General features: G+C 66.6%; 19 protein-coding genes and 1 pseudogene across 23 annotated transcripts; 8 read left to right on the forward strand and 12 right to left on the reverse strand.

The window, feature by feature from the left end:
- The first annotated feature begins 694 nt into the window (after positions 1-694).
- Positions 695-6,642, forward strand: PFN1 (profilin 1). Its single transcript, XM_039499867.1, has 3 exons — positions 695-970; positions 5,168-5,360; positions 6,304-6,642. The coding sequence occupies exons 1-3, from the start codon at positions 839-841 to the stop codon at positions 6,399-6,401; spliced, it is 423 nt and encodes a 140-aa protein (XP_039355801.1). The 5' UTR covers positions 695-838; the 3' UTR covers positions 6,402-6,642.
- Positions 6,643-9,494: 2,852 nt separating this feature from the next.
- Positions 9,495-26,303, reverse strand: RNF167 (ring finger protein 167). 3 transcript variants are annotated; one of them, XM_039499861.1, is made up of 10 exons: positions 26,126-26,303; positions 19,281-19,392; positions 19,073-19,153; positions 18,298-18,420; positions 17,469-17,556; positions 17,039-17,129; positions 16,392-16,497; positions 15,689-15,782; positions 11,654-11,734; positions 9,497-10,076 (listed from the first exon to the last, which is right to left on the reverse strand). In XM_039499861.1, exons 2-10 carry the CDS (start codon positions 19,371-19,373, stop codon positions 9,766-9,768), a joined length of 1,068 nt encoding a protein of 355 aa, XP_039355795.1. In that variant the 5' UTR covers positions 19,374-19,392; positions 26,126-26,303; the 3' UTR covers positions 9,497-9,765. The 3 variants fall into 3 exon arrangements, with proteins under 3 accessions (XP_039355796.1, XP_039355795.1, XP_039355794.1); XM_039499860.1 differs by lacking the exon at positions 26,126-26,303 and adding an exon at positions 22,686-22,836; XM_039499862.1 differs by lacking the exons at positions 19,073-19,153; positions 26,126-26,303 and adding an exon at positions 22,686-22,836 and having other exon boundaries at positions 9,495-10,076.
- Positions 19,469-35,909, forward strand: SLC25A11 (solute carrier family 25 member 11). Of its 2 annotated transcripts, none has more exons than XM_039499865.1 (8): positions 19,469-19,755; positions 29,873-30,025; positions 30,646-30,852; positions 31,038-31,128; positions 32,521-32,611; positions 33,481-33,580; positions 34,006-34,057; positions 35,353-35,909. In XM_039499865.1, the coding sequence occupies exons 2-8, from the start codon at positions 29,874-29,876 to the stop codon at positions 35,506-35,508; spliced, it is 849 nt and encodes a 282-aa protein (XP_039355799.1). In that variant the 5' UTR covers positions 19,469-19,755; position 29,873; the 3' UTR covers positions 35,509-35,909. The 2 variants fall into 2 exon arrangements, with proteins under 2 accessions (XP_039355799.1, XP_039355798.1); XM_039499864.1 differs by lacking the exon at positions 19,469-19,755 and adding an exon at positions 28,002-28,172.
- Positions 35,910-37,495: 1,586 nt separating this feature from the next.
- Positions 37,496-55,797, reverse strand: CHRNE (cholinergic receptor nicotinic epsilon subunit). Its single transcript, XM_039499704.1, has 12 exons — positions 55,746-55,797; positions 55,380-55,519; positions 55,016-55,060; positions 54,690-54,799; positions 51,450-51,605; positions 50,854-50,957; positions 50,487-50,687; positions 49,301-49,415; positions 48,428-48,542; positions 39,106-39,307; positions 38,850-38,980; positions 37,496-38,207 (listed from the first exon to the last, which is right to left on the reverse strand). The coding sequence occupies exons 1-12, from the start codon at positions 55,795-55,797 to the stop codon at positions 38,064-38,066; spliced, it is 1,515 nt and encodes a 504-aa protein (XP_039355638.1). The 3' UTR covers positions 37,496-38,063.
- A 2,787-nt stretch (positions 55,798-58,584) lies between these two features.
- MINK1 (misshapen like kinase 1) lies at positions 58,585-115,626 on the reverse strand. The gene is given in 33 exon segments (XM_039499868.1): positions 58,585-59,885; positions 60,571-60,710; positions 62,190-62,349; positions 63,861-64,010; positions 65,143-65,243; positions 68,020-68,154; positions 68,613-68,756; positions 69,134-69,301; positions 70,605-70,713; positions 70,873-71,007; positions 71,537-71,660; positions 71,741-71,901; positions 72,719-72,742; positions 72,993-73,081; positions 73,715-73,827; positions 75,107-75,195; positions 75,278-75,306; positions 75,309-75,519; positions 75,608-75,787; positions 76,519-76,728; positions 79,057-79,170; positions 80,174-80,384; positions 81,229-81,298; positions 82,040-82,215; positions 83,213-83,291; positions 83,800-83,854; positions 84,969-85,099; positions 86,048-86,138; positions 86,744-86,854; positions 87,135-87,260; positions 90,645-90,701; positions 97,979-98,044; positions 115,486-115,626. Coding segments are annotated over 33 exon segments (3,900 nt in total). The 5' UTR covers positions 115,543-115,626; the 3' UTR covers positions 58,585-59,801.
- A 6,115-nt stretch (positions 115,627-121,741) lies between these two features.
- On the reverse strand, positions 121,742-140,835 carry PLD2 (phospholipase D2). The gene is made up of 24 exons (XM_039499705.1): positions 140,631-140,835; positions 139,001-139,132; positions 138,607-138,737; positions 137,216-137,358; positions 136,878-136,977; positions 134,665-134,792; positions 133,182-133,274; positions 132,956-133,108; positions 131,824-131,973; positions 131,599-131,682; positions 131,075-131,153; positions 130,895-131,005; positions 129,560-129,727; positions 129,333-129,456; positions 127,839-127,957; positions 127,608-127,721; positions 127,051-127,155; positions 126,881-126,969; positions 125,938-126,051; positions 125,795-125,844; positions 124,874-125,008; positions 123,599-123,752; positions 123,348-123,465; positions 121,742-122,258 (listed from the first exon to the last, which is right to left on the reverse strand). The coding sequence occupies exons 1-24, from the start codon at positions 140,824-140,826 to the stop codon at positions 122,034-122,036; spliced, it is 3,015 nt and encodes a 1,004-aa protein (XP_039355639.1). The 5' UTR covers positions 140,827-140,835; the 3' UTR covers positions 121,742-122,033.
- Positions 140,836-145,482: 4,647 nt separating this feature from the next.
- Positions 145,483-150,135, reverse strand: PSMB6 (proteasome 20S subunit beta 6). Its single transcript, XM_039499866.1, has 6 exons — positions 149,624-150,135; positions 149,026-149,093; positions 147,709-147,840; positions 146,633-146,762; positions 145,789-145,933; positions 145,483-145,663 (listed from the first exon to the last, which is right to left on the reverse strand). Exons 1-6 carry the CDS (start codon positions 149,711-149,713, stop codon positions 145,536-145,538), a joined length of 693 nt encoding a protein of 230 aa, XP_039355800.1. The 5' UTR covers positions 149,714-150,135; the 3' UTR covers positions 145,483-145,535.
- A 1,088-nt stretch (positions 150,136-151,223) lies between these two features.
- Positions 151,224-153,786, reverse strand: GLTPD2 (glycolipid transfer protein domain containing 2). Its single transcript, XM_039500102.1, has 4 exons — positions 153,680-153,786; positions 153,012-153,103; positions 152,636-152,832; positions 151,224-151,830 (listed from the first exon to the last, which is right to left on the reverse strand). The coding sequence occupies exons 1-4, from the start codon at positions 153,759-153,761 to the stop codon at positions 151,305-151,307; spliced, it is 897 nt and encodes a 298-aa protein (XP_039356036.1). The 5' UTR covers positions 153,762-153,786; the 3' UTR covers positions 151,224-151,304.
- A 1,020-nt stretch (positions 153,787-154,806) lies between these two features.
- LOC120381528 (immunoglobulin lambda-1 light chain-like) lies at positions 154,807-158,291 on the reverse strand. The gene is made up of 5 exons (XM_039499707.1): positions 158,175-158,291; positions 156,799-157,158; positions 155,446-155,757; positions 155,098-155,195; positions 154,807-154,812 (listed from the first exon to the last, which is right to left on the reverse strand). Exons 1-5 carry the CDS (start codon positions 158,218-158,220, stop codon positions 154,807-154,809), a joined length of 822 nt encoding a protein of 273 aa, XP_039355641.1. The 5' UTR covers positions 158,221-158,291.
- A 2,233-nt stretch (positions 158,292-160,524) lies between these two features.
- LOC120381402 (vitelline membrane outer layer protein 1-like) lies at positions 160,525-164,262 on the forward strand. The gene is made up of 3 exons (XM_039499592.1): positions 160,525-160,732; positions 161,584-161,672; positions 163,904-164,262. Exons 1-3 carry the CDS (start codon positions 160,547-160,549, stop codon positions 164,205-164,207), a joined length of 579 nt encoding a protein of 192 aa, XP_039355526.1. The 5' UTR covers positions 160,525-160,546; the 3' UTR covers positions 164,208-164,262.
- Positions 164,263-169,854: 5,592 nt separating this feature from the next.
- LOC120381529 (vitelline membrane outer layer protein 1-like) lies at positions 169,855-182,874 on the forward strand. Its single transcript, XM_039499708.1, has 3 exons — positions 169,855-170,510; positions 180,716-180,810; positions 182,505-182,874. Exons 1-3 carry the CDS (start codon positions 170,442-170,444, stop codon positions 182,872-182,874), a joined length of 534 nt encoding a protein of 177 aa, XP_039355642.1. The 5' UTR covers positions 169,855-170,441.
- A 5,801-nt stretch (positions 182,875-188,675) lies between these two features.
- On the forward strand, positions 188,676-190,515 carry LOC120381531 (vitelline membrane outer layer protein 1-like). The gene is made up of 3 exons (XM_039499709.1): positions 188,676-188,840; positions 189,255-189,349; positions 190,104-190,515. The coding sequence occupies exons 1-3, from the start codon at positions 188,676-188,678 to the stop codon at positions 190,513-190,515; spliced, it is 672 nt and encodes a 223-aa protein (XP_039355643.1).
- An 11,909-nt stretch (positions 190,516-202,424) lies between these two features.
- LOC120381532 (vitelline membrane outer layer protein 1 homolog) lies at positions 202,425-205,526 on the forward strand. The gene is made up of 3 exons (XM_039499710.1): positions 202,425-202,589; positions 202,943-203,037; positions 204,770-205,526. Exons 1-3 carry the CDS (start codon positions 202,425-202,427, stop codon positions 205,524-205,526), a joined length of 1,017 nt encoding a protein of 338 aa, XP_039355644.1.
- A 1,009-nt stretch (positions 205,527-206,535) lies between these two features.
- On the reverse strand, positions 206,536-212,356 carry TM4SF5 (transmembrane 4 L six family member 5). Its single transcript, XM_039499772.1, has 5 exons — positions 211,715-212,356; positions 210,127-210,207; positions 209,839-209,978; positions 208,211-208,403; positions 206,536-206,756 (listed from the first exon to the last, which is right to left on the reverse strand). The coding sequence occupies exons 1-5, from the start codon at positions 212,315-212,317 to the stop codon at positions 206,742-206,744; spliced, it is 1,032 nt and encodes a 343-aa protein (XP_039355706.1). The 5' UTR covers positions 212,318-212,356; the 3' UTR covers positions 206,536-206,741.
- Positions 212,357-212,475: 119 nt separating this feature from the next.
- Positions 212,476-220,050, reverse strand: ZMYND15 (zinc finger MYND-type containing 15). Of its 2 annotated transcripts, XM_039499770.1 has the most exons (12): positions 219,621-220,043; positions 219,008-219,236; positions 218,774-218,929; positions 218,520-218,680; positions 217,175-217,330; positions 217,004-217,090; positions 215,480-215,568; positions 214,901-215,002; positions 214,682-214,811; positions 214,308-214,366; positions 213,310-213,470; positions 212,476-212,656 (listed from the first exon to the last, which is right to left on the reverse strand). In XM_039499770.1, the coding sequence occupies exons 1-12, from the start codon at positions 219,946-219,948 to the stop codon at positions 212,476-212,478; spliced, it is 1,839 nt and encodes a 612-aa protein (XP_039355704.1). In that variant the 5' UTR covers positions 219,949-220,043. The 2 variants fall into 2 exon arrangements, with proteins under 2 accessions (XP_039355704.1, XP_039355705.1); XM_039499771.1 differs by lacking the exons at positions 212,476-212,656; positions 214,682-214,811 and adding an exon at positions 215,748-215,864 and having other exon boundaries at positions 213,339-213,470; positions 215,444-215,568; positions 219,621-220,050.
- Positions 220,051-221,889: 1,839 nt separating this feature from the next.
- Positions 221,890-226,641, reverse strand: LOC120381864 (annotated as a pseudogene).
- Positions 226,642-233,537: 6,896 nt separating this feature from the next.
- On the forward strand, positions 233,538-239,250 carry CXCL16 (C-X-C motif chemokine ligand 16). The gene is made up of 6 exons (XM_039499711.1): positions 233,538-233,678; positions 236,543-236,739; positions 237,478-237,560; positions 237,857-238,138; positions 238,250-238,435; positions 238,893-239,250. The coding sequence occupies exons 1-6, from the start codon at positions 233,538-233,540 to the stop codon at positions 238,928-238,930; spliced, it is 927 nt and encodes a 308-aa protein (XP_039355645.1). The 3' UTR covers positions 238,931-239,250.
- Positions 239,251-239,699: 449 nt separating this feature from the next.
- Positions 239,700-241,793, reverse strand: MED11 (mediator complex subunit 11). Its single transcript, XM_039499777.1, has 3 exons — positions 241,638-241,793; positions 240,247-240,377; positions 239,700-240,153 (listed from the first exon to the last, which is right to left on the reverse strand). The coding sequence occupies exons 1-3, from the start codon at positions 241,762-241,764 to the stop codon at positions 240,016-240,018; spliced, it is 396 nt and encodes a 131-aa protein (XP_039355711.1). The 5' UTR covers positions 241,765-241,793; the 3' UTR covers positions 239,700-240,015.
- A 40-nt stretch (positions 241,794-241,833) lies between these two features.
- LOC120381620 (autophagy-related protein 16-like) lies at positions 241,834-248,255 on the forward strand. Its single transcript, XM_039499775.1, has 9 exons — positions 241,834-241,939; positions 244,048-244,129; positions 244,298-244,373; positions 244,451-244,524; positions 245,647-245,856; positions 246,029-246,094; positions 246,366-246,423; positions 247,482-247,554; positions 247,641-248,255. The coding sequence occupies exons 1-9, from the start codon at positions 241,837-241,839 to the stop codon at positions 247,685-247,687; spliced, it is 789 nt and encodes a 262-aa protein (XP_039355709.1). The 5' UTR covers positions 241,834-241,836; the 3' UTR covers positions 247,688-248,255.
- Positions 248,256-249,615: 1,360 nt separating this feature from the next.
- Positions 249,616-262,322, reverse strand: ARRB2 (arrestin beta 2). The gene is given in 16 exon segments (XM_039500097.1): positions 249,616-249,900; positions 250,261-250,315; positions 250,993-251,072; positions 251,160-251,243; positions 251,749-251,886; positions 252,181-252,199; positions 252,202-252,252; positions 252,519-252,603; positions 252,790-252,922; positions 254,219-254,286; positions 254,495-254,554; positions 255,827-256,023; positions 257,799-257,843; positions 258,115-258,175; positions 259,009-259,039; positions 262,193-262,322. Coding segments are annotated over 16 exon segments (1,224 nt in total). The 5' UTR covers positions 262,216-262,322; the 3' UTR covers positions 249,616-249,806.
- Between the last annotated feature and the right edge of the window lie 3,641 nt (positions 262,323-265,963).

Here is a 265,963-nt window from a genome sequence, read left to right on the forward strand (position 1 = left end):
GGGCTGCAGTGTGAAAAGGGGACCTCTGGGGGTGCATGGGGAAAGGGGGTGCACTGTGAAAAGGGGACCTCTGTGGGTGCATGGGGAAGGGGGTGCACGGGGAAAAGGGGACCTCTGGGGGGCGCATGGAGGAAGGGGGGTGCACTGTGAAAAGGGGATCTCTGGGGGGTGCAGGGGGGACGGGGTTGCACTGTGAAAAGGGAACCTCTGGGGGGTTCATGGGGGGGAAGGGGGGTGCACGGGGGAAAGGGGACCTCTGGGGGGTGCATGGGGGTGCATGGGGGTGCACGGGGGAAAGGGGACCTCTGGGTGGGGGCGCACTGCAGCGCGGGGTGCACGGAACGAGGCGAACGAGTCCCGGCTGGGGGCGGGGGGGGGGGCCGCGCGGATGGATCCCGGGGCGCGCGTGGCCCCGCCCCATGGAGCAGGCGGGGTTTGGGGGCTGCGGCCCCATGTAAAAGCCGCGCGCCCGGCCCGGGGGGCCCCCCACGCGTCTCGGATTTTGCACCCCGCGAGGTCTCGCTGCGGCTCCCCGGCCCCCCCCACCCTCCCCTCCCGCGTGGGTGCAGCAGCAGCAGCATCAGCTGCGGCGGCGGCGCGAGCCGCCCTCCTCCCCGCCCCGCCCGCGCGCGCCCGCTGCACGCGCCGCCCTCCCGCGCGCGCCGGCCTCCACCTTCCAGGGCGAGGTTGATTCGGTCGCGTCCGGCGTCTCGCGCCCTTTTTTTTTTTTTTTTTTTTCTCCCCCGGGGGATTCTAAAGCCTCGCGCGCGCCCCTGTCTGCACCGGCCGCCCCGGCTCCTCCCCAGCACCAGCAGCCGCCGCAGCAGCAGCAGCAGCCATGAGCGGCTGGAACTCCTACATCGACAACCTCATGGCGGACGGCACCTGCCAGGACGCGGCCATCGTGGGCTACAAGGACGCCCCGTCCGTCTGGGCCGCCACCCCGGGCAAGATCCTGGCCAGCATCACGGTGAGGGGCGGCGTGTGTGTGTGCATTGCCTTGCAAAGAGGGGGAGGGGTGCATTGCAAAAGGACGGGGGGGGGTTGCATTGCAAAAGACGCGGGGGACAGGGGGAGAGTGGGGGCTGGATTCCAAAGAAGGGGCCGGATTGGAGGAGAGGGGGCCGGCTGTGCCAGGGCGGGGACTGCATTGGAAGAGAGGGCGGCCGGAAGTGCCATATGAGGGGGGGGGGTGCTGGATTGGAAGAGAGGGAAGGGCGGGAAGGGTCATGGAGGGGGCTGCATTCCAAAGAGGAGGGCCTGCATGGAGGGGGGGGGTTCTTTCAACAAAAAAAAAGGGATGGGGGTGCATGGTTGGCTGTACTGCAAAAGAGGGGGGGAGGGATGGGGGTGCATTGAAAAATGAGGGGCTGGGATGGAGGGCTGGTGCATTGCAAAAAGGCAGGGGACGCCCGGGGGGGGGCTCCTTTCAGAAAGGGAGGGACCCCTGGGGGGTGCATCGGAGGGGGATTATGGGGTGTAAGGTGAGGGGTGTATTGGCGAGAAGGGGATCTGGGGGGGAACAGAGGCCCTTATGGGGTGCCGCACCCGTGGAGGCCTGGGGGGTGTCTGAGCGTAAAGGGGAGCACGTGGGAGGCAGAAATGGGGTGCTCGGGGCAAAGGGGGGGGTTAGATCGGCCATGGCGAAGAAGAGGAACTGGGCGGGGGGGGCATGTGATGGGAGCACATGGAGCAGGGGGTGGGGGAGACTTTCTGATACTCTGTCCTGGAAGCCACAAAAAAGTTTGCAAAGTGGAGGGGGGGAAAGAACCCAGCCCCAGGCGACTACTTCCTGCTCTCTGGCTGCCCCCCCCGCCAGCCCCCTCCCCCAACACCCCTGCTGGGATCTCTGCTTGCACACCAAAAAAAAGCCACTTCCTCTTGCAAAGCATCAGACTGTGTGTGTGTGGGGGGGGGTGACCTCCTCCCGCCCCCCCTGCCCTGCTGCCCTCCAAACGGGGGTTCCCCCCCGCTCCCTGGGGATGGCAGGGGACGGCTCCCTGCTCCCCACACACCCTGGGCGGCTGTGGGTCGGGCCCAGCTGGCACCTCCTGGCCCGGCCCCACCCTGAAAGGCCCAGGCGGCTACCAGCAGGAAATGACTCAAGGCCCAGGGGGAGGGAGCGGAGGGCTGGTGGGCGGGGGAATGCGGCCTAAATCTGCCCTTGGTTCTGCAAAGCAAACTGGATCCAGGGTCCAAATTCCTGGATCTTTGAGGCCTTTTAATAGTCCACCCCCCAAGGCCAGGGAACTCCACAGTGGGGCGTGAAAGTTTGGAGCTTAATTGTTTTTTTTACTGCGCTGTGGGGACGAATTGGATCCCCTGGTTCTGCGCGGCGGTTCGGTGGCTGCCGCTGTACCCCAGAGGCGGCTGCATCTCAGGGCCAGGGCCTGGGATCAGCAGGGCCGCGTACCCCCAGAGGCGGCTGCAACTCGGGGCCGGGGGATCCCTGTGAGGGGAGTGGCCCCACCCCAGAGATGGCTGCAGCTGGCCTCTCCATCCCTGTAACAGAGTTTAAAATGGCCAACTTGGTGTGGCCTCCCTCCCAATAGAGACCCCCCCCCTCTGAAAAACCAGGATATGGGGGGGGGGGGCTGCCAGTCTGAGCTCTGGGACTCAGGAGGCAAATTCAGCATTTGCTGTGTGTGCAAAAAAAAAAAACACCCAAACCCAGCGAGCGAAACTTTTGCGAACTTCTCGAAAGCAAAGCCGCCTTCCCACCCCCCCTCGGTTAATAAAATGGGTGGGGGCGGGAAGCCGCCTGTCTGTGTTTAATCTAGCCTTTTACTGCCACGTCTCTGCCTCTGCGGCCTCCAGCTGTCTCCCTCCTAATCTTCCAGATCTTTTCTTTTTCCCCCCCAGCTTTGCAACAATCATTCTTTAGCCTCTCTCTTGCCTGGGGGGGGCTGGTCTAAATCTCTGGCTTACCCAGTTCTGTTTAAAAGCCGAAGTCGGTTTCGGGCCCGACTTTCTCACTCTTTGCAGAAAGTTTTGTGTGTGTTTTGTTGGGAGTCCAAAAACGGTTTCCCTCTTCAAACCGGCCTTGTTCGGTGTGGTGGGGGGCTGGATTCCTGTCTAAACCCACCCAGAATTGGGGGCCTCCCGCCTGGGAGAGCATCTGGGTCCCCGTCTCCTGGCCAGAAAGGGGATGGAGTCGGGTCTCCCGGATCTCCACATCCTGGTGGTGCATGTGATAGTCAGGTCCCTTGAGTGGCTCCGGTCCTGGGGGGTGCCCCCCCCCCAAGTGACATGATTATGGGTCAGCACAGAGCTGGTACAAACCCGTCCCCCCCTCCGCTTCCTGCAATTGTGCAACTGATTCGGGGTGTGAGGCTGCCCCCGGATTTTGTCGGGGTGGCGAAAAAGCGCCGGGTTGGAGAATATGGGGGGGACGGACGCTTCCCCCCTTCTCCATTCCCTCCCCAGGACCCCCAGTCTCTGCGCCCCCCCCAGGGTGGGCCGGGGACCTGCTGCTCCTGTACTGGGATCCCTCTGCACCCCCTCTTTTCTGTGGTGTCTGCAGAACTTTGTACTGGTAGGGGAGGGAGGGGCGGATTCTGGCGCCGGGCCAGGCCCAGGTGCCGTGGGGCGCGGTGCCGGGTTGTATCCGGGCAGGGGCTGTTACAAGTAGGGCTGGGGTTTGCCAAAGCCCGTAACATCCATGGGGAAACCCCCCCCCCATATCCTGTCTCCTCCCGGCCTCCTGGGTTCTCTCCCCGGCTCTGGGAGGAGGGGGGAGCTGGTGGGTTAGAGCAGGGGGGGCTGGGAGCCAGGACTCCCGGCTCTGGGAGGAGTGGGGCTGGTGGTTACAGCAGGGGCCTGGAGCCAGGACTCCTGGGTTCTCTCCCCGGCTCTGGGAGGGGAGTGGGGGCTGGTGGGTTAGAGCAGGGGGGCCTGGGAGCCAGGACTCCTGGGTTCTCTCCCCGGCTCTGGGAGGAGGGGGGAGCTGGTGGTTAGAGCAGGGGGGCTGGGAGCCAGGACTCCTGGGTTCTCTCCCCGGCTCTGGGAGGGGAGTGGGTTATGCTCTGTGCCCTCCCCCAGTTTGCAAGGTGGGGCTGCCCCCCATATCTATTCTTGGGGGTGATTGGGACATCCAAGGAGCCCCCCCCCTTATTCTTGGGCTCAGTAACCCCCGTCCCCCTCCCCAAACTCCACCCGGTTCTGCCATGGGGGTGTGGGGGTCTCTCTCTATCCCCTGGGCTTAGGGACAGAGGTTGGGGAAGGAAGAGGTTTCAACCCCCCCCCCCTTACGTTGGTGTCAGTTTCCTATGGAAACTGAGGGGGGAGGGGGGCAGAGCAGTGGGGGGAGCTTGGTGCGGCGGGGGGCGGGGCGGGGAGGCCGATAGAGGAAATCAGTCGAGAATGCGGAAGGGCCAGGCCTGTCCCAGCCCCTGAAAATAAGGATCTTCGTGGGGGGGCGGAGGGGGGGCTGCTGAGTCAGGAAGCTCTTAATAAGGGGAAGTTTGGGGGGGGGTAACACAGCTCAGCCCATCTGTCCCCTAGAGGAAAAGGGTGAATTTGGGGAGCCAATTCTCTCCCCCCCCAACAAACTGCCTCTGGTTCTCCCCCCCCAAAGGCTGCCCCTTTATGACAAGTGTGGATCCAGACTCTGACCCCGGGGGGGCCAATTCCCCCCCCCCCCGGCATGGGTGGATTGTGCCCAGATGAGGTACTGGGGGCAGGTGTTTTCTGGTGGAGAATAGATATGGGGTTGTTCGGGCCGACCGCTGTTCTGGGCCCCGCTGCTTCCCCCCCCCCCCCCCAGCCACCCCAGGGAAAGCAGGTGCTGGGAGGCGAGTGGGGGCTGGTGGGTTAGAGCTGGGGGGGGGGCTGGGAGCCAGGACTCCTGGGTTCTCTCCTGGCTCTGGGAGGGGAATGGGGCTGGTGGGTCAGAGCAGGGGCTGGGAGCCAGGACTCCTGGGTTCTCTCCTGGCTCTGGGAGTGGGGCTGGTGGTTGGAGCAGGGGGGCTGGGAGCCAGGACTCCTGGGTTCTCCCCCCCAGCTCTGGGAGGCGAGTGGGGGCTGGTGGGTTAGAGCTGGGGGGGGGGGGGGGCTGGGAGCCCGGACTCCTGGGTTCTCTCCCTGGTGCCAGAAGAGGCATGGGGTTTGTGGGGGGTAGGGCTCCCCTAGCTTGTCCAGCGTGACCCCTGACCTCTCCCCCCCCCAGCCGGCGGAGGTAAACGTGCTGATGTCCAAGGACCGTAGCGGCCTGTTCGTCAACGGGGTGACGCTGGGGGGCCAGAAGTGCTCGGTGATCCGGGACAGCCTGCACGTGGACGGGGAGAATACCATGGACTTGCGCACCAAGAGCACGGGCGGGGCCCCCACCTTCAACATTACAGCCTGCATGACCAACAAGAGTGAGTGCCGGACGCCTGGGTCCTCGCCCTGCCCCTGGCGGGGGGTGCTGGGAAAGGGGGCCAGGACTCCTGGGTTCTCTCCCCGGCTCTGGGAGGGGAGTGGGGGCTGGTGGGTTAGAGCAGGGGGGCTGGGAGCCAGGACTCCTGGGTTCTCTCCCTGGCTCTGGGAAGGGAGTGGGGGCTGGTGGGTTAGAGCAGGGGGGGCTGGGAGCCAGGACTCCTGGGTTCTCTCCCTGGCTCTGGGAGGGGAGTGGGGGCTGGTGGATCAGAGCAGGGGGGCTGGGAGCCAGGACTCCTGGGTTCTCTCCCTGGCTCTGGGAGGGGAGTGGGGGCTGGTGGTTAGAGCAGGGGGGCTGGGAGCCAGGACTGTCTGGCCCTCGCTTCCCCCCCCCCTCCCCACCCCAAAGCCAGCATGGCTTCGTTCCCTCCCAGCAGCTGCTGCCTGCACGGCTGGAGGCCTGACCCCTTTCCCTGCGGCGGGGCCCACAGCAGCTGGCCCCGGATCCCTGGATAACTGGCCTGGCTTCATGAACAGCTGCGGGGGTGGGGGGTGACAGCAGGACTCCTGGGTTCTCTCCCTGGCTCTGGGAGGGGAGTGGGGGCTGGGAGCCAGGACTCCTGGGTTCTCTCCCCGGCTCTGGGAGGGGAGTGGGGGTTGGTGGGTCAGAGCAGGGGGGGCTGGGAGCCAGGACTCCTGGGTTCTCTCCCTGGCTCTGGGAGGGGAGTGGGGGCTGGTGGGTCAGAGCAGGGGGGGCTGGGAGCCAGGACTCCTGGGTTCCCTGTAGATGCTGGGGTAGGGGTTACCTGACTGGATCAGATCCCAGGGGCCCATCTGGCCTCTGCCATGAGACCAGTGTCTTCCTCCATCCCCGGCGTGTGGTGGGGAGGGGGCAGCGGGTAGCCTGGGGGGCCCCTCACCCCTCTTTTCTCTCCCCCCCTGCAGCGATAGTGCTGGTCATGGGCAAAGAGGGCATTCACGGGGGCTGCGTGAACAAGAAATGCTTCGAGATGGCCAGTCACTTGCGACGTTCGCAGTATTGACGCCGGCCCGGCACTCCGCTGCGGTACTACTGATGCCCACGCTGCCTGGGACCACCCGCCCCCCCCTGCCGGGGCGCGCCCCGCCCTGGGGCCTGGAGCAGCCCCCCCATTCCTCGCTTTCGGATCGCGACTCCGGCCCACCCCGTCTCTCCGCCACTTTTTCTATCACAAAAATCCTCTTCGTTGCTGCCAAATTTTTTTCTGGTTTTAAAAAAGAAAAAAAAAGTTGTAGGTTTTTTTTTGGGGGGGGGGGAGGGTAAGGGGGGAAAAAACTATATTGGAACAAAAGAAATAAAAAGGAAATTTGAATAATTCTCAAGGCGCATCTGTGTCTAGTGTCCACTCAGGGAGTGCTCAGGACTCCTGGGTTCTCTCCTGGGCTCTGGGAGGGGAGTGGGGGCTGGTGGGTTAGAGCAGGGGGGCTGGGAGCCAGGACTCCTGGGTTCTCTCCCCGGCTCTGGGAGGGGAGTTGGGGCTGGTGGGTTAGAGCAGGGGGGGCTGGGAGCCAGGACTCCTGGGTTCTCTCCTGGGCTCTGGGAGGGGAGTGGGGGCTGGTGGGTTAGAGCAGGGGGGGCTGGGAGCCAGGACTCCTGGGTTCTCTCCCCGGCTCTGGGAGGGGAGTGGGGGCTGGTGGTTAGAGCAGGGGGGGCTGGGAGCCAGGACTCCTGGGTTCTCTCCCCTGCTGGGGAAGGGAGTGGAGGCTGGTGGGTTAGAGTGGGGATGTGGAGAGCCAGGACTCCTGGGTTCTCTCCCCTGCTGGGGAAGGGTTGCTGAGTCAGAGCTCAGCTGGGGGCAGGGCGCAGCCTGGGAGAGAGACACACACACACACAACCCCCTGCACACACACTCCTGGCTGGCTGGAGAGACGCACACAGTCGCACACCCTTAGTACACAGCAGTGCCTGAGTCATGGTGCAGGGAGGGGTGTGAACAGCTGGCCAGGGATCTGCCAGAGCTCTGGCCCCAGGGATCCTGCTTGGGGTGGGGAGGCTCCCACCTGTGCTCCTGTCTGGGTTTTGGGGGGGGGGGGGGTCTGAGCCCTGGCCCCAGTGCAATGGGGCACCCAGGACTGGCTTCCAGCCCATCCCTGGAGGGAGATGGAGGGGATCTCTAGGGCAGGCAGGCCTTGGGGTGGGGTTGGGCTGGGGGGGGTCAGGACACCTGGGTTCTATTCCTGGTCCTTGCACACCCTGAGGGGAAGGCCTGGGGGGCTGGTTTCCCCCTCCCAGCTGTACTTGAGGCAGGGGGTGATCTGCAAAGCGGCAGATGTGGGGTGGGTGGGGGTCTGTGCTGTGCCTGGCATGGGGGGCAGCCCGGAGCTGAGCAGCTCCAGACCTTCCAGGGAAGAACCTCGGGCCCCCCCCAGCACCAGCCCTGCGCCCGCTGCCGCCTGCCCTCGGCCCACGTGAGTCCTTCCCCCCTCATCCCACCCGGTGCCCCCCAAGTCTGGGGGAACAGGGGTTACGTACGGCGCACACCCCACCATGTCCCTGCCCCCGCCCCCTGCCCAGCGCACGCCCCCCCAAAGAGTCACTGGTCCATTCAGGGCAAGTCTCTTTTAATCAAAGCTCTGCCCTGACCCGCCAGGCCTCCCCTGGGTGCTGCGGACCCCTGGGCGACCCACAGCTCCCCCCACAGCCCCACCCCACCATGGGTTAAAAAAAAAGCAGCCTAGGAATGAGCTCCAGGAACCCACCCCACCCCAGGGGTTATGGGTCGTAGTGTGACTGGGGCAGGGACAGACAAGGCGTTAGTGGGCCCCGGGGGGGCTGAAAGCACAGACATGAGGTGGGCAGTGGCGCCCCCCCATTTTGGTCCAGGAGGGTGTACAGCAAAGGGGGGGGCATGCTGCACCCCCAGTTTTTAAGCAGGAGCCGGGGTCGGGCTGGCCACCAGGGCAAGGGAGGAACAGCTGGACCGGCTCTCAGGTTAAAGGGGGGTACGGGTGGAGGAGATGGGGAGCCCCTGCCCCCCGCTAGCCTCCGAACTGGGGGGTAGCCACTGGGGGCAAGGAGGGGTCTGCCTTCGGGCAGGACAGACAGGGGACTCAGGCTGAGTCAATACCCTACGGGGTTAGGGGTGAACCCCCCCGAGGTGGGAGCCACGGGCAGGAATCAGGTAGCCACTGCTCCCAGGTCGCAGCCACAGGCTTCTAGCCGGGGCGACAAGCGGGCAAGTCAGCCTCACTTCTCTGGCGGAGCCCAGAGAGCGAGGGGCCCCCGGCTTCACGGCGTGACTCAGCTGAGCCAGAGGGGCTGGGGGACCCACGGGGCTGGGACAGCACCGGCCCAGGAGCCGGCTGGGGGGGTTCAGGGGAACATGCAATGAAGAGCCCTTAATGTCACTAACCTGGCACAGGGCAGGGGCACTCAGGCCTGCCCCCACGTCCTGCTACAGGGCCATGAAATGGGGTGAGGGGGCAGGAGCTGGTGGAAGCCCCTCTCCCAAATCCCCCCAGCTGGGGCAAAGTGGGGCAGGCAGGCTGGGGGCAGGGCCCAGGCACAGGCAGGAATGTCGCCTGGCCACGGTGTTTACACCCAGCTGCCCCGAAGGCACCGGCCCCAGGCTGAGCCCAGGATGGGGAAGGGGGGCGGCTTTGCTTCAGTCTCCCCCAGCCCTGCTGAGAACCCAGGAGTCCTGGCTCCCAGCCCCTCCTGCCCTAACCCACCAGCCCCCACTCCCCTCCCAGTGCCAGGGAGAGAACCCAGCCATCCTGGCTCCCAGCCCCCTGCTCTGACCCACCAGCCCCCATTCCCCTCCCCCCGCCCGGGAGAGAACCCAGGCGTCCCTGCACCCAGCCCCCCTGCTCTGCCCCACCAGCCCCCACTCCCCTCCCCGCCCAGAGCCAGGGAGAGAACCCAGGAGTCCTGGCTCCCAGCCCCTGCTCTGACCCACCAGCCCCACTCCCCTCCCAGAGCCGGGGAGAGAACCCAGGAGTCCTGGCTCCCAGCCCCCCGGCTCTAACCCACCAGCCCCACTCCCCTCCCAGAGCCGGGGAGAGAACCCAGGAGTCCTGGCTCCCAGCCCCCCCTGCTCTAACCCACCAGCCCCCGCTCCCCTCTGGGACTGGGGAGAGAATCTGTCTCCCCCCACCATGCCCCTCCCACCCTGAGCTGTGCAAAAGTCCCATCCCCCCCCAAGGCCCTGACACCCCAAGTCCCACAGCCCTGGAGCCTTGGCACATAATCACTGCCCTGGGGCAGGGCCTGCAGGGGAGCTGGGGGGGGTCACCCCACACCACAGGAAGGGGGTCCAAGGCCAGATCCCCGCCGGGGGGCCCTGTTTTGTGCATGGGTTAAAATACCAAGAAAGCTCGGGGGGGTAGAGGCCCCCGGGGAGTCCAACCAGCCGCCTCACCCGGGGGTCAGACAAGGATGCTGCCCCCCTGGCCCTCAGGGGGCCGCCCCTCCTGCTCCTCCTCGGAGCCTTCCTCGCCGGAGGGGGGGCCCCGCGCCTCGGCCATGCTGCCGAAGGAGGGGGTGCCGGCGGCGGAGGAGGGGCCCAGCAGTGGGGTTCGCTCCGAGTGGCTCTGCTCTTCCTCCTCCGCCTCGCCCGGCGGGTGCCCCTCGCCCTCCGAGTCCGAGTCCTCCGCCGTCCGCAGCACCCGCTGCTTACACACGGGGCAGGTCTTCTTGGTGCGCGTCAGCCAGGGGTCCACACACCGGCAGTGATAGGCTGGGGGAGCGGGAGAGAGTTACACCCCGCCACTCGGAGCGGAACCCAGGCGTCCGGGCGGCTCCCTGCCCCCCACAACCACCAGAACCCACTCCCCTCCAGCAGTCCTGGCTCCCAGCCCCCCTGCTCTAACCACCAGCCCCCACTCCCCTCCCAGAGCTGGGGGGAGAACCCAGGAGTCCTGGCTCCCAGCCCGCCCTGCTCTGACCCACCAGCCTCCACTCCCCTCCCAGAGCTGGAAGAGAACCCAGGAGTCCTGGCTCCCAGGCCCCCCTGCTCTGACCCACCAGCCCCCCCTCCCCTCCCAGAGCCGGGGAGAGAACCCAGGAGTCCTGGCTCCCAGCCACCCTGCTCTAAGCACCAGCCCCCACTCCCCTCCCAGAGCTGGGAGAGAACCCAGGAGTCCTGGCTCCCAGCCCCCCCTGCACTAACCACCAGCCCCCACTCCCCTCCCAGAGCCGGGGAGAGAACCCAGGAGTCCTGGCACCCAGCCCCCCCGGCTCGAACCACCAGCCCCCCCACCCCGCCCAGAGCCGGGAGAGAACCCAGGAGTCCTGGCTCCCAGCCCCCCTGCGCTAACCACCAGCCCCCACTCCTCCCAGAGCCGGGAGAGAACCCAGGAGTCCTGGCTTCCACCCCTGCTCTGACCCACCAGCCCCCACTCCTCCCAGAGCCGGGAGAGAACCCAGGAGTCCTGGCTCCCAGGCCCCTGCTCTGACCCACCAGCCCCACTCCTCCCAGAGCCGGGAGAGAACCCAGGAGTCCTGGCTCCCAGGCCCCTGCTCTAACCACCAGCCCCACTCCTCCCAGAGCCGGGAGAGAACCCAGGAGTCCTGACTCCCAGCCCCCTGCTCTAACCACCAGCCTCCACTCCCCTCCCAGAGCTGGAAGAGAACCCAGGAGTCCTGGCTCCCAGCCCCCAGGGCTCTAACCACGAGCCCCCACTCCCCTCCCAGAGCCGGGGAGAGAACCCAGGAGTCCTGCTCCCAGCCCCTGCTCTAACCCACCAGCCCACTCCTCCCAGAGCTGGAAGAGAACCCAGGAGTCCTGGCTCCCAGGCCCCCCTGCTCTGACCCACCAGCCCCCACTCCCCTCCCAGAGCCGGGGAGAGAACCCAGGAGTCCTGGCTCCCAGCCCCCCCTGCACTAACCACCAGCCTTCACTCCCCTCCCAGAGCCGGGGAGAGAACCCAGGAGTCCTGGCACCCAGCCCCCCCTGCTCTAACCACCAGCCTCCACTCCCCTCCCAGAGCCGGGGAGAGAACCCAGGAGTCCTGGCTCCCAGCCCCCTGAGCTCTAACCACTAGCCCCCACTCCCCTCCCAGAGCCGGGGAGAGAACCCAGGAGTCCTGACTCCCAGCCCCCCTGCTCTAACCCACCAGCCCCCACTCCCCTCCCAGAGCTGGGGAGAGAACCCAGGAGTCCTGGCTCCCAACCCCCCCTGCTCTAACCACCAGCCCCACTCCCCTCCCAGCGCCGAGGAGAGAACCCAGGAGTCCTGGCTCCCGCTCCCCCTGCTCTGACGCACCAGCCCCCACTCCCCTCCCAGAGCCAGGGAGAGAACCCAGGAGTCCTCACCGTGGGCACAGGGCAGGATCCGCAGCCGGTCGCCCTCCTCGTACTCATCCAGACAGATGGCGCAGACGTCATACTCGTCCCCTGGCAGAGAGACGGAATGGGGTCATTAGCCCTGACATATGGGGGAAACTGAGGCACACAGAAGGGGTGGGACCAGGGCAAGCTCATACAGTGAGAGGATAAAATCCCAGCACCCCCCCTGCTCTGACCCACCAGACCCCACGGCCCTCCCGGAGCCCGGGAGAGAACCCAGGAGTCCTGGCTCCCAGCCCCCCTGCTCTAACCCACCAGCCCCCACTCCCCTCCCAGAGCCGGGGAGAGAACCCAGGAGTCCTGGCTCCCAGCCCCCCTGCTCTAACCCACCAGCCCCCACTCCCCTCCCAGAGCTGGGGAGAGAACCCAGGAGTCCTGGCTCTCAGCCCCCCCTGCTCTGACCCACCAGCCCCCACTCCCCTCCCAGAGCCGGGGAGAGAACCCAGGAGTCCTGGCTCCCAGCCCCTATTGCTCTAACCACCAGCCCCCAGCCCCCTCCCAGAGCCGGGGAGAGAACCCAGGAGTCCTGGCTCCCAGCCCCCCCTGCTCTAACCACCAGCCCCCACTCCCCTCCCAGAGCCGGGGAGAGAACCCAGGAGTCCTGGCTCCCAGCCCCTATTGCTCTAACCACCAGCCCCCACCCCCCTGCCAGAGCTGGGGAGAGAACCTGGGAGTCCTGGGGCCAGGCCTAGCAGTGTACATAGGAGCAACGATATGCACGGGACAACGTCTCCCTAGGGTCATGTGTTCACAGGAAGGTGTCTTAGGCCAAAATTCTCCTTTGCAGCCACATCCCCGCCCCAGAGGTGGCCGCATCTCAGCGCCGGGCGAGGGGTCCCTGGGTAACCGGCCGCCCCGCCCCAGAGGTGGGCGCATCTCAGCGCCGGGCGAGGGGTCCCTGGGTAACCGGCCGCCCCGCCCCAGAGGTGGGCGCATCTCAGCGCCGGGCGAGGGGTCCCTGGGTAACCGGCCGCCCCGCCCCAGAGGTGGCTGCGTTTGAGGACACTGGGCCAGGGCTGGGACCCGAGGCCCGGTTCAGCTCCTGCCTGCTCAGCTCCAGGGCTCGAGCGTCTCAGCGACGAAAACAGGAAGCTCCGGCTCCCCCCCCCAGCGCCGGCCCGGGAGGGGAAGCGGTCAGAGGGGGCTGCGGAGAGAACCCAGCCGCTCCGGCTCAAGCCCTTATAAGGTAAATGCGAGCGCTCCCCTGCCGCTTCCTCCCCAGGCGCTTACTCAACCCGAGAGCGCCCGCTCAGCGCCCGCCCGGCGGGGAAACGGCTGCTAGGGCTCCCTGGGAGCCGGACGCCTGGGTTCTACTGGCAGCTCGAGGGGGAGGGGGAGACCGAGGGCTAGAACCTGGGAGCCAGCCCCCACTCCCCTCCCAGAGCTGGGGAGAGAACCCAGGAGTCCTGGCTCCCAGCCCCCCCTGCTCTGACCCACCAGCCCCCACTCCCCTCCCAGAGCTGGGGAGAGAACCCAGGAGTCCTGGCTCCCAGCCCCCCCTGCTCGGACCCACCAGCCCCCACTCCCCTCCCAGAGCTGGGGAGAGAACCCAGGAGTCCTGGCTCCCAGCCCCCCTGCTCTGACCCGCCAGCCCCCACTGCCCTCCCCGAGCCGGGGAGCGAACCCAGGAGTCCTGGCTCCCAGCCCCTGCTCTGACCCACCAGCCCCACTCCTCCCAGAGCTGGGGAGAGAACCCAGGAGTCCTGGCTCCCAGCCCCCTGCTCGGACCCACCAGCCCCACTCCTCCCAGAGCTGGGAGAGAACCCAGGAGTCCTGGCTCCCAGCCCCCTGCTCTGACACACACCAGCCCCCACTCCTCCCAGAGCCGGGGGAGAGAACCCAGGAGTCCTGGCTCCCAGCCCCGCCTGCTCTGACCCGCCAGCCCCCACTGCCCTCCCAGAGCCGGGGAGAGAACCCAGGAGTCCTGGCTCCCAGCCCCCCTGCTCTGACCCGCCAGCCCGCACACTGAGCCTGCAGGGGGCTGGGCAGCTGCACACTGCTGGGAAGGGGTCAGGAAGGGGGTGGAAGTGTGGGGCGCCGTGGCCCAGCTCCCAGCATGCACTGCTCCAGCAGCCTTGCCTCTCCCTGCCCCCCCCCCCGTTCCCTGCACGAGCGACCCCCCCAGGGGCTGGGCAAGGGCTGGCAGGAAGCCAGAGCCACAAGCACCAGCCAGGGAAGCCCCCCGCCCCGTTCCCCGCACCACAGAGCCCCACAGCAGCTGGATCCGGGGGGCCCCCAGAGACTGCGTGGGGAGCTCGGACAGGTCCATGGGGACTGGGGGCTCCCACAGCCCGGGGAGGGGGTGGGCGTCTCAGCACAGGGGACTGGAGGCTGGCAGGGCCGGCTGACCCCACACTGCCCCCCCTGCCCCTCCCGGCAGGCCGGTCAGTCTCCCCCCAGCTGCCGGCCTGCGGCTCCTGTCGAAACACTTCACAGCCGTGAGGTGACAACTCCTCGGATCACTGCGGTTTGCACCGCCCCCCCCCCCCCCCCAGCGCTCGGACAGGTCTGAACGGGCTGCTGCCGCGGGGGAGAGAACCCAGGCGTCCTGGCTCCCAGCCCCCCCCTGCTCTAACCCCCAGCCCCACTCCTCCCAGAGCCGGGAGAGAACCCAGGAGTCCTGGCCCCAGCCCCCGCCTCTGACCCACCAGCCCCCACTCCTCCCAGTGCTGGGGAGAGAACCCAGGAGTCCTGGCCCCAGCCCCGCTCTAACCCACCAGCCCCCACTCCTCCCAGTGCTGGGGAGAGAACCCAGGAGTCCTGGCCCCAGCCCCGCTCTAACCCACCAGCCCCACTCCTCCCAGTGCTGGGGAGAGAACCCAGGAGTCCTGGCCCCAGCCCCGCTCTAACCCACCAGCCCCCACTCCCCTCCCAGTGCTGGGGAGAGAACCCAGGAGTCCTGGCTCCCAGCCCCCCCTGCTCCGACCCCCCAGCCCCCACTGCCGTCCCAGAGCCGGGGAGAGAACCCAGGCGTCCTGGCTCCCAGCCCCCCTGCTCTGACCCACCAGCCCCCACTCCCCTCCCAGAGCCAGGGAGAGAACCCAGGAGTCCTGGCTCCCAGCCCTGCTGCTCTGACCCACCAGCCCCCACTCCCCTCCCAGAGCCGGGGAGAGAACCCAGGAGTCCTGGCTCCCACCGTGTTAGCCTGCGGTGAGCATGCAAGCAGCCAGCCCGGTTCTGACAGAGGGGAAAGGGGGTGACTCGGGGGTCCCCCAAAACAGGCAGTGGATGAGTGAGCCCCGGGGCTGCAAAGGGGGCTGGGAGCCGAGGCGGGGTGGGGGGGGCAGCGCTCAGAGCCGGTCTCACACCCTCAGGCACAGCCGCTCGCTCCCCGGCCTGACACCTCCGCTTGGGGTTTGGCGACTCGGGGCAGGTGGAGGCGTCGGGGTGCAACCGATCGCACCCGGGACTTCCCAGCGTCTCGTGCTGGGGCTCAGCCAGGCCCCCCATAGCCCCCCCTTCCCCTCCCCTGCACCCCGAAGGGGGCTCCTGAGATCCCTCCCGGCTGCCTCCCAGCTGCAGGGATTGTTCCTTTGATCTGCCCCCCGCCCAAGGTGTGGGGGGATGGGAGCTGCCCCCCCCCACCCCCATCCAAAAGGGGCTGCGGAGGGACAGATGTGGGGCAGGGGGGCCCCCTGCTGGCGAGAGGCTGCACTGCAGGCTGGATGGGTGAGGGGCAGTTCTGGGCTGGATGGGGGGCCTCCCAGCATGCAGTGCTCTGCCTCCATCATGCCCACTGCATGCTGGGAAGGCCCCGCCCTGACACCCCAGAGGCCGTCCTGGGGTGGGAGGTGCCCCCCTGCTCCCCTGAGGACCCCCCCACACACACTGCACCTGCGGACAGCTCTGGGGACCAGTATCACGTTGGGGTGCAGGGGAACCCCGCCCCCTACAGCACAGCGCCCCCTAGTGCCACCCCGGGGCATTGGGGGAGCCCTGACGCCCAGAGGGGCAGCAGCCTGGGGGGGTGGCCGGTGGCAGCGCCCCCTGGTGGCCAGTTACCTTTCTTGTACTTGTGCACAGGGATTTTCTTCAGCTGCTCCTTGGAGAGCCGGTTACGCCGCAGCCTCTTCCGGTGCTGCACACAGCGAACGACCTGCCAGCACAGACGGGGGGGGGGGGGCTTTCAGGGGGGCGCCAAGACTTCCCAGCCCCCTGCTCTGACCCACCAGCCCCCACTCCCCTCCCAGAGCCGGGGAGAGAACCCAGGAGTCCTGGCTCCCAGCACACACACCCCCCGCGCTCTAACCCACCAGCCCCCACTCTCCTCCCACAGCCGGGGAGAGAACCCAGGAGTCCTGCTCTAACCCACCAGCCCCCACTCCCCTCCCAGAGCCGGGGAGAGAACCCAGGAGTCCTGGATCCCAGCCCCCCCCTGCTCTAACCCACCAGCCCCCACTCGCCTCCCAGAGCCGGGGAGAGAACCCAGGAGTCCTGGCTCCCAGCCCCCCTGCTCTAACCCACCCGCCCCCACTCCCCTCCCAGAGCCGGGGAGAGAACCCAGGAGTCCTGGCTCCAGCCCCCCTGCTCCAACCACCAGCCCCCACGGCCCTCCCGGAGCCAGGGAGAGAACCCAGGTGTCCTGGCTCCCAGCCCCCCCTGCTCCAACCCACCAGCCCCCACTCCCCTCCCAGAGCCAGGGAGAGAACCCAGGAGTCCTGGCTGCCAGCCCGTGCGCCGCCCAGTGCGATGGGGCGTCACTCACCAGGATGGTGCACATCACGGCGATGATGATGCCGACCACGCCGGTGAAGGGGATGAGGTAATACCCCAGCGGGAAGATGTACTCGGGGATCAGGATAATGTGGGCGCTGGGGGACCGGAGACAGTGGGGTCAGTCAGGGCGGAGACGCTGGCCGCTAGCCCCCACTGCACCTCCAGAGCAGAACCCAGGAGTCCTGGCTCCCGGCCCCACTGCTCTAACCCACCAGCCCCCACTCCCCTCCCAGAGCCGGGGAGAGAACCCAGGAGTCCTGGCTCCCGGCCCCACTGCTCTAACCCACCAGCCCCCGCTCCCCTCCCAGAGCCGGGGAGAGAACCCAGGAGTCCTGGCTCCCAGCCCACCCTGCTCTGACCCACCAGCCCCCACTCCCCTCCCAGCACCGGGGAGAGAACCCAGGAGTCCTGGCTCCCAGCCCCCGCTGCTCTAACCCACCAGACCCCAGTCCCTTCCCTACTGACGGAGCACCCAGGGAGAGCAAGGCAGGTGGGTCCAGGTGGGCGACACACCAAATGTGCCCCGAGAGGGGGCGCCTGGCCCCCGCTGGGGTTCCTTTGGGCTTGGGGGATGCAGGGGGACGGGAGGAAGAAGGGGGGCCCCATGGCTTAAGGCGTTTCCCTGCAGGTGCCTACCCCTTCTCATAGCTGAAGAGGGAGCGCAGGTAGTCGGAGGCTGTCTCCCCCACGAAGACCGACGGGATGGCGATCTGCTCCCGGATCCTCTCTGTGGGGCAGAGAGACGGCAGAGGGGCTCAGCCCGCCCCACACCCGGGGACGTTTGCCCTTCGGACAGTGGGTTCAGCTCAGCCCAAGGCTCTCCCTGGGGGAGGCGGGCGGCGTGGGGAGCACAGGCTGGGGAGGGAGGCAGACTGGGGGGATCCTGGCAGTGGGGGGAGACAATTGGAGGTGGAAGGGGGGGGTCTCACTCCTGCCCCATTGCTGCGAGGAGCTGCCACAATCCAGCCTGCAAAGGGGGGGCGGGAGCCCCAGAGTAACCCCTACCCATGGCAGAACTCGGGGGCGGAGCCTAGGGAAAGCCCCTCCCCTCCCCTTCCCCACTCACCATCATTCCAGTCCATGCTGAGCAGTGTGTCGGATCCCGTGTTATGGACGATGGCGGCGTCGAACCCGGCCTGCTGCGCGTGCCACACCTACAGCGAGGGGGGGGGGGACGGGTTGGGGCCAGAGAGAGAACCCAGGAGTCCTGACTCCCGGCCCCCACTGCTCTGACCCACCAGCCCCCACTCCCCTCCCGGAGCCGGGGAGAGAACCCAGGAGTCCTGGCTCCCAGCCCCCACCCCTGCTCTAACCCACCAGCCCCGACTCCCCTCCCGGAGCCGGGGAGAGAACCCAGGAGTCCTGGCTCCCAGCCCTCGCCTGCTCTAACCCACCCGCCCCCACTCCCCTCCCCGAGCTGGGGAGAGAACCCAGGAGTCCTGGCTCCCAGCCCCCCCTGCTCTGACCCCCCAGCGCCCACTCCCCTCCCAGAGCCGGGGAGAGAACCCAGGAGTCCTGGCTCCCAGCCCCCACCCCTGCTCTAACCCACCAGCCCCGACTCCCCTCCCGGAGCCGGGGAGAGAACCCAGGAGTCCTGGCTCCCAGCCCTCCCCTGCTCTAACCCACCAGCCCCCACTCCCCTCCCAGAGCCGGGGAGAGAACCCAGGAGTCCTGGCTCCCAGCCCCCACCCCTGCTCTAACCCCCCAGCGCCCACTCCCCTCCCAGAGCCGGGGAGAGAACCCAGGAGTCCTGGCTCCCAGCCGCTCTAACCCACCAGCCCCCACTCCCCTCCCAGAGCCGGGGAGAGAACCCAGGCGTCCTGGCTCCCAGCCCCCCTGCTCTGACCCCCCAGGGCCCACTGCCCTTCCATCCCTGCCCCCGAGGCCCCCCCCACCTTGATGTCGAAGTTGCATTCGAATCTGCGGATGAGGGCGATGAACCGGGTGACGTTGCTGGAGTCCGGGGGGCCCCCGATGGGCTGACAGGCGTTGCTCGGCTTGGCCTCCACCAGGTAGCCCTGGAGCAAAGCAGGACACCAGAGTCAATACCCCACAGGCCTGCAGCCGGGAGAGAACCCAGGAGTCCGGGCTCTAGCCCCCCTGCTCTGACCCACCAGCCCCCACTCCCCTCCCAGAGCCGTGGAGAGATCGCAGGAGTCCTGCCTCCCAGCCCCCCTGCTCTGACCCACCAGCCCCCATTCCCTTCCCAGAGCTGGGGAGAGAACCCAGGAGTCCTGGCTCCCAGCCCCCCTGCTCTGACCCACCAGCCCCCACTCCCCTCCCAGAGCCGGGGAGAGAACCCAGGAGTCCTGGGTCCCAGCCCCCCTGCTCTAACCACCAGCCCCCACTCCCTTCCCAGAGCTGGGGAGAGAACCCAGGAGTCCTGGCTCCCAGCCCGCCCTGCTCTAACCCACCAGCCCCCTCTCCCCTCCCAGAGCCCTGGGGGAGAACCCAGGAGTCCTGGCTCCCAGCCCCCCCTGCTCTGACCCACCAGCCCCCACTCCCGTCCCAGAGCCGGGGAGAGAACCCAGGAGTCCTGGCTCCCAGCCCCCCCTGCTCTAACCCACCGGCCCCCACTCCCCTCCGAGCGCCGGGGAGAGAACCCAGGCGTCCGGGCTGCCAGCCCCCCCTGCTCTAACCCCCCAGCCCGCCCGAGCGCCAGCTACGCACCACGAGCCCCTCCCGGGGCAGCATGGCCCCGAAGCGGGCCGGCAGGTCCGAGAAGTCCATGCTGGAGTTGTGATCCGTCACCTGCGGGGTTGGGGGGAGAAGGCTCAGGCTGGCCTGAGGGAGGCTCCGGTCCCCGCCCCCCCCATCTGACCGCTCCCTGGGTCCCTGCCCCCACAATCGCCCCCCTTGCCCCCCCAGGGCCACTCACCGCGTGGATGTAGGCGGCCGCCGGGGGGAGCAGCAGGCAGGCCCGGAGCAGGAGGGCGGCGACGGGACTGGGGAAGGCGCGCTCGGGTCGCATCCTGGCGGCCAGCGGAGCCCTGGAAGGGGGAGAGGGGGGAGCCCAGCGTGAGCCCAGCGTGCACCCCCCCGTCAGAACTCCCACAGCCCGGGGCGGGAGGGGAAACCGAGGCACAGTCAGTGCCAGAGCTGGGAGCAGAGCCTGTCCCTCCAAAGCGCCAGAGGGGCTGGCCCCCAGCCCGGCCCCGTCGGAGTCCCGGAGCTGCCCCCCGCGGCGCGTCCCCGGAGAGCGGCCGCCGGCTCGACAGCAGCCTGATCGCACGGAGAGACGGCCCCGGGGCTCGCAGCCGGGACAAAGGGCCCATTGACCGCCCACGAGGCCGCGCTGCGGCAGGCGGACGTGAGACGGGCACCGGCGGTGAACCCCTGACAACAGCACCGGGGTAAGGGGGGGCCCAGATCCCGGCTGGGGTCCGTGGGCCGTCGCTCTGTGGGGTCAACGGGGCCGGATCCCAGCTGGGGTCCATGGGCCGTCACTCTGTGGGGTCAACGGGGCCGGATCCCAGCTGGGGTCCGTGGGCCGTCACTCTGTGGGGTGAAGGGGGCCGGATCCCAGCTGGGGTCCGTGGGCCGTCACTCTGTGGGGTGAATGGGGCCGGATCCCGGCTGGGGTCCGTGGGCCGTCGCTCTGTGGGGTCAACGGGGCCGGATCCCAGCTGGGGTCCGTGGGCCGTCGCTCTGTGGGGTGAAGGGGGCCGGATCCCGGCTGGGGTCCATGGGCCGTCGCTCTGTGGGGTCAACGGGGCCAGATCCCAGCTGGGGTCCATGGGCCGTCACTCTGTGGGGTCAATGGGGCCGGATCCCAGCTGGGGTCCGTGGGCCGTCGCTCTGTGGGGTCAACGGGGCCGGATCCCAGCTGCGGTCCATGGGCCATTGCCCCGTGGGGTGAATGGGGCCGGATCCCAGCTGGGGTCCATTGGCCGTTGTTCCTCCTCTAACCCACTAGATCCGACTCTCTTCTGGGACAGAACCCAGGAGTCCTGGCTCCCAGCCCCCCTGCTCCAACCCACCAGCCCCTGCTCCCCTCCCAGAGCCAGGGACAGAACCCAGGAGTCCTGGCTCCCAGCCCCCCTGCTCCAACCCACGAGTCCCTGCTCCCCTCCCAGAGCCGGGGAGAGAACCCAGGAGTCCTGGCTCCCAGCCCCCCCTGCTCTACCCACCAGCCCCCACTCCCCTCCCAGAGCCGGGGAGAGAACCCAGGAGTCCTGGCTCCCAGCCCCCCTACTCTAACCCACCAGCCCCCACTGCCCTCCCAGAGCCGGGGAGAGAACCCAGGAGTCCTGGCTCCCAGCCCCCCTGCTCCCCTCCCAGAGCCAGCGACAGAACCCAGGAGTCGCTCATGGTTTTCTGGCCCAGGCCGGGAGGCGCTTGGCACAGGCTGACGGAGGGTGCAGCGGCCTGGCTGCCAGGAGGTCCCCGTGCCACGGGGCAAAGTTCAGGGGCGGGAGTGAAGAGCTGGCACCAGACTGGCTGGGAAGTGGGCAGGTCCCGGTGTAAGATCGGGGTCCCCCATGGGGCCGGGCACAGCAGACACACGGGGCTGTCCCCGCTCTGAAAGCCTCCGGTGGACTGCGGGTGGGGAAGGGAAACTGAGGCACGGAGGTGCCGGGCCTTGCCTAGCAGGTCAGTGGCCAAGCTGGGACCAGGCCGTGCCGCTAGCCCACGCTGCCGGCCCGAGGGCTGAAGGGGTCACACAAAGTGAGCCCCCTTCTCCCTACGCTAGGGCAGGGGTGTGAGGGGAGCTGTGTGGGGGGGAGCTCCTTGGGCTGCTGTCTCAGCACTGCTCACGTTAGGGGGACAGAGGGGACGTGTACACGGCACTCGGGAGCGCCATTGGCTCACCAACGCGGCGCTGAGATGCGCCCACCTCTGGGGCGGGGCGGCTGGTTACACGGGGACCCCTCACCCGGCGCTGAGATGCGCCCACCTCTGGGGCGGGGCGGCTGGTTACACGGGGACCCCTCGCCCGGCGCTGAGATGCAGCCACCTCTGGGGCGGGGCGGCCAGTTACCCGGGGACCCCTCGCCCGGCGCTGAGATGCGCCCACCTCTGGGGCGGGGCGGCTGGTTACCCAGGGACCCCTCGCCCGGCGCTGAGATGCAGCCACCTCTGGGGCGGGGCGGGGGGTTACACGTGGACCCCTCGCCCGGCGCTGAGATGCAGCCACCTCTGGGGCGGGGTGGCCGGTTACCCGGGGACCCCTCGCCCGGCGCTGAGATGCGCCCACCTCTGGGGTGGGGGGCTGCTTACACGGGGACCCCTCGCCCGGCGCTGAGATGCGCCCACCTCTGGGGCGGGGCGGCCGGTTACCCGGGACCTCGCCCGGCGCTGAGATGCAGCCACCTCTGGGGGGGGGCGGCCGGTTACCCGGGACCTCGCCGGCGCTGAGATGCGCCCACCTCTGGGGCGGGCGGCCGGTTACCCCGGGACCCCTCGCCCGGCGCTGAGATGCAGCCACCTCTGGGGCGGGGCGGCAGGTTACCCAGGGACCCCTGGCCCGGTGCTGAGATGCGCCCACCTCTGGGGTTGGGGGGCCGGTTACATGGGGACCCCCCACCCGGGCGCTGAGGTGTAGCCACCTCTGGGGCGGGGCGGCCGGTTACCCAGGGACCCCTGGCCCGGTGCTGAGATGCGCCCACCTTTGGGGTGGGGCGGCCGGTTACCCAGGGACCCCTCGCCCGGCGCTGAGATGCAGCCACCTCTGGGATGGGGGGGCCGGTTACATGGGGACCCCCCACCCGGGCGCTGAGGTGCACGCTTGGCATTGTCCTGGCTGGGCTGGGTATGGTCCCCTCTGTTTGAGCCCCCATTCCCTACAGAACCCTCTCCCCAAATGGGGGAATCCCTTCTCTAACCCCCCTTCCCAGCAGCCCCCTCCCCTCTCAGCCCCCCTCACCAGCTGTACCCCCTCCCCTCCAGTACCCCTCCTCCCAACCCCTAGCAGCCCCTGCCCTCTCAGCCCCTGCCCAGCTGCACCCCCTCCTCCAGCCCCCAGCAGCCCCCTCCCTCTCAGCCCCTCCCCAGCTGCACCCCTCCTCCAGTACCCCCAGCAGCCCCCTCCCCTCTCAGCCCCCTCCCCAGCTGCACCCTCCCTCCAGTACCCCAGCAGCCCCCTCCCCTCTCAGCCCCCTCCCCAGCTGCACCCTCCCCGCCCAGCCCCCAGCAGCCCCCTCCTCTCAGCCCCCTCCCCAGCTGCACCCCTCCCGCCCAGCCCCCAGCAGCCCTCCCTCTCAGCCCCCCTCACCAGCTGCACCCCCTCCCCTCCCAGCCCCCCCTTATCCAGCCAGTGTACAAGTGGGGACCCCCCACTGACCTGCTCTGGCCGGCGGGGGCTGCTCCCCTGGTCGGGGCTGGCTCGGGAGCGGGGTCCCCCTCGCGCTGCAGGAAGCTGGGGGGGGGTCTCCCCTCTGGCTCCTCCTGTTTACAAACCTCCTCCCGGGAACATGGGAGCTACAAGCTCTCGCGAGAGGAGGAGGAGCAACACTTCCTCTCCCAGGAACTCGGACTCCTGGGTTCTCTCCTGGCTCTGGGAGGAGTGGGGCTGGTGGGTCAGAGCAGTGGGGCTGGGAGCCAGGACTCCTGGGTTCTCTCCCAGCTCTGGGAGGGGAGTGGGGGCTGGTGGGTCAGAGCAGGGGGGCTGAGAGCCAGGACTCCTGGGTTCTTTCCCCGGCTCTGGGAGGGCAGTGGGGCTGGTGGGTTAGAGCCGGGGCTTGGGAGCCAGGACTCCTGGGTTCTCTCCCTGGCTCTGGGAGGGGAGTGGGGGCTGGTGGGTCAGAGCAGGGGGGGCTGGGAGCCCGGACTCCTGGGTTCTCTCCTGGCTCCGGGAGAGGAGTGGGGGCTGGGGGGTTAGCGCTGGGGGGGCTGGGAGCCAGGACTCCTGGGTTCTCTCCCCGGCTCTGGGAGGGGAGTGGGGGCTGGTGGTTAGAGCAGGGGGGGCCGGGAGCCAGGACTCCTGGGTTCTCTCCCCGGCTCTGGGAGGGAGTGGGAGCTGGTGGGTCAGAGCAGGGGGGCTGGGAGCCAGGACTCCTGGGTTCTCTCCCCGGCTCTGGGAGGGGAGTGGGAGCTGGTGGGTTAGAGTGTGGGGTCTGGGAGCCAGGACTCCTGGGTTCTCTCCCCGGCTCTGGGAGGGGAGTAGGGGCTGGTGGGTCAGAGCAGGGAGGCTGGGAGCCAGGACTCCTGGGTTCTCTCCCCGGCTCTGGGAGGGGAGTGGGGGCTGGTGGGTTAGAGCAGGGGGGACTGGGAGCCAGGACTCCTGGGTTCTCTCCCCGGCTCTGGGAGGGGAGTGGGGGCTGGTGGTTAGAGCTGGGGGGGCTGGGAGCCAGGACTCCTGGGTTCTCTCCCCGGCTCTGGGAGGGCAGTGGGGGCTGGTGGGTTAGAGCAGGGGGGCCGGGAGCCAGGATTCCTGGGTTCCATCTTGAGCTGTGCAAACTAACTTGCTGTGTCCCCACCTGGTGCCTCAGTTTCCCCCCCCAGCCCTGGGCCGGGCGAGGCTGCATCCCTCTGTGGCTGAGATGCTCCTGGTCTCAGGGGTCCGGGCAGCACCCAGCACAGTGGGGCGCCCCCGAGCTCAGTTCTGGGGGGCCGTGTGCAGGGCCTGGCACCCCAATCTCGGATGGAGGCTCCGTGCTGTGCCTGGCACAACAGCGGCACGTTTTCCGTTTGGTGTCTTTTTCTTGTGCGTGTGTGTCGTGGTCGGAGTTGCTGGGCATGGACCCCGCCGACACCCGTCCTTCCCGACCTGGCCTCCTCCGTTCTCAGGAGCTCAGCCCCGGCCCGCTGCCTCCTCCAACCCCTGCCGATCTCCCGATGCGCTGGGTACCGGCCGCGCGAACGGCGGCCGGGATTTCTGGGCTGCTGCGTGGTCGTTTGTTTTAAACCCAGTCTGCCCGAGCCCTGCGGTTTGCAGGGCCGCGTAGAGAAACGTGGCCAGCTTATTGGGCAGGGCATGGCAAATATAGAGGCCACGGACGCCTGCGAAAAACTCGAGCAGCGTGGGGCTGCTGGTGCGCTGAGATCACTTCCCGTCTGGTATTGTCTCATTGTTTCCCCTGCCTGTCTGAAGCCGTCTCTCGTCTGAGACGTAGGTTGGGAGCTCTTTCAGACAGGGTGTATTTGTACAGCACCTAGCGCTGCGGGGTGCTGGCCCGTGACGGGGGCTCCCGAGCGCTACAATAAACCACCTAGTCAATAAGATGACGTGATTAGTCAAAAGAGGGTTGGGTCGGGTTGCTCTAAGTAAATAACCCCAGGGTGCTGTTGGGAGGTGGAATTGGTGATTCAGTCAGGGGTGCTGTCACCCCCAAGGTCTCACATTTCCAGGGGGCACCCCTCTGCAGGGTGGGGGGCTCTGCAGAGGGCATGTTACCCCCCAGCCCAGTCTGGTCTCCCCTTCCAACCAGCTCACGGAAAGAAGGACAGAAGTTGGTGCGAAACCAAACGGAAGGCATGGGACTCCGGGAGCTTGTAGCAGCATGCAGCGCGCTTCGGCCCGAGGTGCAAAACCTGCTTTGCCAAGACTGCCACCCACGGGTGCTGGCGCCCCTCCCAGGAGTCCTAGCAGAGAGTTAGTGGGTGTCTTCTGCCTAGACAGTTGGGCCTTTTTTATTTGCACGGGCCGTGCTGCCATCTAGTGAGCGACGCCCTTCCAGCAGTTCGTGCCCCACCTAGGAACAGGAGAGCACTTTCCCTCCCTCCGGGAGACTGTCCTGTCTCCGCTGCAAAGCCACATTTCGCAGTGTGGACGCAGCTCAAGCCACGGTCCCCGGTCAGAAGTGTGGCCGCGTTAGCCCGGCCGTGCGACCCGGCTCCCGCCGTTGTACAGCCAGGTTGACAGGACAGTGTGGACGCTCCGGCATGGGGCCCACGGCTCTGGGCTCCATGTAGACGTACTCCTGGAAGCGCTGGGCAATTCAGGAGCACAAGGCCCTGCATCTTGTCCCTGGAAGCTTTGCTGGTGGGGGGGAGGGGGGTGTCTCCTTGGCAGGTACCTGGAGCTGGGGATCCCCTATTCTGACTCCACCCAAGTCTCCCCCCAGCGAGCCGCTCCGCCCCACGGAGGCGGAGGAAGCGGTGCGACGCCTGGGGGCGAGGGGGGGCACAAAGCACTGCAGGATCCTGACGGGCTTGCTGGCATGGGAATAATTTCCAGAGTTTGCTTTGAGCCTATACCGGGCAGAGCAGAGGGGCTGCAGCTCAGCGTCCCCCCCTCCCCATTTTCTTTTTCTTATTTCGCGGTGGTCAGCCCCAAAACACTGAGGGGAGTTGCTCCAGCTGCTGTTTCTAATTGCTGTCCGACGGGGTAGCAGGCCAGAGCCCTGAGCGACGGCAGGGAAGCAGCTGCTGGGGGGACGCAGGAAGCTGGTAACGGGGGGGCTGGAACAGTTTGTACAGTGGGGGTGCTGAGACCCATTGAACCACGCTGGAAAGCCTGTATGCGATGGGAACCACGTCAAGCCAGGGGGTGCGGTAACCATGCTGAGTCGCTGTTTTGAAGCTGGTATGGAAACACTGATGTCCCTGCATGGGGCACCCCGTACCCTCGTAGGTAGAAGCTGGAAGCTCGTTGGGAGTGAGCGGTAGCTACCGGGGCGCAAAACTGGCAGCCCTCTCTGAAGCACCCGTCCGATCCAGCCCGGCCCTGCAGGGAGCAGATCGAGGTGCCAGGGGTAAGCCAGATCGGAGCCGTAGCGGTTTATCCTTGGCGTGTCATTTGCACGCAGGCGTTTGGCACGACGGATTGCGTGCGTGGCTCACCAGCTGGTAACTGGAGGGCTCGGAAGTGAATCCTAGGATCATGTCCACGTGTAGCATCGAGAAGGGGCCTACGTCGAGCTGTAGTCTCTTGGCAAGGATAGGGGAATTCCTGGTCTGTGCAAATACTGTCGGAAAGTGGAAAAATGGTAGCACAGAACTGGTCGATATTGCCTCACCTCCATGCTACATACACAGGACTCCTGGGTTCTCTCCCTGGCCCTGGGAGGGGAGTGGGGTCTGTGGGGTTAAAGCAGGGGGGCTGGGAGCCAGGACTCCTGGGTTCTCTCCCCAGCTTGGGGTTGGGGGGTCTAGTGGTTAAATCAGGGATGTTGAGGCATTAGGAGTATTAATTCCTTGAGTATTATTTCTGGTGTTTGAGCATTGATTGCCAAGTACTGTTTCATAAGGAGCACCATTAGCTATTGCAGATTAATCCCGAGTGTGACGTTGCACTCCATATGATTTTATGAAAATATGCTAGAGTGTGACTATAACGTAACTGGAATATGCTTCATGCAAAAGGTCTCTTGTAAGGTATCAGTACGGAGCTTGTAATCTGCTGAGTGTGGTCATGCTATTTGTACAAATGTATCATTCTTGCATCTGAAACTAGAAATATGAAATATAATTCTGAGGTCCTATTGTAATTATGCAAAGTGTGAGCCAAGAATTATACATGTGTACAAATAGGTTGACCTCCCTCAGTAGATTACAAGCTTTGTAATGAGACTTTTGCATGAAGCATATTCCAGTTACATTATATTCACACTCATTAGCTTATTTTCATAAAATTATACGTAGTACGTCACACCAAGTATTATTGCTGGGGGGGGGCATTGACAGTTGAAGATCAACTCCCCCAAGTATTATTTCCGAAGGAAGCAATGTTGGCAGTTGATTGTTAATGCCGAGTCTGCAGAGGTGGTATTGGTTGAGTAGTAATCAACAATGATTGAGGCTCAACCGCCAAGGATTATTTTTGAGGAGGGCGATGGTGGCGGTTGACTATTAATCTCCCATTAGGTCTGAGGGGGCAGCATTGGTTATTGAGTATTAATCTCCTGGTATTTCTAAGTGCCAGCATTGGCCATTTTAAGATTGACCTTGACCCCTAAGTGTTATTTCTCAAGAGACGTTAGTGGTTGAAGAGTGTTTCCTGAGTATTATTTCTGGGGCGCGTATGGAGTATTTATTCCCTCCCTGGGTATTTGTAGAGGACACGGTGCTGAAGATTGATCCTAGAGTATTATTTATGGGTGGTACTGTCCTCTGAGTATTTACCTCCTGGGGTATTATTTGTAAGGGACATTGGGTGTCTAGTATTGATCCCCAAGTATTACCGGGGGGGGAGTACTTTTGGGTCCAGCACATTATTTCTGGAGGCCACCGAGCTGAGCCTGTCATGAGGACTTTGTTACCCGAGTATTATTGGGGGTGTGGGTATGTGTGTCTTTGTATGTACCCTCACACCTGAGTATTGCCCCAGGGTGGAGTATCCCCTGGAGTATACCAGTATCACTGGTAGGGGCCGAGTATCAGTACTCGAGTATTGTTGGGGGGGGCGGGGAGTACTGCCCCGGGGTGTTCTGCGCAGGTGTCCCTGCAAGGGCGCCCCCCCCCAGTATTAGTTCTGGGGGGTGGAGTATTTATCCTCCCCCCTCCCCGTCCCGCGTAGTATTTATTGCTGGCCCCTCCCCCTCCTCAGGAGCCCCGCGCGCCCCCAACGGCAACGGCAACCGCCGTTCCCGCCAAAAGCGGCTGCCCCGCCGCCACGCGCGCAAACCCCTCAGGGGGAGAGGGAGGGTCTGGCTGCGCGCGCATCGTCCCCCTCTCCGGGAGCGCTGGTGGCTGCGCGCGCATCTCCCCCCCCCCCGGGAGCGCTGGTGGCTGCGCGCGCAGCCGGGCTCGCTCGCGCCAGACCCGGCGCCGGAGTCACCTTGGTCCCGGCCCGGCCGGACCCGGCGATGGCGGCGGCGGCGGCGGCGGGGCCCGAGCGGCCCAAAACCTCCCCCAAGGCCGTGAAGTTCCTGTTCGGGGGCCTGGCCGGGTTAGCGCGCGCGCCCCTCCCCCACCCACCCCCTCAGCGACCCCCCCAGCGTGACCCCTGACCCCGCCCCTCCCCACTGACCCCTCCCCGCCCACCCCCAGCGCCCCTCCCCCCCTCCCCAGTGACCCCTCCCCGCCCACCCTCAGCGCGACCCCTCCCCTCTGACCCCTCAGCGGCCCCTCCCCGCCCCCTCTGACCCCTCCCCTGACCCTCCCCACCCACCCCAGCGCGACCCCTGACCCCTCCCCACCCCCACCGGCCCCTCCCCACCCACCCCCTCAGCGTGACCCCTGACCCCTCCCCACCCCCACCGACCCTCCCCACCCACCCCTCAGCGCGACCCCTGACCCACTGACCCTCCCCAGCGCGACCCCTGACCTGCTGACCCTCCCCACCCCCTCAGCGCGACCCCTGCCCCACTCCTCCCCACCCCAGCGTGACCCTCCCCACCCCCTGTGCCCCTCCCTGACCCCTCCCCACCCCGTGTGACCCCACCCCCACGTGGCCCCTCCCCTCTGACCTCTCCCCACCCCACAGCGTGACCCCTGCCCCACTGACCTCTCCCCCATCCCCACGTGACCCCTCCCCCAGTGACCCCTTCCCCACCCACCCTCAGCGCCCTCCCTTGTGACCCCTCCCCACAGCCTCATCTCCACCCCCCAGAGCTTCCCCCATGGCCCATCCCTTACACCATCAGAGACCCCTCTGGGGCAGGTGGTTAGAGCAGGGGGGGCTGGGAGCCAGGACTCCTGGGTTCTCTCCCCGGCTCTGGGAGGGGAGTGGGGGCTGGTGGGTCAGAGCAGGGGGGCTGGGAGCCAGGATTTGGCACACTGGCGCAGTGTGGGGATTATGTGTGTAGCAAAGCCTGGTGTTGCCTCTTTGCGTGGCCAAAAATGTTAATCCACTTGTTGCAGCCTGAGGGTTTCCTTGGGCAGGAGGGGCAGGGATTTTGCCTGAGTAGGGGGTTTGAGAGGGACAATGTGCCCCCCTCCCCCCATGAGCTGTTTCTCTCACTCTTAATCCTCATCAGCACGTGCCTAGCAAATGTCCTCCTAGCATCTGGCCCCCTGGGATCCTTGCACCTCTAGGGAGCAGCTTCCGGGGGCACTGGCTGGCTGCAGGAGGATACAGGGTCTCTTCCCTCTCGGGCCCAGGGGAATCAGAGAACAGGCTAAAGTCTTTCATCCTCCGTGGTGAGAGTTTTCTAACCCGCGCGTCCAAGGGGCCCGGTAAATCGGTGCCACCTCTTGCTTGTCCAGAGCAAGCGAGACGAGTGTTTCCACTGATGTTCGTAACTTCCTAAATCTCCTCTCGAAATGGGGGGTTGTGGCGTCGATAAACAAGCACCGTCTTCCGCGTGGGTCAGAGTCCGAAGCGGAGTGCGTGTCCGAGAGTTGTCTGACTTTTGGCCCTGATGCTTTGAAGGCTGGGGCCGGCTGGCCAGCTGTGGCAGTCGCTTCTTGGCCAGCTGGCTAGTCCCACTTATGGATAAACCGCCCAGTGTTTGTAGTGGGTACAGCTAGAGGAGCGGGCGCCTGGCTCCCCTGTGAGCAATGGAGGAGAATATCCCCCCAAAGCTTCAGTGGGGTCCTGAGCCGGGATCCCAACACAGATGGTCGCTTCAGACCCTCGTGAACGGCGCCGGGTAGGCCGGTCTCCTCCGTTCCGTCCTTGGTGAAATACTCTCTGTGGCTCTGCAGCATGGGGGCGACCGTCTTCGTGCAGCCCCTGGACCTGGTGAAGAACCGCATGCAGCTGAGCGGGGAAGGAGCCAAGACCAAGGAGTACAAAACCAGCTTTCACGCCGTCAGGAGCATCCTCAGGAAGGAAGGCGTCCGCGGCATCTACACCGGGTACGAGGGGGCGGGGAGGGGTGATTGGCGAGGCCTCCTTTGTTCTGACACGGGGCATGGGGCCATTCCCCTCTAGGGGGGCATCAGCCCCAGGGTGGGAGGTTGGCTGGCTCAGGGAGGTAGGGAATGGGAGGCAGGGCCTCTCCTCTGTAGGGGGCGCTGGCTCGGATCCGGCCCCATCGTGGTGGTGGGAACACGGGGCCTTTGCCCACCAGGGGCTGCCAGCTCTGATCCGTCCCCAAGGCAGGGGACAGGCTGCTTTGTGTGTGTGGGGGGGGGGCTGGGAATGGGACACATTGTACCACAGCCCCAGCTCCGTAGTGACCAGGATCGTTGCCCGCGGCGGGCGCTGACTGGCCCTGTGAGAAACGGGTTGAGCCCGGCGCGGGTACAGTGTTAACGTCTGTCAGTTCTGCTCCCCTGCGGTAAAGCCGGGTGCTCGCGAGGGCAGGGGCACGCGTGGTGCTGGCGGGACCCGTGTCCTGTGTCGCGGGAGTGCCCGGCCTCGGGCCCTGTGAGCAAACGCACCGAATTCTCATGGTTGCTGCAGAGCTGGACCCGGGCCGAGGACCCAGGTGTCCAGCAGCCACGCAGGCCCATAACCCTCCCCCCTTTGCCAGGCTGTCGGCAGGGCTTCTGAGACAGGCCACCTACACCACCACCCGGCTGGGCATCTACACCATCCTCTTCGAGAAGCTCACCAAGGCGGACGGCACGCCGCCCAACTTCTTCATGAAGGCGGGGATCGGCATGACGGCGGGGGCCACCGGGGCCTTTGTGGGCACGCCGGCCGAGGTGGCGCTCATCAGGATGACGGCGGACGGCAGGTGAGCGGGGTTGAACTGCGGGTGATGCGGTCATGCCGCTGTGTCCTCGCCGGGCGGCCGTGCCGCTAGCGCCCGTGAGAAACCTGGGGCCCCCAGGCTGCTGCTGCAACCCACTAGGCCATGCTCCGAGGGGGTCTATGCCTCTGAACTGCCCCCTCGCTCCCCTCCTCTGTTCCTGTCCCCAGGCTGCCCCCCGACCAGAGGAGAGGCTACACCAACGTCTTCAACGCGCTGCTGAGGATAACCCGCGAGGAGGGCGTGCTGACACTCTGGCGGGTACGGCGCTCGTTAGAGGCTAGGCCCGGCGGCACATGCACCCAGGAGAATTTGTTTGGGAGGTGGGGGGCGGCTGGGTTTGTGGGATCAGCCTGTGACGGCTCCCCCCCGGGGTACCACTGAGCCCGCCTGACCCACCAGCCTGGGCTCCCACTCACCCTGTAATGCTGTGACAAGCTGCAGACGTGCTCCTGGTCTCACACTTTCACCCGCATTCACCCAGCTGCAAAAGCAGCCGCAGACGCTGAGATCAGGTCTGCGGGGGAAGGCTTCAGCTAAGGGACTGCCCAGATACTCAAACGATAGCGGCTCCTGGAATTCGCCCCCTTCCTCACTGGGGAGGGGAACATACCCAGCTTCTTGCCTCCTGGTGTGACTTCCACACGCTGGTTTTAGACCACACAAAAATAAGTTTATTAACTACAGAGGATGGAGTTTAAGTGATTATAAGGGATAGCAAACAGATCACAGCAGATTACCTAGTAAATAAACGAAAACAATCTTAACTTAAAGAAATCGGGTATGTTATTTACCTAGTAAATAAACGAAAACAATCTTAACTTAAAGAAATCGGGTATGTCTAGCAAACGCAGTTTTAGGCAGATTGCAGAGATTCTTGAAGGCAAGCTGCACTTGCTTGCAGCTGAAAACTCCAGGTATTTCTTTCACAGGCTAGAAATCCCTCTCGCCTGGGTCCATCCCTTCTCCCCAGTCCAGTCCTTGTTTCTCAGGTGTTTCCAAGCGTCTCCTTTGGATGGGGAGTCAGTGAAGAAGAACCAGGATGATGCCACTCTCCTGCCTTAAATAGCTTGTGCTTATGGCGGGAACCCCTTTGTTTTCAAGCTTGGTTCCCACGCCCCGCAGTGGAAAAATACTGGCGTTCCAAGATGGAGTCCAGTACCATAACCCTGAGCCTCCCCAGGGGGAGATTAGCATCTTCTAAGCCCTTTTCTTGACCCTAATGGTCCGTTGCCTTGTTCCCAGCCAGCCATTGCACCTGACTGCATTCTGTCAAGTGGGCGTTCCCCAGGTGCAAACACATTTGTAATAGATGCATTAACAACATTCTTAACTTCAGATACCCAAATGATACATGCATTGCAAATAGGATAATCGTATTCAGTGAATCAGAACCGTTTCAATGACATCTTACAGGGCGTATCTTGCACAAAATACATCGTAGTTATGCCATAATCCTATCATTACTGTGGGGCGTAATGCCACACAGCCTATGGGCAAACACGTTCAGGGGGCCGACGGGGTGTTAGTCTGTGGCAGGCCTCTGCTTCTCAGGCAAGGCATGCGCTTAGATTCCCCATCCTCGGGTCTGCATGGTGTTCCCTGCGTCCCCTCCCACCCCCGTTAACTGCCTCTCCTCTCTCTGCCTCCCAGGGCTGTGTCCCCACCATGGCCAGAGCGGTGGTCGTGAACGCTGCCCAGTTAGCCTCCTACTCGCAGTCCAAGCAGTTCTTGCTGGGCTCCGGTAAGTCCCGGTCCCGCTGTGTCTGACGTAGAATGCAGGGCTGAGGGAGAGCACCGCACTCCAGCCGGGTTCCAGTTACTCGGGCCGACCAACGTGCCAGTGTTAGGATTGGGGCAGCTCCCGTGCTACCCAGTCCTGACTGCCCCCCAGGAGGTAGTGAAGTGTTACTCACGTTGGACAGAACCACAGAGAGGGGGCAGGGCGGCTTCCCACTATCTCAGTGGAAGAGCCGGGGAGAGAACCCAGGAGTCCTGGCTCCCAGCCCCTGCTGCTCTGACCCACCAGCCCCCACTCCCCTCCCAGAGCTGAGCAGAGAACCCAGGAGTCCTGGCTCCCAGCCCCCCCTGCTCTAACCCACCAGTCCCCACTCCCCTCCCAGAGCCGGGGAGAGAACCCAGGAGTCCTGGCTCCCAGCCCCCGACTCCCCTCCCAGAGCCGGGGAGAGAACCCAGGAGTCCTGGCTCCCAGCCCCCCTGCACTAAGCCACCAGTCCCCACTCCCCTCCCAGAGCCGGGGTGAGAACCCAGGAGTCCTGGCTCCCAGCCCCTCCTGCTCTAACCCACCAGCCCCCACTCCCCTCCCAGCACCGGGGAGAGAACCCAGGAGTCCTGGCTCCCAGCCCCCCCTGCTCTAACCCACCAGCCCCCACTCCCCTCCCAGAGCCGGGGAGAGAACCCAGGAGTCCTGGCTCCCAGCCCCCCCTGCTCTAACCCACCAGCTCCCACTCCCCTCCCAGAGCCGGGAGAGAACCCAGGAGTCCTGGCTCCCAGCCCCCCTGCTCTGACCCTCAGTGACATGGGTGCTTGATTGGCTAAGCTCTGACCCTCGGGGGGGGGCTGTAAAACCCTCCCCCTCTCTCTCCCCTGCAGGTTACTTCCGAGACAACATCTTCTGCCATTTCTGTGCCAGCATGATCAGCGGGCTGGTGACCACTGCTGCTTCCATGCCGGTGGATATCGCCAAGACCAGGCGAGTGGCAGGAGCGCTGGGTGTGCCCGCGGCAGGGGGCACGGAGATGGGTCAGGAATAGGGAGCGGAGGGTTGTGGGGCCGGTGGAATCCACCCCTGCTCCGTCATTCGTGAGCTGAGCTGGTGAGTTCTGCCCATCGCCACGGGAGGGAATCACCCCATGTCAGCAGCGAACAGGCCACGGGATTTGAACCCTTCCCCACCCCCCCAGGGGCAGGGAGCATTACCCAGAGTGCACCTGTTCGGGGGGCCGCTTGCAAGGATCCCAGGGCAAAGCTGGTCTGGGCTGCAGGCTTCCCTGTGTCCCAGATCCACCCTTGACCTCCTAGCTACGTGGAAACTGATCTCGCTGTCTAAATAAGTGGCTTTAAATACACGCCTGCTGCTGGCTAAAGCTTCCTCCCCCCTCTCCTCCCGGCACGCAGGATTCAGAACATGCGGATGATCGACGGGAAGCCGGAGTACAAGAACGGGCTGGTAAGCGACAGCTGGAGCCGGGGGGCCTGCTGGGATCCGCCGCCTTGTGCCCTTGGGGGTGTTGGGTTCCTGCCCCCTGTGTCCAGAGGGCGGGTTCGCGCCGCCGCGCCGTGGGGCAGGTTTCTATCGACAGCGCGGCTGTGCTTCCCTCCCGGCCGTGGGGAAATGGACGGGAGCTGCCAGTTGGGGGGCGGGGTGGATGATCAGCGGAACGTGAGCTCCCGGGGCGACGCTGTGACCAACAGGGCGAATGCCATCCCGGGCTGCGTAAGCGGGACTCTTGCGTAGGGGCAGGGAGGCGATTTCACTGCCGGATCAGGCCCTGCCGGGGGGTGACTCAACCGGAGAGGGGGCAAAGAGCCAGGAGAAGTGAGAGACTCCAGGAGCTCAGGGAAGAGGCAGCGAAGGGGTGACTGACCCCGGTCCGGAAGTACCGACGTGGGGAACAGATCTTTAGTAAGGTCTAACCCGGCCCGAGGGCTGGAAGCTGGAGAAATTCAGGGTAAATGTTCGGTGGTGAGAGTGGGCCCGTGGAGTCCTAGGGTGCCCAGTGTGGGGCACCGCCTCAGCCCACATACAGGGGGCTCTGAGCCCCTACGGCGCGGCTAGGAAAGTGACCTCGACAGGCAGGTTATTTCCCTCCGAGAACGCCCGCTCTGTGCTGGTCAGTTCAGGAATCCTCACTGCTGCCGAGTCTCCCGCTGGGCAGGGAGCCCCCCCAGTCGCGTCGCCTCCGGAGGAACGTTGTGATCAGGCTTTGAACTCGGAGCCACTCGCCCGGCACCACCCAGGGTGTGAACCGGTGGCGCTGGGGCAGGGGAGAAAACACTTCTCCCCATGCCCGTGTCTAGGGAAAGCCGAGGGGACGCAGGCTGGCAGTCCAGCGAAGACCTTCGATGGTCACGGTCAGCGTGGCGGCCTCCTTCAATCTACGCAGGCTGCGCTGTGCGAGAGGGGGACGGGAGTCTCTCCCCCCGGCCTGAATGCATCTGGCCACTGGGGGGCAGTGGTCTGTCAGATATGGGGCTGGACTGACAGTGCTCCGCCGATATTCATTAAAGGAGGCTCAGCCCCCGCTCCGGGAGCTCAGGAAACTGAGGCAGAGAGCGCGAGATTGAGAAGTGGCTTTCTGGAGGCTACACAGGCAGTGACAGAACCCAGCACCCCACCGCCTGCCCGAGCGACTAGCCAGCGCAGGGGCGTTCGCCGGCCGGGGCCAGCGCGGGGCGTCGGGCGTGGCGGCCCCGCAGCGCCGCCTGCCCCCCCCGTACTCACCTCTGCTTTCTGAATTCCAGGATGTGCTGCTGAAAGTCGTCCGCCACGAGGGGTTCTTCAGCCTCTGGAAGGGCTTCACCCCCTACTACGCCCGCCTGGGCCCCCACACCGTCCTGACCTTCATCTTCCTCGAGCAGATGAACACATTCTACAAGACGTTCTTCCTCAGTGCCTAAGAGGAGGCCCTGCCCTGCCCTGGCTGGGCGCCCCCTCCCCAGGCCGCAGCACCTCCGCCGGGCCTGCCGCTGGGGAACCGGCCCCGGCTCTCCCCGGGCTCCGAAGCAAGGATCTGGCTGGAGCCCCTCCCCTTCCCGTGTGTTTGCTGTCAGTCACGTCACCCTTCGTCCCTGTTCCCCGAATCACGTGAAAGGAGCGGTGGGGAGGCTGGCACAGCTTGTCTGGACTGGGGTGGGGTGCTCCAGACGTCTCTGGATTATTTCTTGGGGGGGGGCCAAGACTGGGCCGGTACCTGCCAACGCAAGCCCTCGGGTAGCAATGGCCGACCCGCGTGCGAGCTGTAGGTCTTATCTCTCCCCCGTCTCTTTGCTTTGAACTCAGTAAACAGATCATGGTCCTACGGGCATGTTTGCTTTGGGGTTCCTGCGGGGGGGCGGGGAGGAAAGACACCTGGGTAACGCTCTGCAGCAGCACCTAAGTTACACCCCAGCTTTTAAACAGACCCTCCGAGGAACCCCCAAGCGCTCCCACGATGCCTAAGGGTCGGCTGCACCTCGGGGCTCCAGCCTGCTCCACCTGGCGAGCTCTGCCCTGCGAGAGCTGTGTCCGCTCGGCAGGGACCCAGGCGCCCAGCCACCTTCTCAGAGCAGAGCCGAGGCCGGACGTTAGCGCAGAGACGCGCCGGTTCGGACACGGTGCGTCTTGGCCACGCCGTCTTGGTTCTCTCATTCTGGCCTGTCCCTCTCCAGAGGCTGAGCTGCTGAGCTCACGTCTTCCGCCTGATGGCGGAATTTCTTCTCGGTAGGTGTCAATGGTTCGGGTCTCGCCTCCGGGTTGGTTTCAGCCAGGCCTTTTCCGGACCCGGCCACCCAGCCCCAGAGCGTTTGGAGAGAGACGCAGCTCCTGGCTCCATCGGCCAGCAGTCCCTGCCCCGCCTAGCAATCAGAAACGCAGGCCTGGAAAGGCCTCCTGGGTTAAAAGCGGGACTTTATTTGCTGGCGTGGCCAAAAGGGAAGTGAAAGTGCTGCCCGGTCTTCCCAGGACCGAGCGATCTCAGCGCGCTCTGTTCACACCTCTGCCCGCTGAAGCGGTTCTTGGTGATTCGAAGAAGCTGCTGGGCAGGGCGAGGAGCCGGTTCGCTGACAGCTGCAGCAGCAGCTCCCCCAGGGCATTGTGGGACAGGATCAGCTCCGGGAGGGCTCAGGGAGGAGGCGGTAGGGACAGACACCAGGTGGTTGGCACCAAGCCGGAGACTGCGGGTGACCCCAGGTGGCAGGCAGTGTCAGCCCCCGGCCCGGAGTAGCCGACTTCGAGCTGGTGTGTGATCACAGGGTGCAAGGCTGGGAGTAGGTGTGGGGCGCCCTGCTCTGGAGGTGCCAAAGCCACAGGGCCCATCTACACTCGCCCCGCAGGTACTGTGACAAGGTCCAGACCCCCCCCATGCTTTGACTAGAGCTACTGCCAAAGAGCTGTATGTCCCCAGAATCTCCTCACTGGTCTGGAGGGGAGAGGCACGGGGCTGAGATGCACCTGCCTCTGGGGTGGGATGTGGGGGGCTGGTCATAGAAGAATCCCTCACGTGGTGCCGAGATGCGTCTGTGTTTGGGGTGGGGGACGGCTGTTTATCTGGTGCCGAGATGCGTCTGTGTCTGGGGTGGGGGGCGGCTGTTTATACAGGTCTCTGGTGCTGAGCTGTGTCTTGTGCGGGGCGGCTGTTCATACAGGGATCCCTCGCCCGGTGCCGAGATGCGTCTGTGTCTGGGGTGGGGGGCGGCTGTTTATACAGGTCTGTAGTGCTGAGATGCGTCTGTGTCTGGGGTGGGGGGCGGCTGTTTATACAGGTCTTTGGTGCTGAGATGCGTCTGTGTCTGGGGTGGGGGGCGGCTGTTTATACAGGTCTCTGGTGCTGAGATGCGTCTGTGTCTGGGGTGGGGGGCGGCTGTTTATACAGGTCTTTGGTGCTGAGATGCGTCTGTGTCTGGGGCGGCTGTTTATACAGGTCTCTGGTGCTGAGATGCGTCTGTGTCTGGGGTGGGGGGCGGCTGTTTATACAGGTCTTTGGTGCTGAGATGCGTCCGTGTCTGCGGTGGGGGGCGGCTGTTTATACAGGTCTCTGGTGCTGAGATGCGTCTGTGTCTGGGGTGGGGGGCGGCTGTTTATACAGGTCTCTGGTGCTGAGCTGTGTCTTGTGCGGGGCGGCTGTTCATACAGGGATCCCTCGCCCGGTGCCGAGATGCATCTGTGTCTGGGGCGGGGCGTCCCTCCCCAGTACCAGCAGCATTTCTGAGCCCAGCGCTGTAGCGGTGCCTGCAGCTGCTTGGGACAGGGGAGTGTGGACAAAAGTTGAGTGACTCCCCCAGGGTACGTCTGGCCCTGGGCCAAGGCTCCTAGATTGGGGGGTCAGGGCTGGCCCCGGTGCAGCGCTAGGAGGTGCTGTGCTGCGGGGCGGGGGGCTCCCATCCCGACATCACCCTCGCCCGCATGGCTACCTCATCGTGTGTCGATACCCTGGCAGCCGGGGGAACGGCCCCTGCGGGTGAGGGCGGGGTCCCGGCTACAGGGGGAAGGGGTCGTCAGGCACCTGGTTGAAATGCCCCATGAGGAAAATGGCGAGGGTGCCGATGGTGAAGAGCAGGATGGCAGCACAGAAGCAGAGCTTGTCAATCACCTTCCCGATCAGCACCCAGTTCTCCATGTCCTGCGCGGCAGAGAGAGGGGCGTCAGGACGCCTGGGTCCCCTGCGTTTGGAGGGGAGGGGGTTAGAGCCGTCGGGGGAGGAGAGGCAGGGCCTGGGAGCCTGGACTGCTGAGTTCTCTCCCTGGCTCTGGGAGGGGAGTGGGGGCTGGTGGGTTAGCACAGGGGCTGGGAGCCAGGACTCCTGGGTTCTCTCCCCGGCGCTGGGAGGAGTGGGGCTGGTGGGTCAGGGCAGGGGGCTGGGAGGCAGGACTCCTGGGTTCTCTCCCGGCTCTGGGAGGGGCAGGGGGGCTGGTGGGTTAGCACAGGGGCTGGGAGCCAGGACTCCTGGGTTCTCTCCCCGGCTCTGGGAGGAGTGGGGCTGGTGGGTGAGAGCAGGGGGCTGGGAGCCAGGACTCCTGGGTTCTCTCCGGCTCTGGGAGGAGTGGGGCTGGTGGGTTAGAGCAGGGGGGGCTGGGAGCCAGGACTCCTGGGTTCTCTCCCCGGCTCTGGGAGGGGAGTGGGGGCTGGTGGGTTAGAGCTGGGGGAAGCTGGGAGCCCGGACTCCTGGGTTCTCTCCCCGGCGCTGGGAGGGGAGAGGGGGCGGGTGGAATGGAGGACCCAGGGATTGTCCCCGGGGGGCTGGGCGGGCCGGCGTGGGGCTCACCGCGTGGCTGGCATTCTGCTGTCTCGTGGTCTCGGTGATGAAGTTGCAGGCCTCCACGCACGCCCGGATCTCGGGGGCTGCGCTGGCCAGGTTCTTGTACAAGGTGCTGGTGACGCCCACGTCCACCCCGTCTGCAGAGAGAGGGGGCGGGGCGAAGTCAGGGCCCCAGGAGTCCTGCCTCCAGGCCTGCCACCCCCTTCCCCTGGCAGTGGGGTGTGGGTAGCCAGCATGCCGGGGGCGGGGGGGTGCCTCTCACCGCAGGCGGGGGTCCTGCGGAGCCCATGCCGCTCCCCCTGCCGCTCAAAGAGGATCTCGCTGCGCGGCTTCTTGAGGATGTACTCCTCGGCTTTCAGCATGAGGCCGAAGGAGCTGCGCCGCCGGGCGGGGGGCGCGGCCCAGGGCTCCCCTGTGGGCTCCAGGGCCGAGCCCAGGTACCGCGGCAGCACCTCTAGGAACGCCTGCGGGGGAGAGATCACAGGACTGGAAGGGACCTCGTGAGGTCCCCTGCACTGAGGCAGGACTAAGTATCATCTAGACCATCCCTGACAGGTGTGTGTCCAGCCTGCTCTTAAAAATCCCCAACAATGGAGATTCCCTGGGCCATTTATCCCAGGGCTTCGCCGCCCCGACAGCCAGGAAGGGTTTCCTGATGTCTGACCTCAACCGCCCCTGGTCCTTGTCCTGTCCTGAGAGATTAAGAACAACGTTTCTCCCTCCTCCTTGAAAACTGTTCTCACGTCCCCTCTGAGTCTTCTCTTCTCCAGCCTAAACCAGCCCAAGTGCTTCAATCCTCCCTCCCAGCTCATGGTTTCTAGACCTTTCAACATTTTTGTTGCTTTTCTCCGAACTCTCTCCAGTTTGTCCACATCTTTCCTGCACGGCGGCCCCCAGATCTGGACACAATACTCCAGCTGAGGCCGAATCAGCACCGAGCAGAGCGGGAGAATGACTCCTCGTGTCTTGCTCACAACACGCCTGCTCATACAGCCCAGAAGGACGTTGGGTTTCTTTGCAACGGCGTCACACTGTTGACTCATATTTAGCTTGTGGTCCACTCTGACCCCCAGATCCGTTCCTGCCTTGCGCCTTCCTAGGCAGCCATTGCCCAACTGATTGTTCCTTCCTAAATGGAGAACTTTGCGTTTGTCCTTATTGAATTTCATCCTATTTACTTCAGACCATTTCTCCAGTTTGTCCAGATCATTTTGAATTTTAACCCTGTCCTCCAAAGCCCTCGCAGCCCCTCCCAGCTTGGTATCATCCACAAACTTTATCAGGGTCCTCTCTATGCCATGATCGAAATCATTGGTGAAGATATTGAACAGAACCGATCCCCGCGGGACCCCACTCGTGATGTCCTTCCAGCATGAACGTGAACCACTGATAACGACGCTCTGGGAACAGTTTTCCAACCAGTTTTGCACCCACCTTCTAGTAGCTCCATCTAGGTTGCATTTCCCTAGTTTGTTTATGAGAAGGTCACGTGAGACAGTATCAAAAGCTTTACTAAAGTCAAGATTTACCACGTCTACCCCTTTCCCCCCTAGCCACAACATAAGAACGGCCGTACCGGGTCAGACCAAAGGTCCATCTAGCCCGGTATCTGTCTACCGACAGTGGCCAATGCCAGGTGCCCCTGAGGGAGTGAACCTGACAGGCAATGATCAAGTGATCTCTCTCCTGCCATCCATCTCCATCCTCTGACGAACAGAGGCTAGGGACACCATTCTTACCCATCCTGGCTAATAGCCATTTATGGACTTAGCCACCATGAATTTATCCAGTCCCCTTTTAAACACTGTTATAGTCCTAGCCTTCACAACCTCCTCAGGTAAGGAGTTCCACAAGTTGACTGTGCGCTGCGTGAAGAAGAACTTCCTTTTATTTGTTTTAAACCTGCTGCCTATTAATTTCATTTGGTGACCCCTAGTTCTTGTATTATGGGAATAAGTAAATAACTTTTCCTTATCCACTTTCTCCACATCACTCATGATTTTATATACCTCTATCATATCCCCCCTTAGTCTTCTCTTTTCCAAGCTGAAGAGTCCTAGCCTCTTTAATCTTTCCTCGTATGGGACCCTCTCCAAACCCCTAATCATTTTAGTTGCCCTTTTCTGAACCTTTTCTAGTGCTAGAATATCTTTTTTGAGGTGAGGAGACCACATCTGTACACAGTATTCGAGATGTGGGAGTACCATGGATTTATATAAGGGCAATAATATATTCTCAGTCTTATTCTCTATCCCCTTTTTAATGATTCCTAACATCCCATTTGCTTTTTTGACCGCCTCTGCACACTGCTTGGGCATCTTCAGAGAACTATCCACGATGACTCCAAGATCTTTTTCCTGACTCGTTGTAGCTAAATTAGCCCCCATCATGTTGTATGTATAGTTGGGGTTATTTTTTCCAATGTGCATTACTTTACATTTATCCACATTAAATTTCATTTGCCATTTTGTTGCCCAATCACTTAGTTTTGTGAGATCTTTTTGAAGTTCTTCACAATCTGCTTTGGTCTTAACTATCTTGAGTAGTTTAGTATCATCTGCAAACTTTGCTACCTCACTGTTTACCCCTTTCTCCAGATCATTTATGAATAAATTGAATAGGATTGGTCCTAGGACTGACCCTTGGGGAACACCACTAGTTCCCCTCTCCATTCTGAGAATTTACCATTAATTCCTACCCTTTGTTCCCTGTCCTTTAACCAGTTCTCAGTCCATGAAAGGACCTTCCTTTATCCCATGACAGCTTAATTTACGTAAGAGCCTTTGGTGAGGGACCTTGTCAAAGGCTTTCTGGAAATCTAAGTACACTATGTCCACCGGATCCCCCTTGTCCACATGTTTGTTGACCCCTTCAAAGAACTCTAATAGATTAGTAAGAGACGATTTCCCTTTACAGAAACCATGTTGACTGTTGCTCAACAGTTTGTTTTTCTATGTGTCTGACAATTTTATTCTTAACTATTGTTTCAACTAATCTGCCCGGTACCGACGTTAGACTTACCGGTCTGTAATTGCCGGGATCACCCCTAGAGCCCTTTTTAAATATTGGCGTTACATTAGCTAACTTCCAGTCATTGGGTACCGAAGCCGATTTAAAGGACAGGTTACAAACCTTAGTTAATAGTTCCGCAACTTCACATTTGAGTTCTTTCAGAACTCTTGGGTGAATGCCATCTGGTCCCAGTGACTTGTTAATGTTAAGTTTATCAATTAATTCCAAAACCTCCTCTAGTGACACTTCAATCTGTGACAGTTCCTCAGATTTGTCACCTACAAAAGCCAGCTCAGGTTTGGGAATCTCCCTAACATCCTCAGCCGTGAAGACTGAAGCAAAGAATCCGTTTAGTTAATCCGCAATGACTTTATCGTCTTTAAGCGCTCCTTTTGTATTTCGATCGTCAAGGGGCCCCACTGGTTGTTTAGCAGGCTTCCTGCTTCTGATGTACTTAAAAAACATTTTGTTATTACCTTTGGAGTTTTTGGCTAGCCGTTCTTCAAACTCCTCTTTGGCTTTTCTTATTACACTCTTGCACTTAAGTTGGCAGTGTTTGTGCTCCTTTCTATTTGCCTCACTAGGATCTGACTTCCACTTTTTAAAGGAAGTCTTTTTATCTCTCACTGCTTCTTTTACATGGTTGTTAAGCCACGGTAGCTCTTTTTTAGTTCTTTTACTGTGTTTCTTAATTTGGGGTATACATTGAAGTTGGGCCTCTATTATGGTGTCTTTAAAAAGGGCCCATGCAGCTCGCAGGGATTTCACTTTAGTCACTGTACCTTTTAACTTTTGTCTAACTAACCCCCTCATTTTTGTGTAGTTCCCCCTTTTGAAATTAAATGCCCCAGTGTTGGGCAGTTGAGATGTTCTTCCCACCACAGGGATGTTGAATGCTATTGTATTATGGTCACTATTTCCCAGCGGTCCTGCTATAGTTACCTCTTGGACCAGCTCCTGCGCTCCACTCAGGATTAAATCTAGAGTCGCCTCACCCCTTGTGGGTTCCCGTACCAGCTGCTCCATGAAGCAGTCATTTAAAGTATCGAGAAATTTTATCTGCATTTCATCCTGAAGTGAAATGTTCCCAGTCAATATGGGGATAATTGAAATCCCCCACTATTATTGGGTTCTTAATTTTGATAGCCTCTCTAATTTCCCTTAGCATTTCATCATCACTATTACTGTCCTGGTCAGGAGGTCGATAATAGATCCCTACTGTTATATTTTTACTAGAGCATGAAATTTCTATCCATAGAGACTCTATGGAACATGTGGATTCGCTTAAGATTTTTACTTCATTTGAATCTACACTTTCTTTCACATATAGTGCCACTCCTCCCCCCCGCACGGCCTGTTCTGTCCTTCCGATATATTTTGTACCCCGGAATGATTGTGTCCCATTAGTTGCTCTCAGTCCGCCAGGTTTCTGTGATGCCTATTATATCTATATCCTCCTTTATCACAAGGCACTCTAGTTCACCCATCTTATTATTTAGACTTCTGGCATTTGTGTACAAGCACTTTAAAAACTTGTCCCTGTTTATTAGCCTGCCTTTTTCTGATGTGCCAGATTCTTTTTTATGTGACTGTTTATCATCTGATCCTGCCCTTACATTATACTTCTCATTCCTCTGCTCCTGACTATAACCTGGAGATTCTCTATCATCAGACTCTCCCCTAAGAGAAGTCCGTGTCCGATCCACACGCTCCTCTGCAGCAGTCGGCTTTCCCCCATCTCCTAGTTTAAAAACTGCTCTACAACCTTTTTAATGTTTAGTGCCAGCAGTCTGGTTCCACTTTGGTTTAGGTGGAGCCCATCTCTCCTGTATAGGCTCCTCCCATCCCAGAAGTTTCCCCAGTTCCTAATGAACGCAAACCCCTCCTCTCTACACCCTCGTCTCATCCACGCATTGAGACTCTGAAGCTCTGCCTGCCTACCCGGCCCTGCGCGTGGAACTGGGAGCATTTCTGAGAATGCCACCATAGAGGTCCTGGATTTCAGTCTCTTCCCTAGCAGCCTAAATTTGGCTTCCAGGACATCTCTCCTACCCTTCCCTATGTCATTGGTACCTACATGTACCACGACCACCGGCTCCTCCCCAGCACTACACATAAGTCTGTCTAGATGCCTCGAGAGATCCGCAACCTTCGCACCAGGCAGGCAAGTCACCATACGGTTCTCCCGGTCATCACAGACCCAGCTATCTACGTTTCTAATGATCGAATCTCCCATTACTAACACCTGCCTTTTGCTAGAAACTGGAGTTCCCTCCCCCGGAGAGGTAACCTCAGTGCGAGAGGCAACCTCAGCACCATCTGGAAGGAGGGTCCCAACTACGGGAAGGTTTCCCTCTGCTCCCATTGCCTGCTCTGCTTCCCTGGGCCTTTCATCCTCCTCAACAGCGCAGGGGCTGTCTGAGCGGAGGTGGGACACCTCTACAGTGTCCCGGAAAGCCTCATCAACATACCTCTCTGCCTCTCCTAGCTCCTCCAGTTCCGCCACCCTGGCCTCCAAAGCCCGTACATGGTCTCTGAGGGCCAGGAGCTCCTTGCACGGACTGCACACTGTCACGGAGTGTGGGGGAGTCAGGGTCCGGCAACCCCGGCTCCCTGCCGATTCACCAGGACTCTCAGCCGGCCAGTAAAGCAGAAGGTTTATTTAGACGACAGGAACACAGTCCAGGACAGGTCTTGCAGGCACAGATAACAGGATCCCCCCTTGTTAGGTCCATCTTGGGGCCCCAGGAGCCCCACAGCCCCCATTGGGGACTCAGAGCCCTGTCTGTGCTTCCCTTCTTTTCCCCAGCCAGCTCCAGTCTGCCCAGCCCCCTCCAGCCCCTCCTCTCTGCTCAGACCCTTTCCCGGGCCAGGAGGTCACCTGACCAGCTCTCTGGGGAAAGAAGTCGTTCGGGGCTATTTAGGAAAGCTGGATGAGCACAAGTCCATGGGGCCGGATGCGCTGCATCCGAGGGTGCTAAAGGAGTTGGCCGATGAGATTGCAGAACCATTGGCCATTATCTCTGAAAACTCATGGCGATCGGGGGAGGTCCCGGATGACTGGAAAAAGGCTAATGTGGTGCCCATCTTTAAAAAAGGGAAGGAGGAAGATCCAGGGAACTACAGGCCAGTCAGCCTCACCTCAGTCCCTGGAAAAATGGAGCAGGTCCTCAAGGAATCAATTCTGAACCACTTAAAGGAGGGGAAAGTGATCAGGAACAGTCAGCATGGATTCACCAAGGGCAAGTCATGTCTGACTAACCTAATTGCCTTCTATGAGGAGATAACCGGCTCTGTGGATGAGGGGAAAGCAGTGGATGTGCAATTTCTGGACTTTAGCAAAGCTTTTGATACAGTCTCCCACAGTATCTTGCCAGCAAGTTACAGAAGTCTGGGCTGGATGAATGGACGGTAAGGTGGATAGAAAACTGGCTAGATGGTTGGACTCAACGGGTAGTGATCAACGGCTCCATGTCTAGTTGGCGGCCGGTATCAAGCGGGGTGCCCCAAGGGTCGGAGCTGGGGCCGGTTTTGTTCAATATCTTCAGTAACGATCTGGAGGATGGTGTGGACTGCACCCTCAGCAAGTTTGCAGATGACACTAAACTGGGAGGAGTGGTTGATACGCTGGAGAGTAGGGATAGGATACAGAGGGACCTAGACAAATTAGAGGATTGGGCCAAAAGAAACCTGATGAGGTTCAACAAGGACAAGTGCAGAGTCCTGCCCTTGGGATGGAAGAATCCCATGCACGGCTACAGGCTGGGGACCGAGTGGCTGGGCAGCAGTTCTGCAGAAAAGGACCTAGGGGTTATGGTGGACGAGAAGCTGGATAGGAGTCAGCAGTGGCCCTTGTTGCCAAGAAGGCTAACGGCATTGTGGGCTGTATAAGTAGGGGCATTTCCAGCAGATCGAGGGACGTGATCATTCCCCTCTATTCAGCACTGGTGAGGCCTCATCTGGAGACTGTGTCCAGTTTTGGGCCCCACACTACAAGAAGGACGTGGATAAATTGGAGAGAGTCCAGCGGAGGGCAACAAAAATGCTGAGGGGGCTGGAGCACATGACTTATGAGGAGAGGCTGAGGGAACTGGGATTGTTTAGCCTGCAGAAGAGAAGAATGAGGGGGGATTTGATAGCTGCTTTCAACTACCTGAAAGGGGGTTCCAAGGAGGATGGATCTAGACTGTTCTCAGTGGTGGCAGATGACAGAACAAGGAGCAATGGGCTCAGGTTGCAGGGGGGGAGGTTTAGATTGGATATTAGGAAAAACTGTTTCCCTAGGCGGGTGGTGAAGCACTGGGATGGGTTCCCTAGGGAGGGGGTGGGATCTCCACCCTTAGAGGTGTTTCAGGCCCGGCTTGACACAGCCCTGGCTGGGATGATTGAGTTGAGTTTGGTCCTGCTCTGAGCAGGGGGTTGGACTGGATCCCTCCTGAGATTCGATGATTCTATGACCCCTTTGTCTCCAACACCATCAGTTGCACCTTTGCAGGGGAGGGGCCCAGGCCCTCAGTTGCCAGGAGACAGACTGTCAGGCATTTGGGTGCACGGGCCTTTTGCTTTGCTAGATACTTGAGGACTGCACCCAGCATTCCCAGTAAGACCAGTCCCACGTCGTCACACGCACACGCCACCCGCCCGCAGGGCAGGTAACCGTACAGGCAGCACTCAGCGCACTACACTGGAGAGCCCCCACTCTGCCTGCATTGCCTCCTCGTTACAGGATGGGCGGTTTACAGACAGGGGTTTTGCGGTGTGGTTTGGTTTCTAGGTTGTAGGGGACTCCAGGGAGGGGGTTGGGGCCGGCGAGGGCCTCCTGCTCCCTTCCCACTCCCCTTCTGAACTCCCGTGCGAAACTCCCCTGTTAGCAAGCCCTGTTCGCCAAGCTCCCTGGTCGCTTGGGCGCGGCTGGATAAAGCCCCGGCCCGAGTGACCTCCCCGCCCACCGATTAAGGCTCAGCCAATTACCTGAGGCTTCGAGCTTTCACACCTGCCTCCAACCACCAGCCAGAGCACACAGTCCCTCAAACAACCAACCAAACAGACTGACAAAAACAAGGCTCGTTACCCTGTCAAAGAAAGCGATCCCTTTGGTTCGACACGATTTGTTCTTGACAAATCCATGTGACCGTTATTTATCACCTTATTATCTATCCCATTCAAGTACGTCGTGTACTGGCAGACAGCTAAAAGGAGACAAGGTTTTAAAGAGCTGATCTGCCAGTGCTAGAAGTGAACTGGAGTGCCTCGGCTTAAAGGAGGATATTGATATAAGAGGCATCACAGAAACTCGGTGGAATGAGGATAATCAATGGGACACAGTAATACCAGGGTACAAAACATCTCAGACGGGCAGACCGGGTGCTGGTGGGGGAGTGGCATTATATGTGAAAGAAAGCGTAGAATCAAATGAGGTAAAAATCGTAAATGAATCAAGCTGTACCATACAATATGGATAGCGAGTCCATGCTCTAAGAAGACGACTATAGCGGCAGGGATATATTACCGACCACCTGACCGGGATGGTGATAGCGACTGTGAAATGCTCAGGGAGTTTAGAGATGCTATTAAAATAAAAGACTCAATAATAATTAAGAATGGGGGATTTCAATTATCCCCATATTGACTGGGTACATGTCACTTCAGGACGGGATGCAGAGATAAAGTTTCCTTCCTCCCCTCGTTGAGTAACGGGCCTACCCCGTCCTCGGTCTCCCTCCTGCTTCCAACGTACTTGTAGAATGTTTTCTTGTTTCCTGTTATGTCCCTAGCGAGTTTGGCCTCGTGTGCCGCGGCCTTTCTAATTTTGTCCCTACACACTTGTGTTATTTGTTTATATTCATCCTTTGTCATTTGACCGAGGTTTCACTTTTTGCAGGACTCTCTTTTTGAGTTCTAGATCATTGACGATCTCCTGGTTAAGCCAGGGTGGTCCCTTCCCAGACTTTCTGACTTTCCTACGCGGTGGGATAGTTTCCTCTTGTGCCCTTAATAACGTCTCTTTGAAAAACGGCCAACTGTCTTCAGCTGTTTCCTCCCCTAGACTTGCTTCCCATGGGATCCGACCTACCAACTCCCTGAGTTGGCTAACGTCTGCCTTCTCCTGTGTTGTTTTCCCAAGCGATGGCTGGGGAGCGGGAAGTCCCCCATCACCACCAAGGCCTGTGCTGTGGATGATTTCATGAGTTAAAAAAAACAACCTCGTCCGCCTCTTCGTCCTGGTCAGGTGGGCTGGAGCAGACCCCTGCCATGACCCCTCCCTTGGGTTTTACCCCCTTTATTCTTACCCAGAGATTTTCAACAAGTCTGTCTCCTATTTCCAGCTCAGATCTAAGGGTCAAGGCTTTGGCCTCTTCCCCGGCCCAGCCAGGATCGCTCCCCCTATTCCCCCTTTGGTTGGTTCTCGGTTCTCCAGTTCCCCTCCAAGGCTGGTGCCCCTCACCCCACGTTCCCCTGGCACTGCTCCCCAGGTCTCGGAGCACTCCCTGCACCCCCAGCCCCCTGGCACTTCCCCCCTGCCCCGATCCCCCTCATCTCCCTGCTGTGCTCTGCTCCCCACTGACGCTCACGTGCTTGAGTTGCTCAGACATGCAGTGGGTGTTCGGCGTTCGCAGGGAAACGTTCAGCACGATGACACAGTTCATCACGATCAGCGTCGCCACCCCCATGACGAACATCAGGTACCTGCCGGGGAGACATCGCAGGAGTCCTGGCTCCCAGCCCCCCCTGCTCTAACCCACCAGCCCCCACTCCTCTCCCAGAGCCGGGGAGAGAACCCAGGAGTCCTGGCTCCCAGCCCCCCTGCTCTAACCCAGCAGCCCCCACTCCCCTCCCAGAGCCGGGCAGAGAACCCAGGAGTCCTGCCTCCCAGCCCCCCTGCTCTAACCCACCAGCCCCCACTCCTCTCCCAGAGCCGGGGAGAGAACCCAGGAGTCCTGGCTCCCAGCCCCCCTGCTCTAACCCAGCAGCCCCCACTCCCCTCCCAGAGCCGGGGAGAGAACCCAGGAGTCCTGGCTCCCAGCCCCCCTGCTCTAACCCACCAGCCCCCACTCCCCTCCCAGAGCCAGGGAGAGAACCCAGGAGTCCTGGCTCCCAGCCCCGCCCTGCTCTAACCCACCAGCCCCCACTCCCCTCCCAGAGCCGGGGAGAGAACCCAGGAGTCCTGGCTCCCAGCCCCCCTGCTCTGACCCACCAGCCCCCACTGCCCTCCCAGAGCCGGGGAGAGAACCCAGGAGTCCAGGCTCCCAGCCCCCCCCGCGCTAACCACCAGACCCCACTCCCCTCCCAGAGCCGGGCAGAGAACCCAGGAGTCCTGGCCCAGCAGCCCCCACTGACTTCCCAGAGCCCTGCTCTAACCCACCAGCCCCCACTCCTCTCCCACAGCTGGGGAGAGAACCCAGGAGTCCTGGTCCCCAGGGAAGCGGGATGGGGGTGTCACTCACTTGCCGATGATGGGGACGCTGAGCGAGGTCTCTGGGATTTTTTGGGCGATGAGGAAGAGGAAGACGGTCTGAGCCAGCAGCACCGAAATGGAGAGGGTGCATTTCTGGCCGCCAGCTGCCGGGGCAGAGAACAGGGGTGACATGGGACCCTTTGGCTTTCCTCCGCCATCCTGCTATGCCCCCTCCTGCCCAGGGCCTGGGGCTTTCTGCCCTGGGGCCCCCCAGAGAGGGACGGTCAGGAGAGAGTGGGGTTCATGCCCCTACCGTTCGCTCCTAGTGCCCGCAAACGTGTCCCCCGCGTGGGTGTGGGAGGGAGCATCTCTCCTTGCCCTGTGGCTGGGTGGGGTTTCCCGTGGCTGGCAGGGCATCCCCGTGGCCGGGCAGGGTTTCCAGTGGCTGGCAGTGCGTCCCCGTGGCTGGCAGGGCGTCCCCGTGGCCGGGCAGGGTTTCCAGTGGCTGGCAGTGCGTCCCCGTGGCTGGGCGGGGCGTCCCCGTGGCCGGACAGGGTTTCCCATGGCCGGCAGGGTGTCCCTGTGGCTGGGCGGGGCGTTCCCCGTGGCCGGGTGGGGTTTCCAGTGGCTGGCAGTGCGTTCTCATGGCTAAGCAGGGTGTCCCTGTGGCCGGGTGGGGCGTTTCCCGGGGCCGGGGGGGGGGTGCATCCCTGTGGTTAGGCCTGGGCGTCCCTGTGGCTGGGCGGGGTTTCCCGTGGCCGGCAGGGCATCCCCGTGGCTGGCCGGGCGGGGTTTCCTGTGGCCGGGCGGGGTTTCCAGTGGCTGGCAGTGCATTGTCATGGCTAGGCTGGGCGTCCCCGAGGCCGGGCAGGGCGTCCCCGTGGCCGGCCGAGCGGGGTTTCCTGGGGCCGGCAGGGCGTCCCGGGGCTGGGCGGGGTTTCCTGGGGCTGGCAGTGCGTTGTCGTGGCTAGGTTGGGTGTCCCCGTGGCCGGCAGGGCGTCCCCGTGGCCGGCCGAGCGGGGTTTCCTGGGGCCGGCAGGGCGTCCCGGGGCTGGGCGGGGTTTCCCGGGGCTGGCTGGGGCGTTTCCTAGGCCGGGCAGGGCATCCCCGTGGCTGGCCGGGCAGGGTTTCCCGTGGCCGGCAGGGTGTCCCCGTGGCTGGCCGGGCAGGGTTTCCCGTGGCCGGCAGGGCGTCCCCGTGGCCGGCAGGGCGTCCCCGTGGCCGGCAGGGCTCACCTTGGGCGGGCAGGAAGTAGACCAGCACCACGAGGGAGGAGATGAGCACGCAGGGCACGATGATGTTGATGACGTAGAAGAGGGGCTTGCGCTGGATGATGAGCGAGAAGCGGATCTCCTGGAAGCCCAGCGCCTCCCGGCCCAGCTCCGGGTGCAGCACCTTCCAGGCCGGCCGGTGCCGGATCGCCCACTCCCCGTTCTCTGCGGGGCGACAGGCGCGGGAGGCGGCGGGTTCGGGGGGGGCACCACCCGCCCCTTGGGGGAGACCCACCTACCCCCTGGCGTGGACCTGCTAGGGGGCTGCGGCAGACACCCCCTGCCTCCTGGGGGGTCTGGCAGACACCCTCTGTCCCAGGCCCCCCCATACCTGTGAAGGCGGCGGGGTCTATATCGATCTCGTCAAAGGGGCGGGCCGTCTCCTCATTGATTGAGAGCTGCAGTTCAACCTCGTTAGCGCTGTACGTCTGGGACCTGGGGCCAGGGGGCGGGGGGTCAGCAGGGGGCGCCCTCTCCTTAGCGTCAGCCCTGGGACTGGGCGAGGGGTCCCCGGGTAACCGGCCGCCCCGCCCCAGAGGTCGGCGCATCTCAGCGCCGTGCGAGGGGTCCCTGTGTCACCGGCCGCCCCACTCCAGAGGTGGGCGAATCTCAGCGCCGAGCGAGGGGTCCCCGGGTCACCGGCCGCCCCACCCCGGAGGTGGGCGCATCTCAGCGCCGGGCGAGGGGTCCCTGGGTCACCGGCCGCCCCGCCCCGCCCCAGAGGTGGCTGCATCTCAGCGCTGGGCGAGGGGTCCCTGGGTAACCGGCCGCCCCGCCCCAGAGGTGGGCGCATCTCAGCGCCAGGCGAGGGGTCCCTGGGTAACCGGCCGCCCCGCCCCGCCCCAGAGGTGGGCGCATCTCAGCGCCGGGCGAGGGGTCCCCGGGTCACCGGCCGCCCCACCCCAGAGGTGGGTGCATCTCACTCACTGGAAGACGAGGGAGCAGTTCTGCCAGTCGAAGGGGAAGTAGGTGACCTCAATGGCACAGGTGCTGCGGTAGATGGCGGGGGGTAGCCAGTACATGGCCCCCCCGGGGTACACCAGCACGTTCGCGTAGTAGGCGATCTCAAACTGCCCGTCGATGCTGTTTTGGGGGAAGCAAAAGGGAGTGTCAGCAAGGGGGGGCCCCCAAAATCTCTGCAGCCCAGACCCTCCCCATGCAGCCTGGAAAACAACATCCCTGTGTCCCGAACACAAAACCACCAGCATCCCCTGGTGCCCACGGGACACCCTCGTATATTGACACACCAAAGCCCGTGCACCCCAAAAGCTCGACACCCCCCCCTCCGCAACCTGCCCTGCGGCCTGAAGCCTCTGAGCGTGAAGGAGCAGGAGGCTTCGTCTCAGTGGAGAATCCAGCTAGGGGAGCCCCTGACTTTTGGGGGCTTCTGGGATCCCCTGAAAGGGGCGGACTGGGATTCGTGACCCGCCCGGCGTGAGGCTGAACCACCGAAGCAGGGACAGACCAGAAACGGGCGGGAACGCCAGGGAAGGGGACCACCAGCCCTGCCTCTGCCGAAATAACCGAACCGCAAAAAGGGCCGGGACTCAGAGGCGTAGTCCGGCTTGAACCCAAATCGGCAGAACGCCCCTAAATCCACCTCGTCCGGCCCCCTACGCAGAGGCAGGACACAATAGTGTCTTCTAGACCGTCCGCGACTGGTGTTGGTCCAACCTGGTCTTAAACAGCTCCAACGATGGAGTCATTTGTTCCAGCTTTGCACCACCTTTTTCCTAACGAACCGAAATCATTTCGGGAGGATATTGAACGGAACCGGTCCCAGGACACAGTCCCGGGGGACCCCGCTCGTTATGCTCTTCCCGCTGGACTGTGAACCGCCGATGACACCTCTCTGGGAACGGGTTTCCAAGCAGTCGTGTGCCCACAGGAGGGGTTTGGTCAGCCCCTGCCAACTTGGAGACATCTGGCTTGTCTAAGTGACTTGTTCTGGCCGTAGTTGAGCCTCAGATCCCACCCCCTTTACACTCCCTGTGTTAGTCGCCGGTCACCCGCTAGCTGTTTGCTGAAAACCGGAACAAAAAAGGCCATTTAACACGTCGGCCGCTGCTGCGGTTTGTTTATCGTCTTTCCCTCCTCAGCGAGTAATGGGCCTACCCTGTCCTTGGTCTTCATAGACCCAGAGAAGATCGGGGCCGGAAGGGACCTCAGGAGGGATCCAGTCCAACCCCCTGCTCCAAGCAGGACCAAACCCAACTAAATCATCCCAGCCAGGGCTGTGCCAAGCCGGGCCTGAAACACCTCTAAGGGTGGAGATCCCACCCCCTCCCTAGGGAGCCCATCCCAGTGCTTCACCACCCTCCTAGGGGAGCAGTGTTTCCTAATATCCACCCTAGACCTGCCCCACTGCAACCTGAGCCCATTGCTCCTTGTTCTGTCACCTGCCCCCCCCTGAGACCAGCCGAGCTCCATCCTCCTTGGATCCCCCTTTCAGGTAGTTGAAAGCAGCTATCAAATCCCCCCTCATTCTTCTCTTCTGCAGACTAAACAATCCCAGTTCCCTCAGCCTCTCCTCATAAGTCATGTGCTCCAGCCCCCTAAGCATTTTCGTTGCCCTCCGCTGGACTCTCTCCAATTTATCCACGTCCTTCTTGTAGTGGGGGGCCCACAACTGGACCCAGTCTCCAGATGAGGCCTCACCAATGTCGAATAGAGGGGAATGATCACGTCCCTCGATCTGCTGGCAATGCCCCTACTTATACTGCCCAAAATGCCGTTAGCCTTCTTGGCAACAAGGGCCACTGCTGACTCCTATCCAGCTTCTCGCCCACTGTAACCCCCAGGTCCTTTTCTGCAGAGCTGCTGCCCGGCCACTCGGTCCCCAGCCTGTGTCAGTGCCTAGGATTCTCCCGTCCCAAGGGCAGGTGTCCTTCCCAAGGGAAGTCCTCTTGCCCGTAATGTAGATGTAAAATGCGCTTGTTACCCTTCGTCTCCCTAGCTAGTCGAGTCTCCTTTTGTGCCCTGGCCTTTCGAATGTTGTCCCTACATTTAAATAATCGTCCTTGTTAATTTGGCTGAGTTTCCGCTTGCTGCGGGCCTGTTTTCTGAGTTACACCCCCCCCAGGCCAAGACAGGGCCGGTGTGGTGTCCGATGAAGCAATCTGCTGCCGGGCCCAGTTGATTAAGTGGCGGGAATCCAGATGCATTTGTGAGATGGGATGAATTCCCCGGGGGCGGATGCAGGGAAGTGGGGCCGAAGACGTCTGTGTTGCTTCAGTCCTCAGCCACGGGACAGCTACGTAAGAGGCATCTCCCACAACGCAGCCGCAAAGAGAGACGGGAACACGTCCCCAGCGCCTGAGCCATTGGCAGAGACGGTTCTGCTCGACTTTCGGCGTGGCCGTGGGAATCACGCTGGCAGCCGTGACAAAGGGAGCGGACGGAAAGCCACGGACGCGGCTGTCTGAGATAGTCGACAAGCTGCGACCGAAAGACCGGCAAACCCTGGCACCAGCATCGGCCGCGGGGTCACCTGAAAGCAGCAGGACGTCACCCGACGCTGCAAAGGACGGAGGCCGACCTCTCCGCACCCAGAAAGTGGCCTCGCCTCAACTCGTTTGGGAATCGCAGCGAGAGCGTCGAACGAAAGCCGCGGCAGCCGGCACAAGCACTCAGGAGACAAGCTGCCGGTAGCGCCAGGCCAGAGCTGTGGAGAGCCAGGGGCCGGCCCCCGGCCCCTCTCCAGCTTGGAGGGCTCTCGAAGCCAGACCCGAACGAGCCCCCCACGTCGTCCGGCTTCGAGAGCAGCTGTGCCCTGGGGGCTTTAGCTGAAGGGCTCCAGCCAGGCAGAGAAATCGGTGTTTTATAACCGGAGGGGGCGGGGGAACTTATCCGCCGAACTTCATAAAAGAAACAGAAACATTTTCCCCTCGTCGGGCTCCCCTGCGCCGAGACCACCGACCCGTCAGCAAGCGGGGCTAGACGTAGGTCTGCACCCCAAACCCACCCTGCAGGGCCCACACAGCACCCTAGACCTGCCCCACGGCCCCCCCGAGATCTGCCCCTCTGGAACGGCAACCACCAGGACCCGTCAAAATCCTGCCAGCCTGAACCCTCCCCCCCCCCGAGACCCTGACTCATGCGGCTCCCCCCACAGCCTCCCTCCCCCACACGCCTCGGGGCGTCGGCCAGCCCCCCCCCGGATCTCACTTGTTCTCCAGGACGATGTCCGGCAGCCAGACCATGTCGGAGGGGACCCGCAGGGAGCGGATCCCTTCGAACTCACTGTTGCTATAATTCAGCCGATAGTCCACCCATTCCTGGGGGGCAGAGAGACGGGGTGAGGCTGGGGGACCCCCTGCGCCCCCCCGCAAGAGAGCTGCGTGTGAGGAGCCCAGGGCTGGGGGGGCAGGGCCTGCGGGTCGGGAGTGGGGGGGCACTGCAGGGCTGGGGGGGGCAGGGGATAGTAGCTGCCCCCCCCTGCAGGACAAGGTCGTTCGCCGGAAGCTGGTGAGTGGGGGGGGGTTTCTACTCACAATCTTTAACCAGACATTGGTGGTCAGCGTCTCCTCCTTTTCATTCTGCAACGGGATGGAGGCCGTCAGCGAGGCTTTGGGGGCTGCAGGGTGGGAGCGGGGGCGCCGGGAGCAGGGGGTGCTGGGGCGGTGGGGCATTATTTGGGGGCAACCGCAGGGCTGGGCCAGGGCGCGGGCGGGCACGGGGGGCGTCTCACCAGGGAGATGAGGTTGGTCAGCGTGAGCATGATCTGCACGGGCACCGTGTCGTCGGGGCGTCTCGCCGGCTGGGCCGGGGGTGGCGGGAGCGGGGGGCGGGAGCAGGGGAGGGGGGCGCTGGCCGGGGCGGGAGCAGGAGCCGGGGCGGGCACGGGGGGCGTCTCACCAGGGAGATGAGGTTGGTCAGCGTGAGCATGATCTGCACCGGCACCGTGTCGTCGGGGCGTCTCGCCGGGCGCGTGTTCTTGTCGTAGTTGGCGAAGAGTTTCTCGTACAGCCGCAGCTCCTCGTTCCCGCCTGGGGCCCCTTGTGGGGCAGGCAGGGGTCAGGCCTGGCTGTGTGGGGCGCAGCCGCCCACCACCTTTGTGCCCCCCGCCCTGCCCCAGTCCTGGTTCAACCCCTCCCGATTATCCCCCCATCAGACGCCCCCAAAACACCTCTGCTCCCCCCCGTCAGGGGAACCAGGGCCTGGCACCAGCAGCCCCACACGTCAGGGCCCCCAGAGGGCTCAGGTTTCCGCCCCCCAACTTACCACTGACCCCCCCGCAGAGCAGGGCACAGAGCAGCAGCCCCAGTCCCTGCATTGCGGCCGAATCCCCCTCCCGGCCGCTGCTGATTAAATCGGGGCGAGTTATTTTGAGGTTGATTCCGGCTTCCGGAGTGGGACGGACACTGGATCTCCCCCCCCCCCCATCCACCGGCATCGAGTCACTTTCACTCCCCCCCCCTCGCTGCACCTGTTCCCCCCCCATCCCAGGGCCTGACAGGCCAGAGACTGTGTTAGAGAGACTGACCCACCAGCCCCCACGGCCCTCCCAGAGCCGGGGGGAGAACCCAGGAGTCCTGGCTCCCAGCCCCCCCTGCTCTAACCACTAGCCCCCACTGCCCTCCCAGAGCCAGGGAGAGAACCCAGGAGTCCTGGCTCCCAGCCCCCCTGCTCTACCCACCAGCCCCCACTGCCCTCCCAGAGCTGGGGAGAGAACCCAGGGGTCCGGGCTCCCAGCCCTCCTGCTCTAACCACCAACCCCCACTCCCCTCCCAGAGCCGGGGAGAGAACCCAGGAGTCCTGGCTCCCAGCACCCCCCACCTGCTCTAACCACCAGCCCCACTCCTCCCAGCCCAGGAGAGAACCCAGGAGTCCTGGCTCCCAGCCCCCTGCTGTAACCCACCAGGCCCCACTCCCCTCCCAGCACCGGGGAGAGAACCCAGGAGTCCTGGCTCCCAGCCCCCCCTGCTCTGACCCACCGGCCCCACTCCTCCCAGCACCGGGGAGAGAACCCAGGAGTCCTGGCTCCCCGCCCCCCCTGCTCTAACCACCAGCCCCCACTCCCCTCCCAGAGCCGGGGAGGGAACCCAGGAGAGACCCCCCGGCCCGCGTACGGCTGACGCGCTTCGTTCCGTCGTGTACGGTGACATTTCGCCGCGTTCCAACCACGGCGTTGGGTTGTGATCCACATCGCTCTGAACCGGGGACCCGGCCTCGTCCTTCGTCCCCCAATTGTTGGGTCACCCGCAAGCTTTACCGGGGTGATTTTATGGCTCCCCCCCCCCGGTCATCGGTGCAGGACACCAGCGCAGAGCGCGGCGCTCGCTGACGATGCTGCGTTTCCCGGTACGCTCGAGCCCCGACGGGGAGTTGGTTGAACACGGGCCGCGGGACTCGTCTGTCGGCCGCGTGGTTCAATCCGAGGCCTCGTGGGAGTCCCGGCCTGGCCCGGCCCCCCGAGACCAGCTTGGCTGCCGCAGTCCCACGCCGATGCGTGTTAGTGACACCACCCTTCTCTCGCCCGCCCTCCCCGTCAGGCTGGACATACCCGGGTCGGCCCGTGGGCCCCTTTTAAACATCGGCACCGCGGGGGGTTCTTCCCGGCGCCGGGGCTCAGGAGTGGCTGAAAACGCACCCCAAGGGCTCAGCCGGCTCCCCCACAACTCTCGGGGGAGGGACTGTGGGTTATGGGGGGCAGGGCCGAGCTTTCGCGCCCCCCCCGGGCCTTTCTGCAGGCCGGGGCAGGGACTCAGCCCCACAGCTGCACACACATTTCGAGTGAAGTGGCCATGGGGGCTGGGGGGCACCGTGTCGTTAAACCATTAGAACCCACTCGATGGGGCCCACGTCCCGGAAAAAAACCTTCCCCGAACCTCTCCAGACTCACCCTCGGGCGCCAGCGCCCCGCAGACCAGCACCCACCAACGCCAAGCGGCGCCAGCCCCTGCCGGAACCAGGGGCACAAACCCCCCCCTTTCATTTCCCACGCCCGCCTGGGGTACCGCCTCCAGGGCGCTAAATCCCCCCCCCCGCGGCCATCGCCAACAGGCCACTTCACCCCGAACGCTCCCTCGCAATGTGCGTTAACCCCGGTCTGTTTCCTAGCTCCGCCGGCTGCCCAGGTCTCCCTCCGGCCTTTAGCTTTCCTCATCACTGCCCTACACTCCTCACGACTCCCCCCTGCTTCCCGCGGTCGTACATTCAACGCTGCTTTCACCTCCCCTGAATGCCAGGCTGGCTTCTTAACCTCTTTCCTGGGGGATTTTCTGAAACAACCCCCGCTGATCGCCGGCACCGTTCTGCCGAAACTCTCTGCGGCACCGGCCAGGCTCCCCGGGTGACTGAGCTGGAGGTTACTGGGGGAATGAGGTTCACTCGGGGTCCTGACGTAGTGGCAACACCTGCTGGGACAGTGTGGAGGGGCCCCATGAACCCCACTCCCTGGCCGTCTCACCCCCGCCCGTGCCACACCAGCTGCCCGAGACGAGCCGGCTCCGCCCCGGGGACACCGGCTTCCTGCCGTTCGGTGCCAACCCCCGGCTGCCCCCTGCCCGCCCCGAGGGGTAAAGGACGCCGCACCACGCGGGGAAAGTCAGAATTTGGTTTTTTATTAACAGATGAAATTTCAAGGCCACGGCGCGGGGGGTGTTTGATAGATGCAAGCAACGTACAGAGGAAACTGAATACTGGGGGGGTCCCATGAACTCCATAACCCCCCCCCACTTCATATGGCTCTCGGGGGGCCCAGGCAGCACCCCTCAGCTGCAGGCAGCCTCAGGGGGGCAGGGAGGGGAATCAGCATGCGGGCTCTGCGCCCCCCCATTGACCCCCCCATTGCACTGCCGCTGCAGCCGGGCTCCCATGGGGCCGGGGGGGAGCCGGTGCCCCCCAGAGGGGACAGGCCCCTGCCCCATTCCCGCCCCCCTGAGCCAGCCAGTCCCTGCCCTGGGGCCGGGTGGGAGCTGGTGCCCCCTAGATGGGACAGGCTCCTGCCCCATTCCCCGCTCCCCTGAGCCAGCCAGGCCCCACCCTGGGGCCGGGTGGGAGCCGGTGCCCCCTAGAGGGAACAGGCCCCTGCCCCATTCCCCGCCCCCCTGAGCCAGCCAGTCCCTGCCCTGGGGCCGGGTGGGAGCCGGCGCCCCCCAGAGGGGACAGGCCCCTGCCCCATTCCCCGCCCCCCTGAGCCAGCCAGTCCCTGCCCTGGGACCAACTCTCCTAGGTCAGTTTGAGAATAACCCCAAATCTGCCCTGGGGGGCACTCCCGGCCCCCCATAAGACGCAGTCGGGGCTTTAAAGTGCTTTGTCAATGAATCATTGTTACAAAATAAAAATAATTAAAGCAAAATATACACAGAGCCCAGAGGGACCAGGCCCCCCCGTGTCCCCCTGTACATTCGGCCTCCCCAGACGCCCGGGGCGAGTCGCCCCATCGGCCCGGCCCAGGGGAGGAGTTCTGGGGGCGCACGAGGCAGTTGGGGGGCTGCTCTGGGAGTTCCCCACCCGGGGGGATGAAAAGGCCCCAGCCCCGCCCCACGCCTCCACCCTTAAGCAAAGCGAAATTGGCACAAAGCAATGGGTCTGCGCCCCCCTGCTGTTCCGAGTCCCCTCCACAGGGGCCGTGGCCGGTGCAGCGACCCACAGCGACAACTGGGTGCCCCAGCCTAGGCCTCCGGCCACCTCCCTCCTTGTGTTTCACAGGGGAGTTCGCCTGTCACCCCACACATGCCTGGGACCCCTCGCCAGGCGCCGAGATGCGGCCACCTCTGGGGCGGGGTGGCCGGTGACCCAGGGACACCTGGCCCGGCGCTGAGATGCAGCCACCTCTGGGGCGGGGCGGCCGGTGACCCGGGGACCCCTGGCCCGGCGCTGAGATGCAGCCACCTCTGGGGCGGGGCGGCCGGTTACCCAGGGACCCCTCGCCCAGCGCTGAGATGCGCCCACCTCTGGGGCGGGGCGGCCGGTGACCCGGGGACCCCTGGCCCGGCGTGGAGATTTCGGTCAGGCTATGAACAGAGCAGGTCCCCATGGAGTCAGGGGAGGGGCGAGCGAAGCGGGGGCCGTCAGTCAGTCAGTCTGTCTGTCAGTCAGTCAAAGGGGGAGGGACACTGTCACCATGGAGAGGCCCCCCCCCCAAGCAGCATCAGACACGGGTGAGGGGGAAGGTGATCAAGGCATCGGTTCTGCTGATTGGTCGGTCCTGATCCTCGCTGGCTGTGGGGGCGGAGTCTCTGGCGTAGGGATCCAGTGTCGGAGGCGGCCCCGCCCCTTCCCTCCAGGGGCGGGGCCAGCGCTGGGGGCGGGGCCAGCGCTGGGGGCGGGGCCTTACCAGTTCATGATACAGTTTCTGTTGAGTGTCATGAAGTAAACCTGGCTGCTGCCCCCCGAGCGGACGGAGGCGAAGAAAACCTGGGGAAGGGCAGTCAGAGCAGGAGTAAGTCTGGCATGCGCCCACCTCTGGGGCGGGACCCCCGCCCGGCGCTGAGATGCGGCCACCTCTGGGGCGGGCGGCGGTTACCCGGGACCCCTCGCCTGGTGCTGAGATGCGCCACCTCTGGGGGCGGCGGCGGTGCAGGGACCCCTCGCCCGGCGCTGAGATGCAGCCACCTCTGGGGCGGGACCCCCGCCCGGCGCTGAGACGCGCCCACCTCTGGGGCGGGGCGGCCGGTTACCCGGGGACCCCTCGCCTGGTGCTGAGATGCAGCCACCTCTGGGGCGGGGCGGCCGGTGACCCAGGGACCCCTCGCCCGGCGCTAAGACACGCCCACCTCTGGGGGGGGGACCCCTCGCCCGGCGCTGAGACACGCCCACCTCGGGGGGGGGCCCTCGCCCGGCGCTGAGACACGCCCACCTCTGGGGGGGGACCCCTCGCCCGGCGCTGAGACACGCCCACCTCTGGGGGGGACCCCTCGCCCGGCGCTGAGATGCGCCCACCTCTGGGGCGGGGCGGCCGGTTACCCAGGGACCCCTCGCCCGGCGCTGAGATGCAGCCACCTCTGGGGGGGGACCCCTCGCCCGGCGCCGAGACACGCCCCCTCTGGGGCGGGGCCAGAACTAGCCCCTCCCCCCCAGCCCGGCGCCCCCTAGTGCCCACCTTGTCGTTGCGCTCACACAGGAACTTGAGGCGCTGGGCCCGCTTGTGCATGAAAACCCCGTCCAGGTGCCCCGTCTCCACGGAGCGGATCTCGATGGCCTTCTCGCCCCAGCCCATGATCTGGTTGGAGCAGATGTATGCTGGGGGTGGGGGGGGGAGAGTCAGGGGGGCAGACCTTTCCTCAACGGACCCAGGCGTCCTGGCTCCCAGCCCCCCTGCTCTGACCCACCAGCCCCCACTCCCCTCCCAGAGCCGGGGGGAGAACCCAGGAGTCCTGGCTCCCAGCCTCCCCTGCTCTAACCAACCGGCCCCCACTCCCCTCCCAGAGCCAGGGGGAGAACCCAGGAGTCCTGGCTCCCAGCCCCCCCTACTCTAACCACCAGCCCCACTCCTCCCAGAGCCAGGGGGAGAACCCAGGAGTCCTGGCTCCCAGCCCCCCCTACTCTAACCACCAGCCCCCACTCCCCTCCCAGAGCCGGGGGGAGAACCCAGGAGTCCTGGCTCCCAGCCCCCGCTACTCTAACCACCAGCCCCCACTCCCCTCCCAGAGCCGGGGGGAGAACCCAGGAGTGCTGGCGCCCAGCCCCGCTACTCTAACCACCAGCCCCACTCCTCCCAGAGCCGGGGAGAACCCAGGAGTCCTGGCTCCCAGCCCCCGCTACTCTAACCACCAGCCCCCACTCCTCCCAGAGCCAGGGGAGAACCCAGGAGTCCTGGCTCCCAGCCCCCTACTCTAACCACCAGCCCCACTCCTCCCAGAGCCGGGGGGAGAACCCAGGAGTCCTGGCTCCCAGCCTCCCCTGCTCTAACCAACCGGCCCCCACTCCCCTCCCAGAGCCAGGGGGAGAACCCAGGAGTCCTGGCTCCCAGCCCCCTCTGCTCTAACCACCAGCCCCCACTCCCCTCCCAGCGCCAGGGGGAGAACCCAGGAGTCCTGGCTCCCAGCCCCTGCTCTAACCCACCAGCCCCACTCCTCCCAGAGCCGGGAGAGAACCCAGGAGTCCTGGCTCCCAGCCCCTGCTCTAACCCACCAGCCCCCACTCCTCCCAGAGCCAGGGGGAGAACCCAGGAGTCCTGGCTCCCAGCCCCCACTGCTCTAACCCACCAGCCCCCACTCCCCTCCCAGAGCCGGGGAGAGAACCCAGGAGTCCTGGCTCCCAGCACCCCGTGAAGTACCCCACCAGCCTCCCACTCCCCTTCCAGAGCCGGGGAGAGAACCCAGGAGTCCTGGCTCCCAGCCCCACTGCTCTAACCACCAGCCCCATTCCCCTCCCCGAGCCGGGGAGAGAACCCAGGAGTCCTGGCTCCCAGCCCCACTGCTCTAACCACCAGCCCCCACTCCCCTCCCAGCGCCACGGAGAGAACCCAGGAGTCCTGGCTCCCAGCCCCCCTGCTCTAACCACCAGCCCCCACTCCCCTCCCAGAGCCGGGCAGAGAACCCAGGAGTCCTGGCTCCCAGCCCCCCCTGCTCTAACCCACCAGCCCCCACTCCCCTCTCCAAGCAGAGGACCCAGGCATCCGGGCGCTGCCCCCCCCACCCCCCCGCGCCGGGGAGGACCCAGGCGTCCGGGCGCCCCCCCCCCCCCCGCGCCGGGGAGGACCCAGGCGTCCGGGCTCACCCACGGAGGTGGGCATCTCCCCCCACTGCAGCACCACGTCCTTGATGATGCGCCCGTAGGTGTTGACGTAGACGCCCTCGTCCTCGTAGCAGAGCAGCATCTCCATCCCCTCCGTGTGGGGCAGGAAGATGATGGCGTGGGGCGTGACCTGCGTCTGGATCTGCCGGCAGAGGGCAAAGGTCACCCCGCCCGCCTGCCTGCCTGCCCTATGGCCTGCGACCCCCAGCTCCTCCGCCCCCCAGCGCCCCGCCCCCAGGGGCACCGTGTGCCTCCGCCCCAGCGCCCGCCCCAGGGCACGTGTGCCTCCGCCCCCAGCGCCCCACCCCCAGCGGCCCCGCGTGACTCCCCCCCCCAGCGCCCCGCCCCCAGGGGCTCCGTGTGACTCCACCCCCCAGCCCCCTGTCCCCAGCTCCTCCGTGTGCCTCCGCCCCCACCGCCCCGCCCCCCCGGGCTCCGTGTGACTCCACCCCCCAGCCCCCCACCCCCAGCTCCTCCGTGTGCCTCCGCCCCCAGCACCCCACCCCAGGGCACCGTGTGACTCCACCCCAGCGCCCCACCCCAGGGGCTCCGTGTGACTCCACCCCCCAGCGCCCCGCCCCCAGGGGCACCGTGTGCCTCCGCCCCAGCGCCCGCCCCAGGGCACCGTGTGCCTCCGCCCCAGCGCCCCACCCCAGGGGCACCGTGTGACTCCACCCCAGCGCCCCGCCCCAGGGGCTCGTGTGACTCCACCCCCAGCACCCTGTCCCCAGCTCCTCCGTGTGCCTCCGCCCCAGCACCCCACCCCAGGGCACCGTGTGACTCCACCCCAGCGCCCCACCCCCAGCTCCTCCGTGTGCCTCCGCCCCCCGCACCCCACCCCAGGGGCACCGTGTGACTCCACCCCCCAGCGCCCCGCCCCCAGGGGCACCGTGTGACTCCACCCCCCAGCGCCCCACCCCCAGGGGCGCCGTGTGCCTCCGCCCCAGCGCCCCACCCCAGGGGCACCGTGTGACTCTGCCCCCAGCGCCCCACCCCAGGGGCCACCCCAGCGCCCGCCCCAGGGGCTCCGTGTGACTCCACCCCAGCGCCGCCCCAGGGCACCGTGTGACTCTGCCCCAAACCCCGCCCCAGGCACCGTGTGCCTCCGCCCCAGCGCCGCCCCAGGGGCACCGTGTGCCTCCGCCCCAGCGCCCGCCCCAGGCACCGTGTGACTCCACCCCAGCGCCCGCCCCAGGGCACCGTGTGACTCCGCCCCCCAGCGCCCCACCCCCAGGGGCGCCGTGTGGCCCCGCCCCCCAGCACCCCGTCCCCAGGAGTGCCGTGTGGCCCCACCCCCCAGCACCCCGTCCCCAGGAGTGCCGTGTGGCCCCACCCCCAGCACCCCACCCCCAGGGGCACCATGTGGCCCCGCCCCCCAGCTCCCCGCCCCCAGGAGCGCCGTGTGGCCCCGCCCCCCAGCACCCTGTCCCCAGGAGCGCCGTGTGGCCCCACCCCCAGCACCCCACCCCCAGGGGCACCGTGTGACTCGCCCCAGCTCCCGCCCTCAGGAGCGCCGTGTGGCTCCGCCCCCAGCGCCCCGCCCCCAGCTCCTCCGTGTGGCTCCGCCCCCCAGCGCCCCGCCCCCAGGGGCTCCTTGTGGCTCCGCCCCCCAGCGCCCCGCCCCAGGAGCGCCGTGTGGCCCCGCCCACTCACGTGCACGGGGATGTAGATGTCGTAGTTGTTTCCCGAGTCCACGTCAATGGCGTGGAACCCGGCGCACGACCCGTAAATGACCTTTAACCTCTGACCCTCCTCCACTGTCAGCTCCACCAGTAGCGGCCGGTGCGGCAGGTCTGCGAAGGACTGAAACGGGGGGGGGAGGGGGGGGAAGTCAGTGCTCGGGGTCCCCCGAAACCTGTCAGCCCCCCCGCTCTAACCACTGCACCCCACAGCAGCCCTTCCCTCCCCCAGCTCCAACCACTGCACCCCATAGCCCTCCCCCCTCCAACCACTGCACCCCACAGCCCTCCCCGCCCTAACTGCTGCACCCCCGTCCCCGCTCTAACCACTGCACCCCACAGCAGCCCTTCCCTCCCCCCGCTCTAATCACTGCACCCCACGGCCCTCCCCGCACCCCCTCTAACCACTGCACCCCACGGCCCTCCCCGCACCCCCTCTAACCACTGCACCCCACAGCAGCCCTTCCTCCCCAGCTCCAAGCACTGCACAGCCCTTCCTCCCAGCTCCAACCACTGCACCCCACTCCGCTCCAACCACTGCACCCCATCCCTCCTCCAACCACTGCACCCCACAGCCCTCCCCCTCCAACCACTGCACCCACAGCCCTCCCCGCACTCCTCTAACCACTGCACCCCACAGCAGCCCTTCCTCCCCAGCTCCAACCACTGCACCCCATGGCCAGCCCCGCTCTACCCACTGCACCCCCTCCCCGCTCTAACCACTGCACCCCACAGCAGCCCTTCCCTCCCCGCTCTAATCACTGCACCCCCAGCTCCAACCACTGCACCTCCTGCCCCAACTACTGCACCCCCGCCCCCTGCTCTAACCATTGAACCCCAAAACAGCTCTCCCTGGTCTCCTGCCCCAACCACTGCACCCCAAAACAGCCCTCCCTGCCCCCATGCTCTAACCACTGCACCCCACAACAGCCCTCCCCACCTCCCCCACTCTAACCACTGCACCCCACGGCCCTCCCAGAGCCGGGGAGAGAACCCAGGAGTCCTGGCTGCCAGCCCCCCTGCTCTGACCCACCAGCCCCCACTCCCCTCCCAGAGCCGGGGAGAGAACCGAGGAGTCCTGGCTCCCAGCCCACCCTGCTCTAACCCACCAGCCCCCACTCCCGTCCCAGAGCCGGGGAGAGAACCCAGGAGTCCTGGCTCCCAGCCCCCCCCTGCTCTAACCCACCAGCCCCCACTCCCCTCCCAGAGCCGGGGAGAGAACCCAGGAGTCCTGGCTCCCAGCCCCCGCCAGGTACCTTGAAGGCCATGAACTTGTGGTAGGGTTTGGGGGCCCAGGCGTAGACCTCGACCGAGTTCTTCAGGGCGATCACCAGGAACTTGATGCGCTCGTACTTCACTGCCGGGAGATACGGGGCCTGGTCACTGCCCAGCCGTGGGGCGCAGGGAGCGGAGCTCTGGGGCCAGTGGGGGGAGCGGGGCTGGGATGCAGAGACCAGCGGAGCTGGGTGAGGGGATCTCTTACCCGTGCGGTGCCACCGGGGCGGTGGGGGGTGGCTGCACACTGGGGTACGGGGGGTGGGTGGGTGGCTGTGCCGTGGGGAGGGGGTAACGTCAGGCTGGAGGGAGAGTTCTGGGGACCCATCTCTGTATTACTGGCCTCGGCACAGAAAGTGGGACGGAAGCCAGGTGGTATTGCTAACACCCAGAGGGACCGGGAGATCCTACGGAATCTGGATGCCCGTGTAAACGGGAGCGATGGTAACAGGATGAAATGTCATCGTGAAAAGGGACAGGGTCGGGCATTTAGGGATTAACAACAAGAACTATTGTTAGAAGCTGGGGAGGCATCAGCTGGAAGTAACAGAGGAGGATCGGCTGATCACACTACGAGCCGCCAGTGTGAGGTGGCTGTGGAAAGCTAACGCGGTTTTAGGATGCATCAGGCGAGGTGTTTCCAGCCGAGATAAGGGGTGTTAGTGCCGTGATACGAGGCACTGGGGAGACCTCGTCTGGAATCCCGTGTGCAGATCTGGTGGCCCGTGGTTAAGAAGGATGAATTCAAAGTGGAGCAGGTTCAGAGACGGGTACTAGGACGATCCGAGGACTGGAAAACCTGCCTCACGAGAGAGCTCGGCTCGTTTAACCGAAGCCAGCGAAGGTGGAGGGGGGAGCTGAGCGCTCTCTAGAAATAGATCAGGGGATAAATACCCGGCAGGGAGAGGACTCAGTGAAGCTCAGTACCAACGTGGACACAAGAACAAATGGACGTAAACTGGACACTAGGAAGTTCAGACTTGAAATTAGACGACGGTTTCTAACCATCCGAGGAGTGAAGCTCTGGAGCAGCCTCCCAAGGGGAGCAGTGGGGGGATGTGCTGAAGTGGGGGATTGTCTTGTTTTTCTGTGGTTCCCAGGGGGTTGCAGGCAGAGGGGCTGGGACTCAGTTTCCTAGGGGGCACGGTTTGCACGCCGAGCGGCTGGGACTCAGTTTCCTAGGGGGCACGGTTTGCACGCCGAGGGGCTGGGACTCAGTTTCCTAGGGGGCACGGTTTGCACGCCGAGCGGCTGGGACTCAGTTTCCTAGGGGGCACGGTTTGCATGCCGAGGGGCTGGGACTCAGTTTCCTAGGGGGCACGGTTTGCATGCCGAGGGGCTGGGACTCAGTTTCCTAGGGGGCACGGTTTGCATGCCGAGGGGCTGGGACTCAGTGTCCCCGGGTGTTACGGGATTAACGAGGGGAGGGGAGAGGCAGTTCGTTGGACACAGGACCGGAGAGGGACTCGGGACCCCGATGGCCTGGGCTGGAGGGGGGAGCAGGCAGAGCCCCCCTGGCTGCAGGGGGACTGGGATGTGCTGGGCTGGGGGAGGCCAGGCCTGAGCCCCGGAGAGTTTCCTGTGCTGGGGTCAACGCTCGATAAACCCTCCTGTGTTACGCTGGGGGAGAGTCGCTCCGGGCTAGAGAACAGGGGGGTGGGGGCCCCGGGGGCCCAGGGCGAGGGGACTCCCGGGGGGGGCCCAGGGCGAGGGGACTCCCTGGGGGGGGCCCACAGCAGAGCCAGACGTGCTGAGGCTCAGAGGTGCGGCTCCCGGAGGTGGAGGGGCCTGACCCCAGGAGCAAGTGGCCCCCCGAGAAGGGCTGTCGCAGTGAAGGGGCACCCCCCCCACGGACTGCACGGGGCCACGCGTGGCCGGGCCGTGGGGGGGGGGCTGTCCCTCACCCACACGGTAGTGGGAGTGGCCAGAGGCCGGGATGGGCGTGGCCAGCCCAGGGGCAGTCCCTCACCCACGCAGTAGTGGGAGTGGCCAGGGGCTGGGAGGGGCATGGTCAGCCTGGGGGCAGTCCCTCGCCCACACGGTAGTGGGAGTGGCCAGAGGCCAGGATGGGCGTGGCCAGCCCAGGGGCAGTCCCTCACCCACACGGTAGTGGGAGTGGCCAGGGGCTGGGAGGGGCGTGGTCAGGGGGCGATCCCTCACCCACGCAGTAGTGGGCGTGGCCAGGGGCTTTGAGGGGCGTGGTCAGGGGGCGATCCCTCACCCACACGGTAGTGGGCGTGGCCAGGGGCTGGGAGGGGCGTGGCCAGCCTGGGGGCAGTCCCTCGCCCACACCGTAGTGGGCGTGGCTGTGGGCCCAGAGAGGTGTAGCCAGGCCGGAGGGGATGTGGCCCGGCCGGGGGCGGTCCCTCACCCACATGGTAGTGGGCCTGGCTGTGGGCCCAGCGAGGCGTGGCCAGGCCGGGGGCGGTCCCTCACCCATGCGGTAGTGGGAGTGGCCAGGGGCGTGGGAGGGGCTGGGAGGGGCGTGGCCAGGACAGGGGAGCGGTCCCTCACCCACGTGGTAGTGGGAGTGGCCAGGGGCTGGGAGGGGCGTGGCCAGGCCGGGGTCGGTCCCTCACCCACGCGGTAGTGGGCGTGGCTGTGGGCCCAGAGAGGCGTGGCCAGGCCGGAGTGGGCGTGGCCAGGCCAGGGGGCGGTTCCTCACCCATGCGGTAGTGGGCGTGGCCAGGCCAGAGGGGGCGTGGCCAGCCCAGGGGCGGTCCCTCACCCACACGGTAGGGGGCGTGGCCAGGCCGGAGGGGGCGTGGCAAGCCCAGGGGGCGGTCCCTCACACGCGGTAGTGGGCGTGGCTGTGGGCCCACAGAGGCGTGGCCAGGCCGGAGTGGGCGGTCCCTCACCCACGCGGTAGTGCACGCAGCCCTCCATGTCGCCCACGGTGGTCCAGCCCTGCTTCTTCTCCACCTCGGGGTCGTTGTGCAGGATCTTGTTGCGCAGCCAGGACAGGTAATAGACCCGCAGCTTGTTCCTCTTCCCTGGGCGAGACGGGGGTGAGCGGGGGCGCCCCATGGCCGGGGGGCGCCGGGGGGCCCTCACCCGAGATGGTGGGGAGCAGGCTGAGCCCCGTGGGGTCAGAGGGGCCGTGGGGCAGCCGGGGGGCGCTTACCCGAGATGGTGGGGAGCAGGCTGAGCCCCGTGGGGTCAGAGGGGCCGTGGGGCGGCCGTGGGGCGCTTACCCGAGATGGTGGGGAGCAGGCTGAGCCCCGTGGGGTCAGAGGGGCCGTGGGGCGGCCGTGGGGCGCTTACCCGAGATGGTGGGGAGCAGGCTGAGCCCCGTGGGGTCAGAGGGGCCGTGGGGCGGCCGTGGGGCGCTACCGAGATGGTGGGGAGCAGGCTGAGCCCGTGGGGTCAGAGGGGCCGTGGGGCAGGCCGTGGGGCGCTACCGAGATGGTGGGGGCAGGCTGAGGCCGTGGGGCGGCCGTGGGGCGCTTACCCGAGATGGTGGTGAGCAGGTTGAGCCCCTCCAGCACGTCCATCTGCTGGAAGCGGCGGCGGCTGATGAGCCCGTAGACCCGGCCCTGCCCGCTGCGATCCAGCAGCATCAGCCCGTTCTCCGTCCCCACCAGCAGGTTCACCCCTAGGGCGGGGGGCAGCGTGAGACCCGGCACCCCCTGCCCGCCCCACGGTGCCCCGCCTGGGCCCCACGGCAACCCCTCTCCTCCCTGCCCGCCCCGCCTGGGACCACTGCCCCCTGCTGGGCCCCACGGCAACCCCTCTCCTCCCCACCCGCCCCGCCTGGGACCACCGCCGCCTCCTCCCCGCCTGGCACCTCCCTCTCCTCCCTGCCCGCCCCACCTGGGACCACCGCCGCCTCCTCCCCACCTGGCACCTCCTCGCCCACCTGGGACCCCCACCTGGCACCTCCCTGCCCGCCCCGCCGGGGACCACCCCCCCCGCCTCCCCGCTGGGCCCCACGGCGACCCCTCTCCTCCCCACCGGGCCCCCCCCGCTCACCCCACAGGGCGGCGCACAGGATCTCCGAGTTGAAACGCTTCTTGTACTTGCGGATCTCGGGGGTGTCGCTGTGGGGCCGCGTGTTTGTGGGGTTCACGTTCACCACCGAGCCCTTGCGCACCTCCAGCTGCAGCTGCTCCAGCTGCCTGGGGTCGGCCCCCACCAGCGCTGGGGGGAGATGGGGGTCAGCGGCGGGGTCCTGCCCCCCCACCCGGAGCCCCCCGCAGCCTGGCGCTCCCCCATAACCCCAGCACCCCCCTGTGACGTTATTGATCTAATCTGGGACTCCCCCCAGCCCGGCGCCCCCCCCAGCCCGGCGCCCCGCTCACCGGTGATGGGGATGGTGTCCCCGCTGCCCAGCGCCCCCCCAGCGCCCCCCCCAGCCCGGCGCCCCGCTCACCGGTGATGGGGACGGTGTCCCCGCTGCCCAGCGCCCCCCCAGAACCACCCCCAGCCCGCGCCCCGCTCACCGGTGATGGGGATGGTGTCCCCGCTGCCCAGCGCCCCAGCCCGCGCCCGCTCACGGTGATGGGGATGGTGTCCCCGCTGCCCAGCGCCCCCCCAGCGCCCCCCCCAGCCCGGCGCCCCGCTCACCGGTGATGGGGACGGTGTCCCCTACTGCCCAGCGCCCCAGCACCCCCAGCCCAGCACCCCGCTGCCCAGCGCCCCAGCCCAGCGCCCGCTCACCGGTGATGGGGACGGTGTCCCCGCTGCCCAGCGCGCCCCAGCCCAGCGCCCGCTCACCGGTGATGGGGACGGTGTCCCGCTGCCCAGCACCCCCAGCACCCCCAGCCCGGCGCCCGCTCACCGGTGATGGGGACGGTGACCCGCTGCCCAGCGCCCCCAGCCCGGCGCCCGCTCACACGGTGATGGGGACGGTGTCCCCGCTGCCCAGCGCCCCAGCCCGGCGCCCCGCTCACCGGTGATGGGGAAGGGGTCCCCGCTGCCCAGCGCCCCAGCACCCCCAGCCCGGCGCCCGCTCACGGTGATGGGGACGGTGTCCCGCTGCCCAGCACCCCCAGCACCCCAGCCCGGCGCCCGCTCACCGGTGATGGGGACGGTGTCCCCGCTGCCCAGCGCCCCAGCGCTCCCCAGCCCGGCGCCCGCTCACCGGCGATGGGGACGGTGACCCGCTGCCCAGCGCCCCCCCCAGCCCGGCGTCCCCCTCACCGGTGATGGGGACGGTGTCCCCGCTGCCCAGCACCCCCCCAGCCCGGCGCCCCGCTCTCCGGTGATGGGGACGGTGTCCCCGCTGCCCAGCACCCCCCCAGCCCGGCGCCCCGCTCACCGGTGATGGGGCCGGTGTCCCCGCTGCCCCGCGCCCCAGCCCGGCGCCCGCTCACCGGTGATGGGGACGGTGACCGCTGCCCAGCGCCCCCAGCGCCCCCAGCCCGGCGCCCCGCTCACCGGGGATGGGGACGGTGTCGCCGCTGCCCAGCGCCCCAGCGCCCCAGCCCGGCGTCCCGCTCACCGGTGATGGGGACGGTGTCCCCGCTGCCCGTGGTCTGGTAGATGCCCAGGTCCACGAACATGGTGAAGGAGCTTTTGCCAGGGGCCTTGACCAGCCCCCGCGACTGGTACTGGGGGGGCGAGAAGGACGGGGTGAGAAACGGCCCCTCTGCCCTCCCCCGCGGCCCCACCAGCCCCCATATCCCCTCCCCTCTGCCCCGTCAGCCCCCATCCCCTCCTCCTCCTCCTCCTCCCCAGCCTGGTTAGGGCCCCCGCGCCCGAGGGCTCACGTCGCCGGCGCTGTCCTTGGCGGGGGAGCCCTGGCCCTTGGGCTCGGTGGGCGAGTGGCTGGGCTGCACCACGTCCGGCAGGTTGGTGTAGCCGTTGCTGTCGGCGTGGAGCCGGCTGCGCTCCTCCTCGGGGGTCTAAGGGGGGCGGGGGGGTCAGCGGGGGGCGCAGCGCCAGGCACGCCCCCCAGGGCCATCCCCTCCCCGCCTCCGGCGCCCCCATCCTGCCCCCCAGCACCGGGCACGGCGCTCCCATGCCACGCCCCAGGGCACAGCCCCCCAGGGCCATCCCCTCCCCCCTCCGGCGCCCCCATCCTGCCCCCCAGCACAGGGCATGGCGCTCCCATGCCACGCCCCAGGGCACAGCCCCCCCTCCCCTAGTCTCCGCCCTCCGGGCACAGCCCCCCCCGCTCTCAGCCGCTGCACCAGCACGGTGCCCCCGCCCCTCGGGCACAGCCCCACCGCCCCAGGCCCCCGCATGCTCAGCCGCTGCACCAGCACGGTGCCCCCGCCCCTCCGGGCACCAGCCCCCGCCCCCGCATGCTCAGCCGCTGCACCAGCACGGTGCCCCCGCCCCTCCGGGCACAGCCCCCGCCCCGCATGCTCACCCGCTGCACCAGCATGGTGCCGTCCCCGCCCCCTCCGGGCACAGCCCCCCCACGCTCACCCGCTGCACCAGCACGGTGCCGTCCCCGCCGTAGGAGCCGCTCTCCGACCCGCTGCCCGACGGCTCCTCCACCTCGTGCACCACCATGGTGCTGACGCTGTCCGTGTCGCCGTCCCCGCTCGGCCTGGGGGGCGAGGGGCGCGGGTCAGTCCTGCCCCAGAGCCCCCCACCTGCCCCAGAGCCCCCCGCCCCCCCACACCCTACCTGGCCCCGGCGGGCTCCCCCGCCCCGTCCTGCGGCTCCCCCTCGGCCTCCTCGTCGTCCTCCTCGCTGCTGTCCGGCTCCTCGCTGGAGGAGGAATAGTCCATGGCCTTCTTGGGGGGCTTGGGGGGCTCCTCAGGCCGCTCCTTCAGCAGCACAAAGTTCTGGGGGGCCAGGGGGGGTTAGTGCCACGTCCCCCGCGCCCGGCCGACAGCCACAACACACACAAGCAGCCAGCGGGGCCCGGCCCCCCAAAGCCCAGGTAAGAGCAGGGAGGCTGGGAGCCAGGACTCCTGGGTTCTCCCCGGCTCTGGGAGGGGAGTGGGGGCTGGGGGGTGAGAGCAGGGGGGCTGGGAGCCAGGACTCCTGGGTTCTCTCCTGGCTCTGGGAGGAGTGGGAGGGTGGGGAGGGGGAGCCCGGACTCCTGGGTTCTCTCCCTGGGCGCTGGGAGGGGAGTGGGGGCTGGGGGGTGAGAGCAGGGGGGGGGGGCGCCAGGACTCCTGGGTTCTCTCCCCGGCTCTGGGAGGGGAGTGGGGGCTGGTGGGTCAGAGCAGGGGGGCTGGGAGCCAGGACTCCTGGGTTCTCTCCCCGGCTCTGGGAGGGAAGTGGGGGCTGGTGGGTTAGAGCAGGGGGGCTGGGAGCCAGGACTCCTGGGTTCTCTCCCCGGCTCTGGGAGGGCAGTGGGGGCTGGTGGTTAGAGCAGGGGGGGCTGGGAGCCAGGACTCCTGGGTTCTCTCCCCAGCTCTGGGAGGGGAGTGGGGGCTGCTGGGTTAGAGCAGGGGGGGCTGGGAGCCAGGACTCCTGGGTTCTCTCCCCGGCACTGGGAGGGGAGTGGGAGCCCGGACTCCTGGGTTGTCTCCCCGGCTCTGGGAGGGGAGTGGGGGGGGGCTGGGAGCCCGGACTCCTGGGTTCTCTGACGGGAAGCACGGAGCAGACAGGCCGGGCCGGGCCGGGCGCTGGCACAGACACACGGGCACTAACCTCGCCGATGGCGCGTTTATAGCTCTGGTGGCGCGCGGGGAGCAGAGGGAAGAAGGGCGCAGACGTTAACGCGGTGCCAGCGAGACCCCCCCCCCGCCCTGCCCGCGCCCCCCGGACACCCCACCCGCAGCCAGGGGCCCGGACTCCTGGGTTCTGTCCCCAGGGCACAGGGCTGAAAGCCTCCTCCCCAATGGCCTGGCCCAGGACACCCCCCCACCCTGAGCACGCTCCCACGGGGCGCCCCACGCCCGCCCCCCCACGCCTGGACACTCACCGCGGGCCGGCCGGGGCGCGAGCGGTGATCCTCCACCTTGGGCTTGCTGACCGGGGGCAGGATGGGGGAGGTCTCCCTCTTGGACGCGGCTGGGGGGGGAGAGCGGGTCAGTGCCGGGGGGGGCTCTGTGGGGCTGGGATCGCAGGGGGGGCCCTTGGCATTTCGGGAATAGACCCCTCCCCCTATCTGGGTCTATTTCAGGGAGCCCCCAGTGACCCCCGTGCCCCGCCCCACACCCCCGGTGCCCCCCTGTGCCCTGCCACACCCCCGGTGCCCCCTGTGCCCTGCCACACACACACCCCGGTGCCCCCAAAGCCCTGCCCCAGTTCCCAGTGACCCCGTGCCCTGCCCCACCCCTGGTGCCCCCCAAGCCCAGTCCCAGTTCCCAGTGACCCCCGTGCCCTGCTCCACACCCTCCGGTGCCCCCAAAGCCCTGGCCCAGTTCCCAGTGACCCCTGTGCCCTGCCCCCCCTCCCCGGTGCCCCCAAAGCCCTGCCCCCGGTCCCAGTGACCCCTGTGCCCTGCCCCACCTCCCCGGTGCCCCCAAAGCCCTGCCCCAGTTCCCAGTGACCCCTGTGCCCTGCCCCACCCCCCCGGTGCCCCCAAAGCCCTGCCCCAGTTCCCAGTGACCCCGTGCCTGCCCCACCCCCGGTGCCCCAAAGCCCTGCCCCAGTGCCCCCTCTTCTGCCTGGTTCTGCACCAGCCCCCAGGCCGGTCCCTACCCCCTATGCGGTTGCGCTCCAGGGAGCCGGCTTGGGGCAGGTTGGCGCTGCCCGCCTGCAGCAGGCTGTCGGCTCGCTCCCAGCCGGGGTCGCTGCGCCGCAGGTCCGGGTTGCTGCACGGCATGATGGGAAAGCAAAGCAGAGCAGAGCACGTCAGGCGGTGCCCACACCCCCCCCACCCTGGCCCCCGAGTCCCAGCCCGTCACCAGCGCAGCACCTTGTCCCAAGCAGAGCCACCACCGCCGGCCACGCTCCATTACCTACTGGTGCTTGGCATGGGGGCCGGGGCCCGGCGCTGCCCCCGCCTGGGCGGCTGGGGAGGGGGGCCCGCGGGCAGCACCCTCTGCGGCCGGCTGTGCATGTGGATGTGCCAGGCCGACTTGCTACGGGGTCTGTGGAGCGGAGATGAGGGTCATTGGGGTCTGGAGGGCAGCCGGAGGCAGGGGATCCCTGGGTCACCGGCCGCCCCGCCCCAGAGGTGGGCGCATCTCAGCGCCGGGCGAGGGGTCCCTGGGTAACCGGCCGCCCCGCCCCAGAGGTGGGCGCATCTCAGCGCCGGGCGAGGGGTCCCTGGGTAACTGGCCGCCCCGCCCCAGAGGTGGGCGCATCTCAGCGCCGGGCGAGGGGTCCCTGGGTAACCGGCCGCCCCGCCCCAGAGGTGGCTGCATCTCAGCACCGGGCGAGGGGTCCCTGGGTCACCGGCCGCCCCACCCCAGAGGTGGCTCCATCTCAGCGCCGGGCCAGGGGTCCCTGGGTAACCAGCCGCCCCGACCCAGAGGTGGCTGCATCTCAGCGCCGGGCGAGGGGTCCCTGGGTAACCGGCCGCCCCGCCCCAGAGGTGGGCGCATCTTGGCTCCAGCTAGCGGGACCAGCTGAAGTGGGACCAGCCCTGGGTGGCGGAGGCGAGGTGGGGTGCTGCCCAGATGCAGGGCCAGAACTCCCTGCCCCCCACAGCTCCGGAACGAACTGACAAGAGATGGGAGGGGAAACCGAGGCAGAGCGCAGCAGCGCGAGCTGCTGAAGGTGACCAGAAGGTCATTGGCAGAGTTGGGAATAGAACCCAGGTGTCCTGGCCACTAGAGTCTGTCAGACGCCTGAGGGAAGAGAGGGACGGTGGGGTACTGGGGGGACCCCAGGGGACCTGAGTGCGCTGGACATGGGCTCCAAGGGATTAAGAGGGCTGGAGTCCTGGTGGGGCCGGGCCCGGGGGGGCAGGGTCACTGTGGCGGGCGGGCCCGGGGGTGAAGGGATGCCAGGCCCGGGGCCCGAGCAGTCTGGGTGTCAGGGGCGACGGGCCCGGGGGGGCAGGGTGGCTGGGCCCGGGGGGGCAGGGTGTCGGGGCGCAAGACCCGGGGGGGGGCAGGGTGCCGGGGGGGGGGCCCGGGGCCTTACCTGGCTCTGACAGCGTGGCCCTGCCGGGCGCCGCCCCCGACCCCGCTGGCGTTGAGCGTGGTGGCGATGGACGACGTTCGCTGGGGCACCTGGCGGTGGGGGGGGAGCAGAGCGGTGAGGGGGCGTCGGCCCAGGAACCCCCCCCCCCCGGGCGCCGAGGGGAACCGTTACCGTGGGCGGGGCCTCCAGCTCGGCGCGCCCCAGGCCCCCGGGTCGGGGGGGCCGGGCCGGGCGGGCGGGCCGGGCGTCTCCGAGGTGGGGTCCGAGTTCTGGCGGATCATGGGGGCGCGGGGGGGCGCCGGGTCCTGCACCGGGAAGGCCGCCACGTTCTTGGTGGGCTGGTCCTGCAGGGACTGGGAGCGCGGCACCGGCGCGGCGTAGGGCTTCAGCGGCACGCGGTGCGCCAGGTGGCTCTGCGGGGAGGGGAGGGGAGCCGTCAGCCCCCGCCGGGGCTCCCCACCCCCCCTAGGGACCCGCCCGGGTCCCCCCCCCCACACACACCTTGTGCTGCCCCTCCTGCGGCTCGACGGGGCGCTGCATGGGGGGGCTCTGGGCCGCGGGGCCGGAGCCCAGGGCCACGGACTCCGAGCGCGTCTGCAGGGCCGGGTCGGACGCGGTGCCGCCCAGCTTGGCCTGCGCCGCCGGCGAGTTCTGCTTGTTTAGCCGCGTCCGCTCCTCCACCTGCAGGGGGCAGAGCGCATGGCAGGGAACCCAGGAGTCCTGGCCCCCAGCCCCCACTCCCCTCCCAGAGCCGGGGAGAGGACCCAGGAGTCCTGGCTCTCAGCCCCCCCTGCTCTAACCCCCCAGCCCCCACGCCCCTCCCAGAGCCGGGGAGAGAACCCAGGAGTCCTGGCTCCCAGCCCCCCCTGCTCTGACCCAGCAGCCCCCACGCCCCTCCCAGAGCCGGGGAGAGAACCCAGGAGTCCTGGCTCCCAGCCCCCCAGCGCAGACCCACCCGCCCCCACACCCCACCCCCAGCCCGGGCGAGAACCCAGGAGTCCAGGGTCCCCGCCCCCCCTGCTCTGACCCAGCAGCCCCACTCCTCCCAGAGCCGGGTAGAGAACCCAGGAGTCCTGGCTCCCAGCCCCCCCTGCTCTGACCCACCAGCCCCACTCCCCTCCCAGAGCCGGGGAGAGAACCCAGGAGTCCTGGCTCCCAGCCCCCCTGCTCTGACCCACCAGCCCCCATGCCCCTCCCAGAGCCGGGGAGAGAACCCAGGAGTCCTGGACTCCCCCCATCCTGTCGTCACTCCTGCTTCTGGGACAGTGGGGTGTCTGAGGGACGCTGGGGTGACGGGTGGTTACCCGGGGGGTGAGACCCAACTCCTCTCTGGCTGGCGGGTCTGGTTGGGCTCCGCCCCTCCCGTACCCAGCCCGTGCCCCACGCCTGCCCCCCGTGCCCGCCCCTCGCACCTCCCGGGCCCAGGCGGGCTTGTCGGCGGCGTGGGCGCCGCTCCGGTTGTAGTGGTAGAGCGGTTTCTTCTCGCTCGCCGGCGCCCCCTGCTGCTGCTTCTGGAGCTGCTGCTGCTGCTGCAGGGACTTCAGGTAGGCGTGTTCCTGCTGCAGCTGGCGCTGCAGCCGCTCCGACTGCCGCTGCTCCTCCAGCTGCTTCCGCTTGTACTCCTGGGGGGGCGCAGGGTCAGGGGGCTCCCGGGGGCTGGGCATGGGACCCCGGCGTCCTGCCACGTCCAGACGCCCGCAGGGGGAACCCGGGCGTCCTGACACACGGGCTCACACGCAGGGGGAACCCAGGCGTCCTGACACACGGGCTCACACGCAGGGGGGACCCCGGCGTCCTGCCACGCCCAGACGCCCGCAGGGGGAACCCGGGCGTCCTGACACACGGGCTCACACGCAGGGGGGACCCCGGCGTCCTGCCACGCCCAGACGCCCGCAGGGGGAACTCGGGCATCCTGACACACGGACTCACACGCAAGGGGAACCCAGGCGTCCTGACACACGGGCTCACACGCAGGGGGAACCCAGGCGTCCTGCCACGCCCAGACGCCCGCAGGGGGAACTCGGGCATCCTGACACACGTGCTCACACGCAGGGGGGACCCCGGCGTCCTGCCACGTCCAGACGCCCGCAGGGGGAACCCGGGCGTCCTGACACACGTGCTCACAAGCAGGGGGAACCCGGGCTTCCTGACACACGTGCTCACACGCAGGGGGAACCCGGGCTTCCTGACACACGTGCTCACACGCAGGGGGAACCCAGGCGTCCTGACACACGTGCTCACACGCAGGGGGAACCCAGGCGTCCTGACACACGTGCTCACACGCAGGGGGAACCCAGGCGTCCTGACACACGTGCTCACACGCAGGGGGAACCCAGGCGTCCTGACACACGTGCTCACACGCAGGGGGAACCCAGGCGTCCTGACACACCCAGACGCCCGCACGGGGAACTCGGGTATCCTGACACACGGGCTCACATGCAAGGGGAACCCAGGCGTCCTGACACACGGGCTCACGCGCAGGGGGAACCCAGGCGTCCTGACACACCCAGACACACGCAGGGGGAACCCAGGCGTCCTGACACACGGGCTCACACGCAGGGGGAACCCAGGCGTCCTGACACACGGGCTCCCACGCAGGGGGAACCCAGGCGTCCTGACACACGGGCTCCCACGCAGGGGGAACCCAGGCGTCCTGACACACGGGCTCCCACGCAGGGGGAACCCAGGCGTCCTGACACACGGGCTCCCACGCAGGGGGAACCCAGGCGTCCTGACACACGGGCTCCCACGCAGGGGGAACCCAGGCGTGATGACACACCCAAACGCACAGAGCGGGAATCCAGGCGTCCTGACACACACACACCCTAGCAGGGCTAGGAGGGGTGAATCTCAGACCCTGCCCTCCCTGGGAGGGCCCCCAGCAGCTCTCCCCACCCCCACCGGATGGGGGCAGCTATGGGCTGAGGGGGTACTCTGCCCCCCCCCCCCGGTGGCACAGGCGGTAGGGGGTGGACCCTGCCCCCCCCAGAGCCCCACCCTCGCAGCCTGGCCAACACCATCCCCTGCCCCAGGCCAAACCCCTCCCCGTGGCCTGGCCCGGCCTTGGCGGCGCACTGCATTGTGGGTATCCTCCATGGCCGAGCGCAGCGCGGAGCAGCCCCCAGGCTGCTCCACCAGGGAATGCCCCGCCCCAAGCAGGGCCAGGGGGCGGGGGCGGGGCCGGGGCCCGGTTACCAGAAGCAGGGCCTGTTCCTGCAGTAGCTGCTGCTGGAGGATTTCTAGCTGCCTCTGCTCCTCCTCTAACTTGTGCCTGATATACTCCTGGAGAGGGACGGACAGACAGACAGAGAGACAGTCACAGAGCAGGGGCCCGGGGCCCCGGAGACGAGAGCAGGAGGGGGAGGGAGCCCCGCCAGCCGGGGGGCCAGGGGAGATCTCAACCCGTGTGCTGACCCCGGGGGGGGAGGAGAGAGGCTCCAAGTTCACAAGAGCAGAAGTAGGAATAGAAGAGAACCCAGGCGTCCTGGCTCCCAACCCCCTGCTCTAACCGCTAGACCCCACTCCCCTCCCAGAGCTGGGGAGAGAACCCAGGCGTCCGGGCTCCCAACCCCCTGCTCTAACCGCTAGACCCCACTCCCCTCCCAGAGCCGGGGAGAGAACCCAGGAGTCCTGGCTCCCAGCCCCCCCTGCTCTGACCCACCAGCCCCCACTCCCCTCCCAGAGCCGGGGAGAGAACCCAGGCGTCCGGGCTCCCAGCCCCCCCACTGTAACCACTAGCCCCCGCTCCGCTCCTGAGACTCAGTGCACTGCTAGGCCCCCCCCATGAGCTGGCTCGGACGAGGGGGAAGGTGGGTGCCAGGCAGCCGAGTCCCTGGGGTGACGGGCTCCCCAGGATGCGGCGGCGGCGGCAGGGAGTCCCCAGGGGCGCAGCCCCCTGGCCCCGCCCCCCAAGCCCCATGGCGGGAGCTGGGGCTGAGCAAGGCCGGTACCTGCTCGCGCTCAGCCTGCCTCCGCTCCTCCTCCCGCCGCAGCACCTGCATGTCCTCCAGCCGCCGCTGCTCCTTCTCCTGCAGCTTCCGCTGCTCCCGCTCCCGCCGCTGCTGCTGTGGGGGGAGGGAGCCAGCGGGGCAGGTGGAACCGGGCCTGGGCTGGGGGGTGGGGGGCCTGGCTCCAGCCCCCTGCTCTACCCCCCAGCCCCACACTCCCCTCCCAGAGCCGGGGAGAGAACCCAGGAGTCCTGGCTCCCAGCCCCCCCTGCTCTAACCCCCCAGCCCCACACTCCTCCCAGAGCCGGGGAGAGAACCCAGGAGTCCTGGTTCCCAGCCCCCCCTGCTCTAACCCACCAGCCCCCACTCCCCTCCCAGCGCCGGGGAGAACCCAGGAGTCCTGGCTCCCAGCCCCCTGCTCTAACCCCAGCCCCCTCCCAGCGCGGGAGAGTCCTGGCTCCCAGCCCCTGCTCTAACCCCCAGCCCCACACTCCTCCCAGCGCCGGGCAGGAGTCCTGGCTCCCAGCCCCCTGCTCTAACCCACCAGCCCCACTCCTCCCAGCGCCGGGAGAACCCAGGAGTCCTGGCTCCCAGCCCCCTGCTCTAACCCACCAGCCCCACTCCTCCCAGCGCCGGGGAGAACCCAGGAGTCCTGGCTCCCAGCCCCCTGCTCTAACCCCCAGCCCCACACTCCTCCCAGCGCCGGGAGAGAACCCAGGAGTCCTGGCTCCCAGCCCCCTGCTCTAACCCCCAGCCCCACTCCTCCCAGCGCCGGGGGGTGAACCCCGGAGTCCTGGCTGCCAGCCCCCCTGCTCGTTCCCCCCAGCCCCACACTCCCCTCCCAGCGCCGGGGGGAGAACCCAGGAGTCCTGGCTCCCAGCCCCCCCTGCTCTAACCCACCAGCCCACACTCCCCTCCCAGCGCCGGGGGGAGAACCCAGGAGTCCTGGCTCCCAGCCCCCCTGCTCTAACCCACCAGCCCCCACTCCCCTCCCAGCGCCGGGGGGAGAACCCAGGAGTCCTGGCTCCCAGCTCCCTCGCTCGGACTGGAGCCCCTCCCCTCCGGTTGCGGGGCGCGGCTGGCTGCGGGGAGGGGGGACCCAGGCGTCCGGGCGGCTCACCTCCTCCACGCGCCGGCGCTCCTCCTTCTGCTCCTCGATGCGGCGCTGGCGCTCGTGCAGCAGCTGTTTGATGTGGGCCTCGGAGTCGCGGTGCTGGGCCGCCAGCTGCTGCTGGTGCTTCAGCGCCGCCTCCGAGTGGCTCTTGTTCTCCTGCTGCAGGCGCAGGAACTCGCGCCGCAGCGTCGACTCGCCCGGCACGTTCATGATGGAGCTGGGGGGCGGGGGGGGTGTCACGGCACGGCACGGCACGGCCTCGCCCAACGCAGCCCTGCCAGCCCCCGGCCCGCCCCACCAACGCAGCCCGCCCACAGCCCGCCCCGCCAACACAGCCCGCCCCAGCCTCGGCCCGCCCCGCCAACGCAGCCACGGCCCAGCAAAGCCCCGCCAACGCAGCCCCACCCACAGCCCCTCGGCCCCGCCCCACCAACGCAGCCCCACCCACAGCCCCGCCTGCCAACGCAGCCCGCCCCGCCAACGCAGCCGCGCAGCCCCGCCCCAACGCAGCCCCACCCCAGCCCTCGGCCCCGCCCCACCAACGCAGCCACGCCCACAGCCCTCGGCCCTGCCCCAGCACAGGCCCGCCCCAGCCCAGGCCCCGCCCCACCAATGCAGCCCCGCCCACCACCTCGGCCCCGCCTCCAACGCAGCCCCGCCCACAGACCCTCGGCCCCGCCCCGCAGTCCCACCCCCATGCTCCTTCACAGCCACAGCCCCGCCCCTATATAGTCAGGGCCCCGCCCACAGGCTCCCCAAACACGTGGCCCCGCTGTGGTGCCCCACAGCCTCACCCACACAGCAGTGCCCTGCCAGCCTGGCCCCACTCATCTGCCTCGTGTCCACAGCCCCACACCCAATGCCCAGGCAGTCCTGCCCCATGCCAGCCCACATGGCCCCATCCCATGTATCACCTCCCTGGCAGCCATCAGCCCCCCACAGGAGCCCTTCCCCCATACCCAGCCCATGCGGCTCCACCCCATAGCCCTGAGTTCAGGCCCAACAACCGGGCCGCGCTGCCCCGGCTCATACACCCCAGGCGCCTCCCGCCCGTCCCGTACCTGGGCTCCCCTTCCTCCCCGTGGCTGTCGTCCTCCTCCTCGCTGCCGCTGTACTCGTACTCCGTCTCGTCTGGGGGGCAAGAGACCCCGTTACACGGCGACGGGACGGGGGGGGCTGGCACCCCACTCCCCCCGCTGCTGAGCCGGCCAGGCCCCGCCCCACTGTCCGCCCCCCTGAGCCAGCCAGGCCCAGCCCCACTCCCTGCCCCCCTGAGCGGGCCAGGCCCCGCCCCACTGCCCGCCCCCCGCCAGGCCAGTCCCCACCCTGGGGGCCCCCCTGAGCCAGCCAGTCCCGCCCTGGGGCCGGGGCCCAGAGGACAGGCCCTGCCCCATTCCCTGCCCCTGAGCCAGCCAGTCCCTGCCCTGGGGCCGGGTGGGAGCCGTGCCCCAGAGCGGGGGCCCCCCCCTCTTCCCCCCCCCCAGCCAGCAGCAGCCCCCCTCGCAGCGCCCCAGAGGACAGGCCCCTGCCCCATTCCCTGCCCCCCTGAGCCAGCCAGTCCCCGCCCTGGGGCCGGGAGCCGTGCCCCCAGGCGCCCCAGAGGACAGGCCCCTGCCCCATTCCCAGCCCCTGAGCCAGCCAGTCCCGCCCTGGGGCCGGGGCAGCCGGCGCCCAGAGGACAGGCCCAGCCCCACTCCCTGCCCCCCTGAGCCAGCCAGTCCCCGCCCTGGGGCTGGGTGGGAGCCGGCGCCCCCTAGAGGGGACAGGCCCCTGCCCCATTCCCCGTCCCCCTGAGCCGGCCAGTCCCCGCCCTGGGGCCGGGTGGGAGCCGGCGCCCCCCAGAGGGGCCAGGCCCCGTCCCGCCCCACTCACCCTTCTCTCCTCTCTTCTTGCGGGAGCGGTCGATGTGGTCCTTGAGCTGGATGCGGACCTGGCGCTCCGTGGGCTGGTCGCGGATGAAGGGATATTTCAGCAGCTGCTCCGTGGGTGGGCGGCTCATGTAGGCTTTGATCAGGCAGGTGTCTATGAAGTCGATGAATTTCTTGGACCTGGGGGAAGGGGGCGGACACGGGGTGAGCACCACGCTCGGCGGCTGGGGCCCGAGGGGCCCGCGATGCTCGTCCGCAGCCACAGTCGGAGCCAGGTCCTGGCTACACCCCTCGGGGATCCCGGCCCAGCGACCCCGCGCTGGGGGGGGGGAGGAGAGCCGGGGCCAGCGACCCCGCGCTGGGATCGGGCCCAGCGACCCGCGCTGGGAACCGGGCCCAGCGACCCAGCGCTGGGGATCTGGGCCCAGCGACCGCGCTGGGGATCCGGGCCCAGCGACCCGCGCTGGGAGGGAGCAGGCCAGCGACCCGCTGGGGCGGATCTGGGCCAGCGACCCGCGCTGGGGAACCGGCAGCGCCCCCCGCCGGGCTCTGGCTAGCCGGTGCGGGTGGTAGGACGAGGCGCTGGGGGGGCTCGGGCTGGCGGTGCGGGCGGCAGGACGAGGCGCTGGGAGCGGGCTCTGGCTGGCGGTGCGAGCGGCAGGGCAGGCGCTGGGAGCGGGCTCTGGCTGGCGGTGCGGGCGGCAGGGCGGCGCTGGGGAGCCGGGCTCTGGCTGGCGGTGCGGGCGGCGGGGCGAGCGCTGGGAGCCGGGCTCTGGCTAGGCGGTGCGGGCGGCGGGACGAGGCGCTGGGGGGGGAGCCGGGCTCTGGCTAGGCGGTGTGGGCGGCGGGCAGCGCTGGGAGCCGGGCTCTGGCTGGCGGTGCGGGCGGCGGGACGGCGCTGGGGCGGATCTGGCTAGCGGTGCGGCGGCGCGGGGCAGCGCTGGGAGCCGGGCTCTGGCTAGGCGGTGTGGCGGCGGGGCAGCGCTGGGAGCCGGGCTCTGGCTAGGCGGTGCGGGCGGCGGGACGAGGCGCTGGGGGGGGAGCCGGGCTCTGGCTAGCCGGTGCGGGTGGTAGGACGAGGCGCTGGGGGGCGGATCTGGGCCCAGCGCCCCCCGCCGGGCTCTGGCTAGCCGGTGCGGGTGGTAGGACGAGGCGCTGGGCTTGCTGCGGCACGTACCATTTCTTGGACTTGAGCTTTGGCGGTGGGTTGCGGGGGATGAGGAACAGCGCTCGCATCGGGTGCATGTCGCACAGAGCTGGGGAGAGAGACCCGGTCACACGGGGGCTGCACCCCCCACCAGCCCCAGGGTCCCCTCAGCATGTCCTGCCCCATGCCCACAACGGCCACGGCCCCACGCAGATCCTTATACCCCCCAGCCCTAGTGCGGATCAACCCAGGAGTCCTGGCTCCCAGCCCCCTGCTCTGACCACCAGCCCCCACTCCCCTCCCAGAGCCGGGGAGAGAACCCAGGAGTCCTGGCTCCCAGCCCCCCTGCTCTGACCACCAGCCCCCACTCCCCTCCCAGAGCCGGGGAGAGAACCCAGGAGTCCTGGCTCCCAGCCCCCCTGCTCTAACCCACCAGCCCCCACTCCCCTCCCAGAGCCGGGGAGAGAACCCAGGAGTCCTGTCTCCCAGCCCCCCCTGCCCTCCCAGAGCCGGGGACGGGACCCAGGAGAGCTAGCGGCTCCCCGTCTCCCCCCAGGTTTCAAGCCCCACAAGGGGGGTCCGTGGCTGATCCGGGCGTAGCAGAGCCTGGCACTTACGTGGTGCTCCCTCGGCCATCTCGATAGCTGTGATGCCCAGGGACCAGATGTCGCTCTGCAGAGAGAAAGGGCGGACGGGTTGGGAGTGGGGATCTCCCTGCACCCCCATGGCTCCGAGCTGCGGCTGGGGAGGGGGTGGGCAGCACCTTTGCCCGTGGGGGGACGGGGCTGTGAGGGAGCCAGAGGCCAGAGTCGGGGGTACCCAGGGGCATCGGAGTGTGTCTGTGGGGACCAGGGTGGGGGGAGTCTAGGGAGATTGGGTTGGGAGAGACTGGGTGTGAGTAACCCAGGTGATCAAAGGCTGTGTGTGGGTGGGGATGGGGGTGGGAGTGGGTTGGGACGACTGGGATACAAAGAATCCAGAGGGGGTCGGAACTGGGGGAGAAACCGGGGGATCAGAGTGGGGGGAGGACACTGGGGCGATGGGGGGTCGCAGAGGGGTTCAGATGTGGGGAACAGGGGGATCAGAGTGGGGAAGACACTGGGGATGGGGGTCGCAGAGGGGTTCAGATGTGGGGAACAGGGGGATCGGAGTGGGGGTCCCAGGGGGGCTGGGATGTGGGGAACAGGGGGATCAGAGTGGGGGGAAGACACTGGGGGGATGGGGGGTCGCAGAGGGGTTCAGATGTGGGGAACAGGGGGATCAGAGTGGGGGGAAGACACTGGGGATGGGATCGCAGAGGGGCTGGGATGTGGGGAACCAGGGGGATCAGAGTGGGGGGAAGACACTGGGGGGTTGTCAGGGGTCCCGTGGGTCCCTCCCCTACGCTGTGTCCCCTGCACGCCCTGGCCAAGGGCGGGGCGTAGGGACGGGTGACAGGACTCGCTGGCGCTACAAGGATTCAGTAGGTCCCGGGGGTCACCCCCTGGCTCTGATCTCCCGGGGGTCAGGGGGAATCCCCGGGCCAGCCAGCGGAGGCCCCCCAGGCCCGGCGAGAGGACAGGCGCGCCCCAGGGCCGAGATCTGTCGCTCCACAGCCCCGTCTCCGTGGGGAGCAGGGCAGGGTCAGTGGGGGGCGGGGCGGCGCTGACCCGAATGGGGCTGGATCTCCCCGAAGCCAGGCAGGGCACCCTGGAGCGGCTGGGCCCAGGTGTCCGGGATCCCAAGGCCAGGCCGCCCCTCCTCCCCGTGGGGCAGGGATCCCCCCAAGCCATGGGGCCTGCCCTACCCTGTAGTCGTAGGTGGCGTCGGGGTTCTCGTCACAGGCGATCACCTCGGGGGCCATCCAGTAGGGGGTGCCGATGAAGGTGTTCCTGCGCCCCACCGTCCGGTCCAGCTGGGCGCTCACCCCGAAATCCACTGGGGAGGGAGGAGACGCAGCCGTCAGCACGCGTAGCTCCCCCCACCCCCCAGGGAGGGAGTGGCCTGGCCACCCTTCCTTCCCCAGCCAGACGCTCCCCCCTCGGGGCGCAGGCTCTCTGTAGACTCAGGCAGCGCCCGGCGCCAGTCCCATCCCCCCACCCTCGGGGCGCCCCTGTGCCAGTCCCATCCACCCCCCCGGAGTGCCCCTGTGCCAGTCCCGTCCCCCCCTCGGGGCGCCCCTGTGCCAGTCCCGTCCCCACCCCCGGAGTGCCCCTGTGCCAGTCCCACCCCACCCCCCGCGGGAGCGCCCCTGTGCCAGTCCCATCCCCGCTCGGAGTGCTGGGCTCAGGCTTTCTGCAGACTCAGGCAGTGCCCGGTGCCAGTCCCGTCCCCCCCTCGGAGCGCCGGGCTCAGGCTCTCTGCAGACTCAGGCAGCGCCCGGTGCCAGTCCTGTCCCCCTCGGCGCGCCGGGCTCAGGCTCTCTGCAGACTCAGGCAGCACCCGGTGCCCGTCCCATCCCCCCCCTCGGGGCGCCCCGTGCCAGTCCCATCCCCCCGCTCGGAGCGCGGGGCTCAGGCTCTCTGCAGACTCAGGCAGCGCCCGGCGCCAGTCCCATCCCCCCCCCTCGGGGCGCCCCGGTGCCAGTCCCATCCCCACCCCCGGAGCGCCCCTGTGCCAGTCCCGTCCCCCCCTCGGCGCGCCGGGCTCAGGCTCTCTGCAGACTCAGGCAGGGAGAAGTGGCCCATTATAAACCAGGCCAGGAGATAATCTCTTCCATGGGTAGCTGGTGGAACTCCCTGCCACAGGGAGGATTCGAATCAGGACTGATGCTTCTATGGGCCGCTGGAGAGAGGAGTGAGCGGCAGGGCCGGGGATGGAACCCAGGCGTCCGGGGCGAGGGCCCCTTCAGCAGGAAGGGGGCGTCTGGGCGCTGCCCCCACTTACCCAGCTTGACCTCGGCGTTCTCCGTCAGCAGCACGTTCTGCCCCTTGATGTCCCGGTGGATCACCTTGTGGGCGTGCAGGTGAGCCAGGCCCTAGGGGGCAGGGAAAGGCCGGCTGGGACCCAGTCACAGGAACCCAGGAGTCCTGGCTCCCAGCCCGCCCTGCTCTAACCACCGGCCCCCACTCCCCTCCCAGAGCCAGGGAGAGAACCCAGGAGTCCTGGCTCCCAGCCCCCCCTGCTCTAACCACCAGCCCCCAATCCCCTCCCAGAGCCGGGGAGAGAACCCAGGAGTCCTGGCTCCCAGGCCCCCCTGCTCTGACCCACCAGCCCCACTCCTCCCAGAGACGGGGAGAGAACCCAGGAGTCCTGGCTCCCAGGCCCCCCTGCTCTGACCCACCAGCCCCCACTCCTCTCCCAGAGCTGGGGAGAGAACCCAGGAGTCCTGGCCCCCGGCCCCCCTGCTGTATCCCCCAGCCCCCAGCGGAGAACCCAGGAGTCCTGGCCCCGGCCCCCTGCCGTAACCCCAGCGGAGAACCCAGGAGTCCTGGCCCCCGGCCCCCCAGCCGTAACCCCCAGCCCCCAGCCGAGAACCCAGGAGTCCTGGCCCCCGGCCCCCCTGCCGTATCCCCCAGCCCCCAGCCGAGAACCCAGGAGTCCTGGCCCCCGGCGGTGGGGCGCGGAGGCAGGCCCGCGTACCCGCAGGATCTCCCGGCAGACGTAGGCGATGCAGTCCTCCTTCAGCGCGTTGCCCTTGGTGTTCTTCACCAGGTCCGTGACGGAGCCGGCGCCGCAGAACTCCATCACCAGCTGGGGGGAGCACAGAGTTACCGGCCCGGCCTGGCGGCCCCACGGCGCGTGGAGGGGAGAGGTGGCCACAGGAGCCCAGTGCGGCACAGCGCCCGAGCTCGGGGCCGCGCCGCGCCAGGCGCTGCACGGAGCCACAGAGCTTGTCTGGGAGAGGCCAGCCCCTGCTCTGAGCCCGGGTGCCAGCAGGCCGAGCAGCGGGCCCCGGCAGCCAGGCGAGCCGAGGGGCTGCCCGCCCCGCCCCGCCCCGCGCCCCGCCCCTCGCCCCGCCCGCCCCACGCACCCACAGCTGGTCGTCGTTCCCGGGCGGGCTCTTCTTGATGAAGGCGCCGTAGTAGGTGGCGATGTTGCGGTGGTGGGAGTATTTCTTCAGCATGTTGATCTCCTGCTTGATTTCCTCCTCCTCGTCCTGGCGGGGCGGGACGGACCTGGGTTACGGGGAGCCCCCCACACTGGGCTCCCCCACCCCCAGCTCTGGGGTGCCCTCACTCCCGACCCGCAGCCCCTGCTAGCCCAGCTCGGGAGCGGTGTGCCCAGGTGCAGAGGGGGGGTGCCAGGCCGCTGGGGGGATGGCGAGGAGGCGGGATCAGCGCCCCCGGGTGCAGAGGGGGATGCCAGGCTGTTCGGGGGATGGCGAGGAGGCAGGATTAGCACCCCCGGGTGCAGAGGGGGATGCCAGGCTGTTCGGGGGATGGCGAGGAGGCGGGATTAGCACCCCCGGGGGGAGAGGGGGGATGCCAGGCCGCTGGGGGGATGGCAAGGAGGCGGGATCAGCACCCCCGGGTGCAGAGGGGGATGCCAGGCTGCTGGGGGGGATGGCGAGGAGGCGGGATTAGCGCCCCCCGGAGCAGAGGGGGGTGCAAGGCTGTTCGGGGTTTGGAGAGGGGGGGGGATTAGCGCCCCCGGGGCAGAGGGGGGGTGCCAGGCCGCGGGGGGGATGGCGAGGAGGCGGGAGTAGCGCCCGCGGGGGCGGAGGGGGGTTGCCAGGCCGCTGGGGATGGCGAGGAGGCAGGATCAGCGCCCCCGGGTGCAGAGGGGGGATGCCAGGCCGCTGGGGGGATAGCGAGGAGGCGGGATTAGATCGCCCTGGTGCAGAGGGGGGGTGCCAGGCTGCTGGGGGGATGGCGAGGAGGCGGGATTAGCGCCCCCGGGGGCAGAGGGGGGGTGCCAGGCCGCTGGGGATGGCGAGAGGCGGGATCAGCGCCCGGGTGCAGAGGGGATGCCAGGCCGCTGGGGATGGCGAGAGGCGGGATCAGCGCCCGGGGCAGAGGGGGATGCCAGGCCGCTGGGGATGGCGAGGCGGGATTAGCACCCCGGGGCAGAGGGGATGCCAGGCCGCTGGGGATGGCGAGAGGCGGGATCAGCGCCGGGGCAGAGGGGGTGCCAGGCCGCTGGGGATGGCGGAGGCGGGATCAGCACCCCGGGGGGCAGAGGGGTGCCAGGCCGCTGGGGGGATGGCGAGGAGGCGGGATCAGCCCCGGGGGGCAGAGGGGGGTGCCAGGCCGCTGGGGGGATGGCGAGGAGGCGGGATTAGCACCCCCGGGGGCAGAGGGGGATGCCAGGCCGCTGGGGGGGATGGCGAGGAGGCGGGATCAGCGCCCCTGGGGGCAGAGGGGGGGTGCCAGGCCGCTGGGGGGATGGCGAGGAGGCGGGATCAGCACCCCCGGGTGCAGAGGGGGATGCCAGGCCGCTGGGGGGATGGCGAGAGGCAGGATCAGCGCCCGGGTGCAGAGGGGGATGCCAGGCCGCTGGGGGGATAGCGAGGAGGCGGGATTAGCGCCCCTGGGGCAGAGGGGTGCCAGGCTGCTGGGGATGGCGAGAGGCGGGATTAGCGCCCTGGGGGCAGAGGGGGTGCCAGGCCGCTGGGGATGGCGAGAGGCGGGATCAGCGCCCCGGGTGCAGAGGGGATGCCAGGCCGCTGGGGATGGCGAGAGGCGGGATCAGCGCCCCCGGGTGCAGAGGGGGGATGCCAGGCCGCTGGGGGGATGGCGAGGAGGCGGGATTAGCACCCCCGGGTGCAGAGGGGGGGTGCCAGGCCGCTGGGGGGATGGCGAGGAGGCGGGATCAGCGCCCCCGGGGGCAGAGGGGGATGCCAGGCCGCTGGGGGGGATGGCGAGGAGGCGGGATCAGCGCCCCCGGGGGCAGAGGGGGGGTGCCAGGCCGCTGGGGGGATGGCGAGGAGGCGGGATTAGCACCCCAGGGAGCAGAGGGGGGATGCCAGGCGGCTGGGGATGGCGAGAGGCGGGATCAGCGCCCGGGGCAGAGGGGTGCCAGGCCGCTGGGGATGGCGGAGGCGGGATCAGCACCCCGGGTGCAGAGGGGATGCCAGGCCGCTGGGGATGGCGAGGAGGCGGGATCAGCACCCCTGGGGGCAGAGGGGGGATGCCAAGCTGGTCGGGGGATGGCGAGGAGGCGGGATTAGCGCCCTGGGGGCAGAGGGGGGATGCCAGGCCGCTGGGGGGATGGCGAGGAGGCGGGATTAGCGCCCCCGGGGGCAGAGGGGGGATGCCAGGCTGCTGGGGGGATGGCGAGGAGGCGGGATCAGCGCCCTGGGGCAGAGGGGGTGCCAGGCCGCTGGGGATGGCGAGAGGCGGGATCAGCGCCCCTGGGCAGAGGGGGGATGCCAGGCTGTTCGGGGGATGGCGAGGAGGCGGGATCAGCACCCCTGGGGGCAGAGGGGGGATGCCAGGCCGCTGGGGGGATGGCGAGGAGGCGGGATTAGCGCCCCAGGGGGCAGAGGTGGGGTGGGAGGCCGCTGGGGGGATGGCGAGGAGGCGGGATTAGCGCCCCCGGGGGCAGAGAGGGATGCCAGGCCGCTGGGGGGATGGCGAGGAGGCGGGATTAGCTCCCCCGGGGGCAGAGGGGGATGCCAGGCCGCTGGGGATGGCGAGGAGGCTGGATCAGCGCCCCTGGGGGCAGAGGGGGGGTGCCAGGCCGCTGGGGGGATGGCGAGAGGCGGGATCAGCACCCCGGGGCAGAGGGGGTGCCAGGCCGCTGGGGATGGCGAGAGGCGGGATTAGCACCCCCGGGGGCCGCGGGGGGCTGCCAGGCCGCGGGGGGGATGGCGAGGAGGCGGGATTAGCGCCCCCGGGGGCAGGGGGGATGCCAGGCCGCTGGGGGGATGGCGCGGAGGCGGGATCAGCGCCCCCGGGGGCCGCGGGGGGCGCCCGGCCGCGGGGGGGATGGCGAGGAGGCGGGATCCGCGCCCCCGGGGGCAGAGGGGGATGTCAGGCTGCTGGGGGGATGGCGAGGAGGCGGGATCAGCGCCCCCGGGGGCAGAGGGGGATGCCAGGCTGCTGGGGGGATGGCGAGGAGGCGGGATTAGCACCCCCGGGTGCAGAGGTGGGGTGCCAGGCCGCTGGGGGGATGGCGAGGAGGCGGGATTAGCACCCCCGGGTGCAGAGGGGGATGCCAGGCTGTTCGGGGGATGGCGAGGAGGCGGGATCAGCGCCCCCGGGGGCAGAGGAGCAGGGGGCTCGCTGGAGAGGAGGAGACGGGTTCGACCCAGCAGAGCCCGGCCTGCCCGTGGCAGCAGGGGGCAGATGCCCTCTGGGCCCAGGACTGTCCCCGGCTGGGGACCCACTGGGCCGTGCAGCTGAATCCAGCCACCGCAGCAACGCCCCTCCTGGCTGGCCTGGCAGGAGATGCCCCCCCCCACCCCGTTGGGAGGGCTGCAGAGCCAGTGGGGCGGGGGGGGGGGGAGGCAGGGCACCGCCAGGGCAGCCGCTGCACTGCCAGCCAGGCGAGGTCCCAGGGGCTGACGTTGGGGCGCCCCCACCCCGATCCTCCTCACCTCGGTGACGTCCATGACTTTGATGGCTGCCAGCTGCCCTGTCTTGACATGGCGGCCCTGGGGAGGCAAAGGCGGGGGGGGGCGGGGTCAGCCCGTGAGCACGGTGTGCAGGGGGGTGCAGGGGGGGCTCCGCGGGCGCAGCGCTCGGACCCAGCTCTGGGGGCCTGGCCGGCGGAACTGACCGCCACTGGATCTCCGCGGCAATGGACAGTCCCAGGCTCTGGGGCAGAGCTGACCCTCGGGAGCAGGGGAAATGGCCCCACCCCCCTGCACACCATGGGGCTGGGGTACGGGTGTGATTAACAAGCCCCCTGGAGATTGGGTCCCCGTCCTGCCGGGCGCCGCCCAGGCCGCCCGCCTGCCCCCCGGCTGAGATTGGGCCCGTTGTGCTGGGCTCCACGCACGGTGCTGTACAGTCAGCAGGGGGCGCCAGGCCCTCAGTCACAGGCCCAGCAGAGACGCCCGGCCCCACTCCCCAGAGGGAAGGGAACGTCCTACTCCCCGAGCGAGGGGCGCCAGCACCAGAGACAGACCCCAGGTCTGCCAGCGCCCCCCCCTTCTACTCACCAGCCCCCACTCCCCTCCCGGGTTCCCGAGTCGGGGCTGGTGGGTTAGAGCAGGGGGGGCTGGGAGCCAGGACTCCTGGGTTCTCTCCACGGCTCTGGGAGGGGAGTGGGGGCTGGTGGGTTAGAGCAGGGGGGGCTGGGAGCCAGGACTCCTGGGTTCTCCTCCCGGCTCTGGGAGGGGAGTGGGGGCTGGTGGTTAGAGCAGGGGGGAGCTGGGAGCCCGGACTCCTGGGTTCTCTCCCGGCTCAGGGAGGACGTGGGGGTGGAGAGCCCAGACTCCTGGGTTCTCTCCCGGCTCAGGGAGGACAGGGGGTGGGTGAGCGGCAGCCCGGACTCCTGGGTTCTCTCCCGGCTCAGGGAGGACAGGGAGGGGCAGCCCGGACTCCTGGGTTCTCTCCCGGCTCTGGGAGGGGAGTGGGGGGGCTGGGAGCCAGGACTCCTGGGTTCTCTGCCCGGCTCTGGGAGGGGTGGGGGCTGGGAGCCAGGACTCCTGGGTTCTCTCCCCGGCTCCGGGAGGGGTGGGGGCTGGGAGCCCGGACTCCAGGGTTCTCTCCCCGGCTCCGGGAGGGGTGGGGGCTGGGAGCCCGGACTCCAGGGTTCTCTCCCCGGCTCCGGGAGGGGTGGGGGCTGGGAGCCCGGACTCCTGGGTTCTCTCCCCGGCTCCGGGAGGGGTGGGGGCTGGGAGCCCGGACTCCTGGGTTCTCTGCCCAGCTCCGGGAGGGTAGGGGGGGGCTGGGAGCCAGGCCGGCCGGATGCTAGCGCTGATCTCCCGCAGGATGAATCCCGGAGGAAGGAGGAGCCGGGCTCCAGCCCCAGGCCGGCTGGCTGGCTGAGGACTCCTCACGACCGGCTGCAGGGCCGGCTGGGGGCTCTCGGACGCCCCGGGGGCGAGGGGGATAAAGAGCCCAGGCCTGAGGGGCTGGAGACCCCCTGGGTGGCTCCCCTTGACCCCTGCGCTGCAGAGCCCCCCCCCAGCCCTCTGCCCGCATGGTGCCATGTGCCGGGGGCGTGGGCGGCTGTCGCCTAGCAACCGCCTCCTGCTCCTCTGGGCTGGGGATTGACGGGGTGGGGGGGCGGTGGGAGAAGCCACTTGCCGCTGCCGCGGGGGGGGGGGGGGATCTTCCTTCTCCTGTCTCCAGGGAGCTGCCCCCGCGCCAGCCCGAGCAGGGGAACAGGGGCACTCGCGGCGCAAGGCCGGGGCCGGACGGGCATCTGCCATCCTGGGGGGCCCCGCCCTGCACGCAGGAATCCCACGGCCCGGCCTGGAGCAGCTTTGCTGCAGCACAAGTGGCTGGGCTCGGCGCGCACCCATCCCCCTAGCCTCTGGTCTGCCCCGCGGCAACCAGCCAGGCCCCCGTCGCTCCTTGCGCTGCGTCACGGGCTCCAGATCCGCTGACGAGGCCACCGCGGCGCTGGCAGTGGGGCTGTCCCCTGCCTGGCCCACGGGGAGCCCCTCGAGCTGGCTCAGGGCGCGCGTCTCCCCTTCCCCTGTGCCGTGGGTCACTGCTGGATCAGTGGGGCCCGGGCGCCGGGACCCAGGCCAGCCGAGCCCCCTGCGTCTGACTCAGTGCCCGTCAATGCCAGGCTCCGGTGGGTGCCAGCTCTTCCCGGCCCGTGCTCGGCTGCCCCGGGAGCTCCCTGCACCGGGTTCCTTTCACCGGACGTTGCAGAAAGCAGAGCCGGGGTTTCCATGGGAACGCGGCGCACCGACACAAAGCAGAGCAGGAAGGAAAGCCATTTCCACCCCACATCCAACAGAGGCCCCTGATCTCGGCTGGGGAGTCCACGCGGTGCCCCCAAACCTCCCCAAAGGCCCTTTTTTCCAATCAGTCTCTCAGCGTTTCAGGCCCCGACTGCCGGGTTCTGAACAGACGTCGTTCCCGTGCGACCCCCCGACGCGCCAAGCCCCATTATCACGAGCCGGGCGAGTCGCTTCAAAATCCCTCTGGCAAAGCCCCAAACCAGTTCTGCCGCTTTCGCTTTGCCTCCCGCGCTCTGGGGGGCAGCTGGGCTCTGCAGCCGCAGGGCTCCGAACGGGCGGATCGGGTGTGAATGAAAAGCGGAGCTTCTCCCACCAGCCGCGGCCCCCGGGGAGTGGGAACGGTGAGAAATTAACCCCCCCGCCCTACGAGCCCTGCCCTTTGCTTTTCCCACGGCAGCCTCCACCCCTGTCCTCAGCAGACCCGATCCTTAACCGGGCGGCCCGGCTGCTCCGGGGCGGGGGCGGAAAAGCTGCGCCCCCCTCGCCGACCGGCTCGTACAGCCTGGGCAGGGGAGGACGCTGGGCCTGCCTCTGACGGTGTGGGTAGGGGGACGCCCCGCGGCTCTACCAGCCTGCCAAAGCGGAGAAGGAATCGGCCCTCGTGGGAGATTTTGGGGCAGACCCCAGGCAGAGCCGGGCTGGAGAGACTAGGAGAAAAGGGGGGGTGGTTTGGTTTTTTGTTTTTTAACCAGGTGGCAAAATCCTATTGTGACGAAGTGGGGATTTTAGTAGCGTTTCACATGAAGAGCGTGTGCCTGCCTCAGTTTCCCTGAGTGCTGCGTGTCTAACGAGGTGTGACAACGGCCTGCCTGGAGCTGGGGAACCCCAACAACTGGTGACCTGGAGGCCCACCCCAGCCGGGTCTGGCCAGTGGGAGGACAAAGGGCGGAAGGGAGAGGCCCCAGCGACCCCTTTCCCTGGGACGGGGAGGAGCTGGTGGGGGAAGGAGGCGGCTGCTGGACTGGGAGCTGTCACACTGAGGGGGGGCCCCCCAGGGGTCTGGCCACGTGGTACCCGCCTCCTTTCCCCCTAGTGTGGTGTGAGGAAGTGGGGGGGTTCTTGGGTTTTTTTGTGTTTTCCAGTGGGTTGCGGTTAGAGGGGGGCCGGGGGTATCGGAGGCCCAGCTGGGAAGCAGGGGGGCTCGGGGCTGGAGGGGGGGAGCAGGCAGAGCCCCCCTGGCTGCAGGGGGACTGGGATGTGCTGGGCTGGGGGAGGCCAGGCCTGAGGCCCTGAGAGTTTCCTGTGCTGGGGTCAACGCTCGATAAACCCTCCTGTGTTACGCTGGGGGAGAGTCGCTCCGGGCTAGGGAACAGGGGGGTGGGGGCCCCGGGGGCCCAGAGCGAGGGGACTCCCTGGGGGGGCCCACGGCACAGCCAGACGTGCTGAGGCTCAGAGAGGGGTGGCTCTGGGAGGTGGAGGGGCCTGACCCCGGCAGAGAGTGGCCCCCCGAGAAGGGCTGTCGCGCTGAAGGGGCACACACCCCCCCGGCTGCACGGGGCCCGATCTGTGAGTCCGCGACACGTGGGCACACCCACACCTCACACTCAACACGCTGGGTTCAGTTCGTGCCCTGGCCCCCAACGACGGCTACTTGCAGTACCCGTCTCATGCCGGCCAGCCCAGACGCGACCCAACCCGGCCCGAGGGACCGGCTCAGCACGGGGGGAGCGGCGTGAAACCCTCCGCCCGTGTCCCGCAGGGGTCGGACTAGAGGATCTGGGGATCGGAGAGACACCGCACGCCGGGCAGGTCAGCAGGTGGAAGCAGAGGCCTGGACGCCGGCTGGAGGGTGCGGAGAGGCTGGGGTGCCGCGAGGAAAGGGGGGCAGAGGCGCTTTCAGGCCTGTACCCGGAACCGCAGCGACGGCAGAAGCGCATCTTGTCAGCAGGACCCCTCTGCCGGGAACCAGCGCGGATGGGAACTGACCTACAACGCTGGAGAGATTTCCCGGGGGTTCACCTCATCAGCCTGCAATTAGACCGGCAGGCTCCTCTTGGGGGAAGGGCAGCGGTATAACGCCTCAGCACCCTTCTCACCACAAACTCTGCACTGAAGGGCAGTGAGGACTAGTGGTCAGAGCGGGGGGAGGCGGGGAGCCAGGACGCCTGGGTTCTCTCCCCAGCGATGGAGGGGAGTGGGGGCTGGTGGGGGACAGCAGGGGGGCTGGGAGCCAGGACTCCTGGGTTCTCTCCCCGGCTCTGGGAGGAGAGTGGGGGCTGGTGGTTAGAGCAGGGGGGCTGGGAGCCAGGACTCCTGGGTTCTCTCCCCGGCGCTGGGAGGAGAGTGGGGGCAGGGGGTTACAGCAGAGGGGCTGGAAGCCAGGACTCCTGGGTTCTCTCCCCGGCGCTGGGAGGGGAGTGGGGGCAGGGGGTTACAACAGAGGGGCTGGGAGCCAGGACTCCTGGGTTCTCTCCCTGGCGCTGGGAGGAGTGGGGCTGGTGGGTCAGAGCAGGGGCTGGGAGCCAGGACTCCTGGGTTCTCTCCCAGCTCTGGGAGGGAGTGGGGCTGGTGGGTTAGAGCAGGGGGGGCTGGGAGCCAGGACTCCTGGGTTCTCTCCCTGGCGCTGGGAGGGGAGTGGGGGCTGGTGGTTAGAGCAGGGGGGGCTGGGAGCCAGGACTCCTGGGTTCTCTCCCCGGCTCTGGGAGGGGAGTGGGGGCAGGGGGTTACAGCAGGGGGGCTGGGAGCCAGGACTCCTGGGTTCTCTCCCCGGCGCTGGGAGGGGAGTGGGGGCAGGGGGTTACAGCAGAGGGGCTGGGAGCCAGGACTCCTGGGTTCTCTCCCTGGCGCTGGGAGGGGAGTGGGGCTGGTGGTGAGAGCAGGGGGGGCTGGGAGCCAGGACTCCTGGGTTCTCTCCCCAGCTCTGGGAGGGGAGTGGGGGCTGGTGGGTAGAGCAGGGGGGGCTGGGAGCCAGGACTCCTGGGTTCTCTCCCCGGCGCTGGGAGGGGAGTGGGGGCAGGGGGTTACAGCAGGGGAGCTGGGAGCTACTCCCACCTTTCCATGTTCAGGATGTATATACATCTCCGTTATATATTCCATTGCAAGGAAGAAGGAGGCAGGATTCCCCAGCAATACCATGACTCCAGCAGCTGGGGCTTTAAGGGAGTTGGCAACGCGGCTCTCGGTCTCCCTCGTACCAGGCCCCGTGGCAGAGACTGTCGGAAAACGGGGGTGCCTCCCCCCCACACTAAGTCTCACAATTGTGGTGAAACCGTTGGAAATTTCCATTTGGGGAGGCATCGTTCAGATGCAGCACACGCCCCTTGTTCACCTCCATGGGCCTGGCTCTCAGCCTGGACTACATCTCCCAGGATGCACCGCGGGCGCTCTTTGGCCGAGCCATCGCTCGGCCTCATGGGAGATGTAGTCTCTGTGGTTGGACTACCGGCATGGGGCACCCAAACTACAACTCCCACGAGGCACCGGGGCAGCATTTCCCAATTGCAGGATGACAAACTGGGGAGACTGGATTTGAGTCCTTGCTCGGCCTGACTTCCCGTGTGACCCTGGGGGAGTCATTTAGTTGCGCCGTGACTCAGTTTCCCCATCTGGGTTTGTGACGGGGCCCTGGCCACGGCTGGGGTCCCCTGACACTACCGTAATACACCTAATAACGTACAGCACCCAGCGCCATGGGGCCCTGGCCACGGCTACGCCAACACTACCGTAATACACCTAATAACGTACAGCACCCAGCACCATGGGGCCCTGGCCACGGCTACGCCAACACTACCGTAATACACCTAATAACGTACAGCACCCAGCGCCACGGGGCCCTGGCCACGGCTACGCCGACACTACCGTAATACACCTAATAACGTACAGCACCCAGCGCCACGGGGCCCTGGCCACGGCTATGCCGACACTACCGTAATACACCTAATAACGTACAGCACCCAGCGCCACGGGGCCCTGGCCACGGCTATGCCGACACTACCGTAATACACCTAATAACGTACAGCACCCAGCGCCACGGGGCCCTGGCCACGGCTATGCCGACACTACCGTAATACACCTAATAACGTACAGCACCCAGCGCCATGGGGCCCTGGCCACGGCTATGCCGACACTACCGTAATACACCTAATAACGTACAGCACCCAGCGCCATGGGGCCCTGGCCATGGCTGGGGTCCCCTGACACTACCGTAATACACCTAATAACGTACAGCACCTAGCGCCACAGGGCCCTGGCCACAGCTATGCCGACACTACTGTAATACACCTAATAATGTACAGCACCCAGCGCCACGGGGCCCTGGCCACGGCTGGGGTACCCTGACACTACTGTAATACACCTAGTAATGTGCAGCGCCCAGCGCCACAGGGCCTGGCCACAGCTGGGGTCCCCTGACACTACCGTAATACACGTAATAAATAACACACCCCGCCTAGCACAATGACAGGGCTCTGAGGCAATACCGCCCTACAGCTCACGCCGTTCTCACCACAGGAGCACACGGTGAGCACATGGGACGCCCTGGAGTCCTAGACAACATGTGCTGGGATTGGGCTGGGGGCCCAGGACTCTCCCCTCGGGGGATTTACCGCCCCGCTGTGTGTGTGTGTGTAGAATTCCCATCCTTCAGCTACTGATAGCCTGCCGGCGCTGGGGGCTGGGACCGTCTCTCCCCGGGGGTCTGCGCAGCCCCCAGCCTCAGTTGTGGGGGAGGCGTAAGGCTTCAGAGGGCCCCGACCTCGGCTGTGCAGCTCTCCCCTCCCTGCCCACCTTCCCCAGCAGCCAGAGGGGTGTTTGTCATGGCAATGAACGATCACACACCCAAGACCTCTCCATCTCCAAGGGGGGCCCGCGTTCAAACTCCCCCCAGCCTGGGAACGCGGGACCGTCCCCTAGCAGGTGAGTGGTAGGGCAGGGCAGGGTCCCGTCTCCGGATGCTCAGGGTCACGGTGCGCTGGCCGTGCCGCAGAGGATTGCCCCTGCCGTTGGGTGGGTCTGGCTGGTGCCCGGGGACGGGGCAGATGAATGGCGTGGGCCGGCCGCAAACTCACCTTGTAGACCTGTCCATACGTCCCGTTCCCAACCACCTCCACCAGTTCGAATATGCCGGCAGGGTCCTGGGGGGACAGAGAGACAATGTCAGGGGGGACCGTGCCACAAACAGACCCTCCGCGTGCCAGCCTGCCACGTCCTGCCCCTCCCCCCCACCGGCCTGCCCCGGAGACCCCCCGCCACACACCAGCCCACCCTCCAATCCCACGTGGTGCTGGGCAGGGGCTCTGCAGCGTATCACACCGCAGAGCTATTAATACCATGGCCGGGGCCTGATGCAACGTGGCCCCCTGGGCGCCCAGCACGTGCCAAGTGCTAACCTATATTGGAGGGGGAGGGACGAGCTCCAGACCAGAGGCAGCCGCATCCGTACAGCCTTGCCTGGGCAGCAGCTCCTGGTCAGCCCCAGGCAGCCAGGTTAACAGTGCTGAGCAGGGGGGCCTGACGCCCCACCCCTCTCTCTGCCCTCCTCCCACGTGGCTGTAACCCGTAGCAAGGCAGTATCTACAGAGCCCAGACCAAGATGGGAGACCCCGTCACGCTAGCGCTGGGAAAACCACTCCTGGACGGAGATCAGGGCCCCGCAGCGTCCGGCGCCGCGCAGACCCCTCCCTGGAGACCCCTCCAAGACGGAGATCAGGCCCCCGCAGCGTCCGGCGCCGCGCAGACCCCTCCCTGGAGGAGACCCCTCCAAGACGAGATCAGGGCCCCGCAGCGTCCGGCACCACACAGACCCCTCCCTGGCAGAGACCCCTCCAAGACGAGATCAGGGCCCCCGCAGCGTCCGGCGCCGCGCAGACCCCTCCCTGGAGACCCCTCCAAGACGGAGATCAGGCCCCCGCAGCGTCCGGCGCCGCGCAGACCCCCCCCGGGAGGCGCCCCCCCCAACACGGAGATCAGGCCCACGCCGCGTCCGGCACCCCCCCGACCCCTCCCCGGCAGAGACCCCTCCAAGACGGAGATCAGGGCCCCCGCAGCGTCCGGCGCCGCGCAGACCCCTCCCTGGAGGAGACCCCTCCAAGACGGAGATCAGGCCCCCGCAGCGTCCGGCGCCGCGCAGACCCCTCCCTGGCGGAGACCCCTCCAAGACGGAGATCAGGCCCCCGCAGCGTCCGGCACCGCGCAGACCCCTCCCTGGAGGAGACCCCTCCAAGACGGAGATCAGGCCCCCGCAGCGTCCGGCACCACACAGACCCCTCCCTGGAGGAGGCCCCTCCAAGACGGAGATCAGGCCCCCGCAGCGTCCGGCACCGCGCAGACCCCTCCCTGGAGGAGACCCCTCCCTGGCGGAGATCAGGCCCCCGCAGCGTCCGGCGCCGCGCAGACCCCTCCCTGGCGGAGACCCCTCCTGGACGGAGATCAGGGCCCCGCAGCGTCCGGCGCCGCGCAGACCCCTCCCTGGCGGAGACCCCTCCTGGACGGAGATCAGGCCCCCGCAGCGTCCGGCGCCGCGCAGACCCCTCCCTGGCGGAGACCCCTCCTGGACGGAGATCAGGCCCCCGCAGCGTCCGGCACCGCGCAGACCCCTCCCTGGCGGAGACCCCTCCAAGACGGAGATCAGGCCCCCGCAGCGTCCGGCACCGCGCAGACCCCTCCCTGGCGGAGACCCCTCCAAGACGGAGATCAGGCCCCCGCAGCGTCCGGCGCCGCGCAGACCCCTCCCTGGCGGAGACCCCTCCTGGACGGAGATCAGGCCCCCGCAGCGTCCGGCGCCGCGCAGACCCCTCCCTGGCGGAGACCCCTCCAAGACGGAGATCAGGCCCCCGCAGCGTCCGGCGCCGCGCAGACCCCTCCCTGGAGGAGACCCCTCCAAGACGGAGATCAGGCCCCCGCAGCGTCCGGCGCCGCGCAGACCCCTCCCTGGCGGAGACCCCTCCCTGGAGGAGGCCCCTCCAAGACGGAGATCAGGCCCCCGCAGCATCCGGCGCCGCGCAGACCCCTCCCTGGAGGAGACCCCTCCCTGGCGGAGATCAGGCCCCCGCAGCGTCCGGCGCCGTGCAGACCCCTCCCTGGCGGAGACCCCTCCAAGATGGAGATCAGGCCCCCGCAGCGTCCGGCGCCGTGCAGACCCCTCCCTGGCGGAGACCCCGCCAAGAAGGAGATCAGGCCCCTGCAGCGTCCGGCGCCGCAGACCCTCCTGGAGGAGGCCCCTCCAAGACGGAGATCAGGCCCCGCAGCGTCGGCGCCGTGCAGACCCCTCCCTGGCGGAGACCCTCCTGGAGGAGGCCCCTCCAAGACGGAGATCAGGCCCCTGCAGCGTCCGGCGCCGCGCAGACCCCTCCCTGGAGGAGACCCCTCCCTGGCGGAGATCAGGCCCCCGCAGCGTCTGGCACCGTGCAGACCCCTCCCTGGCGGAGATCAGGCCCCCGCAGCGTCCGGCGCCGTGCAGACCCCTCCGGGCAGAGAGCAGGGCCCCCATAGTGTCTGATGGTGCACTGAACCCACCCGATCCTCTCTGGCGCTGCCGCCCCCCAGCTCCGAGCAGAGCCTCCGGCCTCCATTGCCCACTGGCTCTGTTGTGAGCCCCATGGCGCCTTCCCCCACAGCTCCCCACAGCCGCCTCCTCACATGCTCCTTTGCCACACTGCCTCCGACCCCGCCCACGGTTAGCCCCCCGCCCGGCCTCCCCAGGGCCTGGCACGCTGGCTCTCCTCTTAGACTTTGGGGGAGGAGGGTTTCACCTCCACGCCGCTCTGCGGTCGCAGCTCGGGAGGCTGGTCGGAGAACGCGCCCTGTGCCCCGAGCCCTTCCACGGGCACTGCCGGGGTTATCGGCTCCCACAAGCACTTTGCGGCTGCGTCAGAGCCGGAGAGCGAGGCCATACGAGCCGGCCGGTCCTTCCCCACGGCCCTCCGGCTGCGAGGCACCCGCGGGCTCCTCTGAGCCCCGGCACCGAGCAACTGACGTGACGCCCAGACGCTATCGGTCAAGTTAACGCAAGCCAGCCCGCAAAGATCACCCCAGCTCGGGGGCGGGGGGGTCAGAGAGGCGCCACGGCCGTGGTGCAGGGCCGGAGAAGCTGCCGTGCGGTGAGAATGAAGCTGAAACAGCTCGAGTCCTTAACCAAAAGCTCACGTGGTGGCTTGTCGGCAGCATCGCAGCTCAGCCCCTCCACGGGGAGAAACCCCCAGGGGCTGACGGGCTCTTTGATCTGGCAGGGGGGAAAACCAGGCCCCCCTTTTTCACAGACGGGGGGGATGAGCCATGAGACCCTCCTCCCCAGGGCAGCGGTGGCGCCATGTCTCCTGGCAGGTGCTTTACCGAGGGGGCTCAGCACAGGGGGACGGGGGGAGACCCTCTGTTCTGGGCTCCCCAGACGCTCTAGCGGCCCCATACATTAGACGGGTGTCTCGGCGGAGGAACCGCCGCCGGGTACAAGGAACGACTCGGCGAAGGCAGGGCTCCTGCTGTGCGACGCGCTTTCCTCCTCTTAATTGATTTACTCAAGATTCTCATTAAACTAATTTCTCACAAGGGCACAGGAAGGCGGCTGAAGGTTTCACATATTCAGCAGGGCAGGGAGCAGCCCTCACAATGTCACATTGCAGGAGCGTCCATGAGCGCTCGGCAGTTCACTCTGGGTGGTGCGCCAGGCCGGGGCGCACAACAACCCCCCCCTCGGGGGCTGGGACGGTGTGAGGATCCCCAGGGGAATTCGCGGGCATTGCCCGCAGGTCAGGGGAGCCGATCAGCACGGGGCATCCTGGCTGTCGGCTCTGTGAACCTCTGGGTGTGTCCATGCAGCCCCCTGCACGCTGGAGGGGTCCACGCCGCACTTAGCACCGCAGCGCCCCCCCCCCCAATCTCAGCCTAGGGGTCTGTGCAGTGCCTGGCACAATGGGACCTTTGTGCCAACCTTTCACTGCTCTGACCCACCAGCCCCCACTCCCTTCCCAGGGCCAGGGAGAGAACCCAGGAGTCCTGGCTCCCAGCCCCCCATGCTCTAACCCACCGGCCCCCACTCCCCTCCCAGCGCCGGGGGGGAGAACCCAGGAGTCCTGGCTCCCAGCCCCCCTGCTCTGACCCACCAGCCCCCACTCCCCTCCCAGAGCCGGGGAGAGAACCCAGGAGTCCTGGCTCCCAGCCCCCCCTGCTCTAACCCACCAGCCCCCACTCCCCTCCCAGAGCCGGGGCGAGAACCCAGGAGTCCTGGCTCCCAGCCCCGCCCTGCCCCGGAACGGCTCAGTCGGTTGGAGATGGCGCAGCGCTCTCAGGGCCTGGCATTCGCTGTCGCTCCCTCCTGGCCCTTACGCCACCCAAACAACGCCCCCCCCCCCCGAGAGTGGAGCACAACAGAGCTCTCTGAGCAGCTGAGCCCGAGCCCTGGCACACAAAGGGACGAGCAGAGAAGCCAGGCCGGGATCAGTCACAAGGGGCCCGGGACAGAGGCCAGCGAACAGGGCGTTGTGCTCCCTCTCTGGCCCGGACGCCAGGGTCCCTGCTGGCTGCTCAGCGTACGCCAGGCCCAGCAGAGCCAAGCGACCCAGATTACCCTGTGGGGAAGGCACCCAGGCGCCAGGGGGGAGCCTCTGCCCGGCACCTGGAGAATCCCGAGGGTCCTGGCGGGCTGAGGTGTGCACACAGCACGGCCTAGCGGGCAGGGAGACCTCGGGCCCGTCCCAGCTTGGGACAGGGACGGCCCCGCAGCCCGTCTGGGCCGCGCCCGGGGGCCTCGAGCCCTGTCCGGTGCGACGGGCCCCGATATAGGCCAGGGGGGCTGGGCTGGGCTGCACCCGGCACAGCAGGGTCCCTACATCTGAGGCAGGAACCTGTCCGGTGCCCGGCCCAACGGGCCCCCATTTCAACTGCGCCATGCTGGGCGCCGCAGGGACCCCGGCCTGAGGCTGCGGCTCTGACAGGGAGCGTGGGAGGCAGTGCGGGGCCGAGCCGGGCGGCGGGGGGGGGAGGCAGCGCGGGGCCGAGCCGGGCGGCGGGGCGGGAGGCGCGGGCCGAGCCGGGCGGCGGGGGAGGCGGCGCGGGGCCGAGCCGGGTGGCGGGGAGGCGGCGCAGGGCCGAGCCGGCAGCGGGGGAGGCGGCGCGGGGAAGCCAAGGAACCGGCGTTTATCTTGGAGAAGGGGATTGGAGCTGGGGGATCTCGGGTCCTGCCCCTGCACTGCCGGGCCCAGCAAAAGCCGCCTCCCCACCCCGCCACCTCCTGGCAGGGCAGCCCAGGTCACACCTCCAGAGTCAACAGGACTTTGTACTCGGTGCGGAGCCCTGCCAGCGTCCCGCCCCGCCCCGCCCGCGTTCCCATCTCAGTAGAGAGGAGAGCGGGCAAGGGAAGGGATCCAAGTGCACGGACCCCCACCCCCACAACCCACCTGCTGCCAGAGCTGGGGAGAGAACCCAGGAGTCCTGGCTCCCAGCCCCCCCTGCTCTAACCCACCAGCCCCACTGCCCTCCCAGAGCCGGAGAGAGAGAACCAGTCTGGCTCCCAGCCCCTGCTCCAACCCACCAGCCCCACTCCTCCCAGAGCTGGGAGAGAACCCAGGAGTCCTGGCTCCCAGCCCCCAGCCCCACTGCCCTCCCAGAGCCGGGAGAGAACCCAGGAGTCCTGGCTCCCAGCCCCTGCTCCAACCCACCAGCCCCACTCCTCCCAGAGCCGGGAGAGAACCCAGGAGTCCTGGCTCCCAGCTCCCCTGCTACAACCCACCAGCCCCCACACCCCTCCCAGAGCCGGGGAGAGAACCCAGGAGTCCTGGCTCCCCGCCCCCTGCTCTAACCCACCAGCCCCCACTCCTCCCAGAGCCAGGGAGAGAACCCAGGAGTCCTGGCTCCCAGGCCCCCCTGCTCCAACCCACCAGCCCCCCCTGCCCGCCCAGAGCCAGGGAGAGAACCCAGGAGTCCTGGCTCCCAGCCCCCCTGCTCTAACCCACCAGCTCTCACTCCCCTCCCAGAGCCGGGGAGAGAACCCAGGAGTCCCGGCTCCCAGCCCCCCTGCTCTAACCCACTAAGATAGGGGTGGGCCCATGCCGGGCATCGCACAGACACCCAGCCCCTGAGCTCACACACGGCACCCGAGCTCCGTGGCTGCCCAGCGCTTCCCGTCTAGGAGCCGGAGAAAGGCCCCTGGCCCCCGCTGCGTTCAGCAAGGCCCTGGGAGATGCAGCGCCTGGCGCAGGCTGGATCCCAGCCCCAGTGGCCTTGCCCCCCTCCCAGGCACCTGCCCCAGCACCACGCCGGCTGTGCCAGCCTCCAAAGGGGGCCCTGGGGCTGGCTCCAGCCCGCTGGCGACAGCGCTCCCAGCTGCCATGAGGGGGGCTGAGCACGGGGAGCCTCTCCTGCAGCGGGTGGGGGGGTCCCCAGCTCAGTGCCCTGCTCCCCTCAGTGACACCCCACCTGCACCCCAGGCAGCGCGACACAGCCTGGGGCCGACGCTGAGCCCGAGACAGGCAGGTGGTGACGAGGGACGAGCACTGGGCTGAGTTCACCTCCTGGCCCCGCGCGGCGCCCGCGAGCACGCACGCTCTCTCGCTGCCTGCACCCAGCAAGCCGGGGTGTGAACAAGCGAACAAGCCACACCCACCCACACAAAGGTTTGGTTTGTCGAGCCTGGCCGACAGGAGGACGGAGAACCTTTCCAGCCAGCCTTTGCCCAGAAACCCGTGTGCAAGTGCCGTGGTTGATGGGAGGTTTCTCTTTCCTGTTTTCCTTCTTTCCTGTGCAGCACGGTTTGGGCTGGAGTGTCCCGCCCCGGGTGTTATTGGGGGGAGGGGGGGAGGGGAGAGGGGGGGAGACAGAGAGGGGGACGAGGACGGGGACCTGGAGGGATGCCCTGGACCGATGGGACCCCCCCGACCCCCCAGCCCCAGAGCCCAGAGTCCTGTGCGGCCAGTTCGGGGCCAATGTACTGGAGAGCACTGGGCTGGGGCCAGAGGAGGCCGAGAGGCAATGAGGCCCAGGCCACCGTTTCCAACCGTTTCCCTGGAGAGAAGCCAATGGACGGGGGGGCTTGGGGCCGGGGGTATCGGAGGCCCAGCTGGGAAGCAGGGGGGCTCGGGGCTGGAGGGGGGGAGCAGGCAGAGCCCCCCTGGCTGCAGGGGGACTGGGATGTGCTGGGCTGGGGGAGGCCAGGCCTGAGCCCCGGAGAGTTTCCTGTGCTGGGGTCAACGCTCGATAAACCCTCCTGTGTCACGCTGGGGGAGAGTCGCTCCGGGCTAGGGAACAGGGGGGTGGAGGCCCCGGGGGGGCCCAGCGCGAGGGGACTCCCGGGGGGGGCCCACGGCAGAGCCAGACGTGCTGAGGCTCCAGGAGGTGGAGGGGCCTGACCCTGGGAACGAGTGGCCCCCCGAGAGGGGCTGTCGCACTGAAAGGGGCACCCCCCCACGGGGCCCGATCTGAGAGTCCGTGACACTGCGGAAGTCCCCAGGATGAGGTGGTGAAAGGACGTGGCGCCTGTTTCGGGGTTGGGGGGGGAATGATTTGACCCACGTAATTGATCTGTGGTTCCCACCACAGACTCTCACTCTTCAGTGTATTTGGCATCATAGCTGGCATGGCAGGGAGCCCCACGGTACACATGGGGAGACTGAGGCACGGCGCAGCTGAGCGACTGGCCCAGGGTCGCACAGGAAGTCTGTGGCAGAGCAGGAAATTGAGCTTGGCTCTGGCACCTCCTCAGCTAGTGCCCCATCCACTGGGCCCCGCGAGCCCCCGAATTAGCCTGCGGAACTCATTGCCACCAGAGCGGTAGTGGGCGGCCAGCAGCCATTTCTCCAGCTAGCGGGGCCCCCCGGGGGTGGGAGTGTGAACACAACCAAGGGGGTGGCGGGGGGAACGCAGCCCCCCACAGCCCTACTGCAGGGACGCAGCAAGCCCTGGCTGGCCTGTTAGGGGGACCCAGGCGTCTCCCTTCGCAGAGCCATCACCCAGCCCCGGCTCCACAGGCTGCTGGCACCATGCAGGGCAGAGACCCCGGGGAACGGCCCATCCTGGAACAACACAACCCCTTCCCTGCCCCCCGGCGGTCTCCCCAGACAACGCACCTCCCGTCGGCTCAGGCCTGGCCCGGAGTCTGCGGCGCAGGCAGGTTCAGACAGACCCAGTCAGCCCTACCCCCTGCCAGCTGGCACCACGGCAGTCAGACAGCAGCCGGAGCCTAGGATTCGAGGAAGGGGCCGCTCGGGGGGCTGGGAGCCAGGACTCCTGGGTTCTCTCCCCGGCTCTGGGAGGGAAGTGGGGGCTGGTGGGTTAGAGCGGGGGGGGCTGGGAGCCAGGACTCCTGGGTTCTCTCCCCGGCTCTGGGAGGGGAGTGGGCTGGTGGGTTAGAGCAGGGGGGGCTGGCAGCCAGGACTCCTGGGTTCTCTCCCCGGCTCTGGAGGAGTGCTGGTGGGTTAGAGCAGGGGGGGCTGGGAGCCAGGACTCCTGGGTTCTGCCCGGCGGGCTGGGAGCCAGGACTCCTGTGTTCTCTCCCCGGCTCTGGGAGTTATCTATCACGGTAGCACCCTGGAGGTCCCAGCCTAGATCCGAAGCTGCCGCACAGCACCGCGATCAGGGCGCCCCGCTGTGCTGGAGCCACACAGACCGAGGTCGGGGTCCCCCCCATGCCAGGCCCTGTACAAACAGCCCCTCCCCACAATGATCTTTGAGGCCGTATGAAAATCGAGGGCCAAAATGTCCCCGAGTAGCTTTTCATGCACCCCACAAGTTCCCGTGAGCCGTGTCGTGCTGGGCGGAAGCTGCCTCCAGGTGCGGCGGGTCGCAACCCCCGTTTCTGCAGGGCCTGAGCTGACCGCCCCAAACCGTAACTTCAGCACACCCCGGATGCAACTTTCCAACCAAAATATTCAAAACCCTGTTTTCCAGCCTTAACGATGTTCCAGTCCAGGGGCCTGACCCAGTCCGCTGCCAGGCGCCCCGAGTCCCAGCCTTCACCACGAATCCAGCCTCCTCCAGCAACTTCTTTCAACCCGGGATCACGCACAGGGGGAATATCCAGCGGCCTTGGGTCCTCTGAGCCAAGGTTAACAGGCCAAACGATTCCCCGCTGCCCTGAGTCCCCATGCAGAGTGATCCCCCCCCCAGCCCAAAGACTGACGCTACCGCGCGCTTTCCATCCACAGATCTCACAGCGCTTCACACCGGGGAGCATTGTCCTCACTGGACAGATGGGGGAAACTGAGGCACCCGCCACGTGGCCCCAGAGGAACCTGGCTGAGGGGGCCTGGTTGTACTGACAAGCCCCGCTTGGGACCGGGTTCCTGTCGGCTAATAAACCTTCTGTGTTACCGGCTGGCTGAGAGTCCCGGGGAATCGCAGGGGGGGGGTGTGCCGGGCCTGGACTCCCCCATCCTCCGTGACAGCAGGGCGTCGGAAAGGCCCCGATCCGGCTTTTTGCTGAGCTCCAGATTGATGACTAAGGTTTCCAGCGTCAAAGAAGAACTAGAGAAGATCCCGGAGGACGGATCCGTCGATGGCTGTTAGCCAGGCTGGGCAGGGACGGGGTCCGTAGCCTCTGTTTGCCAGCACCTGGCAATGGGCGACAGGGGCTGGGTCACCTGGGGATTCCCTGTTCTGTTCGTTCCCTCGGGGGCGCCTGGCACTGGCTGCCGTCGGCAGACAGGACCCTGGGCTGGATGGGCCTTTGCTCTGACCCATAGGGCCGTTCCTCTGTTCAGCCAGCCCCCCGGCGCTGCTCTGTACCACAGCCACTGCAGAGCAGGGAGAGAGCCAGCACCGAATCACAGCTCCGCTGCCCATTTCGCAGCAGGTGGCGGGGGGGGGGGAAGGGACATGAAGGGTTGTGCCGGAAGATGGGCTCCGTCAGACCCCACACCACAGAGGGAGGTCTGGGCCCCCCGAAACCAGCCTGAAATCCATCGCGGACACCAGCTCTGCTCCAGACTGCCTGCGCGATCGGGGGGCAGCCCTCTGGCCTGTGATCACAACGGGCCCTGCTGGCCTGAATCTAGGGAAAATCCCGGGGGAGTCCCTGCGTCTCCGGGCCTCAGTTCCCCTGTCTGTACAATGGGGCTAAGACGTCTGCCTGCAGGGCGGGCACTGCTGTACTCTGACTGCGTGGTGCCTGGCGCTGTGGGGGCCACCAGCTGGGGCCCTCCCCTGAGGCAGGGACCTGTCCAGGGCCCCAGCTCAGCGCAGCAGCCACCGTTCTGCACGGAGCCTTTCACTGGCCGGGATCCGGGGGGCACGGAGCAGCCCCCACGGCACGACACGCTGCAGCACGTGCCCCTGGGCCCACGCGCCGAATCCAGCGCTGGGCAGCTCCGAAAAGGGAGACGTTTGCTGAGCCGCTGACTCGGGGCGGGTTGGGACACGCCCAGCCCAGGCAGAGAGCCGAGAAGCACCGCACCCCGTTCGCGCCAGAGAGGCAGGGCGGCCGGCTGGAACTCGCGATACCTCCTGCGCCCCCCCTGCCAACCCCGCCGCGCCCCCGGCTCACAACCCTGGGCGCCCCCTGCCAACCCCGACGCGCCCCCGGCTCACAACCCTGGGCCCCCCCTGCCAACCCCGACGCGCCCCCGGCTCACAACCCTGGGCCCCCTGCGCCCCTCCGCCAACCGCGCGCCGCCCGGCTCACACCCCTGGGCCCCCCCTGCCAAGCCCGACGCGCCGGCTCAACCCTGGGCCCCTGCAACTCCAGCGCGCCCCGGCTCACACCCCGGGGCCCCCCCGCCAACCCCGACGCGCCCCCGGCTCACAACCCTGGGCGCCCCCTGCCAAGCCCGCGCCCCGCCCGCAACCCTGGGTCCCCTGCGGCCCCTCTGCCAACCCGACGCGCCGCCCCACAACCCTGGGTCCCCTGCGGCCTCTCCGCCAAACCCAGCGCGCGCCCGCACCCCTGGGTCCCCTCGCCAACCCCGACGCGCCCCCGCCCCGCAACCCTGGGTCCCCCCTTGCGGCCCCTCTGCCAACCCCCAACACGCTCCTACCACAGCACCCCACTGTGCCAGGCGCTGTACATTAGGGGTATTATGGCAGTCCCCAGTTGCCTCATCAGAACCCAGGACCCCACGGTGCCAGGCGCTGTACGTTAGGGGTATTACGGCAGTCCCCAGGTGCCCCATCAGAACCCAGGACCCCACGGTGCCAGGCGCTGTACATTAGGGGTATTACGGCAGTCCCCAGGTGCCCCATCAGAACCCAGGACCCCACTGTGCCAGGCGTGTACAGCCAGGGCCCCCCCAGTCTCGGTCGTGGAGGGGGGAGGCAGCGGGCAGCCAGGGCCCCCCCAGTCTCAGTCGGGGAGGGGGGAGGCAGCGGGCAGCCAGGGCCCCCCCAGTCTCAGTCGGGGAGGGGGGAGGCAGCGGGCAGCCAGGGCCCCCCCAGTCTCAGTCGGGGAGGGGGGAGGCAGCGGGCAGCCAGGGCCCCCCCAGTCTCAGTCGGGGAGGGGGGAGGCAGCAGGCAGCCAGGGCCCCCCCAGTCTCAGTCGGGGAGGGGGGAGGCAGCAGGCAGCCAGGGCCCCCCCAGTCTCAGTCGGGGGGGGAGGCAGCAGGCAGCCAGGGCCCCAGTCTCAGTCGTGGAGGGGGAGGCAGGCAGCCAGGGCCCCTCTCTCAGTCGAGGTGGGGGTCTCCGGTAGCAGCAGCACAGCCCCCCCCCCCAGTCCGTGGAGGCGGCCGGCAGCGCCCCCAATCTCAGTCGGGGAGGGGGGAGGCAGCAGGCAGCCAGGGCCCCCAGTCTCGGTCGGGAAGAGGAGGCGCCCATCTCAGTTGGGGAGGTGAGGGTCTCCGGGTAGTGCTCAGCACAGCCAGGCCCCCCCAGTCTCAGTCGGGGAGGGGGGAGGCAGCGGGCAGCGCTCCCCCTATCTCAGTCGTGGAGGTGGGGGTCTCCGGGTAGTGCTCAGCACAGCCAGGCCCCCCCAGTCTCGGCCGTGGAGGGGGAAGGCAGCGGGCAGCCAGGGCCCCTCTCAGTCGTCGGGGAGGGGAGGTGTGGGCGCTCCCCCCCCTCTCTCGGGGAGGGGGAAGGCAGCGGGCAGCGCTCCCCCTATCTCAGTCGTGGAGGGGGGAGGCAGCAGGCAGCCAGGGCCCCCCCAGTCTCGGCCGTGGAGGGGGGAGGCGGCCGGCAGCGCTCCCCCAATCTCAGTCGGGGAGGGGGGAGGCAGCAGGCAGCCAGGCCCCCCCCCCGTCTCGGTCGGGGAGGAGGGAGGCGGCCGGCAGCGCTCCCCCCCCATCTCAGTTGGGGAGGGGGGAGGCGGCAGGCAGCCAGGGCCCCCCCCAGTCTCGGCCAGGACAAGGAGAACACAGAAGCTGTTGCTGAAGTGGATTTTTGGCAGCGCTGAGCCGCTGGAGCAGCAGGGGGGCCGGGCGTGTTTTCTGGGGCGCTCGTCAGGAACAGCTGCAGCATCAGCCATGAAAAGCCCTTATTAGCGCCCTCTCCTCCTTCCTAGCAGCCGCGAGCGGGAGCCACGTGACGCCAGCTCAAGGACAGAAGCAACAAGAACACGAAGGTGTCGAACGCACAAGAAAAGAGCCTCCGATTCAAAGCCACACGCTGCAGTCAACAAGTCCTACCTAGCAACCGGCTGCGGGCCGGCCCCCTGCGTCTGCTCCTTGGCTTCGCGTCACACTCGGCCGCCGCTCCCATCGGGGGCGATGCGGCTGCATCGGGGGCGGGGGCCAGTCTTCAAGCCGCCCGCCCGCTGTCCTGGCCTCCGCGCAGAGGCCGTTCTTTCAGAGCGAGCCGGGCATACCAAGGCCCCCCCAAGCCTGCCCCCCTCGTGCCAGGCTCCGGACGGGCCCGCAAAGAGAGACAGCCCGTCTCCAGAAGCTCACAAGCGAAACAGACGTGTTACAGGTGGGCAAGTCACCGCATCTCTCCAGGCCTCAGTTTCCCCACGGCGGACGGGACAGCCTGCCTTACGGGAGACGGCAGGCGCTCGCTCAAAGGGGCGACGGGGTGGCTTGGTCGCAGTCTACGTGGAGCACAAATGCTGACCAGCGGGCTCGGCAGCCTAGCAGCGCACGGTCTAACCCGCCCCAACGCGAGACGAAGGCATTGCTGAGTGCCCCAGCCAGCGCCAGCTTCTGGCCGTCGGCGCATGGGCGGAGGGGGTGGGAAGTTTTCCTAAGAGATCTGCTCCGTTCACACGGGGATCCCTTCAGGAGGCCAGACTTGATGGTCCCTCCATGAATTATAGAAGATCTTATGATGATGATGATGATCACGGGTGGAAGGGACCTCAGGAGCTATCTAGTCCAACCCCCTGCTCAAAGCAGGACCAACCCCCGGACAGATTTTTGCCCCAGATCCCTAAGTGGCCCCCTCAAGGATTGAACTCCCAACCCTGGGTTTCGCAGGCCAATGCCCAAGCCACGGAGCTGTCCCTCCCCCACACTCTGGTCCCACTCAGAGAAGGCCCAGCCCCATGTCTGCACTCCGGCTCCGAACACACCCGTGGGAAGACTTCCTGGTGCGGCTGGGGCAGTCATTCCAGTTGGGGCAGCCAGACGGCTCCCAGCTGGGACTGGGTCATGGGTATCAGTCTGTCCCCCCCCACACCTCCACACCCACCCCTCCAATCCAAAGCTGCAAAGGTCATTGAGTCCAGCCCCCTGCCTTCACTAGCAGGACCAAGTACTGATTGTTGCCTCAGATCTCTAAGCAGCCCCCTCAAGGACTGAACTCCCAACCCTGGGTTTAGCAGGCCAATGCTCAAGCCACGGAGCTATCCCTCCCGCCAGTCACTGCTCAGACCAGTAAGGCAGAACCCAAGGAGCGAAATGAAGACCCCGTCCCCGCTGGTAGGGCGTGAACGTGGCCTTTTGGGAAACCCTGAGCCGTCAGCCATGCGCTCCCAGCGCGTGGCAGTGATACCGTCCAGTGCTCGCATCCGCACGCGACACACAGGCCAGGGTTCGGAGAAGAGCTCCGAGGAGGATTCCCGAACTGGCAACCACAGCTCCCAAAGCAGCTCGAAGTATTCAGCTTACCAAAGACACTAATCACGGTCAGTACCTACCTACATGGGGAGTAAACAGCTGGAGGCGAAAGCCATGCAAATTCCCATTAGAAATAAGGCATGCGCTTCCCACAGCGTGTGAGTGATTAACCATTGAAACAAGGCCCCCAGGGCAGGGGTGGATTTTCCTTCTCTTGCCACCTTCCCACCTCTCTGGAAGACGCTTTAGCTCAATACAGGGGGATCTGGGTGAAATTCCTGTGCCTGTAACGTACTAGATTATCTAACAGTCTCTTCTGGTTTTCCTCTATGAATCTGGGCAAAGCAGATGGGACGAGCAGATCCTGTGCTTCGGTTGCCGTTTAGCAAAGGCTGAGGCATACCAGGGCTTTGCTCCAGAAACGCACCATGCCCAGCCCCTGCACTTCCAATCAGATAAGAAATTCGTCACTTCCTGCCCTAAAACACTGCAATTGTTGCATTCCACCCTGCTGGCTCCGCATAAGAATCGCCAGAACCAGGGTCGGCTCAGCCAGCCTCGTCTCCAACAGCTGTTACAAGAAACCCTGCAGCCATGGGATAACCTGCCTGCTACACAGAGGATGAGTCGAACGAGAGTCTAACTCTTGCTTTTCTTTCTAATCCTTCTGAAAAACGTCTGGTCATTTGTTTAAATCCCACTAAACTCTTGGCCTCTTGTGGCACTGAACTCCGCATGCTTTTAAAATGCAGTCCACAGCGTATTTCCTTTGGCCAGTTTTCAATGCGCTGACTTCCATTTTCATTCCACGTCGCCTCGCTCGAAGGCTGTCTGGAGCACGGCGTGTCTTTTTGTTCGCTGCTTGTGCAGCACCTAGCACCCGTCACAGGCCGGGAGGAACCATCAGCTTGCTAGTCTGACTCCTGGATGGCACAAGCCACGCTTGTGTAACAGCCCATCCAGAAAGGCACGCGGGCTGGATCGGAAGCCATCAAGAGATGGAGAATCTACCCCTGCCGTTGGCAGTTTGGGCCAATGGTTAGTCACCCACATTGTACAAAACCTGGGCCTTATTTCTAGCGTGAACGTGTCTAGCTTTGCCTGCCAGCCACTGCCTTCCGGATAGATTAAAGAGCGCCTTGGTACCAGGTATTTTCTCCCCACGGAGACACAGTGTGATCAGTGGAGTCCATGACTACAACCATCTGAATAAATAACGCAGGGAGGCGTTGGGGATCCTTTGGGAAGGACAGAGAGACTGAAGCAAGCTGGGAACAACTTCCACCCACCCACCAGTAATGACATCTGCACAGAGCCAGTGTTACGAAACCTGCCTCGTTTGTCTGGGAGATAGAGGGTGGTTTGAAAAGAGATGTAATCACATTCCACAGCACTCCGGAGCTTGGCTCCCGGAGCTGTTCTGCTGATGGAGGCGAGAATTCACAGCGCAGGCCAACCTGCAGCAGACATCTCGGGTTTGTGCATATTAAACGCAATTATAAACTATGATTCCTGTACAAAAAAAAAGAAAAGGCTTTGCCAGGGACTTCGGGCCAGCCACTGATTTTATACAGGCACCAGATCGAATTATACTGGTAGAAAAGCAGCGTTGCCTTGGATAGAGCACTGGGAGACCGTCTATTCCCAGCTCTGACACTGATCTGTTAGGTGACCTTTGATAAGCCGCATACCCACTCTCTGCCTCGGTTTCCCCATCTGTAAAATGGGGGTAATGATTGACGGATGAAAAGCCTTAGCCGTCGTTATTATAGGTGATTACGCTGGTATAACTATATCGAGCTCAGGGCTACACTACCTACCCCGCCAGGGCTGGAGCATGAGGCTGCTCTGGGCAGGTGGCATCTCTGTAGTGCAGCGCCCCCGGTTCTCCCGTCGGCGTATGTAACCCCCTTCCCTAAGAGGTGTTAGCAAGGTCGAGGGAAGGAATGCTCCGCTGACGCAGCTCTGCTCTGCACCACTGCATGAAACCCCTGGCACGACGGGCTAATCACTATTCACCAGCTCGCCTCAATCCCAAGCAGAGCCGCCGCTTTGCACTGCCAAGGCTTTGTGGCGATGGCCTAAAGAACGCCTCCTCGTTAGCGCTAACGGAGTCACTGTTCCCCCACGCGGGCGCTGGCAGCGTGGGGGGTTGGTTGAGGGCGGTTTACCACCAGCCCGGCACTGCAGAGGTTAAGACGCCAAGACGGAGCCGGTTATTAAACATTTGAAAATTGGATTTGGGGTCTAGCAGGTTAACGCGGGCCAGGACAGTGACCCCATGATGCATGCCGAAGCGCCACCGGGCACGCTCTGCTGTGAAGCACTGCAGCAGCAGCTCCCCACTCTGCTCCCTGCACCGGTTCCTAATGCAACGGCTGGGCACCGAGTGCTGGAGCGGTGAAACGGGAGAGACGGGGGAGGAGAGAACAGGGTAGCGCAGCAGCATGCGTGGGGAAGAGCGAGTGAGATCACTGCAGAGATGGGGGGCCGCCAGTGGGGAGGAGAGCAAAGGGGGAGAACAAGGAGTCGGGGTCCCCGCAGCCCCGCTGGGCGGGGGGGACCGGGGAATCGGGGTCCCCGGCGCCACGCTGGGCGGGGGCCAGGCGTCGGGTCCCCGCAGCCCGCTGGGCGGGGACCAGGGAATCGGGTCCCCGGCGCCACGCTGGGCGGGGGACCAGGAGTCGGGTCCCCGCAGCCACGCTGGGCGGGGAACCAGGGAATCGGGGTCCCCGGCGCCACGCTGGGCTGGGGGCAGGGAATCGGGTCCCCGGCGCCACGCTGGGCGGGGCAGGGAATCGGGTCCCCGGCGCCACGCTGGGCGGGGGGGGGGCAGGGAGTCGGGGTCCCCGCAGCCCCGCTGGGCGGGGTGGGGGCCAGGGAGTCGGGGTCCCCGCTGGGCGGGGGGGGACCAGGGAATCGGGGTCCCCGGCGCCACACTGGGCGGGGGAGGCCAGGGAGTCGGGGTCCCCGCAGCCACGCTGGGCGGGGAACCAGGGAATCAGGGTCCCCGCAGCCACGCTGGGCGGGGACCAGGAGTCAGGGTCCCCGGCGCCACGCTGGGCGGGGGACCGGGAATCAGGGTCCCCGCAGCGATGAAGGGGAAGCGGCCGTGGATCGGGAGGCAGAGTCACTGCAGCGACACGGGGGCACAGTGAGTCAGGGGAAAGGCAATGACGACGGGAGCGGGGGCGGCGAACCGGGGTCACTGCAGCGAGTGGGGAGGGTACGGGGCGGGGACAGGTGCGGACGAGGGGCTGAGCCCGGTGGGCGGAGGGAAGCAGCAGGGCCAGAGACAGGGGCGACCCAGACCTTACGGGCAGGGAACTGGGCTCCTGCAGCAGCCACGGGGGTGGGGGGGGTGGGGGTGACTCGGGGTTTATCCTGGGAGCGGCCCCCCCCCCTCGCCCCCCTTGAACCACCGGCAGTGCTGGGTCCTCCTCCCCAGCTCCTCCGGGGTGGGGACCACCCCCGGCAGAGCGACGGGGGTCATTTAGCCTGGCCCAAGCCCTCCCCACCACACGGCCCAGAACAGGGGCCCCTCCCCTCGAGCCCCCAACAGGCCCCCAACAGGCCCCGCCCCCTACACGTCACGACCCCCCCGCCTTGCCCCGCTTGACCTTTCACCCCGTTGCCAAGGCGGCGGCCGTGACCTTTGCCCCCCCCCTTACCCTGAGGGCGGAGAGGTCGATGTCATCCAGGCTGCGGGCGGGGGCCGGGTCGGCCATGTCCGGGCCGGGGGCGGGGGCGGGGGCCTGGCCGGCTCCTCACTGCGGCCCCATGGACCCGGCTCCGCGGCACCGACTGACAGCAGCAGCCCCCGGACGCCGAGCCGCGCCGCACTGCGCAGGCGCGGGCAGGTGGGCGGTTGGGCGCGCGCCTGCGCCTGCGCCCCGCCGCGCCCGGGCGGCGCGTGAGGCGGAAGACGGTGGCGGGCCGCGCAGGCGCCGTCGGGGTGGAGAAGGAGGCCAGAGGGTCACGGGTCGGCGCATGCGCGGGGACGGACAATGAGGCGGAGCGCCACCGCTACCGCGGCGTGCGCATGCGTGGAGAGAAGGGGGGCGCGAGGGGAAAGCGGCGCAAGGCGCGTGCGCGTAACCGCCAGTCAAGGAAGGTGAGGCCCGCGCGTGCGTCTGGGGAAGAGGAAGGCCCGCGCATGCGCAAGGGAGGCGCCGGCCGCGATGGGCCGCACTTCATTTTACGCATGCGCCGGGAGGGAGCCAGGGGTGGGGGGGCGGAGCACGGGCGGGGCGGGGCTGTGAGGGCGACCCGGGCGCGAGGCGGGTGTCCCCGCCTTTTGCGCCGGCTGGGGGGCGGGGCCTCGGTCTAGAGCGGGGCGGGGCCTGTTTCTGAGGGGGAGGGGCCTGTACGTGGTGGGGAGGGGCGGTCTGAGGGGGAGCTGATTGGGAGGAGGGCTCTGTGGGCGGGGCCTGTTCCTGAGGGGCAGGGCCTATGTTCAGAGCAGGGAGGGGCTGAAACCTGTATCTGTGGGGAGGGGCAGGGCTTGATCCTGGCGGGGAGGGTGGCCTGAAGGGGCGGGGCCTGTTCTTGAGTGGGGGCAGGAAGGGGTGTCTCCCCACTGGGGTGAGGACTTCATGGGGCGGGGAATGGGGCAGGGGCCTGGCCCCTCTGGGGGGTGCCGGCTCCCCCTGGCCGCAGGGCAGGGCCTGGCTGGCTCAGGGGGGAGGGGAACTGGGCAGGGGCCTGTCCCCTCTGGGGGGCCGGCTCCCCCCCGGCCCCAGGGCAGGGGCTGGCTGGCTCGGGGGAATGGGGCAGGGGCCTGTCCCCTCTGGGGGGCGCTGGCTCCCCCCGGCCCCAGGGCGGGGACTGGCTGGCTCAGGGGGGTGGGGAATGGGGCAGGGGCCTGTCCCCTCTGGGGGGCGCCGGCTCCCCCCGGCCCCAGGGCAGGGACTGGCTGGCTCAGGGGGGCAGGGAATGGGGCAGGGGCCTGTCCCCTCTGGGGGGCGCCGGCTCCCACCCGGCCCCAGGGCGGGGACTGGCTGGCTCGGGGGGGCGGGGAATGGGGCAGGGGCCCGTCCCCTCTGGGGGGCCCTGGCTCCCGGCCCCAGGGCAGGGACTGGCTGGCTCTGGGGGGCTGGGAATGGGGCAGGGGCCTGTCCTCTCTAGGGGGCGCCGGCTCCCACCCGGCCCCAGGGCAGGGACTGGCTGGCTCAGGGCAGTGGGGAATGGGGCAGGGGCCTGTCCCCTCTAGGGGGCGCCGGCTCCCGGCCCCAGGGCGGGACTGGCTGGCTCAGGGGCGGGAATGGGGCGGGGCCTGTCCTCTGGGGCGCGGCTCCCCGGCCCCAGGGCAGGGACTGGCTGGCTCAGGGGCGGGGAATGGGGCAGGGCCTATCCTCTAGGGGCGCGGCTCCCACCCTGCCCCAGGGCAGGGACTGGCTGGCTCAGGGGCAGGGGCCCGTCCTCTGGGGCGGGACTGGCTGGCTCAGGGGCGGGAATAGGCAGGGGCCGCCCTCTGGGGCGCTCCCACCCGGCCCCAGGGCAGGGACTGGCTGGCTCAGGGGCAGGGAATGGGGCAGGGCCCCGTCCTCTGGGGCGCTGCTCCCACCCGGCCCCAGGGCAGGGACTGGCTGGCTCAGGGGCGGGAATGGGGCAGGGGCCCGTCTCTCCCCCCGGCCCCAGGGCGGGACTGGCTGGCTCAGGGGCGGGAATGGGGCAGGGCCCGTCCTCTGGGGCGCTGGCTCCCGGCCCCAGGGCGGGACTGGCTGGCTCAGGGGCGGGAATGGGGCAGGGGCCCGTCCTCTGGGGCGCTGCCCGGCCCCAGGGCAGGGACTGGCTGGCTCTGGCGGGCGGGAATGGGGCAGGGGCCCGTCCTCTGGGGCGCTGGCGCCCCCGGCCCCAGGGCAGGGACTGGCTGGCTCGGCGGGGCGGGAATGGGGCTGGGGCCTGTCCTCTGGGCGCTGCCCCCGGCCCCAGGGCAGGGACTGGCTGGCTCGGGGCGGGAATGGGGCAGGGGCCCGTCCTCTAGGGGCGCCGGCTCCCCCGGCCCCAGGGCGGGACTGGCTGGCTCAGGGGCGGGAATGGGGCAGGGGCCCGTCCTCTGGGGCGCGGCTCCCCCGGCCCCGGGGCAGGGACTGGCTGGCTCTGGGGCGGGAATGGGGCAGGGGCCCGTCCTCTGGGGCGCGGCTCCCGGCCCCAGGGCAGGGACTGGCTGGCTCAGGGGCGGGAATGGGGCAGGGGCCCGTCCTCTGGGGCGCCGGCTCCCACCCGGCCCCAGGGCAGGGACTGGCTGGCTCAGGGGCGGGAATGGGGCAGGGGCCTGTCCTCTGGGGCGCTGCTCCCACCCAGCCCCAGGGCGGGACTGGCTGGCTCAGGGGCAGGGAATGGGGCAGGGGCCTGTCCTCTGGGGCTGCTCCCACCCAGCCCCAGGGCGGGACTGGCTGGCTCGGGGCGGGAATGGGGCAGGGGCCCGTCCTCTGGGGGCCCTGGCTCCCCGGCCCCGGGGCAGGGATTGGCGGGCTCAGGGGGGCAGGGAATGGGGCCGGGGCCTGTCCCCTCTAGGGGGCGCTGCCTCCCACCCGGCCCCAGGGCAGGGACTGGCTGGCTCAGGGGTGGGGAATGGGGCAGGGGCCTGTCCTCTGGGGACCCCGGCGACGCTGCCCCAGGGCGGGACTGGCTGGCTCAGGGGCGGGAATGGGGCGGGGCCTGTCCTCTGGGGCTCCCCGGCCCCAGGGCAGGGACTGGCTGGCTCAGGGGCGGGAATGGGGCAGGGCCTATCCTCTAGGGGCGCCTCCCACCTGCCCCAGGGCAGGGACTGGCTGGCTCAGGGGCAGGGGGGCAGGGGCCCGTCCTCTGGGGGCGCTGCTCCCACCCGGCCCCAGGCGGGACTGGCTGGCTCAGGGGCGGGAATAGGGCAGGGGCCCGTCCTCTGGGCGCTGGGGCGCTGCTCCCACCCGGCCCCAGGGCAGGGACTGGCTGGCTCAGGGGGGCAGGGAAAGGGGCAGGGGCCCGTCCTCTGGGGGCGCTGCTCCCACCCGGCCCCAGGGCAGGGACTGGCTGGCTCAGGGGCGGGAATGGGGCAGGCCCGTCCTCTAGGGGCGCCCTCCCCCGGCCCCAGGGCGGGACTGGCTGGCTCAGGGGCGGGAATGGGGCAGGGGCCCGTCCTCTGGGGCGCCCCCCCGGCCCCAGGGCGGGACTGGCTGGCTCAGGGGCGGGAATGGGGCAGGGGCCCGTCCTCTGGGGCGCCGGCTCCCGGCCCCAGGGCAGGGACTGGCTGGCTCTGGCGGGGAATGGGGCAGGGGCCCGTCCTCTGGGGCGCCGCTCCCCGGCCCCAGGGCAGGGACTGGCTGGCTCGGCGGGCGGGAATGGGGCTGGGGCCTGTCCTCTGGGGCGCCGGCTGCCCCGGCCCCAGGGCAGGGACTAGCTGGCTCGGGGGGGCGGGGACTGGGGCAGGGGCCCGTCCCCTCTAGGGGGCGCCGGCTCCCCCCCGGCCCCAGGGCGGGGACTGGCTGGCTCAGGGGCGGGAATGGGGCAGGGGCCCGTCCTCTGGGGCGCGGCTCCCCGGCCCCAGGGCAGGGACTGGCTGGCTCTGGGGCGGGAATGGGGCAGGGCCCGTCCTCTGGGGCGCCGGCTCCCCCCCGGCCCCAGGGCAGGGACTGGCTGGCTCTGGGGCGGGACGGGGGCTGGGGCCCGTCCCCTCTAGGGGGCGCCAGATCCCACCCGGCCCCAGGGCAGGGACTGGCTGGCTCGGGGGGGCGGGGAATGGGGCTGGAGCCTGTCCCCTCTGGGGCGCCCGGCTCCCGGCCCCAGGGCAGGGACTGGCTGGCTCGGGGCGGGAATGGGGCAGGGCCTGTCCTCTGGGGCGCTGCTCCCGGCCCCAGGGCAGGGACTGGCTGGCTCGGGGCGGGAATGGGGCAGGGGCCCGTCCCCTCTGGGGGGCGCCGGCTCCCCCCCGGCCCCAGGGCGGGGACTGGCTGGCTCGGGGGGGCGGGGAATGGGGCAGGGGCCTGGCCCCTCTGGCTCAGTTTAGCTGGGCTGGGTGTTGGGGTCGGCGTGTGGGTTGGGCAGGGGGCCACGCAATGCCGGGGGCGGGGGGGTCCCCCATTTTTTTGTCAGCTAATGCGCATCCAACATCATTTTCAAGCCCCGCAGGAGACGTCGTGGCGCGAACGCGGAGCCCAGCGTGGAGCCGGACGCAGCAGCCTGGCACCGGCCTGGCACCCCTTCGGAGGGGGGTGAGTGCCCCCTGCGGAGCCCCACTTCCCTGCCCCGTGGGGGGGGGTCCTGTCTAGTGCAGGATCACACAGCAGCCAGGGCTGGAGCGTGGGGCTGCTCTGGGCAGGTGGCATCTCTGTAGTGCAGCGCCCCCGGTGCCACGCGCTGACCGTGGGGGGCACGCGCCCCCTATGCAGCCCCCTGCTACTGCCCCCTTCTCTCTCTCTCCCCCGGCCGTCGCCCCCGTTCTCTGTTCCCGGGCTGGCGCCCAGCTCCGCGCGAGGCCGATGCCAGTCGCCGGCAGGGTCCTGCCCGGCGCCAGGGGGCCCTGGCCCCGCGCTCCTCTGGGGCTAGGATGGAGCTCACAAGCCGGGGGGTTGGGGTGGGGGCCCTGGCTGGGACGGAGCCTTTTCCTCTCCCCCAGGGGGAAATCCGCCAGTGGGGGGCACTCGGAAAGGGGAGCCCCCTAGGGTGTGTATACACCCCCCCACACACACACTGTGTACACACACCTATACTTCTAAACCCCCCCGACACACACACACACACACACACAGTGTACACAGACCTATACCCCCCACAGTGCATACACGCACACCTACACACCCACACCCACAGTGTGTACACCCCCACACCCTAGAGTGTGTGTGTACACACCCACACCATACACCCCCATACACAGTGTGTACACCCCCCTACATACACACACACCCCCTAGGGTGTGTACACAGACACACCCTCCCACATCTCCAACAGGGATGTAAGCACACAAGAATGTGCACACACACACACACCCTAGGGAGCGTACCCACCCAGCAGGAGTGTACATACACCCACTAGGATGTGTAGATACACTCCCACAGAGGGTGTACACACCCACCCCACAGTGTACACACACACACACAGAGCAGGGGCTGTACGCACTCACGCCCCGACACCCCCCCCCCCTCGCTGCACATCCCCCTCCCGTGGGCACGGGACAGTCGTGCCAGACTTCCCCTGTGTAGCCAGTCCCCGTGCGCCTCCCACTGGCCTCTCCCTGCCTCTGCCAGGCCAGCGCCCACCTGGCACCCGCAGGGGCCGGCCCCCGGGAGCCCGGCGCCCCTTCCCGGAGCGGAGTAACCACAGAGCCGGGCCGCGGTTTCAGAGCGTTTATGTAACAGGTTAGGAGCCGGCTGCGGAGCTGGTCCCGGTACAGGGGGATGGTGATGCCAGGCAGCGAACCCCCAGGGACCCCCCTCGCCCGCCCTGGGGGCCACCCTGCTGCCGGCGGGGTAGATCCCGGGGCGGGTGCGCGTCCCTCCCGTGCCCACCTCCGGCATCCCGGTGGGTAGCGGGAGGAGCCCGGGCAGCAGCAGTGTTGTGTGGGTCTGGGGCCCGAGGGCTCCCGCCGGCCGGGGGGTGCCCCGTGGGCGGGACTGGGGTGACTCTCAGCGGTTAGTAGCAGCAGGGAGGGGGTGCGACACCCCCCCCGTGGGAAGTCGGCCTCTGGAATGTAGTGACGGGGGAGGCGCGGGGCCGGCCGCCGGGGTGAGCCCTCGGGGTCGGGGGGCAGGGAGAGGGGCTGAGCAATAAAGGGGTTCAGCAGTACCCCGGGCGGGCAGAGAATTGGTCCCAGCCCCCCTCGCCGGCCGCAGGGGGTCTCTGGTCGCCGCCGGGGGGTGCCCCGGCAGGGCGAGGGGCTGAGCGGTGAAGGGGTTCAGCAGTACCCCGGGTGGGCAGAATGGTCCCAGCCCCTCGCCGGCGCCCGGGTCTCTGGTCGCCGCCGGGGGACGCCCCGGCAGGGCGAGGGGCTGAGCGGTGAAGGGGTTCAGCAGTACCCCGGGTGGGCAGAGAATTGGTCCCAGCCCCCCTCGCCGGCCGCAGGGGGTCTCTGGTCGCCGCCGGGGGGGGCCCCGGGCAGGGCGAGGGGCTGAGCGGTGAAGGGGTTCAGCAGTACCCCGGGCGGGAGAGAATTGGTCCCAGCCCCCCTCGCCGGCCGCAGGGGGGTCTCTGGTCGCCGCCGGGGGGTGCCCCGGGCAGGGAGAGGGCCCAGCCCCACGGGCGTCTAGGTCCACACCTCCACGGGGATCATGCCCTCCTTGCTGTTGAGCGGGGGCAGCAGGGACTCCTCAGCCAGGAACTGCAGGGGGAACTGCACCAGGTGGCCCCGCACCTGGGCCAGGTGTTGGCGGGCCAGGTCCGGGCTGACGCCGGCCAGGTTCTGCACCCCGGCGTAGCCCCGCAGAGCCCGGAGCGACCGCACCGCGTTGCTGGGGAGGCAGCGGAACACCTGGGGGGCGGAGGGGAGGCGGGGGTCAGAGCCGGGAGGGGCTGCAATCCACGCCCACGGTGCCCCTCGCTCCCGACCCGCAGCCCTGCCAGCTCTGCCGGTGCCCCTCACTCCCGACCCGCAGCCCCTGCCCCCCCCAGCTCTGCCAGTGCCCCTCGCTCCCGACCCGCAGCCCTGCCAGCTCTGCCAGTGCCCCTCACTCCCGACCCGCAGCCCCTACCCCCCCCAGCTCTGCCGGTGCCCCTCACTCCCGACCCGCAGCCCCTGCCAGTGCCCCTCGCTCCCGACCCGCAGCCCTGCCAGCTCTGCCAGTGCCCCTCACTCCCGACCCGCAGCCCCGACCCCCCCCAGCTCTGCCGGTGCCCCTCACTCCCGACCCGCAGCCCTGCCCCCAGCCCTGCCGGTGCCCCTCACTCCTGACCCGCAGCCCCTGCCCCCCAGCCCTGCTGGTGCCCCTCACTCCCGACCCGCAGCCCTGCCAGCTCTCCCGGTGCCCCTCACTCCCGACCCGCAGCCCCTGCCAGCCCTGCCCTGCTGGTGCCCCTCACTCCCGACCCGCAGCCCCTGCCCGCCCAGCCCTGCCGGTGCCCCTCACTCCCGACCCGCAGCCCCTGCCCCCCCAGCCCTGCCGGTGCCCCTCACTCCCGACCCACAGCCCCCTGCTAGCCCAGCCCTGCCGGTGCCCCTCACTCCCGACCCGCAGCCCCTGCCAGCCCAGCCCCCCCCCCAGCGCTGCCGGTGCCCCTCACTCCCGCCCCGCAGCCCCTGCTAGCCCAGCCCTGCCGGTGCCCCTCACTCCCGACCCGCAGCCCCTGCCAGCCCAGTCCTGCCCCCCCCAGCCCTGCCGGTGCCCCACGCTCCCGACCCGCAGCCCCAGCCCCCCGCAGCTCTGCCGGTGCCCCTCGCTCCCGACCCGCAGCCCCTGCCCCGCAGCTCTGTCAGTGCCCCTCACTCCCGACCCGCAGCCCCTGCCCCCCACAGCTCTGCCGGTGCCCCTCACTCCCGACCCGCAGCCCCTGCCCCCCCCCAGCTCTGCCGGTGCCCCTCACTCCCGACCCGCAGCCCCTGCCCCCCGGGCTCCCCACACACCTGATCGTAGATGTTGGCGTTGGCCAGGGCGGTGGCTTTCCAGACCCCGTGGAAGAAGTCGTCGCTGACGGGATCCTGGACGTCGAGGCTGGAGGCGCCCGACCCCCCCAGAAGCGACCTGCGGAGAAGGGCCCAGCGCTGGGATGAGGAGCCGGTGCCCAGGTAACGGCCCAGCCGGGGGGCGTGGGATTGCACCCCGAGTCGGCAGGGCGAGGGGCACGCACAGAGCCGGGGGGGGGGCGCATGCCCACCTGAAGCAGTCGAGGCGCAGGCTGAGTGCGAATTTCCCCGCCTGGTACGGCTGCCCGTCCATGACCGACGGGACCAGCTCCGTGTCCTCCACCAGCACGGCCAGCTCGCTGTCCCGCCGGCCCAGCAGGCTGCGGTCGTTGATGTTGGCAGAGCCTGGGGGGGCACGGGACGGGCCAGAGCTCTGCCGGTGCCCCCCACTCCCGACCCGCAGCCCCCCAGCTCTGCCGGTGCCCCCCACTCCCGACCCGGAGCCCCCCAGCTCTGCCGGTGCCCCTCACTCCCGACCCGCAGCCCCCCAGCTCTGCCGGTGCCCCCCACTCCCGACCCGCAGCCCCCCAGCTCTGCCGGTGCCCCTCACTCCCGACCCGCAGCCCCCCCAGCTCTGCCGGTGCCCCCCACTCCCGACCCGCAGCCCCCCCAGCTCTGCCGGTGCCCCCCACTCCCGACCTGCAGCCCCCCAGCCCTGCCGGTGCCCCTCACTCCCGACCCGCAGCCCCTGCCAACCCTGGGCTTCCCCCAGCCCTGCCAGTGCCCCTCAATCTTGACCCAGCTGGGAGCCAGGACTCCTGGGTTCTCTCCCCGGCTCTGGGAGGCGGGTGGGGGCTGGTGGGTCAGAGCAGGGGGGCTGGGAGCCAGGACTCCTGGGTTCTCTCCCTGGCTATGGGAGAGGAGTGGGGGCTGGTGGGTCAGAGCAGGGGGGCTGGGAGCCAGGACTCCTGGGTTCTCTCCCCGGCTCTGGGAGGGGAGTGGAGGCTGGTGGGTTAGAGCAGGGGGGCTGGGAGCCAGGACTCCTGGGTTCTCTCCCTGGCTGTGGGAGGGGAGCGGGGGCTGGTGGGTGAGAGCAGGGGGGCTGGGAGCCAGGATTCCTGGGTTCTCTCCCCGGTTCCAGCAGGCGAGTGGCCTTTTGTGGGTTAGCGGCGGAGGGAGGTGGGGGGCCCGGACTCCTGGGTTCGCGCCGGCTCTGGCAGGCGAGTGGCCTTTGGTGGGTTAGCGGCGGAGGGAGGCGGGGGGCCCGGACTCCTGGGTTCGCGCCGGCTCTGGCAGGCGAGTGGCCTTTGGTGGGTTAGCGGCGGAGGGAGGCGGGGGGCCCGGACTCCTGGGTTCGCGCCGGCTCTGGCAGGCGAGTGGCCTTTAGTGGGTTAGCGGTGGAGGGAGGTGGGGGGCCCGGACTCCTGGGTTCGCGCCGGCTCTGGCAGGCGAGTGGCCTTTGGTGGGTTAGCGGTGGAGGGAGGTGGGGGGCCCGGACTCCTGGGTTCGCGCCGGCTCTCACTCACCGATGAGCACCCGGCGGTCGTCGGCGATCAGCAGCTTGCTGTGGATGTAGACCAGCTCGGTGAGCAGGGAGCCGCCCAGCTCCCCGTGGGTGCGCAGCCCGCAGACGGAGATGTAGTTCTTCCACTCGTCCCCGACTGCCGGGGGGGGGAGAACGGGGGTTACTCAGCCCCCCAGGGTGCCAGGCTGGGGGTCGTGAGCTCATGGGGGGCTGGGGTCCTTCTCTGGCCAGGATACTGACCTCCGACAGAGCCCTCGCTCCGGGGTTCTCTCCCCGGCTCGGGGAGGGGGTGGGGCTGGGAGCCAGGACGCCTGGGTTCTCTCCCCGGCTCGGGGAGGGCAGTGGGGGTTGAGGGGTTAGAGCGAAGGGGCGGGGGGCTGGGAGCCAGGACTCCTGGTTTCTCTCCCCGGCTCTGGGAGGGGAGTGGGGGCTGGTGGGTCAGAGCAGGGGGGCGGGGAGCCAGGACTCCTGGGTTCTCTCCCCGGCTCTGAGAGGGGAGTGGGGGCTGGTGGGTCAGAGCAGGGGGGTCTGGGAGCCAGGACTCCTGGGTTCTCTCCCGACTCTGGGAGGGGAGTGGGGGCTGGTGGGTTGGAGCAGGGGGGGCTGGGAGCCAGGACTCCTGGGTTCTCACCCCGACTCTGGGAGGGGAGTGGGGGCTGGTGGGTTAGAGCAGGGGGGTAGGAGCCAGGACTCCTGGGTTCTCTCCCCGGCGCTGGGAGGGCAGTGGGGGCTGGTGGATCAGAGCAGGGGGGCTGGGAGCCAGGACGCCTGGGTTCTCTCCCCGGCTCTGGGAGGGGAGTGGGGGCTGGTGGGTGAGAGCGGGGGGGGCTGGGAGCCAGGACTCCTGGGTTCTCTCCCCGGCTCTGGGAGGGCAGTGGGGGGTCAGAGCGGATCCCTCCTGTGCCCCCCCCCCGACACTCACTGGCGGCTTTCAGGCGGCACAGGATGGAGGAGTCGCCCCGGCAGAGCGTCCTGGGGGAGAAGGAAAGAGGCAGCCAATGAGGGGGGTCCCTCTACCCGCTCCTGCCCCCGCCCCAGTTCACCCTGTCCTGGGCCCCCCCTCACCGGTAGGTGAAGTGCAGGATGGCCTGGATGGAGTTCCCCCCCCCCTCGGCGATGTCCCCCTCAAAGCCGGGCAGCAGGGGCAGCAGCACGAAGACCCGGAACCGCGTCTTGTCTCTGGGGGGGGACAGGGAGACGTTAACCCCCCCACCCACAGGGACAGCCCCTCCCCCGTGGGGGCTGGCGTCCCAGAGTTAGTCCTGCCCACCCCGCACAACGTGAGCCGCGTCCCCCTCCCCAGGGCCAGTCCTGGGGTCCCCCCATCCCGGTGCCGATCCGCCCCCCCTCACAGCCCACCACAATGGGACCCTGCCCCCTCCCCCATCCCCGGGGTGTGACAGACGCCGGGATCCCCCCCCAGGGAGACAGATGCCAGGATCCCCCCCCGGGAGACAGACGCCGGGATCCCCCCGCAGGGAGACAGACGCCGGGATCCCCCCCCCAGGGAGACAGACGCCGGGATCCCCCCCCGGGGTGTGACAGACGCCGGGATCCCCCCGCAGGGAGACAGACGCCGGGATCCCCCCCCCCAGGGAGACAGACGCCGGGATCCCCCCCCGGGGTGTGACAGACGCCGGGATCCCCCCCCGGGGAGACAGACGCCGGGATTGCCCCCGGGGCGTGAGAGACACCGGGATCCCCGCCCGGGGCGTGACAGACACCGGGATTCCCCCCTGCAGCGTGACAGACACCGGGATCCCCCCCCCAGGGTGTGACAGACACCGGGATCCCCCCCGGGGCGTGACAGACACCGGGATCCCCCCCGCAGGGTGTGACAGACACCGGGATCCCCAGGAGACAGACACCGGGATCCCAGGGTGTGACAGACACCGGGATCCCCAGGAGACAGACACCGGGATTCCCCCCTGCAGCGTGACAGACACCGGGATCCCCCCCCCAGGGTGTGACAGACGCTGCCGCCCCCCCCCCCCGGCATCGGGGTGACCTGTGGGCGCGCAGGATGCGGTCGACGATGGCGTCCCCCACCGTGTTGAGCACGGCCCGCCCGTCCGCGCAGCTGATGAAGAACTGGTTCTGGGGGGAGACGGGGGGGTGAGAGCCAGGCAGAGCGACCCCCCCACAGCCCCAGCCCGCCCCCCTCTGGCCCGGCCCCACCTCGATGTAGACATAGTGCTGGCTACTCTCGATCACGCTCAGGTAGGCGTTGTAGATGGAGCACTCGTGGGTCCCGGCCGACCAGCGATCCACCGAGCGCAGCACCTGGGGGGCGACGGGGGGCAGGCTGAGGGGGGACCCACAACTGCATGTCCCCCGCCCCCCCGAGATCCCTCATGCCCTGGGCTAGCGTTACAGTCAAGGAGGTGTAACGCTCTCATGGGTATCGTTAAGGGGGTGTAACGCTCTCAGGGGCACAGTCAAGGGGGTGTAACGCTCTCAGGAGCATCGTTAAGGGGGTGTAACGCTCTCAGGAGCATCGTTAAGGGGGTGTAATGCTCTCAGGGGCACAGTTAAGGAGGTGTAATGCCCATAGGGTGACTCCCCACCCAATCCCCATTCCCTGGGCCCATAGGGTGACCCCCCATTCCCTGGGCCCATAGGGTGACTCCCCGCCCAACCCAGATTCCCTGGGCCCATCGGGCGATTCCCTCCCCCTTCCCTGGGCCCGTCGGGTGACCTGCCCCCCAGCCCTCGCCCCCCGGGCACCCGCTGACCTGCACGTCGGCGAGCTGGGCGCCGGCGAGGGTGCCGGGCAGGCGGTGGGCAGCGCCGAGCGACTTGGGGAGCAGGCAGGGGTACTCCGGGCCCCGGTACTTGTTCTTCACCGTCTGCAACGGGACGGGAGGTGGGACCGACCGCAGGTACCCCCCCACCCCCCCAGGACACGGGCCCGCCCCACTGGGACCCCCCCACCCCCGACGTCGAGCCCCATGGCGGCCCCGGACCTTGGTGAAATTCCAGCGCTGGATGAAGTGCCGGGCGACGTCGCGGGCAGCTCTGCCGTGCACGGCCACCCCCACGTCCCGCCAGGGCATCCGGGGCATCCGCGTCCTGTCGATGAAATCTGACCCCCGGGGGGAGCCGGTCAGCAGCCGGGCAGGGGCTGGAACCCGTGTCCAACGCCCCCCGGAACAATCCCCAGCCCCAATCCCTCTGGGCCTGAGTCGGGGGTCAGACCCCACCCACTGGGGAAAGAGGGTGCTGTGTTGCTAAGGGGAGGGTGGAGGTCCACTTGAGCTCCGCCATGGAAGGGCACAGTTAAGGAGATGTAACACTTTCACAGGTACCGTTAAGGGGATGTAACGCTCTAATGGGCACAGTTAAGGAGGTGTAACACTCTCAGGGGCACAGTTAAGGAGGTGTAACGCTCTCACAGGTATTGTTAAGGGTGTGTAATGCTCTCAGGGGCATAGTTAAGGGGGTGTAACGCTCTCAGGGGCACCGTTAAGGGGATGTAACGCTCTAACAGGCACCGTTAAGGAGGTGTAATGCTCTCTGGGGCACTGTTAAGGGGGTGTAACGCTCTAACAGGCACCGTTAAGGAGGTGTAACGCTCTCAGGGGCACCGTTAAGGGGATGTAGCGCTCTAACAGGCACCGTTAAGGAGGTGTAATGCTCTGGGGCACAGTTACGGAGGTTTAACGCTCTCATGGGCACAGTTAAGGGGGTGTAACGCTCTAACAGGCACCGTTAAGGAGGTGTAACGCTCTCAGGGGCACCGTTAAGGAGGTGTAATGCTCTCAGGGGCACCGTTAAGGGGATGTAATACTCTAACAGGCACTGTTAAGGGGGTGTAATTCTCTCAGGGGCACAGTTAAGGAGGTGTAATGCGTTCATGGGCACCATTAAGGGGGTGTAACGCTCTCAGGGGCACCGTTAAGGGGGTGTAATGCTCTCAGGGGCACAGTTAAGGGGATGTAATGCTCTCATGGGCACTGTTAAGGGGATGTAATGCTCTCAGGGGCACAGTTAAGGGGGTGTAACGCTCTCAGGGGCACAGTTAAGGGGGTGTAACGCTCTCAGGGGCACCGTTAAGGGGGTGTAACGCTCTCAGGGGCACCGTTAAGGGGGTGTAACGCTCTCAGGGGCACCGTTAAGGGGGTGTAACGCTCTCAGGGGCACCGTTAAGGGGGTGTAACGCTCTCAGGGGCACCGTTAAGGGGGTGTAACGCTCTCAGGGGCACAGTTAAGGGGGTGTAACGCTCTCAGGGGCACCGTTAAGGGGGTGTAACGCTCTCAGGGGCACAGTTAAGGGGATGTAACGCTCTCATGGGCACAGTTAAGGGGGTGTAACGCTCTCATACACACGCCCAGGGGCAGAGTTAAAGGGGTGTAGTCCGTAGTCAGCCCCCGGCACGCACTGGCTGCCACGCACACTGCCCAGCCCAGCCCCCCACCCCGGCCTAACGCCGGAGGGACCCCCCCCATCCCCTGGTCACCTTCGAAGGGCCGGTCGAGCTGCACCCAGTCCTTGGTGATGAGGTTGCTGTAGTCTTTGCCCAGCCAGAGTTGCTGGTTGGCAGCCAGGTCGCCGGGCGGCTCGTCCCCAAGGAGGGCCCCACTCTGAGGGAGACAGCGCCCAGCGTGGGGAGTGGGGTCACTGCCCGGGGAGATGTGGGGGGAGGCCGGGGGGAGGCGGCTCCCCAGGGCAGGAGGGGGCTCTGACCTTGGTGTGGGGGGGCAGGTCGGTGAGCCGGTAGCGGTGGTCGTCCCAGCGCCCGTAGGCCAGGTCCAGCCCCCCGAGAAAGGCCACGCTCTGGTCCACCACCACCAGCTTCTCGTGGTGAGCCCACAGGAACACGACGGAGGAGACGTGGTCGGGGTGGCGCATCACCTGGGCCGGGGGGCGAGACGGCTCAGAGACCCTTCGCCCGGGTCAGTCTCCCTTCCCCGCGCCGCCCTCCCGGACGCCCGGGTCCCCTCTCTCCTCCCTGCGCCGCCCTCCCGGACGCCCGGGTCCCCTCTCCCCTCCCCTCCCCGCGCCGCCCTCCCGGACGCCCGGGTCCCCTCTCCCCGCCCTGCCCCGCCCTCCTGGGTCCCCTCTCCCCTCCCCGCGCCGCCCTCCCAGACGCCCGGGTCCCCTCTCCCCTCGCCGCCCTCCCGGACGCCCGGGTCCCCTCTCTCCTCCCTGCGCCGCCTCCCGGACGCCCGGGTCCCCTCTCTCCTCCCCTCCCGCGCCGCCCTCCCGGACGCCCGGGTCCTCTCCCCTCCCTGCGCCGCCTCCCGGGTCCTCTCTCCCTCCGCGCCGCCTCCCGGACGCCCGGGTCCTCTCTCCCCTCCTGCGCTGCCCTCCCAGGTCGCCTCCTCCCACGCCGCGTCCCACGCCGGGTCCCCCTCCCCTGCGCCGCCCGGACGCCCCTCCTCCTCCCTGCGCCGCCGTCCTGGACGCCCAGGTCCCCTCTCACCTCCCTGCGCTGCCCTCCCGGACGCCCGGGTCCCTCTCACCTCCCGCGCTGCCCTCCCGGACGCCCGGGTCCCCTCTCTCCCCGCGCTGCCCTCCCGGACGCCCGGGTCCCCTCTCCCCTCCCCTCCCCGCGCCGCCCTCCCGGACGCCTGGGTCCTCTCCCTCCCGCGCTGCCCTCCCGGACGCCCGGGTCCCCCTCCCCTCCCTGCGCTGCCCTCCCGGCCCCTGGGTCCCCTCCTCCCTGCGCTGCCCTCCCGGCCCCTGGGTCTCCTCTCCCCTCCTTGCGCCGCCCTCCCGGACGCCCGGGTTCCCCCTCCCCTCCCCGCGCTGCCCTCCCGGGTCGCCCCTCCCGTCCCTGCGCTGCCGTCCCGGACGCCTGGGTCCCCCCTTCCCTCCCTGCGCTGCCGTCCCGAACACCTGGGTCCCATCTCCAGGCCCCCCTGTTCTGCGTCCCGGATGCCCGGGTCCCCTCTCCCCTCCCCGCGCCGCCTCCCGAACGCCCGGGTCCCCTCTCCCCTCCCCGCGCCGCCCTCCCGGACACCTGGGTCCCATCTCCAGGCCCCCCTGTTCTGCGTCCCGGACGCCTGGGTCCCCTACCTTGATGTTGGGGTGCAGCAGCATGAGCGCCCGCTTGCTGTAGCCGCTGTTGATGCCCAGGGCCAGCTCCACCTCCTTGAAGAGCAGCACGCAGACCCGCACGCCCTCCTCCTGGGGGGGCAGGCAGGGCGTTAGGGGGGCGGGGGGGCCGCGGGGACCCCCGCGCCCCGGGGCACTCACCGCCTTGTGCTTTAGCAGGATGTCCAGGCGCCAGTCGTCCGTCTGCGCCGGGCGCTTCAGGTGCAGCTCGGGGCTCAGCCTGTGGGCACAGAGGGGCCGGATCGGGGCGGGTTCTGTCCCCTGCCCGGCTCAGCGTGGGGGGCTGGACCCCCCTGCCCGGCTCAGCGTGGGGGGCTGGACCCCCCTGCCCGGCGCGACCCCCAAGCCGTGGGGCTGCGGTGTCCAGAATCGGTGGGGCCCAGCGCACTCCCGGGAGGGGCGTGGGGCCGGGCCCCAGAGCGGGAGGCAGGGCCAAGGTTGGGGGGCTGGCAGGAAGGGTGCTTGGGGGGCAGGGCTGCAGAGTGGGGAGGGTGAACAGTGCCGAGTCAGGACCTGGGGAGAGGCAGCAGGGGCAGGCCAGGCCCCTGGGGGGCAGCAGAGGGGCAGGCCAGGGCCCTGGGGGGCAGCAGGGGGGCAGGCCAGGGCCCTGGGGGGCAGCAGGGGGGCAGGCCAGGGCCCTGGGGGGCAGCAGGGGGGGCGCTCACCACCAGTCAGTGATATAAATTTCTTCCTTCGCTTGCATCAGAGCGTCGGCCACAGCCGCAAAGTACCCGGCGCCGTTCACGAACCTGCCACGGGGGGGGGAGAGAGACCGGAACCGCGGCGGGCTGGTGACCCCCCCATCCGCCCCCCACTCCCCCCTGATTCCCCGGGACCTGCCCCATCTCACTCCCCCCACCCCCTCCACGCAGGGTCCCGCCCCCCCTCACCAGCGGGCGGGGGTGCCCTCGCGGACGGGCGCGAAGGCCTGGTGCCGATGCAGCTGCAGGAAACCCTTCCCCTGCTCCGCGGCCAGGTCCATGATCTCCTGCCCCCACCAGCGCGCCTGCCGGTAGCTGCTGCACTTCAGAATCAGCGACCTGCGGGGGGGGGGGGGGAAATCACCAACCAGCCCCCACTGCCCTCCCACAGCAGGGGAGAACCCAGGAGTCCTGGCTCCCAGCCCCCCCTGCCCTCCCACAGCCGGGGAGAACCCAGGAGTCCTGGCTCCCAGCCCCCCTGCCCTCCCACAGCCGGGGAGAACACAGGAGTCCTGGCTCCCAGCCCCGCCTGCTCTAACCCACCAGCCCCACTCCCCTCCCACAGCCGGGAGAGAACCCAGGAGTCCTGGCTCCCAGCCCCCCCTGCTCTAACCACCCGCCCCACTCCTCCCAGAGCCACGGAGAGAACCCCGGAGTCCGGGCTCCCAGCCCCCCGGCTCTAACCACCACCCCCACGCCCCGCCCCGCGCCGGGGAGAGACCCCCGGAGTCCTGGCTCCCAGCCCCCCCGGCTCTCCCCACCCGCCCCACTCCCCTCCCAGAGCCGGGGAGAGAACCCAGGAGTCCTGGCTCCCAGCCCCCCTGCTCTAACCACCAGCCCCACTCCCCTCCCAGAGCCGGGGAGAGAACCCAGGAGTCCTGGCTCCCAGCCCCCCCACAGCCGGGAGAGAACCCAGGAGTCCTGGTTCCCAGCCCCCACTGCCCTCCCACAGCCGGGGAGAGAACCCAGGAGTCCTGGCTCCCAGCCCCCCCCCGCTCTAACCACCAGCCCCACTCCTCCCAGAGCCAGGAGAGAACCCAAGAGTCCTGGCTCCCAGCCCCTGCTCTAACCACCAGCCCCACTCCTCCCAGAGCCGGAGAGAACCCTGGAGTCCTGGCTCCCAGCCCCCCTGCTCTAACCACCAGCCCCCACTCCCCTCCCAGAGCCGGGGAGAGAACCCAGGAGTCCTGGCTCCCAGCCCCCCTGCTCTAACCCACCAGCCCCCACTGCCCTCCCAGAGCCGGGGAGAGAACCCAGGAGTCCTGGCTCCCAGCCCCCCACTGTCACCCCCCTTGGCGGCGTGGGACCCCGGCGTCCGGACCTGGCGCTGTTCTCGATGCGGACCCCGTACTTGCTGTCGGTGGATTTCTTCCCCACCGTGACGCTGAATCCCGGGTCGAAGAGCAGCACGAAGGAGACGACCCCCGACTCCGGCTTGAGGTACAGCAGGAAGGAATCCTTCACCACCAGCCACCTGGGGGGAGACGGGGCCAGTGAGGGGGCAGGGGGGCCACACCCCCTGGCCCCGCCCTGGCCCCCCAGCTCACCTCTTCGACCAGCGGTAGCAGATCTGGTGGCGCCCACAGCAGTTGAGCCCCTGGATTCGGTGCCCGCCGGAGCGTTTCAGGATCATGCCCTCCCTGCAGCAGGAGCCAGGTCAGTGGGGAGAGAACCCAGGCGTCCTGGCTCCCAGCCCCCCTGCTGTAACCACCAGCCCCCACTCCCCTCCCAGAGCCAGGGAGAGAACCCAGGAGTCCTGGCTCCCAGCCCCCCCTGCTCTAACCACCAGCCCCCACTCCCCTCCCAGAGCTGGGGAGAGAACCCAGGAGTCCTGGCTCCCTGCCCCCCTGCTCTAACCCACCAGCCCCCACTCCCCTCCCAGAGCCGGGGAGAGAACCCAGGAGTCCTGGCTCCCAGCCCCCCCTGCTCTAACCCACCAGCCCCACTCCCCTCCCCTCCCAGAGCCAGGGAGAGAACCCAGGCATCCTGGCTCCCAGCTCCCCTGCTCTAACCACCAGCCCCCACTCCCCTCCCAGAGCCGGGGAGAGAACCCAGGAGTCCTGGCTCCCAGCTCCCCTGCTCTAACCCACCAGCCCCCACTGCCCTCCCAGAGCCGGGGAGAGAACCCAGGAGTCCTGGCTCCCAGCCCCCCCTGCTCTAACCACCAGCCCCCACTCCCCTCCCAGAGCCAGGGAGAGAACCCAGGAGTCGTGGCTCCCAGCTCCCCTGCTCTAACCACCAGCTCCCACTCCCCTCCCAGAGCCGGGGAGAGAACCCAGGAGTCCTGGCTCCCAACCCCCCGCTCTAACCACCAGCCCCCACTCCCCTCCCAGAGCTGGGGAGAGAACCCAGGAGTCCTGGCTCCCAGCCCCCTGCTGTAACCACCAGCCCCACTCCTCCCAGAGCCAGGGGAGAACCCAGGAGTCCTGGCTCCCAGCCCCTGCTCTAACCCACCAGCCCCACTCCTCCCAGCGCCGGGAGAGAACCCAGGAGTCCTGGCTCCCAGCCCCGCTCTAACCACCAGCCCCACTCCTCCCAGCGCCGGGAGAGAACCCAGGAGTCCTGGCTCCCAGCCCACCCTGCTCTAACCCACCAGCCCCCCTCCCCTCCCAGAGCCCTGGAGAGAACCCAGGATTCCTGGCTCCAACCCCCCCTGCTCTACCCCCCGGCCCCCACTCCCCTCCCAGCACCGGGGAGAGAACCCAGGAGTCCTGGCTCCCAGCCCCCCTGCTCTGATCCACCAGCCCCCACTCCCCTCCCAGAGCCGGGGAGAGAACCCAGGAGTCCTGGCTCCCAGCCCCCCGCTCTAACCACCAGCCCCCACTCTCCTCCCAGAGCTGGGGAGAGAACCCAGGAGTCCTGGCTCCCAGCCCCCCCTGCTCTAACCCACCCGCCCCCTCTCCCCTCCCAGAGCCCGGGAGAGAACCCAGGAGTCCTGGCTCCCAGCCCCCCCTGCTCTGACCCACCAGCCCCCTCTCCCCTCCCAGAGCCCGGGAGAGACCCCAGGCAGAGAAAGCGAACCGGACTCACAGGCCCTTGGGTCCCAGGTCGGGGATGAAGGAGAGCTGGCTGACATCCAGGAACTCCGCCTGCGGGGGACAGCTGCTCAGAGCAAGCAGGGGTGGGGAAACTGAGGCACAGAGGCAGGGCAGAGAATGGAACCCAGGAGTCCTGGCTCCCAGCCCCCCCTGCTCCGACCCAGCAGCCCCCCTCCCCTCCCAGAGCCGGGGAGAGAACCCAGGAGTCCTGGCTCCCAGGCCCCCCCGCTCTAACCCACCAGCCCCCACTCCTCCCAGAGCCGGGAGAGAACCCAGGAGTCCTGGCTCCCAGCCCCCGCTCTAACCCACCAGCCCCACTCCTCCCAGAGCCGGGAGAGAACCCAGGAGTCCTGGCTCCCAGCCCCTGCTCTAACCCACCAGCCCCCACTCCCCTCCCAGAGCCGGGCAGAGAACCCAGGAGTCCTGGCTCCCAGCCCCCCCTGCTCTGACCCACCAGCCCACTCCCCTCCCAGAGCCGGGGAGAGAACCCAGGAGTCCTGGCTCGCAGCCCCCCTGCTCTGACCCGCCCACCCCCAATGCCCTCCCAGAGCCGGGGAGAACCCAGGAGTCCTGGCTCCCAGCTCCCCTGCTCCAACCCACCAGCCCCCACTCCCCTCCCAGAGCCAGGGAGAGAACCCAGGAGTCCTGGCTCCCAGCCCCCCCTGCTGTAACCCACCAGCCCCCACTCCCCTCCCAGAGCCGGGGAGAGAACCCAGGAGTCCTGGCTCCCAGCCCCCTGCTCTGACCACGAGCCCCACTCCTCCCCGAGCTGGGGGAGAACCCCGGAGTCCTGGCTCGCAGCCCCCCTGCTCTGACCCGCCCACCCCCAATGCCCTCCCAGAGCCGGGGAGAGAACCCCGGAGTCCTGGCTCCCGGCCCCCCCCTGTTCTAACCCACCAGCCCCCACTCCCCTCCCAGAGCCGGGGAGAACCCAGGAGTCCTGGCTCCCAGCTCCCCTGCTCCCACCCCCCCGCCCCCACTCCCCTCCCAGAGCCAGGGAGAGAACCCAGGAGTCCTGGCTCCCAGCCCCCCCTGCTGTAACCCACCAGCCCCCACTCCCCGCCCAGAGCCGGGGTGCGAACCCCGGAGTCCTGGCTCCCAGCCCCCCTGCTCTGACCCCCAGCCCCCACTCCCCTCCCAGAGCTGGGGAGAACCCCGAGTCCTGGCTCCCAGCCCCTGCTCTGACCCGCCCACCCCAATGCCCTCCCAGAGCCGGGAGAGAACCCCGAGTCCTGGCTCCCGGCCCCCTGTTCTAACCCACCAGCCCCCCTCCCCTCCCAGAGCTGGGGGGAGAACCCAGGAGTCCTGGCTCCCAGCCCACCCTGCTCTAACTACCAGCCCCCACACCCCACCCAGAGCCGGGGAGAGAACCCAGGAGTACAGGCTCCCCGCCCACCCAGCTCGAAACACCAGCCCCACTCCTCCCAGAGCCAGGGAGAGAACCCAGGAGTCCCGGCGCCCACCCCCCCCCCCGCCCCGACCCACCCGCCCCCCCTCCCCTCCCAGAGCTGGGGGGAGAACCCCGGAGTCCTGGCTCCCAGCACCCCCCTGCTCTGACCCACCCGCCCCAATGCCCTCCCAGAGCCGGGAGAGAACCCGGAGTCCTGGCTCCCGGCCCCCTGTTCTAACCCACCAGCCCCCTCCTCCCAGAGCCGGGAGAGACCCCAGGAGTCCTGGCTCCCAGCCCCCCTGCTCTGACCCACCCGCCCCCACTGCCCTCCCAGAGCCGGGGGGAGAACCCAGGAGTCCTGGCTCCCAGGCCTCCCTCCCCTGGCTGTAACCCACCAGCCCCCGGAGCCGGGGAGAGACCCCAAAACGTGACTCAGTCTCTCGGGAACCTCGGGTAAGAGGCGACAAGGCCCCTCCGACGGTAATTTCGGACTCCGGGGGAAGCCGAAGTGGGTGCCGTCACCGGGGAAATGAGGGTGGGAAGCCAGAGCCTCGACTTCTGGCCAGCGCCGAGGGGCCCGGGCTGCGGTCACCGGCCGGCGAGAGAAGAGAAAACCCCACGTGCCAAACGTCTGTGATTTGGCACCGGGCGGCGGCTCGTGGATTTCCATCCGCGTTGGAAACCAGGGATGTCTTGCTGTCCGGCCCCCCTCCCGGGCTGCTCCCGGCCCCCTGGAATCCACGCAGGGCCCCCCACGCTGCCCACGGCCCCTCCTAGCCCTGGAACCCAGACCCCCCCACCCCCCCGCCCCCTACCTGTTTGCTGGAGGGGCGTCTGGAAGTGCCATCACCCGCATGGGGCAGGGCGGGCATCTCCAGAGAGGTGGCCTCTGCGCGCGACCCATGGACAGCAAACCTGGGGGGGGGGGGTGGAATCAGAGACGGGGTGAGACCTAGTGGGGACAGGCCCCTGCCCCATTCCCCGCCCCAGAAGGGGTATTCTAGGGGGCTTTGGGGCAGCTAGGTGCTTGGAGACCAAGCTGGGGCCAGGCCTGGAGCACGCGGCTCGGGAGCAGGCAGCTGCCATGTGGGGCAGCAGGGCCCGGGGCCCTCGCCGTGCCGGGGGGGCCCCGCTGCGGGGGGGGGGGTCGCACCTGGAGAGGGGCAGGAAGCTCATGAAGATCTTGTGTCTCATCAGGTCGCGGTGCAGCTCCTGGAAGTGCTTGAACTTCTTCTTCATGGTCCAGGTGAAATCCCCGTGGGTCAGCCGCAGGGAGTACAGCGTGCTGGGCCGGATCTGTGGGGAGAGGACCCAGGAGTCCGGGCTGCCAGCCCCCTGCTCCGACCCCCCAGGCCCCGCTGACCTCCCAGAGCCGGGGAGAGAACCCAGGAGTCCTGGCTCCCACCCCCCCTGCTCTACCCACCAGCCCCCACTCCCCTCCCAGAGCCGGGGAGAGAACCCAGGAGTCCTGGCTCCCAGCCCCCCTGCTCTGACCCCCCAGTTCCCATTCCCCTCCCAGAGCCGGGGAGAGAACCCAGGAGTCCTGGCTCCCAGCCCCCCCTGCTCAGCCCCACCAGGTCCCAGTCCCCTCCCAGAGCCGGGGAGAGAACCCAGGAGTCCTGGCTCCCAGCCCCCCCCTGCTCTGACCCACCCGCCCCCACTCCCCTCCCAGAGCCGGGGGGAAAACCCAGGAGTCCTGGCTCCCAGCCCCCCTGCTCCGACCCACCCGCCCCCCCTCCCCTCCCCGAGCCCGGGGGGAGAACCCAGGAGTCCTGGCTCCCAGCCCCCACCCTGCTCCGACCCACCAGCCCCCACTCCCCTCCCAGAGCTGGGGAGAGAACCCAGGAGTCCTGGCTCCCAGCCCCCCTGCTCCGACCCACCAGCCCCCACTCCCCTCCCAGAGCTGGGGAGAGAACCCAGGAGTCCTGGCTCCCAGCCCCCCCTGCTCTAACCCACCAGTCCCCACTCCCCTCCCAGAGCCGGGGAGAGAACCCAGGAGTCCTGGCTCCCAGCCCCCTGCTCTGACCCACCAGCCCCACTCCTCCCAGAGCCGGGAGAGAACCCAGGAGTCCTGGCTCCCAGCCCCTGCTCCGACCCACCAGCCCCCACTCCGCTCCCAGAGCCCGGGGGGAGAACCCAGGAGTCCTGGCTCCCAGCCCCCCTGCTCTAACCCACCAGCCCCACTCCTCCCAGAGCCGGGAGAGAACCCAGGAGTCCTGGCTCCCAGCCCCTGCTCTAACCCACCAGCCCCACTCCTCCCAGAGCCGGGGAGAGAACCCAGGAGTCCTGGCTCCCAGCCCCCCCTGCTCCGACCCACCAGCCCCCACTCCCCTCCCAGAGCTGGGGAGAGAACCCAGGAGTCCTGGCTCCCAGCCCCCCCTGCTCTAACCCACCAGCCCCATTCCCCTCCCAGAGCCGGGGAGAGAACCCAGGAGTCCTGGCTCCCAGCCCCCCTGCTCTAACCCACCAGCCCCCGCTCCCCTCCCCTCCCAGAGCCGGGGAGAGAACCCAGGAGTCCGGGCCCCCAGCCCCTGCCCCACTCACCTTGGAGCCGGTGGTGTACCGCTCGGTGCCCTCCACCCGGGCGGTGACGGGCACCCCCTTGGCAAACACCGGCCCCTGCGACTTGAGCGGCTTCAGGTCATAGACCACCAGGAAGGGGTAGAGCGGCCCCCCTGCGGGACGGACGGACGGGTCAGGGGGGCAGACACACGGACCCCCCCCCCCAGCATGCACGGTGGCCGCAAAGCCCCCTGCTGAGTGCCGGACACACGGACACACCGAACCCCAGCTCGGGCGGGCCGGGCACCAGGACGCCTGGGTTCCTGGGGAGGGTCCTGACACTCCGCCCCCTTGGCCGCGAGGGTTGGGCTGCCCCCCCCTCCATGCCGTGCCAGGGAGCCCCCCCCACACCTCCTCCTGGGGCCCCCCCACTCACCTGCCTCCTCGCCCTCCCGCAGCCCCTCCACTTCGTCCCCGTCCACCTGCAGGTCCGAGGCGTCCAGCGAGGTGCCCCCCGCGAAGGGGCCAGCCAGGGTCTGCATGGTGCCAGCCTGTGCCCGGAGAGGAGCTGAGATGGGGGGGAGAGAACCCAGGAGTCCTGGCTCCCAGCCCCCACCCCTCCCAGAGCAGGGAGAGAACCCAGGAGTCCTGGCTCCCAGCCCCCACCCCTCCCAGAGCCGGGGAGAGAACCCAGGAGTCCTGGCTCCCAGCCCCCCCTGCTCTAACCCACCAGGCCCCGCTCCCCTCCCAGAGCCGGGGAGAGAACCCAGGAGTCCTGGCTCCCAGCCCCCACCCCTCCCAGAGCAGGGAGAGAACCCAGGAGTCCTGGCTCCCAGCCCCCACCCCTCCCAGAGCTGGGGAGAGAACCCAGGAGTCCTGGCTCCCAGCCCCCCTTCTCTACCCCACCAGCCCCCACCCCTCCCAGAGCCGGGGAGAGAACCCAGGAGTCCTGGCTCTCAGCCCCCACCCCTCCCAGAGCTGGGGAGAGAACCCAGGAGTCCTGGCTCCCAGCCCCACCCCTCCCAGAGCAGGAGAGAACCCAGGAGTCCTGGCTCCCAGCCCCACCCTCCCAGAGCCAGGGAGAGAACCCAGGAGTCCTGGCTCCCAGCCCCCCCTGCTCTAACCCACCAGCCCCCACTCCCCTCCCAGCACCAGGGAGAGAACCCAGGAGTCCTGGCTCCCAGCCCCCACCCCTCCCAGAGCCGGGGAGACGGCAGCGCAGAGTGCCAAGGGGGGGGGGGGGAGCGGCTGGGTTTCCTGGGACAAATTCCTGGTGGGGGGTGTCAGGCCCGGCCCCCCCCCGGATAATGCCCCCCAGGGGAAGTGGGGGATGACCCAGGTTGCTCCATCAGTGACGCGGGGGCCACTGTGGGGTTAATGGCAGGGAGCAGCCCCCCCCCCCGGCTGCTTATGTAACAGCGGCCCCTGGCCTGGGGCCCAGACCGTCACTATGGGGATGGGGGGCACCAGGGAGGGGCCAGCGCTAGTTGGGGGGGACGGCCTTTGGCCCCCCGCCCTGCCCCACAGCCCCCTGCTGGATCCCCCAGTCCACCCCGCCCCACAAGCCTCCCCGCCCCACCTGTGGCCCCCAGTCCTGCCAGCCTCAACCCACAGCCCTTGCCAACCCCCCAGTACCCCTCAATCCTGCCCCCCACAGGCCTGCGGTGCCCCTCACTCCCAACCCGCAGCCCCCCCAGCTCTGGGTGCCCCTCACTCCCGACCCGCAGCCCCCCCCCCCGCCTGCGGGTGTAATTAGCAAACGGAGATTGTGAGTCAGTTCCGAGTCACGTGGGGGACCGAGCCTGGCCGGGGGCGGGGGGGGGGGGGCTGGTAACGGGGGGGGGACAGAGAGCGGCTCTGTCCCCGCAGCCCCCCCCACGTGGCTGCTTCTGGGGAGGGTCCCGTCGTCGGCGAGGAGCAGGGGGCTGAGGTCGCTCCGGGTAACGGGTTATGGGGCGGGGACCGGGAGGGACCAGCAGCGACCCCCAGGGCGAGGGGCGTCCCGGGGGGGGCACGGGGAGGGGGTCTAGGATCTGCCCCCCCCCGCGGGAAACCCCGCCACTTACCCAGGGGTGTCCCCGCCCGGCCCCACGGCCCGGGGGTGCGCGGCTGGGTGGGTCCCGGCGGCGCTGGGCCGGGAAGGGGAAGTTGTGGGGGGAGCTTGGAGCGGGTCCCGGGACAGCCCGGCCCGGCCTCCTCCCTCCGGCTGCCAGGGAGACGCCCTGCCCCACAGGCGGGAGGGGGGGTCTGGGGGGGCCCCATCGGGGGCAGCTGGGGCCGGGGTGGGACCCCCGGGATGGGCGCCGGGGAGACCCTGCAAGAACAAACCCTCCTGCGCTGCCCCGGGCACCCCACGGCCCCCACAAGTGGGGCTGGGCCGTGGGGCCAGATCCCGGCAGCTGCCGGTGCCCCTCACTCCCGACCCGCTGCCCGCTGCCGCCCAGCCCTGCCGGTGCCCCTCCCTCCCGACCCGCAGCCCCCCCCGCTCAGCCCCCTCAGCCCTGCCGGTGCCCCTCACTCCCGACCTGCAGCCCCCCAGCCCTGCCGGTGCCCCTCACTCCCGACCCGCAGCCCCCCCAGCTCAGCCCCCCCAGCCCTGCTGGTGCCCCTCACTCCCGACCCGCAGCCCCAGCTCAGCCCCAGCCCTGCTGGTGCCCCTCACTCCCGACCCGCAGCCCCCAGCTCAGCCCCCAGCCCTGCCAGTGCCCCTCACTCCCGACCTGCAGCCCCCAGCTCAGCCCCCAGCCCTGCTGGTGCCCCTCACTCCCGACCCGCAGCCCCCAGCTCAGCCCCCAGCGCTGCTGGTGCCCCTCACTCCCGACCTGCAGCCCCTGCCCCCAGCCCTGCCGGTGCCCCTCACTCCCGACCTGCAGCCCCTGCCCCCAAGCCCTGCCGGTGCCCCTCACTCCCGACCCGCAGCCCCCCCAGCTCAGCCCCCCAGCCCTGCTGGTGCCCCTCAGTCCCGACCTGCAGCCCCCTGCCCCCAAGCCCTGCCGGTGCCCCTCACTCCCGACCCACAGCCCCCAGGTCAGCCCCCAGCCCTGCCGGTGCCCCTCACTCCCGACCCGCAGCCCCTGCCCCCCCCAGCTCAGGGGTGCCCCTCACTCCCGACCCGCAGCCCCTGCCAGCCCAGCCTCTCCCCTCCCCCGCCGAGGGCTGGCCCCGAGGGGGGGGCGGAGCTGGGCGGCGGCCGGTATTTGCCAAGGGGGGGGGCGGGCCCCAGCCAGTCCCAGGCCCCCCGGCAGACACGCCCCAGAGCCAGCTGCAGCGAGGGGGCGCCGGGCCGCCGGCCACCTCGCGCGGGGGCCGCCCCAGCGCCGAGCGCGGGGGGGGCCGGCGGGGGCCCTGCCAGCCAGAGACCGCCAGGTAAGGGGGGGAGGGGAGGGCTGGGGGGCCCAGCGCGAGGTGTAGGGGGACCCCCAGGGAAGAGGGGTGTGGGGGGTGCAGGGTGCTGGGCAGAGAGCCCGGGAGGGAGATCTGGGTGCAGGGGCTGGGCAAAGAGCCCGGAGGGGAGATCTGGGGTGCAGCGGGGGCTGGGCAGAGAGCCCGGGAGGGGGAGATCTGGGGTGCAGCAGGGGGCTGGGCAGAGAGCCCGGGAGGGGGAGATCTGGGGGTGCAGGGGGCTGGGCAAAGAGCCCGGGAGGGGAGATCTGGGGTGCAGCGGGGCTGGGCAGAGAGCCCGGGAGGGGGAGATCTGGGGGTGCAGCGGGGAGATCTGGGGGTGCATCGGGGGCTGGGCAGAGAGCCCGGGAGGGGAGATCTGGGGGTGCAGGGGTCTGGGCAGAGAGCCCGGGAGGGAGATCTGGGGTGCAGGGGGCTGGGCAAAGAGCCCGGGAGGGGAGATCTGGGGGTGCAGCGGGGGCTGGGCAGAGAGCCTGGGAGGGGAGATCTGGGGGTGCAGCGGGGGCTGGGCAGAGAGCCTGGGAGGTGGAGATCTGGGGTGCAGCGGGGGCTGGGCAGAGAGCCCGGGAGGGGGAGATCTGGGGGTGCAGCGGGGGCTGGGCAGAGAGCCCGGGAGGGGGAGATCTGGGGTGCAGCGGGGGCTGGGCAGAGAGCCCGGGAGGGGGAGATCTGGGGTGCAGGGGCTGGGCAAAGAGCCCGGGAGGGAGATCTGGGGGTGCAGCGGGGCTGGGCAGAGAGCCCGGGAGGGGGAGATCTGGGGTGCAGCGGGGAGATCTGGGGGTGCAGTGGGGCTGGGCAGAGAGCCCGGGAGGGGAGATCTGGGGGTGCAGGGGTCTGGGCAGAGAGCCCGGGAGGGAGATCTGGGGGTGCAGCGGGGCTGGGCAAAGAGCCCGGGAGGGGAGATCTGGGGGTGCGGGGGCTGGGCAGAGAGCCTGGGAGGGTGGAGATCTGGGGTGCAGCAGGGGCTGGGCAGAGAGCCTGGGAGGGTGGAGATCTGGGGTGCAGCGGGGGCTGGGCAGAGAGCCGGGAGGGGGAGATCTGGGGGTGCAGGGGCTGGGCAAAGAGCCCGGGAGAGATCTGGGGTGCAGCGGGGGCTGGGCAGAGAGCCCGGGAGGGATCTGGGGGTGCAGCGGGGGCTGGGAAGAGAGCCTGGGAGGGGAGATCTGGGGTGCAGCGGGGGCTGGGCAGAGAGCCCGGGAGGGGGGAGATCTGGGGGTGCAGCGGCTCTGCCAGGCACAAGACGGGAGGGGCCATGGGGGTCCGAGCCCCACGGATTGGGGGACGCTCTGGGCTCCCAGCCTGGCTGGTATTGGGCCATGGCAGCCGGGGGGGGGGGGTCGGCTCCCACCCCAGTGACATGGGGGTAGAGTCCCTGCGCCCCCCATCAGGGCCCTGCCTGACCCCCTGCTCTGCCCCACAGACCCCCGGCCGGATGGGGGCCCGGCTCCTGCGCTGCTTCTCCTGGGCCGGGCGCCGGAAACGCCGCAGGAAAGGGGCCCCTGGCCCCCCAGGTGAGAGCACCCCCCCCACGGCCTTCCTGCCCCCAGATCTACCCCATTCCTCTCCATGGCGCCCCACCAGATCTGCCCTGCCCCCAGATCCGCCCCATTCCCCCACATCCTCCCGATTCCCCCCGTGATCCTGTTCTCAGCTCCCGCCCTCCCCCTTCTCTGCCCCCCAGGTGCCCCCGCCCGCCCCACGGAGGGGGGCCCGGCCCCCCGCGCCCGCTCCACGCCCTCCACCAGCAGCGAGCCGGACGGGGCCTTCTTCAGCGGGAAGGCGCGAGTCTCCTTCCGCCACCAGCTGGACTCCGCCACCGCGGCCATGGACTCCACCGGCTGATGGGGGGGCCGCCCCACGGCGCCCATCAGCCCCCCCCGGCATCGCCTCCACCTGCTGAGGGGGCGTCTGCCCCACGGCGCCCGCCTGCCCTTCGCGGCATCGCCTCCACCTGCTGAGGGGGCATCTGCCCCATGGCGCCCGCCTGCCCTTTGCGGCATCGCCTCCACCTGCTGAGGGGGCCACCCCACGGTGCCCGCCAGCCCCCCCCGGGATCATCTCCACCAGCTGACGGGGGACTGCCCCACGGCACCTGCCAGCCCCCCACGGCATCGCCTCCACTGACTGATGGGGGCTGGGACCCCCAGCACCAACTGCTCCGGACACCCCCGAAGCCGGCACGTGGGATTCCTCCACCCCTGCCGAGGACCCTGCAGAGGGCGCTCGCCTGGGGGGCGATATGGGGCTGGACTCGGGGGGGGGGGGTTGTGGGGCAGTGAGTGTGTGTGGGGAGGATTTCACCAGCGTTTCCATAAAGGAGGATTGAGATTCAGTGGGGTTTGGTGTCTGACCGGGGGAGCCGGGGCCATCGTCCCCCCCCACCCCCGACCGAGCTGGGGCCGAGATCCGGCGCCGCCGGCTGGGAACAGCCCCCGTCCTGGCGCCCGGCCCGGCCGCACACGGAGCTGGGGGGGGGGGGTGATAAGGGCGACGCTGGCGCCAGGCAGCAGCTCCCTGCGTTACACCCGCCAGGGCCAGGGCCGGGCCAGCGGCCAAATTCCCCCCCCGCCCGCCACGGCCCAGCCCGTTTGCTCAGCCAGCGCTGCCGGGGAACCAGCAGGGCAGCCCCCCCCCGCCCCCCAGCACAGGGGCTGGAAACGGGGAACAGCCTGCCCCACAGGAACCCAGGAGTCCTGGTTCCCAGCCCCCACCACCCTCCCCGAGCTGGGAGAGAACCCAGGAGTCCTGGCTCCCAGCCCCCCCTGCTCTGACCCACCAGCCCCCACTCCCCTCCCAGAGCCGGGGAGAGAACCCAGGAGTCCTGGCTCCGACCTCCCCTGCTCTGACCCACCAGCCCCACTCCTCCCAGAGCTGGGAGAGAACCCAGGAGTCCTGGCTCCCAGCCCCCCCTGCTCTAACCCACCAGCCCCCGCACCCCTTCCAGAGCCAGGGAGAGAACCCAGGAGTCCTGGCTCCCAGCCCCCCCTGCTCTAACCACCAGCCCCCACTCCCCTTCCAGAGCCAGGGAGAGAACCCAGGAGTCCGGGCTCCCCGCCCCCCCTGCTCGAACCCCCCAGCCCCCACTCCCCTCCCACAGCCTGGGAGAGAACCCAGGAGTCCTGGCTCCCAGCCCCCCCTGCTCTAACCCACCAGCCCCACTCCTCCCAGAGCCAGGGAGAGAACCCAGGAGTCCTGGCTCCCAGCCCCCCCTGCTTTAACCACCAGCCACCACTCCCCTCCCAGAGCCAGGGAGAGAACCTGGGAGTCCTGGCTCCCAGCGCCCCACTCTGACCCACCAGCCCCCACTCCCCTCCCAGAGCTGGGAGAGAACCCAGGAGTCCTGGCTCCCAGCCCCCCCTGCTCTAACCCACCAGCCCCCACTCCCCTCCCAGAGCCCGGGAGAGAACCCAGGAGTCCTGGCTCCCAGCCCCCCCTGCTCTCACCCACCAGCCCCCACTCCCCTCCCAGAGCTGGGGAGAGAACCCAGGCGTCCTGCTGGAAGGAGAGAGGCCGGGCGTGGGTTCCGATAGTTTAATCCGTGCGTTGCGGGGGGGTCGGGGGGCCCCCCCTCAGGGGGCGGAGAAGCCCGGCAGCCGGTTGCCCAGGATGACCTGGCGCTCCACGCCCTGCTCCGTGATGGCGGCCAGCCGGATCACCCCGCCGCTGGAGCCGTCCCGCTGCATGGCCAGCGCCAGCGCTGCAAGGGGAGAGGAGAGCAGAGCGCGTCAGGGGGAGGGGCGCGGCCCGGACTCCTGGGTCCCAGCCCCTCGCCGGGGCAGGCCGCCCAGCAGGGGAGGGGGAGCCGGGGGGGCAGGTCGTTACCATTGGCCGTGAAGCTCAGACACTCCTCCCGGCTCATGCCCGGCTTGTAGGAGGCGTCGACGAAGCCGTAGATGTAGGAGCTGCCCGAGCCGCCCACCGAGAAGGGCTGGCGAACCATCATCCCGCCCATGGGCACCGCGAACACCTGGGGCGGAGAGAGCCAGAGAGCGCGGCCGGCGCTGAGATGCGCCCACCTCTGGGGCGGGGCGGCCGGTGACCCAGGGACCCTTCGCCCGGCACTGAGATGCGCCCACCTCTGGGGCGGGGCGGCCGGTGACCCAGGGACCCCTCGCCCGGCGCTGAGATGCGCCCACCTCTGGGGCGGGGCGGCCGGTTACCCAGGGACCCCTCGCCCGGCGCTGAGATGCGCCCACCTCTGGGGCGGGGCGGCCGGTTACCCAGGGACCCCTCGCCTGGCGCTGAGATGCAGCCACCTCTGGGGCGGGGCGGCCGGGGACCCGGGGACCCCTCGCCCGGCGCTGAGATGCAGCCACCTCTGGGGCGGGGCGGCCGGTTACCCAGGGACCCCTCGCCCGGCGCTGAGATGCGCCCACCTCTGGGGCGGGGCGGCCGGTTACCCAGGGACATCCCTGGGGCGGGGCGGCCGGGGACCCGGGGACCCCACAGCTGGTGTGGAGATGCGCCCACCTCTGGGGCAGGGCAGCCGGGGACCCGGGGACACCCCTGGGGCGGGGCGGCTGTGTCAGACGCTGCCCGGGGCCAGGGACTGAAGGCCCCGTATCTCAGGGAGACGCTATGGGGCTGGATGGAAGCAGGTGGAAGGGAAGCTTTTGGGGGCACCGGGGCCAGCCCCGACTCCGCAGCGCCCCCAGGGGCCGCTCACCTGCCCCCCCTTGCGCCTGTCCCAGCCGGCGACGATGATGCCGGCCATGAGGTCCTCACGGTAGCGGTAACACATCTCCTTGAAGAGGCTGGCGGCCGTGTGCACCAGGGGCGGCTCGTCCAGCTCGATGCTGCGGGGCAGGGAGCAGGGTCAGGGGCCCGTCCCACTCCCCCCGGCCCCGGGTGGGGGGAATGGAGCCGGGGCCGGCACCTGTGGAAGCCCAGCTGATAGGCCACAGCATCAGCAAAGGACTGGGGGCAGGGTTAGGAGCCAGGGGGCGGAGCTAGGAACCCAGGGGCGGGGCCAGGAGCCAGGGCCGGCACCTGTGGAAGCCCAGCTGATAGGCCACGGCGTTGGTGATGGCCTGGGGGTGGGGCTAGGATCCAGGGGTGCAGTTAGTGCCCGGGCGGGGCCGGGGTGGGGCTAGGGGCCAGGGGGTGGGGCCAGGGGCCAGGGGGCGGGGCCGGCACCTGTGGAAGCCCAGCTGATAGGCCACAGCATTGGCGATGGCTTGGGGGCTGGGCCATGAGCTAGGGGGCGGGGCCATGAGCCAGGGGGGCGGGGCCGGTACCTGTGGAAGCCCAGCTGATAGGCCACAGCATTGGCGATGGCTTGGGGGCGGGGCCATGAGCTAGGGGGCGGGGCCATGAGCCAGGGGGCGGGGCCAGTACCTGTGGAAGCCCAGCTGATAGGCCACGGCGTTGGCGATGGCCTGGGGGCAGGGTTAGGAGCCAGGGGGCGGAGCTAGGAGCCCAGGGGGCGGGGCCGGCACCTGTGGAAGCCCAGCTGATAGGCCACAGCGTTGGCGATGGCCTGGGGGTGGGGCTAGGGGCCCAGGGGTGCAGTTAGTGCCCGGGGGCGGGGCCAGGGGTGGGGCTAGGGGCCAGAGGGTGGGGCCAGGAGCCAGGGGGCGGGGCCGGCACCTGTGGAAGCCCAGCTGATAGGCCACGGCGTGGGCGATGGCCTGGGGGTGGGGCTAGGGGCCCAGGGGTGCAGTTAGTGCCCAGGGGGCAGAGCCAGGGGCGGGGCTAGTGCCCAGGGGGCGGAGCCAGGGGCCCAGGGGGCGGGGCCGGTACCTGTGGAAGCCCAGCTGATAGGCCACGGCGTCGGCGATGGCCTGGGTGTCGGCGGCGGAGCCGGAGCGGCAGCAGAAGATGCGCTCGTGGATGGGCGTCAGTTTGTCCGTCACTCGATTAGCCACGTAGGAGCTGCGGGAGCCGGAGCCGGAGCGTCAGCATCACAGACCCAGAGACTCCAGGGCGGGACGGGCCCTCGGGAGGGATCCAGTCCCACCCCCTGCTCGGAGCAGGACCCCCCCCAGCTAAACCCTCCCAGCCAGGGCTGTGCCAAGCCGGGCCTGAAACACCTCTAAGGGTGGAGATCCCACCCCCTCCCCAGGGAACCCATCCCAGTGCTTCACCACCCGCCTAGGGACACAGTGTTTCCTAATATCCACCCTAGACCTGCCCCACTGCAACCTGAGCCCATTGCTCCTTGTTCTGTCATCTGCCACCACTGAGACCAGCCGAGCTCCATCCTCTCTGGATCCCCCTTTCAGGTAGTTGAAAGCAGCTATCAAATCCCCCCTCATTCTTCTCTTCTGCAGACTAAACAATCCCAGTTCCCTCAGCCTCTCCTCATAAGTCATGTGCTCCAGCCCCCTCAGCATTTTTGTTGCCCTCCGCTGGACTCTCTCCAATTTGTCCACATCCTTCTTGTAGTGGGGGGCCCAAAACTGGACCCAGTCTCCAGATGAGGCCTCACCAGTGCTGAGTAGAGGGGAATGATCACGTCCCTCGATCTGCTGGCAATGCCCCTACTTATACAGCCCACAATGCCGTTAGCCTTCTTGGCAACAAGGGCCACTGCTGACTCCTATCCAGCTTCTCGTCCACCGTAACCCCTAGGTCCTTTTCTGCAGAGCTGCTGCCCGGCCACTCGGTCCCTGGTCTGTGTCAGTGCCCGGGATTCTCCCGTCCCAAGGGCAGGACTCTTGTTGAAGCTCATCAGGTTTCTTTTGGCCCAATCGTCTGATTTGTCTAGGTCCCCCAAGCCTCCCTCCACCCCCGGAGACCCTACCAAAACACTGCACCCCCCGCCCCAGAGACCCTACCATAACAAAGCCCCCCCACCCCTGGACAGGGAGATACAGCCATGGAGGGGAGCTCACCTGCCCCTCACCCGCCCCCCCTACAATAACAACCCGGGGCGCCGGGGAGACCCTACCATAACACAGCAGCATGTTTCCTCCCTGCCCCGCCCCGGGTGTGCCCCTTTGTGACAGCCACACCGGGGGTGAGACCGACCCAAACCATTTGTTGGGGGGGGGGGCGGGGACCAGGACGCGCCCCCCCCGGGAGACCCGAACCCCGGCCCCCGCCCCCCCCGCTCACCCCGTGGTTGTCCGCGAGTCGGCGCCGATCACGACCCCCCCGTCGAACTCCACCGCGATGATGGTTGTCTGGGGGAGAGGGGGTGAGCGCAGAGCCCCCGCGCCTGGGACCCCAACCTCCTGCCCCTCCCCTCTCCCTGCCCCTCCCCTCTGGGACCCTCCTCCCCCCCCTGCCCCCCCCGCGCCTGGGACCCCCACACTCCTGCCCCTCCCCCTCGCCCTGCCCCTCCCCCTCGGGGACCCCCAACCTCCGGCCCCTCCCCCCCTCCCTGCCCCGCGCCTGGGACCCCCAACCTCCTGCCCTCCCCTCTCCCTGCCCCTCCCCGGACCCTCCTCCCCTGCCCCAGGTCCCCAACCTCCTGCCCCTCCCCTTCCCTGCCCCCGCGCCTGGGACCCCAACCTCTTGCCCCTCCCCTCTGGGACCCCCAATCTCCTGCCCCTCCCCTTCCCTGCCCCCGCGCCTGGGACCCCAACCTCCTGCCCCTCCCCTGCCCCCGTGCCTGGGACCCCAACCTCCTGCCCCTCCCCCTTCCTGCCCCTCCCCACCCGGGACCCTCCTCCCCCTCCCTGCCCCGGCCCCGCCCCGGGACCCCGCTCACCCCGGTGCTCAGGGGCCGCCCCGCCCAGTCCGGGGCCCCCCCCGCCGGCCCGACCCGGAGCCCGGACACCGCCAGCGCCGCCGCCGCCATCGTCCCCCGGCACCGCGCGACACTGTCGTAAAACCCGGCCGCCGGGCGAGGGGGATGGCGAGGCGGTTTTACGACATCTCCTTCCGGGGGGGCCCGCTCCGCGCTTTACGGCAAGGTCAGGAGGCGGGGCCTGCCCGCGGGCGGCGACGCTTTACGGCCACGCTCAGCCCTCGCGGGGGGTGGTTTTACGGCAGCCGCCCGTGTCGCGCTTTACGGCGGTGTGGCGGATTCCGCCCGTCCCCATGGACCCCCGGCCGGGTTGGCTTTACGACACACGCGGCGGTATCGCTTTACGGCGGCGCGGCTTGCGACGTGCTCCGGCCTTGTTTTACGGCAGCGGGTCCAATTCCCCTTTGCGACGCCCGCCGGGTCCGCTTTACGGCAGAGTGGCCACGGCGCGAGCCCCGCGGACCGTTGTCACTCACTCTGACGTCATCGCCACGTCACCAAAAAGTCTCCATGTGTCATGATGACATCACATGTCACGTGTGATGTCACAGGGGTGTCACCAGATAGCAGGGTGACGTCACCCCTTGTGCCTGGCGTGGCCGTGATGTCACCGCCTGGGGCCATGATGTCAGCAGAGCCCGGTGTGACATCATCACATCACGTGTGATGTCACCGCCCGACTCCGCCCTGTGTCCCCCCAGCCCCTCCCCAACCCCACCCTGTGTCCCCAGCCCTGCCCCATGGCCCCGCCCCACCTCTGCCCTGTGTCCCCAGCCCTGCCCAACCCCACCCTGTGTCCCCAGCCCTGCCCCACGGGCCTCCCCAACCCCACCCTGTGTCCCCACCCCTGCCCCATGGCCCTGCCCCACCTCTGCCCTGTGTCCCCAGCCCTGCCCCACGGCCCTCCCCAACCCCACCTCTGCCCTGTGTCCCCCCCACCCCTGCCCCACGGCCCTGCCCACACCGCGCCCCCCAGAGGGGAGCTGCCCACGGGGGTCACACGGCTGCACTGAGACCCACCCCGTGCACCCCCGGCAGGGGCCAGGCGCTGGCCTGGGGGGGGCTGCCCCACATTTCCATTGGGGGTGGGGAGCGACCCCTACGGGATCCTCCCCCCGAGGAGGCCCAGAGACCAGCCTGGCCGGGCGGCGAAACGCGTCTCGCGACAAAAGACTCCGGCAACCACGTCGAGCTCAGGGCGTCTCTTTACTTGGCACCGTTTCTGGGGCCGCTGGTTCACAACCGCGCCCAGCGCCCTGCCCTAGAGGGGACCGGCCCCTGCCCCATCCCCGCCCCCCGGAGCCAGCCAGTCCCCGCCCTGGGGCCGGGTGGGAGCCGGCGCCCCCAGAGGGGACAGGCCCCCTGCCCCATTCCCTGCCCCCCTGAGCCAGCCAGTCCCTGCCCTGGGGCCGGGGGGGAGCCAGCGCCCCCCAGAGGGGACAGGCCCCTGCCCCACTCCCCGCCCCCCTGAGCCAGCCAGTCCCTGCCCTGGGGCTGGGTGGGGGCCGGCGCCCCCCGGAGGGGACAGGCCCCTGCCCCATTCCCACCCCCCTGAGCCAGCCAGTTCCCGTCCTAACGCTGAGCAGACCCGGTGCCCCCAGTGCCCTCCGACTTGTCCTCTCCGGCGCCCCCCGGCGGCCGCTCAGGGCAGCTCCAGCAGGCCGCGGGCGGCGTACAGCTGCTGGGTGACGTTATACACCCCGGCGATGGTGCCGACGGCCTCCAGCAGCACGGCCTGGGCCTCCCGCTCCCCCTCGGCGCAGACGAGCCCGTACAGCTCCCGGCGCGAGGGCAGGGCCAGGAAAGCCAGCCCGGCCGCCTGCCGCACCCACCAGCCGTGGTACCGGGCCAGGGCCGCCTGGTAGGCCTCGGCGCACAGCTGGGAGGGGTCGTCCTCCGCCCCACTGCGGCCCAGCTTCCCGAGGAACAGCTCCAGCCACTTGAGAGCCCGGTGGAGGCGCAGCAGAGTCCGGCTCCCCGAGGGGGGCTGGTCCGGGGGCAGCACCCGGAGCCCCACCCGGCCCCGCCGCAGCTCGAAGGCCACCATGGCCTGCAGGGTGCGGTAGTGAGGGGCGTGCGGCCCCGAGCGGTGCCCCTCCAGGATCTCCATCTTCGTCTGCGTCTCCCGCGCCAGGAGGCCGAACGCGGCCCCCAGAGCGTCTATCAGCCTGGGGGGGAGAGAGAGAGGGGGGGACAGCTGAGCCCTCGCCCGGTGCTGGGATGCAGCCACCTCTGGGGCGGGGCGGCCGGTTACCCAGGGACCCCTCGCCCGGCGCTGAGATGCAGCCACCTCTGGGGCGGGGCGGCCGGTTACCCAGGGACCCCTCGCCCAGCGCTGAGATGCAGCCACCTCTGGGGCGGGGCGGCCGGTTACCCAGGGACCCCTCCCCCGGCGCTGAGATGCAGCCACCTCTAGGGCGGGGTGGCCGGTTACCCGGGGACCCTCGCCCGGCGCTGAGATGCGCCCACCTCTGGGGCGGGGCGGCCGGTTACCCGGGGACCCCTCGCCCGGCGCTGAGATGCAGCCACCTCTGGGGCGGGGCGGCTGGTTACCCAGGACGAGATGCAGCCACCTCTGGGGCGGGGCGGCTGGTTACCCGGGGACCCCTCGCCTAGCGCTGAGATGCAGCCACCTCTAGGGTGGGGCGGCCGGTTACCCGGGGACCCCTCGCCTGGCGCTGAGATGCAGCCACCTCTGGGGCGGGGTGGCCGATTACCCAGGGACCCCTCGCCTGGCGCTGAGATGCAGCCACCTCTGGGGCAGGGTGGCCGGTTACCCAGAGACCCCTCGCCCGGCGCTGAGATGCGGCCACCTCTGGGGCGGGGCGGCCGGTTACCCAGGGACCCCTCGCCCGGCGCTGAGATGCGCCCACCTCTGGGGCGGGGTGGCCAGTTACCCAGGGACCCCTCGCCCGGCGCTGAGATGCGGCCACCTCTGGGGCGGGGCAGCCTGTGACACCGGGGTGGACTCACTTGATCAGTTCTTTCCAGCCGGCCAGATACTCCCACAGCAGGATTTCTCCCCCCGGAGTCACGCAGGCCCTGAAAGCTGCCAGGAGGCGGCTGATCTGGAAGCCTTGGCCTGGGCAGCGGGGGGCCCGGGGCGGAGGGGGGGTCCCATGCCTGGGAAGGGGCAGGCGGGAGCCGCTCGTCGGGGAGCGATGGGGCGGCTGCAGAGGGGACACAGCAGACAGGTTCTCTGTGGGGCGGGGGGTCAGGATCAGGGAGTGGGGCAGGTGGAACGGGGCGGTGGGGAGGTTTTGGGGTAGGGATGGGGGCAGGAGTCAGGGCTGGGAGGGGGGCGAGATTTGGGGCAGGGTTTGGAGGGGAGCACAAGGGGGGGTCTCACCTTCCCGTCCCGTTCAGGGGGGGCCGTCGCCCCTCTGCCCCCGAGCCAGCCGCAGGGCCGCCCGCCCCGAACGCAGGCCGAGAGCTGCACCTCTGCTGTTCCGGGGGGGGGGGGGGGGAAGGACAGAGCTCAGACACACGGACAGATGGACAGTCCCCCCCCCATTCCCAATGGTCTCCCCGGTTTGCACACGCTAACGACACGCATGACGCATAGGGGACCATCCCTGCAGGGCTCTGGCTTTGCACACACTAACAACAGACAAGCGTCCGGCCAGCAGTCTAGGCACAGGGGCAGGCTACATGCAGGTGACATGCTAAGAACACGCCTGGTACATGCAACAGCCCGTGCAGGCCAGAGCACCGCCGCCCCCCCCGCTGTCCCACGGACCGACACAATCCGCCCCCCCCGTTCGTACACAGCCCGGCACGTAGCGGAGGGAGGAGCTGGGGGGCCCGGTGTCGGGGGTGGCAGTGGGGGAGCAGGTCTGTGGGGCCGGCCCCCTCACGCCCGGAGGCAGAGGCTGGTGTGGGTGCTAGGCGGGGGTCGCGTCACCCAGTGGGGGAGCGTGAGGGAGCTGTAGGGAAGTGGTGGGGAGTCCCATGGGGCCAGAGGGGCTGTATGGGGCACGTGGGGGGGCTGGGGCAGTGATTGGGGGGGTCACTCACGGAGCCGGAGGCCGGAGAGGAAGAGGAGGATGAGGAAGGCCACCGCGGGGAGCAGGACACGCGGCAGCAGCCGGGGGCCCATCCCCGCACACCCCGGCCCCACGGCACCCGGCCCAGCCCCACAGCCCTGACCCCTGCCCGGCTCAGCTGCTCACCGCAGATAAGGGCCTGTTATCTGGGGCGGGGCTCCCATCCCCCCACCCCAGAGAGCCCCCCCGCCATCCGCCCCCGAGGGGAAATGCCCCATGTCCTGTTCCCTGGCAGACACTGCACTGGGGGCGGGTGGCTCCCCCCCCCGCCCCATGGCTCAAACTCAGGGTGGCAGGAGGTCAGATGGGGGGCGGGGAGATGGTCAGGTTAAATATTAACAGTGGAAGGGACTTTGCCCCACAGAGTGGAATGGGGGGGAACCTGAGGGCAGAAGAAAGCTGGAGTTTGGGGGCTCCCAGCCCCCCATTCTAACCCACCAGCCCCCACTCCCCTCCCAGAGCTGGGGAGAGAACCCAGGAGTCCTGGCTCCCAGCCCCCCCTGCTCTAACCACCAGCCCCCACTCCCCTCCCAGAGCCGGGAGAGAACCCAGGAGTCCTGGCTCCCAGCCCCCCCTGCTCTAACCCACCAGCCCCCACTCCCCTCCCAGAGCTGGGGAGAGAACCCAGGAGTCCTGGCTCCCAGCCCCCCCTGCTCTAACCCACCAGCCTCCACTCCCCTCCCGGCGCCGGGGAGAGAACCCAGGAGTCCTGGCTCCCAGCCCCCCTGCTCTGACCTACTAGCCCCCACTCCCCTCCCAGAGCCGGGGGCAGAACCCAGGAGTCCTGGCTCCCAGCCCCCCCTGCTCTAACCCACCAGCCCCACTCCTCCCAGAGCTGGGAGAGAACCCAGGAGTCCTGGCTCCCAGCCCCTGCTCTAACCACCAGCCCCCACTCCCCTCCCAGAGCCGGGAGAGAACCCAGGAGTCCTGGCTCCCAGCCCCCCCTGCTCTAACCCACCAGCCTCCACTCCCCTCCCGGCGCCGGGGAGAGAACCCAGGAGTCCCCGGTTGCACAGACTCAGCGGCAGTGGGGCAGCAGTGGGGCAGTGGGGGGGGCTGAGGTTCCCCAGTGCACAGAGTCAGTCTCACAGGAGTTGTTTAAGGCTTTATTGAAACACGGTGCGGGGGGGGTCAGAGATACGGGGGGGCACGATTAGCAGGGGCTGAGGGGACAGCCGGGGTGGGGGCTGGAGGTCCCGGGCGGGGGCTGTGGGGGGCCACTTTGGGGGCGTTCCCGGTCCCCAGGCGGGGGGCACTGGGGGGGACCATCGGGGCGCAGCGAAGGGGGGCCGGGAAGTCTCATTTGAAGTGATGCTCCTTGCCAGCTCTCCGCCGGGCTCCCGGCGGGGGTGGGGGTGGCCCCGGACGCCTGGGTTCCCGCAGCCCCACGAGGAGGGAGACCCCCAGGCCGTAGAGGCAGCTGGCGGCCAGCAACCCCAGGTAGCAGCACCAGGCCGTCAGCAGGATCCGGCCCAGGCTGGGGGCCCCTGCGGGGGAGAGGGGACAGTTAGGGGGGGTGGCTGTGACCCCCAAAGGGGGCCCAGGGGGAGGGTTGGGGGTCCCGTACCGGTGCTCTGGAGGGTGGTGCTCCCCGCGGTCCCGTTACCGAGAGGGTCGGGCAGCGGGACGGGGTCTCCGGCGGATACCGAGCAGCCTGCGTGTGGGGGGAGAGACAAATCGGGGGGTGAGTTACCGTGGGGGGGGGTGGGGAGGTTGGGGGTTCGGGGGGGGTCTCACCTCGGCGCCCGGCCCCCTTCACCTCGCCGCTGCTCTGCTGGGCCTGGGTCTCGTGTTCCACCCGGCAGGTCACGCGGGCCCCCTCCAGCCAGGCCCGGGGCGGGAGCCGGAGCAGGCTGGCGGCCCCGGCCCCATCCCGGCCCTCCGCCGGCGGCGACGCCTCCCCGGGGCCCGGCTCCCGCCCGTCCACCTGCCAGCGCAGCCGGACCGGCTCCGGGGAGAACCCCCAGGCCACGCACAGGAAGGCCGGGCCGGGCGCCGGAGCCGGGCCCAGCAGGGCCACCTGCGGCCGGCGTTTCTTCCTGGGGTCCCCTGGAACCGGAGAGGGGAGAGGGTCAGGTCGGGGGGAGAGGGGGCTCGGTTCTAGGTGGGTCCTGGATCTAGATCACATCTAGGTGGGCGCTGGAGCGGTTCGGTCTCTGTTCTAGGCTTTTAGGGGCTGGTTTTGTGGGGGGTTCTAGACTGGATTCTGGGGTGGTCCCGGCATCAGCCGTCGGCTGGGTCGATGGGTCTCCCGGGCCGGCTCTAGATGGGATCCGGGTGGGTTCTGGACCGGTCCTCGACTGGGTCGGAGAAAGGTTCTGGATCTGGTTCTCCGCACGTTCCAGACGCGGTGCCGATTGGCCGCGCACGGCTTCCCACGCGTTTCTAGGGCTCTGACCCAGAACGCTTCACAATCGAGATCGCCGCCCTGCGGGTTCTAGATCTGCCCCAGCGGGTCCCTCTGGAACCACCCAGAACGGCTCAGTGTGTTATCTAGATCAATTCGGGATGGGGGTCTAGATCGGCCCCGGGTCTTTTCCTAGGCATGGCCCCAACTAACCCCCCCTAACTGATGGGCCAGCTCCAGAACATTTTCATGGCTTTGATCTGGAGGGGTTCCGGAAACGTTCTAGAGTGATTCAGGGTGGGTTCTAGATCAGTTTCACGTATTTCCCCCAGCACGGTCCCCACTAATCATGTGCCAGCTCCAGAACATTTCTGCGGCTCTGATCTGGAAGGGTTCTGGGTACATCCTAAGTTGAGTCACGGTGTGTTCTAGATTGCTCCGGGGTGGGTTCTAGATCAGCATTCAACCGGTCCCCGCTAATCGTGTGCCAGCCCCAGAACATTTCCGCGGCTCTGATCTGGAAGGGTTCTGGGATGTTCTAGATTGATCTGGGGTGGGTTCTAGATTGGTTCTTCCGGTCGCAGCCCCAGCCGGCTCTGGGCCAGCTCTGGCACCAGCCTGGCGTGAGCCGCTCCAGAACCCGCTCCAGAACCCGCTCCAGAACCGGCTCCAGAACGCCCCGCTGGGTTCTAGCCGTGCTCCGGGCCGGTTCCGGGTCCCCCCCGCCATCCCCGGCGGCTCACCTCCCAGGATGAGGCGGGTGCCCTCTCCGAAGAGGTACTGGTTGGCGTACCAGACGGCACAGAAGTAGGTGCCGGCGTCGGTGGGTTTGACGTTGCCGATGGTGAGGCTGAAGGTGTTGGTGTCGCGCTCCAGGCTGGCGATGAAGCGCTCCGAGATGCCGACCCCGTACGCGGGCTTGCTGTCCCCGGCCCGGTGGCTCAGCAGGAAGACGGGGCCCCGCCCGGGGGGCTGGTGGTACCAGGACAGGACGTGGGTGGTGATGTCGCTCCCCGACATCTGGCAGTGGAGCCGCGGGATCTTCTCGTCCACCACGTGGGACGGAGACGGCTGGGTCAGCTGGGGCGGCCCCGCCAGGGCCCCTGCGGGGAGCGGAGAGGGGTGAGGGGGTGGGCTGGGCCCCTGGGGGCGTGAAGCGGGGGGGCTCACACCCACACAGACCCCGACACCGGTGCACACAGCCACACCGAGTGGGGGAGTGGGAGCCAGGACCCCATCCATCCATCCATCCATCCATCCGTCCATCCATCCATCCATCCCTATGTACCCCCCGTCCGTCCGTCCGTCCGTCCATCCATCCGTCCATCCATCCGTCCCTGTGTCCCCCTAGCCGTCTGTCCATCCATCCATCCATCCCTATGTACCCCCATCCATCCATCCATCCATCCATCCATCCGTCCAGCCCTATGTACCCCCCATCCGTCCGTCCATCCATTCATCCATTCCTGTGTCCCCCTAGCCGTCTGTCCGTCTGTCCCAATGTACCCCCCGTGAACCCACCCATCCATTCATCCGTTCCTGTGTCCCCCTAGCCATCTGTCCGTCCATCCATCCATCCAGCCCTATGTACCCCCGTCCATCCATCCATCCATCCATCCGTCCGTCTGTCCGTCCGTCCGTCGGTCCATCCAGCTAGCCAGCCCTGTGTCTCCCATCCATCTGTCTATCCATCCCTATGTACCCCCGTCTGTCTGTCCATCCATCCAGCCCTATGTTCCCCCATCCACCTGTCTGTCTGTCCGTCCATCCATCCATCCATCTGTCCATCCCTATGTCCCCCGATCCATCCATCCCTGTGTCCCCTCTAGCCATCCGTCCATCTGTCCCTATGTACCCCCGTCCGTCTGTCCGTCCATCCATCTATCCAGACCTATGTCTCCCCATCCATCCGTCCGTCCATCCCCCCATCCATCTATCCATCCCCATAACACACCCATCCATCTATGGCTCACCATTTCCCTGCTGGGGGGGGGGGACGACTCCATTTCTCCCATTCAGGTGCTCTCCGTCCCTGGGGCGTCTCCTCCCCAACCCCCGATACCCCGGGTTGGGGCTCCCCACCCCCCGGGCTGCATGCCCCCCCCTGCAGCGGACTCACCCCCGAAGTGGAGAACGAGGAGAAAAAGCCCCATCGGAAGCTCCATGGCGCCACGGCCCCCGGGTGATTCTGCCTCTGTGATGGCGCTCTGGGGCGGGACCCATTTCCTGCCCCGCCGGGGACGGGGTGGGGGGGGTGACGTCAGAGGCGGCAGCAGGGTGGACCCATTTCACACGCAGACTCACCTCCTTCCGGGTGCTTCTGCCGCATCCGTCACCCTGGCCTCCGGACCATGCAGTCCTGGGTGGGGCTCCGGGGAGGGGAAACTGAGGCATGGCGAGCTGCTGGAAGTGGCACGGGGTCAGCTGGGAACAGGACCCAGGCACAGATGCACACTCAGATGACTACACCCCGCCGTTCGATTGTCTACAGCTGCATTGGGGTGACAGAGTCAGCAAGGTTGTCAGCGTGTAAAAGAGACAAAGTCCCTTCACACACACGTGCAAACACACACACTCGTGCAAGCAGATTAACATGTGCAAACACACTCGTGCAAGCAGATCCACACTCGCGCAAACACGTGCAAGCAGGTTGACAAACTCGTGCAAACACAGACTCATGCAAGCCATTCAGACACATGTGCACACACTAGTGCAAGCAGATTCACACACACAGAGCCACCCGTCACACGGACCCTCGCACGCTCAGACTCCCCGTCCCCCCCTCAAACTGCCTGGCACTCATCACGCTTGCAAGATAAGACCCAGGTGTGATCAGAGAGACCCAATTCCCCGCCCCCAGGACCACAACTCCCCCAGCCCACTGCTGTCTGGGTCCGATCTGGGGAGGGGGAGACCGGGGGGCTGATCTGGGGGAGGGGAGGATACCGGGCTGGCAGGCCCATGGGGCCGATCCGGAGGGGAGCAGGAGTGGAAAGCTGCCTTTGTCCTCTCCACAACAGCTAAGCCCCCAGAGAGATCCGGGCCCCGAATATCCCCTCCCTGCACCCACGCACCCGGCGGCCCTTTGCCAGCGGCTGAGCCGCTGTGTGCCGGGGCGTCCCGGGATCCCCCCCCCCCGGCTCGCTGGAGAAGGGCCGGGGCCAAGGCTAACCCGATCGGCAGCCTCCTCGCCCGCGATTCGCCCTTTGGCGTGTGCCGGGGGCGGCTCATGGGGTCCCCCAGCCAGCGAGGCCCTGGAGCCCATCGCCGGAGGATTTCGCCCAGGCCAGAGCCCAGTCGCTCGTGCTTGGCCGGTGCCTCTCGCCCAGGAAGGGGACGGACGTGGCACCGTGGGGCTCACCGGCTGCCCTGCTACCGGGGCGCCATGTGCACCATTAAACGGGGGGACGTCCCCGGAGCCCCGTCGGCGGGACAAGCGGCTGCCGTTTGGAATAGCGGCTGCTCCCGCCTGTTTCCAACCGGCCGAGAGTTCCCGGCCCGGTGTGTGTGTGGGGGGAGCTGCTGATCCGGGAGGGGGCGGTGTGGGGGGGGGCAGCTGTGTCTTAGCAGCGCTAATGCACCAGTTACCACCTGGCTGCATCTCTGTGGTTTCCTCCTGGCCAGGGTTTGCTGTCTGCTCGGCGGGGACGGGGGGAGCTGGCTGGGGAAGGTGCAGGGGCGGGGGAAGTGGTTGGTGGCCGGGGCCAGAGCACCTCGTTATCAGGAAACGAGCAAGGCTGAATCAACAGAGATAAGGAGGCCGAAAGGTCTCTCTCTCTCCCCCCCCCCGCTGCCTCTGTTGCTGTGTGGCACCCTCCCGGCCCCTCTCCCCCCACATCGTGCACCCCACCTCCCGCCCCGGCCCTCGGCCCTTCGACTCCCCCAAGGCAATTCACCCTCCTCCCTCCCTATGGACCCCCCACCCTTATTCACCTCCCCCCCACACCTCCCCCTCCCGCACCTCAGCCCTCCTCGAGCGGAGATCCCAGCTGTTCATATCCGTTAGCCACACGGGCACCTGGTTCACGTGGGTTTCCCCCACCCCCTGTCCCTCAACCGGCAGTCGCCCCATCTCCACCCCCCCAGGACTGTAACAACGGCCGGTGCAGCTCATATCAGCCCCCATCCCCTGATCAGACCTACAGGCTTGTCTAGAACCGCTGAGGCAGGGGGCTGCGGGTCGGGAGTGAGGGGCACCGGCAGAGCTGGGCTGGCAGGGGCTGTGGGTCGGGAGTGAGGGGCACCGGCAGGGCTGTGGGGGCAGGGCTGGTCTGGCAGGGGCTGCGGGTCGGGAGTGAGGGGCACCCCAGCGGTGGGGACGCCGGGTCCGGAGTGCAAAGGGGGCGGGGGGGACGGGCCGGCCTGGGGCACGGTGACCCCGCCCCGGGGAGATAAGGCCCCGTGTGCATTGGCGGGGGCCCAGGGACGAGCCGGGATACAACCCCCCCCCGTGGGGCCCAGCCCCAGACCCTGAGTCCGGGCGTGGCCGCGATGCAGCTCGGTGCCCTGCTCTGCCTGCTGCTGGCCCCAGGGGCCATGCTGGGGGGACAGGCCAAGGCGCCCCCCTCCCGGCCCTACAACCAGGTCCTGGTGCTGCCCAACGGGGCCCCGCGGGGGGAGTGGGGGCCCGTGGAGATGTGCCCCGAGGGCAGCTACGCCAACGGCTTCGCCACCAAGGTAGCAGCCCCCCCACTTATACACCCCCCTTTATATCCCTCCCCCCTCTTCCCCTTATCCCCCTCCCCCAACATCCCCCTTATCCCCCTTCCCCCATCAGCCTCATATCCCCCTCCCCACTTATACAGCCCCCTTTATATCCCTCCCCCTCTGCCCTTTATCCCCCCCCCACCAGCCCCATATCCCCTCCCCAACATCCCCTTATCCCCCTTCCCCATCAGCCTCATATCCCCTCCCCACTTATACAGCCCTTTATATCCCTCCCCTCTGCCCTTTATCCCCGCCCCCCACCAGCCCCATATCCCCTCCCCAACATCCCCATATCCCCCTTCCCCAACAGCTCCCATATCCCCTCTATACATACACCTTTATATCCCTGCCTTTCCCCACCCCCACCAGCCCCATATCCCCTCCATCAACATCCCCATATCCCCTTCCCCAACAGCCCCATATCCCCCCACTTATACAGCCCCTTTATATCCCTGCCCTTTATCCCCGGCCCCCACCAGCCCCATATCCCCTCCCCAACATCCCCATATCCCCTTCCCCCAACAGCCCCTTATCCCTGCCCCCACCAGCCCCATATCCCCACCCCAACATCCCCATATCCCCCTTCCCCCATCAGCCCCATATCCCCCCACTTATACAGCCCCTTTATATCCTCCTCAACATCCCCTTATCTCCCGCCTCCCCAGCCTCCCAACATCCCCTTATCTCCCGCCCCCACCAGCCTCCTTATCCCCCATCCCCAACAGCCCCCTTATCTCCCACCCCCGTTTCTCCGCCCATCCCCAACCCCCTCTCCCTGCCCCCTCTCTGACCCTCACCCCGTCTCTGCCCCCCGCACCCAGGGCGACGCGCCAGGGGAGGACGAGACGGGGCTGAATGGGATCCGTCTGCACTGCTCCGACGGCACCACCGTCCAGTCCAGCGTGGGAGCGTGAGTACCGGACGCCTGGGTCCCTCACGGCAGCCATGGGCCCACCCTGCCTTGTGTCAGCCCCCAAGGGCAAGGCCCCTTCTGAGCCCCCCCCCGAATCCCCCATCTGGAGAGGGAGGGAGGAACTGATGGGGGTGTGGGGACGTACGTGGTGGTGTGGGGGGAGGAAGGGGTGGGTGTTTGGGGGAGGGATGTATAGACAGATGGGGGTGTGGGGACGGACGTGGGGGAGGAAGGGGTGGGTGGATGGGGAGGATGTATAGACAGATGGGGTGTGGGACGGACGTGGAGGTGTGGGGAGGAAGGGGTGGGTGGATGGGGGAGGGATGTATAGACAGATGGGGGTGTGGGGACGGACGTGGGGGGAGGAAGGGGTGGGTGGATGGGGGAGGGATGTATAGACAGATGGGGGTGTGGGGACGGACGTGGGGGGGAGAAAGGGATGGGTGGATGGGGAGGATGTATAGACAGATGGGGGTGTGGGGACGGACGTGGGGAGAGGAAGGGGTTGGTGGATGGGGAGGGATGTAGGGGTAGAGGGGGTGAGGGGGGTGAGGGGGTAGAGGATTCGGTGGGTAGTGGGGATGGGTGGATGGATGGAGGTACGGATGGGTGGAAGGACAGATGGGTGGGTGGGTGGAGGGACAGATGGGTGAAGGGATGGATGGACGGGTGGGTAGGTGGGTGGATAGAGGGATGGACGGGTGGGTGGGTGGGTGGATGGATAGATGGTTGGAGGGATGGATGGATGGGTGGGGATAGATGGGTGGAGGGATGGATGGCTGGACGGGTGGAGGGATGGCTGGACAGGTGGGTAGGTGGGTGGATAGATGGATGGGTGGAGGGATGGACAGGTGGGTGGGTGGACGGACGGGTGGAGGGATGGATGGATGGGTGAGTAGGTGGGTTGGTAGATGGGTGGGTGGAGGGATGGATGGACGGGTGGATGGATGGAGGGAGGGATGGATGGATGGAAAGGTGGGTGGATGGGTGGATAGGTGGGTGGAGGGACGGGTGGATGGGTGGAGGGATGGCTGGACGGGTGAGTAGGTGGGTGGATAGATGGGTGGAGGGACGGGTGGATGGGTGGAGGGATGGCTGGACGGGTGGGTGGATAGATGGACGGGTGGAGGGATGGACAGGTGGGTGGGTGGATGGACGGGTGGAGGGATGGATGGATGGGTGGAGGGATGGATGGGTGGAGGGACGGGTGGATGGGTGGAGGGATGGCTGGACGGCTGGGTGGATAGATGGATGGGTGGAGGGATGGACAGGTGGGTGGGTGGATGGACGGGTGGAGGGATGGAAGGATGGGTGGAGGGATGGCTGGACGGGTGGGTGGATAGGTGGGTGGAGGGACGGACGGGTGGAGGGATGGATGGGTGGGTGGAGGGATGGACAGGTGGGTGGGTGGATAGATGGGTGGAGGGATGGATGGATGGCTGGAGGGATGGCTGGACGGGTGAGTAGGTGGGTCGGTAGATGGGTGGGTGGAGAGACGGACGGACGGGTAGGTGGATAGATGGAGGGATGGACAGGGGGGTGGGCAGACAGGTGGGTGGACAGATAGGTGGAGGGACGGACGGTTGGAGGGATGGATGGACGGGTGGAGGGACGGACGGTTGGAGGGATGGACGGATGGGTGGAGGGACGGGTGGGTAGGTGGGTGGACAGATAGGTGGAGGGACGGACGGTTGGAGGGATGGACGGATGGGTGGAGGGACGGGTGGGTAGGTGGGTGGACAGATAGGTGGAGGGACGGACGGTTGGAGGGATGGCTGGACGGGTGAGTAGGTGGGTCGGTAGATGGGTGGGTGGAGGGACGGACGGACGGGTAGGTGGATAGATGGAGGGATGGACAGGGGGGTGGGCAGACAGGTGGGTGGACAGATAGGTGGAGGGACGGACGGTTGGAGGGATGGACGGATGGGTGGAGGGACGGTGGGTAGGTGGGGTGGACAGATAGGTGGAGGACGGACGGTTGGAGGGAGAGATGGACGGTGGAGGGTGGGTGGGGTGTGGAGAGATGGAGGATGGAGGGATGGACGGGGGGGGGGGGGGGGGGGGGGAGGGGGACGGGTGGAGGTTGGAGGGATGGATGGACGGGTGGAGGGACGGACGGTTGGAGGGATGGACGGATGGGTGGAGGGACGGGTGGGTAGGTGGGTGGACAGATAGGTGGAGGGACGGACGGCCAGACAGATCTAACCCCCTCTCCTCCCCCGGCTCAGGTGGGGCAGGTGGCAGGGGGCCCGGTACTGCCCCCGGGGCTACCTTCGCGCCTTCTCGCTGGGGGTGCAGCCGCGGCAGGACGCCGGGGACGACGTGGCCGCCGCCGGCCTGCGCGTGGCCTGCTCCGACGGGGAGCTGCTGGCCGGCCACGCCGGGGACGCCGGGGGCCGGGAGGGGCCCTGGAGCCGCCCCTGCCTCTCCGGCTCCGTCTGCGGCCTCCAGACCCGAGTGGAGGAGCCGGGGGGCCAGCGGGGGGACCGTGCGGCCCTCAACGACGTCCGTCTCTTCTGCTGCCCGCCCTAGGGGCCCCCCCCATGGGGGCGCCTGCCCATTAAACCTGGCCCAGGGCCTCTTCCCAGCCGCCTCGTGTCTTTATTGGGGGCTGGGATTGGGGGGGGAGCCCGGCCTGGGGGTTTGGGGGGGACAGGCCCAGTGCACCCTGGAGAAGTGGGGGCGGGTCCTGGGGGGATTCGGGGTTCATTGGGGTTCCTGTGTCATGTGGGGGAGGATTTGGGGTTGGTAGAGGGGGAGCCAGGCAGGGGAACCCGCTCAGCTCCCCCTGACCCTCTGCTGTCAACGCCCCAGCGTGGGGGGACCCCCACATCAGGCTGCCTCTCAGCCCGTCCTTTGGGGGGCACCGTAGTCCCCCCCCCACTGCTCCTGCTGGCACCCTGGACCCAAACACAGCTCCGTGCGGGGTGGGGAGCATCCGGCTGGGATTCAACCGGGCAGCCTGCCTCAGTTTCCCAGAATGGCTCCCTTGTCTGACAGGACCCCTCCTTGGGGGGGGGGCAGGCATGGGGAGGGGGGGTGCCGGGAGCCAGCTTGTTACCGAGCCAGAGGGCAAAATAATCCCCCCCACCACCAATGCGGTCTCCCCCCCCCCATGACATCTCATCCTCTGGCGCGCCATGCACCCCACTCCTGGGCTGTTCGTCCGCCCTCCAGCCCCCCAGGTTCCCCCTCCCCCGGGCCCCACCCCGCCCGCGACCCCCGCATCTTCCCACACCTGGCTTCACGGGGTCCCCACGCACAGGCCAGCCCTGTGTCCCCCCTGGCTGGGTCGGGGTCTCTCCCCGGCCCACCCCCTCACCCGGGTTCAGGGTCTTCCCTTGTTCCCAGGTCCTGGCCACCGGCTCTGCGTTTTAATTCAATTTTAAACGAAGCTTCTTAAACATTTTAAAACCCTTATTTGCTTGAACATACAACGATAGTGGGGTTGTCTGGTACGGACTCGGAGAAAGAGACCTTCTAAAAACGTTTTCTCGGCCCGCGACGCCTGGGATGAGAGTGAATACACGGGGGCCCCGCTTCGGAAAGGTGGCCGACCCCGGGGACGGACGTTCGTGTCGCGTACGTCCCAGCACGAGCGTGGGCGCGGAAGAGTGGTAAAGAGAACGAGATTCAGAAAGGACCATGCTCGGGTGGGACTCTCTGTGGGACACCCAACGCTGAGGGATCTCGGAGTTTGGCAGAGTGGTATTTTCGGCGAGCGGCGTGGTGGTGATTTTGCCATTTTGGAAGCAACGTTTAAGGGACGAAATTGGTAGTGGGACGAAGCCGGTGTCCGTGAAAAGTCGTCGTACAGCCGCGTAAAACTGAACGCAACGTAAGGAATGGTAAAACCGAGAGAACCCGAGTGAATCCATCGATTGTGCAAATCTGTGGAGCGTTTCGGACCTAAGCCAACCAGCCGATTTGTAAAACTCTTCTTCTGTAGGTTGAAGCCGACTCGCTTTTGTGTTCACATAACACCACGAGAATCCATCGGGATCTTCCCGTTCCAAGTTGCAAAACTGAAAAAAACCACGTCTTGCCAGGCCCCAGCTAACGCGCGTCGTTTGGCTTTAACGTGTCACCCGGAAGGTACCTCAATGCTTTATACGCTGAATATCTTTTTAAAAAGACCAAAGTCGGAGCTGCAGCAGGGCAGTCAAAACCGGGAGAAGGGAAAAGATTCTGGAGCTGGTTTTTCGGTCACAAAATAGCAGAAGTAAAAGACGGTGGCTCTGTGTAATCAAACGTCCCGTTGCTAAGGGTTCATGCAAACTCTGTGAGCACAAAAGAACCGGTTACGCCCTATGTAAAAATCGATATGGCTGATGTTATCGGCGTTAAACTATGGCAGGAATGTGCCTTCCCCCACTGAACACGGGCCGCGTATATTGCAGAAGGGGAACAGGAAATGCGAAAACATGACAAACTCGGTCTGCTGCATAAAAGGGGGAAACCGAGGCACAGGCTCAGTCAGGAACCGGGGTTCAAAGCAGCCGGAGGCAAGGGTCCCTCGGTGCTGCCTCAGGTTACAGGCGTGGGACAGGAAGGGAGGCAGGGAGGTCAGAGGAAGGTCAGGGCGCTGGTCGAAATGCCGGCCCCTGCCGACGCCCGCTCTTTCAGGGGACCGCTAGGAGGTGAATCCTTTGGCGGCTAATGACCCGGCCTCGGCTGCCGCACGATTGCGAAATATTGAAAACGGGGACCGACGTGAGTGGCCGGAGGTCGCTCTGGAGGAAAGAGTTGCCTCGGCAGAGGCACCCCCACTGGAAGAATCCGTTCCCGTGGGCCAGGAAAAGCTCGTCTGGTTGAATGACGGGAGTCAGGGCCGGCTCCAGGGTTTTGGCCGCCCCAAGCGGCAAAATAAAAAGAAGCCGCGATCGTGATCGGCGGCAGCTCCACCGTGCCGCTTTCTTCTTAGCGGCAATTCGGTGGCAGGTCCTTCCCGCCGAGCTGGTGCCCGGAGCCGGCCCTGACGGGAGGGCATGGTAGCACGGGGGAAAAGATGCGTAAAATACGCTGCCGTTAACTTAGCAGAGGAAGTCATTCAGGGACTCTTAGATCACGGATCGGCTCTGCCTGCCGAGTGCCACGGAATTGATCAGGGTTTAAGGCAAGGTGACCATTCCCCACGGCCCGCGTGTATTTCTGCCGATAGTGGTTTTTGTGTTTTCAATACAGGATCGGTATAGGAACGGGTCAAAAGCAGCCAATAAAAATCTTGCACGTTTACATACAATGGAAAAGAACGTCTGTGCTAACCCAGCTGAAAAATGTACCAGAGGGTGAGAAAAGCCCCATGTGCGACATGGGAGGCACACGGTAAGGGAGCGGGTCTGGAGACCGCCGGCAATAACCGGGCAGGTACAAGGGCGTGACGTAGCCGTGGGAACCAGGCGTCAGAAAAGGGACGTCTGTGCTGAGAACTGGCCCCGCAGGTTCCAGGAAAAAGAGACAAGCGGGGAGTTACTTAACGTAGCGCGTCCGTTTGCGCACGGAGGCGCCGAAGGGATTTCAAGGCCGGAGCGAGCCGCAGAATGCAGACGGATAAAAAACGCTGTTACAACCTGGGTGCGAAATTGTGTGCGGTGCGCTCGGGACAAGGCTCGTCCTCCGCACTGGTGACCCACGATCACAGAATCATAGAATCTCAGGGCCGGAAGGGACCTCAGGAGGGATCTAGTCCAACCCCCTGCTCAAAGCAGGACCAAACCCAACTAAATCATCCCAGCCAGGGCTTTGTCAAGCCTGACCTTAAAAACCTCTAAGGGTGGAGATCCCACCCCCTCCCTAGGGAACCCATCCCAGTGCTTCACCACCCTCCTAGGGAAACAGTGTTTCCTAATATCCACCCTAGACCTGCCCCACTGCAACCTGAGCCCATTGCTCCTTGTTCTGTCACCTGCCACCACCGAGACCAGCCGAGCTCCAGCCTCTTTGGATCCCCCTTTCAGGTAGTTGAAAGCAGCTATCAAATCCCGCCTCATTCTTCTCTTCTGCAGACTAAACAATCCCAGTTCCCTCAGCCTCTCCTCAGAAGTCATGTGCCCCAGCCCCCTCAGCATTTTTGTTGCCCTCCGCTGGACTCTCTCCAATTTATCCACATCCTTCTTGTAGTGTGGGGCCCAAAACTGGACCCAGTCTCCAGACGAGGCCTCACCAATGTCGAATAGAGGGGAATGATCACGTCCCTCGATCTGCTGGCAATGCCCCTACGTATACAGCCTACAATGCCGTTAGCCTTCTTGACAACGAGGGCCACTGCTGACGATGCACCGAGGGCAGGCGGTTCAAATTCATTTGATTGCTAAATTGCCAAGGAGGAAGGAAGGAAGGAAGGAAGGACGTTAGAGAGAAGCTCTGGCCTCAGGCCAAGGAGTGCGCATGAACCGCACGGTTAAGGAAGCGCTCCGGAAGGTAGCAAAGCACGCGGGGAAAGATTGGCCGGATTGTCTCTGCCATCCACAGCAGTAGCAGCCTAAGAACAATCATGTAACCCTTTCGCATGCTGTTTGGACATCCCATCCGCCAAACGACTGAGCCTAGAACCGGAAATGGGTCCCCGTTTCGCAAACTAAACGGCTGACGGAAATAACGACGTTTGGATTCTCTGCAGAACAGGACGTCCCGGAACCCGGGCGCCAAGCGCTGCTTCACCACCGCCATTTTCACCCGCCGAAAAGGAAACGCCGGTGTAAGGTTTGGGTCTCACCTGCTCTTCGGGGAACGCTCGGGGCCCGGGTAATTAGAGCGATCCTGGGAGAAGATGCAGCCCTCCTTACAAGCCAATATTTAAGGAATAATTCACTCCCCGCCAACCAATCATGGATTCCTACCCATAATCCTGTGAGCCTCAGAAAACGGTGTGATAAAAACAGTAGCCAACTCTTAAAACCCTTAAAAATACCAATGTGTCTGCCGGGCAAAGGCAAGTGGGACTTAAAATTCACCTTATAAACACCACGGGAATATCAAACCACTGGGGAATAAAGGTTAAAACAGAGGGTCTCTATGCGGATACCACTTGGAGTCCCAGCTACCCGCAATCACCAGATCAGTAAAATAAGCCTGTTAAGACAGGAACGATCCAGTGGAGAACTGTCCCAATACCCCACAGGAAACGGGAATTTAAATGTTCACCCCACTCCCTTCCTCTTATAACAGCCTGGATTAAAAACACGTCAACACTGCAATGGCCGAGCAAAACCGAAACGGAGTCGACGCCAAAGTAGGAGGAGTTCAATTTACAGCCGGAATTATAAACGCCGCAGACCTGGAGGTCATGAAAAGTAAGTTCAGTTTCTTGTCACAGCCGTGAAATAGCCTCGGTCGCAAGCAGGGAAATAATACTGTAAATCTGGTACAAAATAAAACGGCCTTGGCCATAAAATGTACTAAGAAGTTTAGCATCACTGGAACATGCAATGTTTTGGGTAATAGCTGGGACTGTTTGGGTATTAACGCGTCTTTTAAACCAACAAAAAAGGTCCTCGGTTTTTACAACAGACACAGGGGGATGCGGATCGTTCAAATATTACGTGCGAATAAAGACACGCTAAAGGTTGCTAGCTCTGAAAAAGAACTGGCAGCCTATCACCGGTACGACGCCGATCCCCGACCTCTATTGTCGATCACGTTCCACCCATGACTAGCTGTGTTAATATTGTCCGGGCTTTGCTTGCTAGGAATGTGATGTATGTGCTGTGAAACGGAAAAAAAATGTTTTGTTAAATTGCAACCACAAGCTCAAATGGCCTCTCAGCACATTGCTACGAAAGCGTTGTATAAAATATGACACACACAGAATTGTTCTCGAGGCCTCGAAAGAGGGAAATGTGGTGGTCAAATGCGATGTTTGTATTTTATATCGTTTAAAATAAAAAATAATAACGTAGCCTGTATTAAATGTATCGGTGTCTAACAGGGGCAGGCAACCTATGGCCCGCGCGCCGAAGGCGGGACACGAGCTGATTTTCAACGGCACTCACGCTGCCCGGGTCCTGGCCACTGGCCTGGGGGCCTCTGCATTTTAATTCAATTTGAAATGAAGCTTTTAAAACATTTTAAAAACCTTATTTACTTGACATTCTATATTACAGACTGATAGAAAGAGACCTTCTAAAAACATTAAAAGGTATTACCGGCGCGTGAAACCTTAAATCAGAGTGAATAAAGGAAGCACCACTGCTGAAAGGTTGCCAACCCCTCGTGTATAATCTGACCCGATCCTGCCAGCCGCCTTTTTTGAATAGCAGAAAGGAACGGCCTAATGGGCCATTTGGTAAAAATGCATCAGCTGGAATCTGTGCGTGGGCTGATTTCAAGGCAGTAACAGAGCACTTCGTTGTTAAAAAAATGCCATAATTGTTTTTCTTCTGCGTTGCAACGTGCTGTGCCCGTTTAAAATGTTGTGTGTAAATTAATTCTGTTTCGTGTGCGACTACAAAACTGTATGTGTACAAAATTAAGTGTCATGGCCATCGCTGAGCCAAATATGCAAAAAAAACCCAACCCCAAAAAAACCCGAAACCAAACACAAGGGCGCCAGGAGACTGCCACACGCCCCTAGCAGGAGAGCTGTGATAGAGTGAGAAGGAGAATGTAAGAAAACCAGCCCTCGTCAAACAACGATTGATTACAGCACCAGGGTGCGAAGCGGATTGGTCCCAAGGAAGGAAGATCACTACACATACAGGGGGGCTTTGTCGTGAAACGTTGGGCTCGTCCTGGCCAAGACTTCCCCGGAGCATCGTGTTGCGACCGATGGAACCCGGCACCTCCCTACCCGCGATCAACCTCGCCGGCCGCTCGATTGATCCGGACCCTGGACTGGTAAGTGTAAGATCTCTCCAGGGAAGCAGGGTCGTCTGGGTCTCCTCTCCCCTCTCCTGTCCTCTGGCCCCTCGGGCTGGAGCCGGCTGGTCAGGTCACCGGGTCCTCTCCCCGCAGCCCATTGTCCCCCACTGGCCAGAACCGGCTGCGACTCCCGAGCTGGGTCTCCGGGTCACCAGGTGCTGGGGTCTCCATCCTCCAGGTCATCGGCCGGGGTCCCGAGTCCCTCTCCCGTCCTGTGTCCAACGAACTGCCTCTCCCCTCCCCTCGTTAATCCCGTAACACCCGGGGACACTGAGTCCCACCCCCTGTGCCTGCAAACCCCTGGAAACCCAGAAAAACAAGACAATCCCCCACTTCGTTACAGGGAGCAGGACCCGGGAAAGTCAGGAAGTGGGGAGAGGAATGGAATACCTGGGGGTTACAGTGGGGGAGAAGCTGGATAGGAGTCAGCAGTGGCCCTTGTTGCCAAGAAGGCTAACGGCATTGTGGGCTGTATACGTAGGGGCATTGCCAGCAGATCGAGGGACGTGATCATTCCCCTCTATTCAGCACTGGTGAGGCCTCATCTGGAGACTGGGTCCAGTTTTGGGCCCCCCACTACAAGAAGGACGTGGACAAATTGGAGAGAGTCCAGCAGAGGCAACAAAAATGCTGAGGGGGCTGGAGCACATGACTTATGAGGAGAGGCTGAGGGAACTGGGATTGTTTAGTCTGCAGAAGAGAAGAATGAGGCGGGATTTGATAGCTGCTTTCAACTACCTGAAAGGGGATCCAGAGAGGATGGAGCTCTGCTGGTCTCAGTGGTGGCAGGTGACAGAACAAGGAGCAATGGGCTCAAGTTGCAGTGGGGGAGGTTTAGGTTGGATATTAGGAAACACTGTTTCCCTAGGAGGGTGGTGAAGCACTGGGATGGGTTCCCTAGGGAGGGGGTGGGATCTCCACCCTTAGAGGTTTTTAAGGTCAGGCTTGACAGAGCCCTGGCTGGGATGATTTAGTTGGGTTTGGTCCTGCTTGGAGCAGGGGGTTGGACTAGACCCGTCCTGAGGTCCCTTCCGACCCTGAGAGTCTATGATTCTATGATTTGTCAAGAACAAATCATGTCAAACCAACCCGATCACTTTCTGTGACAAGGCAACAAGCCTTGTGGCTGGGGGGAAAGGGGTAGACGTGGTAAATCTTGACTTTAGTAAAGCTTTTGATACTGTCTCACGTGACCTTCTCATAAACAAACTAGGGAAATGCAACCTAGACGGAGCTACTAGAAGGTGGGTGCAAAACTGGTTGGAAAACCGTTCCCAGAGCGTCGTTATCAGTGGTTCACGTTCATGCTGGAAGGACATCACGAGTGGGGTCCCGCGGGGATCGGTTCTGTTCAATATCTTCACCAATGATTTCGATAATGGCACAGAGAGGACCCTGATAAAGTTTGTGGATGATACCAAGCTGGGAGGGGCTGCGAGTGCTTTGGAGGACAGGGTTAAAATTCAACATGATCTGGACAAACTGGAGAAATGGTCTGAAGTAAACAGGATGAAATTCAATAAGGACAAACGCAAAGTTCTCCATTTAGGAAGGAACAATCAGTTGGGCAATGGCTGCCTAGGAAGGCGCAAGGCAGAAACGGATCTGGGGGGCAGAGTGGACCACAAGCTAAAGATGAGTCAACAGTGTGACGCTGTTGCAAAAAAAGCCAACGTCCTTCTGGGCTGTATGAGCAGGCGTGTTGTGAGCAAGACACGAGGAGTCATTCTCCCGCTCTGCTCGGTGCTGATTCGGCCTCAGCTGGAGTATTGCGTCCAGGTCTGGGGGCCGCCGTGCAGGAAAGATGTGGACAAACTGGAGAGAGTTCAGAGGAAAGCAACAAAAATGATGAGAGGCCTAGAAACCGTGAGCTGGGAGGGAGGATTGAAGCACTTGGGCTGGTTTAGGCTGGAGAAGAGAAGACTCAGAGGGGACGTGAGAACAGTTTTCAAGGAGGAGGGAGAAACGTTGTTCTTAATCTCTCAGGACAGGACAAGGACCAGGGGCGGTTGAGGTCGGACATCAGGAAACCCTTCCTGGCTGTCGGGGTGGTGAAGCCCTGGGATAAATTGCCCAGGGAATCTCCACCGTTGGGGATTTTTAAGAGCAGGCTGGACACACACCTGTCAGGGATGGGCTAGATGATACTTAGTCCTGCCTCAGTGCAGGGCACGGGGCCGGAGACCTCGCGAGGTCCCTTCCAGTTCTACGAGTCTATGACTCTGGTTTGCCTGGGGAGAATGGTGCCCCCCTCCTGGGTAAAGTGCTTTGAGGTCGGGAGGGAGCGACGGGCAGGTTCGATTCCCGAGGGTCTGATGCCGCGTCGCGGATAAGCACGAGCAGGACCACGCAGGGGGCGAGACGTTGCCGCGTTTGTGGCCGGAGGTGCTAGGAAGAGGATCGGAGACGTAAGCCCATGTATCAGAGGCCTGGCATGAGGCAGGACCTGCTCACCGAATTTGGCAAGAACAGGGCTGATCCTGCAGGAATTCACATTCCTCGGAAGTGCTGCTCACCGAGCGCTGACACAAACACCTCCCGATATCCAGTGGTACCAGAACATCCTGATATCAAGGATGGGACGAAAACATTCCCCAAGGACAACAGGAACACACGGTCCCTTCCTCAAAGATAAGGTCAGGATGACAGAACATAACAGAGATGTTTTGTTCGAAAGGTGATGACTGGCCACGCCGGGGGGAAGTAATGAACTGTGGCAGAGGCAGTATGTAACCTGTTTGTATCGGGGTACAAACCTGTATCTCAGAGCGGGTGTCTTTGTCTGGCCTAGGGAGGAACAGAAAGTCTGGCTGTTCACTGAGCTGCTCACTGTTACAGGCACACATGTATTAATGGTCCGGTAGCGTCTGCGGGATATTAGTACTATGCTTCGTCAACAATTAACCTGGCCGGGCGCCTTCATCCCTTAACGGATCTTGTGGTCATTGGGCGGTTCGCTCGAGGTCTCTGCAGGGCTAGGCCGACACACACACACAGCCCAACCTCTATCAACCTCTAACCACACCCACGAACCCAAACGTGCCGGTGAACAGAGTTGTCACAAAACTTGCACTGACCCAGGTCAATTAAAGATCGAAATCAAAAACCTCATCCGAACGCACCAAAGCCACGGGATGAAGCGATATGGCTGGCTCAGCGGGGGAGGGAATAGGGCACGGGGCCTCCCATCTAGCCCCAGGCCAGGGCTGGATGGCTGCTGTCTCTCCTGCTTCGCCAGCCCGGTGTCTGGAAGCCGGTCGGACCGGTCCCTGTGACGTCCCCAGGCTTGTTCCTTGCTGCGTTAATTAGCCGAGCGACTCCAGTTCCCGGAGGAAGCGTCGTTTCACTGCTGGCCCAGGCCCGGGACAGGATCATCGTCAGCCAGCCCCTAACGACGCCGACATTGGCACTGGGGTGTCTGCGCATTCCAGGCATCCGGGGTGGGACGTGGCTGCGATCCTCCCGGGCGTCTGTCACAGCCTCTGCTCCAGCCCCAGTGCTGCTCCCGCCTCTCCCCGCCGGCCCCGGCCTCCCCCGCGCCCGGCCCCGAACACGTTAACCGATCCCAGCACCAGTCCACCCCTTCCACGCCCGTCCCCCCGCAGCGCGGTCACCTCCCTGCCGTCCAGTCAGGACGCCTTTCGGGGATGGGAGAGGGGGGTTGGCTCACTGTGCCCGGTGCTGGGGGGCCCTGGCCACGACATATGGGGCACTTCGCCGCCCGGAGCGGCGGTTTCAAGGCCACACGGTGCAATGGTAGGAAAAATACCTGCATGGCATCCACCAGGGTGTTCCGCTGGGAAGTTCTTTGCGTGCGAGCGAGTGCTGAGGCTCGGGAGAAATGCTGCGTGGATCTGAGTGAGGTTGGTGATGCAGACGCCTTTTCGGGGACGCTGTTGCCACCAGGAGCTCAGATCTCTCCTCGGACCGGGGCTGGGGTCGAGCTGCTCCCCGGGCAGCCGGCGCTGGTGTCCGGGTGAGATTTCCGATGGAGGGGGACGGCGTCAGGAGCTGTTCCAGGCCTGGGGTCTAGAGCGTGAAATACAGAAAGGGGGTAATAGCTGTTCCCCGCGTAGGTACTAACAGACTGGAATCAAGCCTCCCCTCAGCCGTCTCTTTGTTATGACGAGAGACAGCGGCCAGTGCCAGGTGCCCCCGAGGGAACGAACAGAACAGGGAATCCCCGAGTGACCCAGCCCCTGTCGCCCATTGCCAGGTGCTGGCAAACAGAGGCTACGGACCCCGTCCCTGCCCAGCCTGGCTAACAGCCATCGATGGCTTGTGATCCACATCGCTCTGAACCAGTGCCCCGGCCTCTCCCTTATTCCCCACCCCCCTGATTCTTTGGGCCATCTGCAAACTTTCTCAGGGGTGATTTTATGTTTTCTTCCGGCTCTTGGATAAAGCCGTTAACTAGCGTCGGGCCAGGAACCGAGCCCTGCAGGACCCCACTGGAAAGGGACCGGCTCGCTGACGATGTCCCATTTCTGATTCCATTCGGAGATCCATCAGTTAGCCAGTTTTGAATCCATTCCCTGCGTTCATTCAAGGCCGGTCTAGTTATTCAATCCGGATGCCGTGCGGCACGCACTCAGACGCCTCCCAGGCACCTACGGTTGTTACGCTATTAGCTTGATCACCCAATTTTGTAATTGCTCTGTCAAAAGGCCCCATTCTCCACCCAGCCCCGCTGAGCGGCATTCGTTGCATTACGCTTTCTTAATTCCTTGTTAATTGACCTCCCCTATCAGCTGCTCCATTATCTCGCCCAGGATCTATGGCAGATGAACAGGCCTATAATTATAAGGAATGACGCTGAGATCTGTGGGTACTGGGTGTTTCCGAGAGACAGGAAGGTGGGGCAGCCGCCATCCAGAAGGGGAAATAATATGTCAGGAGTGGCGAATGCAGGCATTGTGGCAATCTCAGAGTGAACTAGTGGTGTGACTCTGTTTCCCCAATAAATTATGCATCGGCACCCGGCGGCTGCAAGGGAGGGAAGTCCCTCCCCCGGAGGTCACCCCCAATGGTTGCCTGGCTCTGGGAATGACCCCAGAGGTACAGAAACACTTAACTCGTAATGAGCGGTAGGGGCTGTGGGGCCGGGTGGGAGCAGACGGGCTTTGGTGCCCCGGGCACGACCACATTTTAACACTTGTCACTGACGGCGAATCTGCCGCGACCCCAGGAACAACCCCCCCCCGTCACTGTTAGACGTTTTCCATCTTGTTTCCAGTCCGAATTCGTCTGGTTCCAACTCCTGGCCCTCGACCGGGTTCGACCTGCCTCTGCCAGTGCAACATTCGCTCCCCACGTCGGTACTTCCGGACCGGGGTCGGTCACCCCTTCGCCGCCTCCTCCCTAAGCTAACTGAGCTCCTGGCGTCTCTCACTTCTCCTGGCTCTCTGCCCCCTCTCCGGTTGAGTCACCCCCGGCTGGCACTGTGGGCCCCGGCAGGGCCTGATCCGACAGTGAAATCGCCTCTCTGCCCCTACGCGAGAGTCCCGCTTACGCAGCCCGGGATGGCATTCGCCCTGTTGGTCACAGCGTCGCCCCGGGAGCTCACGGACAGCTGATTATCCACCCCGCCCCCCAAATCTGCTTCAGAGTCGCTGCTCCCCAGGAGAGACTCCCCCGGCCCGCGTACGGCTGACGTGCCTTGTCGTGTACGGTGACATTTAGCTGCGTTCAAACCATCATATTGGGTTGTGATCCACATTGCTCTGAACCAGGGACCAGGCCTCTTCCCTAGTTCCCACTCCTTATTTCCCACTGAAGTGTTAACAGGGGGATCCTGGTGCCGTAACGGCATAGTGGTGTGAGCAGTGGGATACTACGTCTGAACCAGTAACAGTGGGGTCAGCGGTGGGATCCTGGCACCGTAACGGCATAGTGGTGTTAGCAGTGGGATACTACGTCCCAGGAGGTAACGGTGGGATGCTGGTGCCATAACGGCATAGTGGTGTGAGTCGTGGGATACTATGTCCCAAGAGGTAATGGCGGGATGCAGGTGCCGTAACGGCATAGTGGTGTTAGCGGTGGGATACTATGTCCCAAGAGGTAACGGTGGATGCTGGCGCTGTAACGGCATAGTGGTGTTAGCGGTGGGATACTATGTCCCAAGAGGTAACGGTGGGATGCTGGCGCTGTAACAGCATAGTGGTGTGAGCGGTGGGATACTATGTCCCAGGAGGTAACAGTGGGATCCTGGTGCCGTAACGGCATAGTGGTGTGAGCGGTGGGATACTATATCCAAAGTGGAAACAGTGGGGTCAGCAGTGGAATCCTGGCACCGTAACGCCATAGTGGTGTTAGCGGTGGGGTACTATGTCCCAAGAGGTAACGGTGGGATGCTGGCGCTGTAACGGCATAGTGGTGTTAGCGGTGGGATACTATGTCCCAAGAGGTAATGGTGGGATGCTGGTGCCATAACGGCATAGTGGTGTTAGCGGTGGGATACTATGTCCCAAGAGGTAATGGTGGGATGCTGGCGCTGTAACAGCATAGTGGTGTTAGCAGTGGGATACCATGTCCCAAGAGGTAACGGTGGGATGCTGGTGCCATAACGGCATAGTGGTGTCAGGGGTGGGATACTATGTCCCAAGAGGTAACGGTGGGATGCTGGCGCTGTAACGCCATAGTGGTGTTAGCGGTGGGATACTATGTCCCAAGAGGTAATGGTGGGATGCTGGCGCTGTAACGGCATAGTGGTGTGAGCGGTGGGATACTATGTCCCAAGAGGTAATGGTGGGATGCTGGTGCCATAACGCCATAGTGGTGTCAGGGGTGGGATACTACGTCCCAGGAGGTAACGGTGGGATGCTGGTGCCGTAATGGCATAGCGGTGTGAGCAGTGGGATACTATGTCCCAAGAGGTAACGGTGGGATGCTGGCGCTGTAACGGCATAGTGGTGTTAGCGGTGGGATACTATGTCCCAAGAGGTAATGGTGGGATGCTTGTGCCATAACGGCATAGTGGTGTTAGCGGTGGGATACTATGTCCCAAGAGGTAATGGTGGGATGCTGGCGCTGTAACAGCATAGTGGTGTGAGCGGTGGGGTACTATGTCCCAAGAGGTAACGGTGGGATGGTGGCGCTGTAACGGCATAGTGGTGTGAGCGGTGGGATACTACGTCCCAGGAGGTAACGGTGGGATGCTGGTGCCGTAATGGCATAGCGGTGTGAGCAGTGGGATACTATATCCAAAGTGGAAACAGTGGGGTCAGCAGTGGAATCCTGGCACCATAACGCCATAGTGGTGTTAGCGGTGGGGTACTATGTCCCAAGAGGTAACGGTGGGATGCTGGTGCCGTAACGGCATAGTGGTGTTAGCGGTGGGATACTATGTCCCAAGAGGTAATGGTGGGATGCTGGTGCCGTAATGGCATAGTGGTGTTAGCGGTGGGATACTATGTCCCAAGAGGTAATGGTGGGATGCTGGCGCTGTAACAGCATAGTGGTGTTAGCAGTGGGATACCATGTCCCAAGAGGTAACGGTGGGATGCTGGTGCCATAACGGCATAGTGGTGTCAGGGGTGGGATACTATGTCCCAAGAGGTAACGGTGGGATGCTGGTGCCATAACGGCATAGTGGTGTGAGCGGTGGGATACTACGTCCCAGGAGGTAACGGTGGGATGCTGGTGCCGTAACGGCATAGCGGTGTGAGCAGTGGGATACTATGTCCCAAGAGGTAACGGTGGGATGCTGGCGCCATAAAAGCATAGTGGTGTTAGCGGTGGGATACTATATCCAAAGTGGAAACAGTGGGGTCAGCAGTGGAATCCTGGCACCGTAACGCCATAGTGGTGTTAGCGGTGGGATACTATGTCCCAAGAGGTAACGGTGGGATGCTGGCGCTGTAACGGCATAGTGGTGTGAGAGGTGGGATACCATGTCCCAAGAGGTAACGGTGGGATGCTGGCGCCATAACGGCATAGTGGTGTCAGGGATGGGATACTATGTCCCAAGAGGTAACGGTGGGATGCTGGTGCCGTAATGGCATAGTGGTGTTAGCGGTGGGATACTATGTCCCAAGAGGTAATGGTGGGATGCTGGCGCTGTAACAGCATAGTGGTGTTAGCAGTGGGATACCATGTCCCAAGAGGTAACGGTGGGATGCTGGTGCCATAACGGCATAGTGGTGTTAGGGGTGGGATACTATGTCCCAAGAGGTAATGGTGGGATGCTGGTGCCATAACAGCATAGTGGTGTGAGCGGTGGGATACTACGTCCCAGGAGGTAACGGTGGGATGCTGGTGCCATAACGGCATAGCGGTGTGAGCAGTGGGATACTATGTCCCAAGAGGTAACGGTGGGATGCTGGTGCCGTAACGGCATAGTGGTGTGAGCGGTGGGATACTATATCCAAAGTGGAAACAGTGGGGTCAGCAGTGGAATCCTGGCACCGTAACGCCATAGTGGTGTTAGCGGTGGGGTACTATGTCCCAAGAGGTAATGGTGGGATGCTGGTGCCATAACGGCATAGTGGTGTTAGCGGTGGGATACTATGTCCCAAGAGGTAATGGTGGGATGCTGGTGCCGTAATGGCATAGTGGTGTGAGTGGTGGGATACTATGTCCCAAGAGGTAACGGTGGGATGCTGGCGCTGTAACGCCATAGTGGTGTCAGGAGTGGGATACTATGTCCCAAGAGGTAACGGTGGGATGCTGGTGCCATAACGCCATAGTGGTGTTAGCGTTGGGATACTATGTCCCAAGAGATAACGGTGGGATCCTGGTGCCGTAACGGCATAGTGGTGTGAGCGGTGGGATACTATGTCCCAAGAGGTAACGGTGGAATCCTGGCACCGTAACGCCATAGTGGTGTTAGCGGTGGGGTACTATGTCCCAAGAGGTAACGGTGGGATCCTGGTGCTGTAACGGCATAGTGGTGTTAGCGGTGGGATACTATGTCCCAAGAGGTAACGGTGGGATCCTGGTGCCGTAACGGCATAGTGGTGTGAGCGGTGGGATACTATCTCCCAAGAGGTAACGGTGGGATGCTGGTGCCGTAAAGGCACCCTGGTGTTGCGAGGGGGGGGAGATGGTTGCATCGTTTGGTGTGAGGCCGGAGGTGTTGTCACATGACGTGTTTGCTCTGGGTGTTTCCGAGAGTCGGGCTGATGAGGCAGCTGAGCCCTGGGTGGTGGTGGCAGGAACCTTGCGCCATGCGCCCTGGAGCAGCCGGGGGCAGGATTAACCTAATTATAGTCCTGACCCCGCGCCAAGAGAAGGCGAGGCCGGCCCCTTTGCACAGCCCACACAAGCCACAAACCAGCCCAGCCACCCTCCCCAGGTATAAAACGCCCCTGCCCCGTGCCAGGAGCTGCACGTTCGCTGCTGGCTCCCTCCGCTCGCCTACCCAGCCATGGACAGCTCCCTGCACGCCACGCTCGGCCTTGTGCTCGGCTGCTGCCTGTGGGGCGCGTGGGGCCAGGAAAAGATTGAAGTTCCCAATGGGGGGATATGGGGCACGTGGGGCGAGGAGCAGTCCTGCCCCGGCAAGAGCTTCGCCGTTGGGTTCTCCCTGAAGGTAAAGATTCACCCCCCCCATCCTGGCTCCCCCCTGCCCCACTCCCTGCCCCCTTCACCCTCCCACAGCCCTGCACCTTCCCCAGCCCGGCTCCCCTGCCCTGCCCCACTCCCTGCCCCCTTCCCCAGCCCGGCTCCCCTGCCCACTCCTGCCCCCTTCCCCAGCCCAGCTCCCCTGCCCCACTCCCGCCCCCTTCCCCAGCCCGGCTCCCCTGCCCCACTCCCGCCCCCTTCCCAGCCCGGCTCCCCTGCCCCACATCCCCAGCCCCCTTCCCCAGCCCGGCTCCCCCACCCCACTCCCTGCCCCCTTCACCCTCCCACAGCCCCAGCCCCTTCCCAAGCCCGGCTCCCCTGCCCCACTCCCTGCCCCCTTCCCCAGCCCGGCTCCCCTGACCCACTCCTGCCCCCTTCACCCTCCCCACAGCCCTGCCCCCTTCCCCAGCCCAGCTCCCCTGCCCCACTCCCTGTCCCCTTCACCCACCCCACACCCCTGCCCCCTTTCCCAGCCCGGATCCCCCTGCCCCAAAGTCCTGAGCCCCTCTGCTCAATTTCCCCCTCCCCACACCCCTCTGCCCCCAGCTCCTTGCACTGAAGTGATGGGGGACCAGTCTCTAATGCCCAGGCTTCCTGCCCCCCATGCCCCATTGCAGGTGGAGCTGCCCCAGCTCGCCGGGGACGACACGGCGCTGAACGGCATCCGGCTGCGCTGCTCCGATGGAAGCACCATCCAGTCCAACGTGGGGCCGTGAGTACCGTGGGGCGGGGCCCAACGGAGGGTGCGGGCAGGTGGCAGAGGGGGCACCGGGCTCCGTGTGCACCAGTGGAATAGGGGTGTCACCCACACAGCTGGGTCGGTGGGGGGTTAGCAGTGGCAGAGATGGGGGGATGTCGGTGTCAGCAGTGGGTTAGTGGTGGCAGTAGTGGGATTGTGGTGGTGGCAGCGGGTTAGTGGTGGCAGGGGAGGGGTCGTGGTATTGACAGCGGGTTAGTGGTGGCAGGGGAGGGATCGTGGTATTGACAGCGGGTTAGTGGTGGCAGGGGAGGGATCGTGGTATTGACAGCGGGTTAGTGGTGGCAGGGGAGGGATCGTGGTACTGACAACGGGTTAGTGGTGGCAAAGGTGGGATCGTGGTATTGACAGCGGGTTAGTGGTGGCACAGGTGGGATCGTGGTATCGACTGTGGGTTAGTGGTGGCAAAGGTGGGATCGTGGTGGTGGCAGTGGGTTAGTGGTGGCAGAGGAGGGATCGTGGTGGTGGCAGCGGGTTAGTGGTGGCAGGGGAGGGATCGTGGTATTGACAGTGGGTTAGTGCTGGCAGAGGAGGGATCGTGGTGGTGGCAGCGGGTTAGTGGTGGCAGGGGAGGGATTGTGGTATTGACAGCGGGTTAGTGGTGGCAGGGGAGGTATCGTGGTACTGACAGCGGGTTAGTGGTGGCAGTAGTGGGATTTTGGTGCTGACAGTGGGTTAGTGGTGGCAGAGGAGGGATCGTGGTATTGACAACGGGTTAGTGGTGGCAGGGGAGGGATCATGGTACTGACAGTGGGTTAGTGGTGGCAGTAGTGGGATTGTGGTGCTGACAGTGGGTTAGTGGTGGCAGAGGAGGGATCGTGGTATTGACAGTGGGTTAGTGGTGGCAGGGGAGGGATCGTGGTGGTGGCAGCGGGTTAGTGGTGGCAGAGGAGGGATCGTGGTATCGACAGTGGGTTAGTGGTGGCAGAGGAGGGATCGTGGTACTGACAGCAGGTTAGTGGTGGCAGGGGAGGGATCATGGTACTGACAGTGAGTTAGTGGTGGCAGTGGTGGGATCGTGGTGGTGGCAGCGGGTTAGTGGTGGCAGGGAAGGGATCGTGGTATTGACAGCGGGTTAGTGGTGGCAGGGGAGGGATCGTGGTACTGACAGCGGGTTAGTGGTGGCAGTAGTGGGATTTTGGTGCTGACAGTGGGTTAGTGGTGGCAGAGGAGGTATCGTGGTATTGACAATGGGTTAGTGGTGGCAGGGGAGGAATCGTGGTACTGACAGTGGGTTAGTGGTGGCAGTAGTGGGATTCTGGTGCTGACAGTGGGTTAGTGGTGGCAGGGGAGGGATTGTGGTGGTGGCAGCGGGTTAGTGGTGGCAGGGAAGGGGTCGTGGTATCGACAGCGGGTTAGTGGTGGCAGGGGGGATGGAAGTGACAGTGGTGGGGTGGTAGAGGAGGGATCGTGGTATTGACAGTGGGTTAGTGGTGGCAGAGGAGGGATCGTGGTATTGACAGCAGGTTAGTGGTGGCAGAGGTGGGATCGTGGTATTGACAGTGGGTTAGTGGTGGCAGTGGTGGGATCGTGGTGGTGGCAGCGGTGGGATACTAGGGCAGCAGGCTCTGACCCCAGAGCAGCACAGGGTGGGGGGAAGGCAGCACCCCCTGTGGGCCGTGCCCAGCTGACCCGTTCTCTCCTCCCAGGTGGGGCTTGTGGGGCCTAGAGAAGAAATGCCCCTCGGGGCAGCGGCTGACCCAGTTCCGGCTGCGGGTGGAGCCCTGCCAGGGCCTCAAGGACGACACGGCCGCCAACAACATTGAGTTCGTCTGCACGGGCGGGGCGGAGCTGAAGGGGGACGGGCGGTGCTGGGGCAAGTGGGGCCCCCAGAGCCGCTCCTGCGGCCCACGGGGCATCTGCACCATCGCCACCAAGGTGGAGGCCCCCCAGGGCAAAGGGGACGACACGGCCCTGAACGACGTCTACTTCAGATGCTGTGGGCCCGAAACCCTGCCCTCCACCACAACCCAGCGCCCCACCACAACTTCGTCTGGTGGGTATGGTGGTGGGCCCTGAGCGCTCCCCACTGCCCCCTGGCCCCCGCTGCTCCCACTCCCCCCCCACCCTGAACCCGGCTCCCGGCTGCTCCCCCGCCGGCCCCCGTGCGTGTGACCCCCCCCAATAAACGCCCCACTTTGGAGCTGAGCTGAACGGCCTCTTATCGCCTGGACTCCACCCTGGCAATGGGGGGGGGGTGTCGCTCCCCCCAGCTAAGGGGGGCAGAGTGTGGGGATTGGATGGGGGGGGGTTGGGTCTCCAATTCCCTCACACCCACCCCAGACAGACCACATGGGGCCATGCGTGGGCACGATCTGAGAGTCCGTGACAGGGCGTCTGGGGAGCTGGGTAAATACCCGGTTTGGGGGCGTCTGGGGAGCTGGGTAAATACCCGGTTTGGGGGCGTCTGGGGAGCTGGGTAAATGCCTGGTTTGGGGGCGTCTGGGGAGCTGGGTAAATGCCTGGTTTGGGGGCGTCTGGGGAGCTGGGTAAATACCTGGTTTGGGGGCTGTTTTCCCAGTGACCCTGAATGGGGAACACCTGATGGGAGGGGTGGTTCCCGTCTCCACCCGGGGGGCAGCCAGGTTAGTGAGCCCAGGCCGGTGGGAGAACAGCTGCCGGGATGAACCCAGCACCTCTCGGCTCTCTGCCTGCTGGGCCGGGGTCAGCTGGTCTGAGAGGGGTGTCACCCTTCTGCCCGTCTGAGTTGGTAGCAACAAGGGCCGGGTTCAGTATCCAGGGGCTTTAATAACACAATGCAAAACCGGCTTGAGCCCCCACCCAGTGACCTGGGACAATTACATCCCCCCCCCCGGGCGCCTCTAAGACTCCCCCTCTCGCAAGCGCGGAGTCTGAGTGTAGCAAAATCCTTTCAATAAAGGTGGGAAACAAGGCGGCATCACGTTGGGGAAACCCCCCGCACAGGATTCATAACCCAACCCATGAGCAAAAGACCCTCCCCCAAGTAAGTTGGGCAGTGTCCTTTCCCCCTCAGGGTCTTAAGTCCAGCAGCCCAAAAAATCACCCAAAGCCCCAAAAGTCCAACACCCCAAAAGCCTCTTGGCTCCAGCAACCCCTAAGATCACCAAAACAACCCCAAAAGTCTCTGCCCCTGCTCAGTGCAGCCCCAGAGTTCAAAAGTTTCTCTGCAGAGTCTTACCCCCCCAGCCTGGGTGGAATTGGGGGCGGGCACACGGGGCGTATGGGGCACCTTACGTGGTCCGAGGCCGACTGCCCCGCCTCTCTGTGGGGTTCTGCTGCAGCCTTCACCACAAGCCGCTCCGCCAGCCGTCCCATTCACTGCTCCAGCCGTCCCACAAATTGCTCCGCTCCGCTCCGCTTGCCGTCCCGTGGGCCGCTCCAATCGTCCCGCAGACGGCTTGGCTCCGCCAGCGGCTTAGCAATGTATCTTCAGGCTCCCCCATGAGTTAACACAGCACCCAGTGATCCCAGCTCGTAGCCGGGGAGCCCCAGTGCGGCTGCACCGTTGGCGCAAAGTGAACTCAGCTTAGCAGCCGGTAACTAGACGCTCCGATATTCAACAGCAGAGAGAGGAGACGGTGCAATTGGTGTTTGAGACCTTCGACAGGGGCCCACACCGTGAGGAACAAATACCTGTCCCCAGCCTCTCTCCATTCACTGGATTGTGGACCCATCTCCCTTGTCTAGCGAGTGCTACTTAGCTGATGGCGAGACCCTCTGTCATAAAACAGCCCCACTGGCCTTGATTCACATAATCGGGGTAACGGCTCTTTATTCCTCCTGCCCCGATAACAGAGAAACTGGGGATCCCACAGCAGCCCCAAGTGACCATTTGGGGCGGCTGTGGGCTCATGCTAGGTGGGGTCCGGGGGGTGCCTGTGCAAACCAGATCAGCCCCTGAAGTTCTTTTCCACAGTCACCACAATTCACCACCGGCTGTCAGGGGAGAGCTCAGCCTGACTCTGCTCCCACGGGAATGGATTCCAGCGCGGGGGGGTTAGCCCCCGCCTCAGGGAGGGGTCCCACCCGGGGATCCTCTCCCTTCTCCTCCCGCTGCCCACCCACGGCCAGCACCAACTTCTCCCTGTCCCAGTGCGGCTTCATCACGTCGACATGGTGCACCCGGCGGCCGTGTGCCCGGCTGGACACTTCCACCCCACAGTTCACCTCCTTTCCCTGTGTGATGGCCTTGAAGGGGCCGTCCCAGGCGGCTTGTTCCTCCTCACGGGGATGAGAAGCATCACCTGGTCCCCGGTAGCGTAGGAGCGGGCCCGTGCTGAGCGGTCGTTTGAATCCATTTCGAGGCCGGTCTGGTTGTGCAATCCGCATGCCGTGCGGCACGCACTCAGACGCCTCCCAGGCACCTGCGGCTGTTACAGCCGCGCTATTAGCTTGATCACCCAATTTTGTAATTGCTCTGACAAAAGGCCTCAAAGCAGCAGGACGGGCTCTGTTTTCCAGCCCCGCTGAGCAGCTGTAACGACGCTGGTTCTGGCGGGACCCCACCGAGAGGGTCAATTCAGGGCAAATCGCTTAGAACAGGGCAGTCACAGCCCTAGGCTGGGGGTTTTCCGCCTCTAAGGCACCAAACCAGCCAGACAACGAGGACTCTGGTCTCACCCCACTGGCTAAGCACACGTCACACAAGCGATTCCCTCAGACACTCCAGTCTCCCAGCATCCCCACCAGTGCACTCGTCCTGGGGACGAATGGTTATGAAAACCAACACCCCAATACAAGAAAACGGTTCTCTCGATCCCAAAGGACCAAGCCCCAGACCCAGGTCAATATACACATCAGATCTTACCCACAAGCCAATCCTACAATCGAAAGGTTTATTCATAAAAGGAAGAAGATCCAGACCAGGGAGAGAATTGGTTAAATGGAATCAGTTACGTACAGTGATGGCAAAGTTCCTGGTTCAGGCTTGTAGCCGGGATGGGATGAGCTGCAGGTTCAAATCCAGTCTCTGGAGAACATCCCCCGCTGGGCTGGGTCCTTCAGTCCTTTGCTGAGAGCTTCAGTCTGTAGCCAGGTCCCTCCCAAGGTGAGAAGCAGGAGTGAGACGGGACGGAGGAGCTGCGGCACCTTTTCTAGCCTCCTCCAGGGATGAGGACCCTGCTTTGTCCTTACTGTGGAAAACGACAGCAAAATGGAGTTTGGAGTCACATAGGCAGGTCCCTGCCTTGCTGAGTGACAAGGCGGATCTGCCTCCTCTCCATGGGTCAGTTCTGTAACTGATGGTCCCTAATGGGCCACCAGGCCGGCTCGGCAGAGCTGCCGCCAGCGTCTCCGGGGTGTCACCCAGAGGCCGAGCCCAAGTGTGAAATACAGACAGTAGAGAGCCAATATTCCTAACGTCAGCTACAAAATGATCCCCGCACCCAGACCCCGTAACCGCACCCAGACCCCGTAACCGCACCCAGCAACCCATAACCTGCTCCTAGACACCTCACCTGACCCCCTTTATACAAGATTTGGTGCCACTCCAGGACCCTGCTTGCAACAATGATCTATACGGTCCCAGTTCATATCAATAACATCAGAGCCGAATTCATTGCATTACACCCTCTTAATTCTTTGTTAATTGAGTCCCCATATCAGCCACTCCATTATCTCGCCCTGGATCTGTGTCAGACAAACAGCCCTTTAATTATAACGAGTGACACTGATATCTGGGTGGAATGGGTGTTTCCAAGAAATGGGAAGGTGGGGCAGCCGCCATCCAGAAGGGGAGATAAGATGGTAGGTGTGGAGAACGCAGGGGTTGCAGACATTTCAGAGTGAACTAGCGGCGTGACTCAGTTTCCCCAATTTCTTATGCATCGCCACCCGGTGGGTGCAAGGGAGTGAAGACTCCCCCGGAGGGAGCCGTCGGTGGAGGTCACCCCTGACGGCTGCCTGGCTCTGGGAACGACCCCAGAGGTGCAGAGACAATTTACTCGTAATAAGCGGTAGAGGCTGTGGGGCCGGGTGGCAGCAGATGGGGTTTGAAGCCCTGCTGGTGCCCCGGGCGCGACCACCTGGGGCCGAATCGAGACAGGCCTCCTGGAGCCCATGGAGAACAAGCGACGTTGCTTCAGCCAGGAAAGTCTGACTCCAGCGTGGCTCGTCCCGGCCGCCCCGTGGGCTCTCCCAAGCTGCCCCAACCCCGCAGCGAATCCACGGCCATCCAGCCTGACCCCGGTTAGCCCAGGCCGGAGACCTTCCCCCCGCCCCCGCACGCCATTCCCAGAGCAGATCTGGTAGGAGCCCAGCCCGCCTGGCTTTAACACTTGTCACTGACGGCGAATCCGCCGCGACAAGCCCCCCTCGCTGTTTGCCGCTTTGTATCTTGTCTCCTGTCCGAATTCGGCTGGTTCCGACTCCCGGCCCTTGGTTCAACCTGCCTCAGCTAGATGGCAGAGCCGGTTGTGAAATATTCACCCCCCCACGCTGGTACTTACAGACCGGGATCAATCACCCCTTCACCGCCTCTTCGTTACGTTAATTGAGCTCCTGGAGTCTCTCACGCCGAGGCAGGGGTTTAATCCTTCTCCTGGCTCTTCTCTGGCCCCTCTCCGATTGAATCGCCCTCCGGCGGGAACTGTGGGCACCGGATTCCAGCCACAGTCGCAGCAGGGCCCTGTCCGGCGAGAAAATCACCTCTCCGCCCCTACGCGAGAGTCCCGCTTACGCAGCCCAGGGTCGCGTTTGCCCTGTTGGTCACAGCGTCGCCCCAGGAGCTCACGTTCCGCTGATCATCCACCCCACCCCCCAAATCTGTTTCGGAGTCGCTGCTCCCCAGGAGAGACTCCCCCGGCCCGCGTACGGCTGACGCGCTTCGTTCCTCGCGTACGGTGACATTTAGCTGCATTCAAACCACAGTATTCGGTTGTGATCCACATCACTCTGAACCGGGGACCCGGCCTCTTCCCTAGGTCCCAGTGAAGTGTTAACAGTGGGATCCTGGCACTGTAACGGCATAGTGGTGTGAGTGGTGGGATACTACTTCTGAACCGGTAACAGTGGGGTCAGTGGTGGGATCCTGGCACCGTAACGGCATAGTGGTGTGAGAGGTGGGATACTACTTCTGAACCGGTAACAGTGGGGTCAGTGGTGGGATCCTGGCACCGTAACGGCATAGTGGTGTGAGCGGTGGGATACTACTTCTGAACCGGTAACAGTGGGGTCAGCGGTGGGATCCTGGTGTCGTAACGCCATAGTGGTGTGAGAGGTGGGATACTACTTCTGAACCGCTAACAGTGGGGTCAGCGGTGGGATCCTGGCACCGTAACGGCATAGTGGTGTGAGAGGTGGGCTACTACGTCTGACCCGGTAACAGTGGGGTCAGCGGTGGGATCCTGGTGTCGTAACGCCATAGTGGTGTGAGCGGTGGGATACTACTTCTGAACCGGTAACAGTGGGGTCAGCGGTGGGATCCTGGCACTGTAACGGCATAGCGGTGTGAGCGGTGGGATACTATATCCAAAGTGGTAACAGTGGGATGCTGGCCCCATAAAGGCACCTGGTGTCCGTGGGGATGGTTGACTCGCTTGGCATGAGGCCGGAGATGTTGTCACATGATGTGTTTGCTCCAGATGTTTTGGGCTGAGGAGGCAGCTGAGCCCTGGGTGGTGGTGGCAGGAACCTTGCGCCATGCGCCCTGGAGCAGCCGGGGGCAGGATTAAGCTAATTATAGTCCTGACCCCGCGCCAAGAGAAGGTGAGGCCGACCCCTCTGCACAGCCTACACAAGCCAGAAACCAGCCCAGCCGCCCTCCCCAGGTATAAAACGCCCCTGCCCCGTGCCAGGAGCTGCACATTCGCTGCTGGCTCCCTCCGCTCGCCTACCCAGCCATGGACAGCTCCCTGCACGCCACGCTCGGCCTTGTGCTCGGCTGCTGCCTGTGGGGCGCGTGGGGCCAGGAAAAGATCCATGTTCCCAATGGGGGGATGTGGGGCACGTGGGGCGAGGAGCAGTCCTGCCCCGGCAACAGCTTCGCCGTTGGGTTCTCCCTGAAGGTAAAGATTCACCCCTCCCATCCTGGCTCCCCCCTGCCCCACTCCCTGCCCCCTTCACCCTCCCTGCAGCCCTGCCCCCGTACCCAGCCCGGCTCCCCCTGGCCCCCTTCACCCTCCCCACAGCCCTGCCCCCTTCCCCAGCCCGGCTCCCCTCTGCCCCACTCCCTGCCCCTTAATCCTCCCCACATCCCCAGCCCCTCCCCAGCCTGGCTCCCCTACCCCACTCCCTGCCCCCGTCACCCACCCCACCCCCCCTACCCCACTCCCCAGCCCGGCTCCACCTGCCCCACAGCCCTGAGCCCCTCTGCTCAATTTCCCCCTCCCCACACCCCTCTGCCCCCAGCTCCTTGCACTGAAGTGATGGGGGACCAGTCTCTAATGTCCAGGCTTCCTGCCCCCCACGCCCCATTGCAGGTGCAGCTGCCCCAGCTCACCGGGGACGACACGGCGCTGAACGGCATCCGGCTGCGCTGCTCTGATGGAAGCACCATCCAGTCCAACGTGGGGCCGTGAGTACCGTGGGGAGGGGCCCAATGGAGGGTGTGGGCAGGTGGCAGAGGGGGCACCGGACTCCGTGCGCACCAGTGTCACCCACAGAGCTGGGTCGGTGGGGGGTTAGCAGTGGCAGAGATGGGTGGGTGGCATCGATGGTGGGATGTCGGTGTCAGCTGTGGGTTAGTGGTGGCAGGGTGGGATCGTGGTTTTGACGGTGGGTTAGTGGTGGCAGTAGTGGGATTGTGTTGGTGGCAGCGGGTTAGTGGTGGCAGTAGTGGGATCGTGGTATTGACAGCGGGTTAGTGGTGGCAGTAGTGGGATTGTGGTGGTGGCAGCGGGTTAGTGGTGGCAGGGAAGGGATCGTGGTATTGACAGCAGGTTAGTGGTGGCAGGGGAGGGATCGTGGTATTGACAGCAGGTTAGTGGTGGTAGTGTAGTTGTTGTGGTGCTGAGCGGTTAGTGGTGGCAGGTTAGTGGTGGCAGTGGTGGCAGCAGGTTAGTGGTGGCATTAGTGGTGGCAGGGGAGGGATCGTGGTGCTGACAGCGGGTTAGTGGTGGCAGTAGTGGGATTGCGGTGGTGGCAGCGGGTTAGTGGTGGCAGAGGTGGGATCGTGGTGGTGGCAGCGGGTTAGTGGTGGTAGAGGTAGGATCGTGGTGGTGTAGCGGTGGGATACTAGGGCAGCAGGTCCGACCCCAGAGCAGCACAGGGTGGGGGGAAGGCAGCACCCCCTGTGGGCCGTGCCCAGCTGACCCGTTCTCTCCTCCCAGGTGGGGATTGTGGGGCCTAGAGAAGAAATGCCCCTCGGGGCAGCGGCTGACCCAGTTCCGGCTGCGGGTGGAGCCCTGCCAGGGCCTCAAGGACGACACGGCCGCCAACAACATTGAGTTCGTCTGCACGGGCGGGGCGGAGCTGAGGGGCCACGGGCGGCGCCGGGGCAAGTGGGGCCCCCAGAGCCGCTCCTGCGGCCGACGGGGCATCTGCACCATCGCCACCAAGGTGCAGGCCCCCCAGGGCAAAGGGGACGACACGGCCCTGAACGACGTCTACTTCAGATGCTGTGGGCCCGAAACCCTGCCCCCCACCACAACCCTGCCCCCCACCACCACAACCCAGCCCCCCACCACAACCCAGGCCCCCCCCACACCAACTGATGAAGGCTCTGGGATGTGGTTGTTGTAACTGGGGGTGGATCGGTATAGATCATGGTTTGCAACCAAGGTCCTGGAGTGGCACCAAATCTTGTATAAAGGGGGTCAGGTGAGGTGTCTAGGATCCGGTTACGGGGTCTGGCTGCGGTTACGGGTTGCTGGGTACGGTTACGGGGTCTGGGTGCGGTTATGGGTTGCTGGGTGCGGTTACGGGGTCTGGGTGCGGTTATGGGTTGCTGGGTGCGGTTACGGGGTCTGGGTGCGGTTATGGGTTGCTGGGTGCGGTTACGGGGTCTGGGTGCGGTTATGCTGTCTGGGTGTGGTTACGGGGTCTGGGTGCGGTTATGGGTTGCTGGGTACAGTTATGGGGTCTGGATGCGGTTACGGGGTCTGGGTGCGGTTACGGGGTCTGGGTACGGTTATGGGTTGCTGGGTGCGGTTACGGGGTCTGGGTGTGGTTACAGGGTCTGGGTACGGTTATGGGTTGCTGGGTGCGGTTACGGGGTCTGGGTACGGTTATGGGTTGCTGGGTGTGGTTATGGGTTGATGGGTACGGTTACGGGGTCTGGGTGCGGTTACGGGGTCTGGGTGCGGTTATGGGTTGCTGGGTGCGGTTACGGGGTCTGGGTGCGGTTACGGGGTCTGGGTACGGTTACGGGGTCTGGGTGCAGTTATGGGTTGCTGGGTACGGTTATGGGGTCTGGGTGCGGTTACGGGTTGCTGGGTGAGGTTACGGGGTCTGGGTGCGGTTACAGGGTCTGGGTGCGGTTATGGCTGCTGGGTATGGTTATGGGTTGCTGGGTGCAGTTATGGGGTCTGGGTGCGGTTACGGGGTCTGGGTGCGGTTACGGGGTCTGGGTGCGGTTACGGGGTCTGGGTACGGTTATGGGTTGCTCGGTACGGTTACGGGGTCTGGGTGCGGTTACGGGGTCTGGGTACGGTTATGGGTTGCTGGGTGCGGTTACGGGGTCTGGGTGCGGTTACGGGGTCTGGGTGCGGTTATGGGTTGCTGGGTGCGGTTACGGGGTCTGGGTGCGGTTATGGGTTGCTGGGTGCGGTTACGGGGTCTGGGTGCGGTTACGGGGTCTGGGTACGGTTATGGCTGCTGGGTATGGTTATGGGTTGCTGGGTGCAGTTATGGGTTGCTGGGTACGGTTATGGGTTGCTGGGTACGGTTATGGGGTCTGGGTGCGGTTACGGGGTCTGGGTGCGGTTACGGGGTGTGGGGTGTGGTTACGGGGTCTGGGTGCGGTTATGGGGTCTGGGTGCGGTTATGGGTTGCTGGGTGCGGTTACGGGGTCTGGGTGCGGTTACGGGGTCTGGGTGCAGGGATCATTTTGTAGCTGACGTTACGAATATTGGCTCTGGACTGTCTGTATTTCACAGTTGGGCTCGGCCTCTGGGTGACACCCCGGAGACGCTGGCGGCAGCTCTGCCGAGCCGGCCTGGTGGCCCATTAAGGCCCGTCGGCTACAGAACTGAGCCCTGGAGAGGAGGCAGATCCGCCCGGTGACTCAGCCAGGCAGGGAGCTGCCTATGGGCAGAGCTCGGAGGGTTTTCTCGCCACGTGCCGGGCGGCTCGTCTTCGGGAGAAAGGAAACTAGACGAGGCAGCTGCAGCTTCTCCATCGGGTCGTCACTCCTGCTTCTCACCTCCGGAGGGGCCTCGCGTTTCGATTTTAGACCCGAACGGGCTGGCACCGGCGGGATTGGTGGGGCAGAGCTGACCTGGCTCTGGGGCTGGGTCCTTTGGGATCGAGGGAACCTTGTTTCGTTTACTGGGGGGCTGGTTTTCCCAGCCATCCGTCCCCACCGCGAGCGGCGCTGGGGGGATACTGGGAAACGGGGGTGTCTGAGGGAATCGTTGGGTGACGGGTGGTTACCCGGGGGGGGGTGAGACCCAGCTCCGCTCTGGCTGGCGGGTCTGGTTTGCCTGGGTGTGCAAAGGACGCCAGCCTGGGGCTGTGATCTCAGCGACTGGTCCTGGATTGACCCCCTCGTTACCCCCCCACACACACACATCGTCTGCTGACCCCTCCCCACTTCCCCCTGCCCCCCCAGGAACCCTGCCCCCAGCTGCTCCCCCGCCAGCCCCTGTGCGTGACCCCCCCCCCAGTAAACGCCGCACTTCGGACCTCAGCTGAACAGCGTCTGCCTCTGATTGGCCGGATGCAACCCTGACAACGGGGGGGGGGAGAAGTTGCTCCCTCCCCAGATAAGGTGCGGCGGGGGGGCGGGGGGGAATTGGATTGGGCTGGGTCTCCAATTCCCTCACCCCCCCAGACAGACTGGCTGGCTCAGGGGGGCGGGGAATGGGGCAGGGGCCTGTCCCCTCTGGGGGGCACGGCTCCCCGCCCCAGGGCGGGACTGGCTGGCTCAGGGGCAGGGAATGGGGCAGGGCCCGTCCTCTGGGGCGCTGGCTCCCGGCCCCAGGGCGGGGACTGGCTGGCTCAGGGGGGCGGGGAGCGGGGCAGTGGCCTGTCCCCTCTGGGGGGCGCCGGCTCCCACCCAGCCCCAGGTCGGGACTGGCTGGCTCAGGGGCAGGGAATGGGGCAGGGGCCCGTCCTCTGGGGGCGCCGGCCCCCCCCCCAGGGTGGGGAATGGGGCAGGGGCCTCCCTGGGGGCCTGTCCCCTCTGGGGCGCTGGCTCCCCCGGCCCCAGGGCAGGGACTGGCTGGCTCAGGGGCAGGGAATGGGGCAGGGCCCGTCCTCTGGGGCGCTGCCCCCGGCCCCAGGGCGGGACTGGCTGGCTCAGGGGCGGGAATGGGGCAGGGGCCTGTCCTCTGGGGCGCTGCTCCCACCCGGCCCCAGGGCGGGGACTGGCTGGCTCAGGGGGGCCGGGAATGGGGCAGAGGCCTGTCCCCTCTGGGGGGCGCCGGCTCCCCCCCGGCCCCAGGGCGGGGACTGGCTGGCTCAGGGGGGCGGGGAGCGGGGCAGGGACCTGTCCCCTCTGGGGGGCGCTGGCTCCCACCCGGCCCCAGGGCAGGGACTGGCTGGCTCAGGGGGGCCGGGAATGGGGCAGAGGCCTGTCCCCTCTGGGGGGCGCCGGCTCCCACCCAGCCCCAGGCCAGGGCTGGATCGCTGCTGTCTCTCCTGCTTCGCCAGCCCGGTGTCTGGAAGCTGGTCGGACTGGTCCCTGCGACGTCCCCAGGCTTGTTCCTTGCTGCGTTAATTAGCCGAGCGACTCCAGTTCCCGGAGGAAGCGTCGTTTCACCGCTGGCCCAGGCCCGGGACAGGATCATTGTCAGCCAGCCCCTAACGACGCCGACATTGGCACCGGGGTGTCATGCGCATTCCAGGCATCCGGGGTGGGACGCGGCTGCAATCCTCCTGGGCGTCTGTCACAGCCTCTGCTCCAGCCCCAGTGCTGCTCCCGCCTCGCCCCGCCGGCCCCGGCCTCCCCCGCGCCCGGCCCCGAACACGTTAACCGATCCCAGCACCAGTCCACCCCTTCCACGCCCGTCCCCCCGCAGCGCGGTCACCTCCCTGCCGTCCAGTCAGGACGCCTTTCGGGGATGGGAGAGGGGGGTTGGCTCACTGTGCCCGGTGCTGGGGGGGCCCTGGCCACGACATATGGGGCACTTCACCGCCCGGAGCGGCGGTTTCAAGGCCACACGGTGCAATGGTAGGAAAAATACCTACATGGCATCCCCCAGGCCGTTCCGCTGGGAAGTTCTTTGCGTGCGAGTGAGTGCTGAGGCTCGGGAGAAATGCTGCGTGGATCTGAGTGAGTCTGGAGATGGAGACGCCTTTTGGGGGTGTCACGGAGTCCCCGGGCGCTGCTCTGGAGCTGCTCCCCACAAAGCCAGGCAGGACTCTGGGAGCCTCCTCTCTGGAGCAGGGCAAGGAGCTCCCACGGCTTCACCTCCTGGGTCTCTCCTTGGAGCATTCAGCATCCTCTGCCCCTCCGTGCGCTTCCCACAGCGAGTCCCCCCGGCGGGGTCCTGGGGGGCCACAGGGTCCTGCCCCCCCACTGCGCAGTCAGACGTGACTCTCAGCCAGCCGGGGACACAGAGGTTTATTCGATGCCAGGAACAGGGTCTAACACAGAGCTTGTAGGTACAGAGAACGGGACCCCTCGGCCGGGTCCATTCTGGGGGGCAGTGAGCCAGAGCCCCACGTCTGCACTTCACCCCTCGGCCCCAGCCAGCTCCAGCCTCCAAAAACCCCTCCAACCCCTCCTCTGCTCAGCTCCTTTCCCGGGCCAGGAGGTCACCTGACAACCTTTGTTCACCTTTAGCTATTCCCTTGCAAAGGGGAAGGGCCCGGCCATTAGTTACCAGGAGACAGAGTGTCGGCCATTTATGCACACTGGAGACTTAAGAACTGCACAGGGGAAACTGAGGCACACACACAGTATTCAGAGGAAACATTAAGAACAGTCCCAGTTCGTCACAGGGGGAAGCTTTTGTCACCAGGAGCTCAGATCTCTCCTCGGACCGGGGCTGGGGTCGAGCTGCTCCCCAGGCAGCGGGCGCTGGTGTCTGGGTGAGATTTCCGACGGAGGGGGACGGCGTCAGACACTGTTCCAGGGCTGGGGTCTAGAGCGTGAAATACACAAAGGGGGTAATAGCTGTTCCCCGCGTAGGTACTAACAGACTGGAATCAAGCCTCCCCTCAGCCGTCTCTTTGTTATGACGAGAGACAGCGGCCAGTGCCAGGTGCCCCCGAGGGAACGAACAGAACAGGGAATCCCCGAGTGACCCAGCCCCTGTCGCCCATTGCCAGGTGCTGGCAAACAGAGGCTACGGACCCCGTCCCTGCCCAGCCTGGCTAGTAGCCATCGATGGCTTGTGATCCACATCGCTCTGAACCAGTGCCCTGGCCTCTCCCTTATTCCCCACCCCCCTGATTCTTTGGGCCATCTGCAAACTTTCTCAGGGGTGATTTTATGTTTTCTTCCGGCTCTTGGATAAAGCCGTTAACTAGCGTCGGGCCAGGAACCGAGCCCTGCGGGACCCCACTGACGATGTCCCGTTTCTGATTCCATTCGGAGATCCATCAGTTAGCCAGTTTTGAATCCATTTCCTACGTTCAGTCAAGGCCGGTCTAGTTGTGCAATCCGCATGCCGTGCGGCACGCACTCAGACGCCTCCCAGGCACCTGCGGTTGTTACAGCAGCGCTATTAGCTTGATCACCCAATTTTGTAATTGCTCTGACAAAAGGCCTCAAAGTAGCAGGACGGGCTCTGTTTTCCACCCAGCCCCGCTGAGCGGCTGTAATGATGCTGGTTCTGGCGGGACCCCACCGAGAGGGTCAATTCAGGGCAAATCGCTTAGAACAGGGCAGTTACAGCCCTAGGCTGGGGGTTTGCCGCCTCTAAGGCAAACCAAACCAGCCAGACAAAAAGGACTGTGGTCTCACCCCACTGGCTAACCACAAGTCACACAAGCAATTCCCTCAGACACTCCAGTCTCCCAGTATCACCACCAGTGCCACTCGTCCTGGGGACGAATGGTTATGAAAACCAACACCCCAGTAAAAGAAAAAAGGTTCTCCCGATCCCAAAGGACCAAGCCCCAGATTCACGTCTATATACAAGTCAGATGTCACCCACAAATCCCGCTCTTGCCAATCCTTTAGAATCTAAAATCGAAAGGTTTATTCATAAAAGGAAGAAGATCCAGACGAGGGAGAGAACTGGTTAAATGGAATCAGTTACGTACAGTGATGGCAAAGTTCCTGGTTCAGGCTTGTAGCCGGGATGGGATGAGCTGCAGGTTCAAATCAAGTCTCTGGAACATCCCCCGCTGGGATGGGTCCTCAGTCCCTTGTGCAGAGCTTCAGCATGTAGCAAAGTCCCTCCAGAGGTCAGAAGCAGGATTGAAGACCAGATGGAGATGAGGCATCAGCCTTAGATAGGCTTTTCCAGGTGTAAGAACCTCTTTGTCCTTACTGTGGAAAATTACAGCAAAATGGAGTCTGGAGTCACATGGGCCAGTCCCTGCACTTTGCTGAGTTACAAGGGGTGTCACCTTCTCTCCATGGGTCAGTTGTGTAGCTGATGGTCCTTAATGGGCCATCAAGCCGGCTAGGCAGGGCTAACACCAGCTTGTCTGGGGTGTCTCCCAGCAGCACAGCACAAGTTTGAAATACAGACAGTACAGAGCCGATACTCATAACTTCAACTACAAAAAGGATACACACGTATAGACACCATGATTATAACCAGCAACTCAGAACCTGGTCTTAGACACCTTATATGACCCCCTCTATACAAGATTCGGTGCCACTACAGGACTTCGGTTGCAACCGTGTTCTAGCTGGTCCCAGATTATGTCAATAACGTCACGGGGGGGAAATGTGGAAGCAGAGCAGGAACTGATGGGGATTTGAAGGGGATTTCAGTGCATGACCGTCTCCGTTCGCGAGAGTCAGGCTAAGCTGTATCCCTACTAACACGAGATTTGTAAAAGCGAAAATTGTGTAAGGCGAAAAAAGAAAAAAACCCATGTAAGAAGTTGTTGCGACCTTATGTAAATAAATATAAAATGCAGACGAAAGTCTAAATAAGTAAAACAAAGAAAATATCAAACTGTGTAAACAAAATGCAGCTGGTGCTTATTGTTGTCTGTAACCAAAGGTATAAATGCTTGTTGTGATTGTTTCCCTGGAGAGAGACCTGCCTGTGTCCTAGCACTCTCCCTCCCTCTATGCGATTGCCTCCAAATAACGTCTCTGATTTTGCTGCACTCAGCCCAAGAGTAAGAACTACGTTTTCTCCGACACCGTCCCGTTTCTCACGCCCCAGCTTTGGCCCAAAACCGCTGGGCTTTGGGCATTTTCGGGTTAACCCGTGGCAAAAGGCAGTTCTCTTTCTCCCTCGTCCTGAAGGACCAAACCCTGATCTCTCTTGCTTAACAGAAGTCATTGGCCGATGGGGTGGGCTCTCTGTGCTAACAGCTATCAGCAAATCTTTCTTCTCCCTGCCAGCCAGGCAATTTGCATCAACACAGACGCTCGCTTGTAGATTCTCAGCCGCCACCGATTCCAAGGCCGGACACTCATTCGTCCCTTCAGCAGGATGGGGTTCTCCTTCCCACCCCCGACACCTTTTTCCTAGAAGGTTGAAAACTGAAACCTCCTGCTCACAGGAATCCCTTTGCCAGCTGGGCGTGTTATCAGCTGCCGACCCACCGCTCGCTTACAGAATCAGCCTGGAGACGTTCCTAGTCCAACCCCATTGCCTTCCCAACACGCAGGCCACACACGGCCACTTGATCGTAGGGCTGTTCAGCTTTCACTCCACCTGAGACCTTCTCAGAGCCATCCACACTGGATCGTTCCCAAGGAAAGTCAGTGGAGCCGTTCACCACGGAAAAGTTCTGCCTGTTAGGAACTGAAACGTCCTTGATTAAATCACTTCCACACCCTTCAGCTACAGCAAACTGCTTGCACCGATTATAGGAGTGACCTCGGACAATTACATCCCACCTCCCCGGGCGCCTCTAAGAGGCAACACTTCCCCTCTCGCAAGCGCGGAGTCTGAGTGTAGCAAAATCCTTTCAATAAAGGAAGGAAACAAGGCGGCATTATGCTGGGGAAACCCCACACACAGGATTCATAACCCAACCCATGAGCAAAAGACCCTCCCCCAAGTAAGTTGGGCAGTGTCCTTTTCCCCTCAGGGTCTTAAGTGCAGCAACCCAAAAAATCACCCAAAGTCCCAAAAGTCCAACACCCCAAAAGCCTCTTGGCTCCAGCAACCCCTAAGATCACCACAACAACCCCAAAAGTCTCTGCCCCTGCTCAGTGCAGCCCCCGAGTTCACACATTGATCTGCAGCACTTTACCTCCCAGCCTGCGGGTGGGGGCGGGTGTTAAGGGGCAACTTACGTGGTCCGAGGCCGACTGCCCCACCTCTCCATGGGGTTCTGCTGCAGCCGCTCCGCTCCACCAGCCGTCCCATGGGCCGCTCCAGGCGTTCCTCAAACTGCTCTGCTCTGCTCCACTCCACCAGCTGTCCCGCGAGCGGCGATCTGCTCCGCCAGCCGCTCAGCAACTTATCTTCAGCCCCTCCCCAGCACTCCGTGATCCCGGCTTGCAGCGGGGCGGGTGCACCCTTGGCCCAAAGTGAATTCAGTTCAGCAGCCTGGAACTAGACTCCGAATGGATTGAGAGTTAGCTCTGATACTCCACAGTCGAGAGAAGAGGCACAATGGGAATTTCGGGTCCTCAAAAAGGGCCAGGGCCGGCCTATCAGGCACAAACATCTGTCTCCCGCCTCTGTCCATTCACCGGGTTGCGGAACCCGTGTCCCTTGTCTGGCGAGTGCTACTTAGCTGATGGCGAGACCCTCTGTCATAAAACAGCCCCACTGGCCTTGATTCGCATAATCGGGGTAATGACTCTTTATTCCTCCTGCCCCGATAACAGAGAAACTGGGGATCCCACAGCAGCCCCAAGTGACCATTTGGGGCGGCTGTGGGCTATGCCAGGCGGGGTGCGGGTGCCTCTGCAAACCAGATCAGCCCCTGAAGGTCTTTTCCACACGCGCCACAATTCACCACCGGCTGTCAGGGGAGAGCCCAGCCTGACTCTGCTCACACAGGCAAACTCATAGACTCACTAGATGAAAGGTCAGAAGCCGTCTCCTTTCCTTCACACCACACACACGCTCAGGAATCTTTTCCTTCTTGCTACAAGTTTTTTTGCACCGTCAGTAGGTGACGCAATCAAATCACCCTTCTGCTCTCCTCGTGCCCGGGCTAGGATATCACCCTGAGCAGACACATTAGCAACAGGCAAACGACAAGCACCAGAATTGTCTGGTCTCTGGGACTTTGCTAAGACACTAACTGGATACACCCTAGTCACGGGGCCAGTCTCCCCAGCAGATCCAAACTCAGGACCATTCCCTTCCTGGGCTTTAGCTGAACCCAGAGCCAACTCTGAGCCAACTGCACTATTCTCCACCCTCCCAGGCTGGAAGGCCCCTTCTGGCTGCTCCACAGACACAGAAGAGCCGGAGACACGTTCTCCTTCCCCAGACACCCAGCTCGGGATCTCATTTCCCTTGTCCCAGCACACAGGGCTGTTCACAGACACCTGCTTGGAGACCGAGGTAGCTCCCTTCATAGGCAAGTCAATACCCCTGACAGACACAGGCACGTTCCCTTCACTGTCACATTTCTCCACCCAGGACACAGGTAAGGGACAGGGACACTCCTCTTCCACTATCCCTCCCTTCCCAAACTGCTGACTAGACAAAGCCCTCAGCTCACAAGGCTGCCGGGGCCCTCCCAACTTCCCCTACCAGGCACATGGCCTCTCCCAACAGATAAGCTGCTGCTCTTTTCACTACACTGAGCTGCTTCCAGCAAATCACAGTTCCTCTTCTCAGGTTATTTTACAAGCTGCACTAGCCACCAATCCATCCCCCATCCAAAATCTCCCCTCTCCTTCCTCCGTTAGGGCTTCCCCCGACCACCCACTTTAATCTGCTCCTGAGAACCATTTTCCTGACCACTGAGCTCTTTCTGCTCTCGGTCTAACTCCAGAGTCACTCCTGAGACATTAGACAGACATTCAGACGCTTCATTCACAGGCAAACGGCTCTTCTCCTCGGACAAACCTTTGGAGACACCCTCCCCAGGCAAATCATTGCCCATAACAGGCACAGGGTTAAGATCATTCCTGTCCTGTGACTGGCTACCTGGACTGAACAAAGTATCTTTCCCCAATGAAAAGATCCTTAGCAATAACCCCTTACCCCAGTCCATTGGCGGTGGATTCTGGCTAAAGGCACACGGACCGTAAACTCACAGAGGACTACAACATTCACACTCGGATTTGGTAAATTATCTTCCTCTTTGACCGGATCTGCTTTAGCAAGAGTGACGTTAGAAGCCGTCATTTGCCCTAAATTGCTTTCCCCGGTGACTTTTACACCCTCTCTCCATGACCACTCCCGTACGGAGCGTCGGCCCAGCTTGTGGGGTCCATTCGCTGACTCCCAGACAACTGTTCAGAGTTAGACAACATACCAGCACGGTTAGACACGGGACTTTCAAGAGGATACAATTTCTGCTGTTCTTCCTTTGCTTTTTCTGACTTCTGACAAGTGTGAAATCCAGACAGTACAGAGCCAATATTCATTACTTCAGCTACAAAAATGACACCTGCACCCAGACCCCCAAACCGCCCCTGGACCCCGTAACCACACCCAGACCCCATAATCACACCCAGCAACCCATAACCTGCTCCTAGACACCTCACCTGACCCCCTTTATACAAGATTTGGTGCCACTCCAGGACCTTGGTTGCAGCAATGATCTATATGGTCCCAGTTCCTGTCAATAACATCACAGTGGAATTCATTGCATTACACCCTCTTAATTGAGTCCCCATATCAGCCACTCCATTATCTCGCCCTGGATCTGTGTCAGACAAACAGCCCTATAATTATAATGAGTGACACTGATATCTGGGTGGAATGGGTGTTTCCAAGAAATGGGAAGGTGGGGCAGCCGCCATCCAGAAGGGGAGAGAAGATGGTAGGTGTGGAGAACGCAGGGGTTGCAGACATTTCAGAGTGAACTAGCAGCGTGACTCAGTTTCCCCAATTTCTTATGCATCGCCACCCGGTGGGTGCAAGGGAGTGAAGACCCTCGCAGAGGGAGCCGTCGGTGGAGGTCACCCCTGACGGCTGCCCGGCGTCTGGTTCCAACTCCCGGCCCTCGACCGGGTTCGACCTGCCTCTGCCAGTGAAACATTCGCTCCCCACGTCGGTACTTCCAGACCGGGGTCGGTCACCCCTTCGCCGCCTCCTCCCTAAGCTAACTGAGCTCCTGGCGTCTCTCACTTCTCCTGGCTCTCTGCCCCCTCTCCGGTTGAGTCACCCCCGGCTGGCACTGTGGGCCCCGGCAGGGCCTGATCCAGCAGTGAAATCGCCTCCCTGCCCCTACGCGAGAGTCCCGCTTACGCAGCCCGGGATGGCATTCGCCCTGTTGGTCACAGCGCCGCCCGGGAGCTCACGTTCTGCTGATCATCCACCCCGCCCCCCAAATCTGCTTCAGAGTCGCTGCTCCCCAGGAGAGACTCCCGCGGCCCGCGTACGGCTGACGCGCTTCGTTCCTCATGTACGGTGACATTTAGCTGCGTTCCAACCACGGCGTTGGGTTGTGATCCACATCGCTCTGAACCGGGGACCCGGCCTCGTCCCTCGTCCCCACTCCTTATTTCCCGCTGAAGTGTTAACAGGGGGATCCTGGTGCCGTAACGGCATAGCGGTGTGAGCAGTGGGATACTACGTCTGAACCGGTAACAGTGGGGTTAGCGGTGGGATCCAGGCACTGTAACGGCATAGCGGTGTGAGCGGTGGGATACTACGTCTGAACCGGTAACAGTGGGGTTAGCGGTGGGATCCAGGCACCGTAACGGCATAGTGGTGTGAGCGGTGGGATACTATGTCTGACCCGGTAACAGTGGGGTTAGCGGTGGGATCCAGGCACTGTAACGGCATAGTGGTGTGAGCGGTGGGATACTACGTCTGAACCAGTAACAGTGGGGTCAGCGGTGGGATCCTGGCACTGTAACGCCATAGCGGTATGAGCAATGGGATACTATATCCAAAGTGGTAACAGTGGGATGCTGGCCCCATAAAGGCACCTGGTGTCCGTGGGGATGGTTGACTCGCTTGGCGTGAGGCCGGAGGTGTTGTCACATGACGTGTTTACTCCGGATGTTTTGGGCTGAGGAGGCAGCTGAGCCCTGGGTGGTGGTGGCAGGAACCTTGCGTCATGCGCCCTGGGGCTGCCAGGGGCAGAATTAAGCTAATTATTGCCCTGACCCTGTGCCAAGAGAAGGTGAGGCTGACCCCTTTGCACAGCCCACACAAGCCAGAAACCAGCCCAGCCGCCCTCCCCAGGTATAAAACGCCCCTGCCCCGTGCCAGGAGCTGCACGTTCGCTGCTGGCTTCCTCCGCTCGCCTACCCAGCCATGGACAGCTCCCTGCACGCCACGCTCGGCCTTGTGCTCGGCTGCTGCCTGTGGGGCGCGTGGGGCCAGGAAAAGATCCATGTTCCCAATGGGGGGATGTGGGGCACGTGGGGCGAGGAAGAGTCCTGCCCCGGCAACAGCTTCGCCGTTGGGTTCTCCCTGAAGGTAAAGATTCACCCCCCCATCCTGGCTCCCCCCTGCCCCACTCCCTGCCCCCTTCCCCAGCCCGGCTCCCCCCTGCCCCACTCCCTGCCCCCTTCCCCAGCCTGGCTCCCCCCTGCCCCACTCCCTGCCCCCTTCACCCGCCCCACAGCCCTGCCCCCTTCCCCAGCCCGGCTCCCCTGCCCTGCCCCACTCCCTGCCCCCTTCCCCAGCCCGGCTCCCCGTGCCCCAAAGTCCTGAGCCCCTCTGCTCAATTTCCCCCTCCCCACACCCCTCTGCCCCCAGCTCCTTGCACTGAAGTGATGGGGGACCAGTCTCTAATGCCCAGGCCTGCTGCCCCCCACGCCCCATTGCAGGTGCAGCTGCCCCACCTCACCAGGGACAACACGGCGCTGAACGGCATCCGGCTGCTCTGCTCCAATGGACGCACCATCCAGTCCAACGTGGGGCCGTGAGTACCGTGGGGAGGGGCCCAACGGAGGGTGCGGGCAGGTGGCACAGGGGGCACCGGGCTCCGTGCACACCAGTGGAATAGGGGTGTCACCCACAGAGCTGGGTCGGTGGGGGGTTAGCAGTGGTAGAGATCGTCGTATCGACAGCGGGTTAGTGGTGGCAGTGGTGGGATCGTGGTGGTGGCAGCGGGTTAGTGGTGGCAGGGGAGGGATCGTGGTATTGACAGTGGGTTAGTGGTGGCAGGGGAGGGATCGTGGTACTGACAGCGGGTTAGTGGTGGCAGTAGTGGGATTTTCGTGCTGACAGTGGGTTAGTGGTGGCAGAGGAGGGATCGTGGTATTGACAACGGGTTAGTGGTGGCAGTAGTGGGATTTTGGTGCTGACAGTGGGTTAGTGGTGGCAGAGGAGGGATCGTGGTATTGACAACGGGTTAGTGGTGGCAGGGGAGGGATCGTGGTACTGACAGTGGGTTAGTGGTGGTAGTAGTGGGATTGTGGTGCTGACAGTGGGTTAGTGGTGGCAGGAGAGGGATCGTGGTATCGACAGCGGGTTAGTGGTGGCAGGGGAGGGATCGTGGTACTGACAGCGGGTTAGTGGTGGCAGTAGTGGGATTGTGGTGCTGACAGCGGGTTAGTGGTGGCAGGGGAGGGATCGTGGTACTGACAGCGGGTTAGTGGTGGCAGGGGAGGGATCGTGGTATTGACAGCGGGTTAGTGGTGGCAGGGGAGGGATCGTGGTACTGACAGCGGATTAGTGGTGGCCGTAGTGGGATTTTGGTGCTGACAGTGGGTTAGTGGTGGCAGAGGAGGGATCGTGGTATTGACAACGGGTTAGTGGTGGCAGGGGAGGGATCGTGGTACTGACAGTGGGTTAGTGGTGGCAGTAGTGGGATTGTGGTGCTGACAGTGGGTTAGTGGTGGCAGGAGAGGGATCGTGGTATCGACAGCGGGTTAGTGGTGGCAGGGGAGGGATTGTGGTACTGCAAGTGGGTTAGTGGTGGTAGTAGTGGGATTGTGGTGCTGACAGCGGGTTAGTGGTGGCAGGAGAGGGATCGTGGTAATGACAGCAGGTTAGTGGTGGCAGGGGAGGGATTGTGGTGGTGGCAGCGGGTTAGTGGTGGCAGGGGAGGGATCGTGGTACTGACAGCGGGTTAGTGGTGGCAGGGGAGGGATCGTGGTATTGACAGCGGGTTAGTGGTGGCAGGGGAGGGATCGTGGTACTGACAGTGGGTTAGTGGTGGTAGTAGTGGGATTGTGGTGCTGACAGCGGGTTAGTGGTGGCAGAGGAGGGATCGTGGTATTGACAGCGGGTTAGTGGTGGCAGGGGAGGGATCGTGGTACTGACAGCGGGTTAGTGGTGGCAGTACTGACAGCAGGTTAGTGGTGGCGGTTAGTGGTGGCAGGGGAGGGATCGTGGTACTGACAGCAGGTTAGTGGTGGCAGGGGAGGGATTGCGGTGGTGGCAGCAGGTTAGTGGTGGCAGGGGAGGGATCGTGGTACTGACAGCAGGTTAGTGGTGGCAGGGGAGGGATTGTGGTGGTGGCAGCGGGTTAGTGGTGGCAGGGGAGGGATCGTGGTATTGACAGTGGGTTAGTGGTGGCAGTGGTGGGATCGTGGTGGTGGCAGCGGTGGGATACTAGGGCAGCAGGTCTGACCCCAGAGCAGCACAGGGTGGGGGGAAGGCAGCACCCCCTGTGGGCCGTGCCCAGCTGACCCGTTCTCTCCTCCCAGGTGGGGCTGGTGGGGCCTAGTGAAGAAATGTCCCTCGGGGCAGCGGCTGACCCAGTTCCGGCTGCGGGTGGAGCCCTGCCAGGGCCTCAGGGACGACACGGCCGCCAACAACATTGAGTTCGTCTGCACGGGCGGGGCGGAGCTGAGGGGCCACGGGCGGCGCCGGGGCAAGTGGGGCCCCCAGAGCCGCTCCTGCGGCCCACGGGGCATCTGCACCATCGCCACCAAGGTGCAGGCCCCCCAGGGCAAAGGGGACGACACGGCCCTGAACGACGTCTACTTCAGATGCTGCGGGCCCCAAACCCTGCCCCCCACCACAACCCTGCCCCCCACCACAACCCAGCGCCCCACCACCACAACCCAGCCCCTCACCTCAATCCAGCCCCCCATCACCTCAGCCCAGCCCCCCACCACAACCCTGCCCCCCATCACCTCAGCCCAGCCCCCCACCACAACCCTGCCCCCCACCTCAATCCAGCCCCCCATCACCTCAGCCCAGCCCCCATCACCTCAATCCAGCCCCCATCACCTCAGCCCAGCCCCATCACCACAATCCTGCCCCATCACCTCAATCCAGCCCCCATCACCTCAGCCCAGCCCCACCACAACCCTGCCCCACCTCAATCCAGCCCCATCACCTCACCCCAGCCCCCATCACCTCAGCCCAGCCCCCATCACCTCAATCCAGCCCCCCATCACCTCAGCCCAGCCCCCCATCACAACTTCGTCTGGTGCGATTGTTGGTGGTGGGCCCTGAGTGCTCCCCACTGCCCCCTGGCCCCCGCTACTCCCACTCCCGCCCCGCCCCGAACCCGGCTCCCAGCTGCTCCCCCGCCGGCCCCCGTGCGTGTGACCCCCCCAATAAACGCTCCACTTTGGAGCTGATCTGAATGGCCTCTTATCGCCTGGACTCCACCCTGGCAATGGGGGGGAGTCGCCTCCCCAGCTAAGGGGGGGAATTAGAGACCCACCCCCCCCTCATCCAATTCCCTCACCCCCCACCAGACTGCCTGGCTCCGGGGGGGCGGGGAGCGGGGCAGGGGCCTGTCCCCTCTGGGGGGCGCCGGCTCCCCCCCGGCTCCAGGGCGGGGACTGGCTGGCTCGGGGGGGGGGGGCATGGGGCAGGGGCCGGTCCCCTCTGGGGTGCCGGCTCCCCCGGCCCCAGGGCGGGACTGGCTGGCTCAGGGGCGGGAATGGGGCAGGGGCCTGTCCCCTCTGGGGCGCTGCTCCCACCCAGCCCCAGGGCGGGGACTGGCTGGCTCAGGGGGGCGGGGAATGGGGCAGGGGCCTGTCCCCTCTGGGGGGCGCAGGCTCCCCCCCGGCCCCGGGGCGGGGCGGGGCGGGGGGGGGGGGGAGGGAATGGGGCAGGGGCCTGTCCCCTCTGGGGGGCGCTGGCTCCCCCCCGGCCCCAGGGCGGGGACTGGCTGGCTCGGGGGGGTGGGGAATGGGGCAGGGGCCTGTCCCCGCTAGGTAGAGTTGCACCCCATCAAGGGCCCAGTGGGAGGTGTGGCTCCCTTCACTGAGCCCCCCAGCTCTGCCCCCTCCCCTGCCCCCCCCAGCCTCTTCCATGGGGCCCTGCCCCCTTAGAACGGCTCCCACCATCCCCCTCCCCAAATCTGTCCCTCCCACCTCCCCATCAGCCCGTCCTCCAAGACCCGGGGGGGAGGTCAGACCCCCATGTCCAGCCCCCTTCCTCCCAACTGCCCCACCCCAAATCAGGTTCCCCCCTCCCACATCGCGCTCCCAATGAAACCCACACGCGCCAGGCGGGAGCAGGGGGCTTTAATCTGCTTGGGGGGCAGGGAGGCCTGGGGGCAGCGGGGGGTGAGCGCGGTCTCGGGGGGGGGCCTGGCTGGAGCCCCCGCCATAAAGGGCCCAGGCATCTCACAGCCCCCCAGGCGGAGAGACGGCTGGGGGGTGACACGGAGTGAACGATCCTCCAGAAACTGGGTTTTCGGGGTCCCTCGGCAGCTCAGAGACCTTCGCCCTGGGGAACCAGAGATGCAGGAAGTTAGTGACCAGGTGTTTACCCAGCTCCCGGGCGCCCCAAACCGGGTATTTACCCAGCTCCTTGGGCGCCCCAAACCGGGTATTTACCCAGCTCCTGGGCGCCCCCCAAACCGGGTATTTACCCAGGTCCCCGGGCGCCCCCAAACTGGGTATTTACCCAGCTCCTCAGGTGCCCCCAAAATGGGTATTTACCCAGGTCCCCGGGTGCCCCCAAACCGGGTATTTACCCAGCTCCCGGGTGCCCCCAAACCGGGTATTTACCCAGGTCCCCGGGTGCCCCCAAACCGGGTATTTACCCAGCTCCCGGGCATCCCAAACCGGGTATTTACCCAGCTCCCCGGGTCCCCCAAACCGGGTATTTACCCAGCACCCCGGGTGCCCCCCAAACCGGGTATTTACCCAGCTCCCCCGGGTGCCCCCAAACCGGGTATTTACCCAGCTCCCCGGGCGCCCCCAAACCGGGTATTTACCCAGCTCCCGGACGCCCCCTAACCGGGTATTTACCCAGCTCCCCGGGCACCCCCAAACCGGGTATTTACCCAGCTCCCCGGTGCCCCAAACCGGGTATTTACCCAGCTCCCCGGGCACCCCCAAACCGGGTATTTACCCAGCTCCCCGGGCGCCCCCAAACCGGGTATTTACCCAGCTCCCGGTCACCCCCAAACCGGGCATTTACCCAGCTCCCCTGGGCGCCCCTAACCGGGTATTTACCCAGCTCCCGGGTGCCCCCTAACTGGGTATTTACCCAGCTCCCCTGGGCGTCCCAAACCGGGTATTTACCCAGCTCCCCCAGGCACCCCCAAACCGGGTATTTACCCAGCTCCCCGGGCGCCCCCAAACCGGGTATTTACCCAGCTCCCCAGGTCCCCCAAACCGGGTATTTACCCAGCTCCCGGGCACCCCAACCCGGGTATTTACCCAGCTCCCCCGGGCGCCCCCTAACCGGGTATTTACCCAGCTCCCCCGGGCGCCCCCTAACCGGGTATTTACCCAGCTCCCCTGGACGCCCCCAAACTGGGTATTTTCCCAGCTCCCCGGGCGCCCCTAACCGGGTATTTACCCAGCTCCCTGGGTGCCCCAAACCGGGTATTTACCCAGCTCCCCGGGCGCCCCCTAACCGGGTATTTACCCAGCTCCCCCGGGCGCCCCCAAACCGGGTATTTACCCAGCTCCCCGGGCGCCCCCTAACCGGGTATTTACCCAGCTCCCCCGGGCGCCCCCTAACCGGGTATTTACCCAGCTCCCCAGGTCCCCCAAACCGGGTATTTACCCAGCTCCCGGGAGCCCCTAACTGGGTATTTACCCAGCTCCCCCGGGCGCCCCCAAACCGGGTATTTACCCAGCTCCCCCGGGCGCCCCCAAACCGGGTATTTACCCAGCTCCCCCAGGCGCCCCCTAACCGGGTATTCCCCCGCCCGCGGCGTCTCTCACCTGGCGCTCGGCCGGCTTGCGGCAGTCCCCGCAGACGGTGCCCAGCAGCCCGTTGACCACCTGCACGGCGCACAGGGCCAGCTCCAGGGCTCCGAGCCCCAGGGTGACGGAGAACAGCACCACGTGCCACAGCACCGCCCGGGGCGGGGTCACACACAGCTCCCACAGCGTCCGGTTCGCCAGGTAGTTCTCGCTGCGGGGGATGGGGGGGGAGCGTGATCCTGGGGGGCCAAGGTCAGGGAGGGGGACGGGGCGTGGAATCTGAATGGGGGGGCAGGAGTGGTGGGGGAAGGGGGCAGGGAGCCGGGGAGCTGGGGCGCTATCTTTATGAGCCCCCCCACGCCTGCCTCGGTTTCCCCAGGGGGGTTCTGTTGGCTTCGCCCTGGGGTGGGGTGGGAGCGAGGGAGGGGGCACTGTGTCGCCCTGGGGATTAATCTGTTGGTCTGTAGAAAATGTCGTTTTGACCAATTGAAGTGTGTAAGAGGCTTATAGATTTATAGATTTGCAACAGCCGAAATGCAAGATACCCCCAGGTCAGACGTTAGAGGTGACCTTTGGGACCCTAACTCAGGAAAGCAATAACGAGATGAAATACCCACGCAGATGTCCGGAGACCTTTACCTGACCCAATAACAGCAAAGGGGGGAAATAGGGATTCTTGCCCACAAATCTACCAAGTACACCCCAAATGCGTACATACCTGTCACTCATACGCACACACCTCTTAGCCTAGGAGGCAGGTGGACCCTAACATTTCCGCGGGGGGAAGACGAAATTTGGGCATAGGAGGAAGGATTTCCAAATAATGCTCCATAAAAGGTGAAACAAATCACCATTAGGGAGGCGATACACCCACCTATCTGTTCCTGTTTACCCATCGCCTCCACCCCATCTACGCATCGGTGCCACCCATCTACGAAGGCTGTTAGCGATCGATAGGCCGTGGTATTATTTCTTTTCAAAGCTGGAAGTATAAAGGACTCTAGGTTCTGCTTTACCTTCTAAAACACCTAGTTTCTGTCGGGTTAAAGCCAACTTCCTCTCTCGGAAGCGTGAACGACACCAAAGGGAGTGAGTTTATAACAGTGTATTATCATCAATCTCGCTCTTAAAGAGCCGTGAGATTTTGTAACTTGGTAATCTGGGACTGGTTTCACATTTCTGCATTTACTTATTGCTTCATGGATTTTAATAAAAGGTCTTGATGACTATTTCTGTCTCAGTGTGAGTTCCTGTCATAGACCCCGCATTGTTAATATCTATTCATTATTATTAATATTACTAATTAATTAGAAAATTAATGATCACATACAATTAAATTAAGTGGAGAAATTCCACCGACCCTACTAACCCACCCCAAATCAGGCTACAACTGCCGGGGCAGGGGAAAGGTTGGGGACATTGCGGGGGGCAGGCCTGGGTCCACGGGGCGGGGGACCCGGTTCGAGGAGGGGGGCTGGATTTCTGAGAGCTGTGGAAGGGGGAGGATTCAGATGGAGGTTAGGGGGGCTAGGGCTGTGGGGGGGCTGGGCGGGTCAGGGTTGGGGTTGTGGGGGGCTAGGGTTCTCCCAGCTCCCGGGGCTCCCCAGGGTTATTATGGGATGGGGGCAGGGCCCCCACCCCCTTACCTGATGTCCTGGAAGGGCGACCCCCATTTCCCCTCAGCATCCTGGCAGACAGGCCCCTTGGCCAGGCCGGTGGCGGACACAACCAGGCAGTAAAACCCGCCCAGGACGCCCCATAGCGAGCAGAACACGGAGTGCAGCATCTGTGTGGGGAAATGGGGTGAGAGCAGGAGCGGCCCCTAGCCCCCAACTCCCCTACAGCCTCCCCCCCGTCCCGTACAGTCCCCACGCTGCCCCCCACCTGCCCACCTGCCCCAGAAAGGAGGGTTTGGGGCGGGGGGGGGTCCGTACCCGGCACCGGTTCCCGCAGCATCCGACTCCGCAGCAGCCCTTCCCCCCGGCGCGGATGGCCGAGAGCCCGGGGCAGAGAACCTGAAATGGGGGGGGGGGACACACACATGTCAAAAGCGGCAGCTCATAACCCCACCCCGCCCCGCAATCAGTCCCACGGGCCCATCCAGTGTCGGGCAGTTCCCCAGGCCCCTCCCGGGTGGCTGCGTCACCGGTATCGGCCACCTGGCCGATAAGGCCCCGTTATCAGCCTCCGGATATCGGCCGCGCCAGGGCAAAGGGCAAACGGGGTGCGCTCGACGGAAAAAGGAAGCTAGCAGTGGGGGGGGGAGCGCTGGCGTGGGATCCTCCCCCAGCCCAGAGTAGGGACTGCCCCCTCCCCAGCACACACATGAGACCCCCCCAGTCAATAGATTCCCCGGGGTCTGGCTCGGTGGGACACACGGGGTCGAGCGTGCAGAGGGCTGGGGGCTGGAGACTCGTGGGCCGACCCTGAAGGGAGAATGGGACCGACCCAGCCTGGCACGCTGCAGGGTTCCTCCGAGGGGCCGGGCCGTAGTGCCGAGCCCTTGGATCCGGGACACCCCGTCAGCCGGGGTGTCGTTACCGGCGACAAGGACTTGCCCGACGGGTACGTGTCTGGCCAGCGACCAAGAGAACGGAGGTCGCTGGGCAGAACCACGGACCCCGGGGTGGCTGTGCCCAGGAAGGGGCAGGTCGGGACGCTGTTGGTGGCAGTAGTGGGATACAGACCCGCAGCGGAAACCAGTCCAAGCAACGTTTCCACGCAAGGCCTCGGGGTGGGGATGTCTTTGGGTCCTCGTCCAATGCCGTACCCCCGTCACCGATTCACAGGGTCTGTGCCACGCCCCGGCCTTTACCCAGTGTCCCGGGAGCAACACCGGGAGCGTGCCGGAGCCCCCAGCACCTCATGCCTTCACCCGCCAGTGGGGGCTGTCGCTTGGCCAGTGTGGGGCGGGCGAAGGAGTCAAGGTTCGGTCCTCGAAGCTCCTGCCAGAGCTTTTCCGTGTCTCGGCCCCGGGTCTCCCCGGGAGGGAATCCAATGAGCGTGTCTCTCCCCGCGGGTCGCACCTCCGTGTCCTACCGAGCCCTGCGGCACACAGAGCCGCCGAACGATGCGTACCCCGGAGCAACCCCCAGTGATCACCGCATCTCCCCTCTCCCCCCATGCACCCCACGCCGGCAGCACCCGGGGGAGGGGGGCAGAGAGACCGGGTCGGGGGGACATGTGCAGGGATGAGGGCCAGGCAGACAAAGAGGTGGGAACATGGCATGCGGGGAGGGACAGACAGACGGGGGACGCAGCTCGGAGGGACGGGCAGATGGGGGGACGCGGGGCAGACGGGGGGACAAGGCGCGGAGGGACGGGCAGACGGGGGAACAAGGCGCGGAGGGACGGGCAGACGAGGGGACAGATAGTCGGGGGGATGCGGGACAGATTGGGGGGACCCAGTGGCCTGGACAGACAGGGGTGGGCGGGAGCCGGGTGGGACAGGAGGACGGACACGCCGAAGCTGAGGCCCGGGAGGGGGCGGTCCCCTCTCCCCCCCCGCGCTGCCCCACTCACCATGAGCCCCCCGCCGGCCAGGCCGCCCATCAGCCAGACCTGCAGGGCGAGGTGCTCGGTCCAGCCCCTCTCCCCGTTGGGGAACATCAGCAGGACGTTGGCCACGATGCAGCCCAGCGCCATCGGCACCAGCGCCAGCCCCAGCAGCCGCGAGCAGCGCCCCGTGCACATGGCTCGGGGAGGGGCGGCACCTCTCTGTGCCCGGAGCCGGGGGGAGATCGGGGCAGCCGCTGCCCGGAGCCGGAGGAGTTGCAGGGGGCGACGCTCAGAGCCAGAGGATTTGGGGCACCTGATGCCTGGAGCCGGAGGATTTGGGGCGCCCGGAGCCGGAGGATTTGGGGGGGCCGCTGCCCGGAGCCGGAGGATTTGGGGGGGCCGCTGCCCGGAGCTGGAGGATTTGGGGGGGCCGCTGCCCGGAGCCGGAGGATTCCCAGCCGCGTCTCCCTGGCCCGGGCTGTTTGCTCTGCGATAAGCCGGGCAAAGGGCTGGTGCGGATGAGACGTCACCGCCCCCCCCCGGTGCCAGGGGGAGAGTCGTGACTCGGCCTTGAAGGGGGGGGGGAGCCGGTGCCTGGCCCGGCTGGGGAGGGAGGTGGGGTGACATCAGTGCCGGGGGGGGAGGACGTGTGTGGGGGGCAGGTCCGGCTCATCCCCAGGGCTGGGAGGGGGGGACCCCGAGTGGCACAGTAACGAGGCGCAGGCTCCATTAGCCAGGGTGGGTTTATTAGCCGCCCCCCCTCCCCGAGCCGTCCCCCCCTCCCCTCATTTGCGCCGGCGGCCGCTGCGATTCTGCCGCTTCTCCTTCCGGCGGGCGCGGCCCGGGCCCGGCTCCGGCCCCTGGCGGGCAGGGGTGGGGGCGGGGGGTGGGGCCGGCCCCGGGGGCTGCCGCGCCCCCCCTGACCCCCCCTTGTACAGCAGGTGGAAGATGAAGGCGTTGGAGTACCTGGGGGGAGGGGAGGATACAGGGGTCAGAGGTCACGGCAATGGTGGGCAATGAGGGTCGGGGGTCACGGTTGAGGGGTCAGGGAGAGTCAAAATAGAGTGGTGAGGGTCAATAGGTCAGAGGTCATGTTAACGGGGTTAAAGGTCATGGACAAGGGTGGAGGTCACAGGTCATTGCAATGGGCACAGTGGCACCGGGGTCAGAGGTCACAACAAGGGGTGACAATGTCCCAGGGTCAGAGGTCACACAGGTGGCGGATGACCCGGGTCAAAGGACATTCTGGCAAGGCCAAGGGAAGGGTCGCTGGTGTTGGGGGGGTCAGAGGTCATTTCAATGAGAACACGGGGTCAGAGGTCGTACTAATGCATCACGGGGCCCCCGCCACACTACTGGGGTCAGAGGTCATTCAGGGGTCAGAGTTCAACTGAATGGGGATAATGTTGGAGGGGGTCAGAGGTCAGACTAACGGGGGGTCAGAGGTCACACTAACAAGGAGGGGTCAGAGGTCAGGTTAACGGGTCTAATGCGTAAGGGAGGTCAGAGGTCACATCAAGGATGGGGTCAGAGGTCACCTTACGGCAACCACTGGGGTCAGAGGTCATTTTACCGCCCGCCCCCCTCCCCCCGATGCCCGGCGGCCCCCCGGCACCCACCAGGGCATGGCGTTGTCGACGCCGGCCTGGCGGAAGGGCGAGCGGAAGGGGTTGACGTGGGCCGGGCCGGTGCTGCCCCCCGTCGCCATGGAGACCGTGGCCTCGTCCACCGCGCAGCTGTACTCGCTGCACTCCGTGAAGTAGGCCGGGACCCGCAGCGCCTGCAGGGGAGACGGAGACATGGGGACCCAGGCGTCCGGGGCCAGAGCCGCCGGGGACCCAGGCATCCGGGGCCAGAGATGCCGGGGACCCAGGCGTCCGGGGCCAGAGATGCCGGGGACCCAGGCGTCCGGGGCCGGAGCTGCCAGGGAGGGGAGCCAGGCATCCGGGGCCAGAGGTGCCAGGGACCCAGGTGTCCGGGGACAGAGCCGCCAGGGACCCAGGCGTCCAGGGCCGGAGCTGCCGGGGAGAGGAGCCAGGCGTCTGGGGCCAGAGGCGCTAGGGACCCAGGCATCCGGGGCCAGAGTTTGGGTGTACAGCAGGAAGAGAGGAGTTTGGGGTGCAGCAGGAGGGGGGGGAGCTGGGGGAGCAAACTGGGGCAAGAGGAGTTTGGGGGTTCAGAGGTGGGTGCTGAGGGGCGAGGGGAGTTTGGGGGTTCAGAGGTGGGTGCTGCAGGCGAGGGGAGTTTGGGGGTTCAGAGGCGGGTGCTGTGGGGCGAGAGGAGTTTGGGGGTTCAGAGGCGGGTGCTGCAGGCGAGGGGAGTTTGGGGGTTCAGAGGTGGGTGCTGAGGGGCGAGGGGAGGTTGGGGGTTCAGAGGCAGGGGCTGCCGGCGAGGGGAGTTTGGGGGTTCGGAGGCAGGGGCTGCCGGCGAGGGGAGTTTGGGGGTTCAGAGGCGGGTGCTGCAGGCGAGGGGAGTTTGGGGGTTCAGAGGCAGGTGCTGCAGGCGAGGGGAGTTTGGGGGTTCAGAGGCGGGAGCTGCGGGGCAAGGGGAGTTGGGGGGGTCAGCGGCAGGGGCTGGGGGCGAGGGGAGTTGGGGGGACCGGGGTTCGGGGACCCACCTGCAGGCGGGGCAGTGCGCTGAGCCAGGTGTCCTTCAGTGCGAAGCCAGAATTGAACCCTGAGAAATAACGGGGGGTGGGGGTGGGAGGGGCTCAGAGGTCTGCCACAAATGGGGAGACCCCCCGGGAACCCCCCCTCCTCCCTCAGGGGACCCCTCCCCTCAGAGTCAGCCCTCTTCCGCCCCAGCCTGCGCCACCCCCACGCATTGGGGTTCCTCATGTGTCCCCCCACTTAGAGACCTCCCTCTCCCCTCCCTGCCACACAGCCCCCCCAGGGCCCCCCCAGCTTGGGCCCCTCCCCAACAGCCCCCCAAGTCCCCCCTCCCTGCTGTGGGCCCCGACCCCGCAGCCAGGACCCCCCCGGGGGGACTCACCGATGACCAGGTCGGGTTTGGGGCCCGGCAGCAGGGGGGGGGCCTGGGCACAGAATTTCAGCTGCAGCCCCCCCCGCCCCCCCTTGGCCTTGGGGGCCGGGCCCGGCCAGACGCGCACCCCCGGCGCCTCCTGGGGGGGGGGAGAGACGGGGGGATCAGCCATGGGGGGGGTGAGGCTCAGGGCTCCCCCTCCCCCCACCCGCATGGCCCCCCCCTCACCGTTCTCTGCAGCAGGACCTGCTGCCCGTCGGCCTCGGGGGGCAACACGCCCCCCACGAACAGCAGCTCCAGCGACACGTGGGGCAGCAGCACCGACAGCTCCTGGGGGCCCGAAGGGTTGGGGGTCACGGACAGGGCCTGCTCTGAACCTGCCCCCCGGGGGGGGTCTGCCACTGCCCCCCCATGTGCACGGTGAGCCCCACACAGCCCCACGGCGTCCCCCATAACCCACCAGAGCCCAGCCCTGCCCCACGGCCCCCCCTGTTCCCCCATAACCCACCAGAGCCCAGCCCTGCCCCACGGCGCCCTCTGCCCCCCTACACCCACCAGAGCCCAGCCCTGCCCCACGGCGTCCCCCTACACCCACCAGAGCCCAGCCCTGCCCCACGGCCCCCCCGTTCCCCCATAACCCACCAGAGCCCAGCCCTGCCCCACGGCCCCCTGCCCCATAGCCACCAGAGCCCAGCCCTGCCCCACAGCGCCCCTGCCCCTACACCCACAGAGCCCAGCCCTGCCCCACAGCGCCCCTGCCCCTATACCCACCAGAGCCCAACCCTGCCCCCCGGCGCCCCCCCGCACCCAGAAGAGGGGGGCCATGTCCGACTCCGTCCCCGTCTCCACGATGTGAATCCGCAGCGACTGTTTGTTCAGGATGTTCAGCTCCGGGACTGGGGGGGGGGCAGAGGAATGGGGGGGTCAGAAGGGGGCAGGGGACCCCCCAGTTCCCAGGCCCCCCCCAGGACTGGGGCTCCCCACCCCCACCCAGACGTTGACCCCAGCTTCCCAGGCCCCCCTCCTCCCCCGCGGAGGGGCCCCCCCCGCCCGCCCCCCCGGGGCCCCCACTCACAGTGCCGGGGGGCCAGCTGGGTGACGATGTAATAGACGCTGAGGGGGTAGCTGAGCAGCACGGCCAGGGGGGAGCCCAGCGGCAGCCCCCGCCACGCGTAGTACTCCTGCCACGAGCCTGGGGGGACACGGGGGTCAGCCCCCCGGCTGGGACCGGCCCCTCCCCCCGGCTGGGACTGGCTCCTCCCTCTGTCACTGGCTCCTCCCCCTGGCTGGGACTGGCCCCTCCCCCCGGCGGGGACTGGCTCCTCCCCCCGGCTGGGACTGGCCCCTCCCCCCGGCTGGGACTGGCTCCTCCCCCCAGCTGGGACTGGCCCCTCCCTCCGTCACTGGCTTCTCCCCCTCCCCCCAGCTGGGAATGGCTCCTCCCCCAGGCTGGGACTGGCCCCTCCCCCCGGCTGCCGCTGGCCCTCCCCCCAGGCTGGGACTGGCCCTCCCCCCGGCTGGGACTGGCCCTCCCAGGCTGGGACTGGCTCCTCCCCAGCTGGGACCGGCCCTCCCGGCTGGGTCGGGCCCCTCCCCCCGGCTGGGACCGGCCCCTCCCCCTGGCCGGCACTGGCTCCTCCCCCCAGCTGGGACCGGCCCCTCCCCCCGGCTGGGACTGGCTCCTCCGCCCGTCTGGGCCTGGCTCCTCCCTCCGGCACTGGCTCCTCCCCCCGGCTGGGACTGGCCCCTCCCCCCGGCTGGGACTGGCTCCTCCCCCCGGCTGGGACTGGCTCCTCCCGCTGTCACTGGCCCCTCCCCCCGGCGGGGACTGGCCCCTCCCCCCGGCTGGGACTGGCTCCTCCCCCCAGGCTGGGACCGGCCCCTCCCCCAGGCTGGGACTGGCCCCTCCCCCCGGCTGGGACTGGCCCCTCCCCCAGGCTGGGACTGGCCCCTCCCCCCAGCCGGGACTGGCCTCTCCCCCCAGCTGTCACTGGCCCCTCCCCCCAGCTGGGACTGGCCACTCCCTCCGTCACTGGCTCCTCCCCTCCCTCCAGCTGGGACTGGCCCCTCCCTCCCTCACTGGCTCCTCCCCCTCCCCCCAGCTGTCACTGACCCGTCCCTCCAGGTGGGACTGGCTCCTCCCCCAGGCTGGGACTGGCCCCTCCCCCCGGCTGCCACTGGCTCCTCCCTCCAGCTGGGACTGGCTCCTCCCTCCAGCTGCCGCTGGCCCCTCCCCTGAGCTGGGACTGGACCCTCCCCCTCCTCCCCCCAGCTGGAACTGGCTCCTCCCTCATCTGACTGGCCCCGCCCCCCGCCCCTCCCCCATCTCACTGAAATAGGTCCTGGGTGCAGGGGGCTCCGGGGAGGTGGGGGGCAGAGCCGCGCCCCCCTCCGGCCTCAGCGCTTCGAAGGGGTTCCCTGGGGGGGAGAGAAAGGGGGCGTTGGCGCGGGACGGGAGCCGGCGCCCCCAGAGGGGACAGGGCCCGGGCCCCCCATGCTCACCGCTCTGCAGGAGGCCGGGTCTCCAGTCGGGCCGGCCCCCCAGCCCCACACCGTAGCCGGGGGCGCGGACCAGCATGCTCTCGTGGGCCCAGTACCCCCCGGTCAGCCCCCGGGCCGCCAGGAACCCCTCCCTGTTGAACCCGTCGCTGGTCACCTCTGCAAGGGAAAGGGGGGGACCCCCGATGAACCCCGGCTCTGTGCACCCCCCGATCTCCTGCCCAGGGCCCCCACCCCTGCGCCCCCTGCCCGGTGCCCCCTTCCCTCCCCAGCGCTCCCTCACCCGCAGCCCCCCTTCCCCTCCCCTGCGCCCCCTGCCCGGTGCCCCCTTCCCTGCCCAGACCCCCACACTCACACCTGGGCACCCCCCACCCGCAGCCCCCCTCCCCTCCCCAGCACCCCCTGCCCGGTGCCCCTTTCCCTGCCCAGCGCCCCTGCCCGGTGTCCCCTTCCTCCCCAGCCTTCCCCACTCACACCTGGGCACCCCCACCCGCAGCCCCCTCCTCCCCAGCACCCCTGTCCGGTGCCCCTTTCCAGCCCAGCTCCCCACTCACACCTGGGCACCCCCACCTGCAGCCCCCTTCCCTCCTCAGCGCCCCTGCCCAGAGCCCCCTTCCTCCCCAGCACCCCTGCCTGGAGCCCTTTCCCTGCCCAGCCCCTTCCCTGCCCAGCCCCACTCACACCTGGCCCCCTCACCCGCAGCCCCCCTCCCCTCCCCAGCACCCCCTGCCCGGTGCCCCTTTCCCTGCCCAGCACCCCTGCCCGGTGCCCCTTCCCTGCCCAGCACCCCTGCCCGCAGCCCCCTTCCCCTTCCTCCCCAGCGCCCCTGCCCGGTGCCCCTTCCTGCCCAGCCCCTCACACCTGCCCTCCCCTCACCCGCAGCCCCCTTCCTCCCCAGCCCCTGCCCGGAGCCCCCTCCTCCCCTGCGCCCCTGCCCGGTGCCCCTTTCCTTGCCCAGCCCCACTCACACCTGGGCACCCCTCACCCGCAGCCCTCCCCTCCCCTGTGCCCCTGCCTGGTGCCCCTTTCCCACCCAGCCCCACTCACACCTGGGCACCCCACCTGCAGCCCCCGTTCCTCCTCAGCGCCCCTGCCCAGAGCCCCTTCCTCCTCAGCGCCCCTGCCCGGAGCCCCCTTCCTCCCCAGCGCCCCTGCCCGGTGCCCCATCCTCCCCAGCACCCCTGCCCGGTGCCCCTTTCCCTGCCCAGCCTTCCCCACTCACATCTGGGCACCTCCCACCCACAGCCCTCCTCCTCCCCAGCACCCCTACTCGGTGCCCCCTTCCTCCCCAGCGCCCCCTTGCCCGTGCCCCCTCCCTGCCCAGCCCCACTCACACCTGGCCCCTCACCGGCAGCGAAGCTGAAGGGCAGGTCGGCCAGCTGGCGGGCGCGGGCCATGTACCCGGCCATGCGGGGGCACCAGGCCCGGTGGGCGGCGTCCTCGGGGCTGCGGCCCCAGTCGGCCGCCCGGCACCGCTCGGAGCAGTACAGCACGGCCCGGCACTGCTGGCTGCGGGGGACAGGCTCAGAGCCAGCCTGGGCCCCCACCCCGGCCCGGGCGGAGGCGACCCCGGGGGGGTCCCGCCCCCCTCCCCCTGCTCACCAGGGCGCCAGCCGCCCCTGGAACGCGTGTCTCTTGCACACGTGACAGGCTCGCACGCGCATGGAGGGGAAGGTGAAGGTGGGTTTCGGCCCCCAGCCCCGCATGGGGCCCGCGCTCAGCCTGACCCCCAGCCGGGGCAGCAGGGGCTCCAGCGACCTGCGGGGAGAGGCGGGGGGGGGTCAGCGGGGCGGGGGATGGGCACGGAGCCCCCCCCGCCCGCCCGCTCACACTCACTTGTGCAAGGCGGGGTCCCCCACGGCCAGCAGCCGGGGCCGGCGGGGCTCCCCCCCGCCCAGCGGGCAGGCCATGCTCTGGCACAGCAGGCCGAGCGCCAGCTGCTCCAGCGGGGGGGGCGCGGCCGGCCGGGGGGGGGCCCCGGCCCCCAGCTGGAAATCCAGGCCCATCACCGTGCCGTGCTCGTCCGTCACCAGCAGGAGGCGCTCCACGTGCACCAGGGCCTGGCCTGCGGGAGGGGGCAGAGGTGAGACCGGCAGGGGGTCGGAGCCCTGGGGTGGGGCAGGGGATGGGGGTGTCTGGAGGGGTGGGGGCCAGGCAGGGGAGCCCCACGGGGCCGGGGGGCCGGGTGGTGGGTTGGGGATGGGGGGGGTCAGGCACGAAACCCCACAAGATGGGGGGCGAGGTAGGGAGGGGGCAGACGGGGGCACCCCACCGGGAGGGGGCCTGGGGGGAGAAGGCCAGGCAGGGAGCTGTCACGGGGCCGGGGACCAGGCAGGATGGCAGAGAAGGGGGGCAGACGGGGAGCCCCACGGGGACGGGGGACCAGGCAGGGGAGGGGGGAGCCCCACGGGGACGGGGGAACCCCGAGGGGTCCGGGGGCCGCGGGTACCTGTCTCCGGCCCCTCGTCCTCCTCGTCCAGGCGCAGGAAGGTGACCGCCCGCTGCAGGTCCCCCAGCTGCAGGGCGTCCTCCCCGCAGAGCCGCCCCCGGGGCTCCCCCCGGGCCCCCCCCGGCAGCGCCAGGCCCAGGCCCAGCCGGGGGTTGGGCAGCAGGTGCAGCAGCCAGAGGGCGGGGTCGGGGGGCAGGCGCCGGACGTGCCCCTCCTGGCGCCGCTGGCGCGGCCCGTCCTGGGGGCCCCCGGCCTGGCACCGGTGCCAGGCCAGCAGCAGCTCGGCCAGGTCCAGCACCTCCGCCCGGTACCCCGTCACGAACTCCATCCTGGGGGCGGGGGGGTTAGAGCGGGGAGCCCCCAAACCTGCCCCTGGTACCCCCAAACCTCCACCCTGTGCCCCCAAACCTCCCCCCGGTACCCAGTCACGAACTCCATCCTGGGGCGGGGTTAGGAGCGGGAGCCCCAAACCTCCCGGCACCCCCAAACCTCCACCCGGTGCCCCCAAACCTCCACCCTGGTACCCCGTCACGAACTCCATCCTGGGGGCGGGGGGGTTAGAGCGGGGAGCCCCCAAACCTGCCCCCGGCACCCCCAAACCTCCACCCTGTGCCCCCAAACCTCCCCCCGGTACCCTGTCACGAACTCCATCCTGGGGGCGGGGGGGTTAGAGCGGGGAGCCCCCAAACCTGCCCCCGGCACCCCCAAGCCTCCACCCCGGTACCCCCAAACCTTCACCCTGCAACCCCCAAACTCCACCCCGGTACCCCGTCACGAACTCCATCCTGGGGACGGGGGGGTTAGAGCGGGGAGCCCCCAAACCTGCCCCCGGCACCCCCAAACCTTCATCCTGCAACCCCCAAACCTCCACCCCGGTACCCCGTCACGAACTCCATCCTGGGGCGGGGTTAGAGCGGGAGCCCCCAAACCTGCCCCCGGCACCCCCAACCCTCCACCCTGTGCCCACAAACCTCCCCCCGGTACCCCTTCACGAACTCCATCCTGGGGGCGGGGGGGTTAGAGCGGGGAGCCCCCAAACCTGCCCCCGGTACCCCCAAACCTGCCCCCGGTACCCCCAAACCTCGCCCTGGTACCCTGTCACAATCTCCATCCTGAGGGCAGGGGGGGTTAGAGCGCGAAGCCCCCAATCCTGCTCCCAGTACCCCCAAACCTCCCTGGTACCCCCAAACCTCACCCTGGTATCCCATCACGAACTCGCCCCAGTACCCCCAAACCTCCACCCTGGTACCCCGTCACGAACTCCATCCTGGGAGGGGCAGAGTGGTTAGAGCAGGGAGCCCCCAAACCTCCACCCTGCACCCCCATTGCCCCCCCAACTCAGTACCCAGTTCTGAATTCGTTCCTGGGGGGCTGAGACACCCCTAGACCCCCGGCCCCCATCCCACCTCCTGAACCCCCCCATTTCCCTATCCTTGACTCCCATCCTAGCACCCCGGCACCCTGAGTAAAGTCCTCCTAGATTCCTGAACCCCAAACCCCTGGACCCCCAGAGCTGCCCGTCCCCCCCACTGCTGCCCCCACCCCCTATAATAACCCCAATCCAGCCCTGCCCCCCATCTCCCCAGCCCCCCCTCTGGTACCTGCTTCCTCCAGCTGATTTGAAGGTAAATACCCGGGCGCCCCGAGATTCCACTGTGACATCACGGGGTTCCGGCTCCCGAGAACCCCTCCCCGCCCTGCCCCAGCTCCCGGCCACCCCGAGATCCCACCCCACTCCCTCAGGCCGCCCAGGGGCGAGCGCCCTGCTCTGCTCTCCCGGACGCCTGGGTCCCATCTCCCCTCCCCAGGGGTGAGCGTCCTCCGCTGCTGTCCCGGACACCTGGGTCCCATCTCCCCTCCCCAGGGGTGAGCGTCCTCCGCTGCTGTCCCGGACACCTGGGTCCCATCTCCCCTCCCCGGGGCGAGCGCCCTGCTCTGCTCTCCCGGACGCCTGGGTCCCATCTCCCCTCCCCAGGGGCGAGCGCCCTGCTCTGCTCTCCCGGACGCCTGGGTCCCATCTCCGCATCCCCAGGAGCGAGCGCCCTGTTCTGCTCTCCCGGACACCTGGGTCCCATCTCCCCTCCCCGGGGCGAGCGCCCTGCTCTGCTCTCCCGGACGCCTGGGTCCCATCTCCCCTCCCCAGGGGCGAGCGCCCTGCTCTGCTCTCCCGGACGCCTGGGTCCCATCTCCCCTCCCCAGGGGCGAGCGCCCTGCTCTGCTCTCCCGGACGCCTGGGTCCCCCGTTCCCAGTGAACAGTTCGCTCTCCGCTTCACCACCTAACATTTAATGACCCTTCGCCCTCCTGCCCCTCCCTCCCGAAGTGCCGGCCAATCACAGCGGCCAACAATGGGGCCGTCCCCTCCCAGAATCCTTTGCAGCGGCAGCTCTGTCCTCTTCCCAGCCTGCCTTGCGTCTCGCTCAGCCCAGCCACCTCCCCAGAGCCAGCCCCAGGGCGAGGCCCAGGGGCCGCCACGGGCAGGGGCGGGGGCCTCCGGCGACCTCCGGCTCCGTCTTCTGGGGGGCGGAGCCCAGCCCGGTGGGCGTGGCCTTCTGGGGCCTCAGGGGTCTCCCCGCTGCGGCGGTGGCCTGGTCCATCCAGGCCCGGTAGTTGGCCACGCGGGTGTAGACGCCCGGACGCTGGCGCCTCCCGCAGCCCCGGCCCCAGCTCACGACGCCCACCTGGTACCAGGGGGAGCCCTGGGGGGCCTGGCACTGCAGGGGCCCCCCGCTGTCACCCTGGAACGAGAGAACGAGTCGGCCAACGAAGGAGGAAATGAATCGACTACGGAGCGAGAAAAGCGGCAAACGAGCGAGGAAAGCAGGAAACAAACGAGAGAACGAGGCGACGAACGAGCAGACGAGAAAAGGAGTCGGGGACGGAAGGAGAAAACGAACGAAGAAACGAAGGAGAAAACGAGGCAATGAACGAGCATCGAAGGAGGGGGCGGGTCACAGAGAAAGCGAAGGGACGAGACGCGGGCTGAGCGGACGAAGGAGAAAACGCGAGAACGCGCCAGCCAGAACCAACAAACCAACCAGGGAGGAAGCGAAGGAAGGAGGAAAGGAGGAGAGACGCGGAGGAGGAAGTGATGGAGGAAGGAGGAAGGAAGCGATGGAAGGAGGAAGGAGGAGGAAAGGAGGAGAGACGCGGAGGAGGAAGCGACGGAGGAAGGAGGAAGGAAGCGATGGAAGGAGGAGGAAAGGAGGAGAGACGCGGAGGAGGAAGTGATGGAGGAAGGAGGAAGGAAGCGATGGAAGGAGGAAGGAGGAGGAAAGGAGGAGAGACGCGGAGGAAGCGATGAAGGAAGGAAGAGAAGGACGCAAAGGAGGAGAGATGCCGAGGAAGGAAGCGAGGGAGGAAGGACGGACGCGGAGGAAAGAGCGAGGGAGGAAGGACGGACGCGGGGGAAGCGAGGGAGGAAGGACGGACGCGGAGGAAGCGGCGAATGAAGGAAGCGGAGGAGGAAGAAGTGAAGCAGGAAGGACGGACGCGGAGGAAGGAGCGAGGGAGGAAGGACGGACGCGGAGGAGGCGGCGAATGAAGGAAGCGGAGGAGGAAGAAGGGAAGGAGGAAGAAGGGAAGGAGGAAGGACGGACACGGGGGAAGCGAGGGAGGAAGGACGGACGCGGAGGAGGAAGCAGTGAAGGAGGAAGGACGGATGCGGAGGAGGTGGCAAATGAAGGAAGCGAGGGAGGAAGGAGGGAAGGAGGAAGGAGCGAGGGAGGAAGGATGGACGCGGAGGAAGGAGCGAATGAAGGAAGCGGAGGAGGAAGAAGGGAAGGAGGAAGGACGGCCGCGGACGAAGGAGGGAGGAAGGACGGCCGCGGAGGAGGCAGCGAACGAAGGACGCGAGGAAGGAAGGACGGATGCGGAGGAGGCGGCGAGGAAGCGAGGAGGAAGGACGGAAGGAGTGAGGAGGAAGGCGAGGAAGGACGGATGCGGAGGAGGCGAGGAGGAAGGAGGGAAGGAGGAAGGACGGACGTGGGGGAAGTGGAGGAGGAAGAAGGGAAGGAGGAAAGACGGCCGCGGAGGAAGGAAGGAGCGAGGGAGGAAGGAGGGAGGGAGGAAAGACGGCCGCGGAGGAGGCAGCGAATGAAGGAAGCGGAGGAGGAAGGAAGCGGAGGAGGAAGGACGGCCGCGGAGGAGGCAGCGAGGGAGGAAGGAGGGAAGGAGGAAGCGATGGACGCGGAGGAGGCAGCGAATGAAGGAAGCGGAGGAGGAAGGAAACGGAGGAGGAAGGACGGCCGCAGAGGAAGGAGGGAGGAAGGACGGACGCGGAGGAAGGAGGGAGGGAGGAATGACGGCCGCGGAGGAGGCGGCGAATGAAGGAAGCGGAGGAGGAAGGAAGCGGAGGAGGAAGGAGCGAGGGAGGAAGGACGGCCGCGGAGGAGGCGGCGAATGAAGGAAGCGGAGGAGGAAGGAAGCGGAGGAGGAAGCGATGGACGCGGAGGAGGCGGCGAATGAAGGAAGCGGAGGAGGAAGGAAGCGGAGGAGGAAGGAGCGAGGGAGGAAGGACGGACGCGGGGGAAGCGGAGGAGGAAGAAGGGAAGGAGGGAGGGAGGAAGCGATGGACGCGGAGGAGGCAGCGAGGGAGGAAGGACGGACGCGGAGGAGGCAGCGAGGGAGGAAGGACGGACGTGGAGGAGGCAGCGAATGAAGGAAGCGGAGGAGGAAGGAAGCGGAGGAGGGGAGGAGGAGGAGGCGAGGAGGAAGGACGGATGAGGAGGAGGAAGAAGCGGAGGAGGAAGGAGGAGGAGGAGGAAGGAGGGAAGGAGGAAGCGATGGATGCGGAGGAGGCGGCGAATGAAGGAAGCGGAGGAGGAAGGAAGTGGAGGAGGCAGCGGACACCCCACCCCACCCCACCCCACCAGGAGGGCGCCAGGCGCGGGCGGGACGGGAACGACCAGGAGCCGCCGCGGGAAGAGGGCAGACGGGGGCGCGAAGGACGAAGCCGCGGGGTGGGGGGGTCCCGTCTGGGGCAGGAGGGTTTCGGGGGATGACTGGGGGGGAGTTTGGGGGCCTTCGGGGTCCTGCTCCCTGGGGCTGGGTGGGGCAGAGGGGTGTTCAGGGTCAGGGGTGGGGCTGGGAGGGGCTGGGAGGGACGTGGGGGCCCCACCTGGCAGGCGTCGCGGCCTCCTCCTCGTGCCAGCGAGACCAGACCATGGCCTGGGCCAGGGCCCCCAGCCACCACATGCAGCGCAGCCAGGCGACGATCCGCACCCTGGCCTCCCGCAGCGCCGCCGAGACGCGCTCCTGCCCTGCGAGAGATGCGCTGCAGCCCGGCCGGACACCCTCGGCCGGACCCCCCCCCGGAGAGACCCCCCAGCCATGGGCCCCGACACCCCTGGCCTGACACCCCGGAGAGACCCCCAGCCATGGGCCCCACCACCCCGGCCTGAGCCCCCGCCAGCCACCACCCGGAACCACCCCCACGTCGAGCCCCCCGAGCCCAGCCCCGCCCCCACTCACCGTGCTCCGTGGTGCCCCACCCGGCCACGTAGCAGCTGCCCCACTGCCCGTCGTCCTCGTCGTCCGGCTCCCCGGGGAGGCAGACGCGGCCCAGGCCCCGGCCGGGGGGCAGGGGGCGGCTGAGCAGCAGCAGGGCCAGGTCCGAGTCGTAGGTGCTGCGGCTGTAGCTGGGGTGGGACAGGATCCGCCGAACCCGCCGGGTGACGCCGCCGACGCCCAGGGTCACGGTGCCGGCCGCCACCGTCACGTCCTGGGGCCTGGTCACAGGGATGGTGCCCCTCACTCCCGACCCGCAGCCCCTGCCAGGCCAGCCCTGCTCCCCCTGGCCCTGCCGGTGCCCCTCACTCCCGACCCGCAGCCCCTGCCAGCCCAGCCCTGCCGGTGCCCCTCACTCCCGACCCACAGCCCCTGCCAGCCCAGCCCTGCCGGCCCCGCCCACAGCCCCTGCCGGTGCCCCTCACTCCCAACCCCCCGCCCCTGCCCCCCTCAACCCTGCCGGTGCCCCTCACTCCCGACCCGCAGCCCCTGCCAGGCCAGCCCTGCCCCCACCCCGAGCTCCACTCTCACTCCCGCCCGCAGCCCCCTTACCGGCTGTCGTGGAAGCAGTGCGCTGCGCTCAGCACCCACCAGGAGTGTATGATGCTCCCCCCACAGAAGTGGTGCCCTTGGGTCTGGAGACTCACAACCCAGGGCCATTCCCCAGGGCGGCTTTTCTGCCCCCCAATGATGCGGGGTGCGGGGGAGGGGCTGTCGTATCCCGGCCGGAAGCCACAGCCTGGGGAGACAGAGCCCCCGTTAGAGACATTCACCCCCCTCCCCTCCCAGGGCTGGGGAGAGAACCCAGGAGTCCGGGCTCCCAGCCCCCCTGCTCCAACCACCAGCCCCCACTCCCCTCCCAGAGCCGGGGAGAGAACCCAGGAGTCCTGGCTCCCAGCCCCCCCTGCTCTAACCACCAGCCCCCAGTCCCCTCCCAGACCCGGGGAGAGAACCCAGGAGTCCTGGCTCCAGCCCCCCCTGCTCCAACCCACCAGCCCCCACTCCCCTCCCAGAGCCGGGGAGAGAACCCAGGAGTCCTGGCTCCCAGCACCCCCTGCTCTAACCCACCAGCCCCCACTCCCCTCCCAGAGCCGGGGAGAGAACCCAGGAGTCCGGGCTCCCAGCCCTTCACATCTGTGGCTCCTGTAGCTGGTGCCATGTCTCCACCCCCCGGTTCCTGTTCACTGGATGACATCACAGCGCTGCATGTGTGACATCAGAGGCCCCCGTGACATCACCCGCCGTCAAAGACTGGGAGGGGGAGGGGTTGCCCTGTCTAATGGACCGGAGGGACGGACCCATCCCCCTTCTGGGGCGGGGGGGAGGGTACGATTGGGGGAGGGGCACCTGTCCCCCCTCCCCCGGCACCCACCTGTGGCCCAGACGCCCGTGGCCCCAAGGAGGAGGAGCTCCAGCAGTCGCCAGGCTGCCATTGGTGGCCCCCCAGCAGCGGGAGAGGCGGTGGGTGGGCGCAGGGGGAGGAGCTGCCCGCCGTGATGTCACAGTAGCGCTGGCGATGACATCACAGTGATATTTAAAGGGCCATGCGCATACATCGCCGGCCCGGGCTGCGGGGGGCTCAGAGGTGCGGGCCCAGGCGACGCTGGGGATCAGTTCCCACCCCCCCCCCCGGCTTCCGGGCGTTAACGGTCGCGGCCCGGCCGGCCGGCGGGTCTGCCCCGCGTCCCCAAGGCCACGTCGTTCCTCCGGGAACTGTTCACGGGAAGCTTTCCAGATTCCTCGTCCACCCCTGACCTGGCCCGGGGCGGGGGGGGGGGGAAATCGGCTGAGTCCCAGCCGCGCAGGAGGCCGTGTGACCGGGTGGGGGGTCTTCCCCGTGTTCTGCGGGATGCGAGTCTCACTGGTGTGTGTGCCTCAGTTTCCCTGCGTGCTGCACCAGGTGGGGCTGGGGGGGGGGATGCGACCAAGTGACGCTTTGCCTGGGAAGCGAGACGAAGCCCAGGGCGGGGGGGGGGGGGAGCTGCCTGAGGCTGGGCTGCCGGTTTGGGACTCGGGGGGCAGAGGCCGGGGCTCTGGGTGCCCCCAGGCAGACGCTACTGCAGGCCCCTGTTCCCGCTAACGACCTCTGTGCTACGCCGCCTTCCCCACGGCTCAGAACTCGGCCCTTGGCAGCTTTCCCAGAGCTCGGCGCGTCTGGCCCAGCGTGACCGGAAACCGCAAGGCTTCCGTTCCTCGCTTCGTTTAACCCCCCCAGCACAAGGCAGGCCTGGGCCCCTGCCCCCGTCAGGGCCTGGCTCTGGGGGGACGGGGGGCGCAGACAGGGGGGTAACGAGGCTGGTTCTGGCGGGACCCAGCTGAGGACCAATCGCTGGGAGCAGGGCAGGCACAGACCCCGGCTGGCGTCCTTTGCACACCCAGGCAAACCCACCCACCCAGCCAGAGCGGAGCTGGGTCTCACCCCCCCCGGGTAACCACCCGTCACCCAGCGATTCCCTCAGACACCCCCGTTTCCCAGTATCCCCCCAACGCCACTCGCTGGGGGGGCGGATGGGTATGAAAAATGGTTATGTCAGCAAGTCTGCAGATGACACTAAGCTGGGCGGAGCGGTAGATACGCCGGAGGGTGGGGATAGGATACAGAGGGACCTGGACAAATTAGAGGATTGGGCCAAAAGAAACCTGATGAGGTTCAACAAGGACAAGTGCAGAGTCCTGCCCTTGGGACGGGAGAATCCCAGGCACTGACACAGGCTGGGGACCGACTGGCCGGGCAGCAGCTCTGCAGAAAAGGACCTGGGGGTTACAGTGGGCGAGAAGCTGGATAGGAGTCAGCAGTGGCCCTTGTTGCCAAGAAGGCTAACGGCATTGTGGGCTGTATACGTAGGGGCATTGCCAGCAGATCGAGGGATGTGATCATTCCCCTCTACTCAGCACTGGTGAGGCCTCATCTGGAGACTGGGTCCAGTTTTGGGCCCCACACTACAAGAAGGATGTGGATAAATTGGAGAGAGTCCAGTGGAGGGCAACAAAAATGCTGAGGGGGCTGGAGCACATGACTTATGAGGAGAGGCTGAGGGAACTGGGATTGTTTAGCCTGCAGAAGAGAAGAATGAGGGGGGATTTGATAGCTGCTTTCAGCTACCTGAAAGGGGATCCAGAGAGGCTGGAGCTCGGCTGTTCTCGGTGGTGGCAGGTGACAGAACAAGGAGCAATGGGCTCAGGTTGCAGGGGGGCAGGTCTAGGGTGGATATTAGGAAACACTGTTTCCCTAGGCGGGTGGTGAAGCACTGGGATGGGTTCCCTAGGGAGGGGGTGGGATCTCCACCCTTAGAGGTGTTTCAGGCCCGGCTTGACAAAGCCCTGGCTGGGATGATTTAGTTGGGTTTGGTCCTGCTCTGAGCAGGGGGTTGGACTGGATCCCTCCTGAGGTCCCGTCCAGCCCCGATCTTCTCTGGGTCTATGAAAAGCAGCACCCCAGTTAAAGAAACAAGGTTCTCCTGCTCCCAAAGGACCAAGCCCCAGACCCAGGTCAATAGACACCTCAGATCTTCCCCACCAACCCCGCTGCTGCCAACCCTTTAGAATCGACACTTGAAAGGTTTATTCAGGAAAGGAAGAAGCTCCAGCCGAGGGCTAGAATTGGTGACATGGAATCGGTTACGTACAGTGACGGCAAAGCTCTCGGCTCAGGCTTGTAGCCGGGATGGGATGAGCTGCAGGTTCAAATCCAGTCTCTGGAGCATCCCCCGCTGGGCTGGGTCCTGCAGAGCTTCAGTCTGTAGCCAGGTCCCTCCCGAGGTGAGGAGCAGGAGTGAGACAGGACGGAGGAGCTGTGGCACCTTTTCTAGCCTCCTCCAGGGATGAGGACCCTGCTTTGTCCTTACTGTGGAAAATTACAGCAAAGTGGAGTCTGGACTCACCTGGGCCAGTCACGTGTCCAGGCAGGTGTGACGGTGCCGCCCGTGGGAGCCGGCGGAGGTCACTCAATCAGGGTGAACTGCAAACCAAACGGGGCAAACGAACCCCAAACGCTGGTGGATCTTCCAAGACTTCGATTTCCCAACCAGCACAGAACAGCTTCTGTGTTACCTCCCTGGTTACTGCAGATCCAAACCCCGCAGCTCCCTCCCCGTGCCCGGCCTCAGGCCTCCGGCCACACACACCTGTCCGAGATGATGATGATCCCTGAAAATCTTCTCTCATCATATACAAGAAAAGGTTCTTCCAACCCCCAAGGACCAGCCACACGCCCAGGTCCAATGATAACTTAGGTCTGACCCAGAATACACGCTACAGCCAGTTCTTATTAACTCCGCTAAAATTTATTAAAAAAGAAAAGTGAGAGGGAGTTGGTTAAAAGATCAATCTACAGCCAGACTTGAATTCAGTTCTTGAGGTTCAGACACAGCAGAGAGGAGCTTGTGGTTGACAAAAGTCCTTTTAGAAATAGCCCCGAGGTTACAGTCCAATGTCTGTGTTCAGGGTGACTCCAGTCAGTGACTGGGGATCTCTTCCCCCGCTTGAAACCCAGAGCAGATCTGAGATGAAGCTGGATCATGGCCCAGGGGTTTTCGTACATTCCCAGCAGCCTTTCGGCCTGAGAAAACAATCGGCTGAACTCTCCTCCGAAACATCCTGGCAATTAGCCCAGGGGAATTTATCCATTAAACAGTTCAGATCCAGGTCACCACAACGGTCAGAGACACACAGACAACAATCCCATTTCACTCCAGTGTCTCCCTTAATATTCCAGTTTTGACCTTTGAATCAAAGCCACAGCGATAGCCAAGCCTTGTTTGCTGCCATCCCAAGCCCTGAGCACACAGCTCCCCTTCTGCCTCTACCAGTGCGGCTGCATGTCCCAGCTCGGTTCATTTCCAGATCTTCCCAAGTTGGGCCCTGGGTCAGAGATTAGATCAGACTCATAACGGGACAGCATGACTCAGTTTCTACGGGCGGCAGCCACTGCGCACATGCCACCCTGAACGGCCCCAGGTAGATTTCTTATCCAGATTGGAGTCTCCCAAGATCCATTGCCCGTTAAGTGTTTCTTGACTGGGCACTTAACTTGCAAATTCCGTTCCCAAGAAGCCGCCCCAATGCTTCCCTGAGGGTACTGAGAATCACACACCTTGAGATACGAAACATTCCTAACGACTACGAAGCCGACACACACACCCCGACAGCGCAGTCACACCCTCTCCAGGGACACTCACGACTTAATATAAAAAAATAGTTGCAGCTTAGCAGTTTTAAAAAAAAAAACATAAAAATAGAACGTTTTTTTTTGACAAGTCCAGTTCAGTCTCATCCTCTCCTTCTTTCTTCTTTCTTGTCTCAACTGAAGCACCTGAACAAACACAAAAACAAAAAACTACCATCAGCTCAATAAATGTTTTTTCTTTTTTTAATTATAATAATAATAATAGCCTATTCTGTGTTTTCACCTGTTTAATTCTTTCTGAAGCTGAAGCTTGATGCTGATCTTCCCTATGTCCTAAGGGCTGTAAGATACTTATTTCACACAGGACTGTAGGCTCTCATTTGTCTCATTTGATATGAGGACTTTGGAAAGTTTGTTTATCATGCTCAGAAAACTGTTGAGCCAAAGATGGATAAGAACAGAATGAGATGGACAGGAACTTTTTCATGTTCTCTCCTTGACAGCCACCGACTCTGTGTGTCAGCAGAGAGATCAAATATGCGCTCGACTTTTCATCTACCATGAACAAAACTGTCGGTTTGGTTTTAACCGTTTTATTTTGTTCACTATCTTAATAACGAGGTTCATCATTTCTTCACATGCAGCAGGAATGTTTTGAGCGCCAGTGCTTCTGGTGCAAGATGATGCAGTGGTCATCAATCATCTCAGCGACATTTTTTTTAAAAGCAATTTCTGCCTGCTTCTGTGCTCCTCTCTCTGGGCTCATACATACTGCACCATCACACTGGTTGTGGTGTTGTTTCCTTTCCTTTTTTTTTTAGACAACTCAAAACAGTCACAAAATGTCCTGTCCCACGTTTGGCCCTTTATGAGTTCAAGTTTCATCAGTTCTTCCCTGTTCTTCAATCATTTCTCAGTACTGCATATCACAATGTCTGTTCAATATCGTTTACATTTGACTTCTGATATTTTTATGAGCGATTCTTTCATGTATTCTCCGTCTGTGAAGCTTCCCCCTCTCTTACGATCTTCATGAGCTGCAAAAAGCCAGCAGCTGTAGTTGAGTTGAGAGGTTTGATGACTTCTTGAAAGTATATGTTTGCTCTGCTCAACTTTCCGTAAAGTTTTCTCTCTCTTTCTTTCTTTCATCTTCAGTTTTTTGTTTACTTTTCAGAAAATGCTTTGTTTTGAATTGTTCTTTCAACGTTTTTTGTTTTTTGTTTTTTTTTTCCACCACATATCAACACACAGGTAAGCGCGCTTTTTTTGGCAGTGAAGGCAATCTGTCCATCAGAATTAAACTCTTTTCTTCTGAGATTTTCTTTTTTTGGGATGTATTCATGGTTAGCGCAGGTAAGCGAGGAGGCTATAGTGCGATACACACATTTTTTTTGACAAACATTAAAAAAACTTAAAAAAAATTCGATGTTAAGTATCCAACTCGAACTCCAAGATAACTGTGCAAAAATAAACAAATTAAATTAATAAATAACCGTTGTTCTTTTTTTTTTTTTTTTTTTTTTTTGTCAAGGGAGGAGCCACAACAAGGAGGCTACAAAAAAATCGGGGACCACTGTAGTAAATAATCAACGGGCACCACGGCCTAGTGGGTAGAGCACGCGGGAGCACTTCACGGGCCATTCCGTGCCTCGGTTTCCCCGTCCGTGAAGTGGCGCTAATGACACCCACCTGCTTTGTCAAGTGCTTTGAGATCTCTGGATGGGAAGGGCTGTATCCGAGCCGGAAGCCCGGCAACGTTCATCTGGAGAAACCTGCAGCCACATCGATAAACGTGCTCAGCTCTGGCGAAGCCCCCCCGGCCAGCCCAAATTACAGATCACCGCGTGGGCCCAGCTCCCGGACGGGGCGAAGGCTCCGCTCGCTAGGAAGAGAACGAAAACTGCCAAACACGAGGACCGTTGAGGTTTTCAACCCGGATTTTGCAGCCCCCGGAAAGCTAACGGAGCAAATAACTCGGCCATCAGTTTGCAGAGACCTCGAAGATAATAGGTGATTAGTAACCGTCGGCAGGGATTTGTCCAGAACAAATCGTGTCAAACCAACGTGATCGCTTTCTCTGACAGGGTAACAAGCCTTGCGGCTGGGGGGGAAGGGGTAGACGTGGTAAATCTTGACTTTAGTAAAGCTTTTGATACTGTCTAGCACGATCATCTCATAAACAAACTAGGGAAATGCAACTTAGATGGAGCTACTAGAAGGTGGGTGCAAAACTGGTTGGAAAACCGTTCCCAGAGCGTCGTTATCAGTGGTTCACGTTCATGCTGGAAGGACATCACGAGTGGGGTCTGGCGGGGATCGGTTCTGTTCAATATCTTCACCCATGATTTCGATCATGGCACAGACAGGACCCTGATAAAGTTTGTGGCCGATACCAAGCTGGGAGGGGCTGCGAGGGCTTTGGAGGAGAGGGTTAAAATTCAAACTGATCTGGACAAGTGGGAGAAATGGTGTGAAGTAAATAGGATGAAATTCAATAAGGACAAACGCAGGGAGCTCTGCCCCTGCCTCCGGCCGTCCCGGGGTCCCCGGGCGCTGCTCTGGGGCTGCTCCCCACCAAGCCAGGCAGGACTCTGGGAGCCTCCTCTCCCTCGGAGCAGCCTGTCTGCAGGGCAAGAGGCTCCCACGGCTTCACCTCCTGGGTCTCTCCTTGGAGCATTCAGCATCCTCTGCCCCTCCGTGCGCTTCCCCCAGCGAGTCCCCCCGGCGGGGTCCTGGGGGGGCCACAGGGTCCTGCCCCCCCACTGCGCAGTCAGACTCTCAGCCAGCCGGGAGCACAGAGGTTTATTCGATGACAGGAACAGGGTCTAACAGAGCTTGTAGGTACAGAGAATGGGACCCCTCGGCTGGGTCCATTCTGGGGGGCCGTGAGCCAGACCCCCACGTCTGCACTTCACCCCAGCCAGCCCCAGCCAGCTCCAGACTGACCCCCCTCCGGCCCCTCCTCTGCTCAGCCCCTTTCCCCGGCCAGGAGGTCACCTGACCTCTTTGTTCACCCCCCCCTTTAGCATCCCCTTGCAGGGGGGGGGCAGGGCCTGGCCATTAGTTGCCAGGAGACAGAGTGTCGGCCATTAATGTGCACTGGCCCTTTGCTCTGCACCACTCTCACCCCCTGATCCCACCACCTAGCGACTTAAGAAAAATGCCTCGGGGAAACTGAGGCACCCACACAGTATTCAGAGGAAAGGTTAAGAATGGTCCCACTTCGTCACAGCCCCAAGCAACGTTCTCCATTCAGGAAGGACCAATCAGCTGCACAGATACGAAATGGAAAACGACCGCCCGGGAGCGAGGACTGCGGCACAGGATCCGGGGGCCACAGTGGGTCACGAGATAAATGAGAGTCAACAGTGTGACGCCGTTGCAAAGAAACCCAACGTCCTTCTGGGCTGTATGAGCAGGCGTGTTGTGAGCAAGACACGAGGAGTCATTCTCCCGCTCTGCTCGGTGCTGATTCGGCCTCAGCTGGAGTATTGTGTCCAGATCTGGGGGCCGCCGTGCAGGACAGATGTGGACAAACTGGAGAGAGTCCAGAGAAAAGCAACAAAAATGTTGAAAGGTCTAGAGACCATGAGCTGGGAGGGAGGATTGAAGCACTTGGGCTGGTTTAGGCTGGAGAAGAGAAGACTCAGAGGGGACGTGAGAACAGTTTTCAAGGAGGAGGGAGAAACGTTGTTCTTAATCTCTCAGGACAGGACAAGGACCAGGGGCGGTTGAGGTCGGACATCAGGAAACCCTTCCTGGCTGTCGGGGCGGCGAAGCCCTGGGATAAATTGCCCAGGGAGGTCGGGGAATCTCCGCCGTTGGGGATTTTTAAGAGCAGGCTGGACACACACCTCTCAGGGGTGGCAATTGCCGATTTAAACGGCTTTAAACCAACCCACCCTGCTCCCCCGGCCTGCGAACTCCCCCCCCCGGGATGTCTCTACTAATCTGCCCCCCATCCCAGCCCCCTTCACCCCCATCAGGGCCCTGCTATGGGGCACACAGGGGCGGTGCAGGGGAAAGAGGGGGGCGGGAGAGGAGATTGCGGGGGCCGCGCCGGACGCCTCGCGGGCCCAGCTGCCCGGCTCCGAACCCCCCGCACCCAAGGGTGCGTTTTCTCTCCGCTCTCCCCAGCCGGCCCGGAACCACCCCCGCGCCCGGCGCCGGATTAGTCACAGAAAAGCCCCAGGAAACAAAAACAAGAACATGCAACGAGAACAACACAAGCCCCCCCCCCGCCGCCCCCTCGAACTCAGACCAAGCCCCGGTTTTCCCGTCCCTATCCCACCCGGAGCCAGCCAGGTTCCCACGCTCTGCAAAGCCAAACTCTTTTTAAATCCGGTGGGGTTTTTTTTTGGAGGGGGGGTCACTTTTCCTGTGGCTTTTCTGCCCCCACCTGAGCCACAAAAAGCCATTTGGCTCTTAACGAACCCCCCGGCCAGTTAAGGCGGCACCGCGAGAGACGTAACGCCCCAAACCCGGCGAACGCCGAGGGGCAGAGACCCGGGTGGGGCGGGGCCATGGCCCCCACCGGCGAAAGGCGCCTGCTTCCTGGGCCCCGCGCCGTGGGGCGGCCTGTCCCGGAGCCGACAGCCCCGTTTTCAGGGGGTGCCAGTCGCTGGGGCTCGGGGGGGGGGAAGGGAGTTGGGAGGGGTCCTGGGTGGGGTTGGGAATCCCTGGGATCTGGGGACACAGATCTGCAGGGTAAGGGGCAGTTGGGGGTGTTCAGTGGGGCAGGAGGTTGGGGCAGAACCCAGAGTGGGAGGCAGCAGGGGCTATTCGGGGGTATGTTGGGGCAGTCCCAGGGTGGGGAGGCAGTGCCCTGGGGGCCAGTGGAGGAGCTGGGAGGAGTGTGTGGGGTGGATTCCGGGGGCTGCCGGGAGCCGGGGGATTGGAGTCCGGGGGTAGCAGGCAGTGTGGGGACAGGCACAGAGCCGGGGGCAGGCAGTGAGGGGTGTGGCAGGAGCCGGGGGTTGCAGGCGGGGCGGGCAGGGAGCCAGGGGTGGCAGGCGAAGCGACGGGGGCAGGGAGCCAGGGTGGTGGTGGTGGCAGGAGCCGGGGTTGCAGGCGGGGCGGGCAGGAGCCGGGGTGGCAGGCGAAGCGACGGGGGAGCAGGGAGCCAGGGTGGTGGTGGTGGCAGGAGCCGGGGTTGCAGGCGGGGGCAGGGAGCCAGGGTGGTGGTGGTGGCAGGAGCCGGGGTTGCAGGCGGGGGCAGGGAGCCAGGGTGGTGGTGGTGGCAGGAGCCGGGGGTTGCAGGCGGGGGCAGGGAGCCAGGGTGGTGGTGGTGGCAGGGAGCCGGGGGTTGCAGGCGGGGGCAGGAGCCAGGGTGGTGGTGGTGGCAGGAGCCGGGGGTTTGCAGGCGGGGCGGGCAGGGAGCCGGGGGCAGGCAGCGCGGGGGCAGGAGCCGGGGCTGGTGGTGGCAGGCAGCCGTGGGGCACGGAGCCGGGGGCAGGCAGCAAGCGGGGGCAGGGAGCTGTGGAGGGGTGGGTGCCAGACACGGAGCCGGGGGCAGGCAGCAAGCGGTGGGGGCAGGAGCTGTGGGGTGGCGGGTGCCAGACACGGCGCCGGACGCGCCGCCCCCTCCCCGCCCTCCCCGGAAAGTCCCGGGCGGCTCAAAACTTCCCGGCCCCGGACGGGGCGGCCGCAGTTTCGGTTCGTGCCCGGCCCCATGGCAGCGCCCCCCCGGCCCGGAGCGACCCCCGCCCCTGCTGCTGCTGCTGCTGCTGCAGGCCCCCGCCGGGTAAGGGCCCCCCGAGACCCCCCCGGGCCCGGCTCCATCTCCCCCGGGGGGGGCCCCAGCCTCAGACCCGCCCCCGCCCGCTGGAGGTTCTGGGCTAAACCCCCCCCCACTGACCGCCCCAGAGCCCCCCGCTGCCAGTGGGGGTGTGAGTCCCCCCCACCCCTGCGGCCCATCCCTTGCTCCAGCTGGGACCCCCCCAGATCTCTCCCCGGGGGGCTGGGCTGGGACCCCCCACCAGATCTCTCCCCGGAGGGGCTGGGCTGGGACCCCCCCACAGATCTCTCCCCGGGGGCTGGGCTGGGACCCTCCCCCCAGATCTCTCCCCTGGGGGATGGGAACCCCCCCCATATCTCTCCTCAGGGGGGCTGGGACCCTCCCCCCAGATCTCTCCCCAGGCGGGGCTGGGCTGGGACCCCCCCCCAGATCTCTCCCCGGGCTCTGGGCTGGGACACACCCCCCCATATCTCTCCCCGGGGGGGCTGGGACACACACCCCCATATCTCTCCCCGAGGGGGCTGGGCTGGGAACCCCCCCGATCTCTCCCCAGGGGGCTGCGCTGGGTGTATCGGGGGTCAGACCCAACACACCCCCTAACCCCCGTGTCCCCCCCACAGGCTGGGGGAACGAGGGGGGCGCCCTCGGGGGCTGCAAATGCCGGAGGTGGACGAGCCCCCCCGGGGGCCGGCTCCAGGACCTCGCCGACAAGGTGAAGGGCTACCAGGCCTGCGGGGGGCACCTCGTCCGGTACGTACCCCCCCCCCCGCCCTGAATACCCCCCGCCGCCTCCCCCAATGCCCCCTGCCGGCCCATAATCCCCCCTGCTGGCCCGAATGCCCCCGCCTCCAATGCCCCCGCCAGCCTCTAACACCCCGCCACCCTGAATAATCCCCACCCCCAATGCCCCCACCGCCCATAATCCCCTGCCGGCCCGAATGCCCCCACCCTGAATACCCCCACTGGCACATAGTACCCCTGCCGCCCCAATGCCCCCACCGCCTCCCAATGCCCCGGCAGCCCATAATGCCCCGCTGGCCTCTAACACCCCCACTGCCCCCAATGCCCCGCCAGCCCATAATACCCCCACTGCCCCCAATGCCCCACCGCCCATAATCCTCCCGCCTGCCCGAATGCCCCTAACACCTCCCCGCCGGCCCATAACCCCTGCCCCTGCCAGCCCATAATACCCATCACTTCCCCGCCAGCCCGAATCCCCGCTGCCCCCAGCCCCTAACACCTCCTGCTTCCCCCCCCCAGCCCATACTACGCCCCCCAGCCGATGACAAAGTTCTCAAAAAATTCCAGCCCCCCCCATTTCCTGGGGCTGCAAATTCCAGTCCCAGAGACGCCCCCGGACCCCCCCCCCCGGCCAACCCCTCCTCCGCATCCCCACCAAACCTCCCCTGCCAGCCCCACCCCATCCCTCCTGGCTCCGTGGGGCCAGGCCAAATCCTGCCCCCCTCACTTCTGCCCCCTGCCCCCCAGGTTCGAGCTGCCCCGAATACAGATCTGTGGGCTGGCCAGCGCCGACTGGGTGATTGAGCTCCGCCAGCTCTGGGAGAAGAAAGGTGAGTCCGACCCCCAACCCCTCCCGCCCTCTGGATTTTGGGGGCCTGCTGTCCCCCCCTGCAAAAAGGGGGTCCCCATCCACTGCTCTGGGCTGGGGGCCCCAGATCCTACACGTGGGGGTGGGTCTGACGGGCACGGGGGGGCACACGGGGGAAGAGGGGGAGGCCCTGTGCTGGGTGGGCAGGGCAGCATTGCAGTGGGGTGCTGGGGGGTGGAGTTGACACTGTTGGGGGGCAGGGGGGCGAGGGCCCTCCCGTCTGGCCCAGCCAGGTCACCAACTCACCGTGTCCTGCAGAAGCCGGAAGGATTGATGCCCGCCAAGGGGGCGGGGGGCCGGCCCCGAACCCCCCCAACGCGCCCCTGCCCCCCAACGCCCACCCCCCCATGCCCAGCACGGCCCAACCCCCAGAGCCCCACGGACCCACGGCCAGACCCCCAGAGCCCCACGGACCCACAACCAGACCCCTGGAGACCCACGGACCCACGGCCAGCCCCACGGAGCCCCATGGACCCACAGCTGGACCCCCGGAGTCGCATGGACCCACGGCCAGCCCCACGGATGAAGCCATGACCACCGGTGAGCTCACAGCTGGGATTCCCCATGAGGGGGACTCTCCGTGGGGCGGGGATCCCCCAAGGGGGCGGGGATCCCCTCCCCCCAGTTTCTAACCCCCCCTTTGTCTTGCAGACCCCGTTGGGGGGCCCGGCATGGCGCCCCGCAAGGGGGAGGGAGCAGGCGACGGGCCCCCCCCCGCGCAGCCCCGTCCCTACCTCACGGCCGTGCCGGTGCTGCTGGGCATCACCCTGGTGCTGGTGGGGGGCCTGACCTACGTGCTCTGCCGGAGGCGCCGGCGGCCCCCCCAGGGAGACCCAGGTGAGCGGGGCAGCGGGGCTGGGGGGGGCCTGCTTCCCTGGGGGGCTGGGTATTTACCCTGGTTCTGTGCCCCCCTGCACCCCCCACGGCCGATCCACCCCCGGTCTGTGCCCCCCTGCACCCCCCACGGCCGATCCACCCCCACCCCCGGTCTGTGCCCCCCTGCACCCCCCACGGCCGATCCACCCCCATCCCTGGGCTCTGAGCCCCTCCAGCTCATTTTCATAGACACCCCCCAACTGTGCCCCATCTCTGCCCAGTCTTGTCCCCCCACTGCTGGGCCCCCCAACTAATCCCCTGGACCCAGGGCCTGGGGGTTGTTTCCCCTCCCGATTTACCCCCCCCCCATGCCCGCTCTCCTGCTACCTGTGGGGAGCTCCCTGGAGGGGGCCCTGGCCGGGCTGGGTTGGGGGGTCCTTGGATTGCTCTTACCCCCCCGTTTTATCACCCCCCCCAGGCACCGGGAGGCTGTACTACCCCTGCGAGCTGGGCTGACGGACGGCTGCCCAGACGAACGGACCCCAGCGCCCCGATCCCCGCTGATTTCCTGGGCGGTGGGGGGGTGATGGTACGCAGGGGAGGGGGGAGAGGGTTTGGGGGTCTAACACCCAGCCCCCCCACATGATGAAGGACCCCGGCTCCAGGGGGGGCTCCCCCCGCAGAGCTGCGCCCCGCACTAAGCTAATCTCTAACCACGGACGAGGTACGCTGGCTCTGGGGAGACGCACGCGTCCTGCCCCCGCCCCCCCAGAGCCCCCACTAATTTATTCCCCTTGTACTGCGTGTCAGAGCTTTAATACACAGGTTTCTAGGAGGCTGCGTCTGGTTATTCAGGGGGGGTGGTACGGTTTTGGGGTGTCCCCCCCGGCAGCTCCCAGATCCCTGCATTTGTGCCCGGGGGGGGGCTCTCCGAGGCTCTCTCTGGGGGGAGGGGGCGGCACCTGGAACTGCCCTGAACCCCCAGCGTGCAAGGGGACCCCCCCCGAGACTGATGGGGGGGCAACTCTGGAGAGAGGAACCCCCCCATCCCCCCCAGCTACCAGACACTTTCACTTCCTCTGTGCGGAGGCCGGAGCGGGGGCGGGATCGGTGTGGAGCCGGGACGTCTCTGTCTGTGTGTGTGTGGGGGGGAGGGGTTGGGATTTACACTGGGGGGAGACCCACATGGGGGGCTCCCTGCTCCTGCACTTCCACGCGTGGGGCTGCCCCACTGCCGGCTCCTGCCCCATCCACCCCCCGACAGAGGTGCTCAGCGTGGGACAAATTGGGTATTTTCCCCTTTTATTTAACACAGGCAGTAGGAAAAACAGCCCCCGCCGCCCCCCGAGCCGAGAGTCGGTGACTGTGTGGGTCAGAGCATGTTCCCGGTACGCCCGGGGGGTGGGGGTGGGGACACCGGTCCATACGTTGGAGCGTGGCCCGGCCGCCGTGTCGATCCCATGTCACGCCACGCCAGGCCTGAGATCCCGTGTCATCCCAGCGCGTGCTGCGGCGTGTCCCGGGGCGTGTCCGACGTGCCCGGCGGCGATCCCGTGTCCTTGGCGTGTCCTTGGCGTGTGCCGAGCTCCCGGCGGCGCCCCCTACTGCTCCAGCATGTGCTCGCAGGTGCGGGCCAGCTCCCCCAGCTTCACCCGGGCGTAGTCGACCCGGTTGAGCGCCATCTGGCAGCCCTTGCGGGCCGAGTAGCTGGAGCCTTCGTGGGGCTGCCCCGTGGCCACCTGTGTGGGGGGGAGACGGCAGAGAGAGGGGGTGAGCCCGAGTGACACCCCCCCGGGCCGGCCTCGCCCCCCACCCCGGCCCCGCCCCCTTACCTGGGTGAGGTAGCGGATCTGGCCCGACAGCTCCGACTCCACCTTCTGCACGGAGGCGGTGAACTGGGCGGCCTGACGCTCCAGCAGCCGCTCGTTGGGCTTCTCCTTCGACAGCTCCAGGATCACGTTCCCTGGGGGGTGAGGGGGCGCCCCGATAACTCCCCCCTCCTGCACGGGGGGGGAGGGGGAGCCTGGTCCCAAAGCGCCCCCCTGTTCTGGGCCTGACGCGCCGGCTGGATCCGCCCCAGCACCCTGCCCCGCCCCAGGGGATCCCCCGGCTCCCCCTCCCGGGAATCCCCAGTCCCCAGGATCCCCAGCTCCCCATCCCGGGAATCCCCAGTCCCAGGATCCCCAGCACCCTGCCCGCCCCAGGATCCCCGGCTCCCCTCTCCCGGGAATCCCCAGTCCCCAGGATCCCCCAGCACCCTGCCCTGCCCCAGGGGATCCCCCAGCGCCCCCCCGGGAATCCCCCAGTCCCCGGGATCCCCAGCTCCCCCTCCCGGGAATCCCCAGTCCCCGGGATCCCCAGCACCCCTGCCCCACCCCAGGATCCCCGGCTCCTGCCCCGCCCCAGGATCCCCAGCTCCCCATCCCGGGAATCCCCAGTCCCCCAGGATCCCCCAGCACCCTGCCCTGCCCCAGGGGATCCCCCAGCTCCCCATCCCCGGGGGAATCCCCCAGTCCCCCCCAGGGATCCCCCAGCACCCCGGCCCCGCCCCAGGATCCCCAGCTCCCCATCCCGGGAATCCCCAGTCCCCAGGATCCCCAGCATCCCTGCCGCCCCAGGATCCCCGGCTCCCCCTCCCGGGAATCCCCAGTCCCCAGGATCCCCAGCACCCTGCCCGCCCCAGGATCCCCAGCTCCCCTCGGAATCCCCAGTCCCCGGGATCCCCAGCTCCCCTCCCGGGAATCCCCAGTCCCCAGGATCCCCAGAACCCCTGCCCCGCCCCAGGGATCCCCGGCCCTGCCCCGCCCCAGGATCCCCAGCTCCCCATCCCGGGAATCCCCAGTCCCCCAGGGATTCCCTGCCCCGCCCACGCCCTGCAGCCTGGCCCCGCCCCACCCTTTAGCCCCGCCCCCACCCCGGCTGCCAGGACACGCCCCTGGCCGTTAGCCACGCCCTGGCCCCGCCCACCCTTTAGCCACGCCCCACCCCTGCTGCCAGGACACGCCCCTGGCCGTTAGCCCCGCCCGCGCCCTGCAGCCTGGCCCCGCCCCGCCCTTTAGCCCCGCCCCACCCCTGCTGCCAGGACACGCCCCTGGCCGTTAGCCCCGCCCCGCGCCCTCCAGCCTGGCCCCGCCCGCCCTTTAGCCCCGCCCCACCCCTGCTGCCAGGCCCCGCCCCTGGCCGTTAGCCCCGCCCGCGCTCCGCGGCCAGGCCCCGCCCCTACCCGCGCTCTGCAGCGAGGCGCCGATCTCGCGCTCCAGCTCCTCCAGGACCCGCAGCCGCTCGTTGGCGACGCTGTAGGTGGCCATGGCCCCGCGCGCGCCGGCCCGGCCCGGCCCCTCTCCGCGCATGCGCCGGCCGGCTCCGCCCCCTCCCCCTCCGGCGCTACATCTGCTCGCGGCAGCGCACGTGACCCGGAAGCGATGGAGGGGGCGGGGCCCGGCCCGGCCTGGAGGAGCCACGTGCGCCGGGAGCTGGAGCGGCGCGAGCGCCAGACGCGGCGGCTGCGGGGCCTGGTGCAGAGCCGTGAGCGGGGGGGCGGGGCCTGAACCAGGGGGCGGGGCCCGGTGCAGAGCCGTGAGCGGGGAGGCGGGGCCTGAACCAGGGGCGGGGCCTGAACCAGGGGGCGGGGCCTGGTGCAGAGCCGTGAGCGGGGGCGGGGCCAGAGCGGGGGGCGGGGCCTGAACCGGGGCGGGGCCTGAACCGGGGGCGGGGCCTGGTGCAGAGCCGTGAGCGGGGCGGGGCCTGAACCAGGGGCGGGGCCTGGTGCAGAGCCGTGAGCAGGGGCGGGGCCTGAACCAGGGCGGGGCCTGGTGCAGAGCCGTGAGCGGGGCGGGGCCAGAGCGGGGCGGGGCCTGGTGCAGAGCCGTGAGCGGGGAGCGGGGCCTGAACCAGGGGCGGGGCCGTGAGCGGGGGCGGGGCCTGGTGCAGAGCCGTGAGCGGGGCGGGGCCTGAACCAGGGGCGGGGCCTGGTGCAGAGCCGTGAGCGGGGAGCGGGGCCTGAACCAGGGGCGGGGCCAGAGCGGGGCGGGGCCTGGTGCAGAGCCGTGAGCGGGGCGGGGCCTGAACCAGGGGCGGGGCCTGGTGCAGAGCCGTGAGCGGGGCGGGGCCAGAGCGGGGCGGGGCCTGGTGCAGAGCCGTGAGCGGGAGCGGGGCCTGAACCAGGGGGCGGGGCCGTGAGCGGGGGGGCGGGGCCATGAGTTGGGGGCACAGCAGAGTCCTGGCTCCCAGCCCCTGCTCTAACCCACCAGCCCCACTCCTCCCAGAGCCGGGCAGAGAACCCAGGAGTCCTGGCTCCCAGCCCCTGCTCTAACCCACCAGCCCCCACTGCCCTCCCAGAGCCAGGCGAGAACCCAGGAGTCCTGGCTCCCAGGCCCCCCTGCTCTGACCCACCAGCCCCCACTCCCCTCCCAGGGCCGGGGAGAGAACCCAGGAGTCCTGGCTCCCAGGCCCCCCCCCGCTCTAACCCACCAGCCCCACTCCTCCCAGAGCCGGGCAGAGAACCCAGGAGTCCTGGCTCCCAGCTCCAACCACCAGCCCTCACTCCCCTCCCAGAGCCGGGGAGAGAACCCAGGAATCCTGGCTCCCAGCCCCCCCTGCTCTGACCCACCAGCCCCCCCTCCCCTCCCAGAGCCGGGGAGAGAACCCAGGAGTCCTGGCTCCCAGCCCCCCTGCTCTGACCCACCAGCCCCAACTCCCCTCCCAGAACCAGCGAGAGAACCCAGGAGTCCTGGCTCCCAGCCCCCCTGCTCTAACCACCAGCCCCTACTGCCCTCCCAGCGCTGGGGAGAGAACCCAGGAGTCCTGGCTCCCAGTCCCCTGCTCTAACCCACCAGCCCCCACTCCTCCCAGAGCCGGGAGAGAACCCAGGAGTCCTGGCTCCCGGCCCCCTGCTCTAACCCACCAGCCCCACTCCTCCCAGAGCCGGGCAGAGAACCCAGGAGTCCTGGCTCCCAGCCCCTGCTCTAACCCACCAGCCCCACTCCTCCCAGAGCCAGGCAGAGAACCCAGGAGTCCTGGCTCACAGCCCCCCTGCTCTCACCCACCAGCCCCCACTCCCCTCCCAGAGCCTGGGAGAGAACCCAGGAGTCCTGGCTCCCAGCCCCCTGCTCTAACCCACCAGCCCCACTCCTCCCAGAGCCGGGCAGAGAACCCAGGAGTCCTGGCTCCCAGCTCCAACCACCAGCCCTCACTCCTCCCAGAGCCGGGAGAGAACCCAGGCGTCCTGGCTCCCCGCCCCCTCGGCTCGACCCCCCCCGCCCCCCCTCCCCTCCCAGAGCCGGGGAGAGAACCCAGGAGTCCTGGCTCCCAGCCCCCCCCCCTGCTCTGACCCACCAGCCCCCACTCGCCTCCTAGCGCCGGGGAGAGAACCCAGGAGTCCGGGCTCCCAGCCCCCCGCTCTAACCACCAGCCCCCACTCCCCTCCCAGCTCCAGGGAGAGAACCCAGGAGTCCTGGCTCCCCGCCCCCTGCTCTGACCCACCAGCCCCACTCCTCCCAGCACCGGGGAGAAAACCCAGGAGTCCAGGCTCCCAGCCCCCCTGCTCTGACCCACCAGCCCCCACTCCCCTCCCAGAGCCGGGGAGAGAACCCAGGAGTCCAGGCTCCCAGCCCCTCCCCTTTCTTCACTTACAGATGAGAAACTCCTGGAGCGCAGGGAGCTGGAGCGGCTGTTGGCAGAGAAACTTCAGCTGGAGCCCGGGACCCAGGAATCCAGGTGAAGCTGGGACCATAATCCTCTGCTCCCTGGGGTGCAGTTAGGGAGTGAGGGGCACCGGCAGAGCTGGGGGGCAGGGCTGGGCTGGCAGGGGCTGTGGATCGGGAGTGAGGGGCGCTGCAGAGCCGTGGGGGGGCTGTGACCCAGTCCCCCCTTCGTGCCCCCCAGGACCCCCCTGGAGCTGGCATCCCTGCAGCTGCAGCAGGCGGTGGAGCTGGCGGAGCTACGGGGGGCTCAGGAGGAGGTGAGTCGGGGGGGCACCGTGGTGGGGGGGGAGCAGCGTCCATGGCACTAACCCCCCCCCGTGTCTCCCCCCTGTAGCTGGCCCAGAGCGCGTCCCATCTGCGCGATGCCCTGAAACGCAGCGAGGCCGATTGCCGGGAGCAGCGGGCAAGGTGAGCCCCCGATTCCCTGCCCCCGTGTCCCCCCTCTCCCGGCCCTGGGGGGCTCTAACCCGCCGGCGTCTCTCCCCCAGGGCAGGACGCTGTGCCCGGGAGCAGCGGGCCAGGTGCCCCCCCTCTCCCCGCCCTGGGGGGCTCTAACCCGCCGGTGTCTCTCCCCCCAGGGCAGGGCGCTGTGCCCGGGAGCAGCGGGCCAGGTGCCCCCCCTCTCCCGGCCCTGGAGGGCTCTAACCCGCCGGCGTCTCTCCCCCCCAGGGCGGGGCGCTGTGCCCGGGAGCAGCGGGCCAGGTGCCCCCCTTCTCCCCGCCCTGGGGGGCTCTAACCCGCCGGCGTCTCTCCCCCCAGGGTGGGGCGCTGTGCCCGGGAGCAGCGGGCCAGGTGCCCCCCCGATCCCGGCCCTGGGGGGCTCTAACCCGCCGGCGTCTCTCCCCCCAGGGCGGGGCGCTGTGCCCGGGAGCAGCGGGCCAGGTGCCCCCCTGATCCCGGCCCTGGGGGGCTCTAACCCGCCGGCGTCTCTCCCCCAGGGTGGGGCGCTGTGCCCGGGAGAAGAGGGCCAGGTGTCCCCGATCCCGGCCCTGGGGGCTCTAACCCGCGTCTCCCCCAGGGCGGGCGCTGTGCCCGGGAGCAGCGGGCCAGGTGCCCCCGATCCCGGCCCTGGGGGCTCTAACCCGCCCGTCTCTCCCCAGGGCAGGGCGCTGTGCCCGGGAGCAGCGGGCCAGGTGCCCCCTCTCCCGGCCCTGGGGCTCTAACCTGCCGCGTCTCCCCCAGGGCGGGGCGCTGTGCCCGGGAGCAGCGGGCCAGGTGCCCCCCCGATCCCGGCCCTGGGGGGCTCTAACCCGCCGGCGTCTCTCCCCCCAGGGCAGGGCGCTGTGCCCGGGAGCAGCGGGCCAGGTGCCCCCCCGATCCCGGCCCTGGGGGCTAACCCGCCGGCGTCTCTCCCCAGGGCGCTGTGCCCGGGAGCAGTGGGCCAGGTGTCCCCCCCATCCCCGCCCTGGGGGGCTCTAACCCGCCGGCGTCTCTCCCCCAGGGCGGGGCGCTGTGCCCGGGAGCAGCGGGCCAGGTGCCCCCCCTCTCCCGGCCCTGGGGGGCTCTAACCCGCCGGCGTCTCTCCCCCAGGGCGGGGCGCTGTGCCCGGGAGCTGGCGGGGCTCTCGGGGCGCTGCCAGGAGCTGCAGGCCCGGCTGTGGGAGCGGGGCCAGGAGGCCGAGGGGCTGCGGGCGGCGCTGGGGGCGGTGCTGCGGGCGCGGGAGCAGCTCGAGGCCCGGTGGGTGCAGGAGAAGCAGCTGGAGGCGCAGAGGGTGAACGAGGCCAATGCCCGGGAGGAAAGGTGCGTCCCCCCCCCCCCAGGCAAAGCCCCCCCGACCAGGCACGGCTCCCCCACGTGCCCTCCCTGCCTTGAGCACGGACAGCCACTTCTCCACCCCACCCCCGCGCAGGGAAATGAGGCGAGCCCTGTGCCCCCGGCTGAGCACCCCTACCTGTCTCTCTGTGCCCCGCAGGTACCGGAACCAGGTGTCTCGGCTGCACCAGAAGCTGGAGAGGCTGCGGCTGGGAGGAACGGCTGGGTAATGCCCCCATATCCTGGCATGGCCCCTGCTTCCACCCCTGCCCTGGCATGCCCCCCCTTACCATGAACACCACACCTGTCCCTCAGATCCGCCCCCCCCATAACCTCCCCCCGCCCTGCCCAGCTGGGCTGGCGGCAGCCTGGACACCCCACCCCAGAGACAGCTGCATTTGGGGGCCTGGTGAGCAGTCCCCCCTCCTGTCCAGGCCCAGGCTGGGAGGGAGGGGCTGGGTGTGTACCCCCAAATTAACACACTTCCCCCCACCCAGACCCCCCTGGCTGGGCGCGGAGCTGGTGATGAGTGAAAACACGTCCTGCGAGGAGCTGGTGAGAGCGGAGCGGGGGCTGGTGGGTTAGAGCAGGGGGGGCTGGGAGCCAGGACTCCTGGGTTCTCTCCCCGGCTGTGGGAGGGGAGTGGGGGCTGGTGGGTCAGAGCAGGGGGGCTGGGAGCCAGGACTCCTGGGTTCTCTCCCCAGCTCTGGGAAGGGAGTGGGGGCTGGTGGGTCAGAGCAGGGGGGGCTGGGAGCCAGGATTCCTGGGTTCTCTCCCCGGCTGTGGGAGGGGAGTGGGGGCTGGTGGGTCAGAGCAGGGGGGCTGGGAGCCAGGACTCCTGGGTTCTCTCCCTGGCTCTGGGAGGGAGTGGGGGCTGGTGGGTGAAGGGAGCTGGGAGCCAGGACTCCTGGGTTCTCTCCCTGGCTTTGGGAGGGAGTGGGGGCTGGTGGTTAGAGCAGAGGGGCTGGGAGCCAGGACTCCTGGGTTCTCTCCCAGGCTCTGGGAGGAAGCGGGGGCTGGTGGGTGGAGGGAGCTGGGAGCCAGGACTCCTGGGTTCTCTCCCTGGCTTTGGGAGGGAGTGGGGGCTGGTGGTTAGAGCAGGGGGGCTGGGAGCCAGGACTCCTGGGTTCTCTCCTCGGCTCTGGGAGGGAGTGGGACCTGGGGGGTGAGAGCAGACGGGGTAGGAGACAGGACTCCTGGGTTCCCTCCCCGGCTCTGGGAGTGGGACCTGGGGGGTGAGAACAGAGGGGGTAGGAGCCAGGACTCCTGGGTTCTCTCCCTGGCTCTGGGAGGGGCATGGGGGGTCAGAGCAGAGGGGGTAGGAGCCAGGACTCCTGGGTTCTCTCCCCGGCTCTGTGAGGGGAGTGGGGGCTGGTGGGTGGAGGGGGCTGGGAGCCAGGACTCCTGGGTTCTCTCCCTGGCTCTGGGAGGGGAGTGGGGGCTGGTGGGTGGAGGGGGCTGGGAGCCAGGACTCCTGGGTTCTCTCCCTGGCTCTGGGAGGGAGTGCGGGCTGGGGGGTGAGAGCAGACAGGGTAGGAGCCAGGACTCCTGGGTTCTGTGCCCAGCGTCAGGAGGATTTTGGGGTCCCACGGTTTGTCTTCTGTCCCCCCCAGGCAGCAGTGGGGCTGGGTGCCGGGGGCAGCTCATCCCCTGGGAGAGGAGGAGAACCGGATGGCGAGGGACCAGGTAAGAGGAGTTGCCCCCCCCACTGTCCCCTTTTCTCCCAGCCGGGTTTTCACCCCAATTGTCCCCCTGCCCCTTTGTCGTTCCAGATCCGGTGCCTGGACCCGCTGCTGAGCTGGACGGAGCCGCCCCCTAAGTGGCTGCAGCGGGGACCCCCGTTCCTGGGAGCATTGGGGTGTCTGCGTGTGTCGGGCTCCAGATCTGCCCTGCCCCCCCCCATTCCCACAAGGCTCATTCACCCCCCCTCGTATGCAAACGCTGCCTCCCGCTCATGTCTAGCTTTGAATATGCATTGTGCTCATTTGCATAAATGCTCCCGTTCCCCTGGAGAGGCTGCCTGGTGTGTGGGCCTCCCGCTGCCGCTCTACCCCCCAGAGCCGCGCTCTATGGTTGTGGGGCAACTGTCTAGGGCCCTGGCTTCAGCCCAGACCCCCATTCCAACCATAGAGCTGAGGCCTAGCCAGGCGCCTGCCTATGGCCCAGGGCTGGGGAGGTGACGCTCTAGCCAATGTCTCTGTGGTCAGGGGAGGCCTAGTGCAGTCCTCCAGGCCTGTTGCCATAGAGATGCAGGCCAGAGTGCCTCCTTGAGCAGCATCTCCACGGTGATGAGACAGTTCTAGCCCTGGCTGAGTCCTCCAGGTCCACCACCATAGAGTCCCAGGCAGAGTGTCGCCACCCACAGACCCTGATCATAGAGATGGAGGGGGGAGCGCATGAGCCTCCACCCAGAGCACGGCAGCCGAGAGTGGTGGCTGAAGCCAGGGCCGCTCTAGCTGCAGTCGTTAGGACTCTATGGTTAGCACCATAGAGAGGAGGCCTTTGCCTTTCAGGGAGGGGTACACTCTAGGCAGGGGGGGTGGTTAGTCCTCCAGGATGTAGAGATGAGCTTAGAAACCCTCTCTCCCCCCTACCTCTGTGGCTGAGATGCAGCCACCTCTGGGGCGGGGCGGCCGGTTACCCAGGGACCCCTCGCCCGGCGCTGAGATGCAGCCACCTCTGGGGCGGGGCGGCCGGTTACCCAGAGACCCGTCGCTGAGATGCAGCCACCTCTGGGGCGGGGCGGCCGGTTACCCAGAGACCCGTCGCTGAGATGCAGCCACCTCTGGGGCGGGGCGGCCGGTTACCCAGAGACCCGTCGCTGAGATGCAGCCACCTCTGGGGCGGGGCGGCCGGTTACCCGGGGACCCCTCGCCCGGCGCTGAGATGTGCCCACCTCTGGGGCGGGGCGGCCGGTTACCCAGAGACCTCTCGCCCGGTGCTGAGATGCGCCCACCTCTGGGGCGGGGCGGCCGGTTACCCAGAGACCTCTCGCCCGGTGCTGAGATGTGCCCACCTCTGGGGCGGGGCGGCCGGTTACCCAGAGACCTCTCGCCCGGCGCTGAGATGCAGCCACCTCTGGGGCGGGGCGGCCGGTTTCCCAGGGACCTCTCGCCCAGTGCTGAGATGCAGCCACCTCTGGGGCAGGGCGGCTGGTGACCCAGGGACCCCTCGCCCAGTGCTGAGATGCGGCCACCTCTGGGGCGGGGCGGCCGGTTACCAGGGACCCCTCACCCGGTGCTGAGATGCGGCCACTTCTGGGGCGGCTGGTGCCGAGGTCTGACACAGGAACCACACCTGACACCAGTTGATAGTTCCTTTACTTGTCCCCTGTGATCAGTGAGAGCCACCCGCCCCCCCCCCACGGCTACAGCGCAACAGCCACAAAAAACAAAATCCCCGACCCACAGCATGAGCATCTGCAGCCCCCCCACCCCCGCCAGGAGGGGGCGCTAGGCCCTGGCTCTACCCCCACCGGGCAGGGGCCCCTGGAGCAGACATGGGGGGATGAAAACCGCTTTAAAAATTCATGGCTAGAGGAACAAGGGCCCACAGGCATTGAAGCAGGAATAATGCCCAGAGAGGAATCCAGTGCTTTTCACTGGGGGGGGTGGGCGGGAGCGGCCCCCCAGGAGCGGGGAGTTCCCCCTTCCAGAGCTCAGCAGGGAGCCACAGTTAAAATTTCTGGGGGAGGAAGGAAGAGAAGGGGACCCTCCCCCCCCCCAAGTTAATGACATTTAAAAGCCAAACCCCAGTTCTGGGGGCCCCCCTGTACAGCAGTGAGATGGGGGGCTTAGTGGGGGCTCCCCTCAGCGGGTAGGGGGGCAGCATTAAAAAGCCCAGACAGATACAGTTAAAATCCACCGCCCCACACCAGGGGCCAGGCCCCAGCTCTGCCGCAGGGAGGGGCGGCAGCCCAGCTCCCGCCCGCCCCACCCTCAGAAACGGTCGTCATCCTGGTCGTCCTTGACTCCCCCCTTGAGCCGCAGGCGGGCGAAATCCTCGAAGACGATGTCGTCGTCCTGGCCGTAGCTGGGGTCGGGGGAGAGGGACGGACGTGGCGTTAAGGAGGGGGGGGCTGCTCCCTGCCCCCCCGCCCAGCCTGTGGTGGGCTGGTCCCTCTCCTAATCTAGGACCCTGCACTGGGGGGGGGGCAAGGGGAGACAGAAAGGAAAGCCCCCCCCACCCCCACTGCCTGTCACAGGAGACCCCCAATCCCAAGGTGCACTCCCCACCGCCCCCGGAGAGTCTCCGGTAACCCACTCACCCCCCGCCCCCACACAGATACAGCTAACTTCGTCCCTCCCCACGGGCCCCTCCCTGACACTGGCGTGGGGCCGAGCGCAGCTGGGGGGCTCCCTGGGCATGGGGGGAACATGGGGGGGCTCTTACTGGGTTTCAAATTCGATGAGGTTGGTGTCGACGGGGACGTCCGTCTCGGGGACAACTGGAGGGAGGGGAGAAGAAAGCATTAATCCTCCCGGCCAGGCAACCTGCGACCCCTCGCCCGGCGCTGAGATGCGCCCACCTCTGGGGCGGGGCGGCCGGTTACCCAGGGACCCCTCGCCCGGCGCTGAGATGCAGCCACCTCTGGGGCGGGGCGGCCGGTTACCCAGGGACCCCTCGCCCGGCGCTGAGATGCGCCCACCTCTGGGGCGGGGCGGCCGGTTACCCGGGGACCCCTCGCCCGGCGCTGAGATGCGGCCACCTCTGGGGCGGGGCGGCCGGTTACCCAGGGACCCCTCGCCCGGCGCCGAGATGCAGCCACCTCTGGGGCGGGGCGGCCGGTTACACGGGGACCCCTCGCCCGGCGCTGAGATGCAGCCACCTCCGAGGTGGGGCGGCCGGTTACCCAGGGACCCCTCGCCCGGCACTGGGATGCAGCCACCTCTGGGGCGGGGCGGCTGGTTACACAGGGACCCCTCGCCCGGGGCTGAGATGCAGCCACCTCTGGGGCGGGGCGGCCGGTTACCCAGGGACCCCTCGCCCGGCGCTGAGATATGCCCACCTCTGGGGCGGGGCGGCCGGTTACCCAGGGACCCCTCGCCCGGCGCTGAGATGCAGCCACCTCTGGGGCGGGGCGGTTGGTTACACAGGCTCCTCTCGACTCTATTTAACCCTTACCTGACTGGGGCCGAGCCGGTGCAAACGCCTCGGGGGGCTCGGGGTGCATTAGCACAAAGGGCAGCTCCACAGACACGTCCCTGCGGGAAGAGTGAAGGGGATAGTGAGAGGTGGGCAGGGAAGGGGCAACCGGGGGGGCGGGAGAGAACATGTGACCAGGTACTTACCCTCCCCGTGATACAACCAGCTTCACCTTCACCCGGTACGAGACCAGAATCCCCAGCACCTCCTTGTTCGCCCCCTCCTTGACTCTGAAACAGAGCACGGGGTCAGCATGCGCCTGCTTCTGGGGCAGGGCGGCCGGCTACCAGGGACCCCTCGCCCGGCGCTGAGATGCAGCCACCTCTGGGGCGGGGCGGCCGGTTACCCAGGGACCCCTCGCCCGGCGCTGAGATGCGCCCAGCTCTGGGGCGGGGCGGCCGGTTACCCAGGGACCCCTCGCCCGGCCCCGAGACGCGGCCCCCTCTGGGGCGGGGCGGCCGGTGACCCAGGGACCCCTCGCCCGGCACCGAGACGCGGCCACCTCTGGGGCGGGGCGGCCGGTTACCCGGGGACCCCTCGCCCGGCGCTGAGATGCGGCCACCTCTGGGGCGGGGCGGCCGGTTACCCGGGACCTCGCCCGGCGCTGAGATGCGCCCACCTCTGGGCGGGCGGCCGGTTACCCGGGACCCCTCGCCGGCGCTGAGATGCGCCAGCTCTGGGGCGGGGCGGCCGGGGCCCCGGCGATGGGTATAACGCCCCCCCGGCCCCGCTCACATGGTGCTGGAGGCCAGGTTGGTGTCCTCGTGTTTGAGTTTCCCGTCCAGCGCCAGGCCCCGCTTCTCCCGGTTCTGGCTCAGCAGCGGCGTCAGGGTGTAAACCCGGCAGAACGTGGAGCTGGGCGACACCTGGTCACTGGGCGCAGAGCAGGTGGGGGGTGAGGGGCTGGGTCCCCCCCGCCCCTTCCCTGCCCCCCCCAAGCCAGGGACCCCCCATGCACCCCCCAGACCCCCTCCCTGCCCCCAAGCCAGGGACCCCCCAAGGAACCCCGAGCCCCCTCTCCGCCCCCCCAGAGAACCCCCTTGCACCCCCAGCCTCCTCTCTGCCGCCCCAGCCAGGGACCCCTCCCCTGCAGTCCCGGCCAGGGACCCCCCAATGCACTCCCAGCCCCCCCTGTGGATCTCTGACACCGGGGGGGGGGTCACTAACTCTTGCTCGGTCTGGGCCACGGACACTTGTACTGGGCCGTGCTGAACAGGCAGATGTCTGCGTATTGCCGCACTGCGGGGGACGAGGGGTCAGGCTCGGGGCATGGGCAGCCCCCCCAGCACACCCCCCCGGGCCCATGACCCCCCCAGCACACAGCCCCCACTCCCCAGGACGGCCCCAGCACACAGCCCCACACTCCCCCAGCACGGCCCCCAACACACAGCCCCCACTCCCCCAGCACGGCCCCCACCCCTGTACAATCTCCCCAGCACACAGCCCCCACTCCCCAGCACTGCCCCCAGCACACAGCCCCCCCCCCTGTACAATCCCCGACCCACCTGAAACCTTGATCTTCTTCACGCTCTTGCTCGAGTTGTTCGTCACGTGGACGTTGACGCTGATGGGCTCCCCGTGGTAATAGAGCTGGGGACACACGCCGGGGTCAGTGCAGGCCCCCAAGACTCTCGCCCAACGACAGGGCCCCCAGCCCCCGGGGACCCCAGCTCCGCCCACCCAGCCAGCCAGCACACGTCTCCTCCCCCGGATCCAGCCCCCTCCCCAGCCCCCGTTCGCTCCCCAGCCCCCCATTAGCTCCCCCAGCCCCCCCACCTCCTTGTCCAGCGAGGCCTCCAGGTGCAGGGACCGGTCCGACATCAGGAAGTGCCGGGTGGTCTCGGCCATGGGCTGGGGGCCCGGCTTCGGGGCGTACTGCACCTTCCGGATCACCAGCCGCACCGAGTTCCTGGGGCGGGAGTCAGAGCCTGCCGGACGCCTGGGTTCTCTCCCCGGCGCTGGGAGGAGTGGGGCTGGTGGGTTAGAGCAGGGGGCTGGGTGCCAGGACTCCTGGGTTCTCTCCCGGCTCTGGGAGGAGTGGAGGCTGGTGGTTAGAGCAGGGGGCTGGGTGCCAGGACTCCTGGGTTCTCTCCCGGCTCTGGGAGGAGTGGGGCTGGTGGGTCAGAGCAGGGGGCTGGGAGCCAGGACTCCTGGGTTCTCTCCCGGCTCTGGGAGGAGTGGGGCTGGTGGGTTAGAGCAGGGGCTGGGAGCCAGGACTCCTGGGTTCTCTCCCGGCTCTGGGAGGAGTGGGGCTGGTGGGTAGAACGGGGCTGGGAGCCAGGACTCCTGGGTTCTCTCCTGGCTCTGGGAGGAGTGGGGGCTGGTGGGTTAGAGCGGGGGCTGGGAGCCAGGACTCCTGGGTTCTCTCCCCAGCTCTGGGAGGAGTGGGGGCTGGTGGGTTAGAGCAGGGGCTGGGAGCCAGGACTCCTGGGTTCTCCTGGCTCTGGGAGGAGTGGGGGCTGGTGGGTTAGAGCAGGGGCTGGGTGCCAGGACTCCTGGGTTCTCTCCCGGCTCTGGGAGGAGTGGGGGCTGGTGGGTCAGAGCAGGGGGCTGGGAGCCAGGACTCCTGGGTTCTCTCCTGGCTCTGGGAGGAGTGGGGCGGGTGGGTTAGAGCAGGGGCTGGGAGCCAGGACTCCTGGGTTCTCTCCCGGCTCTGGGAGGAGTGGGGCTGGGTGCCAGGACTCCTGGGTTCTCTCCCGGCTCTGGGAGGAGTGGAGGCTGGTGGTTAGAGCAGGGGGCTGGGTGCCAGGACTCCTGGGTTCTCTCCTGGCTCTGGGAGGAGTGGGGCGGGTGGGTTAGAGCAGGGGGCTGGGAGCCAGGACTCCTGGGTTCTCTCCCGGCTCTGGGAGGAGTGGGGGCTGGTGGGTAGAACGGGGGCTGGGAGCCAGGACTCCTGGGTTCTCTCCTGGCTCTGGGAGGGAGTGGGGCTGGTGGGTTAGGGCACGGGGCTGGGAGCCAGGACTCCTGGGTTCTCTCCTGGCTCTGGGAGGAGTGGGGCGGGTGGGTTAGAGCGGGGGGGGCTGGGAGCCAGGACTCCTGGGTTCTCTCCCCGGCTCTGGGAGGGGAGTGGGGGCTGGTGGGTTAGAGCAGGGGGGGCTGGGAGCCAGGACTCCTGGGTTCTCTCCCCGGCTCTGGAAGGGGAGGAGGTCTCGCTTGCTGCCTGTCTGCAGCCTGCGCTGGGGGCTCACCCTGGGGTCTCCGGTACCTTTTGTGAATCTTTTCTTCCAGGGATTTGGCACAGAAAGCTCGGATCTCAAAATCGACCCCACAAGCCTGAGATTGTGGGAAAAACCCCATTAGTCCGGTGCCCCTCACTCCCGACCCGCAGCCCCTGCCCCCCCCAGCTCTGCCGGTGTCCCTCACTCCCGACCCGCAGCCCCTGCCCCCCCCAGCCCTGCCGGTGCCCCTCACTCCCGACCCGCAGCCCCTGCCCCCCCCAGCTCTGCCGGTGCCCCTCCCTCCCGACCCCCCCGGTCTGTACCTTGCCCGTGTCCTCTGGGCCGGGCTGGAGCGTCACGGAGCAGGGCAGGTTCTGTGGGATCTGAGACACAGGGTGCGTTACACGGGGTTCCCCGGCGGGGTGGGGGGGGGTTGTCTCTCTTGGAAGATGAAGAGGGGGCGTTGGGGGGGGGTGTCCCGGGGCGGTCTCGCCCGCAAAGGGGGGGCGTTGGAGGGGACCCGGGGGACTCCCTGTGAAGGCGAAGGGGGGCGTTGGGGGCAGGGGACCGGGGACTCCCGTGAAGGCGAAGGGGGTGTTGGGGGCTTCTGGGGACTCACCGTGAAGGCGAAGGGGGTGTTGGGGCAGGGACCGGGGACTCCCGTGAAGGCCAAGGGGCTGTTGGGGGCAGGGCACCGGGGACTCCCATGAAGGCGAAGGGGGCGCTGTTGGGGGCAGGGGACCAGGGACTCCCGTGAAGGCGAAGGGGGCTGTTGGGGCAGGGCACCAGGGGACTCACCGTGAAGGCCAAGGGGGCTGTTGGGGGCAGGGCACCAGGGACTCCCGTGAAGGCGAAGGGGGGTGTTGGGGGCAGGGCACCAGGGGACTCACCGTGAAGGCCAAGGGGGCTGTTGGGGGCAGGGCACCAGGGACTTCCCGTGAAGGCGAAGGGGCGTTGGGGGGTTCGGGGCTCCCGGGAAGGCGAAGGGGTGTTGGGGGTTCGGGGCTCACCGTGAAGGCGAAGGGGGCATTGGGGGTTCCGGGGCTCACCGTGAAGGCGAAGGGGGCATTGGGGGTTCTGGGGACTCCCGTGAAGGCGAAGGGGGCGTTGGGGGTTCTGGGGGCTCCCGGAAGGCGAAGGGGCGTTGGGGTTCTGGGGCTCACCGTGAAGGCGAAGGGGCGTTGGGGAGTGCAGGGACCGGGGCTCCCGTGAAGGCGAAGGGGGCGTTGGGGGTTCTGGGGACTCCCGTGAAGGCGAAGGGGGCGTTGGGGGTCTGGGGCTCCCGAAGGCGAAGGGGGCGCTGTTGGGGGCAGGGGACCCGGGGACTCACCGTGAAGGCGAAGGGGCGTTGGGGGTTCTGGGGGCTCCCGTGAAGGCGAAGGGGGCGTTGGGGGTTCTGGGGGCTCACCGTGAAGGTGAAGGGGGCGTTGGGGTTCCGGGGCTCCCCGTGAAGGCGAAGGGGCGTTGGGGGTTCGGGGCTCCCGTGAAGGCGAAGGGGCGTTGGGGGTTCTGGGGACTCCCGTGAAGGCGAAGGGGGCGTTGGGGGTTCCGGGGCTCCCGTGAAGGCGAAGGGGGCGCTGTTGGGGCAGGGCACCGGGGACTCCCCGTGAAGGCGAAGGGGGCGCTGTTGGGGGGCAGGGCACCGGGGGGCTCACCGTGAAGGCGAAGGGGTGGGCGTTGGCCCCCAGTTTGCGCAGCAGCCGCTCCTGCAGGCGGGTGAGGGGGCGCTGCTCCTCGGGCAGGGGGGGCACGGCCTGGCAGGTGGCCGAGAACAGGTCCTTACGGAACGACAGGCCCAGCACGTCCAGGTCCTCGCGCCCATAGCGGAAGGCGCAGGTCAGCGTCACAAACACTGCGGGGGGAGGAGACAGGGTGGGGGTGAGGGGAGGGGCCTCAGCCAGCTCCGCCCCCAGCTCCCAAACCCCGCCCCCCCGCTCCCCAGTCTCTCCCATCTCTCCTAAGGAAGCCGTCCCAGGCCTTCCCTCGGGTTTGTTGCCCTGTTTCCCGCGAGGGGGCGACCGGAGCTGCCCGCCGGATTCGGGGCGTGGGCCTCCCCTGGACTTAGAGAGAGGGGATCGGATCTCTCTACTCCTGGGGGATCTCTCTCTCCTGCGCAGGCTTCACGTCCCCCGCAGATTTCTCTGCTTCCCCGCAGCAAAATGCCTTTCTGACGGGGAAGAACAGACGAGCGGCCAGACTGGGTCAGACCAAGGGTCCATCCAGCCCAGGGGCCTGTCTGCCGACGGCAGCCAGTGCCAGGCGCCCCAGAGGGAACGAACAGAACAGGGAATCCCCGAGTGACCCAGCCCCTGTCGCCCATTCCCAGCTCTGGCAAACAGAGGCTACGGACACCGTCCCTGCCCAGCCTGGCTAGTAGCCATCGACGGATCCGTTCTCCAGGAACTGATCTAGTTCTTCTTTGAACCCTGGTATAGTCTTGGCCTTCACAACATCCCCTGGCGAGGAGTTCCCCAGGTTAACAGTGCGTCATGTGAAGAAATACTTTCATGTGACCCCCGCCCGGCAGTATGTTTCGACAGGGCAGGTGGCAGAGAGGCAAACCCCTCTCTGTGGGGCAGGAGGCGGGACTGGGGGAGACCCGGCTGGTGGCTCCTACCCTGCGCCGGCTCAGCTGCTAGGCACAGCTGGGCTGGGGAGGACGGGACTTCCTCTTCCCCTGCACGGCATCCGGGGCCGGGTCAGACCCACCCCAGATTTCGCCCCCGGCTGCAGGAAGCTCTGCAAACTCCCCACCCCCCACTTCCTGCACCCGGCACGCCTCAGCTGCAGGGGGAGGGATCCCCGTGCAGGGAGCTGCTCCCCCGTCCGCCCAACCCCCGGGCACCCAGACCCTCCCCGTGAGCCTCACCCCACACCTAGAACCCCCCCCCCCACACACACACACCTGGACCACCCCAATGAGCCACCCATACCCAGCTCCCCACCGCACCGAGCCCCAACCAGCTGCACCTGGACCCCCACCCCACCGAACCCCCACACTGAGAACCCTGCTGAGCTCTATCTCCCCACACATATCCCAGAACCCCCAACAAGCCCTTGTGCATCCAGATCCTCCACCCCGGATCCCCCACTGAGCCGCCCGCACCCAGATTGCCCCCCACAGAACCCTCTCAACCCACATCTGGATCCCCCACACCTGGATCCTGCCTTGCTGAGCCTGCCTGCCTGCCCCTGGCACAGAGGGGCAGGGCCCTGGGGTGTTTCGGTCCTTGCGCCGAGTCAGGGTTGCAACCTCCACCTCTATCTGGCAAATCAAACGTGCCGAATTTCGCAGCGTTTTAAACCACCGCGCGCCTGAGCGCTCTGGCGGCTTCCCCGGAAAGTCCTTTTCCTGCGGGGACGCCAGGAACTCTGCGGAGGACAGAAATTCTGCGCACGCGCAGCGGTGCACTCTCCCCCCAGGAGTACAGGATGTTCTCCCATGGGCTCCTGGCTCCTTTCCCACGGGACGCTGACACCCCCCCACCCCCGGGGAGAACAGAAACGCAAGGGGTGGGCCTGAATGCTCAGCTCTGCCCCCCCCCCCAGCCAGTCAGGGTCAAAGGAGGGAGTGGAGCCTAGAATTCCCCCCCACCCCGGGCAGATTCCCCCCACGCCTCCTCTCACCTTTCCGATCCTTCAGGTACTCAGGGTCCACCAGCACCACGCCATCTGCACGGGAACCGGGGTGGGGGTGAGACGGGGGCAAGACCCCACGGCCCTGTAGTAATCCCCAACCGCCACCCCACTTTCTCCCCACACCCCAACCACCTCATAGCCATCCCCACCACCAGCCCTCCACCACCCCCACAACCACTCAGAGCCACCTGCCCCTAAACCCCAGCCCCCATTACTCCCAATCCCCTCCCTGTGAATCCTTTCCCCAATTCCATGGCCAGCCTCCCCACCCCTCACCAGCCCTCCAACGCCCCCCCAAACTCACCCACGGGATCCACCCGGTCCAGGTGATCCACGAAGTCCCGCTTCCCCAGGTAGACGGTGAGCTGTGGGGACAGACGGACACGGGGGTGGGAGTAGCGGGGGGGACAGACGGCACCCCGGGGGGTCTCCCAGGTCAAGCCTCCTCCGATGCAGGTTGCCAGAGCCCACAATTAACCTCCCCAGGCCCCTGCCCACCCCCCAAACCCCGGTTACCTGGGTCCCCAGCCGTTTCGTGAACACCCGGATGCCTCGGGGCACCTCGCAGCGAATCCTGTCCAGCTCGAGGGGCTCCATTCCCCCACCCCCCCAGCCTCCTTCCAGCGTCGGCGTCTGTTTATCTGCCGGCTCCCAACTCCCCCGGACTCTATGGGGAGGGGGCCCCCAGGGATGGGGGAAGCCAATCAGGAGGTGGCGGGGGGGGGGCAGGTGCATGGAGACCCAACGTAAACAAACCATCGCTCTGGGGTGGCAGTGGGGGGGGGGTAGTTTAACCCTTTGCTACCTGGAGCCGGCAGGGCCCATCTCCCCACACCAGACCCTGACACGACCCCACCCCCCGCCAATACCATGGAGAAGAGCCCCCCCAGGACCCCCCCACACACTCTCCTGGGCCCTGCCTCCATCCCACAGGCCCCGCCTCCGCCACCCCCAGGCTCTCTGTGCACAAGCCCCCCGGCCAAGCCGTGCGAGGACTGGGCGCTCACTCGCGCGTGCAAAGACCCGTGCGACGGGAGGGGGGGAACAGGATCCTCGTCGTCAGCGCACGAGGGAGGAAACCAAAGTGGGGAGCGACCAGTTCTCACACGCAGCGCCCGAGGCTGGGGGGCAGGGGCTGCGGGTCGGGAGTGAGGGGCACCGGCAGAGCTGGGGGGGGGTGGCCTGGGCTGTCACTCACCTTGCAGTTGGGACTTGATTTCTTGAAGACCCTGGGGGGGAATTGGGGGGCGGGGGGGAGACATGGGTCAGAATTGACTGGTAGAAACCCCCCCTCCATCCATCTCTGGGTACCCCAGGCTGACCTTTGACCCCTCCCCCCCAAGCTCAGGCTTAGCCGGTTGCCATGGAAACAGGATCCAGACCAGTTGCCCTGGTGTTACCGTAGCAACGGGAACAGCTGGGAGGGGGGAAGCCTAAGGGATCCTTGTTCCTCTCCTGCCAGGATGGGGGGGGGGGGGGCAGGAGCGACTGAGGTCCTGCCCCCACCTCACCCTGAAAGGGGCCCCCCACAGAATCCCTTCCCCGGCCCCCCAGATACAGGCCCGACCCACACGGCCTATTTCCCAGGCATGGGGCAGGGAACCCCCCCAGCTCCAGCCCGGGGGACGGCACCCCCCATCTCTGCCCCCCCGATCTGCCTGGGAGGGGGGTCCCCACGCCAGCCCGTTCTCGGCCGGGGGGGGGAGACGGACAGAACAGAACCCAGGACTCTCCCCCCACACTTGGTCCCGTCGGGGGATTCAGAGCTGGTCTCCCCACCCCGCCGGCAACCCCCAGGTTGCTATGGAAACTGCCAAGCCCAATGCAGGGCTGACGTTTGGGGGTCATGGCCCTCACCCCCCCCCCGAGGAGCTAAGCAGGGGGGGAAGGGACCATGGGGCTGCCTCCCCTCCCCCCCCCGGAAGGCACAGCAATTTGTAGTACGGCCTCAGAGCCATGGGGGGGGGCAGGGGGTGTGAATGGGGAACCAGCTCCCGGTAACAGAACCAGCGCAGGGGCTGCGGGTCGGGAGTGAGGGGCACCGGCAGGGCTGGGGTGTGGGGGGCCGGGCTGCCAGGCCCAGGCTTGGTGGAGGGGGGGGGGGCTGGCACGAGCTGGGGACGCGTCTCTGACAGGACGTGGCGTTTCCTGTTTTGTTTCCTAGGCAGGATATTGTGAGGAAGCCCCGGCGGGGGGGGGGGGGGACGCGGGTGACAGTTGTGAGGGGGGAGGCAGGTGACCGTTGGGGGGGTCTCCCTGCACCCCAGGATTCTGCTCCTCGTCCCCGATCCTGAGCCCGCTCCACGGCAGCCCCTGGGGGATGTGACGGAGTTGGGCCCCTGTACAAACAGCCGCCCCACCCCAGAGGTGGCTGCATCTCCAGCCTGGGAGCTGTTTGGGGCTGGAACTGAGCCTTTTTTTGAAGCCAACCGGGGAGGGGGCAACTGGGGTCCCCCCTCCCCATCACAGCCCCTCCCCCCCACTTCTTCTCCACTCCCCACCCCCCAGGGCAGTTACTGACATCCGACCGCTGAGCTCTGCGGCTTTCACTTCCTCTTTCTGACCCGCCCTGGAGCCAGGAAGAGTCCCCACAGCTCCCAACGGCCCCAAAGCCCAGGGCTGGGGGGGCAGGGGCTGCGGGTCGGGAGTGAGGGGCACCGGCAGAGCTGGGGGGGTGCTGGGCTGGCAGGGGCTGCGGGTCGGGAGTGAGGGGCACCGGCAGGGCTGGGGGGCAGGGCTCCTGCCCTCCAACCCCTTATCACCGGGGCAATAAACCCCAGGCAATAAACGTCCTCACCAAACATCCCAGACAGGTGCCTCCCGGTGCCAGCCCCAGCCCTGGGGGTGGAGGGGGAGGGGGGAACACACCATGGGCTGGGGCCCTGTACCCGCTGTCTCCCTAAAGGACCCAGGTGTCCTGGACCTAAGTGACACTCGCCCAAGATGCCCTGAGGAACCCAGGCGTCCGGGACATGGCAGGTGCCAGGGACCAATGTCGCTGTAAATCCGGTTCTGCCCCGAGCGCCTGGCACAGACGGATTAGCCGCGGGGCGGTATCTGGGTCTTCCCGGCCCTGACCCACTTCCTGGGATGCCTGGGTTCTCTCCCCGGCTCTGGGAGGGGAGTGGGGGCTGGTGGGATGGAGCAGGGGGGCTGGGAGCCAGGACTCCTGGGTTCTCTCCCCGGCTCGGGGAGGGGAGTGGGGGCTGGTGGGTCAGAGCAGGGGGGCTGGGAGCCAGGACTCCTGGGTTCTCTCCCGGCTCTGGGAGGAGTGGGGACTGGTGGGTTAGAGCAGGGGGCTGGGAGCCAGGACTCCTGGGTTCTCTCCCCGGCTCTGGGAGGAGCGGGGCTGGTGGTTAGAGGAGGGGGCTGGGAGCCAGGACTCCTGGGTTCTCTCCCCCGGCTCGGGGAGGGGAGTGGGGACTGGTGGGTTAGAGCAGGGGGGCTGGGAGCCAGGACTCCTGGGTTCTCTCCCCCGGCGCGGGGCGGGGAGCGGGGGCTGGTGGTTTGAGGAGGGGGCTGGGAGCCAGGACTCCTGGGTTCTCCCCCGGCTCGGGAGGGGGCTGGTGGTTAGAGCAGGGGCTGGGAGCCAGGACTCCTGGGTTCTCTCCCGGCCCTGGGAGGAGTGGGGCTGGTGGGTTAGAGCAGGGGGCTGGGAGCCAGGACTCCTGGGTTCTCTCCCGGCTCTGAGGGGAGTGGGGCTGGTGGGTCAGAGCAGGGGCTGGGAGCCAGGACTCCTGGGTTCTCTCCCGGCTCTGGGAGGAGTGGGGACTGGTGGTTAGAGCAGGGGGGGCTGGGAGCCAGGACTCCTGGGTTCTCTCCCCAGCTCTGGGAGGGGAGCGGGGGCTGGTGGTTAGAGGAGGGGGGGCTGGGAGCCAGGACTCCTGGGTTCTCCCCCGGCTCGGGGCGGGGAGTGGGGGCTGGTGGGTCAGAGCAGGGGGGCTGGGAGCCAGGACTCCGGGGTTCTCTCCCTGGCTCTGGGAGGGGAGCAGGGGCTGGTGGTTAGAGCTTGGGGGGCTGGGAGCCAGGACTCCTGGGTTCTCCCCCCGACTCTGAGAGGGGAGTGGGGGCTGGTGGTTAGAGCAGGGGGGGCTGGGAGCCAGGACTCCTGGGTTCTCTCCCCGGCCCTGGGAGGAGAGTGGGGGCTGCTGGGTTAGAGCAGGGGGCCTGGGAGCCAGGACTCCTGGGTTCTCTCCCCAGCTCTGGGAGGAGGGGGGAGCTGGTGGTTAGAGCAGGGGGGCGGGGCGCCCGGCCTCCTGGGTTCTCCCCCGGCGCGGGGAGGGGTGGGGGCTGGGAGCCCGGACGCCTGGGTCCCCCCCCCCGCCGGGGGGATGGGGGTGACCTGCCCCCCTGCACCGCCCGCCCCCCGGCCCGGCCCCCACCTGGTCCCCGCCTTCTCCCCCATGGCGGCTCCGGGCGCCGCACGCGCCGCGCTGGGCTCGGGGCTCCGGGTGCGGGTTGCGCGCGGGAGCGGGAGCGGACCCGAGTGAAGCCATGGGCAGCCCCGGGGCCCGGGTCACGTGGGGGAGGCGCAGCCAATCAGGGGCGCGCCCGGGAGGAGGCGGATGGGGGCAGGGAGGGGAAGAGACGTCAGGAAGGGGAGGGGTGTTGCTGCAACCTTGTGGCGAGCGAGGGAATGACCCCGGGACAAGCACCGCCCCCGCCTGCACCGCCCCGGGACAAGCACCGTCCCCGCCTGCATGCACCCTGACAAGCACCCCCGCCTGCATGCACCGTGACCCCGGGACAAGCCCCCGCCTGCATGCACCCTGACCCCACCGGGACAAGCACCGCCCCGCCTGCATGCACCGCCCCCGCCTGCATGCACCTGACCCCACCCCTGACAAGCACTGCCCCCGCCTGCATGCACCCTGGCCCCCGGGACAAGCACCGCCCCCGCCTGCATGCACCCTGACCCCCGGGACAAGCACTGCCCCGCCTGCATGCACCGCCCCGCCTGCATGCACCCTGACCCCTGGGACAAGCACTGCCCCGCCTGCATGCACCGCCCCCTGCCTGCATGCACCCTGACCCCAGGACAAGCACCGCCCCCGCCTGCATGCACCGCCCCCTGCCTGCATGCACCTGACCCCAGGACAAGCACTGCCCCCGCCTGCATGCACCGCCCCCGGGACAAGCACCGCCCCCGCCTGCATGCACCGCCCCGCCTGCATGCACCTGACCCCACCCGGGACAAGCACTGCCCCCGCCTGCATGCACCGTGGCCCCCGGGACAAGCACCGCCCCGCCTGCATGCACCGTGGCCCCGGGACAAGCACCGCCCCCGGGACAAGCACCGCCCCCGCCTGAATGCACCTGACCCCAGGACAAGCACCGCCCCGCCTGCATGCACCTGACCCCCGGGACAAGCAACGCCCCCGCCTGCATGCACCCTGACCCCCGGGTCAAGCACCGCCCCGCCTGCATGCACCCTGACCCCCGGGACAAGCAACGCCCCGCCTGCATGCACCGCCCCGCCTGCATGCACCTGAAGCCCCGGGACAAGCACCGCCCCCCGCCATGCACCGCCCCCGCCTGCATGCACCGTGACCCCAGGACAAGCACCGCCCCCGCCTGCATGCACCTGAAACCCCGGGACAAGCACCGCCCCGCCTGCATGCACCGCCCCGCCTGCATGCACCCTGAAACCCCGACAAGCAGCGCCCCCGCCTGCATGCACCGCCCCTGCCTGCATGCACCCTGACCCCCGCCTGCATGCACCGCCCCGCCTGCATGCACCTGACCCCGGGACAAGCACCACCCCGCCTGCATGCACCTGACCCCCGGACAAGCACCACCCCCGCCTGCATGCACCGTGACCCCCGGGATAAGCACTGCCCCACCCACCTGCATGTGCCGTGACCCCAGGACCGCCCCGCCTGCATGCGCGTGACCCGCCCGGGACAAGCACCGCCCCGCCTGCATGCACCTGATCCCCCGGACAAGCACCGCCCCCGCCTGCATGCACCCTGACCCCGGGACAAGCACCGCCCCGCCTGCATGCACCGTGACCCCGGGATAAGCATCGCCCCACCCACCTGCATGCGCTGCCCCCCCACCGCCCCGCCTGCATGCGCCGTGGACCCCGGGACAAGCACTGCCCCCCCGCCCCCGCCTGCATGCACCATGACCTCCCCGGGACCGCCTGCATGCATGCACCGTGCCCCCAGCACCACCCTTGCACCCTGCCCTGCCACCACCGGACCCTCCCTGCTGGAAACCCCCTGCCCTGCATGCACCTTGACCCCCGTGCCCAGTGTACCCCCCCCGGCCCTGCATGCACCATGCACTTGCAGGGAGAAGCATGCCGCAGGCAGCCCTGCAGCGCAGCCTCCAGTGTGCCCCCTCCCCCAGCCCGCCGGCCGCCCCTGGCCCTGCCCCTGCAGCACCCCCGCCATGCATGGACCCCGGCCCTGCCCCCGCCATGCATGGACCCCGGCCCTGCCCCACACCTGGAAAGTGGCCAGCTGCAGCCTGTCCCTCTGAAAGTGACCCTACCAGCTGTAAAAGCAAACCCCAGAGCCAGGCTGGGGCGTCTGCTCAGGGTTTAGTGCTGACCCCAGACTTACCAGGCCTCTCCCCATCGCTTGGGCATGGGGGGGGGCAGGTGTGACTGGGCCCCCGGCACTGCAAGACACCCCCCCCGAGGGAAATTCTCCCTCTCTGGAGGCCCCCCAGCTGGTAGAGCTCACTCAGGACGGGGGGGGGGGCTCAATTTATGCCCCCCCGGCATCCCCAGCTCCTAGGCATGGGCAGTAGGGTGCTGCTCAGACCCACGGCTGCCCCCCGCCCCGTCAGGAGAGATTCCCCCAGCCTCTGCTCCCCTTTAATCACCCAGCCCCCGCCCCGGCCTGCAGGGCCCTTCCCCTTGGGGCGGGAGGCACAGCGGTTTCTAGGCCCCTCTGATTGAGACTGATGGGCTGAGCAGTTTCCTGGTTGCCCCCCGCCCAAGCCGGCCCCTCCATTGAGGCAGTTGGTCAGGACAATTTCCAGCCCCCCCCCCAACCCATTGGGATGGTCACACATGGTGGTTTCCAGCACCCCCACCCCACTGGGATAGTCACACATGGCGGTTTCTAGTCCCCCCATTCGGCCGGTCACACATAGCGGTTTCCAGACCCCCACGCATTGGGACGGTCAGACATGGCGGTTTCCAGGCCCCCCCATTGGGCCGGTCACACATGGCGGTTTCCAGCCCCCCCCATTGGGCCGGTCACACACAGCGGTTTCCAGCCCCCCCCATTGGGCCGGTCACACATGGCGGTTTCCAGCCCCCCACGCATTGGGCCGGTCACACACAGCGGTTTCCAGCCCCCCCCATTGGGCCGGTCACACACAGCGGTTTCCAGCCCCCCATTGGGCCGGTCACACACAGCGGTTTCCAGGCCCCATTGGGCCGGTCACACACAGCGGTTTCCAGACCCCCACACATTGGGACGGTCAGACATGGCGGTTTCCAGGCCCCCCCATTGGGCCGGTCACACATGGCGGTTTCCAGCCCCCCCCCATTGGGCCGGTCACACATAGCGGTTTCCAGCCCCCCCGCATTGGGCCGGTCACACATGGCGGTTTCCAGCCCCCCCCCATTGGGCCGGTCACACATAGCGGTTTCCAGCCCCCCCCCCCGCATTGGGCCGGTCACACATAGCGGTTTCCAGCCCCGCATTGGGCCGGTCACACATAGCAGTTTCCAGCCCCGCATTGGGCCGGTCACACACAGCGGTTTCCAGCCCCCATTGGGCCGGTCACACACAGCGGTTTCAGCCCCATTGGGCTGGTCACACATGGCGGTTTCAGCCCCCATTGGGCCGGTCACACACAGCGGTTTCAGCCCCCATTGGGCTGGTCACACATGGCGGTTTCCAGCCCCCATTGGGCCGGTCACACACAGCGGTTTCCAGCCCCCATTGGGCTGGTCACACATGGCGGTTTCCAGCCCCCATTGGGCCGGTCACACACAGCGGTTTCCAGCCCCCATTGGGCCGGTCACACCCACCGGTTTCCAGCCCCCCCCCCATTGGGCTGGTCACACAGGGCGGTTTCCAGCCCCCCCATTGGGCCGGTCACACACAGCGGTTTCCAGCCCCATTGGGCCGGTCACACACAGCGGTTTCCAGCCCCATTGGGCCGGTCACACACAGCGGTTTCCAGCC

Source organism: Mauremys reevesii, linkage group 14 (assembly GCF_016161935.1).
Source record: "Mauremys reevesii isolate NIE-2019 linkage group 14, ASM1616193v1, whole genome shotgun sequence".
Classification (NCBI taxonomy): domain Eukaryota; kingdom Metazoa; phylum Chordata; order Testudines; family Geoemydidae; genus Mauremys; species Mauremys reevesii.

Bases quoted from the DNA above. Each gene is read 5' to 3' on its own strand.
- MED11 (XM_039499777.1), bottom strand. From the start codon at position 241,764: ATGCGCGGAGAGGGGCCGGGCCGGGCCGGCGCGCGCGGGGCCATGGCC. The intron at 240,378-241,637 runs GTAGGGGCGGGG...CTCACCCCCCAG, and splicing joins CGCCTCGCTGCAGAGCGCGG to GGAACGTGATCCTGGAGCTG. The intron at 240,154-240,246 runs GTAAGGGGGCGG...CCCCCCACACAG, and splicing joins AGATCCGCTACCTCACCCAG to GTGGCCACGGGGCAGCCCCA.
- LOC120381620 (XM_039499775.1), top strand. From the start codon at position 241,837: ATGGAGGGGGCGGGGCCCGGCCCGGCCTGGAGGAGCCACGTGCGCCGG. The intron at 244,374-244,450 runs GTGAGTCGGGGG...TCCCCCCTGTAG, and splicing joins TACGGGGGGCTCAGGAGGAG to CTGGCCCAGAGCGCGTCCCA. The intron at 247,555-247,640 runs GTAAGAGGAGTT...TTGTCGTTCCAG, and splicing joins ACCGGATGGCGAGGGACCAG to ATCCGGTGCCTGGACCCGCT.
- LOC120381402 (XM_039499592.1), top strand. From the start codon at position 160,547: ATGCAGCTCGGTGCCCTGCTCTGCCTGCTGCTGGCCCCAGGGGCCATG. The intron at 160,733-161,583 runs GTAGCAGCCCCC...CCCCGCACCCAG, and splicing joins CCAACGGCTTCGCCACCAAG to GGCGACGCGCCAGGGGAGGA. The intron at 161,673-163,903 runs GTGAGTACCGGA...CCCCCGGCTCAG, and splicing joins GTCCAGTCCAGCGTGGGAGC to GTGGGGCAGGTGGCAGGGGG.
- GLTPD2 (XM_039500102.1), bottom strand. From the start codon at position 153,761: ATGGGCCCCCGGCTGCTGCCGCGTGTCCTGCTCCCCGCGGTGGCCTTC. The intron at 153,104-153,679 runs GTGAGTGACCCC...CCGGAACAGCAG, and splicing joins CCTCTCCGGCCTCCGGCTCC to AGGTGCAGCTCTCGGCCTGC. The intron at 151,831-152,635 runs GTGAGTCCACCC...TCTCCCCCCCAG, and splicing joins GGCTGGAAAGAACTGATCAA to GCTGATAGACGCTCTGGGGG.
- LOC120381529 (XM_039499708.1), top strand. From the start codon at position 170,442: ATGGAACCCGGCACCTCCCTACCCGCGATCAACCTCGCCGGCCGCTCG. The intron at 170,511-180,715 runs GTAAGTGTAAGA...GCCCCATTGCAG, and splicing joins TTGATCCGGACCCTGGACTG to GTGGAGCTGCCCCAGCTCGC. The intron at 180,811-182,504 runs GTGAGTACCGTG...CTCTCCTCCCAG, and splicing joins ATCCAGTCCAACGTGGGGCC to GTGGGGCTTGTGGGGCCTAG.
- LOC120381528 (XM_039499707.1), bottom strand. From the start codon at position 158,220: ATGGAGCTTCCGATGGGGCTTTTTCTCCTCGTTCTCCACTTCGGGG. The intron at 157,159-158,174 runs GTGAGTCCGCTG...CGCTCCCCGCAG, and splicing joins CCTCGTTCTCCACTTCGGGG to GGGCCCTGGCGGGGCCGCCC. The intron at 155,196-155,445 runs GTGAGACCCCCC...TCTCCCCCGCAG, and splicing joins GAAGGGGGCCGGGCGCCGAG to GGGCCCCCAGCCTGGGCCGG.
- SLC25A11 (XM_039499864.1), top strand. From the start codon at position 28,090: ATGGCGGCGGCGGCGGCGGCGGGGCCCGAGCGGCCCAAAACCTCCCCC. The intron at 31,129-32,520 runs GTACGGCGCTCG...TCTGCCTCCCAG, and splicing joins GCGTGCTGACACTCTGGCGG to GGCTGTGTCCCCACCATGGC. The intron at 34,058-35,352 runs GTAAGCGACAGC...TCTGAATTCCAG, and splicing joins CGGAGTACAAGAACGGGCTG to GATGTGCTGCTGAAAGTCGT.
- PLD2 (XM_039499705.1), bottom strand. From the start codon at position 140,826: ATGGGGCCCCCCCAGACCCCCCCTCCCGCCTGTGGGGCAGGGCGTCTC. The intron at 133,109-133,181 runs GTGAGCTGGGGG...GTCTCCCCCCAG, and splicing joins TGCTACCGCTGGTCGAAGAG to GTGGCTGGTGGTGAAGGATT. The intron at 131,683-131,823 runs GTGAGGGGGGGC...CCCCCGTGGCAG, and splicing joins GAGGGCACCCCCGCCCGCTG to GTTCGTGAACGGCGCCGGGT.
- CXCL16 (XM_039499711.1), top strand. From the start codon at position 233,538: ATGGAAAACGACCGCCCGGGAGCGAGGACTGCGGCACAGGATCCGGGG. The intron at 236,740-237,477 runs GTACGTACCCCC...CCTGCCCCCCAG, and splicing joins TGCGGGGGGCACCTCGTCCG to GTTCGAGCTGCCCCGAATAC. The intron at 237,561-237,856 runs GTGAGTCCGACC...CGTGTCCTGCAG, and splicing joins CCAGCTCTGGGAGAAGAAAG to AAGCCGGAAGGATTGATGCC.
- RNF167 (XM_039499861.1), bottom strand. From the start codon at position 19,373: ATGCGACCCGAGCGCGCCTTCCCCAGTCCCGTCGCCGCCCTCCTGCTC. The intron at 19,154-19,280 runs GTGAGTGGCCCT...CCAACCCCGCAG, and splicing joins CGGCCGCCTACATCCACGCG to GTGACGGATCACAACTCCAG. The intron at 17,557-18,297 runs GTGGGGGGGGCC...CCCTCGCTGTAG, and splicing joins AATGCAACTTCGACATCAAG to GTGTGGCACGCGCAGCAGGC.
- CHRNE (XM_039499704.1), bottom strand. From the start codon at position 55,797: ATGCAGGGACTGGGGCTGCTGCTCTGTGCCCTGCTCTGCGGGGGGGTC. The intron at 39,308-48,427 runs GTGAGCGTCAGT...TCTCCCCCGCAG, and splicing joins TGTCTGAGCAACTCAAGCAC to GCGTTCCTAGAGGTGCTGCC. The intron at 38,208-38,849 runs GTGAGCCCCACG...TCTGCCGCGCAG, and splicing joins AGCAGAATGCCAGCCACGCG to GACATGGAGAACTGGGTGCT.
- LOC120381532 (XM_039499710.1), top strand. From the start codon at position 202,425: ATGGACAGCTCCCTGCACGCCACGCTCGGCCTTGTGCTCGGCTGCTGC. The intron at 202,590-202,942 runs GTAAAGATTCAC...GCCCCATTGCAG, and splicing joins CCGTTGGGTTCTCCCTGAAG to GTGCAGCTGCCCCACCTCAC. The intron at 203,038-204,769 runs GTGAGTACCGTG...CTCTCCTCCCAG, and splicing joins ATCCAGTCCAACGTGGGGCC to GTGGGGCTGGTGGGGCCTAG.
- ZMYND15 (XM_039499770.1), bottom strand. From the start codon at position 219,948: ATGGAGTTCGTGACGGGGTACCGGGCGGAGGTGCTGGACCTGGCCGAG. The intron at 217,331-218,519 runs GTGAGGGGCCAG...TTTCCCTTGCAG, and splicing joins GCCCTTCAGCTTCGCTGCCG to AGGTGACCAGCGACGGGTTC. The intron at 217,091-217,174 runs GTGAGCATGGGG...TCTCCCCCCCAG, and splicing joins ACCCGGCCTCCTGCAGAGCG to GGAACCCCTTCGAAGCGCTG.
- PSMB6 (XM_039499866.1), bottom strand. From the start codon at position 149,713: ATGGCGGCGGCGGCGCTGGCGGTGTCCGGGCTCCGGGTCGGGCCGGCG. The intron at 147,841-149,025 runs GTGAGCGGGGGG...CGGCTCCCGCAG, and splicing joins GACTCGCGGACAACCACGGG to CTCCTACGTGGCTAATCGAG. The intron at 146,763-147,708 runs GTACCGGCCCCG...CCTGCCCCGCAG, and splicing joins TATCAGCTGGGCTTCCACAG to CATCGAGCTGGACGAGCCGC.
- TM4SF5 (XM_039499772.1), bottom strand. From the start codon at position 212,317: ATGTCACCCCACCTCCCTCCCCAGCCGGGCCAGGCACCGGCTCCCCCC. The intron at 210,208-211,714 runs GTGAGTGGGGCA...CCCCCATTTCAG, and splicing joins TGGCCGGCGGGGGGCTCATG to GTTCTCTGCCCCGGGCTCTC. The intron at 208,404-209,838 runs GTAAGGGGGTGG...CATCCCCCGCAG, and splicing joins TCGCCCTTCCAGGACATCAG to CGAGAACTACCTGGCGAACC.
- PFN1 (XM_039499867.1), top strand. From the start codon at position 839: ATGAGCGGCTGGAACTCCTACATCGACAACCTCATGGCGGACGGCACC. The intron at 971-5,167 runs GTGAGGGGCGGC...TCCCCCCCCCAG, and splicing joins AGATCCTGGCCAGCATCACG to CCGGCGGAGGTAAACGTGCT. The intron at 5,361-6,303 runs GTGAGTGCCGGA...CCCCCCCTGCAG, and splicing joins AGCCTGCATGACCAACAAGA to CGATAGTGCTGGTCATGGGC.
- LOC120381531 (XM_039499709.1), top strand. From the start codon at position 188,676: ATGGACAGCTCCCTGCACGCCACGCTCGGCCTTGTGCTCGGCTGCTGC. The intron at 188,841-189,254 runs GTAAAGATTCAC...GCCCCATTGCAG, and splicing joins CCGTTGGGTTCTCCCTGAAG to GTGCAGCTGCCCCAGCTCAC. The intron at 189,350-190,103 runs GTGAGTACCGTG...CTCTCCTCCCAG, and splicing joins ATCCAGTCCAACGTGGGGCC to GTGGGGATTGTGGGGCCTAG.